Source organism: Xiphophorus hellerii, chromosome 5, assembly GCF_003331165.1.
Source record: "Xiphophorus hellerii strain 12219 chromosome 5, Xiphophorus_hellerii-4.1, whole genome shotgun sequence".
NCBI lineage: Eukaryota > Metazoa > Chordata > Actinopteri > Cyprinodontiformes > Poeciliidae > Xiphophorus > Xiphophorus hellerii.
Window position 1 is genome coordinate 2,248,439 of NC_045676.1, and position 286,498 is coordinate 2,534,936.

The 286,498-nt window shown below is 39.5% G+C and overlaps 13 protein-coding genes and 2 long non-coding RNA genes across 24 annotated transcripts; 8 read left to right on the plus strand and 7 right to left on the minus strand.

Annotated features, from left to right (window-relative positions):
• Positions 1-200: 200 nt before the first annotated feature.
• On the minus strand, positions 201-17,458 carry papss1 (3'-phosphoadenosine 5'-phosphosulfate synthase 1). The gene is made up of 12 exons (XM_032562740.1): positions 17,183-17,458; positions 15,760-15,874; positions 15,432-15,667; positions 15,191-15,329; positions 14,209-14,327; positions 12,991-13,104; positions 12,802-12,913; positions 8,792-8,997; positions 4,361-4,496; positions 4,006-4,274; positions 2,068-2,297; positions 201-951 (listed from the first exon to the last, which is right to left on the minus strand). Exons 1-12 carry the CDS (start codon positions 17,240-17,242, stop codon positions 813-815), a joined length of 1,875 nt encoding a protein of 624 aa, XP_032418631.1. The 5' UTR covers positions 17,243-17,458; the 3' UTR covers positions 201-812.
• A 1,516-nt stretch (positions 17,459-18,974) lies between these two features.
• Positions 18,975-34,447, plus strand: sgms2a (sphingomyelin synthase 2a). The gene is made up of 6 exons (XM_032562743.1): positions 18,975-19,145; positions 28,482-28,963; positions 30,514-30,631; positions 31,635-31,788; positions 32,394-32,560; positions 33,873-34,447. The coding sequence occupies exons 2-6, from the start codon at positions 28,515-28,517 to the stop codon at positions 34,056-34,058; spliced, it is 1,074 nt and encodes a 357-aa protein (XP_032418634.1). The 5' UTR covers positions 18,975-19,145; positions 28,482-28,514; the 3' UTR covers positions 34,059-34,447.
• Positions 34,448-35,194: 747 nt separating this feature from the next.
• On the plus strand, positions 35,195-41,284 carry cyp2u1 (cytochrome P450, family 2, subfamily U, polypeptide 1). Its single transcript, XM_032562742.1, has 5 exons — positions 35,195-35,655; positions 37,107-37,751; positions 39,102-39,263; positions 39,354-39,521; positions 40,415-41,284. The coding sequence occupies exons 1-5, from the start codon at positions 35,229-35,231 to the stop codon at positions 40,624-40,626; spliced, it is 1,614 nt and encodes a 537-aa protein (XP_032418633.1). The 5' UTR covers positions 35,195-35,228; the 3' UTR covers positions 40,627-41,284.
• A 689-nt stretch (positions 41,285-41,973) lies between these two features.
• Positions 41,974-47,453, plus strand: hadh (hydroxyacyl-CoA dehydrogenase). The gene is made up of 8 exons (XM_032564084.1): positions 41,974-42,199; positions 44,533-44,661; positions 44,739-44,896; positions 45,624-45,750; positions 46,556-46,645; positions 46,722-46,794; positions 46,860-46,976; positions 47,216-47,453. The coding sequence occupies exons 1-8, from the start codon at positions 42,083-42,085 to the stop codon at positions 47,335-47,337; spliced, it is 933 nt and encodes a 310-aa protein (XP_032419975.1). The 5' UTR covers positions 41,974-42,082; the 3' UTR covers positions 47,338-47,453.
• Positions 47,454-50,008: 2,555 nt separating this feature from the next.
• Positions 50,009-115,622, minus strand: lef1 (lymphoid enhancer-binding factor 1). 4 transcript variants are annotated; one of them, XM_032562296.1, is made up of 11 exons: positions 114,830-115,621; positions 113,544-113,610; positions 112,335-112,462; positions 81,425-81,557; positions 75,555-75,645; positions 73,593-73,712; positions 72,502-72,664; positions 71,070-71,177; positions 66,716-66,758; positions 66,153-66,194; positions 50,009-51,446 (listed from the first exon to the last, which is right to left on the minus strand). In XM_032562296.1, exons 1-10 carry the CDS (start codon positions 115,028-115,030, stop codon positions 66,160-66,162), a joined length of 1,089 nt encoding a protein of 362 aa, XP_032418187.1. In that variant the 5' UTR covers positions 115,031-115,621; the 3' UTR covers positions 50,009-51,446; positions 66,153-66,159. The 4 variants fall into 4 exon arrangements, with proteins under 4 accessions (XP_032418187.1, XP_032418186.1, XP_032418185.1 ...); XM_032562295.1 differs by having other exon boundaries at positions 66,716-66,764; positions 114,830-115,620; XM_032562294.1 differs by lacking the exon at positions 66,153-66,194 and having other exon boundaries at positions 114,830-115,622.
• On the plus strand, positions 90,407-105,161 carry LOC116719694 (uncharacterized). Its single transcript, XR_004339248.1, has 2 exons — positions 90,407-90,870; positions 103,709-105,161. It is a non-coding gene; the product is annotated as an uncharacterized LOC116719694 (long non-coding RNA).
• Positions 115,623-187,663: 72,041 nt separating the features above from the next.
• Positions 187,664-204,427, plus strand: LOC116719923 (calcium uniporter regulatory subunit MCUb, mitochondrial). Its single transcript, XM_032562755.1, has 8 exons — positions 187,664-188,015; positions 198,956-199,019; positions 199,413-199,580; positions 200,893-200,997; positions 202,085-202,245; positions 203,075-203,278; positions 203,987-204,103; positions 204,187-204,427. Exons 1-8 carry the CDS (start codon positions 187,902-187,904, stop codon positions 204,262-204,264), a joined length of 1,011 nt encoding a protein of 336 aa, XP_032418646.1. The 5' UTR covers positions 187,664-187,901; the 3' UTR covers positions 204,265-204,427.
• A 510-nt stretch (positions 204,428-204,937) lies between these two features.
• Positions 204,938-210,049, plus strand: LOC116719922 (deoxyribonuclease-2-beta-like). 3 transcript variants are annotated; one of them, XM_032562752.1, is made up of 7 exons: positions 204,938-205,326; positions 205,591-205,719; positions 205,902-206,076; positions 207,171-207,252; positions 208,413-208,577; positions 208,655-208,852; positions 209,414-210,049. In XM_032562752.1, exons 1-7 carry the CDS (start codon positions 205,259-205,261, stop codon positions 209,821-209,823), a joined length of 1,227 nt encoding a protein of 408 aa, XP_032418643.1. In that variant the 5' UTR covers positions 204,938-205,258; the 3' UTR covers positions 209,824-210,049. The 3 variants fall into 3 exon arrangements, with proteins under 3 accessions (XP_032418643.1, XP_032418644.1, XP_032418645.1); XM_032562753.1 differs by having other exon boundaries at positions 205,226-205,326; positions 205,560-205,719; XM_032562754.1 differs by having other exon boundaries at positions 205,259-205,326; positions 205,622-205,719.
• Positions 210,050-210,293: 244 nt separating this feature from the next.
• Positions 210,294-216,595, minus strand: LOC116719924 (caspase-6). The gene is made up of 8 exons (XM_032562756.1): positions 216,481-216,595; positions 216,112-216,141; positions 214,444-214,486; positions 213,548-213,700; positions 213,396-213,472; positions 212,419-212,594; positions 212,192-212,342; positions 210,294-211,619 (listed from the first exon to the last, which is right to left on the minus strand). Exons 1-8 carry the CDS (start codon positions 216,497-216,499, stop codon positions 211,384-211,386), a joined length of 885 nt encoding a protein of 294 aa, XP_032418647.1. The 5' UTR covers positions 216,500-216,595; the 3' UTR covers positions 210,294-211,383.
• A 793-nt stretch (positions 216,596-217,388) lies between these two features.
• pla2g12a (phospholipase A2, group XIIA) lies at positions 217,389-221,462 on the minus strand. The gene is made up of 4 exons (XM_032563768.1): positions 220,707-221,462; positions 219,396-219,472; positions 219,150-219,315; positions 217,389-217,863 (listed from the first exon to the last, which is right to left on the minus strand). The coding sequence occupies exons 1-4, from the start codon at positions 220,987-220,989 to the stop codon at positions 217,745-217,747; spliced, it is 645 nt and encodes a 214-aa protein (XP_032419659.1). The 5' UTR covers positions 220,990-221,462; the 3' UTR covers positions 217,389-217,744.
• Positions 221,463-221,984: 522 nt separating this feature from the next.
• On the minus strand, positions 221,985-230,666 carry dnajb14 (DnaJ heat shock protein family (Hsp40) member B14). The gene is made up of 8 exons (XM_032563767.1): positions 230,487-230,666; positions 228,453-228,618; positions 227,373-227,518; positions 226,681-226,869; positions 226,028-226,110; positions 225,840-225,949; positions 222,773-222,945; positions 221,985-222,700 (listed from the first exon to the last, which is right to left on the minus strand). The coding sequence occupies exons 1-8, from the start codon at positions 230,617-230,619 to the stop codon at positions 222,576-222,578; spliced, it is 1,125 nt and encodes a 374-aa protein (XP_032419658.1). The 5' UTR covers positions 230,620-230,666; the 3' UTR covers positions 221,985-222,575.
• A 340-nt stretch (positions 230,667-231,006) lies between these two features.
• LOC116720478 (uncharacterized) lies at positions 231,007-232,823 on the plus strand. The gene is made up of 2 exons (XR_004339391.1): positions 231,007-232,381; positions 232,464-232,823. It is a non-coding gene; the product is annotated as an uncharacterized LOC116720478 (long non-coding RNA).
• Positions 232,824-240,534: 7,711 nt separating this feature from the next.
• LOC116720714 (tetratricopeptide repeat protein 39B-like) lies at positions 240,535-251,560 on the minus strand. The gene is made up of 18 exons (XM_032564109.1): positions 251,431-251,560; positions 250,462-250,487; positions 249,729-249,833; positions 249,074-249,205; positions 248,008-248,084; positions 247,737-247,866; positions 247,422-247,527; positions 246,882-246,947; positions 246,704-246,812; positions 246,562-246,629; positions 245,726-245,785; positions 245,486-245,647; positions 244,895-244,986; positions 243,837-243,957; positions 243,652-243,763; positions 243,226-243,343; positions 242,517-242,633; positions 240,535-242,019 (listed from the first exon to the last, which is right to left on the minus strand). Exons 1-18 carry the CDS (start codon positions 251,458-251,460, stop codon positions 241,905-241,907), a joined length of 1,746 nt encoding a protein of 581 aa, XP_032420000.1. The 5' UTR covers positions 251,461-251,560; the 3' UTR covers positions 240,535-241,904.
• A 2,458-nt stretch (positions 251,561-254,018) lies between these two features.
• snapc3 (small nuclear RNA activating complex, polypeptide 3) lies at positions 254,019-257,655 on the plus strand. 2 transcript variants are annotated; one of them, XM_032561860.1, is made up of 9 exons: positions 254,019-254,282; positions 254,859-254,942; positions 255,024-255,096; positions 255,367-255,471; positions 255,820-256,038; positions 256,122-256,204; positions 256,919-257,077; positions 257,249-257,356; positions 257,432-257,655. In XM_032561860.1, the coding sequence occupies exons 1-9, from the start codon at positions 254,050-254,052 to the stop codon at positions 257,577-257,579; spliced, it is 1,212 nt and encodes a 403-aa protein (XP_032417751.1). In that variant the 5' UTR covers positions 254,019-254,049; the 3' UTR covers positions 257,580-257,655. The 2 variants fall into 2 exon arrangements, with proteins under 2 accessions (XP_032417751.1, XP_032417752.1); XM_032561861.1 differs by having other exon boundaries at positions 254,020-254,282; positions 255,889-256,038.
• Positions 257,656-258,568: 913 nt separating this feature from the next.
• psip1a (PC4 and SFRS1 interacting protein 1a) lies at positions 258,569-271,994 on the minus strand. 4 transcript variants are annotated; one of them, XM_032563940.1, is made up of 17 exons: positions 271,655-271,994; positions 268,817-268,906; positions 268,239-268,315; positions 267,931-268,069; positions 266,577-266,666; positions 266,220-266,324; positions 265,609-265,668; positions 265,476-265,530; positions 263,677-263,767; positions 263,427-263,601; positions 263,272-263,357; positions 262,565-262,614; positions 262,402-262,472; positions 261,393-261,494; positions 261,103-261,304; positions 259,974-260,124; positions 258,569-259,138 (listed from the first exon to the last, which is right to left on the minus strand). In XM_032563940.1, the coding sequence occupies exons 2-17, from the start codon at positions 268,886-268,888 to the stop codon at positions 259,111-259,113; spliced, it is 1,554 nt and encodes a 517-aa protein (XP_032419831.1). In that variant the 5' UTR covers positions 268,889-268,906; positions 271,655-271,994; the 3' UTR covers positions 258,569-259,110. The 4 variants fall into 4 exon arrangements, with proteins under 4 accessions (XP_032419831.1, XP_032419832.1, XP_032419833.1 ...); XM_032563941.1 differs by having other exon boundaries at positions 259,974-260,055; positions 271,655-271,991; XM_032563942.1 differs by lacking the exon at positions 266,220-266,324 and having other exon boundaries at positions 271,655-271,993.
• Positions 271,995-286,498: the final 14,504 nt, after the last annotated feature.

The following is a 286,498-nucleotide window of genomic DNA, read 5'->3' on the forward strand; positions in this document are numbered from 1 at the left end:
AATGGAGAATAGAGAGTTGATATGACAATCCAGCAACCATCAAACCAGATAATGTCTCCTGATCTCCATCCACTGTCGGGTGATTCAGTAACCGCATCACTCTCACGCTGCCACTTACGCCCTCTGGTGTTCGTTAAGAAAAGGCCATAAACTTATGTCATTTCCTCAAAACAAAAACAAACAAAAAGGAGATTAGACAGTTTTTTTTCTCTAAAAATGATTTATTAGTCAGGGAAGATAACAAACGTGATCCTAACTGATATTTAAAAAATTATTTACCACAAGAAAAAGACGAGCTGCTGGAGGTAGAAAAGAAAATGAAAGGATGTAAAAAAAAAAAAACTTAAAGTACGACGACTACCATGCACCACCCGGTTAAAACGAGAATAAATACATTTAAAAGAAAATACTGAGTTAACAGGAGCTTTTCTGTGTAACGATACAAAGAATTAGTGATCCCAACATGACATTATGTGAAAGACCAAGGCACTCGACTTTTACTGCGGCTTCCGGAACAGAACCGCTCCAAACGTGTTCAGGTACTGATCAACAGCACCGAGCTGTCGCCATCTTTAGATCTGCAGATAATCTACTTTATTACACGTTAATCTGAATGTTCAGCTGGAAAAGGAGAAATCCAAAGAGTAAATAAAGCACATGGCTAAAAACACAAATGTAACGGCACTAAAAGCAACTTTCATGACAGGAAGTGAGACGGATAAAAGCCAGCGTGAAGTTTCTTTATAAAACTGAGCGGTCCCGGCGTTTCTCATGTCAGACAGAATAAGATCCGGCGTTTCCTGGTTTTCCGGTTAGGCCTTCTCCAGGGACTGGTAGTACTCCTTAAGAACGGCCCAGGCTTTCAGGACCATGAAGCCGTCGGGGGGGTTCTCCCCTTGGCGCGCCATCCTCCGCATGCGCGTGCCTGAGATGAAATCATAATCCTGATGGCTGCAGGACAGAAAGACACGGAGGCAGAGGGAACGAGTTAGGAGACGTGACTCAGAAAGAGTTTGTCTGTTTTAATAGAAATCGTTTTGTTTTATTACAAACATCAGGGTTTCCTGACTGCGGCGCTTCCCAACGGAAAAATAAGATCCGCCACTCCTTCAGAATGAAGTTTGTTGTTTTATATGCACATTAAAACGATGCTGTGCATGAAAAATTAGCCTGTCACAATAATAACTTGATCGATTGTCTCTGAAGTTATTGAGACAAATGATAATGTTTTGAGATCATTTCCAATATATAATAATCAGAATAAGAATAATAATAACAATGCAAGAACACACTCAAAGATCAAAACGAGAAATTCTGATGATCATTTAAAACTGGAGCTGGGACATTTGAAATCTAAAAATAAACAACAGCAAATTAAATTAATTATGAATTCTCTGTAAACAAAACTGTCCTTCAAAATAAACCAGCCGAGACCAAAACACCAGATAAAGACTTTTACCATCCAGCTTTTGGAAGAACAAGAGAAAAGAAAATTTGACGTTAATTTTGGCTTTTCTCTCATGTGAAGGAAGAAACTAGATGAAAATATGCAAAGCTGGACTACTATAATTCTGATCAGCTGTTGGATTAGGATTAATGTCCCGACTTTGCATCATGGAAAACTCGACTAATCATCTAATCCACCTGAATCTTGCAGCTACGCTCACGCAGCCTTCATCACACCGAGAGGAAAAGAAAATAAACGGCGTGACTGGAGCTAAAAATCGTTTGCGTTGCGCAGATACAGACTTTAATCAGCGGCAGGTCTGTGTGATTCTGAGCAACATCAAAGCCTAAAACATTTTAGCTCTGAGGAAAAGAAAACAACGGGTGTTATTTTTGGCTCAGCGATTCCCAGTGACAAAAGCACCGGGAGAACAGGAGCCTTTCTATAAACACACAACGAATTTACAGAATATAATTTCTGTTTAGACTGCTTGGCCTAATTGGCCTAAACGGGATTAAACGTCCAAATAAGCTTCTAAATTAACCTGAGTGAGCACTTCCTGTTTCCCATTACCGTGACAACCAGACCGAAGAGTCGGGGCTAGCTGGGCGTAAGCTTACTTCTTGGGCTCATAGAAGTCCATGGCTCCTTTGACCTTGTTGTATGCAGCGACCTTGAAGGGAACGATCTCCAGGGAGACGAGGCCCGGCGCCATGGTGAGGACCTTGGCTCCGTGGCTCGGCTCGTACAGGTCCTTCCCCGTGGCCGGGTGGGGCATGCCTGCAGGGTCGCGACCCACGATGTAGAAGTTGGCGCCGGCAACCATACGGGCTCGACAATGCCACTGAACCTGAGGGAACGAGGAACGTCGGTTTAAACTGTTCTCTGAACGGCTTCGGTTTCCAGCTACTGGTAATAAATATCACCACAAAGCGATGTGGTGAAGAACAAAATCTTCATGATTTTGTTAAGTCTCTTTAAATTAAAGAATTTTATGTGAGCAACAAAAATGTAAATAAATGTAAAGAAGCTTGCAAACACCAGGCAGGGAAAGCTGCATGGCATAATGAAAGGTAACTGGATCAAAGTTATAAGTTTTGTATTTTTAATGAGTTTATTTAATAAAAAAACAAAGCAGTCGAATACAAAGACGTTTTTGCTACTCTGAGCAGTACGGGGTATTCTGCCACAGACAATTTGACAATTCTTTTTTCCATAAAAAGCCTCCAGGAGAGCCGAGTGTTTGCTCTCATTTTGGAGTTTCTGGTGTTAAAACGGACCTGCAGCAGGTGTCTGGATAAAACAATAAAATAATTAAAAACTTCAATTTGAAGCTGCTACTTTAATAAATGTTTTTTGTTTCAGATTTTGAATGAAAGTAGAATGTTTCGTTCCAACATGTCAGTCCCACAAAGACGCTGAGCGCCGGCTAGTCACAACAAAATGGAGCTGAAAGATGTTAAAAACGGGAGAAGAGACCCTAATAATCCTAACAGAGAGCAGATTAAAAGTCTGGAAGGATTTTAATCTGGTAGTTTAGAACAACAAGACGTGTGTTGGCTTCATGGAGTGCAGGAAATGTGACACTTTTCTCTCCTATGGCAGCAAAAAGATTGAAACCTCAACACTTATGAATCATGTAGTACCAGATTTAAACTCTAAACTTATACATTTTAGAGTGAACTGAAACAACTGAAACAATTAATCAGAGTAATCGATACCTCAAATAATTGTCAACTAATTTAGTGATTGATTAATCGTTAACTGGAGACTCAAAAAGGTCATTTGCTAGAAATGAAGAAAAAACGCATCACCATCTATTGCTATCCAAGTATTAACTAGTCAAATGAAAATATAATCCCAGATTAGCGCTCTGCTGTGCTGAAAAGGTCTGAGCTTTTCTCATGTTGAAGGATTTTTAGATGCAGATGCTTCGTTTGCTTCAAATGATCAAACTTTCACTAAAGGAATGCTGTTATTTCATTTTAGGGAATAAAATATGTTTTTAAAAAAAAACCAAATTGAATTATTTGTTTAGTTTGCATAAAAAGGCTTAAGTGGTCAAACAAAAAATCTGCAGTAAACAGAGGCAGATGAAGATAAAACAGCCACTTTCAAGCCACCTTGAAGTGTTTTATGAAAGCGGCTCCTGTCTGCTTCAGGGCCATCCCGTAAATATGAAAACCACAGAAGAAATAGTCTCACTTTTAACGGCTAAACGTTAATGTTAGGCTTGCACTTGGCCCTAAAAGAAAAAATAAAACTTTTTATGGCTCCAAACTAATTTAACTGAGTCCCTGATGTCCAGCAGCCCTCAGTCTGTTCCCAATGATCGGCTGCTTCCACATTATAAGAAGTGAATGAATGAAAAGTTTCCAGCCACTGAGCAGAGCGACTCGGCCCAGCTGCTGGTTCCCTTTCCTGTCCGGTCGTCAGTCAGCCGGCATGAGACGGCCTCCTCCGCCGCCTCAACACTCATCATTCAGCGCGGCAGCGAGTTTTTTTATCTGCCACGTTTGCGTTTAAAGAAACCTCAGCTCCGCTTTGATCTGCGTTACCTCAGTCGGTCCCGCGTACATCATGGGAGACGGGAAAATGGCAACGATGGTGGAGTCCGGATCCAGCACGCGCTCCTCCAGCACGGCGGCGTGCTGCTTCATCCGCCACGGCAGTGGCACGTCGTCGTCTTTGGTCCAGCCTCCCAGCGGGTGGAGCAGCAGGACGGGCCGGCGGTATCCGCGCTCCACCAGCCGTTTCTGGGTGTCCTGCATGAGCAGGGCGTGGCCGTTATGGACTGGGTTCCGGAGCTGGAAGGCGAACACCGCGTCTGCACATGGAAGAGGACAGGACTGGTTTGGTGGAAGGAAACCAGAACCAGGAAGTGGAGCTGGCAGCGGAAGACGGGACGGCTACCTGCGTTCATTTCTTTAAACTTCTGTTTGAGCTCGTTGGGAGTCAGCCGGTACTGGTCCAGACCGTCGTTCCAGTAGATCCGGTCCAGAACCTGCAGGTCTCCGCCAACCAGCCAGTCGCCACTTTCCATCACCATCTGGAAACACGACAGATCAATCATCACAATTAGGTCTCAATCAGGGCTGAAACGATCAACTGGATTTATTGTGATCAATTATTGAAATCAACTAATTTACTTATTACAATTAATTGTTACCTGTAGTTAAAAAATGCAATTTGTAGAAAGAACACACAGAGCAGTAACTAAACCAAAACCGTACAAAAAATATAAACATTTTCCATTTCAGATAGAAAAAAACCTTTGCAAAGACGTTCCACGCAGTTTCAGCTTCAACTGGCTCAAAATCCGAAAAAAGACAAACAAACTACCACTGAGCACCTTTTGCTATATAATTATTAATTGTTTAATCCAAACATAATACCACAAAGCAGAAAGTCCTGAGCTTTTCACATGTTTATGTTATGTTAGATGCATCCTTTGCTACAAATGACCAAGCGTTTATTAAATGATCATTTTTAAGGATAAAACATTTATTTTCTTATTTTAAAAAATTTATTTGACTATGTGCATTTTTACTGTAATTCTAATATTGTATAAAAAGGTTTAAGAGGTTAAATAAAAAATGTGTTAATTTTTTAATAACTGCCTTTTTGCAGCATAAATTTGGTCAAAGTTGGTGGATAAGTTTAAAGAAACCTTCTCTTCCCAAAATTAAGCAACAAAAATTAGTGATGCGTTTAGTTTCTCTTTAATAAAATGTTCAAAACAACATTTTCACCACATTTCCCATACACTGGTTCAGGTCGAAGATAAAATCTGCTGTTTACCACAATTAAGTGACAAACGTTCACATGTTTGCTAGAGAGAGAAACTTTCTCCCCAGGATAATCAAACAAAGATCCAAATCGCTCAGGCTGATTTTGTTTCAGGCGATATCTCTGGCGTCCCTCCTGTGGTCCTTAGGAGACCCCAGCTAGAGTTACTGCATGAAACTGATGAATCTGAACATTAAAAAAAACATTTGTGTCACTTATTCCATTAACATGTAATTCATCATTTAAACAGGCTTTGATATTTATATTTAAAAAGCAAAAGAACAGCCTGGCTGCAGTTTCTGCTTTACAGTGGGTTTAAATCAGAAAGCTGTCAGCAGCAGAGGCGTCGCCACGATTTGATCAAAAGGAAAGATCATGTGAGAAATTTACATTTTTCCGCTCCTCACGCTAACTGATCCAATTTGTCCAGAGGTGGCTTGAAAAACTCGACCCATATGTGGGAAAGAGGCTCACATGAACCATGAACGAACGTCACACAGCGCACAGACCGACCCGGCCCGACCAACACACCGCGGCTCCCTGTGGAGGGAGGGGGGGGAGGGGGGATCTGCCTGACGGACAGGTAAACAGGAAAAGGTGGATTAACTGCGTCTGAACGGAGCGGCTCGTTTGCAGCTGACAGCAGACGGAAACAATGCGGCGCAGCCGTCGCAGTAAAGGGCGCCGCTGACAGACGGGCTTCGGTGCAGCCAGAGAGACGTATGGTCATGTAAACACACACACACACACACAGTTTAACGAGGGAGGCCTTAATCAGAGCAGGCTGAACACACACACACGTCAGGTTAGACGTGTGGCGACGGCATTGAGGCTTCAGGTGTCAACAGTGGAGAGTCGTGGTCCCAATTTAGGACACGTGTAGCCGCCGCCGCCGCCGTCCCGCCGCCGCCGCCCCATCAGTCAACACATGAGCCACATTTCACCATGGCGATGGTGGGAATAAGATGAAAGTTAAAAGTTAAGGTGTTGAAATATTTGGGCGTTTTTTCTGGGGCTCTGACTCAAACATCAAAAGCCAACCAGTCAGTTACTGGAAGTAAAGTCACTGCAAACCAGTAAACAATTGCTCACAACTGAAATTAATAAACAAAACAATTTCAAGGGGAATAGTTATTTTTAACATTTTATAGGAACTCGTTAAAATAGGTCCATGGGCTACACAAAACATGTTTATTACATTTTTTGCACAAGATCTTTCTTTCTCAAAACCTTTTGCATAAAATGTCACTTTTAATGATGCTAGAAAGAAAAGAAAAGCTTTTATATTGTTTTTTTTTATCCGTCAGAGGTAGCTGTATAATTTTCAAATCAGTGAAATAAACTAAATCAGCCAGGGGTGTGAATACGTAACTGCATTTTTACAGCGATCTGTCTTCAACTACAGAATCTGCTAAACTCAGACAGAAAGGACCGAATGGGCAGACGGACGGCTGGATGGATGAAATTTAAAAGAAAACAAAAACTTTTCTAATTTTTCCTTCACTTTTAGGGCGATACCTGAAGATAAGAGCTTGGACTGTTTCCACCTGCACCCTGTTCATCTCTAAACAACAACCTGAATCTTCACTGAAAGTCGACGGCTGCTGCTTTAGCGTCACATGTGGCAAAAATCCTTTGGATTCAGTCAAACCGCAATAAATTCAGCAGTCCAAAGCGGTGGAATAAGTTCTGAGTTTCTGTTCACGAAGCAGGTGTCAGAAAAACCAGTGCAAGAAAACAGCTCGATAAAAACAAAAAAAAAAACAGATGAATTTGGAGAGAAGTGGAAACTACATTCCCAAACAATTTTTTGGGGGGGTTTTAGGGTGGAGAACACAACAGATTCCAGATTTAACACCTGCAGAAGACGGGTGGATCAAAACGAAGTTCTTAAGTAATGAGAAAACCTCCATTTCTCCAGATGTTCAGTTTTTCCATCAGTGAAGAGAGCAAAGCGTTCCGACTCTTCAGGAGTTAAAGGGCAGGTTAAGTACGCAGTGTGTCACTGATCCACCCAAAGCTAAAAAAATAAAGTCTCTATTTGTGTGAATCAAGTGATTCTAAACATTAAAATTCTGAAATTAATAATCTGTATTTTTAAAGAAATACCACAAAGTAGAATACAACCACTCATTTCATTAATGAACGAAGTCGATGGAGACCGACAGTGGGCTGATCTAGCATGACGAGCCTTTTTATAGTGTACAAATAAAAAAATTCAAGAAACCGATGAGTTCTTTATAATTTATCAATTTACGGCTCTTATTTCACGGACATCTCGGACAGTGTGTGCACAGGCCTTCATCTGGAGCGATTCCAGTTCCTGCTGGCATGTAAACGTCTGCAGGCCGTCAGCAGCAGAGGCGTCGTGTGACGGGATCAATAAGCATTTGGCTCCTCCACTGAGAGTTTTCGGGATCTCACTCATGATTTGTTTCTGACACGCTAATGAATCCAGGCTGTCCGCAACCGTCAGTACAAACGGCATCAAACATGTTATTTTATTGTTATATTTACTCACTGCATCATAATGTTGGTTTTACTTATCTAGTGTTTTGTTTATACTTCTTTAAAAAAATATTAATTTACTCGTTTGCTTTCTTGCTCTAAGAACCATTTTGCATTTATTAATTACATTGATTTGATCATCATTTGCTTTATATTTCTAGACAGAGTGGTTTAGATTTAGAGTAACGAACATGTCGGTGGTTGAAGTGGAAGCTGACACACAACACTTCATGGTATGAGAAAAGATTTATGGCCTGTTTTCCCATCATGAGGTGAGATTTGGTTGCAGAAGATAAAGATGTTTTGTTTTAGGGTTTTTCCAGAGCTGAAACAATCACCGGCCAACTTGCGTGTTAACATGTGAAGAAGGATAAATAGCGAGAGCATCAGTGGGTTGGTTAGAAGTTCACTGACTTGTAGTTCGTCATCTTCTCCTTAATCAAGTAGAGCCTTGAAACAAACATTTCAGAGTACGCCTCTGATTTGATTCTGCCTTGAATGTTTCCTTAATAGTGATTTTCAGAGGTGGCCAGAGTACCCAAAAGATGAAGTAAGATGAGCAATGCTTCAACAATTTTACTCAAGTAAAAAGTAGCCATCTAAGAAATTATTCAAATAAGAGTAAAAGAGTATTTCATCAATCATTTAATATTTAAAAATGGCATCAGATGGAACAAAATGTAAAGTGAAAATGTGCGCACTTTAAGGACAAAATGACAATAATTCATATAAGTAACATAAAATAACAGAATCAGGCAAAATAAACATTTTTCCCCAATCAGTTTCTTTCAATTAAAAAACTTAAACTTTAAGGAAAACTGCAGGTGTGTCTCCGCGTCTGGTGAGTTTTTGGTTAAAACATGTTTGTTTTTCATTCACTTAGAAAATCCAGAAGTTTATAGCGACACTTCATAATGAAAATACTCAAGTAAATTTAATTAAATGTAACTAGTTACTACCAGCTCTGGTAATTTTCCTGGCAGTCCGTAAACAAGCCGGATCTCGTTCTGCTGACGTACAGAAGCGGCTCTGCGGAGCGACGCTCACCTTGATGTACGGGTGGTCTTTGCAGGTGGTGCCCCACTGCCGGGCGCAGCGCTCCTCCTTCCAGTGCTGGTAAAACTCCGGGTTACGGAGGATGGCGACGCGTCGGCCGTTATAGACCAGCGCCATGGCCGTCACGCCGTCCAGACGCTCCTTATCCGCCGTGGACACCGGCAGCACAATGGGCACCGACAGGTTAATCACACCACCTAGTGGAGGAGAAGGACATTAAAATTAGATACAGGACAGAGTCTAACTAACAAATAAGTTTTAGTTTGCGTAGCAGAGGTGGGAATCTGTTACTATCTCACGATTTGATTCACCACGACATTGCAATCCAGAAGAACAGCCTTTGGAGTTGTTTAATGAAGAATTGTAAAAATGCACATAACCTCTCACCACGTCGTATAAAAACATTCAGTATTCACGTCGCCCGCAGAAACAAAAAAACAGAAACTAGTTGAAGAGAAATATGTAAATATTGTTGCTCTCCGAGAGCATTTCTGCAAAAAACACGGCAACAAACTTCTGACCGATCACGGCGTACCGTGGCTCCGCCCATTTGCATTGTTCCTGAAGTTTTCACCTGAAGTTTTCAATCTCCATTTTGCGAAGCGAACTGGGTCCTCCCGGGTATTCGGTGCCTTAAACGAAGACGGCGCCAGTTAAATTTCTCTCTCATTTTAGTTGTTTCCTCTGTTTTGGTGCTTTCTGCATACATTCCAGCACCGGCTGTGTGGCGACGTCAGAACTCCCACATAATTACAAAGGCAGATTTATTATTTTAATAAATTTGGGACATTTTAAATCAATTCTGAATCATAATAAATGAATAAATGTGAATCGATTTTTTTGGCACACCCCTAATTCACAACATTTTAGTGATCAACAGAGAAGGTTTTCGTGGGTGTTTGTTTCCAGCTGAAACTCCTATCAATCTATTATTTGAATGCATTGAATTTGTGAGCGTAAGAGATTCTGCATAATGTTTGTTTGTGGTGCTGATCTCAGAAACAAATGGATGAAATCATATTCTAAGTTGGATCCTTGAACCAAACAGCTCGAACGGACTGAAAGGACAGAGTGCTTTTCATTTTGTTGAAGTTTTTCTTCCACTAACAGAGTCAGAAGTTCTGCATTCAATCCTTGGTTGGCAAACACCTGTTCACCATTTGCCAGGCAAATATGAGCAGATCCTAAACTTTCTGCATTTTAAGAACCAATGTTCCAGTCGATTTCTCCGCCCTCGAACTCGGAAATCTCAACTTCCGAGTTCAAATTGAAAGCAGCAACATGCCCCAAACTGCCTCTGGGAGTTATTCTTTTATCGAAAAACCTTTTACTTCGAAGGAAAAAACCATCATGTATTATTGAAACTTCTGGAACTCAACCTTCACTAGACGTTTTCTTTCATTTTCAGCCTCATTGAAAATGTAGTAATTTCAACCAAAAGCTAAAGAATCTTATTGTTAAATTAGTTTTGTAAAGTTTTCGGTTTATTTTTTTAAGGTTTGTTGTCAGAGATCCACCTGGTCTTCTGCCTGAAGCAGCGCTAGTGTTTAACACGGAAAATTAGTTTTTTCTATGGAATACAGAATGTTGCCCTAATAAAAGAAATTTTTTTTCTACTAAATATGAAACTTTCAGATTAAAAAAAAATAAAAATGAAAGCATTAAATTTTTCCAACATATTTTAGTAGGATGTCTGAATAAAGTCCACATCAAAACCGTTTTTCTTATTTATACAAGAATAAATGTCAGTCAGACGTACAGTTCATACAGAGTAAAAAACTTCTAAATTTGATTTCACTCGAGGAAATAATTCATCAAAAAAACAACGTTGATAGTTAAATTTAAAAATACATACATATTACATTCAGTCAAACAACAACAGGTATTAATTATTTATTCATTATTCATCAAGTCCACATTTCTGTATTATTTTTCTTGATGTAATATTCTATTTTTGAATGCCATGTTTTCATTACCTGTAAGTGGAAAATCATCATAAATAACAGAAATTAAGGTTTTCAAACATCTGTCTGTTTCACTTTGTCATAAAGTTCCTATAATAAATAGACTTTTCAATAATATTCTAACTTACTAAATGGATGTGTACATGATTATTCTTTGATAAAATTTCCAAAATTCAGGAAATTTAAAAAATACAACTGTGCAAAAAACATAAAATAATATAAATATAAAGTCAACTGATAAATTCAGCATCTGTGAATCAACCAGCATCTAATCCTGTTTGAACCACTAATTCAATGGAGAAAAGTGGAAGTTTTATCAATTTCTGTGCAAAGATTGCACAGAAAGAAAAATATTCTCTAATATTTTCAAATTTTTAACCACTATATTATGAACAGCAAACCCATATTCTTTGTAGAGCCAGACATTAATATATTGTACTTAATCAGGATCAGTAAATTACAAACGGAGCCAGAAATAGACAAATAGATCAGCGTTTCCTCCGTAAGGTCTGGGCAGAGACGGATCAGATGGATGAAAGCAGAAATCACTCCTGCAGGGAATAGAAGGTTTTCCTAACGACCTCATGGTCTTAATCACTGGAATCTCATCTTCTGTGCTGCAACATGAGCTTCGTTTAGTGAAACTTTGTTCCTGTTAGAGTAAAATGGAAAGTGAAGCGCTGGCTTCGGGGCAGGGCTGACTCTAACTCAGATGTTTGGTAAATTAAAGGCCATGTTTTAGATTTTCAACAAGAGTTTCACCATAAATAAAGGAAACAATATAGGTGGTTTAAATGCACCTCCTTACTGATAACCCTCTGTAGGTGTGTCACATTGATTGAGCAACCTCCATCCTGATTGGCTAAACAGTTAAACTCTAGGTTTGATGGAAATAAACCAAACGGTGACGTGAGTCCAATCATTAAGAGAGTTTTCCTACCTGATAGTCCCGTAGACTCTGTTTGATTCAGGACCAAAAGTTGCAACATTTGTTATATTTCCATCTGCTGTGGGTCTGTTCCATTCTGCACCGAGGCAAATAAACCAAGCCCAAACCTGTTCCCCTCCTCGCCTGTGGGGGCGCTGCACCAAGCACCACTGAAGGAAACAACACAAAAATCTCAAAAGAAGAAGCTGAGCGCAACTCCCTTCTTTACGAAATGTAAATAAAAATGGAGAGGTGTCAGAGTTTAGTGGTTAGAATATTTCTCAATTGTCTTTGGTAAAAAAAAAACAAAAAAAAACCAAGCTATTTCTCCTGCTATCACATAAATTTTGGTTGTATTTACCCAGAATGCTCTGCCTTGCAGTCCACTTCCTGGTTTTGGTGCGGTCTCTGGTCCGCTTGCTGTTCACATACGTATTTGAAACGTCACTTCAACCGAACACAGACCGAGGTTGGTATGCGGACCAGATTTTAATTTTTTGGTTTGATTGCTCATTCACACCTCACAAGCGAACCGGACTGTCTGCGCAAACGGACCGGAGTTTGATTAAAGTGAACGAAACAGGACTGGTGTGAGTGCACCATAAAAGCCATGCTGCATGAGAACTTAGAGAATTTATCCATTAGGACATTTTCTTTGGTCAAAGTGATCAACTCCTGGAAAATCCAGATATCAATTTCTGAGGAAATAAAGCATAAATATTGAGGAATAAGCCAATTCTTGCCTCATCAGTTCTTTGAGCAATCAGCTCCATCTAGTGGCCAATATAAGTAAAACAGGCGATGAGAAAATGACATGATGTGAAGCTTTAATTCAGAGATTCCCAAAGTGGGTCCTGCAGGCATCCTGCATGTTTTAGTTCTCTTCCTGGTGGCAGTAGCAACTTTTTCAGCACGTTTGGTTATTTTGTTGGTTTTAGTTAACTGTAAAAACCTTGAAACTGGCGAGTCAATTCTCAAAACAGTCACATGGTGCGGCTTGCTGGCGAGGCTTCAAACGTTCAACACTCGAAACGCGTGTCAGGAAAATCCTCCTGATTCTCCAGACGACACATCGCTGCTGAAACATTTTTTTCTTTCAGCCGTCTTACCGTCCAGCAGACAGTCGAAGTGAAGACACTGCAGGTACTCCCTCTCCCTCATGAAGCCGTTCAGAGGCGTGGCCCAGCCTTCGGCCAACACCTGCACCCACTGCATGTCCAACTGCAGGACAGAGGTCAGAGGTCAACACAACCAGGCCGAGATGAACAGAACGCGGCTGCAGAGTCAGGCCAGCTCACCTTTCCAATCTGGACAGCAGGGAGAGTCTCTGCGTCGGCCTTGGCCAGGTCCAGCTTGTTCTCCTGAACATAGAGCTCCTTCACCTCATAGGAGGCGTCAACAGGAACGATGTCCTGAAAAACAAACGAGCATTCATGAAAAACAAACGAGCATTCATGAAAAACATGTCGTCATGAAGCAATCTGCTCCAGCAGGCTGAGGGGAGGACAGACGTAGCAGAAACCTACACGCTTCAGCCTCAATATTCCTGCAACTATGACTCATTTCTGCCACCTAGTGGCCACTAGATTTTTAATGTTTCAAACCAGGAAAGTTTTTCTGCAACTCTTTGAGTATGATAATGTATTTGATGTTGTAACTAATTAAATATGTGAACTCTTTAGAAATTATGTTATTGGTAAACTTTTTCTCCTTCAACTTGTAAAATAACAAATTATTCATGTTTCAATGAGATATGGTGAACCTTCAGCTGCTTTCCATCGTCTCTGATTCACTGGGGGAAAGGTGCAGAAAAAAAATATAGAAGAGCAGCAACTTTCTGCCAAAAAATCTCAGAAATATGTTGAACAAAACGCATACTTTCATGTTTTGTTTTTTATTATATTTCTGAGATTAATATAATTTTTTTATAAATGAAAAAGTAAAAGGTAGTGGTTGGACTTGATGAAAATTTTAACTGAGTTAATTGCAGGGCCTGTAATTAATCAAAATTTATTTAAAAACCATATATTAACAAAATGAGCAACATTTTCACTTCAAAAACCCATTTTCTGCTAAATTATAGAAGATATTTGTTGTTTTTAATCAGTTATTCAGGTTGTTAGTATTATTCCAGCCATTCAGATTTTCAGAAACTCCTGATTATTCATGGAGTTTCTTTAAAAATGTAGACGCAGACATTAGAGTCTGAGCTGCTGCTACATGTTTAACACTGAGATGCTATTTTAGGCTTGAATAGCTTAGCTGATATGCTAATTCCTTGTAGCACAACAATAGTCTTTTCCAGCGTCCCATCTGATCGGTTTTGGAGCAGAAATTAACCCCTGATGGGCTGAGAGAAGCGGAAACACAAACAAAGATAAAAAGTTCCAGCTCGTGACTTTTATAAGCCAAAAACAAAGAAAAGAAAAAAGATTGTACTAAAAATCAATGTGATTAATGAAAATGAACATGTTAAACTCCTGGCCTAGTAGTAAGCTGGTGTGCATTTGCCTCACCCGCTCCTGCAGCAGGTCGACCAGCTGCTGGATGCACTCGTTGACGCTGCACGAGTCGGTCTTCAGCACCAGCTCCGGAGCCTCCGGCTTCTCGTACTCGGAGTCGATTCCAGTGAAACCTGAGAGCAGAAACATAAAATCCAGTTCAGCTTCAGCTCATCAGTCACCGGAGCAGAAACTCATTCAAATAAACCAATGTGGATGTTTTCCTTCATATGATGCTATCTAAAGCAGACATATCTGTTCTAATTATTTAAGCAGTGAACAGAAAACTGGTTGTTATATGAGGGATTTTTCATAAATTCAAATAGAAATATGAATTAATTCTAAGATTATGACAGGCTGCTGGTAGCATTTCAGGTTTTTCCACCATAGCAGCTCCAGAGAGCCACTTCTCATTTTTAAAAGTCAAAGTTTGGGAGAAGTAGCTTGGTTTGACCGATCTATACACAAGTTGTTTGATTTGAGCGGCTATATTCTGAATCTCTGTAGAGAAGCACAGGCACAAACAGCTGTTAAGCACAGAAAAGATTTAAATTAATTTTTTAACCATAGATTTGGCGCCCCCTCTAATGCAGCACCCATTTTTATCTCTAAACTGCCAAATTACATCATTCAATCCTCCTAGTTTTTCACACAAAATCAACAGATCCACACATTTTATCGCTAAACAATAATTGTGAGTTTCTTTCTGCAAAAATGTTCAAACTCACTGTGGTTAAATGATGCCAACTCCCACCTGTATGTGGCAGTATTTCTTACTTTGACTACATTGCTGCCTCAGTTTTGCCTGGTCTGTGATCAATATAGCAAGTAACAAAAAGTCACATGTTTTCCAGCCAATCCTGGCAGGAAAATATAAACGCAAATATTTCTAATTTAGCACCACATTCTGGCTCAACTGGCCTTTCATGATGTGTCCCAAGATGAAAATGTTTAATGCTGCTGCTCTGCCTAGTTAAAGTAAAGACTTTGGCTCTACCTCTTATCTCCCCCGCTCTGGCCTTCTTGTAAAGTCCCTTCACGTCCCGCTGCTCACACACGTCCAGCGGCGCATCCACAAAAACCTCAAAGAACGGTAACCCTGCCGCCTCGTGGATCTTCCTGGCATTCAGCCGATCCTGCAGGAAAACACAAAACGTTTTGTTACATCATTTATTCCCAGACTTTAACAGTGAGATTTGGGCTGCGAGTCTCCAAACGGCGGCGCTCTGTTCACTCACCCTGCTGTACGGGGAGATGAAGCTGGCGAGGCAGACCAGACCCGCATCTGCAAAGAGCCGCGCCACCTCGGCGATGCGGCGGATGTTCTCCTCGCGGTCCTCGGGGCTGAAGCCCAGGTTCTTGTTCAGCCCCTGGCGGATGTTGTCTCCGTCCAGCGTGTAGCAGGGGATGCCGTGACACACCAGGTACTCCTCCAGAGCCATGCTCACCGTCGTCTTCCCTGCACCAGACAGGCCTGCAGGGAGCAAGACAGCAGGATTATAGAGAAGTTACATCTAAAATCTGCCTTAATGTGAGGATTATTTCTGTCTTTTTTGAACATCCTACCAGTCAGCCAGACGGTGCATCCTCTGAACCCTCCTCGTGTGCCCACAACCTGCCCACGCTTGTTCCGGCTTACATGGTGGGCTTGGTAGGTGACATTAGTTGCACGTTGCATTCCCTTAAATTATCAAGATAATTTGCTCATAAAAGTTATTTAAAAAACTAAAATTAAATAAAAATCTAGCCATACAAACACTAAAATCCCAATGAAGTCGAGTAGCAAAACACACAGAATCGCAACAAAAATCTAAATTTAAGTTTTTTTGCAATGTTTGCAATATTTGTTAGAATAATTATGTATTGTTATCATTCTTACATAAGTAGTTACTAGTTTCTTTTTCATTTAAAGGTTTAGTATTCACACCCCAGAGAGGAGGAATTTGTTAAACCGTGTGAAAGACAAAACTTGCTTTTTCCCTAAACCTTGAAGCTGCAGCTGCTTTTTATCTTGGGATCCTCCTTAAACTGCTTGTGTGTAGAATGTAGTTCTTTGTTCAGAATAGCCCTCCTTCCTTGATGTATTACCCTCCACATTCCATTCACTCCTGCTTTGTAATAAAGATCAGTTCTGATGCAGAGTCAGAACGCGTGGTAAACACCTTGGAGAAGTGGTTTGCTATGTTTTCTCCTTCTGCAGAAGCTTGGTTGAAAACTCATAAACGTTGTCTATGGTTCACGTTTTATTTAGGTTTGAGAAATACCTATCAATATTATAATTAGAGTGCTATGCATGCAAATTCTGCATCCCAATATGTTTCTTCTATTGTGCAGCTCAAAATATTCTCTTTAAAGTACAACTAAAATGAAACAAAATAAGAAACAAGAGGTCTAAAAGTTTTGAACAATGATGCACTTGACAGAAAATTAGCTTAAAATGTGAAACTTTCGTGTTATTTCATTTATTTATTTCAAACGGGTTTTTAAAAAGAAGTAATCAGTAGGACAAGAGAAAGCGTGTGCATACATAACCGAGAAAATCATTAGCTTACAAATACTTTTCTGTGTGAAAAGGAGTACAAATAAGTTAACACTTATTTAATCCTACCCCTTATCTCAATTTAATGAAATATTACTTACCGACTGAATAATTATCATAAATTTGTAATTAAAACCAAGTTATGACATTCATATGCCAGTTCCTTATACTGTGCTAAACTTTTTCGTTTTCATAAAAGTAATTAAATTGGACAGAATCTTATCTGATGTGTAAACAATGAGAGTTAAAATAACAATATATATGAAGACAGAGACACCATCGTCGAAACGCTGAAGTTGATCCATCATTGCAGTGAACTCAGCTAACGGTTAGCCTCGGGGCTATTAGCATCTAGCTATCGATAACAACGCTGAGCCGCTCGGCTCATTTAAACCCGAAGGTAGTAATAAAATATTGCGTTAAATAAACTTGAGGGAAAAAAAGACCCACCCAGTTCTCGATGGTGTTGCTAAGCTTCTGCTTCTTATTGGAGTTCCCATGAGTCTCCATGGCCGATCAGGTGAAGCAGCTGATTTAACCGTCAAGGCGCTAAAACCACAAACCAGCTGCTGCAGCCCGGCTGGCTCTTTGTTTCCTGGCGCAGGTAAATGTTAACGCAGGAGACAGGTATGTCTATTGACTGGGGGAACTCAGGACACAGGAGCTTTCTGACCACGGGGAAGGATCCTCTGGCGGCCACGTCACCTGTGAAAAGTGACGTATTTCCGCTGTCTGTAGCCAGCCAGCTCGGAAAACCGATCTCGGGTCAGTTTGGATTAAATGTAGGGCAGGCTGTCATAGCATATAATAAAAGCACATTTCTGTGCTTCTATACCTTTTAAAGGGATAGTTCGGATTTTTTGTGAGGTTATGTTAAATTGTTACTAGTTATACAGAGAAAAGGCATTTATAACCACTGATGGGAGTAACATTGACTATTTTTTCCATTACTGAATGCTGGTGATGATTTTAACCAGAACAATGTTATGTCAAATTCCAACAGCTACCAGAAAAAACACTACCTTAACTCAGACTGAATTTCTTTCCTGTGGAAGAGCTTATATCAATGAGAATCGGTCTTCACAATGGAAAAAAAATAGCTATTAGCTATAAAGCTATTTCTATACCTTCAAATTTTTTGATTTTATGACAAAGTCACATGAGCTCAATTAACAGTATTAAAGAAACGTTCAGCTGGTCATTTGTGTAATGTCACTATTATTTTGTTTTGCAACTCTACTTTCACATTAAGAGTTGGGCAATGTATAAAAGAAAAAAGTGTAAGCAAAAAAACGATAATCTCACAACTGTTTACATTTGCAACTTAGAAATAACGCTTACAACTTAAAAAAAGGCTACAACATAAAAATAACTTTAGTTTTAGTATTTGATAAGAGAAATGCATAGTTTTAGTTACATGACACTTAAACATACTCCGTTTCATCTTGTCTTCCGTCTTTTGTCAACATCTAAACCAGAAGTTGTCCTTTCAAAATAAAAGCATTAAACGTAGAACCGGAAGTTATCTATATCTAAAACTAAATGAAGGCGATACGTGCCAAAAAGGTATTGAAACAAACAAAGAAACTAATTAAGGTTTATTTACAGTCATTCATTTATTACAACTTGTGTCTGTGAATCTAAATAACAAACAAAGCTTTATGGACATTATTTCATTTAAGTCAGAAACATTTTAGCATTTTTAGGAACAGTGACATTATTTTTTTAGACAAAATGGCGAATGAACTGCAGTACTAATTTTGCAATAAGTATACAGACATTTTGTCATATATTTTTTATAGGAACGAATTAAATGCGTCAATTGAAACAGTATTATATGATGTGTTCACCTGCCATATGCTATTGGCTCAACTGATCTAAAAACTGATGTTTGTTGGGGAAAGGAAAATTCCAGTCAAATTAAAAATAAAATAAATAAATGAACAAAATATAAAATAAATAAATAAAACCTAGATATAACACAGAAATATAAGAAAAAGAACCATTTGGAAAAAAATAAATATAATATATTAAATAAATAAAAAAGAAAGGGAAAATAAATGATAAATACTGAATTTATATAAATGAACATATTGTCATTTTTTTGTGTGTTTTATTGTGAATAAAATGCCCAACTGTTCCCAACAGGCTTCACAGCACAACTGCCCCGTTAAACGAGACAAATACAGAGCGATGGATGCGCTGATTACAGGAGGAAGCTTCTGAATTAAAGGGGACGGAGGGAGGCAGGCAGGGGGACATGCGGGCGGCTTGCGGGGCTGCAGGGAGGAGCGCCGCGCTGGAAGCGAGCAGCAGCGTCGCTTGATGCATCAGAGGAGGCTGTGAGTGAGGAGCAGAGAGCAGCTGATTCAGGAAACTCCAGGAAGAGCTGCGAGGAGGCCCGTCTGAGCAGGTAGGATGCTACAATCTGTTCAATCTGAGAGAAAACAGCAAACAGGACGAAGTTTTTTCTGTTTTAGGTTTTAAAACATGAGGCGGGACGTTTTTATGAAACTGAAACTGAATTTAGATGCACCAGTGCTGCTGACAGACAGGCTACTGTAACATACTGCAGGCTACATGTGAATCAGTCTCTACAGGTTTTAAATGTTTAGTTTTCCAGTAGAAAAAGTTTTATTCTCTACTTTTACGGCTGCAAAGGGAACACCAAATAAAAAAACATGCCAAACATGTGTCCATTGTTGAATAATTTATTTAAAGTTCAAACTGCATGTTGAATCTGGCTGTAATTAAAATCTGTCAGGCCTTTAATAGGACTGTTCCCCTCCAGCCTAAATTAGAGGCCCCAAGTCGAGGCCCGGTGGCCCCACCCAGCCACAACTGGAACCTGGTGTTTAACTCTGTGTGGGGGCCGCAGAGATACACCCCAAAAGTAAACTTCAGAAGTGTCTGAGCATCCCGTGTGATGAACTGGGGGATCAGGAGACACCCAGTTAGAAACCCACAGCATGGCGAGTGGGACTATTAGGTTTATTTTTAGCTTTTATTCTGTGAAATTGATTATGTTTTATTGTTCCTTCAGCAACGACTGTGATGGAAAATTGGATGGGAGGTGAAAACCTTTTCTCTCTGCAGCCTCACTGTGAATAAGATACATAAATAAAACCACAATAATGCACAGCTCTTTATTTTAAACATAACGTCCATTAACAAACACAAATATATATAATCTTTAACATAATGTGAACTGAATGTCTGCATTTCTGACTGAAATACGTTATTTTATAAATTTGTTTCATGTTGGATTTATGTTAAAGTGCACTACAGCATAACTTTGAAAGTAAAAAGAAATAAAAATATCAAATTAATCAGAACTGTAGCCTCCGGGGTCATGACCCCACATTGAAGATGTCTGTGTAAAGCAGATAAATAATTTGGCTATGAAGTTTTGAGATACTTCACAGTTTTTCAAAACTAGATCAAAGCAGATTCAGGTGTTAGAATGGCATAGTTAAAGTCCAGATCTATGAATTTCTACAATCAGTTGAAAAGCAAGTATCATTTTTCTTCCACTTCTCAATTCTGAGCTACTTTCTGTTTGGACAAATTTCGGTTTGCAGAATGTGGAAAAGTTAAATGGTTATAAAAACTCTGAGGAACAGATTTGACACAAATCTTACAATCATTTAGTTTTTCTTTTGGTGATTATTTTCTTTCAAAACTTCTAAAACATGAAATGTTTGTGGTGAATGTTTTATGAGACCAAAGTTATGATGTGATAAGACTGAACCTCTTCTGCACAGAACAACATCAACTCTGTGGTTCTTCTTTCCTCATAAACTGAACACTGAATGATGTTTGTGTGTTTAAATAACTCAGAGTTTTCTTCCATATTTATTTAGTCAAATTTACTGCAATTATTACTCTTCTTTTAAAACTGTTTTCAATAGTTTAAGACAGGGGTGCTCAAAGTGTGGCCTGGGAGCCATTTGTGGTCTTTGACCTGATTTTTTAGGCCCCAAATGCAATTTAAGATGTGAAGACATTTTCTAGTGAAGTCTTAGAAACAACAAAGTATTTATCCTTTGATTACCAACTTTTTTATTATTATTATTTATAGTAAATAACCACAAATATGCAGTAATATTTACTCAATAGCAGACCTGGGAGTCTCCAAATCTGCATTAATTTCTCTAACTTGGCTAAAATATTTGAGGAAAGAATGATTCAAATTGTGTCTTTCTTTGGGAATGTTGTATCATTTTATCAGAAAATAAAAATCAGTCAACCCTCTCAGAAAAAAGTAAACTGTATGTGTCACTAACACACGCCTGCAAAATCTTTATATTTTTTGGCTTTTGAGTGATTTTAAAATAATTATTTTGGGCCATATGTGGCAAAAAGTTTTAATATTAATGCCGCCTGGATTGCTACGGGTCCACATCAAACCTTTTAACATGTGGGTTAAAATCATCAAGTACTCAGGAGTTACAAAAATATATTTTCTTAAAACAAAAACAAAAAAATCCACTAGTCATGCAATATGTTTACCCCTACTAATGCAATATAACAATTAAAATATTAAAGTGGTCAGAGTATTTTACAAACATGATTGGATTTTATTTTTCTTAGCCTGGAAATATTATTTATCTATTTTCACCAACAGAAATTAGATTTTTGTCTCTTTTTTTTTTTGCTAAATACAGCAAGTATTTTCAAAGTTTTACTAATAATTTGGGTGCATGCAGATCTGCTCTGGAGAAAATACCACTGGATGTGCAGTCTGTAGTTCTGTTTACTATCAAATGAAAAAGAACAAAACTCGGTTATTAAGAGTCAGCCATGCTCTCCATCGTTCACCAACCAGGTTTTAACTGGCTGACATTTCCACTATTTGCACACTTCTGTTTTTTCTGATGTTGTCCCAGATGAAACTTTGTCAGTCTTTGTCCTTCCATTAAATGAAGTTGCTAATTTGCAGCTGAATTTCATGGCCATGTCTGTGGAGCAGCTGACTCTCATTTCACCTTTCAAGAAGAACTCGGTCTCATTCGACACATTTGCATGTCCTTTGCAACCACAAATGTGTAAAACTCAATCATTTGCATCAGCAACTAAATGATAAAGTAAAAACATTTTGGGGTAATTGTATTCCAGGAACTATTAATTAATAACACTTTGCTAAAATAATAAAATCAGGATTTTTATAGATTTCATATGGAAACTATCCAGGATGTATAAACTAGTAAGATCTAATTTACTGCACATTTTTCTCAACTTTTCTTGCTAATTTGCAGAAAAGTGAAAGCTTTAGCATTTTATGTTTATTATGCCCAGCTTATGACTGTTATTGTAACTATTATTGTCAAATTAAACTGCTAAATATAAAATAATATTTCTTTTTCCCTGTCAAAGTCAATAAGATGCCATAAAATGTGTAGACTAAAAAAATGGTCTCTATAGTACTCCACACCAAAGCAACGCAACAGCATCTGGTAATAACAGAACCCTGAAGGTTGACGTTTCAGTTTATGTCACAGTTTATGCACTTTATAGCATCAGAGATACTTTACCATTTTATATTTAGTCCTTTTTGTGTGAAATTCAACCAGCAGGGTGCTCTTCAGGTGAAACTGGACTCACATTTAATGACTGGACCCATTTCACAAATCTTGGCATTCTGCCTCAGAGCCTCCTTTTATTGTTATTTTTTTCAAAATACCTTTTAAAAAACAAAAATATGGGACATGACTCGGTTGAGGAGCTAAACTTTCATCTTCCCATTCACAGTTCAGATTCTCACATTGGTGAAACCAGAAGCAAATTAATTAAAACAGCTTATGGATTCTTCAAAATTTTGTTTAGCATTTGGAAAGCCTTTAATTAAGCCCAAAATAATACACATAGATTATATATATAAGTATAAAGAAACATAAATCATCCAAATCTAAAAATTGGGTGAATCTTTTCTATTAATTATTGAGAATTGGATACATTAATCTTTACTAAAACAGAAAATAATAAACCTTACATTGTTTTATTGTGTTTGTAATGTAAACAAATTTCTTGGTTGAATAAAAATAATTTTCAGATCTACCTCTGTCAGAAGGATGAATAAATGTAAACGTAACTTTTTATTCTGTTGGTAGGAACACAAAAAAGTGGGATTTTAATGCTTGTTATAGCCTAAAGTAGTTATGTGGTTTACAGACTCATTAAAGGGCATTTCCATTTCTAAGGTCTTTTGACTTCTTTCAAAAATATGCAAACCAAAACCAATTCATCTGTAAAAAATTATGTTGAACAGACATTTATCAAACAGATTTTGTAGGTTAATACTGTGAAGCATTGAGACATTATTTAAAAAAGAAATTCATTTGATATGTGAAATGTTACTAAATTTCTGAAAACAAAAATGTAGTTTTTGTTTTCCACTAGTCATGCAATAGTGGAAAACTATTGCATTTCATGTAATAGTTTTCATGTTTTTCCATAATCTTGCCTCATCTTATAATCTGAATGGGCAATAAAATAGGAATTAGACAAGAAATGGTCACCTAATATAGATCAGGTGCCTCAGATCTTCGCCCTGCGTTCCCATGTTTGACCGATCAGATGAAATGTTGGAGCACATGGAGGGTGTGGTGAGCAGGATGGTGCTGAAAGAAAGGAAAGAGGAGAAAAAGTTAAATGTGCTTCAGAGTTGGAAATCTTGAGTCATTGTTGCCTTTTCCTGGTTTTCTCCACCACCTCTGCATTTAGCTCTGCAAACCTTTGGTTCTGTCTGATGAACAGAAGCCAGACTCTTCTGCTCTGGTGCTTTGCGTCTGTTTATCTGTGCTGCCATTATTGGTCCCTCTGTGCTGTCTTTCAGTTCAGTGGAGTCTCACTTTCTGTTGTGATGTTAGCTGCATTTGATTTCTGCCTTGTTCATGGTGGAAACAGTTATATTGCTACCATAGGGCCCATTTTTCTGTTATGCAGTTGTTGACACACTTCCTCTAATGTGCTAATACTGAAGCTAATTTTTTGTTTAAAGCTTTAGCATTTTTGTTAGCATTTATATATTTAATTTGTTTCTAAAATGTTTTGCTTCTTTTCTCCTCTTTTTGTTTTTGCTGCATAAAAAATTCATGTTTGCACCATGAATAATTTATATTTTTCTGCTGCAGACAGTGGTGGGCAAACTTCCGCTATTCCTCTGACAGACTACTAGCTAACTCTTTGTTTAGGGCTTTAGCATTTTTGCTAGGGATTTTTCATTTGTTTCTAGTTCTGCCTTGTTTCTCCTCTTCCTGTGTGTTTTTTTACTGAATAAAACATTCATGTTTCCAGCATCTCTTTGGCTCATTTTTCTGCTAAAGACAGTGGTGGGAACTTCTGCTAATCTGCTAATGTGCTAATAGCAGAGCAAATTTTTCATTTAGGGCTTCAGCAATTTTGCTAATGATGAAAATGTTGGCCTCACTTAGTCTCACCTAAATTTATTTTTCCACATAACTTCTAATTTTCTTGGTTACTTTGTGAACTTTTACTTAAATAAAAAAATTTTAAGAATTCTTCAAGTTGTTAGACATTTATATCCATGCTCTTATTTTGAAGTATGTGAAGACTTCACTCAGCATTTTCATTTCCTCTCATGTTCTCTCTTTCTCTCTTTTTTTTAGGAAACTTTATTGACCAAATGGTCACTATACAGCACATCAACAAATGAGATATATAGAAGACAACAACAATTAAATGGGATGCTAATTAAATTGACATATATGAATTGTTTTTTAATATTATTATTATTGTGTTTATTAGCTTTTTGTTACTCATATAAATTGCCTTGTGAGCCTCCTCATGTTCTCCTCATGTTACATGGTGGATATAAACATGGTTGAATTTAGCACTTTAGCATTAGTGGAGCTAACATTCATGATTAGTGAGCTAACATTCATGATTAGTGAGCTAACATGGTTAGTGAGCTAACATGATTAGTGAGCTAACATGGTTAGTGAGCTAACATGATTAGTGAGCTAACATTCATGATTAGTGAGCTAACATTCATGGTTAGTGAGCTAACATGGTTAGTGAGCTAACATGATTAGTGAGCTAACATTCATGGTTAGTGAGCTAACATGATTAGTGAGCTAACATTCATGATTAGTGAGCTAACATTCATGATTAGTGAGCTAACATTCATGGTTAGTGAGCTAACATTCATGATTAGTGCTTTAGGGACATCACAGCTAACCTTTTAGTTCACAAGTTATAAACATCCAAATACATGAATGTGGAAACATCTAGTCAGATGTACGGAGTCAGAACCTTTAAGGTGTAATGATTTTAGTCTAAATAAAATAGTTTCGATCTAAAACTAAAACATGCTTGAAGGCTGAAGATGGAGATTTTGGTTGTGTTTTTTTTCAGCTGTTAGCACTTTGCCATCTAGTTCTTGGGTTTCTCTGGTTTATACAAGGCGGGGTCGCTTCAAGCTTAACTTATTTTTAGCGCTCTCTTTAATGACGAAAGATGAAACAGAGCAAACGTGGAAATTAGTGGGCAGCAAAAGCAACGTGTTATTATGAAGACCCAAAGTAGAGTTAAAAAAAAGAAAGCCCTGGTTTCACCAGAGTAAAACACAGCCCTGAAAGCAACTGGTGGACTTCTCCTGAAATAGCCCGGAAAAGCACAGGCCGCTAAGTCATACATCACTGCATCCAGTTTTCCAACTCCACCCGTCCCTCCAGAGGCTTTGGTGGAAGAGTTTGGTGCCCTGTAAACCACGGAGGACTTCTCACAGGGTGGACATCCTGTTGCAATGTCCATATGCATAAACCATTTCCAAACAGCTGCCATTTACCAAAGTCCTGCACATAAAATAATCAGCATAACCAAAAAATGTATTTATTAAACTAATAAATGAAGCAATCAATACAACTAATAAAAGGAAAACAGCTATGCTCAAACATAGATGGGCAAATGGTGCGATGCTTTAGATTGTACATCTGCAAGAAGTTCTGCGGTTGAAGGAGGTTAGACGGACAAAAGTAGCTGTTCTACTATTTCCTTTATAGGTCAACAGTAAGCCCTAAAGTTAACCCTAAAAGAACAATGAAGGCTGTAAAATTAAACAAATACAATAAAAATACAATAAAAGATCCCAGTGAAAGGGAGGCCTGGCAGATAACAACGTACAAAAGATTACAATCTTCTAGTTGGAATTTTATAAAAATTTGAAGCTTTGCATTTTTTTAACCACTGAAAAAACATTTTCAAATTTAAAATTATTTGTCATTGTCACACAAAAATCTTTTACATATACTCTTTTCACAGGCTAAGTGCTACCCAGACCCTTATTGGATGAACTGCATGAACGAATAGTTTCAAGTTTAAAAGCAAACCAAGACTTTATCTCTGAAGGGCAACAGATTAAAGGAGTAGTTAGTTGTCTTGCTTAACCTTCCAGCCATCATTTTCTTTTGGAAGGACTTTTAGACAATTTGGCCTTGGAGCTGGTAAACAACTCAAAATCTGGGTGCAGTGATGAACTCAGACCTGAACCTTCAGAGTCACATAAAGACAGTTACAAAGTTGGACTTCTATCATCTGAAGGACATTTACAGGATTAAAGGAATAAATGTCTCAGCCAGATCTAAAGAAACTTTCCATGCGTTTATCTTTAGTTGCATTGATTACTGCAGAAATAATCGATGCAGCTACAGCTAGTCCAGAACGCTGCTGCTGGCGTTCTGACTAAAACCAGGAGGATAGAGCGCACCTGTTCTGCAGCCTCAACTACCTCCCTGTTGCTCAGAGAATTGACTTCAAAATACTGCTGTTAGTTTATAAATCACTGAATGGTTTAGCACTAGGAAGGTTGTTGTATCGACCTTCCAGACCTCCCAGGTCTTCTGGTTCTGGTTCTGCTCTGAACAGAACCAGAACCAAACATGGAGAAGCAGCATTCATTTTTTATGCTCCTCAAATCTGGAAGAAACTTCCAGAAAACTGCAAAACAGCAGAAACCCTGAGTTCCTTTAAGTCGGGACTAAAAACCCACCTGGTTATTAGTAAGTGGAACATCTTTAGTTGTAGTCTGTAGTCCAACCTTCCATCACTTTTATTTATTCTTCCTCTGCTCCGTAATGCTTCTTTCTGTTTCTTGTTTCATGTTTTCATCATGTAAGACATTCTGAAATATCCTGTAGCTGAAACTTTAATTACAAATAAACTTGACTTGAAATGTGGCTGGAAAAGCCCTTAATATAAACATCTATTGATTTATTACATGCGGTTTAAAGCGGTTGGATTATTTTGGGCTTACCAAGTCTGACTTTCAGCATCTTTATTTGAGCAGAACAATTAAAGATTAAGATGTTTTATACTTATATTTAAACGCCTCAGTGATTGTCAGATGTATTGTGAATCCGTCTGTTACTTATGCAACAGAGTCTGAATTAGCCTATGTCCTTTTTCCACTGATATATTCTCCACAAAACTGATTACACAGTAACCGATACGTTCAGTGACTCCTTCCATTGGTCTCCTGTAAATATTAGTTTTTCCTTGCATGTAACCAGGGTATTCTGGTAGTCTCCCCAAGGAGGTTTATTATGATGCATTTCAGCGCTGAAAACCATCACAGAGGCTTTTAAAGGCATTAAAGCAGATGTGAAACAATAGAAATCTTCAGCTCCAGAGTGCACTCTCGTGTCATTAGCTTGAAATGTTTTGCTTGCACATGTGCAGCTTCTTGATAGATGCGTTTGCAGACAACAATACGTGTGAGTCAACACACAGCTGCATGTTTGGACGGCAGCTTCACATTTTCCTTGATAAAGTCTCTTAATCCACAGCTTTTAATAGAAACTGTACAGGTTAAGGCCAACTGAGTAAAGTTACCTTCAGCTGTTATATGCTTTTATTTTGGTAACATTCTTGTCAAGGTAGCCATGGTAACGGAATTCAATTCTACCTGAAAAGGTTAACAGAAATATCCAAAAAAGGTTAACAGAAAAACGACAAAAAGCAACTAAATTTCATCTTCACTCCATAAAGAAACAAGGTTAGTAACTAGGATTGAAGTTTATCTGAGTAACTTGAAATGTTTTTGGAAACATTTGTGATTGTTTGTATTAATGATAAGAGTTGTACTGATGTAGTGCTCTGTACAAAAGCAGCATGGGCCAGTTGCAACGGACCCTTACCTGTTTGCAGTTCAGTCCTCACTCATTTTTCACTGTAATGTAACTCCAGATAATTCACAGAAATTTGCCTGTTCGCTGATTTTTTTTTGATAGAGAATGTTTTAAATATTTGAAGGAAAATGCAGCTCAGTTTGGTTTGACTGAAGGGAACTCTGGTGCCTTTTGAATGTAAATGTGAACGCCAACCAGACCGGAGACCGCTCCACAATCAGGGTTTGGTTGGTTTGACACGGTGCAGCGTAAAAGTGAACCACAACAGTTGGAAATGTAACAAATGTTGCAATTTTGGTCCAAAATCAAACCGAGTTCACCAGACTATCAGGTGTGAAAACAGCCTTGAGGATATTCCTCCCATTCCACTTCCATATCCTCAAAACCAGCAGTAAACCTCCAGGGATCTGCTGGGAACATGTGGAACAATCATCTGATGAATGATGGAGTTTAGGTTGAAGAAGGAGAATCTTACATTACAGCATTTTGGGCATTTTGTGGATTTCCTGATAGTAAAGAACTATAATAGTAATGAATGCCTAGTCTACCCCACACTGCCCTGTGTTAACCTCCTCTCTTTCCCCGTGTCTCTGCAACTGAAGGCTCCACTCCCGGGGTGAACAGAGCGCTGATCCATGGCTTCAGCAGAGCTCAGGAATCCTGGAGACTCGTCCACTCCCAATCTAAACCTGGGAACGGAGGATGGTTCTGCTCCCGGCACAATCAAGTCCTGCCCAGTCCACGCCTCCGCCGGAGAGGAGGCGAAGAGGAGTTTTAGAAAAGGCATCGTCCGTCATAAAGACTATGTGAAGATCTCCCTGCCAGAGTCCAAAGTCAACCATCTGCCCACTGAGTGGTGGAAGACGGTGATCGCTTTCTTTTACGCAGCTTTTAACTTGGTTCTGACCACGGTGGTCATCACAGTGGTGCATGAGCGCGTCCCCCCTAAAGAGAGCAGCCCTCCTCTTCCTGATAAGTTCTTTGACTATATCGACAGAGTCAAGTGGGCTTTCACTGTGACGGAAATCAATGGGATGGTTCTGGTGGCTATTTGGTTGATCCAGCTCTTCTTCTTCAAATACAAGTGAGAACCTGATAAGCTACCGATAAAAATAGATACAAAGTTTTAGCAAGAGTTGGGTTGGCTGCAGTGCTATTGTCACTAATAATAAAAATATTAGTGGTGGAATTGAACATTTTAATCAAGTTAATTGCATGTCTGCAATTAATCAATTGCAATTGATCACTTTTTAATTGAAAACCATCAACACAATAAGCAACATCCTCAATTCAAAACCTCTTTAAGCTGCTAAATTATTGAATAAATAGGATATGAGCTCAACAACAAACATATTTATTGTTTTTAATCTGTTATTTAGGTGATTTAACCATCAGATTGGTTCAAAGTGCCATTCTGCCCATTCAGCTTGTATGTAACATCTTTAAACATAAAAACTATTTTTTATGTAACATCTTTAAACATTAAAACAAATTTTTATGTAACATCTTTAAACATTAAAACTAATTTTATGTAACATCTTTAAACATAAAAACTCATTTTTATGTAACATCTTTAAACAATTTCATGTTAAAACCTATTTATTTATTTCTCAGTAATAAAAAGAAAGTATTGGCTTTACAGAGGTCAGACCTTCCGAAACGTTTTTATTCCCCTGATATTTTGCTGATTTTTCTTCGGTGATGAGCTTCAGCTCTCTGACACTGGAAGGTCTCCTCACCATCACCCTCATGTTTGGCTCCTTCCACAAACAGAAACATGATTGTGGAGGGATTAACTACAATGTAAAATTTACATGTTAGTAAATCTTACACTGTAATTTAAAACTACTGTGATGTGAGATAAAATCAAGCAGGTTCTGTGTCGCATCATTACTTTCATTTTTATGTTTCTTATGACTGAAAGTAAAATTAATGTTTAGGACATTGAGCCTTGAATCTGTGGAGGAGAGTAAACATTAGGGTCATGGAGAGGAGCTCTTCCAACCTCATTACCAATGAAAAAATATCAAAATATCAGTGAAAAAATACAAAAAGCTGCTCCGTATATATAAAAAGAGTTTATTGCTGTAATGCTAATTATTTTCCCTGTATTCATTGCAAATGGCACAAAAAAATTTCAATTACATTTTCTTAAAATGGTAAATAAAGACAGATTTTGTTTCCTAAAACTGCTTCAGTTTAATTTCCTAACAGAAACAAACTCTTTTTGTTAAATAAATCTTTTGATAGATTCAACACTGACGAGACAAATGATATGTTTTGATTCCCCCTTATCTGTTGCTACACCCAAAATCCCGACCCAATTCCACTTTTTAAAATTGTGTTGAAGTCTACTATACATGACTATCTTACATAATATTATGCCTGAAAAAACAGTTTGGTCTTTAGAGCTGCAGAGGGAGCTCTTCACACAGTATAAAGGTAATTAAAGCTTGTATAAATAACTGGTCCTACTTTAGTTCTGCCATATTTAATCTATGAATGGCTCCAGCTCTCTGCAACTTCCAGATCTAAGCAATCATTTGCATGAAGTTATTGTTCACAGGATTCTACTAAAGAGACATCAGCTCCATGTTTGCCACTCGATAGTGAGCAGGGTTTTCCTGTCGACAGGTCCATAGCGTGCAGACGGTTCTTGTTCCTCATTGGCACGCTGTACCTGTACCGCTGTGTGACCATGTACGTCACCACGCTGCCTGTTCCTGGCATGCACATGAACTGTGCCCCCAAGGTGAGCAGAAACCATCAGCCTCCTGTAATCAGCAGTGATGAGATTCATCAGTGTCTCTGAGGAAAATGTAATCCTCTGGCAGTTTGTGAGCTGAGCACAGACGGAGCGATCAGTGGCTGATCTGTTTGAGCCGCTGAAGATGTTTGAGAAGTTTTAGCTCTAATCATATTTCCTGTCGTCTTTGGGAGATTTTGGAGGAACTAATAATGGAACGCCACTGTTTGATGTAGTTTGTTCATTTATATCAATCAAACACCAGGATGACTGAATCTTCAAAGAAAACAGTAAAATCTGAAACAGAACGAGTGAAGTGTAGCTGTTCTGCTAGGATCTATTGTCATTTTGTCATTTTTAAAGGGGCCGTTTTATGTAATATATATATATATACTGTATATATATATATATATATATTTGTGCTGCAGTTTGCGACATTTTGCCTCACAGAGCAGCTCTCTCCCAGGACTCCCCCATTCAGCTCCTTCAGACTAGCCTGCAGCAATTAGCAAACACCTGGTGGAAAAGCTGAGTTCATTATAGGAGCCACTTCTCAGTGGTTAAAAACTTTGTTAAAGGGTTAATAGAAGCCATGTGGTGATGACTTCCTGAAGGTGGAGATAAAGAAAGATCAGGAGTATTTAAAGAGACAGCGGCACAATTTCAAGGCCATAAAATAGGAAGCAAAAGTTATTTTAAGTCATATTTGATATATATAGTATATTTATAACAACTCAAGGTAAATAGTTTCTTGGTCGTGCTATAAAATGGCACTATGTGCCAGGAAAACACATAACACTGCCCCTTTAAATAACCTGCAACAATATATTTTCAGTTCATGTTCCTAAATATGAAAGATGATCTGCAACATCCTCAGATGTTTGCATTAGTCAACAAAAACAACATTTATAATGTTCTAATATTTAGGTTTTGTAGAAGTAATTTGATGATTAGCGTTGCTGCTGATCCAGTAGTTATTATTTTGCTTTTTAATGTTCATGTCCATCAGCTTCAGGGAGACACGCAGGCCAAGATCCAACGCGTTCTGCAGCTCATTTCAGGAGCCGGCCTCTCCATAACCAACTCCCACCTGCTGTGTGGAGACTTCCTGTACAGCGGACACACAGTGATGCTCACCCTCACTTACCTATTCATCAAAGAGTGTGAGTACTCAAACGGTTGCTCTCCTAGAATAATTCATGAGATCCTCTGGGTAATAATTGATGATTCATATTGTGTACTTCCATTCTGATCACCCATTGCTCTTAATGTTGTTATGCAACCTTTTAGATTATTGTCTATTTATTTTGATTATCAATTATTCAAAGGCTGACAGACTTAAAGTCAAAGTCATTTCCCCATTGGGTTGGTTAAAGTACGTTTGGCAGATGGAAAAGTTGTATATGTTGTTATTTGTTGAGTACCGCTTCACCACGATGAAAAATTAACAGCAGTAATTTGGAATATTTAGCTTACTCACTAAGTATTTAAATTTAAACTAAATGTTTAGCTGTCTCAAAGCTAAATATTTAGTGTGGAGCTATTAGCTTGCTCACTAAATGCTAAATAGTTAGCTTGGAGCTAAATGTTCAGCTTGTAAACTAAATACTTAGCTTGCTAATGAAATATTTAGTTTGAAACTGTGACATTTATAAAGGAATGAATAACACATTAAAATGAATCCCATCTTATGACAGAGTAAACAACCCAAATCACTGCTGTATATTTCTGACTGTGTAACTTTATAATTACTGTGGTTCTTCTGAAGACTCTCCAAAGTCCTTCTGGTGGTACCACCTCCTGTGCTGGCTGCTGAGCGCTGTGGGCGTGCTCTGCATCCTGGTGGCTCATGAGCACTACACCGTGGATGTGATCGTGGCCTATTTCATCACGTCCCGTCTGTTCTGGTGGTACCACACCATGGCCAACTTACAGGTCAGAAAATGTCAAACAAAAACTTTTTTAATCATTAGAGACCGGAAAAAATAGTGCAGATAATAAATTGTTGTATTCATTCAGTTATTAAGACTAACGCTGCTCTGCCACCACCACTAAAATGCTAAAAAGCTGAACAGCGCCCTCTGGTGGCTATAATACAGAGTGGCTCTAAAACGAAACTATTTAAATGTTTTCAGGTGAAAATCCATTTTCTGTTTTCTGTGGAGGTGTACGACAAGGGCGTAAATCCCATCTATTATTGGGGGGGACCATAAACAGGAAAATTTCTTAAGACCAATTTTGGGGGGGTCGGCAAAGTTACAGTGAAATGTAACGTAAAATATGGTTTAGAAAGTTTTTAAACCACATTCAAGCTGCAGGACCAAAAATGACTAGTAATGCACAGCAAGCGTGTTTTTCTCAGTAAGCAACCTATTGAGAAATAAAACAAAAATTCAAATGTTGCTTCGATACGAGTTTTGTTCAGTCTGACTGATCTAATCTCTGCTACACCTTTACAAAAATTTAAGTTTCTAAATAAAAAAGCTTTAATGAGTAACTGCTCTTAATAAAATTCCTCATAATCATTGATTTATTGAAATGGCTCCCAATACAAGTTATGGGTTATTTTAATTATAACTTAAGTTACTTTATTTTTTAGTTTTGTCATGTCCTGGATGACGGAAAACCAACAGGTAGATAGAAATGAATATCTGGGGAGTATCATAACTTAAGCGTAACATTTAAAGTACCGGGGTTTATATAGAAAAATATTCATATTTTATTTTGTGGTTTTAAAGTCTCTATGTTTAAGGCAGTGAGAAATAAAGTTATAACTTTTAGTTTTTTCTCTCTGTTCTCGGCTCCCACACTGAGCTGGTCCACTTGCTCAGCTCCTCCCTCCCGTTTCAAACTCTTCTAATTAACTAAAAGTTAAAAAGCTAAATATGAATGAGATGTTTGCTACCTTTGACAAAAAAAAGCTTAAGTCTATGAAAACAGCGTAGCAGTTTTGCTAATGAGGCAGCTTATCAAAAATTCATTATTATTTTTTTCCTGAGAGAAAATATAATATCACTATGCCTTTTCGTATTGATATTATTTAAATGCCAACGTTTCTTCAATAATGTTTTTGGGGGGGACATTTCTAGACTAGGTCCATGCCCCCCCAAATCTCCCCTCCGGGATTTACGCCTATGGTGTATGAAGGAGTTATTTTAGAGTATCTACTATAGCATCTGGAGATTTTATTAATAAAGACAGGTTTATTATATGATGTAAATGTTATTTTTGTTATTTTGTCTTGCAGACTCTGAAGTGCTCGCCCAATAACTACCTCACCAACACCTGGTGGAACCCCGTGTTCAACTTCTTTGAGAGGAACGTCCAGACGTCGGTGCCGTGCTCCTACAACTGGCCCATCAGCTGGGCCTCCAGCTGCCTGAAAAACCCCTGCAAGGCGTACTCCATGGTGCAGAGCTCACGGGAAGAGTGACCGGCCCGCCCGGAGCCACGGCTGTGTTGCTCCTCCGGGCACAAACCAAAAGACGACGTAAAAAGATCTCCACTGGAGGAAGAAAGGAACATTTATTGATTTATTTATAACATTAAGAGCTGAAAATGGTGCGTCTTTGTAAACAACACTGTCTGGTCGGTTGCTGTAATTGATGTGTGTGTCCTCCACGCTAAGTATTTTTGAATTATCAGTGTGACGAAGCCACAGGGTGCCTTAGTGTAGATGTACCAAAGCTGCCATGATCTGCCTCTCAGTCGACTTTTATGTGCTTTGATATCATTTGTTTTGTATTAATTTTAGCAGTTTTAGTGTCATAACTATAGCCTCAACATTGTATTAAAAATTAAAGCAAACCAAATCGTGCTGGATTTATGTCGTCAATGGATTTGTGTGTGTGTGTGTGGGGGGGGGGGGGGTGATTACATCAAATTGTAGTGTTATATTTTATTATTGAATTGTGTATCTTTTTTGAAACCCGTCAAGGGACTGCAGATACAAATTATCTTATGTTTGAGCTGTATTGTCTCTTTCTAAATAAAGTTTACTTAAAAAAATAGAGTCACATAAAAAGAAACATATATTATAAAGAATGCAGAGAAAGAAGCAACAAAAACAAGTCCTAAAGTGGTTTAATGTAGCCTGTTGGACTCATCGGGGGCATAAATATCATCAATTTTGGGCTTCACCATGTTTTTTGAAGTGGGTTTTAAATGGTATTTCCTCCAAGAAGACACCAAGAACTAGAAAACATGTTGGCCAAGTTACTGTCACTACAGACAGACGATTTGGTGGTGAGTGAGTGTCCACTGGTCCTTCAGGTTGGGGATGTGAACTGATAAACCTCAGGTAAAAGCACAAACAAAAGCTCTGAAGAGGGTTAGCTTAAAAAGGCTGATAATCAACCAGATAATCAGCCACTGGTTAAATACGAGGTGTTTGTTCAAGAGCAATAAGTGACTTGGTCTTGAAAAATAAAAAACACGATATCGACCACATTTCAGAATTCCACCAATCAGAGCACGCTTAGAGCGGAGTCAGCCAATAGGAACGCAGCAACGGTTCCAGCCTCCGTATAAAACAGGAAGATAAAGTTCTGGCCCGCTGCTGTTGTTGTTGGTGTAATCCCGGAGATGTCAGCTCTCTGACAGCATGGGCTCACTGTCATGGCTGGCAGACCTCAGCAGCTGCGCTCTGTCTCCTCCAAACATGCTGCCATTGCTGCTCTTCTTGGTGGTTTTTTATCTGGTTCATTTCTATCAGAGGCAGCGCGGCATCTACAGGAACATCCCGCCAGGTCCGCGGCCGTGGCCGGTGGTCGGTAACTTCGGCGGCCTTCTCCTGCCTCCCTTCATCAGGCGGAGGTTCGGACAGACCTCCAACCGGAACATCGGCGTCATGGAGGCTTTAACGTCCCAAGCCAGCATCTACGGGAACATCTACAGCCTGTTTGTGGGCAGTCAGCTGATCGTTGTTCTGAACAGCTTTGAGGTGGTGAAGGACGCGCTGTCAAACCATCCAGATGTGTTCTCAGACCGGCCAGATGTTCCGACTATCTCCATACTCACCAAACGGAAAGGTGAGGAAATGATGCAAAAGATTATGTCCAACTTCCTGTCACCAAGACTTTCTTCTCCCTTTTCCATACGGTGAAACCTGGTGGTGGCAGCATCATGCTGTGGGGTGCGTTTCTTTTATTTGATTGGTCAGACTTGATGAGGAAGTATAAATGAAAACTCTTGCCTCTTGATCTCATTACCGTTACCAGGTGGGAAGAGTATCTAAAGGTTTTACTGACGTAAAAGTAAAAAGCAGTCATCAAAAAAATGCCTCAAGTAAGAGTAAAAAAGTATTTGGTAAAAAGTTTACTCAAGTACTGAGAAGCTGATCAAATGGTCTGTCATTTAAAAATTACATCATCAGACGGACCGAAATATAAAGTTAAGTGGGAATTTTGGTATTTTAAGATACGATCGACTACATTGATTATAATTACAATAATTTTATACCTTTTGTCAATTTCTATAAAACATTTGACACTATTAGACACTATTGTAAAACCGTACAGTATTTTACCAGAGCGATTGCTAGAAAGGCAGCAGTAGCTCAGTTAAACTGGCCTCTGGTACTACAGAGAGATTACTGCCGTCCTCTAAGTCTGCTTTTATTCCTTCTTGTCTCTCAGGTCACTGTGCATGTTGTTTCACATGCACTGGCATGTGAAAAAGACTCAATTCCAGGGAATCAAAGCAAAGAGAATTTAACTTATCACAACTGACTGATGACGCAGCAATCTATCTTTTCAATGAATATGAAATAGATAAAGCAGTAGCTTGTATCCAGGAATTTTCATCAGCATCACGATTGAAAATGAATCTTAATAAGTCTGTCCAATTTCCCCTCAAAAACTGTAATCACCCAGAAATATGCCCCATTCCTGTTAAATTCTAAATTATATATTTAGGAATGACAATTGAAAAAGATCAAAAGTCACGTAGCTAGCAACTTTTCCAAGATCGATTCCATCCAGCTGGTGAGCTCCAGGGTCCACAGCTGCCAACGTCTTCCGAATTTGTTGATCTGCCAGGTATCTGCTAACTCCAAACAGCAGAAATCCCGTTATCATGAGTCCAAATAAATACAGATCCTCCACATCTTCCAGGGACAAAGGAAGACGTGTTTCATTTTCAGCTGCTGTGGTTCTGTTTCTCACTCACTGACAACATTTTTATAAACAAATGTATCCCACTGGGATCAATTACATTGAGAGATAAGTTGACAAGATCCATAATTTGTAGATTCAGAAAGAGAGACTCCAAAAATCTGCACCAAGACAGAGGAAAGCAGGGCAAGAGTGAGTAGGGAGGGAGCAGAGGAAAAGGCTTCCACCGAGAGCAAGAGAGGAACCATCTCAAATCTTTTGCATCGTCTTTTGTAATAACTTCTGGGACAATTTACTGTCCAGCAAAATTTGTCTTTGTGACAGGCCTGTCTGTAAATGACTGGAGCCATCTCCTGCTTGTGTTTCAGGAATCGTGTTCGCCCCCTATGGGCCGGTCTGGAGAAAGCAGCGTAAGTTCTGCCACGCCACCCTCAGGAACTTCGGATTTGGTCGGCTGAGTTTGGAGCCGTGCATTCAGCAGGGCGTGGCCGCCGTCAAAACGGAGCTGCTGAGCAGAGAGCACGGCGCCTGCGGCGTCGACCCCTCCAGGCTGATCAGCAACGCCGTGTCGAACGTCATCTGCTCCCTGATCCTGGGTCAGCGCTTCCATCACGACGACCCTGAGTTCCGCGGCATCCTGGACCTGATGTCGCGCGGGTTGGAGATCTGCATAAACAGCCCCGCGGTGCTCATCAACATCTTCCCGCTGCTCTACTACCTGCCCTTTGGGGCGTTCAGGGAGCTGCGGCGGGTGGAGAGAGACATCACGGTGTTCCTGAAGAAGATCATCGGGAGCCACAGCAACACTTTGGATCCCAACAACCCCAGAGACCTGACTGACATGTACCTGATGGAGATGCTGGCCCAGCAAGCCGCAGGAGAGCAGGACAGCAGCTTCACAGAGGACTACCTCTTCTACATCATCGGAGACCTCTTCATCGCCGGAACCGACACCACCACCAATTCAGTTCTTTGGGTTCTGCTCTACCTGGCCCTGTACCCTGATATCCAAGGTAACAGCGCCGCCTGAGACCTGATGGTCCGGTAGGTTCGGTTCGATTGGGGACCAAGTGTTGCCACATTTGTTAGATTTTCAGCCGCTGTGGTTCTGTTTCTCACTCACTGAGTTAAACCAACCAAACCCTTTGAGCAACAGTTCCCCTCCTCGGCTGTGGGAGCGCTGCACCAAGAACCACTGAAGGAAACGACACGAAAACCTCTGAACAAGACACGGAGCTGGTCTTCCTTCTTCATAACATGGAAATAAAAATGGAGTCAGATGTTAGTGGTTGGATGATTTCTGTTTTATTTTTCTAAAGACCACCAGCCATTTCTTCAAACCAACCAGAGTTTCATTAAAACAAACTAAATTCACCCATAAACTCCACCAGCTGTTAGATTCACCCCTTTTCTACCATGGGTTATTATTTAATTTACTGTAATTTAACCTTTATGTAACCAGGTAAGTTGGTTGATAGCAAAAAATGTATTTTCTACAAACGACCTGTTTAGAAAATATTAAAATAACAGACAACAGAATATCACAACATATTACATAAACAACAAACGCTCAAAAATACCTGAAATTCATGAGCACAGGATACTATTTAAATCAGTTATAGCTGCCTATTTCAGTGGTTCAAACACCAAATATATTTAATAAGCATTAATCAAGCAATTAAGCATTCTACCTCAGCAGCTTCCTTATCGCCACTCTTTGGGGTTCAGCCATCAGTGCCAAGGAAAATGCTTCTGGATTGGCTGATTTGCAAATGTCAGTCAATAGCATGTCAAGTAGCATTGTGCTTTAGCATTTTCTTAGAAATATTTCAGATAAAAAGCCGTGCATAGGTGAATTTTCTGCGAATAAACCTCTGAGGCTTCAGAGGAAAGCTGCATTAGATCACAAACCAGTGAACTATTTAGGTTGGTATGACTGGATTTCATTTAAGGCTGTCAGAGTAAAGGGAGTCTAACAGAAATGCATGCCGCACATTTCAGATTTTTATTTACTAAACAATCTGAACACCACGTGTCGTTTTCCTTTTAAGCCTGAACAGAAAACATTTCAGTTTGTGGTGATTAAGTTTGTGAATTGATCACATGTTTTAGGTTTCTAGATGTAAAATCTCTACTTATTAATAATGAAAGAAGGAATTAATAACTGGCGGCGGGTTGCCATGTCTCCTTTACTTCCTGATTTTAGTCAGACTGGCTCAGTAAATATTTAACCACTTCTCACTGATGCAGACTGACATGTCAGCGTTTTCTTTGGTGTCACTTTAACCAGGCCTCGCTTGTGTGTTGAGCCTTAGCTGGTTTCCATGACAACTGACGCTTGCATCCCTCTGTGTGGATCCCAGACCAGGTCCAAGCAGAGATCGACAGAGTGGTGGACCGACGCCGCCCTCCATCTTTGAATGACAGAGAAAGTTTGCCTTTTACCGAAGCCACCATCATGGAGGTGCAGAGACTGACTGCGGTGGTTCCTCTCAGCATTCCTCACATGGCGTCAGAGACAACAGGTGACCGGGGGCAACCACGGGTAACCGGGGGCAACCAGAGGATGGTCTGCGATGGAGCGTGTTTTCTGATGGGTTTTATCTGTTTCCCAGTGTTCCGGGGCTTCACCATTCCCAAAGGAACGGTCATTATGCCCAACCTGTACTCGGTCCACAGAGACCCCAGTATGTGGGACGATCCGGACGCCTTCAACCCGACCCGCTTCCTGGATGGAGAGGGGAAACTGCTGAGGAGAGAGTCCTTCATACCGTTTGGAATCGGTACGTCGCTCCGTCACTCAGGAGAATAAACCAGTTTAGCTTCACAAAGTTTATTTATTCCTCTTATTATTGATGATTATGGCTCAACAATAACGAACCTCTGAAAATCTTAATATGTTATATTTTGACCATGTTGAGTTATGAGGAAGGTTATTGTTTAAGAAGCTGTTCAGAGTCTATTATCCAAGAATCTTCAAAGAGTTGTAGATGGTGATGCTGTGAGCAGGAAGGATCTCCAGTAGCTGTCAGTCTTGCAACAAATCTTAAAGGCCTCTGACTGAAGACTGTTGCTGTGTGAGTGTCATAACAAGTTAACAGCTAAATTTCCGGTCAGCAGAGATGATATTCCACAGTAACATTTCCTAAATGACACCATCAGTTGTTTGCTAGCTCTGCTAATCCACCTCATTTGCTTTGGCCACTCCTCTTTACATCTCCGTCGAGAGATGTTGGAGTCGAGGATATGATCCAGAGACGGTTTCAACTTCTTCCTTCTGTCTCTGGATCCACAAAGCCTTCTTTAAACTTCTCTGGGATTTGGGGTCAAAGTTCAGGAATAATTTGACCTTTTGAGATGCTAATCCGCTCCTACCAGTTGTAAAAACAATACCCTGTTGCCATGGTTACACATCATAATGACCAGAGGGAATAAATGTCCAAACATGCAACAATTCAACCAAAACAATATGAACAAAAATCTAGTAAATTAACATAACAGAGCTGCTCCAACATGCTGCTCCCCTGAGCGGCGCAGTTCTAGAACCAAGCAATAATGGAATTACCTTTTATTCTTTGTGTAATATTCTGGTTCGAATCTTAATGTTTTTATAAGCCATAATCACCAAATTACCATGAATAAACACAAGTAAATCCATTTTGCATGTGGCCGTCAGGTCGCCGGGTGTGCATGGGCGAACAGCTGGCCAAGATGGAGCTGTTCCTGACCGTCAGCGGTCTGCTGCAGGCCTGCACCTTCCGGCTCCCAGACGGGGCGCCCGCTCCGTCCCTGCACGGTCGCTTCGGCCTGACTCTGGCTCCCTGCCCCTTCGCCCTGTGCGTGAGCGCCCGCTGCGAGGACTCATTCAGCCCCAACGCATTCAGCTAGAGCTGCTGCTGCGACCTTCAGCGACCTAAAGATGCTTCTCAGGCCTCCTGGAGAGACTGGGAGAGATTTTAAACCAAAGAGTGTCTCTTTCGCAACATCTTGTCTTTAATTTCAAGAATATTTCTCTGATTAGTCAAAATATATTTGATTCTATAAAACTTGGATTTCATTTTTATGTAATTTAATGTGTTCATTTATAAGAACAGTATTAATTTGTTTAGCACTTCTATTTATTTCCCTTTAAAAGGTCAATTTTTATTTTTGGCTGATTCTATAAGATACCAGATGAAGATTTTATTGTTTTATGGTCAGTTATTATTTTAATATGGAGAAAAAAAAAATTTTTCTGCCTCATAAAATGAAAGCGAGTTGTGAACCTGACTGATTGAATCTTAATAATAGGTTATTGTCATATTATTTTGAGGAAAAATAATGTTTTCTTGGTCATTTTTTTAAACTTTTGGATGTAGACGTCCTTTGACAGGAATTGTAGAAAAACAGATTATTAATATTTTAATCAAAGAAGCTTTATTGGCACAAGTGCAATTTGTATCTGCTGCTGAAATGTATGTGAACATTTATTAAATTTATTTTTTGATGTGAAATGACATGACTGATATACAATAACAGGAATTAAAATGTGAATCTTGTTGGGAAACGGTGCAGGTTTTGATTTGACCTGCAGATGTCACTGTTACGCTTGTTACATTTCTGAACTTTTTTTCTGTTCTGTTTTAGTAAAGATGAGGGGAGGGGAAAAAAACTCATCATGGTTAAATCATTCTGTTTCCGTTGTTTTATAATTCAGTCAATTATGCTGAAAATGTTGGGGCCTTTTTACATCAATTTATGCAGATATATTATGTCTTTAATTTGTCACATTGCAACTAGAATGCAGCATTATCCATATTAACTTGTTAATTGTTTGGATTTCAGGAGAAAAGCCACTAGAAAATCATTTTTGCTGCTTTTTGGGCCTGCAGCCTCTCAGATCACGGTCTGAAATGATTCTAAATATTATGGAGTAAAATATTAATAGTTAAAAAGTAATAAAAGAAAACACTTTCCTGGAAGGATGAGCAGGTAAAACAGCTGATGTTTAAACATTGATCTCTCTCTCTGGTTTCTGTCATGCAGCTAAACTTTAATATTCATAAAAAAAATCAAATAAGATGTTTGCAATAATCTCTTTTCTATGGATTAAAGGTCTAAACTATGGTTTCTCCATTGGATTGAGAGATAAACTTCGGCATCGGACAGAAAAAACCCTGTTTTGATAGTGTTGCAGAGACCGTCCACTAGATGGCGGTAGTTCTTTTTCCAGTCGGTTTGTCCGCTGAATCTGAAAGCTTTTAAGAAGAAGAAGCAGCCTACAGTTGACCCTTCACCCAGTTTGGATTCTGTCCCCAGTTCTGCAGATTTTAGAGCCTGTACGTTTAGGTTATTTTCCTCCAACATGGCTTTTTTCACGCACCACATCAAGAGGAGCTTCTCTTCTTCGGCTGTCAGGAATGTTGTGATCAAAAACGTGACAATCATCGGAGGAGGTCAGATGGGAGCAGGAATTGCACAAGTAAGAGATGCATGCATGGAAGCGTTTCAGGGAGTTTCTTGTTTCTATTTCTCCAACCTGCTGAGAATCTGAGTTTCTGATCATGTTGTCGTTTAAGGACGTTCTGGCATTTGCCTGTTCAAAATGTTATTATAAACAGTTTACAGCCTAATGCACTGAATCTTGGGATCTTCCTGGAATGGTGACAACTGTAGTCGCTGTTAAACTTGGATTTAACAATCAACAACCAAACTGACCTAAATGTTAACTTAGTTTTTTTTTCATCATAAAGTCTGTAGATCAGTGTTTCCCAACCCTGGTTCTCAAGGCACACTGGCGCTGCATGTTTTAAATGTTTCCCCGTTTTAATACCTGATTCAGCTGATTGCAGTTTAGCAAACACCTGTCAATTGAAATCAGCTGGACTGAAGCAAGGAAACGCCTGAAGCGCAGGTGTCAAACTCCAGTCCTGGGGGCCGCCGTCCTGCAACTTCTAGATGAGCCTCTGCTGCAGCACCTGAACAGAATAATTAGGTCATTAAGGTTCTGGAGAACTGATCAACACAAGGAGGAGGTCATTAAGCCATTTCATTCCAGTGTTTTGTACCGGTGGCTCATCTAAAGACTGCAGGACTGCGGCCCTTGAGGACCAGTGTTGAGAAACACTGCTCTGGGTGATTCTTCAGAAGTTCTTCTCTATCTGAATAACCTGGACGACGTGAAGGAGGGAAACATGTTTCTCTAGATTTTATTACATATTGTGTGATATTTTTTTATCTACCCATCTATTTGCTTCACCAATTGATGCTCAACCACAACAGAAGACCTAATAGTAATCAAAATAGAAATAAATTATTGTATTTTATTTGTCATTTGCAAGAAAATCATAAATTTTCAGTTCTGCCATCATGCTGTACTTAGCTAACGGGAAGCTAAGTGTGTTTGTGAGACGGCCACGCACGTGACCACGTAGAATGGGCATCAGCCAATGAAAAGCGGCCCCTGTGGTAAGGTCCATGGTAAAACGGTCAAATAAATGCGGGTTACCATGGTAACCACTGAGGGTTTTCTATTGCCATCTGTTACCTGCGGTATGTATTGGGATCAGCTCTGTGTTTTCTGCTCTATTATTCGATTTTAGACGAATTTAATCATATGCAGTGTTTCATGTGTAAATTTCGCCATGTTTTGAAAGTGTTCTCATTATTAATGTTTGAATTTTAGTTTAATGTTTAATTTTACAACTGCTAACTGCTGTCAACTGCTCATTGGGAGCCACTGCTCTGTAGTTTTTGGGTTATTTATTTTACTTATTTAACATGTAGGGCCACAGGCTGCTGGACCGATTTTAGCCACCAACTTGACTTTTCTCTCGTTCGGTATGTTTTAAGTTTTGATTCAAAGTAATGTTTCAGTTACCAATTGTATGATCCATGTGTAACTTTGTTTCCTGCAGTAAAAATATATACTTGTTATGTTAAAGATTGGCTTAGCTATGTTGATAAATTACGTAGATTTACATCACTATGGAATCACAGTCAGCTCATGGCAAGTTGAATAAAATAAATACAGTGAACCTGAGGGAACTCAATCATTTCCATTTGCACGATTTATTATTTTTCTCTCTTTCTACCAAAAACTGGATGATAAAAGTCTGAGCTAACCCTTTTTGTGAAGACAGTTTTGTTTAGAGACTTCATATTTAATTTTATTTATTGTTTTGTTTGTTTATTTAGGATATTTAAAATGTCCAGTGTAAAATGTTCATTAGAATTTACATTTTATTGATTTTTGAAAATGTCTTATGCTTAAAGACAGTAGCTATGTTTCCATTAACCATATAATTGAGCAATTTGACATTCCAAAAATAACTTTGCTTAATATTTAAAATATCGAACCGGTTTGAGTGTTAAATGTTCAGTAGAATTTAAATTTTATTGATATTTCAGGATATGTTCTAGTTCGTTATATTACTTGATAATGGTCTCAAAACAACAATATTATTGTTTATTGCGATAACTCCTGGGACATTTTATCGTCCAACACATTTTGTCATTTGGACAGGCCTTCCCATCGGTTTGTCTCTCCATCAACGCATCGATGCTGCGTTTCTTCCAGGTTCCATATTTGAACTCTGACCTCTATCTGCTCTAAACTTGTGGTGAACAGTTCAGTCTGTACTTTAACAAACAGACCAAGGAGGACGAGAGTCTGAAAGTGAATCTGGTGTTTTGACCAGATTGCTACGTTCCAGACCAGGATTTTAAAACCTGCTCACATGAAAACCCAACCGGAGCAAATGAATCCTTTCACAGCCTGATGAAGCTGGTGTGTTTTCTGTTTTCTACCTGGAGGTTGCTGCATCCACCGGCCACTCGGTGACACTGGTGGACATGACGGACGACATCCTGAAGAAAGCGATGAAGGGAATCCAGACCAGCCTGAGGAGAGTGGTGAAGAAGACGTTTTCTGGCGACCCGGAGGTGAGGCACTGTAGATCCTCGGAGGAACAGACGGAGGCGATGAGCGTTTCTCAGAGAACATCCTGGTTTCTCCTCAGTCTGGCGACGACTTTATCCAGAAGGTGATGCAGAACGTGTCCACCTCCACAGAGCCTTCAGCTGCCATCGCCACCTCAGACCTGATTCTGGAAGCCATCGTGGAGAATATGAAGATCAAACAGGATCTGTTTGGTTTCCTGGACAAGATGGCGCCCGAGTAAGAGTCACCGCTCGGTTAACATGTTGGAAATGTTTCTCTGGCTTTCAGGGTTTTATTTGCTCTCAATGTTTACCTATCAGTGTTTTAGATTATAGAGTCAGACTTTTTCAAAGTATCTCCATGGAAACAAAAATCTTTTTCACAGAAACCTTCCTGCTCACAATGAGAGTAAAATAGGGCTGAAACGATGAATCCGATTAATTGCTATTATTCAATTATTGAAATAATTGTCACTAATTCAGTAATTGATTGATCGTTAACTGGACCCGTTACACAGACCCAGAACATGGCAATTAGCTGAAAGAACACAGCAGTAATTCAGCCAAAAACTGTACAAAAATATTTTAAAAACTCTCAAGTTTTAGTTTTGTAACTTGAACCAGGTTACACACCTGGTTCAAGTTTTGTAAAACTTTTCAGCACATTTTGCTATTTGTCGGTTAATCCAAGAAATAATCACTAGATCAGCTCCATTGATAAGTCAAACAGGAATGTTTACATGTTTTTTTAAGTGATAAAAAATGCTCATGTGTTCTTCACACATGGTGGGTTTGCATTGCATTTGGAGTATCAGCGCATTAGCATTAGCTTCCACTGAATGCTTTATTGTTAGCAGATTAGTGCTTAAGGATTAACACATTAATGGAAGGCCTTCAAACTGACTTCCATCTAAATGTAAAACTGTGACCCGATGAGTTTTTGGTTGTTGTATTTTCTGTTGCAGACACACCATCTTTGCCAGCAACACGTCCTCGCTGCCCATCAGTGACATCGCCAGCGCCACCAGCAGGCCGGACCGGTGCGCAGGCCTCCACTTCTTCAACCCCGTTCCCCTGATGAAACTGGTAGAGGTGGGTCACACCCAGAGACGAGCCGCCCAGACTGGTTTTAGATCAGAACCGAACCAATGAGCCGGCTGGAACTGGAGCTGCTGTTTCCTGTAAACACAAAGTAATCGGCTCAGTTTACATCTGGGAACAAGAAGAATTGTTAAAGGGGAAAAAACTCAAAGTAATATGTGTTTTAGAGCCACATAGTGCCATTTGATAGCATAATCAAGTTGTTACCTTCAGTTGTTTTACAAAATCTGTATGTATCAATATGAGTTTAAAGAAATGCCACTTTCTTAATTAAGACCTTGAAATTGGGCCTCTGTCTCTTTAAAAACTCCAGCTCTGCCTTCAACATGGCTCCTCTATTAACCCTTTAACAGCCTATTTACCAGCATTGCTCGGAGAAGTAGCTCCTCTAATGAGCTCAGCAGTTCCACCAGGTGTTTGCTAATTGCTGCGGGCTAGTCTGGAGGAGCTGAATGGGGGAGGAGCTGCGGCTTGAAGGCGGGGCTAAGTTCACCCTGGTGTTTTGCACAGCTGAATGGTTGTCATGGATTTCTTAAACATTCATGAAAGAATCAAAGCAACACTGCAGGTTTGTTTTTGATGAGGGTACAGCGCTTTTGAAAATTGACCAACATTGGCCGATACCGATATTGATCCCAATAAATCCTGCATCCTGGCTCTGCGTCCTACCTGAACGTTGGACCAGTTTCCCAGCCTGTTGCCTTGGATCTTTTCCTGGTTCTTGTTTCCTGGACGACATTTTAGACGCTTGCGTCCCTCCAGGCTTGATACTCGGTAAAGTCTCAATCTCCTGCAGGTCGTCGCGACGACGTCGACCAGCCCAGAGACGTCCGAGTCCCTCCTGAACTTCACCAAAGCACTTGGAAAAACGCCGGTGTGCTGCAAGGTGAGGTGGAATAGTTGAGGACGGACCGTCTGACGAGGACGGTTCCAGTTTCTGAATCCCTGCCTTGTTTGTCCAGGACACCCCTGGGTTCATCGTAAACCGGCTGCTGGTTCCCTACATGATGGAGGCTCTGCGGCTGCACGAGAGAGGTGCGTCTCCGTCTGCTTCGCCGGTAAAACGGTTACCATGGTTTCACTTCAGTTTCTTTCTGCAGGCCACGCGTCCAAAGAAGACATCGATACCGGCATGAAGCTGGGCGCCGGGTATCCGATGGGACCGTTTGAGCTCAGCGACTACGTGGGACTGGACACAATAAAGTTCATCATGGACGGTGGGTATTTACTAATACGGCCCTTTTATTGTTGTAGTTTGGTCACCACCCAGCAGAGGGCGGTGCTGGTCATCCTTTTACTTAGCCAGTTGATAGAATTAAAGATGGCGATTGCTTTAAAAGCCACGGTCGACAGTATTTAGGTATGAACATTTCTGTTCATGGATATTAAGGTGTTCACATAAACTGATTAATCGATCATTTGGACCTAAATAAGCCTCTTCCTCCTGAATCTTTAGGCTGGAGCGAGAAGGAACCTGACAACCCGATCTTTGCTCCCAGTCAACTCCTCAACAAGCTGGTCGCTGAGGGGAAACTGGGCAAGAAGTCGTTAGAGGGATTCTACAAGTACAACAAGTGATCGGATCAGAACTGGACCAGCGGAGCCTCCAGGGAGAACGGATCGGAACAGAAAAGTGCCTCTCAGGTCGTTAACATCCAGAGCATCAAACCTGATTAAACATGTTTTAAAAACAACTGCCTGTGATTTATTTAAAGAAAAATAAACCAGGAAAATGATTGATTACCGAAGCAGAACTAATTTATGATCCAGAAAATCGATTCTCTGAGCTGTAATACTTCAACCCTGTGTTTTTCAAAGTGAGGCCGCCAGGGGGCGCTAGAGGAGCCTCAGAGAACTGGAGGGGAAAATGCAGAATTATTTGTTTTTCACAAAATCTAACTTGTTTTTCAGTCATTATTATTAAAATGTTGGGCAAAATAATTTACTGGAATATTTTGCCACACAAATGCAACAGTTATTGAATAAATAATGAAATTGCTGCTTCTTTATGTACTTTATAGCATTACCTGTGGGTTCACAAATTTTACCTTTTAAAATGTACGTATTATTTCACTTTAACAAAACATTTTTCCTGTTATAAGTGAAATGATTTGCCAGTGGGACCAGAACTTTCAAAATATTAAGGAGTTACTGACTTAAAACAAGCTCTTAAATGTTGCTTATAATTTAGTTTAGTCTTATTTCAAGTGTATTAAGATATTTGTATTAGAAACTTGACCAAAACTCCTTGGTGAGTTTTTGTGTTTTTGCACTAAACACTGCATACTCTTTCCAGATGCAGAGTGTGGTTAAAATCAAAGTCCAGATTTTTCTGTTTGCCTGTTAACGGGAACAAACCTCAACAAAACCATCAGCAGGCTGAGATTACGTCTATGAAGTAGTTAGAACGTTTTCCCAGTAGTTCTGCCTGCCGTCCCGGTTCTGTGTACGCTGCGGTTCCTCTGTAGTGGTCGCAGAGAACCAACAGAACCCGACCACTGAAACATCTGCTGGGAGTCTCCATAGCTACACAAACAGTCGGAAGAAAGCAAATTTAGAAAACTGAGTCGGGAATTTTGACGTGGAGTTTTTTCACACCCAGGTTTGTTTCAACTGAGTTTTGGAAGAACAAAATCTTAAATTTCAGCTTCATCCTCAGTGAGAAAACCGAAAACAAAACCCAACATGTTAATGTCTACAAACAGAACCTGAAGGAAAGCCGAACCGAACAGCTTCAAATGTCAAACAGCAAAGTAGAGACCAAATGCCAGGATGTAAAAAAAATGAGCGCAGTAATCTTATCAATTACAGGAAATCTGACGAAAATGGAATAAATTTGAGCCACTGAGACGTTTTTCCTCATATTTACTCGTTTATGTTGAGCTTCTAGTTTGCAGAAAAGCTGCAAAGGATCAAAATGATCACAGGTGCAAAACATAACCAAATCCTCATGCTTTTATTCTGAAAGAGGACACATACTCGCTTCCTCCTGTAGTCCTTTATAATTTAAAAAAGACTTTAATTATTTGCTTATCTGCATCTTTTAGTGTATTTCTAATATTATATTCAAGAAAGGCCTTTAGTGGTTAAATGAAACATCTACACAATGTGACCATTTTTAAATCAGATTAATCATTGCAATAATCAATTGATAAAATAATCGTTAATTGCAACCATATAAAAAACATGCAGAAACCATCAGGTTTTAACCTTTGACCTTTGGATGCAAACCAGCAGCTATAGGCTGATAAAGGTGGGGGGGGAAGAAAAAAAAACTGCATATTTCCCCAGAACTGAGTAAAAGAAGGAAACTAGTGAGAGGAAAGGTTCTGGTTGGTTCTGTGTGACAGTGATTCTCTATTGGTTTGGACCAAAGACAGAAGCTGGAAGACAGAAAACTTTTCCTCCAAAACCAGATCCAGTTGTGGCAAAAATCTTCCACAATGTGGTTGGAGAATTTTCATGATCCGGTGGAACCGGACTGGAACTTTGTGCCAAAACTTTCTCCAGCTGAACAGAAACAAAATGAAGTGATTATCTTTGGACCCGAAGAGGAACGATGTAGAGTTGTAGATCTAGAGTCAGCACACAGCTTCAGTCACTGCAGCTGGAAATCAGAATCTGGGTTTGAACCTTCAGTCACATAAAGACAGTTACAAAGTCGGCCTTCTGTGACCTGCAGAGCATTTCTAGGATTTCCATCAAGATGCAGAGAAACTCATCCATGTGTTTATCTTTAGCTGCATTGATTACTCCAACAGTTCTGCATAAAAAAATCAGAAAGCTGCAGCCAATGCAGGACCACAAATCTGGAACAAACGTCCAGAAAACTGAAAATCAGCCGAAACGCTGAGTTTCTTTAAGTCAAGGTTAAAAATCCAGATGTGTAGAGCCGACTTTGATTGATTTGTAACTGGAACGCTGATTAATTTCTGTATTAATTCAATATGAGAATTACTCTTGGCTTTGATGGTATTTGACTAAACATGTTTATTTGCTGTTCTGAAAATGTTTTAATCTCAAAGCGCTTTGCTAAAATGAGCAATTCAAACAGACGGGACTAGATTACAGCATGCAGGCACATTATTCCACTTTTTATATATATATATTTTTTTAAACAAAACTGGATAAAAAATTGAAATTGTTAATAAGCTAATATTTTTAGTGCATCACCAAATATATGGTTATTTAGATGTTGACCAGAAGATGGAGCCGTTTCATCAAAATTACACCAGATCAGATCCAAACACAACATTCAGATTTTTAATGTCTATCCTTTAATCAACCTTCAAATTTATACACAATCTGTACATTAATGTTGTTTTTGTTGCTTTCGGTCTTCGAGCTTTAAAGCACGTTAAGGTTTCAGGTCTGTTCACCACACGACTCATCAGATGAGACAATGGTGCCTTTTTATTTAAAAAAAAAAAAGAACAAAAAACATGTTGAAACAATTCAAATATGATTTCCTGGGAAGCAAAATGCTCCTCCAAGAAAAACAGTGACCCGAAATATTAAAATAATAATAAAAAAATTAATTTGTCAAGTAATACTAAAAATAGAGCATCAAAATAAAATTAAAAAAAATGTTACAGATATGGAATAAACAACATGGCTAAAAAGACCACACTATTAGCTACCAGAGAGAGAAAAGACAAAAAGGTCCATTGCAATAAAAGAAAGACTGTCAAGTGCTGGAGTAAATATATATATCTGCTTCATTTGTCGTGTTTCCGAGCAATAAAATCCTGATGTAGCCTGCAAAAATATCCAGAAAAATCCAACATATCCTGACAGTTTTTAAAAAGTACACATACCGAGCGTTTATGTTACATCCGAGCCGACCCCGAGGTCACTATTTGTTACAAATAGTTATCAAAAGAAGCCGCAAGTTTCGATTTTCTGCAAGACGCTCCAACAAGAAAAATGGCTTTCTTGTGTCCAAAAGCTTATTTTCATATATACCACTATAAAAAAAACAAAAACAAAACAAAAATCACTAAAATATACACCGAGAAGATGAAACGAGATACAAAAACAAAAGCATTCAAAATAAAATTCAGTCTAAATAAAGCAAAGGGAGAGAGAAAGAGAGAGAGTCAAAATGATCCGGTTTTTTTCTCCACATCAACTTGGTCGTTTGGCGAGACGAGATGAGATTCCTCCGTCTTCCTTAGTGCAGTCTGTCGAAACAACAAAAACAGAAACAAAGAGGCGTTTGGTCGGGTGGAACGGTCCCCAAAACGTTTCCAGTGAGAGGTCGGAGCAAGCGAGGGCCTGATGGACTATACAAAAACGGACAGGTGACAAATAAGTTAGAATAAGTTAGTGCCGGTGGAGGAGGAGGAAGAGGAGCAGAAGGAAGAGGAGGAGTCTGTGCTGCGGGTTTTCAGTGCAGAAGACAGACGGAGGGTTTGGTGCGACGGCGCTCCTGCTAAAAATCCTGATTGTCTCGTTCAGTTCAGTCTCCGGAGCGGAGGCGCCTTCAGGAGGCGAGGGAGGAGCTAAATCTGTCCCGGTGTGGCGGAGGTGAAGGCGGAGGGGCGGAGGAGGCAGAGGAGGAGGGGGTCCCGCTGAGAACCGGAGAGTTTTGGGTCTTCATGGAATCTAACAGGCCTCCATCTCAAGCAGAGGACCCGATGATGCTGCCTTCGCTTTGCACGTGGAAAAGCTGTTCCTCTTTCCTCCTGAGGGAAGAAAACAGAAACGCTGAACATCGGCGACACAAAGTGTCCCAGGAGATAATATGGCCATTTTTAAACCATTTTCAACATATTAATGCAAGAACAGATTCTCAAAGATAAAAAAACAACAACTTTAATTTCTAAAGAACATTTAACACCAGAAGTGGAAAATATTTCCATATCCAAAATAAACACAGAAAACAATAATTAAAATGGATTATAAAGTGTCTGTAACAGACACTGGATTTAAAAATGAAAAATAAAATAAAAATCAAGTCATTCAGCTCAGACAAGGAAAACAGGGAACAGTGGCAGGAAGTGCAGATCAACTTCTTCATATTCGTAAATGTTTGCAGCTTCTTCAATGACATTAAAGAAGTGATTTTATGTGCTTTATGGCACATAGGGCCATTTTATAGCACAATAAAGTAACTATGTTACCTGCAGTTGTTATAAAAATGCTTCATATATAAAATTTTACTTAAAATAAATTTCACTTCGTAATTTAATGCCTTGAAATTGGGCCTCTGTCTCTTTAAGAAACTCCTGCTCTTTTTGAGACTCTGCCTTCAGGAAGTCATCACAACATGGCTCCTCTATTAACCCTTTAAACTAAACCACGTTTCTACCAGCATTGCTCTGAGAAGTGGCTCCTAGAAGGAGCTCAGCTGATGTTCCACCAGGTGTTTGCTAGTTGCTGTTGGCTAGTCTGAAGGAGCTGAATGGAGAAGGGCTGATCTGTGAGGCAGAAGCTCTTAAATTTGGAAACTGCTGCTCTGAGGAGGAGCTTTGTCCTTGAAGGCGGGGCTAGGTCCAGCCAGGCGTTTACCACAGCTGAATGGTTGCCATGGAGATTAAAGGATTTTTTAAACATGCATGACAGAATCAAAGCAACAGTCCAGGTATGTTTGTGATGAGGGACTAAGAAAACATGACGGAAAGCTCAAAAACTTGATTTTACATGATACTTCCCTTTTAAAGTGAGCATCTGTAATGACTAATGGTCATGCTTATTGTAACTAATATGCGATTAGTTGACTTATTGCTTATTGTGAAAGACTTTATCGGCAGTAAAACGTTGCTCACATTCCAGACAGACGCGTCAGGCTGAGCCGCCTCACCGCCATTCCCTCCGCCGTCCTCATTCTCATTCCCATCCACTCCATCCATCAGCAGTTTGTTTTTTTTTTTTTTGGTTCTCAGACATTCAGCTGACTGAACGGAGCGGCGAGCCACGCTCTGAACTCCAGAGGAGGTCAGAGGTCGGCGACAGGAAGTGGGCCGGCCCGGCTTTGATGACCCAGCTGGCAGCACTTCTCTGTTTCAGCCGAGCAGCTTCTGGCTGACATTTCAGCTCCGGCTGCAGGTGGGCGAGCGGCGGGGAAACAGAAAAAAGAAATCGGGCTTTCTTCCCTCAATGCCCGCATTATGCATTTATAACAGCGGAAATAAAAGGTGCAACCTCAAACGTAACTGGTCCTCTGACAGTTCCCAGTCCATTCTTGGCAGCCTGCACTGGTTTTACAGCTAATACTCAGCTATTAGGAGAGCAGTTCTCCCTTCATGTGAGAAAGGTTCTCATATTTTTTAACACCTCTTCTTCCTTGATCCTTCCTGAACTTTTATGGCTAAATTCACGCAGCAGGAATTGATGTTCAGTTCAGATTTTTGGCTAAAATCAGATTTGTTTTTGTGTGTTTTGAACACGACCGCAATCAGATCTCAGAGAACGGTTTACGATCCCTAAAGCAACAAACATGAGCAGAAGAAGAACGTTGATGTCACTCAGCAGCGCTTCGTTTACAGAAGTAGTAATGGACGCCATCGTCTACGGATCAATTAAAAGAAAGATAAAAAGAAAGAACGGCTAATAGCTAAGGCCTGCAGACAGCTTCTGCAGAACTGAGAGGTGGGGTTTGGATGTGATGCTTCACTGGCGCAAGCTTCTTTCATAAATTCAGAATTATAACTTTCAACCGTTATTTACTTTGTCTATCTTATTCTGGTGCAGAATTATGAGGCATGTCTCACGTCAAGGATGAAAAAGTCGGAAGTTCAGACTGCAGACGCTTTGAAAACTATCGGATACATATCCGATTTAGTTCCACATATGAAAGTGGAAGCAAATCGGATTTTATTTTGAGTGAACAGATCGTAATGGGGCCGTTCAAAGTGCTGTGTAAAAGTCAAACATGGGTCGCGTATGGGAAAAAACAAAGTTCTTCCCCCGGCCGTAGATATCCAGGGGAAGAAGCTGGAATCAAATATGCAACTTTCCGATTGCAAGGCAACTACACTTCTCTGTGAGCTCCCTCTAGTGGTCAGGCAAAGAATTAGCACCAATATAACCAAAGACGCAAAGTGAGCGCTGGAAGCTAGCTGCAGCCACATATCATCAGCATAGAAACAAACGTCTTGACAAGACAAAGCTTCTGAAAAGTGGAATAAAGGGAAATACAGTTATGTTCAAATTCAAAAATACTCTATTGATTCCAAAGGGAAATTAAATAATTTCAGAACAAAATAAAAAAGTCTGAAAACTATTGACAAAAATCTGTCCAACTACACATCATCCAAAACAAGAAGGAAAAAACAAGAAGGAACAGTTATTTAGAAAAATAATTTCTCTCTCAGAAAGGAATGAAGTTTTGAAAATGAAAAAATCTCAATGAAAGTCCAGAGCTACTCCAACGTGCTGCCACCCTGAGCAGCGCAATTCTAGAAAACATATCTGGAAAACGTTTTTAAAAAGTTTTAAAATTGGACCAATTCAATAAAAAGCTCCATTGGCAGACTGCTGCATCCGATGTGCACAAAGTAGAGTTAAAGTAGATCCTTCCTCCCAGCTGTTAGACACTATAACCAACAAACTCAGTAAATGTTTACATCCCTGCTGAATTTTTTTACAATTTCATCTAAGAAAAGCAAATCCACGGCCAGTGAGCATGTTGGTCTTTTTGTGCAGAGCAGCTTTGGAAACAAAGCGTTTGCTTCACTCTGCATCAAGATAAACCAGCTACTTAACATGCATGCACACCAGCTCCGTTTAATCTGCTTTAATCAAACTCCAGTCCGTTTGTATTGAAAGTTCGGTTTGTTTGTGAATTCGCAACCTGATCTGCCGTCAGACCTCGGTCTCGGTTCGGTTAAAATCAACTCTGGTGTGCTTCGAACGCATATGTAAACGACAAGCGGACCAAAGACTGCTCCAATAGCAGGAAGTAGACTACAGCGCAGGGCATTCTGGGTAAATACAACCTAAACAAAGTCTATTGCTAGCAGGAGAAATGGTTTGTGGTGTTTTACCAACCACAAACAAAATCCTACAACAGCTCAAATCTAACGCCACTCCATCTCACTGAAATTACACAAGTTAATGTCGGTCAGATATTTTAATGAAATTTTAATTAAATTAAGCTGTCTTCTTCTCAACAAGTCGTTTTCTTCAGTGGTTCTTGCTGCAGCGCCCCCACAGGCGAGGAGGAGAACAGGTTTTTAAAAGGTTTTGTTTCATTTGACACAGTGCAGCTTGAAAGCAAACCGCAGCAGCTGGAAATGTAACAAATCAAATTAGTTTACTGGACTATCAGGTGTAAAAACAGCCTTAGTTTCATGACCCAAATCTGATCCAACACAAAGATCTGAAGCTTTATTCAAACTGGCCCCCCCTTCCTCACTGGGAAGTTGTTTGTCAGCCGGTTCTTTTCCCCCTCTGTGATCTGGGCTAACGTATCAGAGTTTGCTTCAGCTATTGACAAGCTATAAGGGAGAGTTATTTTAGACCACAGCAGCATCAAATAGAATCTGTGATCAAAGTGGAGAGGCAGAGACAGAGGTGAGCAGACGCCTCCTGCGACTCAAACGATGTCTGAACGCTGAGGAGGAGCGGAAAAAAAGCTGCCATATTAGTTTGTTTCTCCCTTGTGGCAAAGGAGAGCAGTCAGCAGAGTCCTGCAACGTGAAGCCCTAAAACACACACGCAAACAGACTGCTTCCCCACAAGCGGATAAAAGGGAGCGGGACAGAGGAGCGCTGACCCCGGAGCTGCGCGCGGAAAGACAGGGAGAGAGATCTCCTGTCGCTTTTATTTACCTCCGCCGCCCTCCGTCTTTTCATCCCAGGATCTGAAGGCAGGCCCGCGCCCGGCCCTGCACCCAGTTTCCTGGGGAGCGTTTTTCCTTCCCCCACGGCAGACATGAAAAGCACCGACCTTCCTGCCTGGGGAAGAGTCCTGAGGCTCCGGGCCACTTCGTTTGAAAAGAGGAATTAAAAAAACAAGTGGCAGTGGTTACAGTGGGGCTGGTTGGCTGTACACTGTAAAACACAGTAAGTGTTGCCCAAAACAAACGTTCCTGGATGATAAATTATCCCAGATGTTATCACGATAAACAATAATATTCTCAAAGATCACTAAACTTTAAACACTGGAACTGGAAGACATTCTAAATATCCCAAATAAATAAACAAAACAACAAATAAAATGAATTATGAAGTTTCTGTAAACAAAGCTGTCCTCCAAAGAAAGAGCGAGTTCAAACCAAAGCACCAGACTTAAAGAGAAAAACAATAACAGCTTGTTTTAACTTGTCATGCAACAAATTCATTTGTTACAAAAGACCTAAAAATTGGATTTTACTTTATAAAATTTATGCAAACCCATAGCCTAAACAAAATGTTAAAACTTAAAAATGTTAGTATGTTGAAGCTGCACATCTTAAGTTTACACAACTCGACTAACTTGATCAATTTAAGTTGTAATGATATAATAGTAAACATAACTACTGTAAAATCCAATTAATTCTCCTTACATGAAAACTTAAATTTCATTAAAATATCTGATCGACATTAACTTGTGTAATTTCAGTGAACTTAACTTATTCAATCTGACTACGTTGGAATTACTTACATTTACTTCATTTTTTAAACTCGAAACTTTATATAAAAAGGAAACCATTTGATCGAAACTGTTCCTGCTTTTTATTTCATTCTGCTCAACAGGAAACGAACAGCAGTGACAGTTTGCTCACCGTTTTCATATGAAAACGAACATGAATCTCAGTTTCATGTATGCAGTCTTAAAGAGCCGCCATTTTTTAATTATTACTGTCATAACTACTGGCCTGCATTGTCAAACTGTTGGCATTAATATATTTCTAGTGTCTGTTTTTATTATTGTTATTAAAACTCATTTTTCTGGCAAATGAAATAATGGTTTAATTAGTTGCTGCAATGCATTATGGGATACCTCCCTGGCCAATCCCAACTGTCTCACAACCTTTAAAACATTTTTACGTCTGAAGACCCTCAACTTCTTTAAATCAAAAGCTTATAAATTAAATCCACTTAATTTAATTTAAGTGGATTCTCCACTTGTAAGTCAAGTTACTATGTTGACTTTAATTTATTTAATTAAAGTCAACATAGTAACTCACTATAAACTGGAAATCAAAACTCATATTCCCTCCTCTTTTTCAGTTAAAAACAACGCAATAATTTACAGTGCAGGCTGGGATTCAGGAGCAACTTGACCCTTCCTCACCTCCCTCCTCTTCCTCCGTCTGCATTAGAGCTGAAAAATGCTCGCTGGAATCCGGCTTTTTTTTTCTTCTTTTTTTTTGCAGGAAATGAAATGCTCCTCTGTTTGGAGGGCGAGCGAAGCCTCGCCCCCTCTTCCCCCGTTGCCTTTACGCGACGGGCGGATGGAGGGATGGAGGGACGGGGGGATGGAGGGACGGGGGGAGGAAGGGAAGGAGTCTCCCCCGGCGTTTGAAGTGTGGGAGGTTAAGATAACTGGCACAGCCTCGTGCCTCAATCGCTGCTTTCACCTCGCCGGCCAAATCAAAGCACCCACAGCTGCCCCCACCCCCTCCTCCACCCAGAGCGATGGGGTTTTTCTGTTTGGAGCCATTAAAAAGAAAAACACAGCCGACAAATTACTCTAAAAATAAGCCAAGTGCGGAGAGGTGCGAAGAGCAGAAGGTGCAGCGGAGAGAGGAAGGGGGAAACGGGGGAGACTTCATGCCTGAGAGGGCTTTCCACAAGTTTCAGCCCGGCTCTCGTTGCTTTACATTTCACTTTCAAGTAATCCTCTAAAAACCACTTGATCATTAGTTCTTCAGGCTTTCTGAAGATCTTTCAAAGGTTTTCTGTGGACTTTGCTGCTGTTTTCGCTCCAAGGTTCCTAAAGTCTGGAAAAGTATGAAAATTGATTCAAGTTTCGTCCAAGTGTGGAAGTGCATCCATCTGTCTGTCCGTCCGCCAACCTTTCTGCCCGTTTATCCAAACTTTGTGCATCCATCGGTTTATTCCCTCCATCCATATGCATCTGTCCGGTCATCCTTCCATTTTAACCGTTTCTAGTTTTAGCAATTTGACATCAAGCTCAAAATATGGCTGCATTTTGAAGCCTAGCCCTGTGAAGAGGAGAAACCTTTTGTTTTAAAACTGACCTGTAGGGGGCAGCAGCGCCCCGAGCTGCATCAGTAGAAGAACAGTAACAGCTAACTTAAGAGTTAGCTGCACTAACCCTAAAGCCCTAATCAATAATATTACTTCCAGTAATGCTAAACCAACAAGGTATTTAGCAGATGCTAATGCTAAAACATTAGCTGCTTAATTAGCAAGCCTAGTAGTTTGTCCATGTAAATGTTGTATTTTCTCTATACATTATTTGTTTGTTGTATACTTCACACTTACTCAATAAGCATCAGTTTTGCTAACAGTAAAGCGCTATACCAACATGGTATTTAGCAGAAGCTAATGCTAAAGCGCTAAATTCAATTGAAATTATATGTCTGCTTGAAAGACTAGAACCCTCAAGCACTAATTTGACAAATTAAAGTCTGCAGAGTAGTAAATGGGTAAACTGGTGGAACTGATCCAAAGCTTAATCTTTTTACAGAATTATTAGGTAACCAGGAGATTTTTCAATAAATTCAAGTGTTTTCACACTGTAGAGTTTGAGTCTAGGAAAACGAACGACCAACATTTTCCTAAACTTCGGCTGGACTTCCTGCTTCATTTCTAATCCACTGATGGTATTAAAAAACAAAACGGCTCTGCTTTCCCAAATGAAGTGCAGAAGAGGGAGAGACGTGAGGAAGGAGAGCTGATCACTGCAGGGTAGAGGAGGGTGAGGTCTGATTGTGGTTAGCAGCGGGGGAACGGGGCTGGTACAGTCACCAAAAACCCCAAACCTCAGGCATGCGTGGGCGAGACTCGCAGCGCAGCGAGGAGGGGCGAGGGGGGTCAGTGGGAGCCATCGCCCACATCTGAGGGAACGTCGCTGGGGGCCCGAGCAGCTGAAGTCTGGCCCCGTGCCCCGGCAGCTCCGTCTGAGAGGAGACGGAGGGGGGCGGCGGCGCGATCAAAGAGCCGGCACAATGGCCGCCTCCTCTGCTGCGGTGGCGCTTCAAAGGGACGCGGCTGCCGCTCACATCCAGCACCGGGACAGAGGAGAGGGCAGGAAAACCTCAGCGGGGAAAATGAGGCAGAAAATGAGTGAAAGAAGAGCCGGGCTCAGGTTCTGCCTCCCCAAAAACAAACAAACCCAAAACATCACAGAAACACAGACAGGCTTCATCCTCTGATAACCATCTCATGGAGGTCAAAACGCCTTTAAAACACGACTTTGTTTATACAACACCTTTCAGCAGAAGGCTACTCAAAGTGCTTAAACAGAGAAGATTAAATGATAAATTAAAACAAGCTCAATAATTTCCATGATTTATCGGTTTTCTCTTCCATCTCGTTAAATATAAAGTCTTCAGTCTGGTGCTTTGGTCTCAACTATAAGGACAACTTTGGGCAACACTTTATCTGAAGGAATGTGTCATTAAAGGAGTCTTTTATTGACACTTTTATTGGAAAGTTGCACTAAATGTTGCATTAAAATTATCATTATTTACTGAATAATCACGACAACATATGAAGATTCCTCCATGTTTATGACAGGTGTTATGTCAGGCTTATGCACACCCCTTCACATGCATTATTACAAAAAGTTGTTTACAGAGATTTCACAATTTATTTTGTCATTTGCTAATTTAAAATGTCTTGTCCAGTTGTAATATTACATATTTATTAGAATTTAAAGTTTATTGATCTTTGAGGATATCTTCTTGCATTATTTATGCCAATACTACTATATTACTTTAAAATGATCTCAAAATAACAATATTATTGTTTATCGCAATAACTTCTGGGACAATTTATCGTCCAGCAAAATTAGTTATTGTGACAGAGGTCAGCGATGCGAATCTTTCAGTGTATTTGATTTTTAGATTTATGATTCAATTCAGAAACAACTTTTCTGTTATGAGGCTGACGAGGAGAAGACAGTAGCTGCGTTTCCATTAATCATATAAATTGCATAATTTGACATTCAGAAAGTAAATTTGCTTAATGTTAACACGCTAACTTGGACAACAAACTCGTTTAGCACCTTTTAGCTGAAATAATCTGCCAGTGGAACTAGGACTTTTCAACAATACAAGGAGTTGCTAACTTAAACAAGCTCCTATATGTTGCTGAAAAGTTACTTGTCAGTTACTTTTATCGTACTTCAAGAGTACAAAGATATTTGCACTAGAAACTAGACCAAATCTACTTGGTAAGATTTTGTGTCTTTGCTTTGTGGTTTTTTCAGGCCTGCTGGCTCTCAGCTCGGGTTGCTAGGTGACAGGCGGAACTCCGGCGGTTGCTAGGTGACAGGCGGAACTCCGGCGGTTGCTAGGTGACAGGTGGAACTCCTGTGGTTGCTAGGTGACGGGCAGTACTTGTTGATTTGTGACTTTACATTCAGAAGGTTTTTGAAACAGCTCATTTTCCAGACACCAAAAAACATCAACTTAATGCTAAAAATCAGCTGGGTGGTTTTTTAAGAGCTTGGACTCATTTTAGAACCCATAAAAGCCCAAATAAAAGTACAAAAACATACAAAATAAAAGTAATGTTTTTAACTATTTGATGTAGTTCTAAGAGTGCTGTGTGGGAAAATCCCAAAGGGATTAATAAAGTCTGTCTATAAGCTTGAGTTTAGAAGACTGCAGGAGTCCTGGAGAGTGTTAGAGGGGAAGCTGGGGAGGAAGAGAGGAAGCGGAGAAGACATGACAAAAAGCAACGCAGCCGGACCCTCATAGAGTTCCTGCAGCTGGCCCAGCCTCAGCACAATGGGCCCGTGACTCAATCAAAACAACTCCTGCGCTCCAGTCTAAACAACCCCACCAGCCGGGTTCCCCCCCTCGGAGCGTCAAAAAGGGGCCGGGACGCAGTGGAGTGAGAGATCCTCTAACTTTAATTACACCAACGGAGTGCTAAGAGGGACGTTTTGCTCAACAGAGCGTGCTTTGTAAGAGGTGGGGGGGAGGAACATTTCCGATTCCATTTCCTACCTCCAGAAACATTAGCCGAGGTGTTGCTCCGTTTAGAGTCCAAATTTCCACCTCCTACATCCAGCTATCCCACATTCCAGCCAGTTTGGAAAGAAAACATCCTCTCGTTTTGCATTTGCTGCAAAAGTGGGTTTTTATCCTTTCCCAATTAGGTGGGGTCACTAATAAGGAAGGGTGTGGAGGCACTGGGCTGTGCCGCCGCAGCCCAGAGGCTCAGCCTCAGATTCAAACGGCAGACACCAAAAATCGCCTAATTGCAGCTGGAGAGTGTGTGTGTGGGCGTGTGTGTGTGTGTGTGTTGGGATGAGGTTCTGAAAGAAAAACGATGAGAGGAAACAAATAACAGGACAAAATTTGGCAACGGGGACCAGAGGATGAGTGGCTGAACTCTGTGATTTTCTGTTATCCTTTTGGCCCATTTCTCTGAACACACGCTCGCCTCAGTCTTCCTCTTTTCTCATCAAAGACGTTTGACAGCTGACTTCTGGCTGCTCACATCAGACGACGACGGACGGGAGGGGCCGCTGAAGCCAGAACAACACTTTCATTATATTTTCCGGAGCAGGAAAATTGTCCGTTAATTGCAGAGGTTTTTCCTTCTTTTTTTAAAAAGACATCCTGGATGTGACTGAAAACAAGTGAAGAATCACAGCTCCGCACCGCAAAAGCAATAAACTTTACCAAGTATTTTTGTCTAGTTTCTTACTCACTTGAAATATGTCAAAAGAACTAGGATAAGATAAGATATAGGAGCTTGATTTAAGCAAATAATTCCTTAATATTAATAAAAAGGTACTAAAAACAACTGAAGCACTTAGAAAAAAGAATCAAACCACCAGAATGAAACGTCATGAATCAGCAGGCACTGCACCGTTACCTAGCAACCCCAGCAGGTTTACTGGTGTATGAGCTGTGCAATGGCTGCTGGAAAAGTCACACTGCAAAAACACAAAATCTGACCAACTATTTTTGGTCTAGTTTCTATTACACATGCAGGAATACACTTGGAATAAAATAAAACAAACTTACAAGTAACCTTTAAGCAAGATATCAGAGCTTACGTTAAAAATTCATTAATATTGATTTAAAAAGTTATTGCAAGATTATTTCACTTATAACATGGGAAAATGTCTTGTTATAAGTGAAATAATCTGCTGATGGAACAAAAGCTTTTTTAAAACCAGTATTAAGGAATTATTTACTTAAAACAAGCTCCTGTATGTTTCTGAATGTTACTTGTAAGTTAGTTTTGTCTTATTTCAAGTGTATTCAGATATCTACACTAGAAACTAGACAACAATACTTGGTAAGGTTTTGTGTTTTTGCAGTGCTTGGTGCTCTAAAAAGCCGGCTTTGTTAGGTGTGTGAGTGTGATAAAGTGAGCAGCAGCTGAAATGAGGGGGAAAGCCTGGAGGGCGTGCAGATAGCTATCGCAGAGGCTGTGATTCAGCGGCTGACTCAGACAAAAGGCTAACAGCGCGGAGGAACGGATTCCAGCGAGAGAAAAACAAGGTGACAGAGAAACCGGGTTATCATGAGAAAATGAAACGTCGAGGCATGAAAAACAGTCTGGAAGAGAAAAAACACAGCAGAGACCAGAAAACATGGCGATGTTCTCAAATATCAAGGAGTTTTTTTCCAGCAGTCACTTTTTCTAGTCCTAAAACGGGATTTATATGGAAGAGGATTAGAAAAAAATACAGATTCTGACTTTAATCAGCGACATAAAAAGAAATTACTTTTTAAAAAATCACTTAAATCTAACATCCTTTCTCCCTCAAGAAAATTAGTTCTCCTTCAGGTACCAAGCAGCATTAAAGTGGAAATTCTGTCACATTTTGGTTAAAAAAAAAGTCAGGATTTTAAGATTCAAGTGAGAATTATAAATATATAAATAAAGTAGGCAACACACTCAATCTATTCTCTGAGCGGGGAACATCTACTCTACATATGGGGGTGCCAACTCCCCACTGACTGCTGCATGCATATAAGCAATAGAAAACTTACTCGGGGCACAAAAACAAAGGTTATTTACTTGTGTTGCCCTCGTTTTAATGCCGCCCTGGGCAATTTCCAATACGTTCCTCATCAGGTTTATAAGGTTGTTAAGACACAAAGGGTTTAGGAGCTGGAGAGTACGAGCAGCAATTTCTACACTTTTAAATGGAGACACTTTGATTGGAAAGAATAAGAATATGCTGTGGATTATTTATGGTTATTAATGGAGGAAAAAATGAGAAATTTGAACATTATCCCAAATTATGAATCAGAGCACAAATCAGTAGCAGTTATCTGAGTTATATTCAAATCAAAAGTGCATCAAGCTGCATGTTGATGCGTTTATTCATTGAAAACAGTTTTTAGTTTTCATTTATGTTATATACAGACAAACCACTTTCCTCCATTTTCTCACATTTTAATATTTTAAAGCTCGCATTGCGCACAATCTCCACTTTCAAGAACAAAAACAATTAAAGTTCAAAGAAAAGTCTTTAAGAAAAACCTCTACAAACTACTGATGAGTAGTGAAGATAACAAATTTGTCTGCAGGATAAATTGTCCCAGACGTTGTTTCGATAAACGATAATATTGTTTTCAAGTAATATAATGATAATGGCTTAATAATCCAAGAACGTATTCTCAAATATCAATAATCTTTCAATTCTACTGAATATTTAATGCTGAAACTCAAAAACATTTTAAAGTCCAAAATAAAAAAAAACAAAACAACAAATGAAAGTCATTATAAAGTTCTTCAAAAAAAGGGGCTAGTTGAGACCACAACTCCAGACTGAAGACTTTTGTCATCCAGTTTTTGATAGAAAGAGAGAAAAACGATAAATTGAGTTTGTTTCAACTTATCATGCGATCAAATGATTTATTGCTTATTGAGACAGGCCTATTGATCAGGCTGCATGGGAGCAAAACAAAGAACTGTGGAAGTGGTTTTAAACACATTTCTCTAAACTCAACTTGCACATTTTTGTCTCAATCTTCTGACTGCAAAAGAGAAAGAAAGAAAATGTCGGGAGCTTAATTGAAGAATCAATTAAAGTAACAACAACATTTCTCCCCGAGAGAGACAGATGGGCCGGATGAAAAGAAACAGACAAACGAGTTCATTTAAAGTTGTTTTTGGCATCTACAGCAGGCGAACCTCAATCCAGCTCTCTGGGATCTGCATAAATTGAGGGCTTGGGGAGTTGTGGCAGTATCCCCGGTATTATGCATATTAGTTTAAGGCTGTCACTGAGAATCAGCCGGGGTGTCCATCCCGCCGCGGCTAGGCGCTGCTAATTATTGGATCAGAGATGAAGTGGCTTTTTTGCGCTTGCGCTGACGGCTCTTTGAAAACCGGCTGTTTATATCAAAAAAGCGAGACAAAAGGAAAAAGAAGACGGCCTAATTTTGGGTTTAGAGAGCGCTGTTGGGTCAAGAATCGATCAAGTGGAAAACCTTTGAGTCGCTGGGCGGACTTGTCACGTCGGCCTGGATTTTTCTGGAAGCGGAATAACGGGATCCTCCCAGTGAGGAAAAATACTGCTGCCTTTGATACAAACTGAAACATCTGAATCTAAAGCTCCACGCAAATCTAGCGTGTTAAAAAAATGGCTGCCTATGTTATGAGAGCGTTTCAAACACCCAGAGACCCCAGAAGCCATGAAATCTTATTAAGCTGAAGCATCTCATTAAGGTTCTGCTTCATCCAACCTGTTCTGCTTTACAAAGGCGACATATGCAGCCCATATGGACAGCAAGCCTCGGCCAGCAGCAAAACAACATAATCCAGCTCCTGTCAGGAAGAGACGCACCGAGTGCAGCTTTCTGACCTGCCAGTCTGGGTTTGACCAAGATCTGGTTCAATTAAAAACTAGACTGTGATCAGAATCAATACTTGGTTGCTAATTTTCCCCTTGATCAGCCATGAAACTGATCACTGAAACTCAGAAATGCAATCTTTTTCTGATCAGTGAACTCACCATATCTAAAAAATACCATGTAGGGCTGAAACAATTAATCGTATTAATCGTGATGAATCGATTATTGAAATAATTCAGTAATAAATTAATTGTTACAGACTCAAAATGGCAATTTGCTGAAAACAACACCGACAGAGCAAGAATTAAACAAAAACTGTACAAAAACATTCACATTTTCTACCCAAGTTTTGAAACTTAAGACAGGTAAAGCTGGTCAGACTCCCTTGTCCAGTACTGGACTGGTTCCAGTCTGACGTAAAGAACCGGGATTTCTTTGTGTCAATAGGAAACTTGTCATCTAAACAGACAGAAGTAAAATGTGGAGTCCCCCAAGGTTCAATCCTGGGATCCCTCCTATATAAGATCTACATGCTCCCACTTGCTCAGGTTATAACAGGAAATCAGATTAGCTACAACAGCTACGCAGATGATCCGTCACGATGTCGCCAGGAGACGATCTGACCTGAACCTTCAGAGCCACATAAAGACAGTTACAAAGTCGGCCTTCTGTCATTTGAAGAACATTTCCAAGATTGAAGGACTAAGATCTAGAGAAACTCATTCATGCGTTTATCTTCAGTCACATTGACAGTGTCTTCACAGTCCCACCTAAAAAGAATCTATCCTGCAGCTGCAGCTGATCCAGAACGCTGCTGCTGGCGCTCTGACTAAAACCAGGAAGATAGAAAACATCACCCAGCTCTGCAGTCCTTCTCTGTGGCCCAGAGAATAACTTTAAAATACTGTTTATAAACCACTGAATGGTTCAGTTTTGATTCTCCACAGAGCAGCTGAAACACTGAGCTCCAATAAATCAAGGCTAAAGACCCACCTGCTTACTAATGCCTTTGAGTCATAATGACTGGAGCACTGATCAATATATTTGATTAGGGTTATTTTTGATGATTCTCATTATGGCATTTGAGAAAATGTAAGTTTCACCAGGATAACCAAACTCCCAAAAGTTCAGGCTACAAACCTTCACAGCTGATCACTTCAACTTGAATTTCTACAGAGATAATTCAGTTATCCAGCATCAATTATGTGCTTTGCAATGTTGCATTCACAGACAACAAAAAAAAATGCTTGAGAGTCAAATCTGGTCCAAACCTGTATGGTTCAGACATTTTTTACACAACAGAACAGAAAACACACACATGCAGGCATTCGACACCATTTGGGTTAGCATAGAGCGCTACACAATGGCCATGGTGAGGTTATGGTGGACCTGTTTAGGATTAGTCTGCGAGCACAAGCTCTCAAGTCAGTGTTTAACAGTCTAAAAAGGAAACTTGACAAAGATTAACCAGACAGGGAGGGCATAGAGGTGGTCTTACCATATTCTCAGATGTACGCCGTTTTCATTCTCTGGCCTGTACCTGCAGAAAATTGCATCTTTTTTAACAGTTTGTTGTTTTTCTTAGCGTAACTGGACGCTAACCGTCCAAGTGGACTTACACAGACCATGAAAATACTGACATTTAACCTAAGGTGTAATTCTCAGTGGATTACAGCTGCAGAGCTAAGAGGAGGGCTTGAAAAGCGAAGATAAACAAGGTCAGCAGAGAGACATACTGTGGTGCAGAAAAATAGTGCAAAGCCTAGAATCTGTAAGTACTCCGAAGAAAAGGACAGACTAATCCCAAAGTAGGTGTAATATGTGGAGGCAGTGGCGGGATAAAGAATGAATGGATTAGGGGATGCGCAGGGTACAAAAAAACAAAAACAAGTCGGGTCAGAACGCTGATGGGTGATGAATTTGGATCACTTTTGGCTCTACTTTCATTTGCATTTAGTCCCGTTTTTAATGGGAAATAATTATGCAGCAAAACACCGTAGCAGATTATTAATCCCAAACTCCTAAATGCAAAAACCACACAGAAGCTGCAGCAGCACTCACCTGTGGCCGTTTCCTGCATCTTCTCCCTCTTCCGCTTCTTCTTCTTCCCCTAAAAATATACAGAGGAACGAATAAAGTGTGGCTCCAGCACTCACGCTCACTAGACCACTCGGATATCCTGCTGCTGACTGCCATGTTCACTCATCCCCTGCTGGGCAGCCGAGCAGCGAAACCCGGCCTCCGCACTCCACCGCAACCCGCCACCCTGAGAGGAACCGAGCAACCGAGTGTCGTCTGCTCTACACACAGAAAAAAACTAAACCTCATCCGCTGTTATCGGTCCAGTTTAGTGCAGAAATCTCAGTACAGTTTAAATAAGACCAAACTAACTTACAGGTAACTTCAGCAAGATATAGGAGCTGGTTTTACGTAAATAATTCTTTACTATTGATACTAAAACGTACTAGTTCCAGTGGCTGATTATGTCCCGTATAACATGTTACATTTTCCCTTGTTTTAAGCGAAATAATCTGCCAGTGGAACTCAAACTTTTTCATCAATATTAAAAATCTGACTTGCTGACAAGCTACTTGTCAGTTAGTTTGGCCTCATTTCGACTCTACTAAGAATGTTTTCCAATGTGGGCGCCTCAGAAAGTTAGTTATAAAAAAATTATTTTTTAACCAAATTTTCAATTGCATATAGTTTTTATCCTAAAATCTGATCTGTTACTTATTATAACATTTTAGTTAAACTAACTTATTGAAAGGTTATTTGTCGTGCTCGTCTTTCTGATAGCAGCGCTTCGATTGCAGTTTCCTGCATGATAGACGATCTTTAAGAAGCTTGAACTGCTGATTCAGATTTTGGCCAATATAAACGTTTTGGTCGCCCAAAATTAAGAAAATCGGGCTGATTTATCTGGTACACCCGTCCTTTCTGAATGGCTGCCAGTCAAATTTTAGCTGCTTTGCTCTTCAAGCTAGTGTAGCAAGCACCCATGGAAACGTTTGTGACAGGAAAGAGGCAGAAGGAACCGTCCAGCAGCCAGAAAACCCCAACAATTCATGACCAGCTAAAACCAGAGGCAGCATTTGTGCTACACAAATGCAATAATTAATAAATTGTGAATAAAAGAGAAAAAAAAATTCTAAAAGTCGACGTTTCTTCACATATTTTGTAGCATTGTGAGAGCATTGTCTCTTGGCTAGTAAGTAGCTCCAAGGTGAAAAGCTACTGCTGTTTGGACGGCCGTGTACTAAGATATTTGCACCAGAAACTAAAAATACTTGGTAAGAGTAGCTGTTTGCAAGTCTTTGTCTATATTCTGCTAATGTCAAAATAACACATTTTTGCAATTACTGTTTCCATTAAATAAGAAATTAAATTAAAATCATGCGTGAATAAGCTTGTTGTAAACAGGTAAATGAGACGTATTTATAATTGAGCAATGGCGCTAGCACTCGTCAGCCAATCAGAGGAGACGCCGGCGTCTTATTCAGTGACAAGCCCCGCCTACTGGGAGTGGCTACGTATGCAGCATTTTTGAGGGTGATGTAGTCAGTGATTTTACAGATGAGCTATGGATTTATCACGCTGGAACGATACATAACTTTTTATGAACTGTGTGATGATATGAGCTGCACCTTGACTGAAAACCCCAAAACAAACCATCATCCTCCTACTACTTCCTGTCGTCTTCTTTGTTGTTTCCGTCAGTACTAACATCTGGCTGTGGATCACATGACTCGTGTGATGCTAAAAACGTGTTTTGATATGCCTGAAAAAACCTTATAGAAAAACTTGTTTTGTTTTTTATGTTTCCATTGAGCAAATTTATTTCAAGTTGCTCCATTTTATGGTTAATGTCAACGCAGCTGGTGTGTGTTTTTGCAGTGCATATTAAACTGTTCTGTCTACATCTGAAGTCGTGAAGCAATTAAAATATTCTCTAAAACTGGAGCAGTGTCCTCTGCAGAAAGCAGCACTCTCCTTCCAGTAAGGACATGCAAGGATTTATAGCTTCAGCTAAATCCCCAAAGGGGGGGAACTAAAGGTATAGATAGCAGAGAGGAGTCGTTCTACTCAAATATGAGAAGCACTTTGGTTTCCAGCTGCAAAGTCTGCTAATCCACTTATTCATGAGCTAATCTGCCTTCTGCCGCTGCGGCAGGCGTCGAGGAGGACAGACCGAGCGAGTGTGGGTGAAAGGAGGGATGAGAGAGGTGCAGCGCGCCTGAACTGTGTGGGGTTTCCAGGCAAGACATGCTTCCAGTCAACAGCTGGTGATTCAGGCAAAGAATGAGTCATGCTCTTATCTCTCTGACGTGACTAACAGCAAGACGATCGACTTCTCCTAGGAAAGCTAGAGCAGCAGCTGATGCTGCGGTTGGGTCGCTCTCAGAGCAGCGGGTCGGCAGCGGAGCGGCGGCGGCACAAAGCAGGGGGTGCTGTCGATGTCCGAGGGGAGGCAGGTAAACACCACAAAGCACTTCGGTGGTGGAGTGAAGGTGAGTGCCGGAGCCACACTTTTAATAAAAGCTGGTGCTCTCTCTCAGAAAAAATATCACACATCACATTCACACACACAAACACACCCACGAAGACAGCTTTGGATACACACTCCTAAAGTGCTAAAGTTTGAAAACACATTTAAACTCAATACTGTTTGACTCCAAGCTGCCAGGTTTTCTTGAATAACTGTTCTCCAGGATTTCTGAAAGTCTTTTTCAAAGGTTTTCTTTGGACTTGGGCTGCTTCTTACTCCAGTGTTCAGCACTTCATTTTTGAAGGAACACTCCTTTTCACTAAACCACTAAACTAATAGATAACTTTTGCTTTAGCATTTGTTGCTAACTTTGAAAACGCTCAGCTTCCTCTGCTTTCCTCAATCCAGCATATATTTCAACATTTTGCATGAAATACACACGTCTGGAATGAACAGCGCATAATGTTCAGGTCATCTGGCTTGACTTATGTCAATCCAGCATCTAATGCAGAGCACATAGATCATATGCTAAAAGAGGAGCTAATTTTTTGTGTTTTTTTCTTCAAGTAGTTAGGCCTTTATAGTCATGCTCTTATTTTGAAGGGGGTGAAGACTACTAACTCAGCAGTTTCATTTCCTGTCTTGGTGTCTTTTTTTTCACCAATAACTTTATTTCAGGAAAAATAATAAAACAGGGAAGTAGAGAACAAGATATAAACACATATATACAATATTTAAGCACATTATTGAAAATGTAAATTATAAACCAAAGTTAAATTGTTGCTTGAGGGTTGGAGTCTTTCATACACAATTTGAATTTAAGTTGTTAGCGCTTTAGCAGTAGCTTCCACTAAATACCGTGTCGATTTAGCGCTTTAGCATGACCAGAACTAATGATTGTTGTTAGAACTTCAGGGTTAGTGCAACTAACTGTTTAGTTAATATAATACACTTCATTTAAAAGGGACAATATGCCGCTCAATTATAAAAGCCACTTGATGCACCATACCAGATTATAGCGCAAGCTAATTTGTTGGTGCCCATCCCTGCTCCTTTTTATGTGCTCCACTTGTCTTGAAATGTTTAAAAAGCAGCATAAGTCCAAAGAAAACTGTTAGCAGACCTTCTCAAACCTTGGAGAACCATTGATCAAGAAGGTTTGGCTGCCTGAAGACAACAAACTCCTCAATACTTCTGAATTGTTGCCGACAGGTGCAGACGCATAGAATACAGGTGTAAACACTCTGCAAAACACTTGAATGATGCAAAACAGAAATACACATGCAACAGAATAACACCTAGTGGTCTGGAGGACCTGTGTTTTTGTGGAGCTATTTGCAGCATTGTCTTTTTGTTTGCAGCATTTTTCCATTGGATTTACTTTTTTGTATTTGTGCGTTTTGGAGGTTGCATCATTCATGAGTTTGCCGTGTTTTGCTACACATTTGTTCCTCTCGGCTGCTGTACTTTTGAATAGGAGGATATTCTAAAAATCTCTGTACGTCCTAAACCTTTCTGATTGCGGCGCATTCAGAAACAAAATGCACAGCTGGGGGGAGCAGAGGTGAACTCTGGGAGGAACAATCCAGCCTCCTCGGCTCGCTCCGACAGCTGCTTCTACATCTGAAGCTCTACGCCGATGCAGCACATCAAAGAACAGCATCACCATTACAAGGCAATTTTCACTCTCAGTGACAATAATAATCGCCGTGATCCTAACATTCATCTCTGCGTGGATGGCACCATAACAGTGTTATGAATTACACATTATGCAGAAACAAAGGCTCTGCAGACGGGCCCCTTTAACACGGAGAAGGCTCCTGTGAATTAATGTGCGCCTTTAAAAGACTAAATCACACAACAGACATAGAAACAACATGAATGCAAGCACGCGCACCGCTGCCGGTCTGTTCTGTTGATACTTACATAGTTGTCTCGAGCGGACCAGCCGGGGTAGAGCTGCATGTGGAGCTGCCGTTCCTTGCGGGCTAACTCATAATACTTAGCTTGCTCTTCCCGAGATAAAGCATGCCACTGTTTCAGTACAAAGATTAGAGGTGGGGACAAATACAGAACAGTTCATTATTATCATACAGTTGAGTCTTCAGAATTTGGTCAAAAGAATCCATTCATCGTCTAAATTTTGCTGCAGATTTGAAAAAAAAAAAGAAGAAAAAAAGAAACAATGATGTATGGTAAGTCTTAAAATTAATTAGTTTGTTTATAACAGTTCTGCTTGTTTTAAACATTTTCACTGCTACTTTCACTGCAGCTATAGACAAGTCTGGTCAAAAAGTCGATTTTTTCTAGAAATTTCCTGATTTGTGAAAATCAGAACTACCTGCCTTGGACCGCTCACTTTAAATTTCCAGAAGAGAATATGTTTGGAAAAAGAAAGTCATTGGCTTCATTCAGAGCATCATCATCAGTGAACCAACCGCATGATGGTTTTCACATGTAGCAAAGTCTTGAGTTACTAATCTGAACATTTTCAAAACTGGTTGATTTAAGATGAATAAAAAAACATCTATTCAGATAAGAATTGAAAATTCCAGGCCACTTGGGTATCCGATTCAAATGTGACCTAACGTCCAGGTCGCATTCATCTGACCTGAATGTCACGGATACTCGACAAATGTCACTATTCTGCATCCTGATATGCGGAAGAGGGAAGAAGAACGACAACCATGACGGACTGTAATGAGGATTAAGTTGTTAATATGCTGCTCCGGTCAGACAACAACCTAAATGTGTAAGCTAAGCTCCACCGTTAGCATCCATGTTTACTTCTGCAAACACTGAGCACTTCGTCTTTTTATGGCTGTTGGCAGAACAATGAGAACGCTGACGTTATTGCGCCCTCTACTATGCATGCGGGACACTTTCAGGTCGTTTGCCCGTTCAGACTGCAGAACAGGTTCCATATATTTGGAAGTGTGAACAGCTACAGCAAAAAAAATCGGATTTGACAAAAAATCGGAATTGGGTCACGTCAGGCTGCAGTGTGAACGCAGACTAATTTACAATCACTTTTTATTCAAACTGCGTCGGCGAGCAATTATCATGTGATTCGAGCTGCCGGATCATTAGGGCTTTCAGCGCAGATCCAGATTTTTCACATTTCCAACTGAGTCATCATCAAGGCAGATTTTATGGTGCACAATCTGACACAGGACTGAATCTGCAGTAATTGGCTCAGGCAATCATCGCAAACTACAAAACCTCGTAGCACACTGCGGTGATGCAGATGGAAGTCTTTGTAATGCTAGGGTCCTAAACTGTGATCTTTAGGCGATTTGAGCTGTAAAGAACAAAAAAACATCAGCTGCAGAGAAAATGAGTGGGACGCGTGACGTACCCTTCGTCCCAGGATCTGATTGATGGCGGCGCTCTCCTTCAGCGTGCATTCGGCGACCACGTTCGCACGCATCTCTTTCATGTAGAGCATGAAGGCGTTTAGCGGCTTCTTGATGTGCGGCCTTTTCGGCTCCTGCTCCTTTCTCTGTTCGTGCTGGGACTTCCTGCAGACGCCGCGGACCGAGGTGAAGAAAATCAAAGAAAATGGTTGGAGAATGAGAGAATGAAAAGGAGCGGAGCGGCACAAGGAGGAAATTGCGGTGCCACGATGGCGACTGGTTTCTCCCGGCCAATGGCGGGGCAGCGTGAGAAGCGCTGCCACGCCATGGGCCCCTGCCTCTTTAATCATGTGCAGTTGCACACTCGCAGCCCTTCATGCGAAGAGATTACTTCATCATTAATGGCAACCAAACTTTGTCCACAGAACATTGGAAAGTACTTAAAACCAAATGCTGAAATCCCCCCAGTGAGCACGCAGAGCTTTGCTCCTACTCTGACAATTCCCATGGTACCAATGGGAATACCGTAAAACACGTGTCAAACTCAAGGCCCAGGGGCCAAATCTGGTCCGCCATAGCAGAAATTCACGTATTTTTCCACACTAATGCATAAGTGTGAGTTTATTGCAAATTTCATGCAAAAATGCCCAAACACGCTGGGTTTAAGTGATGCTAACTCCCCCTGCAGGTGGCAGTATTTCTTCTACTGCCTCAGCCTTACTTGATATCAAGTTGCAGTCTGTGATCGATGCCGCAAGTAACAAAATGGTACTTTTAACGTCATGCAGTAGCGTAAAAATAGCAAAATTCTTTGCAAATATCTATAAATTAGCACCACAAAATCTGTGATTTTGATTGCAAAAAGAAAAAAAAATCAAAATCAATCACAAAATCCTGGTGGAACCGATCAATGTGAAAAGACGTTCAGTATTATTTAATGTACTGTAAATTATCCTGTTTATTAATGGAGTTTATCAATACATTTCAGCACAAAAGGCCCTTTGAGAACATTTATAATGGCCCAAACAAAATAAAAATGAGTTTGACATGGCTGCTGTAGACAAAGAAGCCCAGCAGTCTGAGGTGGACTTACATGTGCATGATGTCACTTTCATGTGGCGGCTCCTGTTTGACCTGCGGGTTGACGATGGCTGGATGAGGGATGCCTGTTGCGTGAGGGCCTGGGGGGCCGGGCACCATGTGGTGAGAGAACCTGCAGGAAGAAATTAAGCCAAACAGACAAATTTTACTTTTAGTTTATTAGACCGTCTGAAATTCTGGCTACAAATTTAAAACATTCTGAATTTTAAGGATTGTTTGGTGTTCTTATAGCACCTTACTATATACTAAAGCTAAATGAGCAGAACAAAAAGTAACTTGTAAACCATTTTGTTTCTGATTCTCTTTATTGTTGAGTTTGAAGCATATTTAGTTTAATTGAGCAGATATTTCAGCATTATGTATAAAACTACAGACAGTTGGATAGAAACACAATGTTCAGTTGCTCAGCTGGCTTTCTTAATCAACACAAGCAAACATATTTTACTTACAAGTCAAGAAAAATGGACAGAAATATTAGCCATTAGAATATTTGCTAATGGCTAATAGCAGAGCTAATTTTTCATTTGAAAACGTTTAATGCCCGTAGTTTCCTCTATTTCTTAGGGATAAATTCTAATTTACTTCTGTATTTTGTAAACTTTCAGTTGAATAATGTTCAACATCTTTGTTGAAGTTTTGGTTATTGACTATTAAGAACTCAAGTTGTTAGACGTTTATATTTATGCTCTTATTTTGAAGTGAAAGTACTTCCACTCGCAGTCTATCCTGCCCCCCAATAACTTTATTTAAAACAAGAAACATACAGGAACAAAATAATGCAGAGAGCAAAATATAGACATAAGTAAATACCTAAGCGCTTCATAGAACTTGTAAATTATGTCAAAATTAAATTGGTGCTCGAGGATTTTAGTCTTTCAATGGCAGATATAATTTGAATATAGGTTAGCGTTTTAGCATTAACTTTTAATAAATAGCAACAAAGTTAGCAGCACTCAACTGAAACCATGAGTAACGTTAGAAAGAATAAAAAAATCTGACACTGCAGAGGAAGATACACTATGTTGCAGCAAATATTGCATCTTTGACACATGGTGGATATCAGCATGTTTGAAATTAGCAATTTAGCATTAGTTTTCACAAAATACCACGTTGTGGCGATTAGCATTAGCAGAACTAACTTTTTAAGTATTTTTTTTGTTGCTTTTGGCTACTTTAACATTGATTTAAAAAACTACTAGTTTCACTAGCAGATAATTTTACTCATAACAAGACATTTTCCCCATGTTATAAGTGAAATAATCTGCCAGTACTTTTTCATCAATAATAAGGAATTATTGACTTAAACTCTGAAAAGCTACTTGTAAGGTAGTTTTGTCTTATTTTAAGAAAATGGTTCTTAAAAGAGTACCAAGATATTTGGACTATAAACAAAACAAAAATACTTTGGAACCACAACACAAAACACAAAATCTTACTGGGTGCCAAGCAGTGGTTGCAGAAATGTGACCATGGTTTAAAAATCCTTTAATTGTTTAAGACAGATGGCAAAATTGTTTTTCGTCTTCAGAAGTGACACTAAATGAAAAATGGAGCCAAAAGCTGGAGGTAATCAGATTTTCGGGGAAGAGAGGATGAATGACTGGTTTAACACATTTGTGTGTTGCTTTCCACATGGCTTCACTCAGCCTGACACGAACTGAAAAAAAGATGAAGAAACAGAGCAAAACAAAAAGGAGGCTGGAAACTGATTTCTCAATCACAGAGCAAGTGTTGAAGAGACGAGCGCTTCAGAAGCTTTGATGGAGGTTAAGGAGATGCAGCAGCATGGGGGGAAGCTGGATGTGCGGTGCGGTCGGAGCCACAGCAGCGCTGCAGAACCAGCCAGACGCAGACCTCCCTGCTGCAGCTGCAGCTGCAGCCCGGCTCTGCTCACCAGAGCCAGCGGCTGCTCTGCGTCAGCATTAATCACCCAGAACCGCCGTGTGTGACTCACCATCCCAGAGGGGGCGTGATCTGTCCCACTCCTCCAGGAGACAGGGAGTAGAAGTTGGGCATGTCTGGTCCAGGATGATGCCTGGGCATCCCTGCAAACAGAAACCATGTTCAGATACAGAGCATACAGCCATAAACAAGACCAGGTCAAGTCTATTCAAGGTGCTTCACACCTTAAAAACATAATATAGTCAGGAAAACAAATAGAAAACCTTACATTTTGTCTAATGCCGTCATCAAAATGATCAAATATGTTGATCAATGTTCCAGTTACTACCAATCAAAGGCAGCTCTAAACTTTTAGCCTTGCTCTAGAGGAACTCAGTGTTTCGGTTGTTTTGCAGTTTTCTGGAAGTTTGTTCCAGATTTGTGGTGAATAGAAGCTGAAAGCTGATTCTCCATGTTTGGTTCTGGTTCTGGGGATGCAGAGCAGAACCAGAAGACCTGAGAGGTCTGGAAGGTTGATACTACAGCTGCAGATCTGTAATGTATTGTGGTGCTAAGCCGTTTAGTGATTTATAAACTTCCAATATTTTAAAGTCTATTCTCTCGGTGTAGGGACTTTAGAACAGGGGTGATGTGCTCCATCTTCCTGGTTTTAGTCAGAACGCCAGCAGCAGTGTTCTGGATCTGATTGATCTTTTAGGCAGGCCTGCGAAGACACTGTGGGAGTAATCAATGTGACTGAAGATAAACACATGGATGAGTTTCTCTAGCTCTTGCTGAGACTTTAGTCCTTTAATCCTGGAAATGCTCTTCAGATGATAGAAGGCCGACTTTGTAACTGTCATTATGTGACTCTGAATGTTCAGGTCAGATTTAAGCCTCATCTCTAGTATCCAGTTGTAATAACTGAAGCTTTGACTCTAGATTATTCCTCTTTGGGTCCAAAGAAAATAACTTCAGTTTTGCTTCTGATCATCTGGAGAAAGTTATGACATCCCCACACATTCAATTATTCCAAGCATCATTTCAGAACATAGATGGGCTCATAGTGACATGGTGACTTCAAAATCTAGAGTTGTGGATCATCTGCATAGATAATCTTATTTAAACTGAGCCAGTGGGAGCATATAGATATTAAATTAGAGAGGTCCTAGGATTAAACCTTGAGGAACCCCACAGGTGATTTCTGACTGTTCCAATGAGAAGTTACCTATTGAAACAAAGAAGTCCCTCTCCTTTAGTCAGACTCAAACCAGTCCAGTATTGGGACTGGAGAGTCTGATCCAGTTCTCAAGGTAAAATAACGAGCCAAATCTTTTCAGTTTGGTCTTGGACAGCCTTGGAGCTCATTTTATTTTAGAAACCCTTCCAATCCAACAACAAAGTTCTTTAAAGTCCTGGACGTTAAGAAACTTTACTCAGGTTTCACCGAGATTCACACTGAATGTAGTTTAAACAGTGAAAAGGTCTTACAGTTGGGGTCTGAAAATGACTTCTGACCTCACATTACTAATCCAGACAGAAAGGATGTGTGCAGAGCCGGATCCCTTTCAGTGTTTCTGATTCCTTAAGCTGGATAGCTGAAGCTTTTTCCCTGCTAAGCTCCTCAATCTGCAGCTCCTACCGAGCTTCAAGGTCAAGACGTTTATTTTAGTGACACAACGTAGTAAAAACAAAATGGCAGGAGGACAAACATCTGCTTTACTTCCTGCTACTTTCAACCCATCCCTCACTTCATTACGTTTTAACCCCCAAGCAGCCAGACTTACCTTAAAGCTTTAATAATTTCTCCAGGTTTTCTGAGAAATCTGGACTTTGGCTGCTTGTCATTTGATGGGTTTTGTATTTTTAATTATTATTGTTGACATTTATATTTTGGATATCTGCTTGAAATCCTGTTTTAGGTCAGACATTTTAATTTTTTTGTTTTATTTAGAAAGATTCCACAACATGCTTTAATACCAAAAGTATTCCAAATTTAGCCCCTGGAAAGTTTTCATATTTTCTCATTTAACAAGATCAAACTTCAAATTATTTCATGTGCAGTATTTTCCCAGACTATACGTAACTGGAGTAAAAATTTGCATTAGTCAAAAAGTGCATCATGTAGAGGAAAAAACTTATATAAGACTCTGTTGCATCTACCTAGAAATTGCTAAATGCGGTATGATATGATACGGTGACACGTTTTGTTCAGTTGCTTTTCAATGAACTTGAGGAACTGTCGACTTTAGCTTGGACGTTTAGCAGTTTCTGACGCATCGATATCCGAGCTCTAAATCAGGTTGATCAGGAACGACTCCACTCCGCCGGTGAAGTGGAACGGAGACGCATGCAGTGTAAATCATGTGTCTCCGGATGAGAGGCGGTTTCATTGCATGAAGCAGCAAAATCAAGAAGTTCTGCCTGCAAAGTCCTTTATACTCATCTCCTTGGCAACAAGGGCATCAACAGACAGGCGAGAGCACAGGGCATTTTGGGTAAATAGAACCAAAACAAACGTGCGAGTTTAGCGCTAGCAAGAGAAATGGCTTGTGGTCTTTTGCTAGAGAGAAAAGAGAAATCCTGCAACTGCTAAAATCTGACGCTACTCCATTTTTGTTTATTTGAAGAAGGAGCGTTCGGGCTCTTCTTCGGAGGTTTTTGCTGCAGAGCCACCACAAGCGAGGAGGGGAACAGAATGCTCAAAGGGCTTGGATCGTTTGTGCAGTGCATAAGAGAATCACAGCAGCTAAAAATGCAATAAATGATGCAATTGTTGGTCCCTAATTGAACAAAGACTACTAGACAATCTGGTGGGAAAACAGTCTAAGAATATTTGTGAATGTGGGCTCAGCTGTGCAGGAGTTTTTACACAATCATGTTTAGTTCAACTGGAGATAAAGTCATATGGACCCAAATCAGTTCCAGATTTGTATTTCTTTTATTTTCTGCTCTTATGAAAGGTCAATTTTGGCCTGACTTGTGTGAACACTTTCATATACCCAACATTTTTGAATAAACTAAATTATTCATAAAACCTGTTGATTTTGTGTAAATTTGAGAGATTGGAAATTCATGCAAAACCTCTGCAGCCCTCAAGAAAAAAAGCTGCATATACTAATTTATGTTTGCTAATCAGGTTATTACTGAATTCAGCTAGTAACTGGATTTTATTCAGGGGTATCAGAGTAAAAGGTGGGGAATAGAAGTCGATTCCAGACATTTTACTTTTACATGCATTTTGCAGTCATGCACTATTTTAGACATCGATAGATCAACGCAAAGAGAAACTGAAAGCTTTTGACTGAGAAGACAACATGGAAGCCTGGCAACTTGGAAGGAAAATAAATTATTATTAAATTATTAATTAAAAATATGGGAAGCCTTTTGCAGAGTGTAATCCAGCGACATGAAAGGGGGGGAAAAAAGGTCAAATGCCTTTCCTCCTCTATCATTCCCAGCCAAGGTCTGCAGAGGCTTCCATCCTCTTCCTCAGAGAAGGCCGAGTGGGAGGCTCCCGTCTGCAGAGCCGTGGCTAATCCGCTACTTCACACTCTTCTGAGCGCTAGCCTCGTCCCTCTCACCTGTAGAAAACCTTTGTTTTCCTCTCATTCCCACTGAAATCCAGCAGACATTCCCACTGGAAGCCGCGGCTCCGTCTAAATCTGGTCCCCGTCTTCATTTCTTTAATTCAACATGCTTCTCCTCTGCCCCCTCCCTCCGCTCGACCTTCCATCCCACGCAGCAGCCCCGCGCATATTAGAGCTCATAATGAGAAAATCCATGATTGTTTTTCATAATTAACGAGCAGATCAAAGTCTGAGCCCTCCAAAGGAGGCAGAGCAGCTATTGGTCGATTCAAGAGGGAGAGAAAGAGCAAGAGGGACAGCTAAAAAAAAAATTAAAAAGAGAGAGATTTGGTTTTAAGCATCCTCAGCTTAACACCACCGATACACATGAATACGCCTGGGGAAATCATTTACAGCTAATTCTGCAGCCAGATTGCCTGGACGTGGATTTCTGTTGGGTTGTGAGAGCGCAGATCAAATGCAGGAGAAAAAAGAAAAACGGCCCTCTGGGGATTTTTTTTCTCTCTTTATTGTCAGGAATTGATGTGAAAAGTAAAAACCTTTTCTCTGAAATCTAGTTTTTTCTTTATTTGTTTCCTGTTTGTTCTTTCATGCTTCGACATCACAGCGCATGTTGGCAGACGCAAGGCGTATGTGGAGCACAGCTTCCTCACATCTCCGCTCCGCAGCGTTATTTATAGCCGGTCCCGTCTTCATCATCTTCATCATCGCAGGAGAAGAAAGCAAAAAGGTGGAGGACGAAACGCCGTTTTTTTCTTCCCTCAGCATCATGGAGAAGCTGCCAAGGCCTCCAGCTGTGCGAGGCCGCGGCGCCTCGTCCAAACTGTCAGAGCTGCAGCTTGATCTTATTCCTGCGAACCGAGCCGAGCCGAACCGAGCCGAGGGAGCGGCCGGTCGACGGGCGGCTTCAAACCAGATCCCACTTCACCGTGACACCTTCGGGTCAGAGCGTCTCTACTCATTCCTGACAGCAGCGACAGTCAGAAGAAGAAGAAAAACACTAAAGCGTTGCATAAGTTAAATAAAAATTGGGTTCAACAATGTGTCGCTGCAGTATTTTTAGCTAGCGCTTTATTTTCTTTCAGAGCTTGAAGTCTTTCATCAAAGGCTGCTCGTTTGTCATCAGACGGCAACTTGGGTTTATTTTAAGGCCTGAACAAACCGAGAACTCTTTTAGCTGTTTTACAAATGTATAATTGCATGACAAGTCGTCTATCGTCTTGTTTTAATCTATAAGAACCATATTGTAAATATGTTTAACACAGTGATGAGTGAATCAGTTGGGCCCAAGCTACTCTCTACTATCATCCTGTTTATCCGCTCTTATATTTTAATCCTACATGCCTCGACCTTTAGGTTGTTTTCACACCTGACCTCTCCAACTGATGACAAAAAATGCATCCTTGTTACATTTTCAGCTGGTTTGGTTCTCTTTCTCATTAAACTGTGTTAAATAAACCAAACTAATTGAAAAACCTGTTCGCCTCAGCACAGGGAAATTATGGAAGGAAATGACGCAAACACCTCTAAAGAAGACACTAAGCGCAACTTCCTTCTTCACAAAATGTTAACAGAAAAGGAGCTATATCATATTTTAGCAATTGGAGGATTTGTCATTTGTCTTTGGTACAAGACCACGATCCATTTGTAGCTAGAATCAGACTAGCGCATTTGTTTTGGTTGTATTTACCCAGAATGCCCTGCGCAGTACTCCGCTTCCTGGTTTTGAGGCGGTCTCCGGTCTGCTTGCATTCACATTTGCATTTGAACCGCATCAGAATTTAGTTCAACCAAACCCATATCGAGGTTTGTAGTAGGCTAGCATGTTTGCTTTGGTTTAGTCCCTGTTCAGTCCACATCAACTGGAACGCATGTGTGATTGAATTGAAATGACTTTTTTCGTAAACGCCTTGAGACAATATTTGTTGTGAACTGCTGCTATGTAAATAAACTGAATTGGATTCATATTATTTGGTGTTTGAGCTTTTTGAATTGTTTTTAAAGGGTGTTTCAAGTATTTCCCAGTTCTTGTGGTCCAGAACCCCTTGAATAGTACAGGTTCGCTACACAGAAGCAAGGAAAAAGTGTGCAGCATCAGGTGGGGGAGGGGCAGCACTGTGATGCTCTATAAGACTTCCTCTGCCGTCTCTGCTCCCTGTTAGAAACACTTTAAACGATGAGAGCAACTTTTAGAGACCTCAGTAAACGTTTCATCGTCCCATGACTACAGTTAAGTCTTAAACTGAACTGCAGCCCGTTTAACGTTCCTCCCGTCACTTTTAAATGTTAAACAAATAAAAAAAAAATGCTGATCATGTTCATCACCGTCCTGTTTCTGTCAGCGTGTCTCTACCTTGTTTGTTGCCTCCATCCTGGGGGTGATGGCCGGAGTGGGAGCCCGGGGCGAAGTGCTCGTCGCTGTACGTGATGAGCGGCGTGAGCGGGTGGACGGCGTGGGACGGCTGCACCACCGGGACTTTGTTGGACTGAGGAGACAAAAATCAGGACGTGAAAACCATTAGACTCATCTGCTTTACGTTGTTTGCAACATGACTCAGTTTGCCGCTGCGTGACGCACGGATAACGCAACGCAGCTGCAGGTTCCGGTCTCTAAAGTTTTGTTCGGGAAGACGAAATAATTTCGTAAATGTCTCGTCTTGAAGCCTGGTAGCTCCAAACTTTGTTTAGCCTAGGTCAGCGGGACTGAAACCCCGACTCCCTGCAGGGAGGCCGGGAAAACAAGTCAAAGGATGCAAACGGGAGGAGCGAAAAGAAACAGCGTGTTCGGCGGAGCGCAGAGGAGAGGGAGAAAAATGAGAGAGTTGCAAGGTAGAGCTGGAGCAGAGGTCTGAGGCTGCAGATCAAAGGCAGTCATTAGCTGGTGAATAAGGGGAGTTCATTACAGAACCAGAGCCGGGGGATGAGGGAGGAGGAGGAGGGCGGGGGTCTGACGAGAGGAAGCAGAAAATATCTGCAGCAGCTTTTAGGAGACGGGTGATCACGCAAACGGCGGCCTGACCGTAAACCTTCATCCCCAGCTGACTCAGAGAGACGACCTCAAAGGGAAACCGGTCCAAAACCGGTCCGACCCACACCAGCCAACCGCTTCATCCGCTTCAGCTGCAGCGCACACATGGAAACACTCTAGCCATGCTAAATCTACTGTTCGCCATCTGAGCCGAGCTGCAGTCCAAACATCCACAGGAAGTACGGCTAAATGCGGGACACGTTGGGGCGCGTCTGGACGGGACGCGGCGGCCACCGCACCGCTTCGGTTTTATCAGCACCGCGCTTCCAGACGGTTCTATCGATCAAGATGAAGAACCGCCACCATTTCCGGTCTTTAAGAACAACATGGATGGACTTTGATGCACTTTCTGATTTTAATAAAAGAAATCATACCAAGGTTAGAGGCAGACTGTGCTTTAAATGGAAACGTTGCTATGCTAAAAATGTGCTATGTGATTGGGAATAACGGGTCGCAGGTCGGATCGATACATGAAGAGATGGAGAGCTCAGCATGAATCAGTCCAACAGGCCCTGCTGTTTATCATCTCAGTGCAGTGGTGGGCAGTTAGTTGTGCTAACCATAAAGCACTAATCATGAACATTAGTTCTGCTAACGCTAAAGAACTACACAGCCTGGCCAAAAAAAAAGTCGCCACCTGGATTTAACTAAGCAAATAGGTACAAGCCTCCTATTGGATAAGTACTGCATAGGCGATTATCTTTCAGCTGGCAACAAGTTATTTAACCCCAGCTGATGCAATGAGTAACTCCTCATTTCTTAAACAACCATGGCAAAAGACACATCCTGTGGTCGTGGAAAAGACGTTAGTCTGTTTAAGAAGGGTCAAATCATTGGCATGCATCAAGCAGAGAAAACATCTAAGGAGATTGCAGAAACTACTAGAATTGGGTTAAGAACTGTCCAACGCATCATTCAAAACTGGAAGGATGGTGGGGAACCATCGTCTTCCAGGAAGAAATGTGGTCGGAAAAAAATCCTGAGTGATCGTGATCGGCGATTACTTAAACGTTTGGTCAAATCAAATGGAAGAAAAACAACAGCAGAACCCAGGAGTATGTTTAACTGTGAATGCAAAAGCATTTCCACACGCACAATGCGAAGGGAACTCAAGGGGTTGGGATTGAACAGCTGTGTAGCCGTAAGAAAACCTCTAATCAGTAAGGCTAACCAGAAAAAAAGGCTTCAGTTTGATAGGGAGCATAAAGATTGGACTCTGGAGGAATGGAAGAGGGTCATGTGGTCTGATGAGTCCAGATTTACCCTGTTCCAGAGTGATGGGCGCATCAGGGTAAGAAGAGAGGCAGGTGAAGTGATGCACCCATCATGCCTAGTGCCTACTGTACAAGCCTGTGGGGGCAGTGCTATGATCTGGGGTTGCTGCAGTTGGTCAGGTCTAGGTTCAGCAACATTGTGTGCCCAAAGAATGAGGTCAGCTGACTACCTGAATATACTGAATGACCAGGTTATTCCATCAATGGATTTTGTCTTCCCAAATGGAACGGGCATATTCCAAGATGACAATGCCAGGATTCATGGGGCTCACATTGTGAAAGAGTGGTTCAGGGAGCATGAGACATCTTTTTCACACATGGATTGGCCACCACAGAGTCCAGACCTTAACCCCATTGAGAATCTTTGGGATGTGCTGGAGAAGGCTTTGCGCAGTGGTCAGACTCTCCCATCATCAATACAAGATCTTGGTGAAAGATTAATGCAACACTGGATGGAAATAAATCTTGTGACACTGCAGAAGCTTATTGAAACAATGCCACAGCGAATGCAGGCTGTAATCAAAGCTAAAGGCGGTCCAACAAAATATTAGAGAGTGTGGCCATTTTTTGGTGGCGACTTTTTTTTTGGCCAGGCAGTGTATATCAACATGGTATTTAATGGAAGCTAATGCTAAAGCATTGATTAATTCATGTTATGCCTGCCCTTGTAAAACTACAACCCTCGAGTAACAATTTAATTTTGACATAATTTACATTTTCTATAGTCCTCTTATATTGAAATTAAAGTTATTGTTGAAAAAAAGAAAGATAACAAAAGAAGAGGAAGTGGAGCTGCTGCAGTCTTCGCCAACTTCAAACTAAGAGCATGACTATAAACATCTAATTATTTGTATAATTCTTTAGTCAGTATTCGAGCGCTAAACGCAAATTTGCTTCACTGTTAGCATGTTAGCTGAATTGTGTCCAGTTCTTTATTTAACAAAGAATTTTTCTCTCTGGAACATCTTTTGAACTGCAAGCAAAAATATGTGCTTCTGTTTATTCAGGAAGCCAGTTAACCAGCTAAACATTGTGTTACCTGCACTAAATGTTTTTAAAATAAGCAAAATTGCTAAACAGAAAATTAGCGCTCTAGCAGAAGTGTGCCCACCACTGTTTCTGTGTATTTTGGTGTTTTTACAATTTACTGACCCTTTAAATAAAGTAATTCTCATAAAGAGACATAACAAACTGCTTTTATTGTTGTCTAATGACTTGTGTGCTAAAGTGACATTCCTGCAGTGCCAAGCAGTGACCGGTTCCCTCAGCATACTCACACACACACACACACACACACACTTCATAAAACCTCTCCAACACGGGATGCCTGGAATGTCTGAGTTTCTGCGATCCTCTCTCAGGCTGGCACCAGCTTCGGGTTAAGGCCTCCCTCCCCTTCCCATCACCCTTTGGGAATGTCCTAACCATGAAACGAAAGCGTCCCCCGACCACACGAGGCATCATTTACCCCGGCTCCCTAATCAGGCCGAGGCTCCAATCCCTTCTGCCAATTTAGCTCCTCGTCTTTCCAGCTCGGCTTTAAGCCTCGCGGCGCTCCATCAAACACGGGACGCAGCGGACTCTCTGATGTGTGGCCTGTTTCAGGGAAAACAAAAACTACCAGCACTGAGCTTCAGCTCAGGTGAAACAGCTTCTTTGACCTCCAGTCACAAAGGGTCAAAGGTGACGGGATAATCCAGAAAGGTGGGAGTGTCTCCAAAGAGGGGCAGGCTTCTTAATGAGGCTGTTAAACCTGAAGGGAGGGACTAACCAGGCCAAAGGGAGCAGGACATGCCCACACTGGAGGCTAAATTACAGCTTTCTCGCCAGTATTATTTTAATCCTCTCCACTCCCATTTGTTCTCCTGTGGGAATGAGATAAGAACCTAAAAGTCTCTCAACTTGTAGAGAAGAAAAAGCTCCTGGAAGTGACCAACTCTGGAGGAGCAGCTCCTCAGCTTCTCCCAGTTCCAGCTGTCAAATCCCATTTTTCATCAAGTTCCCAATAAACAGCTTCCATTCAGGGAGAAAGGAAGGCAAATCCACCATGGAAGAGCTGCAGACCTGTGACCAATACAGAATAAATGGCTTTTTGGCTGAACGACACCAACATTTCCTTATAGAGGAAAGAAGAGCCATCGATAACGGGACAGCTTAGGAATAAATAATCCAAAGACGGGGAGTGTCGGTTCTTTAGAGTTGAGGAACAACATTCTGACATTGATCAAGGAGCACAATATGGCTGGAAAACGTATCACGATACAAAGGTTTCATATCAGTCAATAACAATTTTTATTGATTAGTTTTAATGTTTAAATATCTGAAATAGTCAAACTGGTGACCTTTCCCCTTTTATCCACAGTTTTTACTCCATGTCATTAATTGTTACTTTTAAGCAGTTATGGCAAGTTACTCAGCAGGTTGTTGCTAGGCAACCAAGGAGTGAGTGGGTTAGTTGAAGCTACCGACCTAGCTTAGCTAGCCGTGCGAGTCTTTCCTCTGCCTACATCTCCCAGAATGCTGTGCGGTTCTGGATCGGAGTGAGGTGAATATTTTATTCTTTTGATAACTGTCTTGTCAAATTACTTTTGATATTATTTTGGGAAGATAATAAACTTGAATATTTTATCAGATGTATTATTTATTGACATTGATCATGTGTCCAAAGCGATATAGTGTTATTTATTTATTTGTAGCCCTAGTTTCCATCAACATTGTTTTTATGCGCACCTGGAACCAACACATTGCAAAAGGTTGATGGAAACATCAAAATTTAAAATGAACTTCCTTTACTTCTCAGAAATGCTTTTATATTCGCCTGAGATGGTGTTTAGAGTTAATTTGCTAGAGGTGAGGTGGAAACATTTGTCGAATAAGTTCTGACGTAGCAACTTTTACCTCCCATTACTAATCAGTCGTTTCTGCTGTTAGACTCATTTCTTTCTCTACGTCTCCAGACACTTTATAACATCGCCAACACTAGGTGAAAGACAAGACAATTACAGCTTTCTAAAAACCTCTCTCCATATTTCTGTTCCATGCTAGCTTGCAACTTCTTACTTCCTGCCTATTACAGCTGTGCGTGCCGCCAACACTGACAACATTACACTAGCCTGGTTGATTAAACCCAAACCTTTAATTTGGATTTTCTGTTTTGCTACATTTTAAAAGTTTGATCTGACAGTTGGATGAAAACTCTACAACGGTTGCCTTCTTTTGGAAAGTTTTCAGACATTCCCCACTGGAAGGGGACTTCAGGACAGTTGCAGAATTTCCCTTTTATCTGGGAATCCCATGAATTTCCAAAGAGGAACAGGAGAGTTTTTCTAGACAGCGGGACGCCAAAAGTTTTCTCTATGGACTTGCTGTCTCACCAACTTGGCCTTGAGTGTAGGTAGATAGAGTTCCCTCCTAAGGACTACTGTCGTCTTATTGTGTTATTTTTATTATGCAACCATGGTTACTATCAGTGAAAAGATACAGAAAGATATCAACCTGGAAATGTTTATGTAGCAACACACATCAGCTTCCTGAATGTGCCACAGATTTTTTTTTAAATGAACTAAAATTAGGAACAGAAAGTGGAAAAAAACTAGTTTCAAATGCAAACTAATTAAAGACGCTGAGTTTGTTTGAACTGTGATCCTGTCTCGTTCCCACCGTGACTCCAAAAGCTCCAGTGGAGGGCAGCCACAGGAAGTCTCTGTCCGTTTCACTGGACAAATAATAGGCTTACACTGCAAAAACACAAAATCTACCAAACTATTTTTGTCTAGTGTCTACTGCAAATATCTTAGTATACTTTAAATAAGACAAGACTAACTGAAGAGCAGCTTTTCACAATATGTCAGCTTGTTTTGTCCCATTCCTTAATAATGATGAAAACATACTAGTAATACTGGCAGATTTAACTTTCAGAAAATGTGTTGTTAGTGAAATAATCTGCCAGTGGAACTAGAACTGTTTCAATATGAAGGAATTATTGACTTGAAACAAGCTCCTATATCTTGATGAAAAGTTACTTCGAAGTTAGTTTTGTCATATTTTAAGTGTACTTAGATATTTGCACTAGAAACTAGACCAAAAATACTTGGTAAGATTTAGCATTTTTGCAGTGTAGGACTTCTTCTTTGCTTAGGAAGAGCAGGAGAAGGGAGACGGAGAAGACTGATCATATCCAGGCTTGGCTGGGCCTTCAGATGTGGTTTAAGGTGAAATTTATTGTCTGGAACCGGCGCTGGCAGGAAGCCCTGTGTGGACAGACACTGTGGGCGTTTTTTTGGTCCCTTTAAAGCAGGGGTCTCAAACTCCAGTCCTCGAGGGCCGCAGTCCTGCAACTTTTAGATGTGTCTCTGCTGCACCACACCTGAACAGAATAATTAGGTCATTAAGGCTCTGGAAAACTGATCTACACAAGGAGGAGGTCATTAAGTCATTTCATTCCAGTGTTTTGTACCTGTGGCACATCTAAAAACTGCAGGACTGCGGCCCTTGAGGCCTGGAGTTTGAGACCCCTGCTTTAAAGGCTGATGATCATGAGAAATACGTCACACCAGAACCATCCACCCCTCCTAAATGTTGCCTTTTGAGCCATCCCTCTCCTTCTTCCGCCTCACAGCGCAGCTTTTGTACTCCACTCAATTATAGCACTTCTGCAGAGTGGAGTGGGGGGAAAAAAGGCGAAAGCGGGAATTTTATAATAATCACTTCCCACTTCTGTAATTTATATGCAATGAGGACTCTTGGAGCCGGCGGCTACAATCAAGAGAGTAGAAACGGTGTGAGGTGTTTCACAAACAGCTGGGGAGTCGGCAGCTCGAGTGGCGGCGGTGGGTTCCCATGCTGCTAAATCTGCCCACTAAAAGAAACCCTTCTCACCCGAAACACACTCCCCGAAATCCGACAGGACAAAGATGCACTGCAAAACCAGCATGGGATGTGAATAGATGAGGCAAGCAGCTGAAATGGTTTGCTGTGAGATATAATTCACACTCAGGGTTGCCAGATCTGACTGACAGTTTCCAGTTAAACCAGCCCAACTCCAAAAAAAAACCAGAACAAATCTCAACCTCTAATGAAACCCGTGTTAGGAGCGCCAGGTATCGTCATTTAAATATCCGGAAATTTCTCACATGCACACAACGCTGGAGGACAAAAAGGCGATTCATTCACTTGCCATCAAAAGGCAACAAAATGAAACCTGGAGATGTAGGTATTATTAATTTAGTGCCACAACAAAATGAAAATAACACAGAAAAACCGTATTCATCAGACCCGTTGCCATAGCAACTAACTGACAACAGCTCCACTAAAGTATCAGGATTCAAAACCGAAAAACACGCAAACATTTCCCACACAAAGACCAGAAGATTCAGTCCGTCACAGTTTCATGTTTTCAGGCTTGATGTTTATTTTGTCATTATTAAGAAGTGATAGTCTGAGATTGATTAGATCATTTAAAACATCTGACCTGTCAGAAAGTTCATATGTGGTTTGACTTTTGTTTTTTCCACTGAACCAAAACGTACCAAATTCCACAACACATCTACATGTTAATGTTAAAGTCAAGCTAGCATAGAATTAAAAATTTAAAATAATTCTGCACAAAAAGGCTGAAAACAGGGAAGGAATCACTGCCTAGATCCAAACAACTCCCAGCATCCAAAACATAATTTCTACCCTAATTTAAACTTTATTTACTGGAAATAACTCCTCACTGTCGCACAGATAGACATTCTGTTACTTGAATACTTGTGTTGACTTTTGTGTTGTTATTCCAATGGAAAAAGCAACTCAATAAAGTTGGGGTTTAAGACGACGTATTAGGGCCAATGTAGGTAGAAAAAAAGAGTAAATTTCCACCAAAAGCTCAGAAATTTTGAGATTATTCTTAGAAATTTTCTAAAATTTTAAAATGTTTTGAACGTTCCAAGTTTTTTCTAGAAAATGTTTGACTTTAATCTCAGAACTTTTGAGATTTTTGTAGCAAATTTTCAACTTTTTAAACTCAGAAATGTCCACGTTTTGTCTGGAAAACATCTGAGATCAATTTCAAAATTTCAGAGTGTTGTGGCAGAAATTTACTCCGCCTTTCTTCCTTTACAACGGCCCTAATAAGACACATAGGTTTGTAAAAGTTCAGCATGTTCAAAAGCATCCCAAATGGGCGGAAACCCACCCAACCTGGCAACACGGTTTCCACTTGAGGAGAATCTTTTCAGGATGACATCAGAGCGCCCACTCCCTTCTCCAGACCATTTATTTCCACAGACAATAGACTCAAAGCATCCGTAAATGCTAAATGTTTGCGTATGAAGCAAAGGGTGTGCCGGCTGCTGAATTCCTACAGTCATCCCAGGACCAGGTGTGTTTGTGTCCAACAAAAGAGAGCAAACATCGTCCTGCAGTAGCGTCTCTTTTGGAGACCAACCTGCAGAAGCCTAAATAAATAACCAATTACCATCCGCAGAGCCGCTTGAACTCCGCTGGCTTCGAGTGAGGCTCTAAAAACTGAATATTTCTCCTGCAGGATTGCCCCTTGGCCAGGGGGCTTAATGTAACCAAACCCAATTAATGAGGAAGAAAGCCAGGCTGCCAGCAAGCGAGGCAGCACCAGGAGCCCAGGGTAATGAAGCCAACCATGGGGACAGCAGCAGCAGGAAAAGCCTGCCCTGGAGACGAATATCCATCTGTTATGAGTCCCAATCTTTCCCTCTGCCCCCCTTTCACTCCAATCAAAATCCCCTTCATGCTAATCAGAGCTCAACAGTAGAAAGGAAGCGTTTAAGGCGACAGTCGGTTGATAGAAATGACCAGAGCTTTGTTTGAGTTCAGTTTGGAGAAGCAAAAACTAACATCTTCAATGACAAGTTTCAATTTAAATCTCATAAAAAAGGGGGAAAAACCCCCGAATGTGTTCATGTTGCATGAATCAGAAACCAGGTAGCTAAAAACCCGAATGTGTTCATGTTGCATGAATCAGAAACCAGGTAGCTAAAAACCCGAATGTGTTCATGTTGCATGAATCAGAAACCAGGTAGCTAATGAATTTAACAGTTCCACACTGCAAATGAACAAAACACCAAAAGCTATTAACAGCAAAGCATCTCCTCTCCCCAAAAATCAGTAAGCGCGACTGAAAAGGACCGAGATGGATTAGCCGTCACGCAGAACCTGCGCTCGGAGCGAGCCGCCGTGCTTTTTCAGCTCCGTGTTTCTGACATTCTGCATGTGCGCAGGAGATAATGCGTGTGAAATGTGCATGCCTCAGATGAAAAGACTTTATCCGCCTTTCAAAGTGTTCAACTCTTAATATCTGTGCGTCGCCGCTGCTATTAACAAACCGAGGGGAAACGCAACACAAATTATCCAGCTGCAAATTTCCCAACATGTTATGCAAGACGGGGGCGAAGGAGTTGAGAAACCAGAGGGAAGGAGGGAGGAGGGGACGCTTTCCGAGAGCAACGACTGCAGAAAGTGGCTGGATTTGAAACTGTGGTAAGTAGACATTTGATACAATACTTACAGGTGACCTGCTATGCTTCCTAGAAATTCCTAGAACAGGTTAGGATAAATCTATATACATTTTTGGCACAAAATCATTCATAGGTGATTCTAATATTTCATTAGTTGTGTCTATTTTTGAGCTGTTTCAAGGCCTCTCTCACTTTAAATGCAGATAAGCTGCTTTTGTCCACAACCCCCAAATTTGCAAGCACAAAAAAATGGCTACAAACAGCGCAGCTTTGAAAAGCATTAGTAGAGCCTCCTGCACAACTAATAAGAATGCAGCAAGTGGTTTTTGGACGCTAAGTCAACAACAAAATAATTGTTTTTCCAGCAGCCATTGTAGAGCGCATGCCGGAGCTCGGCTTGGGTTGCTAGGTTACGGGCCGGGGTGCGCTGAAGTTGCTAGGTAACGGGTTGTGCCTGCTTATTTATGACGTCATCTTCAGAAAGTGTTTTGAAATGACACCAAAACACATAAACTTATTGCCAAAAACGGCAGGGTGGGTTTTTAAGCACTCTGTTTTTAGAAACAGTAGAAACCCAAATGACAAAACTCGATTAAAAATTTAAATGAAGCTAATTGCTTTGTTTTTTATTGACAAAATAAAAAACATCTTTAAATTTTAAAACTCAGTTTTGCATAAATAGACATATAAGCTCAACAATAAAGATATTTATTGTTTTTAATATGTACTTCAGGTTACCCAAACAACAGATTAGTGTAAAATCTTATTCTGGCTGCTCATCTTTCTTTATTGAGATGTTTTATACGTAGCTTCGCTGACAGGCTAACTCCTGTTACACAGAGTTCCATCAGATCGTTTTCTGAAGCACAAATTGATCCTCTGTGGGTCAACAGAAGCAGCTTTGTTGTCCATCACTGCTGTTAGTCTTGTGCGTCAAATTTAAGGGTGTACCGGAAACGCACAAATACAAAGGGTCCGGCAGGAACCATTGCATGTTTTTAATCCAATCAAATGTTATTTACGTCACATTGAGATTCACCATGTGGTAAAACAGCATATTCCATTACTTACAGGTTAGAATAATGCCTTAATATATGTGATATTTTTTATACTAACGGCTTGCCACAAAAAAAGCTGCATAACGTGAGATTGTGCCAAAGATAACACATCTCTTCAAAATGTCTATTATTACGTTGTGACATCCGAGTAATTCTGACAGTCTGCATCTTGTGAGATATTTACAGCTTATAGCATTAGCATGTATTAACTATGGACTGGAAACACACAAAAGATCATCAGCGTCTTCACAGTATGTCCTCTCTGTGGAAGTGAACCAACTCTGAATGGAGGTCGGCTGCTCCACCGTCTTGTTTGGGCACTGTGTGTGTGTGCGTGGGAGCGTGTGTGTGTGTGTGTTGGGGGTTGGGAGGCTGCGCTGGCAGAGCCCTGGGCGAACTGCAGGATGTTCACCTTGCGGCGGGGCGCAGGGCTCATTATCCCAGCAGGACCTGGTCACATCAAAGGAGGAAGGAAAGGGCAAACATTCTGCTGAAGTGCCACTGTCAGCAGGCCTGGAAGCACGCGCACACACACACACACCCCACGCTCAAAAACAGACTGCTCACACACACACTTGAGCATCCAGTAAACATCCTTATCCCAGTAAAGAACAGGACTGCTCTCAGTAGCAAAGACAAACTAAGGAAACGGATCTGATTTCATTCCTACTTTCTGTAGAGAATCTGAGAGCATGAAGACAATCAGCACAGATTAATGAACTCTCCATGAGATAAACAAATCCCTACACTGCAAAAACAAAAAGTCTTTATCTTGTTTCTAGTGGATATATCTTAGTACATTTGAAATACGACAAAACTAACTTACAAGTAACTTTTCAAAACGATATAGCAGCTTGTTTTAAGTCAATAATTCCCTAATACTGATGAAAAAGTTCTTGTTCCACTGGCAGATTATTTCATGCATAACATGGGAAAAATGTCTTGTTATAAGTGAAAAACTATGTTGGTGAAACTGGGTCTTTTTTAATCAATATTAATTGTTGTTTAAGAAGAAGGTTGTATATCTTGGGAAAAAGAAACTCTATCCTCCAAGAGTTTCCAAAAACATGCTTTAATGTTCATGCAGTAATATCAAGATTAATAATGCATCAAAATACAAAGAAGGACGAGGAAGTAAAACAGATGACTCACGTCTGCTTTATTCCTCATTTTTATGTTGATTTTAAGATTCTTTTCCTCACTTTTAAAACTTTAAATGATTTGGCTCCAAATTATTTAGCTGTTTTCACTTTTACAGTCCAGCCACTGTTGAATTTGTCTTAATTGAACTCCAGCCCGTTTAGCTAAAAAGTCTGGGTCATTTTTAGGATGTGTGAATGCTAAGCTAACTCTGATGTGGTTTGAATGTATATGTGAACACCAAGCGGACCAGAGACCGTTCCAAAAGCAGGAAATGGACTACAACGCACAGCATTCTGGGTAAACTCAACCAAATCAAACGCGCTAGTGAGAGAAATTTGCCAAAGACAAAAGATAAATCCATTGAAACAATAAGGGATAGATGCAAAACATATTAAGAAATCTAATATATTTGAGTTGATGTATTTTGATGTATTTCCTTCCAAATCAACTAAAAATTTAGAATGAAAATAAAGTTATCTTTGGTTATCTTTGATATTTAAAATATCTTCCAGTTCCAGTGTTGCGTGTTCTTTATAAAATTAAAGTTTATTTGTCTTTGAGGGGTGAACTTGCATTATAATGCTATTATCAATATATTACTTATTAAAAATAGTCTCACAATGAACGTCTTATTGTTTATTGAAATGATTTCTGGGACAGAACTAGCAATCGTGACAGGTCTAGATCCAGTTTTGGTTCCCAGTTGAACCGATTGTACCGGACTTTCAGGGGTAAAAGTATTTTTAAAACGTCTCCAAGTCATGAACAGGTTTGCTCTCCGAAACTTAACCCCAATTCCTGATGATAAAATCAGATCTTTGCATTGATCCAGCCGAGCTGCTGCTCTGCTTTCCTTCGTTCAGCACTTGAGCCAAAGCAAAGCAGAACAAAAAGTGAATCCATTGATCAGCTGTGAGCTTCAGACCCTCAGCGCTGACCAGAAGCAGAAAAGGTTTAGAAAACACTTTTCCATGAATCAATGTGCATCCTCCCCCTGACTTTCACCAACTATTTATAGCGGTCCCGCTGCTGCATTAACCCACTGCATGATTTATCATCGGGAGCCAGCTCTGGTCTGCTGAGTAGCTGCATTCATGCCAGGCGGCACCGTGGTGCCAACAACAACACGCCGCGGCCCTCAGAGATGCACACAAATAAAACCGCAGCACAAGCTAACTCTGTGCGCCTGGAAACCTCCTGCACAATAACACAGAAAGACGGCGAGAGAAAACCAGGAAAGTGCTGATGAGTTGCAGGAGCGTCGCAGATCTGTCGAACAAGAGCGGATTTGCCTGCTACACCTAGATAGTGTCCCCCCCTCTGCTTTCGCCCAGGTATTCTGGGCATGAATGGCTGTCAGTTTGGATTTGGGAGCTCAGTGTTGAGGGGGAAAATAGAGTCTGGTGGGGGTCTTTGTGCGTCTTCATTGGCAGAGACGAGCGCGGGAGACAGTGCCCTTCTCATTGAGCCCCGGCTCGCTCAAAACGCTGCGATTTCACATCCAGAGGGGGAAAAAGGAAAAAAAAGAAAAAGGGGGACGGATGAAGCTTCTGGCTGCTGGGGACGCTGGCGTGTCTGCGGGGAAGGTTTCCGATGGCACCGGGAAAACCGAGGATGGGGAGGTGATCTGAACGAGAGCAGCTTCTGCCTGAGCTGAGGAGAATAGTGACCCAGTTTTCCTTCTGCGTTTCACTCAGACGGATTCACACCCACCCACATGCACAGCCAGAATAGCAGGAACAAAAATAACGATGGATTACTTGCAGCTGATGACGTCATGGAGAAAAAGAGAAAGAAAAAATCTGCCGTTTTGGAGAAAAAGTTCAGAAATAAAATGATAAATGTGGAGTTTGTTTTAATGAGATGAGAAAGACGCAGCGCTGCCTCAGGTGAGGGAACACCTGGGTGTTTGCTTCAGTCTGAACTTAACTTATCTAATCTTAACTTTTTATCAATATAATTTTTATTTTGCAAGCATTTCATGATTTTCCTTGAGCCTGATGTTACCTTAACAACACGTTTCAGTTCTCCTTTCAAGTACATTTGGGTTAATGCAGAAAATTAAAGGTTTTACAGTGGTCTAGTCAAAGTCCAGAATGAAACCTGATAGTGTCACTGTAAGTAGGCTTATCTGGCTTAAAAACTCTCTAATGCCTTCAGATTAAATCAATTCTGTTCTTCTCCAGAGACAAACGACTAATTGCCAGTTATTAGTTATAATTGGAACAAGAATGGTTATCAAAAGCTTGGGGTGTACTAACTTTTTCCATAAAAGTCCAAGTTGAAACCTGTTTTTTGTTTTACTCATTTACTCAACAAAGAAGCACAAAAAATGGAAGAAAATTTGTACTTATTTTGTTTTCCGTTGGATTTTAAAAGCTTCCTCCCTCCAGGAATCTCGGTTTTTCTCGGCAGGTTTTTCTCAAATCGTCGTCGACGTGTTTGGTGCGTCTCTACTTCCTGTCCCAGCCCGACACAGCAGTGCTGGTTTAATGATTCTGGTTCAGGTCGTAATGAGCCGTATTCTCCGTCCCAATGTTCGGGACGGATCAACACTGCACTCACTCACATAAAGGACCAAACAACAGTAGCAGCAGCCCACTGTCTGGATGCGATTCCACGTTTCAGGGGATTAACTGGTAAAGACTACCAACAACTGCCTTTCATTGGGGAATTAGCCGTTAATCAAACCCCACGTCTGAGGATTTCTCTCCATCCAGAACTGCACGCCCCTGCTAGGAGGTCTGAATGGGGAAACGCAGAGCCATTCAGATCCGATCCGCGCCAAACAAACGGCTTTTCTCCAACCTCACAGAGGCAGGAACCCTTAAAGGGCCTCTCCAAGGAACCGAGCGGCCGCAAGAAAGGCCCCGCCCCCTTCAATTAGCTTTGTGGCGGAGGGGTTTAGCGGGCTTTAACTCAAACAAAACAATGACCATGTTCAACATGGCCGATACGGCCTAACAAATGGAAATTTCTGCAACACAAAAGGGGCGCGCGAGACTCGGGGCGTATGGTTACCGCGGCGATAGGCGTCCACCTGATTCAGCAGGCCTGAATGGGCTTTCATCACAATCAGCTCTCCACCGGATTACAGCAAAACGAGCCGCTTGACAGAGATATTCATGGGTCTGCTGAGATGCTGAGATGCTTCAGCTGGAGCAGCAACAGAAAGTAAAGACCTGTTAGAGCAGAAAACACTGAAAAGATAATAAATCAGGCCTCATTCATACGGGACAACAACAATGACGAAACATGCACGAAGATGTTTCAAAGGTTTTAGGGCTTAGTTGCTTCATTTCTGTCCCAAAGGATGCCAACAGGTTATTTATGCACGTTAAATCCCGAGAAATATTTACATTTAAATTATTTAATTACATTTTTTCAACTGAGTATCAGGACCATTATGAGGATAAAGTTATAATATTAAGAGAAAAATGTTGTACGATAAATAAGTCAGACTATTAAGAGAATATAATCAAAATAATATAAGAAAAAGTCACAATAAGAAAATAAAGTCACACATCCAAAGGTCAACATGAGAAAAAAGTCGTGATAATATGAGAAAAAAACGTACAAAAACAAAGTAATAATACAAGCAAAAAAGGTAATTATTACGAAAATAAAGTCAAACAACAAAGTCATAATATGAGAATAAAGTCATAAAAATGCTATAAGACGTGCGACAAAAAGTAATATGTGGATAAAATCGTAATAATTCAAGAATAAACTCGTATTACAATAATAAAGTAATAATACAAAAAAGAGTCACTATGAAAGGAGTTGTACGACAAAAAGCCATGATGAGAAAAAAATCGTTATAATAAAAAAAGTCACGATGATGCAAAACAAACTCAGAATATCAACAAGCAAATTGGTAAAGCTGCGAGAAAAAAATCATACGACAAAGTCAAAATAATACAAGAATATACTTTATATTATATTATATTATATTATATTATATATGTTACGATTTAAAATTGTAACATTAATAGAATGAAGTGGTAATTTTATTAAAAATAATTAAAGACTAAAATGAGGAATGCTGAGCATCTTCTGAAGTTATACTTTATAATAGTTACAGATAATATTTATATGTTTATATTTCAACATCATCATCAAATTAATGTGACGGTTTTAGATGATCACATCAGATCTTTATAACAACCAAAGATTTGTTCTTATTAAAACAATTTTTTTCTAGTAGTTTTAAAATTTTCTTCAGGCAATATTGTGTCTAATTAAAAATAAAAATCTCTTATTCTGTCACCACTACATATTTTATTTATTTATAATGAAGATTTTTTTATTTGTCTGATTCCTGTTGAGTTCATTCCTTCTGAAGATGTTTGAGTGTTTTGATGGATGATCAAACCAAAAGCCATCAAAGTTTCACTGAAGTTGGGGATGAAATGGACCAATGAAGCCCGACTCTCTGCATGTTTGTTTGGGTTACAGCTGGCGAGTAAAAACGGCCTAAATAAAGTTACATCTCCAAAGTACTCCTCTAAACCGGGACGTTGAATTGAGATGACCATAAGAGGGAGCGACCTCCTGCTGGTGGATTATTTCTGAGTCTCATAACCTCGTTTCCAAACAGTTACCCAGCAGTAAATGACTGCAGATTGCATTAACTGATGCCAAAGCACGAAGACTCCCGAGGGCGTAAACGGAGACTCAAACTGTTTTCCTTCCTGCAAAATTCTGGTGCAAAGAGACCAAAACGGCTCGTTTACAAAAAGTTTCCAACTATATCTGCAGAAAAAAAGAAACTCTATCCTCCAAGAGTTTCAAAAACATGCTTTAATGCTGATGCATTAATATTAAGATTAATAATGCATCAAAATACAAAGAGGGACGAGGAAGTAAAGCGGATCAATTCAACCCACTTTACTGGGTTATTCCTCATTTTATGTTGATTTTAAAATACTTTTACTCACTTTTAAAACTTTATATGATTTGGCACCGAATTAATTACCTGTTCTTATTTTTACAGATCAGCCACTTTTGAATTTGTCTTAATTGAACTCCAGTCCATTTGCCTAGAAAGTCCGGGTCGTTTTTTGGACGTGTGAATGCTAATCGAACTTTGGTCCACCTACAAACCTCGGTCTCTGTTCGGTTGAAATTAATTCTGGTTCGGTTTGGATGCGGATGTGAAAACCAAGCAGACCAAAGACCGCTCCAAAAGCAGAAAGCGGACTACAGAGCAGGGCATTCTGGGTAAATACAACCAAAACAAATGCACTAGCCTAATGCTAACAATGGAAATGGCTCTTCAGCCAAAGACAGAAGAGAAATCCTACAACTGCAAAATCTGATGCCACTCCATTCCTGTTTACATTTCCTAAAGAAGGAAGCCGTTGTGTTGTTTCCTTCAGTGGTTCTTGGTGCAGCGCCCCCGCAGGTGAGGAGAGGAACCGGTTCCCCTCCTCAAATGAACGCCTTGGTTCAGTGGAGAGTGAAAGCAGCTGTAAAAGCAAAAAAAGTTGCAACTGTTGGTCCCGACATTGAAAAGAATCCAGATCAGTTATTGGTGACGTGTCTGATCCATAATGGCGGATCTATTAAGTCAAATTCTATGCTTTGTGCTCTGAGTGATGTCATGCTTTATTATTTATATTAAATTAGATTTATATTTTATAAAATTATAATCCAGTACATTTTCTTTAAAAAAAGTTTTCCTGTATCAGAACGGTATCGACTGATACGAAACCTCAGAAATCGGTTTTGGAAATGTAAAATCTGTGCTTCTCTAATTGTTGTATATGTCCCAAGTTTTGACCTTTAAAAGAATATTTATTGTAACCTCGTGAAAAAACCTAACAAACGATGATTATAAAGTTATTTATTTGCAGAGTTCCTGGTAGAAAGGATTGGGGGAACGATTATTGTTCCTGTAAATGGCGGCGAGAGACGGGCGCTTGCGTCTCGTCCACCTTTTATGTCGGAGGACGGCGGTTCGGTGGCGGTGGACTGATTAGAGGTTCTGATGGCCGTTTGATGGCAGGCGGCTCAAAGTGTGGGACCGCTCTGATGTCTCTCCGCTGGAGGACATGAAAAGCATCACCTGGCCTCACGACCGTCGGCGGCTTTAAGGGGCTCCCCATCGGGTTCCATTCAGGCCACATAATCCATTCAGCGTGACCTTTGACACTCCCAGAGTCAGCCCCACTTCCACTCCCGACCCGGTTTGCTGAAGCCGCAGCAGACACGGAGATCCAAGATGCATCTAATTTATTTAACATGTCTGTCCCGAGAGGGTAAATGTGAGCTCTCCATCAACGAGTTTGCTGTCCGCTGATCAAAAGCAGTGTGAAGTATGAGGAGATAAACAAAAATTATTCTTGCTGGATTTCTTTGTGGGTTTCATCATCCTGCATCAAGTGACTGCGAGGGGGGAAGAAAACAAAGCCTTGTTTTCATCCCCGTGACATCAGAGTGTGCAGACGGAGAGCGAGGGAAGAATCAAGAGTTTGGAAAACTGTCTCTCAATTTGCTGCTCCAAAAAAACAAAACAAAAAAAGAAAAGAGGGAGGGTTCTGCTTTCCAGCTGCCTGGCAGACAAACCTCATATGAATTGTTGCTAAAACCCAAATCTCCAGGCAGGATTAGTCAAACTGCTACCATCTTCTAGGTTTGTCTGAACTTGGAGTGAGTATAATTGGTATGAATCTCAGCTGCACAGACTCGACCAACGCCGCCGTGTCTCCTCTGTGACTCGGGGGGCCGTCAAGTTTTTCCCAGCCGTAGTAAATCGGGCGCCTGGGGCCGGAGCCGAGCTCGCGTTTCAGAGCCGGGGCCCGGGAGGCCGTTGAGGGACGGAGATACGGCGGCGGTGGCAGCGGGGGAAGATACTGCGGAGAGGGGCGTGGTCAATGAGGCAGCTGGGTGAGTAGGTGGGTCTGCAGACCAGGTGGATGTTTCTAAAGGAAGGGAGGCAACCGTTTCTTTTTTTAAAGATTGGAATAGCTAAGGCTGTCCAGTAAACTCAGGAACAAAGTTTCAACATTTGTTGCATTTTCAGCTGCTGCGATTAATTTTCTCACTGAACTGAGTCAAACGAAAAACCTGTTCCCCTCCTCGCCTGTGGGGGCGCTGCACCAAGAATCTCTGAAGGAAACAACACAGAAGAAGACAAGGGAGCGGAAGATTCCACTTAAAGTGGAATCCAGTGAGCGACAGACTACCATTGGTTTCAACTGTCAATCTGTCAATATAATGTGCTACATCTTAAATGTATGCCTGGCATATAAAACAAAAATGGATACAGTGCTTTACTACCAATTGTTAACACTATGTCATCTAGATAACAAGGTCAGGAAAACAATCGCGAAGGAGAGGGAATTATAAAAGCTACGCTAGCTTGATTTTGACAATCATAACATGTACATGTGCTGCAGAATCCGGTTTGTTTCGGTTCAGTTAAAAAAAGGCGACCCACACACCAACTCTCTGACAGATCATCTGCAGAGCAGGAGTTTAGATTAGCTAATCAACCTTCGCAGTGCTCAGACTATCACATATTAATAATCACAAAATAAACATCAAGCCTGAAAGCATCGCCCAGGGCGCCAAACAGGCTAGAGGCGACTCTGCGTGGCCCTATCACTGCTAGTGCCCGTGCCTGGCCCCCCTTAGAAAACCCTAGACCCGCCCCTGCTGCGAGGTGCCATTACACACACGCTCCAACACAAAGGCGCCCGGCTCGTTAGCACTCTAACTAGCGGGCTCCATGGCAATCAGCGCTCTCCTCTCTCAAACATGGCGACATCTGCAAGTGTAATCACTGCATTGTGCTCTGATTTTCTGCTCTGCTGGGCAGCGGCGCGGCGGCCCGCTCTCCACCCGCTCTCCACCGCGGCCTCGGCCGGCCCGCTGCGGATCACACTCTCCCCGGTCGCTCAGGTAACAGGAGTCACTAATCCGGCCGGGGTTGAATTACAGATAATTGCCTCGGCACCGTGATTGATTTCAGCCCTGGAAAGAAGACGATGACGCCGCCTCCCCCTCCTCTTCCTGCCTCTCTGCAGCGCGGCGAGCGGCAGCCAAGACTCTCCATCTAGTAGGAGGCAGGAGGCTTTGAAGAGATCAAAGCCAAGGCCGGGAGCAGTTGCGCGCCCAGGGAATACGGGAGAGAGGCTTTCTGCTCCTCAGCCCTATTTTCTAGCGTCATGTTGGATTGCAGCTGTATTGCATTTCGCCAGTTTTCTTAATGCTCTTGGTTTTGACTTTGACATCAGTGAACCCCCTTTTCTCTCCTCCTCTCCCCCTAACCATCGGTTTCTTCAAAAACAAGAAGAGAGAAGGAGGTAAATGGATCCAAAAACAGATTCTCCTCTCTCTCTTTTTTATATTTTCACAACTCCATAATTGGACAGTTCAAAGGAGAGGAGGGGAGAAATGTAGCATTTGTTTTCAATTCCACCGCCGATATGAAAGGAGCGACAAACTTTTATGGCCTTCCCAAAAATTAAAGGCAGGCGCTTTTTTCCTTAGCAGTCAAAGAACGGCGTGTTTTTTTACGGCCGAGACCACACAAAACGAACTGATAGCTAAAGCCTCTCCCCTTTGTCCTCCCGATGGAGTGAACACACACACCAACACACACACATGCCGACAGAAAAAAAAACGCGGTTTGATGTTCGGCACAAGAACACAGAAGGAGGCATGAAGAAAAAGCCGTAGCCATGTATTCATTTAATGGCTCCGCTAATAAAGCCTGGTGGCAAGAAGGCACCCTTTGTACTGCAACTATGCCGGCCCTGTACCACCTCCTACACTGGGGACCATTAATATTTCAGCGCTGTCAGAGACGCATTGCATGTGAGCGTCTTTAGCGCTCACACCCACAGCAGAGGGAAATAATGAGCTTCTGAAAAAATATGAAGCAGCAAAAAAAGAAAGAAAAGGAAGGCCGGAGCGAGCGCGGATTCATCCAACAGAGCGGCTATTGATCATGGCTCGGTCTCTGAGCGGGACAAAGTGAGGGCTGTTTGAGCTCCTCTGAAGTCTGGACACAGCTGGCAGCATTTGGAGCCATGTTCCTACCCCTGTGAGCCCATTGTTCCCGCTCCGCTGCAGATCGCTACTTGGAACTGTCTCTTTATAGAGCTGCGAGCTGTCAGGATGAGGTCAGAAAACGCTATTCATGATTTTACTCACTTTACAGCTGCAGCAGAGAGCGGCCGCCTTCAGCCCCTGCTGGAGCACCAGGAGGTCGTGTAACTTTATTATCAGATGAAATAACAACAAATCTAAGGCTGTTTTCACACCTAACAGTCCGGCGCACTCGGTTTGATTAGGGACCAAATGTATAACATTTGTTACATTTTCAGCTGCTGTGGTTCTCCTTCACACTCCAACCTGTTCCCCTCCTCACCTGTGGGGGCGCTGCATCAGAATTCAGTTCAGCCGAACCCAGACTGAGGTTTGTAGGCGAACCAGAATTAGATTTTTTTGATCCGCATCAGAGTTTGGTTTCACAAGTTGCTCAAATGCTTTGGCTGGTTTGACTCAGTGCAGTGTGCAAGCGAATTGCAGCAGCTGAAAATGTAACTTTGCAACTTTGGTCCTCAATCAAACCGAGTCAATCGATCTATCAAATGGAAAAACATCCTTAATATATTGGAAGAGTGACACTTCCCTTCCCTACTGCAAGCCGTCAGTCAGCTAGAGAGACTCACTGAAACTCACTGAAGTTTCAACAGCATTGAAAAATTGGCCTATGAGACATTCTTGTTGAAATTCCCAACTGGGATTACAACAAAACCTTTGAAGTCTGAATTCTGCTGGGAAGCAGGAGCTTCAGTTTTCAACATGGCCTCCACCATTAATAAATGTAAAGTTGTAGACTTTAGGCATCTAATAGTACATTGAACTCATTAAATGCATGTTATAGAGCTGTACAGCCTCCGTCTCTCTGTGTTGAAGTGATATAAAGCAGTTCCTCAAATTTGTCACAACACTGCAAAATCAGAAGATCCCCACATTTTTCAAAACAATGCATAACTGTGATGTTATTGCAAATCTTCTGTAAAAATGTTTAAAAACCTCCATTAACACAAGGTGGGAGTGAACATGGATGAAATTATTATTTTACTATTAGCTTTATGAAAATTACTATGCCGTTATAGCGCTTTAGCATTCTGCTAAATACCATATTGGCGCTGTTCTTTAGCATTAGTGGAAATAATGTTTATGGTTAGCCTGTTAGCAGAACTAATGTTTATAGTTAGCGCTTTTAGGGTTAGCTCAAGTAAATGTTTAGTTAGCAGTTGCTGTACAGCTGATATAAATGACTGGAAGCTCAAAAATGTTAAAGATAGCCCTGCTAATTAACCAAAACCAGCCAATGGCATGAAAGATGACTCCATGTCGGCTGCACAGGACAGCGATGTTTAATGCGATGTGCAAAAGGTCTCGTATTTAAGGATAGATGGATAGAAGTGCTACTATTAAGTATAAGTATTACCAGTTTATTAGTGAATATTTTTTTCAATTAAAAAACATGAATTCAAGGTTCTCATACCATCAGCCTCCTACAATCCCATACGCACAAAATAAGATTACAGAAGTTACAAGAGAAATTTGACTAAAAACCCAAACAAACACAAAAAAACAGTCTTCCAGTCTCCAACTCTTATCCTCGTTTTACAGGAAGTCCCCACCCCCTCTAATCAACCAGAACTGGGCATGAGGGACAACCTTGGCGAGGCCGTCCGCTGACCCCTGGAGACCCGCAGCAGGCTGCTGGTGAGGAGTGAAGCCCAGTGAGCAGCTGCTCAGGCCAGAACCACCAGAACCCGGGCGGCGCTCCGGCCAGCTCAACGCCCAAAGGAAGAGCCGTCGTTTACCAGCCGTCTGCTTTCTGAGTGCCAACACGCGTCCAAAATAAGCATCAGTCCGGTTGCGTCACATGCGAGCCTGCATGCGGCGCTCACGGGTTGTTGCCTTTCTCAAACATGTAGAAAGTCACAGTTTCAGGGCTTTCAGCGCCGGAGCTAAAGTATTGCTAACAGATGTCTTCCTTCTGCTGTCTTTAGCTTTTAATACTGAAGCAACTTAAACGTGATGAGTTTAACTGCTCAGATTTCTGTAAGTATTAAATGTTGAACTTTTGAAGCAATAAAACCAGAAGACGTTTTTAAAAACGCGTGAAGGAAGCCTTCATCCGTGATCGTCGTCTCCTCTTACAGTCTGCTGAGCTCCATTTACCAGGATGAAAAGGCAGATAAGCAGATTACAACCACATGGCGTCGCTTGCACCGCGCATACAGAGCAAACGTGCCGACCGATCGCCAGACGTCGCAGGAAACTTCAGCGTTAATGGGGCTGTTTATAAAACGCCACAGCAGCAGCGGGCCATCGCTGTGCAAACACATAATTCACCGTGTGAGATCTGCACCGCAGATGACACTGATGTCTGAGCAGATTTAGAAGAAAACTGAGCAATTACGCTGGCATCTTTTAGACTGTCAAACTAAAGGCCCGGGGGCCAAATCTGGCACGCCACAGCTTTTTATGTGGCCCTCTGGACTCCAGTGGGTCATATAAATAGAACCTTCAAGATAACAGTTGTGTGTTTTCATGTTATTTTATCAATCAAATCAAAGGAGTTTTTATCTGTATACTGCAAAATTACATCAATCAGTCCTTGTAGTTTTTCACACAAATGCATAATTGTCAGTTCATTGCTAATTTTCTGCAAAAAGGATCAAAAACATTAAGTGTTGCATGTAAATTTGTGTGTAATTTAATCTCACTGTAAATGCAGCTTTTATTTTCCGAAGGCCTCACAGGGTTTATAGTCAGTCCCTCCAGTTTTTAGTCAGTTGGCAAAATTCACACAAAATCAACAGATTTTATGCAAAACTGTGAGTTAAATGATTAAAAACATTGGGTTTTTGGGTGTTTTCACGCCTCATACTCCAGTTGACTTTGTTCAATTCAGACCAAAATGGCAACAAATCAAAATAATTGAAAACACTGTTCCACTCCCCGCCTGTGGGGTCGCTGCACCAAAAACCACTGACACAGAAGCCTCTGAAGAAGACACTAACACTTCCTTCTTCCTGAAATGTAAACGAAAATAAAGCGTGGTCAGATTTTAGCAGCTATTGGATTTCTTTTTTGTCTTTGGCAGAAGATCACGAGTGATTTCTCCCGCTAGCACTAGCTTAGCATGTTTGTTTTGGCTTCATTTACCTAGAATGCCCTGACCTATAGCACACTTCCTGTTTTCAAACCGCACCAGAGTTCACTTTTTTAGTCTGAGTCAGACTTTAATTGTGCATTCACACTTTCCCAAGCAAACCGGACTTTCCAGGCAGGAGTTTAATTAAAGCAAACTTGTTAGCACTCTAAGTGATGCCAACTCCCACCTGCAGGTGGCAGCATTTCTTACTTCTACTACCCTGCTGCCTCAGCCACCATATTTGATAAGCGTCTGTGATGGATGGGGTGAGTTACAAAAGTCACATCTATGTCAGACAAAAGTGCAAATATTTCTAAATTAGCATCACAAAATCAGTGGTTTTGATTGCAACATAAACTTAAAAAATAATCAAAAACAATCATGAAATCCTGGAGGGACTAATCAGTAAAAAAATGTTCAGTGTTATTTGATTTATGGGGTACTTAATGAATGCAGACACAGCTAATATTTTAACAATTTAATAGGTTTTATCAACACATTCTGGCCCTTCATGGTCTTAATGTGGCCCAACATGAAAATGAGTTTGGACCGTTTCTAATTCCCGTATTATTTTACAGAGTTTTGAGGATGAGACGCTCGCAGGAAGTGCAGCCGATTAAAGGCAAGCCCAGCCGTGGGAAAGCGGCGTCGGGTGGGCAGTGATGGACAGGGAGGCTGCTGGGAGATGCAGTGTTCTCTCTAACAGATCCTCCATGCAGCACCGAGGGCATGAGCTCAGGACACACATGGCACTGAGGGACACCGGTGCGGCCCCACCAAATCCCGTTAGGTAAGCCCGGGTTAGCGATTCCACGCTGCGAGACACTGGCTAGCAGATCCGTCACGTTCCCTCTACATCAAAGGAAGCCCAGCGCTGCAGCCCCTCCTCATCCTCCTCATCCTCACCATGAGGATCTGCAACCAGGGATCCAAAAAAATAAAAACTGAAATGGAGACGTAGTTCTGAGTCCTCATCATGAGAAAATAAAATCATCTTCAGACATCCTGAGCTGCATCTCTACCAACATTTCAGAACTAAGCAGCTGTTTTTACTGTTTCTGTCTCGTCAAATGTGAGTTTTCAGAAACAAATCTGGATTTCCAGATCTCAGTTCTTTGGGAAATATATTCAAACTTACACTGGAGCATGAAAAGTGAACTGCAAAAATACAAAATGTTATCAAGTATTTCTGGCCTAGTTTCTAGTGAAAATATCTTAGTACACTTAAAATAAGACAAAACAAACTTACAGATAGCTTGTTTTGAGTCAGTTATTCCTTAATATTGCTGAAACAGTTCTGGTCCCATTGGCAGATTATTTAATTTCTAACAAGATATTTTCCCCACATTTTAAGTGAAATAATCAGCCAATGGAATAGGTACTTTTCATCAGTTTAAGGAATTATTCCCTTAAAAAAAGCTCCTGTATTTGCTGAAATGTTACTTGTAAGTGAACTCGACTTCTTCCACACATTAAACTGGAAAAACAAAACCCTCCAAACGTGACATCAAAAAATTCAGCAGAACACAAAAGTTTCAACCTTATCTGAAACCGCTGAGAAAAACACAACGTTGCTACACGCCACAGAAGAAATTTAACAGGGTTTCTGCAGGTTACACCAACTCAAATTTAAGACTACATTTAAGACCTGTATCTCCACAGAAATGTACATATATCGTCCAACCATCTTAGACGCAAAAAAAGCCAGCTAGCTATAGCAAGGTTATGTTAGCAGCTCGTCACCAGTAGCCTCACGCGTAAATGGACTGAACTTAAATAGCGATTTTCCAAACTATCCAAACTGTCTCAAGTCACAAAACGCATCGAAAATTCCTCTCTGCGACTCAAACTTTCGCCGGACTGAAAAGTCCAGCAAGAAATAAAAAAAACATTGAATATGCAAGACAACATTTAAGACCTGTGATTAACACATTTAAGACCAACTTACTTTTTAAAGACGTTTTAAGGCCTTAATTATTGATACATGAATTAAAGATTTCTTAAGAATGCATGGACATCCTGTTAAAAATGCTTATCTAAGACGGAAGAGTTTTTTTCTGGTGTTTTTTGTGCTGAAACATCAAAGAATCCCCGGAGTCAGGTTGAAAAATTCAACCTCAGCTTCACATCTGCATTTACACAACAGCTACTGAAATATCGCAGCATTACCCCAGAAGACATTATTTAATCTCTTCATCAGTGCAAACGCTCAGTCTGCACTGATGAAGATTCACTCGATACACCATGCAGTGTTCATGAAGTTGAAACAAACCTCGTCCGAATGCTAAGCAGTTTTTTTACAGCTTTGATCTTAATACACATAAACTATTCAGAACTTCACAAAATGCTGCAGAACCAAAAACACAAACTTTCAACTCACCAGCAAGACAAAGACAAGCAGAAGAGCAGCTACACTATCTAGGTTTCATTAAACCTAAACAGTATAAGGCAACAGTGCTACCAACTGCGCCACTGTGCAAAATTAAGATTCAGTAAAATCAAAATAGTGAAGCAGTTAAAAGCTATAGAACATGCTAACTCTAGCGTGCTAAATAAAGCATTAAATTCATTCTTTTGTGAGTTTCCACAAACAGAATTAATGTTTAACAAACCAAAAGATGTCTTAAACAATCTTTAGGGAATCTAAAATAATTTAGATTTGACCAGAGAACTATGAATGCCACAGTTTGTTTCTTTCTACATGTTGTTCTTTCTTTATGCTAATTTAGCTAAATAAAAATCATGCTAGCTGAAGCGTTAGAGCTGCTTTGAGACATAGGTTTAGTTTAAATAGGAAGATCTGTGTGAATTTATTGTTGCGAGATCTACTTTCATCCCTACATCAGTTGCCACTTCCATCTAAGGAATTAAATCGGATACATATCCGATAGCTTTCAAAGCGTTTGCAGTCTGGACGGTCATTTTGCATCATTGATGCATCAGAAGAACCAAGACACAGTAAAACAGTAAAATTATGAAATCAATTTGTGTCAGTGGTTCCTGCCACATATCCAAACAAACGTCTCTACAGACGTTGCAGCCAATGTGCTTTCATTTTATTAGTTAACGTCATCATGTTGTAACCTGACAAACCTGTCGCCTCCACTTTACAGCGGCGGCCATTATTACTGGCGTAAACAGAGCGCTGCTGTGTGACATCAATCTTCTTCTTCTGCATGTGCAACTCACATTTAATTCGTAGTGGAAACAACCATTAAAAAACCAAAACAAAAGAAAATCAAATTCGAAGGTGTGTGAACTTAGCCTGAAATGTGTTTTTTTTTTTACAAGCGCCACCAGGTGTTCAAACTGTGTCATGACAAGTCTCAGCAACATTTATCCAAAATCTTTTATTTTTGGGAATCTCTTTCTGTCTGCGTAACTGTCCACATGTTTTGGCGTAAAGTCTGAGCTTCTGTAGCGGCGTCTGCTCATTAAGCTGGGAGTCCCCAAAATCTGCTGACAATCAGCAAACGCTACCCTCTGTTCGCAGACTGGACTCCGGCATGTGCAGGAATGTCATGGTCAATGGAAATCAATCTAAACTGCTGGGACGGGGGGCGAGGATGGAAGAGAATGAAAGGGAGAATGTGGCTTTGATCTGGGTGAAAACTGATCCCAGGCCTGCAGATACTGAGGCTGCGGTGGCCGGCAGCAGAGCAGGCGAGCTGACATCAGTGAGAAACTCGGGATTCTTCCACTTGTTATTGGATTGGCGAAAGAAACGCGTAGAAAATGACTTCTGTTTTATTGGAGACAGGGGGAGGGAGGCTAACCACAGGAAAAGAAAAGGTTTTAGAAGTTTGGGCAGGAGGTTTGCCTCCGAACTGCCTGGTTTTACACATCTGCACTGAGGGGTAATTTCCTCTAACACACTCAGCTGGTCTCCATACTGAGGTTTATGAGCTTCTCGGTGCCACGGATTAACACAAACCAGCAGAAATCTCAACATCAGAACAGAATTTCCAGAAGCGAACAGGAAAGCGCTCAAATTAATCCAATTTTCTCCAAACTGCCACACTTTCTTTTTACTCCCGCAACTATTTCAAAGGGTGAACGACGCAATTTTAACATCATCCCATGATAGAGTTGCGTGTGAAAGAAGATCCTTTACACTCAGCATGTGGCCTCTACCCCCCGACAATCACATCTGCTTCCCAAAGAACATAGACTCTCACAACAACGCCGAGGCAACTTTCCGGCGCTCCAACCAACTCCCAGGAAATACACAACAAGAAGCGGCCTTGTTGTTCTTCCTAACCAGGTGGGAGCACTTCCTGCGTCGGCGCCCTGCTGGACGCACTGATGGCAACTGGACGGAGAGCAGAAGCTTTCCTGCAAAAATGCAAAACCTGACCAAGTATTTATGTCTGGTTTCTAATATCTCAGTACACTTGAGATGAAATGAAACTGACTTACAAGTGATTTTGCAGTGAGATAACAGAGACAATATTTCCTTAATACTGATGAAAAAGTTTTAGTTCCACTGTCAGATAAATTCACTTACAACATTTTTCACGTGTTGTAACTGAAATAATCTGCCAGTGGAATTAGTACTTTTTAAAATCAATACTAAATAAATTATTGACTTAAACCAAGCTCCTATTTCTTGGTGAAATGTTCCTTTTAAGTTTGTTTAGTCTTGTATTTCCTTGCTTCAGTCCAGCTGATTTCAATTAATGACTGATTAACAGGCGTTTGTTGAATTGGATTCAGTTCTTGAGGACCAGGGTTGGGAAACACTGAACTAGACCAACAGTACCTGGTAAGATTTTGTGTTTTTGCAGTGCAAGACTAACAGGACCAAACTCACTATTCCCTTTTTCCTTTTTACACTGCAAAAACACAAAATCTTACCAAGTAGTTTTGATCTAGTTTCTAGTGCAAATGTCTTAGTTCACTTGAAATAAGACAAAAATAACTTTAAAGTAACTTTTCAGTAAGAAACATGAGCTCATTTTAGGCCTTTAATGTTGATTTTAAAAAGCTCTAGTTCCACTAATTACAAAGATTATTACTGAAAAGTTACTTCTAAGTTAGTTTCCAAGTGTACTAAGATATTTGCACTATAACCTAAACAAAATTACTTTTAAAGATTTTGTGTTTTTGAAGTAAGAAGAAAGGAGCAGCTAGCCTGAATTAGTCAAAGTTTATCTATGTGGCGCTTTTAACAAAGAAAGTTTGAAACTGCACTGAAGTTCTGGACAAGGAATCATAAAAAATACTAAATCAGAGCAGAAGAAAATGATGAAAAGAGAATAAAACTAAAACATCCCAACAGAAAAGTTACAGCATCAGACCTCAACTGAATGCCAACGAATCAAAATAAGTTTTAAGAATGAAAGAAAAGAGCAACAGCAGAGAAAAAGCCAATCTCTTTTTCTCTTAAATCAAGTCTGAGGGACATTTAATGGCAGCTGATAAACATTTAGTTTAATAACCACTGATAAACAGATTTCTGAACGGAGCTGAAACTCTCGGGTTTATCCGGGTCGAGCAGAAAAAGTTCCCGCACATTCAGACGTTTGGTTTCCCAAACTGAAGATAAGCGATCTGGAAGAGCTCCTGGTTCCTGAGATCAGCGAACTCTTTAGATACGAATCACGCTTCTTATTTTGAGTGGAAAAAACTCCAAACCAGATAGGAAAAAAAAAATCAAAGGCGCTTTGTAGATAAGAACAGATTTAAATGTGGTTCATCTGACAGGTTGCAGCCCAGCTTGGTGTTCCTCAGGGCCGGTCTGTGTCTGCGTCCTGCGCTAGCAGGCTAACTGACAACAACATGGAGGTCAAATAAAGGAAAAATACAGAAAATAAATGCATCGTCTAATTAAAGTAAACCAATGGTATAAAATAGACACTGTAGATTTTTTAGATTATTTTTCTTTATCTATAGGAAGACAAAGTCTCATCAATCAGACACGATTAACTCACACTGTTGGTAAATTTTAAAATGTATTCCTCATTTACAGATCAATACACGATTTAACTTCTGTAATCAATCATTTCTGATATTTTTTTAACAAAATAAAAAACTAAATATGAAGCGCCGTCGAGCTTCTTCTCCGTTTTTACCCCAAACTTCCTGATTTCACTCCTTCATTTCCTGATTAAATGATTGTTTCCCGATTTAAAATCAAAGATTAGAATCTCAGAAGCTCTAAAAGTAAAAGTAAGCTCTAAAAGTTTTTATTTACTAATGAGGGAAAAATTATTACAGACAAATTTCTAATGATTTGTCTTTGATAGAAAGTAGAACCACATTTATCCAGAGACTTCTACTGAAAAACCGAAATCAGGTTTTACTTAATTTATTAAATTTGGTTAAAAATAGCAAGTTTTTTGAAAGAAAGTGACATAAATCCTGTTTTATTCAATCAAGCCCAAAAAAGTAAATTACTGGGTGATTTTTTTGTTAATATAACAAACATATAAGATATTTTTTAAGTTTGAATGAATTACATTGCTTTTCTACAAAAAACAAAAACATTGGACTACTTCATTTACTTGATTTTATTTTTATTTTCTTGGTACTTTTGACTCCACAATTTTGTCCCAAAATCGTTTGGACGCCTCTGATTCAGGTGAAAGTTTAGATTCCAGTTTTTAAAATGTGTGAAACTAAAATGTCTGAGCTGCTAAACCTTGACGATATTTAAAACAGCAGCTGCAGAATTACATCAAAAACAAAAAATAATCATTGATGGATGACAAACCAAACGTGGCTCTCATTAATGGCACCGATTGCCGATGTGATCTACCGATTCCGATTTTAGCTGATACCAGTCTGTTTTTGTCTGAAAAATTGCTAAATATAGCAACAAAGTTGCTAAGTTTGCATCTTTTTCTGTTTTTCAGGCCTTTACGGAAAAAGATAAAATTGGTTTGTCATGTTAAAGATCGACTAATTTACGGAAATCTGAGCCGATTTATTGGAGCAGGGCTGGTTTTCAAGCATTTAGATGGAAAACCTGCTACATTTCAGTGAAAACACATCCGTTCAGACGAGTTTCAGTCATGAAACAGTCTGCTTGGTTTTTTCTGCAGGTTCAGGTTCAGTTTCGTGGCCCAGAACCGGGCCGGTACTCACCGTTCTGGCCATGGGTGGCGACAGCGAGCCGTTGTTCATGTAGGAGTCGCTGTTCATGTTGCCCATCATGATGTAGCCCGGGTAGGCTGGGTACGGGTGGCCTTTACTGTACATGTCCTGGTGTTTTCCTGGTCCAAACACACACAGCAGAACCAGAGGCAGCATTACTTTCTGTTTCAGCAAACAAAGCCGCTCTGAAGTTCACCTGGTGATCGTATCGCTTTCTGTGGCTTTAACCCCTCGGCCCCGCGCCGCCGCGGCCTTTTGTTCCTCCTTTCTGCCCCTCGTCAAAGAGAGGAGGGCGCCATTATGTGGAGCAACAATGGAATCCCTCTGAGCCAATTAGCACCAATTAGGAGAACATACAGGCTGTGTCAAAGCAGGAGACGCCCCAACTGCGCCTCTGACCCGAGAGGGGGGGTCAGGGAGGCGTGGGGGGACGGAGGCCGACGGCAACATGGCTGACGTGAAGAAGGAGGCCAGTGTTTGGTTTTGAAGGAGGAGGAACAAAAAGGAGGCACGCTCCGACTATGACCTGCAGGCACGGGGTCAGACTGCCGTGAGTCCCAAAGGAGGGGGGGGGCAATGAGTCCCTGGGGGGGTAATGAGTTCCTGGGGGGGGGGGCAACGTGTTGCCTGTGACATCACAAATCCCTGCAGTTGACGCACCACTCCCCAGGTGAAAACGCTTCACCTCCTTTTCCTGTTTTGTTTTGTTTTTTTCTTAGCTTTTCCTGCAGGCGCCCTCGTCGCCATGGTTACAGAGTCACGGCAACGTGTCCGGACTAGCAGAAGAAAAAAAACACTAAACCTTACCAAGGCTTTGTGCCAAGATATCTACAAAATTAAAAAATATTTTCAAGTGCAAATATCTTCTAACACTTGAAATAAAAGGAAAAGTAACTTAGAAGAAACTTTTCAGGTTGTTTTACTTCCTTAATGTTGATGAATTATGAAATAATCTGCACTTTTTCACCAACATTAAGGAATTATTGACCTAAACAAACTGAAAAGTTACTTTTAAGTTAATTTAAGGTGTACAAAAACATTTCAGTCAGAAACTAGACTAAAGTTACTTGGTAAGATTTTGTGTTTTTGCAGTGCAGGACTAAAACAAGCATTTCTGCTGGAGTCGCCTCTGATTTGGTTAGTAAAACTGAACGTTTGTCTTTTTCCAGGAGAAAGCAGCTGCAGCTGTGCGTCTCTTACCGTCGTCAGGGTGCTCTCTGTGTTTTTCATGGTATGAATCTGGACCTATTTGGGACTGTCTAGCTGCCTGGAAGAGAAAACAGAAAGAAATCAGTTAAATTCTCACACACACACGCCAACACACACACACACACACGTTACCCTGGCTGCGTAGGGGAGATGGAGCAGTCCTCATCAAAGCTTCAGAGGAAACACTTAATTAAGCTTCGTGTCCTTAAGCAGCTTACAAATTAACTTATTTCCGATACTACTGGTCCGCTCTCTCACAGTTCAAACCCTGAAAACGTTCGATAAAATTTAAAAATATTAATGCATCTGATGCTCTTCCAAACCAATCATCTGATTTTTTTAAAACATTCAAATAAGGAATAATAATCTTAATAATGGTTTCTCTGAGGAGAGGGAATGACTTCAGGGTGATTCAGGTTCAACCTCATTAACATTCAGCCTCCGTCTCACGTTTCTGCAGGACGTTTAGTGACCAGCTTCATGCCAAAAACATACAAATGAAAGAAAATCCTCCAAATTCAGCTGCAAAGACTCAGAAAAGCTGCCTGACATTTCATTTTAAAAGTTAACATGTAACATAAGAGACACTTTAAATCAAATGTAACAAATTTATACAAGTATTTCTTCTCCTGATCACATTTTGGATTATTTTGACCGGATCAATGCAGGAAATCATAAAATCCGACTGGAATTATCAGGAATATGATAAATATCATGCAGGATGAAGAAGTGTTTGACTCACAAGGCCCCAAAATATCCCATCCTACATAAACGCAGATTATAATCTGTGTTTGTGTTCAGATTTGCTTCAGTCTGGATTAAGCTCAGAAGTGTTTAAGGTTTCTGCAGGAGTATCAGCAGATTTTTAAATCCAGATTTTAGGAGCATCTTTAAAGTTCCTGCAGGTCCAATTTAAACGGTTCAATCAGGAGAGACTCAGCTGATACAAAATCTGTAGAAGTGGAAACTGGAACCCGGATTAAGTCCAAATGAAGCAGTTTGAGGGGTTTTAAACCCAGATTAGGAGTGAATGGGGTAGTTTGAGGATTTTTTTCCCAATCCAGATTGTGGGTAAATGAAGCAGGTTTAGGGTTTTTTAACCCAGATTATGGGTGAACTGGGCAGTTCGATGGTTTTAAACCCATATTGGAGGTAAATTACGCAGTTTGGGGGTGGGAGGGGTTAAACCCAGATTGGGAGTAAATTAAGCAGTTTGGGGGATTTTAACCCAGACTATGGGTGACCGGGGCAGTTTGGGGGCAGCAGAGCGGACTCACGTCGTGGCTGTTGCTGTTGGGGCTGATCTCGGACTCGTTGACCAGGGAGGACTTGATGTCCGCCAGGTCCCCTTCCTCCTCCGAGTGGCTGAGCTCTGCGAAGATCTGCTCCTTGTGCGGGTCGCCCTCGTCCTTGAACGGGATCATCTCATCCGTGGCGCAGAGCTCCGGGTCTCCGCCGCCGCCCGACAGCTGAGGCATGGTGCGGGGTTTGCGTGCTTGCTCCGCGGCTGCGGGGTTTCAGGTTAACTCCCACCAAGATCCGAGCGCAACCGAGCGGGCAGGAAGGAACCGCAGCGCAGCCGGTGGGTTTTCAGAGAAGCAACAGGAGGAGCGGAGCCGCAGGTTTTTGCGGGTTTTTTCCTCAAAACTATTTTAAAAAAAAGCTGAAATCTCAGAGCCAGATTAGACAGATCAGAATCCGGAGCTGTGATAAAGAAGTCATGAGGAGAAATAATCAGTTTTTGTCTAAATTCATCCTGAAACGAGTCAACAAATACTAATAAAAAAAAAAGTGTTTTTATAAAAGTAAAAATACGTCCCTGCGTGATCCGGTGGAGATAAATGAAAACACGGTGATGGGAGGCAGCTTTAACGGGAATGAGCTGCCCGCAAATAAATCCTCAAAGCTGCTCAGATGGGGACAGATAAAAGCAAAAAATAAAAAATAAAAAGTCCTGAAACAATCAAATAAAAAAAGCAGAAAGACAAGAGAGGAAGAGCCGCCGTGGACCGACTTCCCGCCGCTCCCGCAGAGCTTCAGTGTAATGATAGCAGTGTGTGTGTGTGTTGATAATGTAGCTGCGCTCCCTCTTCCTCCTCCTCCTCCTCCTCCTCCTCCTTTTCTCTCCCCCTTCAGTCACTGGGAGGAAGGAGAGATGAAAGGGAAGCCGAGGCTCTGATTGACAGAGAGAGAGAGAGAGAGATTTAACTCCCAGCAAATGGAGGGACAAGGAGGAGAAGCAGAGCCACTTCCCTTCAAACTGACGGGAAAAGTCCCCAAAACAACCAGATTGTTCCTTTAAAACAGTTTCAGCACGGAGCAAAAATTACATTTATCCGTTTATATTTAGGTCAACCTAAATGCGACTGTTTTTGAAAAATAAGTGCAATTTATTTTTAAGCAACATAAAATAAAAAAATATCATAAAAAACTAAATACTGCAGAATAAAAAAAATGTAAACAAATAAATGCATAAATAATAATACAAACGATATTATGTTTAATACAATAAAATTATCAACAATGTCTAAATACTGTAGAGTAAATAATAAAGGAAAAAATAACTAAATATATTACTTTTTCACATAAATAATTTTAAAACTCTATATACTGCAGAGTAAAGAGATGTAAAAAAATAAGTACATAAATAATATTTTTATTATAATAAAAAAAATAAAACCTCTCTAGAGAAATTTTTTTTTACAAAATGCATTAATATTAAAAATTAGTATGTACCAAAAATAATCTGTTTTTGTGCATTACAGAATATAATTCTTTAATCTGTGTGAAACTTTGTGTTTTTGTTCAAAATAAGCAACAGAGTGAATTAAAACACACATAAAGGCAGATTTATTTACATGAACACATGCATTATTTTTTTTTTAAAGATTACATAATTTACCTCAAAGCTTAATATTGCTAAAAAAATAATTACAAATAAAAATAAGTTTTTCTTAAACAACTTTTTCAATAAAAGCAACTAAAAGCACAGGGGGGGAAAAACGGGCTTGTTTTCCGACTGAGCGCTGAGAGATTGCGTGAGAATCCAAGTTGGGATCTGGAGGCAGATCTTTATAAAGCGCGGAGGTGGAGTTAGCGGGGCGGAGCCGCGGCTGCCTTTGATCTGGCGGCGGCTGCCTCTTTCATCCCCAACTCCCCCCTCACCTCCCTCACCTCCCCCCCCTCTCCCTTTGTATGACTAAATTTGGGCCGAGTGTGGATCCGAGCCAACGTTTCCACGTGTGCGTTCATCCCAGCTGAGAGACAGAGAGAGAGAGAGAGAGGGAGAGAGAGAGAGAGAGAAAGGGGAGAGAGAGAGAGAGAGAGAGAGAGAAGGGGGTTCTCTTCCGGGTAAGGAGACGGCGAGGAGAGAGAGAGGAGAAAAAAAGGGAAAAAAGATCAAAGGCTTTTTGGGTTTTGGATTCAAAGCGCGAGACTGGCTGCATTCCAGAGTATAGCGGAAAGCGCGTGCTCCTCCACGCGCGTACAGATTCAGCCCTAAAAAAAAAAAACAGAGAGAGAGAGAGAGAGAGAGAGAGCTAATTAGCCAGATTTCACACAGAACAACCGAACCTTTCATTGGAAAGACCCTCAACGTTAAACAGTTCTTATTTCCAGCCAAAAGCTGCGATGAAAAGGTTAAAAACAAAAAAACAAAAAAAAAAAACGCTTGGATGTTTTCCTTCCCACCCTGCTGTAGGAAAAAAGTCTCGGTTCTACCTCATTACACTATTTAATTTAATTATCCGGGACTTTTTTTTCACCAAACAGCAGCAACCTCATTTCTTTTGATTCGGTATTAAATCATAAAGCTGGGAGGAAGTGACGGGAAATCAACAGGGAAGAGATTTCAGGCCTGCCAGGATGGGAGCGAGCGACGGGCCTGCTGGGCCCGCCGCCGCCGCCGCCGCCGCTGCGATCCAAAACTAGCAGATTACCGCTTCAATTATTCACCTCTTCTCTCTATTCACCGGGAAATCAATACAAAACAAACCTCTAATTTCAATCTGCGTGTTTCTGCAGATTATCACATTAAACATTTGAACTTAATCAGAAATATAGGAGCATAATCACCGCAAGGTGGTTATTTTTTTAAAGAGGGGACATCAAATTTGCAAAGTTAAGTCTCTGTTATATAAATAGTAATACAGGCCTATTTTAAACGTTTGTTTCTGTTTAGGTGATTTTAACTTTCAGCCCAAAAAAATCCAAATAATTATCACATTTAATCAACAAAACATGATTTTTATTTTACCTACATGGTTATTCTGGCAATTATCAACAAAAATGACACAAAAAAGAAACAGAATATTCACAGTTCAGTATCCAAGCATCCAAATGGAAAGTTTAGTGGAAGAAAAATATCCTCAGGCTACTAAATAATGTCATGCAGACTTTTCAGAGATTTTAATTTAACTGTGAGCTGTAATCATTATATGAACTGAAATAAATGGATATGTATCGCTCTGTGTGTGATAAATATAAATATTATGAGTTTAATTTATTACAATAAATGAAATTTTTCAAGACATTTTAATTTACTGAGATGATGAATTTGTGGCAGTCGCAAAGTTTGGTCCCACCTCAGGCCGGGGATGAAAAAACACACACACACAAAAAACCAAACAAACATGAGGTTTAAAATTTACCCTAATTTTAATTCAGTTTATTTATGTAGAGCAAGGGTCTCCAAAGTGTGGTGCGGGGGCCATTTGCGGCCTTTAGGAAGATTATGTGCGGCCACTCCAACTGAATGAAGCAAGTCTGGCCTTCAAATTTTATGTCGCTGATTCAGATAAAACATTTTCTGAACCTTTTCAGAGTCAAAATCAGTTTCTTATCTATGGCAGATTTCAGTTTTATTTAATTTTTTTAGTCAATAGAACCTGAAGCGGACTTTAGCTAACCTCAGTCTGGCCCTTTAATGGTTTGCATTGAGAACAAACTACAGATCCCTTTTATAACTAAAATATGTTTCGTTTATTTTAATAAAACCTTGCATGTTTAGACTATAAGAATAAAAAATACAAACAATATACTTATTTTTGAATTTTTTTTATTGGAAAATATATTTTGTGTGGCCCACATCCTTTTCAACTTGTTAACTTTGTTGGTTGTGATAAAAATGTTTGGACATCACTGGTGGAGTTTTGAATTTAAAAAAATATAATCCTGATTTAACTGAAATAATTTGATCATAGTGAAATATCACTCCCAGCTTCAACTCAATTCTGTCCTGTTTATGTTACAGTAGGTGATGGGAGTCAAATAACATTTTGAGTTAATTGATCTGTAATTGATTAATTGCATTTTAATTGAAAACCATATCAACAGAATAAACAATACAGATTCAACTTTCCAGTCAGGTTTATGTAACGTCTTTGAACAAATCCTTCTGTAAGAACGTGACAGTAGCGTTAGCGCTGCTGCTACATGCTTAGCATTGAGATGCTAATTTAGGCTTGAATAGCTTCACTGATAGGCTAACTGTTTTTAGCACACCTTGAACTCCCCAACTGTCTTTTCCAGCATCCATTCAGATCGTTTTCAGAAGCAGACATTAACCCAAAGTGGGCTGACAGAAGCGGCTGTCGCTTGTGCGTCAGATCTACGTGTGTACCAGAAACAAGCAAATACAAAGGTTCCTGCTTTAAATTTAATATGCAAAAAAAAGTGATTTCTTGCATTAAAATGTTTGTAAATAATTAATTGAAATTAACACGTTCCAGCCTGAGCTAACCAGAGATAGCTACGGTTAACCTAAGCCCTCAGAATGAGGGAGGAGAGTTTTATGTTTGTTCCTGAACTGAACTACAAATTGAGTGGAAAAAGCAGCCAAAAAAAATGCTTTAATAACTGTTGGTAAGACTTTATTTGACGGCGTGTGCATAAAATTGACATGACATCATAAATATTCATGGAGTCTTCATGAATATTTATGAGTGTTGTCATGAAGTGCAAAGTTGATACTTTTAATGGACCTTTAATGCATAATTTTGCAATAAAACTGTCATTATTTACTGAATGACACTTATTGACAACAGTCATTAACATTTATGAAGACTCCTTCGTGTTCATGTCAGGTATTATATTTATGAACAATTTAAAAAAGCAGAGCGGGATCTCGTTGTACCATCCGAGTCCAAGCGGCTAAACGCTCAGAGAAGCTCCACCGATGTGAAACTTTTTACCATTTCCTAAACGACTCTGTTGAGATAATAAATCTTTGCAATAAAGACAAGGTGTTGTGCAATAATTTAGGTTCAGGGACTTGATGACTAGGCTGCAAATGACAGACTCTCTGATGAAGCAGCGCCAGAACTTTCCCTCAACATCAAACCCGCCTCCTCCGTGCATCGCCGCTCCAGTTGCTAAAATCACCAGGATGGAGTTAGTTATCAACAAAAAAAAAAGAAACTGGATATTCACAGTGCTGTATCCAAGCATCCAAATGGAAAGTTTAGTGGAAGGAAAAAGTGTTCAGCCAAATAAGTTGTTTTTTGATACAGACTTTTCAGAGAAATTTGAATTTTGAATTTTATTAACTGTGAGCTGTAATCATTAAATGAACAAAAATAAAAGCTTGATGTATATTGATCTATATAAATATAATAATTTTAAATTATTGCAATAAATTAACTTTTTGATTATATTCTCATTTATTGAGATGCATTTGTAATCTGTTGAAGGTAACCAGTCGCAAAAAAAAAAGAGTAAAATTTACCCTAATTTCAATTGAGTTCAGTTTATCTATGTGGAGCAGGGGAGTCCAAAGTGTGGCGCAGGGGCCAGTTGCGGCCCATAGAGAGATTATGTGAGGTCCTTCCATTCACAACACTAGAGCAAATGTGGCCTTCAAGTTTAGATTGTTGATTCAGATAAAACATTTCCTGTTCCTTTTCACAGACAGTATCAGCATCTTATTTACTGCAGATTTCTGTATTATTTTCAGTTTTGCAGTAAACAGAACCAGAACAAACTTATGTCATTGTTTTTATTCTTATCTTCTCAATAACAAACTTGACATGTAAGGTTTTACTGAATGAACACAAATAAAAATCCCCCAGATGGAAGCAGCACAAACGAGTGAAACGCTTAGAAAAAAAAAAATACACATTTGCATTTTTTTTTCTCCTAATGAGTTCATAAGAGTGACCCCTCTGGATCGCACATGAAACGCAGGACTTCCTGCTGAGCCGTGACCTGGATTCAGTTGTCTCTCACTTTACATTTTGCATGTTGTTTAAAGGAAGAGTTGTATCTGCACACAGAGCATAATTTATCACCGGCAGATTCAGAAAGCTTTCAGACTGCTGGTTGATCTAAAGCAGGAAATAAACACAGAATCAGCTGCAGACTTGATGAACATTATAATTTCCTGATGTTTTCCCTCCTCTCCTAACTTTGGATTTGAAAAAAAAAAGAACTGTGTCAAACAAAATGCTCTTTGTTAAACAACACTCAGTCAAGGTCCTCCTTAGATCTATTATTGTCTCATCTTTTATCTGTTCTATTTTAATTGCAATGCATTATACTTCAAAGAGATATTAGCCTAATTATCTCCTGTTTGCTCACTGTGCAGCGGAGCTCCACGAATGTTTGCTTATGGGATAGCAGCCAGTTTAGTGGGACGGTTTATCAATACCAGTCAATAAAACTCACTTTCCAGATGATCTCACTGGTAAAATGGTTTCTTCACCGTCTGCTCCACCTGCTACTCATTCATAAAAAGTAAAAAAAACAAACCTTGATGTAGAAATTACAGCCTTTTGCCAAAACGACAGGAAACAAACATTAAATTATGATGAAAAGGCTGCAATTAAACGCAGCGGTAGACACGTTTATCACAGGTGCAAATCTAAACTAGGGGAGGTCCACGGTGAGCGATTATTGGTGCCGCTCTTTGATTGGTGGAAGATGAGTCACCTTCTTAAAGGGGAGGTAAATGTCTGGAGGGGGGGGAAGATGGAGGAAAATATTTGCAGACCTGTGATCTGTTGATTTATGGCCCTGTCTCAGACTAACTGTCGTTAAAAAGAAATTATCTCCTAGATGGGAAAAAAGGAAAATTTGTCCACTTAAGTGTTGTGTTGTTAAGTGTCTTAGATTGAATCCAGTTAAGAACCTTGAGATGACATCTGTTGTGTATTAGAGCTTAATAAGTAATAGTAGAAAGAAAAAAAATAAAATATTGCATAAAATGCATTATTTCCTGCCCACCACAGTCCATCACACACCTAAATGCAATTTAGACAAATAAATAAACCTGACAGTCATGTTTTGGACTGTGGGAGGAAGCCAGAGTACCCAGAGAAAACCTACATATGCACACGGAGAACATACAAACTCCATGCAGAAAGACACCAGGCTGGGATTTGAACCCAGGAGCTTCTTGCTGCAAGGCAACAGTGCTACCGCTGGTGCTTTTTGATATTAAGCATAAAGATAAAATTGATATGTGTTGTATTTTTTTTTGTTGCAAATAAATTAGGGCCAGGACACGTTAATTTCAATGAATTTTTTACATAAACCTTTACGCATTTAATTACTTTTTTATTTTTGACTTTTATATAATAAAAGTCCAAAGAGGAACATTTGTATTTGCATGTTTCTGGTACACCCGTAAATCTGATGCACACGCTATATCGGCTAACAACAGCGATGTGCAACAAAACCATTTCTCTCAGTCCACTGGGAGTTAATTTCAACATCAAAAAAACAATCTGATTGGACGCTGGAAAAGACTGTGGTTGTGTTCAAGTTGTGCTAATAGGAGTTAGCCTATCAACGTAGCTATTCAAACCTAAAATAGCATCTGAATGCTATTTTAGGGACAGCAGGACAGAAGCTAACGCCATATTTGTGAAGAAGCTTCATGAATGATCAGGGCTTCCTGAAACAACAATAACACTTTGCACCAATCTGATGGCTAAACAACCTAAACAACAGATTAAAAACAATAAACACATTTGCTGTTGACCTCTTGCATCTATTTATTAAGTAATTTAGCTGTAAAAAGTGGTTTTGAGTTGGCATAGTTGCTCATTGTTTAGAATGTGATCAAATGTGGAAATGTTAAAGGGTTATGAATACTATTTTAAGGCACTTTGTCGTCTAGGGAAAAATACATATTTGTAAAAGTGGCCTACTATGTTTCCTTTAACAGGTTAGAATGGGTCCATGAGCTGCAAAACAAGTTCGGGTTTTTTTGCACAAAATAATTTTTATATAAATACATTTTTGTCTATTCTCCCCAACTCAATATTTACACTCGCACATGAAAATGGCTGCAAACAGATGCGCAAATATACAACCGTACATCTTTGAAAAACAGAAGTGGAACCTCCTGTACAACTAACCAGAATGTAGCAAGTGATTTCTAGATGGTAAGTCAACAACAAAACCCTTGTCTCTTCTAGCAGCCATTGTACAGCGCATACAGCGGTAAAACCAGCCGACCAAACGTGCTGGAGCTCAGCTTGGGTTGCTAGGTAACGGGCGGTATTCTACCGGGGTTGCTAAGTAACGCTCAGAGTCAGCTGATTTGTGACGTTACATTCTGAAGGTTTTTGAAACAACCCATTTTCCAGACACCAATAAACATGAAGTTATTGCCAAAAAACTGACTGGATGGATTTTTTAAGCACTTGATTTGTTTTTAGAAGCAATTCGGACTCAAATGGAACAAGAAGGGCGTGTAAAATGTGAATTTTGGATCATACAATCCCTTTAACAAAAAAGCTGTTGAACCACAGTTGTTCTCTGGCAGTGAACAAGTTGCTCTGGAGGATGGAGTTCCATGTATGCTACACCAGAAATGTTGTGAAGTTATGTCTAAAGGATGACTGAAATGACTCCTGCTGCTGATGGAAAAGACGTGAGCGCGGTTAGAGATCCGCTTTCCCTTCGCCGCACTCCCTGCCAGACAACGTGCCGAGGCAAACTCTCTCTGACGCTCCACCGTCTCAACACTTATACGCAACCCAGGGAGGCTCCAAGGTGCAGCCAAAATCAGAGCGCTGCAGGGCTTTCTGATATGAAAACAGGCAGCTTGTTTGTGATTTGTGGGATCCTGCAGTCATCAATCCAACGGACTAACGAGCAGATTAACACTTGGCTGACCCAGAAGCCTGAAGGGGAAATCTCTGCAAGGATGTTTAAACTTCCACCAGCTGGAACAATGTTGAGGTTCTTCACACTTTATTTGTTGTAAACCACAATATGCCTGATAAAAAAGTATATCTTCTCAGAAAACAGCAAAACAACACAACTTTTTGCATTATTAAACCGTATCTGTTGAATTGGCAAACAAATTTTGGATTGTAAATCACGTTTTATTTTTTCTTTACAGATCAGTTGCTGATATGAATCTACAAATAAACCCAAAATATTTGACCCACAAGAAAGAGGGAAAGTTTTATGTATGCAGGTTTTTTTCATGGGATTTCACACATAATAACATGAGACTGGAAATAAAATATATAACTGCATTTTCATTACAAATGTACAAAAAACTATGTTCATATTCCACTCATGCTGAAAAAAACTATTTTGCAAGTACAGTTAAATGAAATGAAATCAAAGTCACATGAAAATAACTTTGTTCACATGATAAGTCATTACAAAACATCTTCCTACCACTTCCTGTCGTCTTTCGTATTTTCCACCAGTAGTAACATCCAGTTATTGATCACATGATCCCTGTGATGCAAAAAAAAAAATATTATCATCATTAACAGCATATACAACAAATATGGCATCAATATCTGTTGTATTCAAACCTGAAAAAGCCGACACAGGCTACAGATTTGATGTGAAGAAAATGTTTTCATTTCAGTTTTGTGAAAAACACTAAACTTGATACGGACAAAAAAACAGAGAATGTGGCTTTAGCATCTAAAGAGTGAAAGTTTGCAGGGATTTCATCCAGTTAATAAAGGATATGGTTTCAGCTGATAAAACTAAAACTCAGGAGGCGAAAAAAACCTTTTTTGTATGTCTTGGGGTTTCCACATGTCCAGCAGCCGTCCCGGTTCTCTTTCTGAACGCAGCCGCTCCTTTCATCCCGCTGCATTCTTGGAGAAAGCACCGAGTGGAGCGTCACGGCCTGCTGTGGAGGGGTCAGAGGTCAGAGCTGACCTGCTAAGAGGTCATCTCGCTCACCCCTCTCCCCCGTCTGGACCCAGGCTCCATCTCTGGGTCGACCAGAGCTGTTGGAGGTCAAACCGGCAGAACCTCTGGCCCCGATATCGGCTCGGTGTCTCATCACATCAGCGCTCTGGACTGAACAGTAAACACAGCCAGCCTGATCCGCTCACTCAAAGTTTGGCTAAAGGGGGGTAGTAACTAGTTACATTTACTAAATTTTACATTTTTACTTATCTACATTTACTTATTTAATTATTACTTATAGGAATTATTGTCATTTTGATCCTCAAAATACAATAAATATTCACTTAACCTTATATTTTGGTCTGTCTGATGATGTAATTTTTAAATATTAAATGATTCATAATTTGACCAGCAACTCAGGACTACAGTACTTTTTTTTTTTTTTTACAAAATACTTTTTTACCCCTACTTGAGTCACTATTTACTTTAGTAAAAATATGTAGAAGCACTTCTTCTCTTACTTTTGTCATGAAATGCAGAGTGAGGTGGTGAGGCAGACACTGAGGACCCAGAATGGAATGAATAAAGGTGAATTTAATTGTGAATCCAGAAATGCAAAAGTCCAAAATCCAGGCAGCACAGATGAGCCGAAGGCGAAGGTTCGATTCTGGTAGCAACTGGTCAAAACATGAGACATGAGCAAAACAGATAGACAGCTTGACAAGACTGATGCAACAACAAGCCAAAGGAGACGAGGACCTGACAAAAAACATGGAACACAGGTGACATTAAATACACAGATAGTAATCAGGGAACAAGACACACCTGGGAACAATCAAGGGGTCGACAGGACAACACAAAGACTCAATAGACAGAAACCTAAAATAAACACAACAGAAAAACTCAAATCACTACAACTTGAGTATATTTTTTTGGTACTGGTCCCGCCTCTGTGTTTGGGTGCAGGATGCGAGAAGGAATAGCATGAATGCAATATGACTACAAAAATGTTATGTACTCAGAACAAAAGGAGATTTAAAGCTATAGCTATATATAGCTTATATATATATATATATATATATATATATATATATATATATATATATAATAAATCAGAACTGACATGATGCCACCAGTCAATTCATCATTCCAGGGCGTTTATCAGCAACTGACCAATAAGCGGTGGCAATTTGTCCCGAAGTACAGGCCCCTTATCTGGAGGAGCTGAACTTCCGTCCTCATAGCAGGGTGGTCGACGTCCACACTCCAATCCGACAGGTGGCGCTAAATTAAGGGGTTCATCATCGATAACGAGCTGCGGTCAGAGAGATTTTGAGGAAAATAATAGAAAGTCATCGTCCTGCATCGTCAATGGGGAATATTTAATCCCAGCGGCCATTTTCCAGAGCGTTTAGAGGGCGGAATATAGTTTATTAAGTTTCCAAAACCCAGATAGAGTCTGGAATAATGGAGCAAGGCCCGCAGCCGACCTCATGTCCTGCTGAATGAAACTGTGATTAACGGAAACCACATGTTCATCTGAACGACGGAAACTGGTAGTAAACATCCCATTTTGTGTCATAATGACACTTATTGATAGTCAAATCGAGGATCAATAAGTGAAAGTAGTGATGCTTGATTTTATGCGTGTAAACTCCAACGGTAGCTCTCTGGTAGCATGAAAACATGCGCTTCAGTAACTGCGGTATTTACATTTAAGCACCTTTTTATGCTAATGTTTATTTTTAAGCATTTCCTGAAGGCAGATTTTCACAAGCTATTATTATTTAAATCATTACTCACCCACTTTGTATTATACAGCCACACTAAGACCACTCACATCCAATGAGACGTTGTGCTCCTCGTTCTTCCTCTGGTTCCTATAGATTTGGACTTTAACGTTGATTTTTCCGTTGTTTCCCGCAGATAACATCACAGACTTGATGTAGGACTCCTTGGAGGATTTTCTCACCTGTCGTCTTAGGCAGAAATATCTCTGCAACGCATTCAGTTCTTCTTCTTTTCTATTATGGCGGATCGCAAACAAACTTCAGGTGCATACCGCCACCTACTGGACATGACTGTGAAGCAACACTACTTTGCATTCATTAAGTACAATAAACGCATTGAGGTCCACTTCCTCTGCCTTCAGGCTGTTTGTTTGTCCGAGGTATGGCTTACCTCCACATGAGCGCATCGTGTTGCTTTTGATAGTCACTCAAATCAATTTTCAATGAGGTCATGATGAAACGATGGAAGCACATTTCTGCCATGAAAGAAAAAATAAAAGTCCAATAGGAATTCATAATTTAGATTTTTAATGTCATGAGATACAAAGTCATAATTATGAGATACAAAAATCATAATCATGAGATAAAGTAATGATTATGAGATTCATTCAAAATTTTGAGATGTAAAGTCATAATCTTGAGATGTATTCATAATTATAAGATTCAAAGTCATAATTTTGAGATATAAAATCATAAGTATGAGATTCAGAGTCATGATTATGTGATATTGAAGTAACCCTTCTTCGACAAACAATGTGACTTTTTCATCTCAAAACTATAACTTTGAAAGTTGCAATTATAACTTTATTCTCGCAATTATAACTTAAGCCATAATTATGACATCCTGTTGGGCTTTTATTTTTTCTTTCATGTTAGAAATAATATTCCATAGAAAACAGAAACCCTTTCAAAACAAGATAAATTTCATGAGATCTTAAATCTTCTGAGCAAACCGGATGCCTGAAGTTTCAGAAATGCAAAATACACAAAAAAAACCATTCAGATTGATTTTCTGGGCTGTTTAGCTGAAATGAAGACGTAAGGCCCTTTAAGGGTTAATAAGTTAGCATTTCTTTTATTATTTTGGCAGATGAAACAAAGGACATTTACACTTAAAATTTGTTTTTTTCTTAGAACAGACTTGGAAGCAGTAAGTAGAATTTATATAATTTAAGAAATTAGATAAATTAGTATTTGTGTCACATGATATTTATACCCCAAGAAAAAAAACAAGTTATGGTCAGTCATTTGATTAAATGTTGCATTTTTCTCTACTTTTATATTTGATGTCAGGATTATGTTGCTAAAAAATAGCAGATTAATTAATTTTACAGATCCTTTTAAAGCAGCAGTGCACTAAAACAGAACCGAGCTCCAATTTAAAAAATAAAGACTTCATTTATTACATGCAATCAAATTAAGTTTGTTAAACTTAATTCATTTCTGTTTACATATAAGCTTAATTTGATTACTTGTAAGAGATTAGCTAAATGTTTTTAAATTGGATCACCTGTTTTCTATTTTTAAGTGTGGGTTTAATTTAAAGTTCGGCTCTAATGGCCCGGAGCGGATAATATCAGGATATTAGCTGGATAACTTCTGCATTCTGATTGACGGAAAAGTCCAGGAGCCGTTCCCAGAGAGGGCCGCATTTCTAAACACTCACTGCCAAACTGACAAGTTTAGTTTAGCGCCTTGGCTCTGGTTCCTGCTTTATAAGAAGCATTAAGCGTGCGCTGTTTTTTGTTGTTTCAAAGCAGGTAGCAGCTCAACATGCAGACTTTTTTTTTGTTCTTCATTTCACTCTGGAGTTTCCCTCAACATCTCCCAACATGAAGGCGTTATTGCAGAAATGAGTCAGCTCTTCTTGGCAGGCCTGAAGCGAGGCAGAAACAAGAAGAGCCATGATTTTATGTGGACCAGAGTGTAACTCTTTTAATTACCGCCCATAAAAGCAGCGATTACTCCTTTAACGTTTATTCTATTCAAAAGCTACGTTTAGAAAATCTCCATAGAGCTGATTGTAAAAGTTTCTGTGGCTCTGAGGGTGTTTGCGTGGACGGAGGGTTTTTGTTTCGCGTTTCAGGCTCGATGCGGCTGTGAATGAACGGCTTATTGTTCCAGATCAAAGCCAGACGCGTTTCTGAGGAGCTGCTCTTCATTTCTGGGTCCACGCTTAACTCAAGATGTCACGACTCTTTAAAGCTGCAACATATGGCTGGAAAAGTATTCACACCTCTTGAGCTCTTGCTACAACCTCAAGCATCAAAATAAACGTATTTATAAATGATATGGAGCACATGAGTACCGCTGCAGGTGCCCGGATGTATGTAGGGTTTTATAGACCGGTGCCCCAGTAACCTATATAGTAGGCTGCCTCAGTCATTGTTGACTCATGGTTGCTAAAAACTTTACAAAACTGACTAAGTTTAGTGACATAATGGGTGTAAAATATTAAATAAAAGGTTGTGCTACATGACTGGCTTTATTTTCACTCTTACATTTAACTTTATGACACACAAAATTACAAGTGGATCGTCCATATTGTCTCCAAGTGTATTCTGGGTAAAGCTTGTCACCAGCCGTCCACCAACGTCATCATCAGTCACTTGGCAACAGATGGCAAACTAGCTAAGTTAACATGAGTGGAGCTCATGGAGCGGCAAAGTGGAAAGGATGGAAAACAGAGAGCAAGGAAAAGCCAAAAACTGGACGCATATTTTGTTCCTTGTCTTGGAGATGAACCGAACTTTTTTGTTGGCAGGATTCAGACCCGCCAAAACTGTCAGCCCAGCGAAGGAGCCGGACTGGTTACAGGTAGCAACTCTGACATTATTCACAAAGTTTGAGTTAACTGTAGACTGATTGTAAACTGGATCAGCCGAGCCGCCGAGCTTACATCCCCTTTTCTCTCTGTCGGTGGTACAGCGGTGATGTCAGGGACAGACGGCTGAGTTCTGGTCGCTTTCAGCAGTTCGGGTTGAGCGTTTATGAGCCAAGACAGCAGTATGGCGTTTATAGTTAAGGTTTCCATTGGAGCCGCCTTGAAGAGCATCTTCCAGATCGTCCAGTTTGTGTTAACGATCCGCGCCGAGTTACAAAGACCCAGATGTGAACGAGGTGCTGCGACACGCTGCGCATGCGCCGCGCGCCTCTGCGTGTCCGCTTCAGCGCGCGCTGCTACGTGCTCGGTTCAGCACGTCAACAGCTAACCTAGCTGCAGCAGTTGCTAGCTGCTCCAGGCTCTGAGTTGAAACTGATAAAGTGTTAAAACGATCCGAACCCATCCGCGGTTCTGAACTGATTTGAATTTGTGTTGTTTCATCATTAGTGACCAGTAGCCTGATGTTTCTGTTGTTCTACTTCATGTCAGATGGATTTCAGAATGACATAGTCGCTCTCTGTAGAGGTGAAACCTGTCTATGTTGTACAGTTAAATTATCATGGGCTTTATTATTTGGTTATAAAGGGCCCAGCTAGTGAGTATCACCCTTTAGACTCTAGAAATGTGCTTAAATATGATTTCATCAGTCAAATCGCAGCAGTTTTGTCTGTATTCTACCAAATTACACCAAGGTGAACAGAGATTCAATGTTGTTTAATTTCATCAGGTTCTTACTGAATGCAAACATTTGATATTTATTCATATTTTAACAGTTTGTTAATGTGTGTTTTATCAATACTTTCTGTCATTCTTAATCTAGATATTCCCAAAAGGAAAATGAGTTTGACATCCCAGATGATTATGTAAAAAAAAAAAAAATTCTGAAAAGTGTGGTGTGCTTTTGTATTTGCATATTCCACAAAGTGAAATCATATTTTTTTTCTTTTAATTTATATGATTTTAGCTCACAGAGAATGAAAACTCACAATTCAGTGTCTCAGAAAATTAGAATTTTGTTTTTCCTCAAAAAAAAATACATTGAAACCAATTGAAATGAAATCTTAAAAGTGTGGCATGCTTTTTTATTTGCATATATTTCACAGAGTGACATATCTCTGACCTTTATTTATTTTAACTTTGATTGTTATGGCTTACAGAGAATGAAAACACAATTAGAATGTGAAAAGAGTTCTAGTTTATTCACAGAAAGTTGAGTAGAAGGAAAAAGTGCTGTAAGAAAATGTGCAGCAGCCTACCGCCCTGAAAGGAGGCTCAGGCTGATCTCCTCCATGACACAAATTTTGCTTCAATTCCAGAAATTAAACAAAAAATATTGAACGTTTTTATGATATTCTACTTTTTTAAAATCCTAGACAAACAGCCAGAGCTGCAATGAATCAAAACGCACTCATGTGGCAGTATGGCCTATTCAAAGTCCAGACCGAAACCCACTCATAGAAAGAAAACCAGTGGTGCTTGAGCTTTTTTTTTTTTTTTTTTACAGAGAGCTCTGGAAAAATATCTCGGCCTCTAGATTTACAATGCTGGTAGAGAAAATAACCGAAAACATTTGCAGTTGTAACCGCAGCAACCATCTTCTTTTCCTTCCAGTCAGGAAAATCTGAGACTCAGTTTTTATAACTTAACTGCACAGTTTTGACAAATTGAAAATTTGATCAACATAAAGGTTTTCTATTCCCAGCTCTCCTCAGGTTTCAGCCCTCCTCTCTAAAAGTTTTTTTTTGACACAAATGATGCAAACTTCACAGAAATGCTGGTAGATTTATTAGCCCAAAAGAATTTTCAGGTTTTTTACCCCTTACTGATGTTACTGAAATCACTTTTTTCAGACTCGCAGCTGTAAAAATAGGCAGATATGTTTGAAATTAGCAACATTTGTCTTCACAGAAATAGACGAAGAAATCAGTTTGCATTGAAAAAAACCCATCAGGCTCCAGAATGGGTTTACTGGTTGCCACCAGTGCAGAGCTTTCACAACACTGGCAGCAAGTGGGAGTGAGGAAAAAACACAAATCTTCACCAAAGTTTGATATATTTGATAGTGAAAGTTCCTGAAACTCATTAAATATTTTGGTTTTCTTCTGCATACCTTAAACAGAGATAAATCAAAAAGTGACTGGTGCGTCTCTGGACCGGATTCTGAACCACCGAAAAAGACCATTTTCTCCTTCTGCTGATCTTCATCTGGTTCCGCCTGTTCTGAAAGACCTTTGACCTCTCCCACAATGGGAGCCTTACTCGCTTTATCCTTCATGTCTCAGATGCAAAGAAACGAAAGAGAGAGAGAATGAAAGATCTGAAAGTCCAGAAATGAACCTCTGGAGTCGACAAAATGTTCACACATCTCCGTAGGCAGAAAACCTCCCACTTCAAATAAAAATCCGTAATGTTTCCTCCCTTTGTAGATTTCTTCTGGTCCAGGTTCAGACTTAAAAGGCATTCCCAGCCTCTACGTTGCGCCCTTGAGCCCCGGTTTTATATTTTCCCTCGCTTTTATCCAAAAGCGCCATAAGTCAGACTCTTCTCATGTGATGAGAATTCCCCGGGTCAATCATAAATGTTGCACTAAATGTTATAATTTAATCAGTTGTGGCAACATTTCCCTTCGTTTGTTCCTGACTAGATTATAGCTGCATGAAAACTAAAACTACATAGTCTTGAAGTTGAAAAAAAAAGAAGCTAGAATACGTTTAATTTTTCTAAAAATAAGTCTGTCCCACAGCTAAATCGGATTTTTATCAGACAGTTTTCAAAGCGTCTGCAGTCATGTCGCATTTTATCCGACTTTTACATCGTTACTGAGACATGCGTCATAATTCTGCAGAAGTCAGACGAGGTAAATCTGGACATAAACAATGGCTGAAAACTGTCAAAAAATAAATTGGCCAAAAACTCACCTCACTTTAGTGTCAAAACCTTTTCTCTAAAAACTGGAGGTTTTTTTTCCTAATTTGATATTTTCCATTAAGTACATTTATTTTTGGGTTTAAAATTTGCGCAATTTTATGGTCAATGAAAGCGCAGTTTACTTCTTGCTATGTAAAAAAGCTGCGTTTCCATGACAAATGTGCGCAAAACTTTGCTGATATTCCACTAGTGTCAAAAAACACCATTTTGCAATTGCAGTATTTCCATTAAATAAGAAACTCATTTAAATTCACACGTGAATAAGTTCATGCCATTAGTCATTAAAAACATCCTGCGCCTTCATCCTCCAACTACTTCCTGTCCTCTTCTTCTTTGTGGTTTCCTCAGTAGCAGCATCCAGTTGTTGATCATATGACTCATGATGTGAAAAAAGTTTTTCCATTGCAGTTTTGCAAAAATAAACCAATTTCAATGAGGAAAAAACCACCTCATCCTACAGCCTTTTTTAAAGTGAAAAACAAGGGTTTTTTCATGGACATGTTTCTATTAAGCAAATTTATTTTTTTAATTCCAATTTGTGCAATTTTATGGTCAATGGAAACGCAGCTCACGTTTTGTTATGTAAACCGAAGCTTAAGAGACCTTTGCTGCACAAAACCCGACCACTTCAGCCTGAGAGGCAGCCATAAAGAGAGAAAACAGGGAATTTTCAGGAAAAGACGCCCTGCAGGAACAAAGCCCTCAGCAGTAGCTGCCCCTCCAGTTTCAAGCAGATGACACTGTTTGGCATACATTACACATGCATATTGTCTTCTCTAATCTGGCTGTTTGTGAGTCTTATTGTGGTGGTGGTGGAGACGCGGCGAGGCGGGGACTCCTTTGTGCCGCAGCTAATGATGTCCCTTTGTGACCGGGCCGGGTGCGCGGGTTGAGGACACCGGTACAGACTCCGAAGAGTCGCTGTGTGGGTTTTAGTGTGACTGGCAGCCGCAGTAATCCGGCCTTTGTGTCTTCGGCAGGGCCCCACTGCGCTCCCCTGACAGGGACCGACGTTCCCGACTCCACCGGCGGCCCAGATGGGGCTGAGCGACACCGGGGAGGAGAGAGAGGGAAGGGGAGGGCCGGCGTCACGGTACGGAGAGAAACAAGGAGAGATAATAACAGAAACAGAAATAAATAGAGTTAAAGAGGAATTAAAGATGCAGGAAGCGCATGGAGGAATCAGAATCTGCGGCTCGTTTGCCCAGATTTTGTTTTATTTGTTCCGTGTAGGTCACCCTGAAGCAGCCGGAGTAATCCGCTGATTGGTGGAAGATTTCTGCTCAGCGCACTTAACATCCAGGGTCACACACAATTACACAGATACACATGTTCCTTTATCTCTTTCCGTCAAACCAAAGCGTTATTTTATAACAATGTCCTGACATCTGACAACTTTTTTCTCGTCTTCCTCTTAAAGCTGCAATTTGTAACTTTTATAAATGTTAGTTTTTTTACATATTGTTTATTAAAACAGTCACTATGTCGTGACAATTTAATGAGACAGATAAACTGTGAAAAGAAATGCACCGCTCCAACCAGTCAGAGGCAGGAGGAGGGTCTTAACGCTGTCAATCATCCTCATGTACTGGTCAGTGGACTAATGATGGAGAAGCAACTAACCGTTAAACAAAAACAGCTCATCTGCTGTCATCGCACTCATGACTAGCTGCAGCACAGCAGAGAGTAAAAGGTGGCGGGAAGAATCTGGGCTCTGGTTGGTTGTTTCTAGTTAGTACTGGGAGAACTGGGGAAAGCAGAGGACATTGATTATTTTTCAAAACATGGTGAAAAAAAATGTATTTCAACAAATAATTTTTTTTGTTTGCATTCTGCAGCTTTAATTTGGTATTTTCTACTGAAGCAGCCTGGGGTTGCACTGTAAAACAAAACATTCTGTTTAATAAAAGATTTCAAGTCAATGTAACTAAATTCTCATCATCTTCTTGTTTTTACTCATCTTTAACCAGTGCTGTGAACTTTTGGATTAAAAATAAAAATACCTAGTAAGTTAAACTATTTAAGTTGAGTCTATGGAAAACAAAAAATATTTGATGCCAAAATCCCACAATGCATTGTGCCACCAGCAGCAGCAACTAATAAAACCACTTTTTTAATTGTCACACATTTAGTTTTAAGGCGAAACGGTAAACTCTAAAGTTTCATCTATGCAGCCAGAATGAGCAAATAACAGGAGAGGGAAAATCTGTTGAGAGATTTTATACGGTTGAAGTTCTGAACCTTTTCAAAACATTTTTATTTCCTCAATTAGAACACTGGAAGTTGTAAAGGGTGTACTTTCTTTTTACCCCGAGCCAGTAATTGATTCAATTTGAAACATTTCTTTAGACACAAACAACAAACCAGCTCAAATCCAGAGTCCTGCACCATATTATCTACCGCTAGCACGTCTGAAACGACACGTCTTTGATTTTAGCGTGAATGAGCTCTTCGCTTGAAACATCAAACAACTCCTAAAGTAACAGGGATTTGGGAGTGACTGAGTCCATTGATCTTCCGCTTTCTTCTTAATTTATATTTAACCAACGGCTTGGCACCAAATACAGACTGTGTTTATGGCCTTCTAAGATCCATCATTAATTTCTTACTACTAAACCCCAGACAAACAATGTCATAAATATCATTAATCACAGATGAAACTGCGAGATTTCATTGTACGGTGAGCGGTGGCGCGGCGTTTACACCAGAAGCTGATGAGCCTCATCGGCTTCCTGCAGGAAGAAGAAGAAGAAGAAGAAGAAATGACTCTGAATGCTGATTCAGATCAGCTCAATCAGGAACTTCTTTAAATCTGTTTGATAGAAAACAGCTCTGCTATAGGGAGCCAGGTTAAAGTAAATAATCTGATTCCAGAGAGAAGAGAAATCAGTTACTATACACTAGGTCCTAATCTAAACAAATGTAAATAGAAAATATGAACAAATGAAGGTAAATATGGGGGACAGAATTTTTATTTTTCATTTTTATTGCAAAATCAAAACCAGTATTTTTTTTTTGTTTATATTTGATTTCATAGTTTGATCAAATCTCATGATATTCTCCTGAAGAGATCTGAATCTGTTGCATCATTGTTTATTTACACGCCATATTTAAAACAAACCCCTCCAATTGTATTATTTTTAAAAATATTTTAGATTAGAAGGGTCAAAGGTGATCCCAATGGGCTCTGTCTTATGAACACTTATTTATTGTCCATCTTCTGTGGCCTTTTGGTCACATTTCTTTGGAAATAAGTCATTCAGTTGAAGCCAAATATTTAAATACACTGATAAAAAGATGCTACATATTGTTCTGGTTCTGCTCTACATCCAGAACCAGAACCAAACATGGAGAAGCAGCATTCAGTTCTATGCACCACAAATCTGGGACAAACTTCCAGAAAACTGCAAAACAGCCGAAACACTGAGTTCCTTTAAATCTAGACTAAAAAATTTATCCAAACATTATTCTCAAGTAAGAGTGAAAAAGTATTTGGTAAAAAAAAAAATCTACTCAAGTACTGAGTAACTGATCAAATAAGCAATCATTTAATATTTAAAAATTACATCATCCCACTGACCAAAATATAAATTTCATTGGAAATTTTGGAATTTTAAGTACCAAAATGATGCGCCATATACAGTATATATAATTCATTTAAGTAACACAAAATAAAATCAGGTAAAATAAATTTTTTCCAAATCAGTTTCTTTCAATAAAAAAACTTATGAAATTTTAACAAAATCTGCAGGTTTGTCTGCAATTATTGTGAAATTTTGGCTAAAACATGTTTGTTTTTCATTCAGTAGGCAGAGAATTCAGAAATTTACTCAAATAAGTATAGAAATACTTCATAATTTTGAATTTAATTCATAGCACTTTGCATTGCCTCGTTGCTGAAAATGTGCTATATAAATAAAACTATCTTACCTTACTCAAGCAAAATTAAAAAGTAAACCATAGTAATTTAAGTAATTTAAAAAAAAGTTATTTAAGTAAATGTAACTGAGTAAATGTAACTAGTTACAACCCAACACTGATTAGTTTACACCGGACTGACAGATGAAGGGCGGTGAGTGAAGCGGATCTAAAGTTCTCCCAGTTTAGGAAGCGGATCAGAAACAGGAGTCACATCCATCCGTCCATCTGTGTCTAATTGGCGCATCAAATTGGAAAGTGGGAGCCTTTGCACCCCCACATTCTCCGCATTTCTTATACAGCTCGTGGTGTTTGTGGCCTGCAGTTTGATGTCCGTCAGAAAGTTGCTTCCCCTCTTCCTTGATCTGCAACATGAGAGAAGATCTGCTGGAAACCGACTGCAAAACTACAAACGGACACCATGAGTGGATCTGCACAGCGCATAACTGCAAAGGCTGCAACAAAACTTTCCAGGGAGTTTATGCTAGTTTCACATAAGTCATATTTGAGCTTGGTCCCAAGTGCTGCTTCATGAAGATGATGAAATGGCCTTTTAAAGTATTCTCAGAGGACCCAACACTTCAAGGGCTGCTCAGAAGCCGCACCGCTGCCTTATATCACCCCGGGAGACAGCGAGGAAAAGAGCAGCAACGAGAAATAGAAAGAGAACGGCAGAGACAGCGAGCAAAGAGGGAGAACTCTCAAAAACCGAAATGCAAAAGAGTCACAGGGGCTGAAAAAAGCCCAAATGAAAGCGAGATCTCCAAAAAAGAAACTTTTACTGCAAGCTGATCCTCAGATCAGATGAGATAAGAGCACAGTAAGTTCACTCTCAGCTTGCAGCTGAGTTCAGGCATTTCTTTCTCCAACTTACTGAATGTAGGACTAAAAGAAGGACCAGAGGAAGAAGGCAGCAGGAGCAGCATGAGCGTGCCCACTAGCTTTTAGTCAGGAAGCCTAATGAGCTCCTGTGGGATGGGGGCTGGCTGTCAATCAGCCTCATTCTTCTCCAACGCTGCACCACCATATCGTCCTGTACTCACAGAACCAAGGGGCATGAAATAATTAGAGGTGGCCAGCCAGTGTGACTTGGCTGTCTGGCAGAGGAAGGATGTCACAGCGAGTCTCAGTCGTGTGTGGGGATGATTAAATTTGTCGGATCGGGGGAGGTTGGAAGATACTGTACCTGCCTGCGCCGCCACGCAAAAATGGGACAATGAGGTAATAGTGTTTCAGCTGATTGCGTAATGTCGCCAGGATGCCTCACTTATTGTGAGGCTGATGAAAGTATCAAAATGGTGAGCAATGGATTCAGCATGATGAAAGGGAGCCCTGCAGATAGGGCAGCTGGAAGTCTTTTTTACAGGCAGAGGGAGGGTGAAATGAGAATGTATCACACCGGTTGGAAAAACACATGAATGCAGGAATATTATACGCTCAGAATTGTTCTAACAATGTTTATCAGTCATTATCTGAACTAATGCAAGTGAAAAATGAGCTCAGTGTCACTAACGCCCTGGAAACAACACAAAAAACAGATTTAGAGTTCAATCACACCAGCCCTATTTAATCCACTGAAATTCAACTCCAGTCCTTTTGCCTAGAAAGCCCGGTTTGTTTGGGGAGGTGTGAATGCTAATCGAACTCTGGCCACCTACAAAACCGGGTCTTGGTTCGGTTGAGGTGAACTCCAGTGCGGTTCGAATACATATGTGAACGCAAAGCGGACCGAGACCGCTCCGCAAGCAGGAAGTGGACTACAACACGGGGCATTTTGGGTAAATAAAACAAAACAAAAACAAAAAAACATGTTAGCGGGGAAAAGGCTCTTTTACCAAAACAAGAGAAATCCTACAACCAGTAAAATCTGATGCCACTCCATTTTTATCTCCATTTCATGAGGAGGCGAACACAGGCAAGGAGGGGACACATTTCTCACTGTGTCGAGTGAGACAAAGCTCAGAGCAGTGAGAAAGAGAACAGCAGCAGCTGAAAATAGAACAATATTGCAACAAAAAATTTTGTTTTTATTGTGTCCTGCAACACAAAACCCAGAGATTTTATTTTAATGTTGCTTTAAATCCCAATAACAAACTTCTTATTTCAAAGTTGAGGTGCTTGAACGATTTTCCCAGAAATACTTTATAGAAGACTTGTTATGCAAAATGTACATTTTGTACATATTTGTACTTCCATTTGGGTTTCTACTGATTCTAAAATCAGTTAAAAAAACAACAACACCCAGATGTTTTTTGTCAATAAATTAATATTTTTGGCTATCTGGAAAATGAGTCGTTTCAAAAACCTTCAGAATGTAACGTCACAAATCAGCCGTCACTGAGCGTTACCTAGCAACCCAAGTAGAAGTCCACCCGTTGCCTAGCAACCCCAGCTGAGCTTCCGCATGTTTGGCTGGCTGGTTTTCCTGCTGTATGCGCTGTACAATGGCTGCTGGAAAAGACAAGTGTTTTGTTGCTGACTTACTATCCAGAAACCACTTGCTGCATTCTTGTTGGTTGTGCAGGAGACTCCACTTCTGCTTTTCAAAGATGTATGGTTGTGTAATTGTGCTTCTGTTTGCAGCCATTTTCACGTGAAAGTGTAAGCGTTGACTTGGGGGTCGTGGCCAGCAGCAGCTCATTTGGATTTAAAGTGACAAGACGCCCTAAACAACGATAGAATCTCATTAATTTCTAAGAATGACTTTGCAAAAAAAATGTAGTAAACATGTTTTGTTCAAGGAGGCACATTAAACAAATTTTCCAACACATCAGTGTGAAACACAAACCTAGCAAACAGAGAGTTCAGACATTCATCTCCAAATGAAACACAGCAATGGATTGTGTTTGTCTGGGTGTAACAAGCTGGCAGAGGAGGGCTGGTGGTGTTTGTGCCAGAGGTGAGGCGACGGTTGCAGGCTCCAGGGGCGGAGGGTTGACCTTTTGGGCCGGGCGGGAGGTTTGGACCGGGATCTGACGCAGCAGTGTGAGGCCGCTGGGGAGCAGCTCTATCTGTGGGCGCAGAGCCAGCTGTGATCTGCTGCGTTTCCCCATCAGACGGACAGAGAACTGCCTGATCCCAGGAGGAGAGACGAAAATTTCTACCCGGCAGAAACAGGATAGAGCAAAGTGGTAATTGTTGAGGAAAATAACGGGGGAATAAACAAACATGATGAAATTATTTTGTTCCCTTACAGTTGTCCTGCGGTGGTTCATGCTTTCTGGGTCTGGTTTGGTTACGTTTGGTTCGTGTTTTCTCTTAAAACCTGTTCTGGGTTCAGCTCCGAGGTCAGCCTGCTGCGTGGAGCTTCCCGAATGCAGGTTTGTTGTTACTTAGCCTCTCCATCATGCTGGGAAATCCACAAATCCCCACCAGACTGCTCCTGGATCGGTTGAAGTGGCTCCAGACAGATGTTTGGGTCTGTAATGTTTCTTGGGTGAGAATCAACCCAAAAATTAAACGTAAGGAGGTACAATATTAGGAAAAAAATTTGTATTTCAATCATAGTATTTTGTATTTCAGCAAAAATCTGCTGTTTTTTATATAGTAATCAGTCTGCTGAACAGATCATGCTTTCTTACAGTTTCTTCTGTGATGATATGACATGATGTTAGATCAAAAAGAGCTAACTTCATGCTCTTTTTTTCTTTACATTATTACTTTTGTTTTGGAATTTTTTTCAGTTATCTGCCTCTAAACTAGCAGTTGGATACAAATTTAAGAAATGTGGGAGAGTTCCCATAATCCAGTTAGACTGAACTTTAAAGAAACATTGTTAGGGTTTTAAATTTCAGCACATTTCAAAGAAAACATCACATTTCTGACATAATTTAGATCAATATATTTGATTATTTAGACAAAACCATAAATAGTCAAACATTCTGGCCAGAAATAACGTTCTTGTTCTTGGAGGCTTTGGTAAAAGAACAAATTTCTCTGTTATGTTGGCCTTAACTCAGCTGAAAAGGCTTCTTCTGGCCAATACTCAACAAGAACAGAGACGTTTGCGGTGGCAGAACCAGAACCATCTTTGTGGCCAGAACATTTAATACTTCACAAGAAATTAAACCCACAATTCTTGGGAAGTCATCATAGGTCCCTCCTGTTGCAGCATAACAGACGTCAGACTCAATGCTAGAAAAGATTTCTGCCCAGATGTCAAGAAAAGCTGCATAAACAGCCAAAACTGGGCAGCCGGACCCGGATGATGTCATTTTGTTCCTGCAGTTCTGAGAGAGAAAAAGTTTCTGTTCTGAGTTTTGACCTTTAGGCTCCAAATAAAAATAAAAAATTGTAAAATGAACTGGTTATAAATTATTTCCTCTTTAATGACTCACATGATGAGAGGAACAAATAATTCCTACTAGTCTGAACCGGAAGTGATCGCCGCCTTCTTTAAGGCAAGCGCATGCGCAACGCGTAGCGGACGACATGAAAAATAAAATTCTAATTCTAAAATACTTTATTGATCCCAAATATGTGCGAGAGAAAGATACGAACAAAATGGCTGTTGTCGGGACCGACCCGTATGTGACAAAGCAGGAAAGTGTCAGTGGATGTTAATAAGCTGCTTCCGGTCTACTTCTACCAACACGAAGAGTGGAAAACATGGAGGAGCTTCACGGCCTGACGCGTAGACTCAACGGTTCAACGGATTTATAAAGGATGGACGAACTGTTCGTGTGAATAACAAGGCAAAGTAAGTCCGTGTAGTAGCATATATAGCCTAGTTAGCAGATAAAAACTATATTAGCTAAGTTAATTTTGTACTATAATAAATATCATATTTATCTTAGTACTACTAAAAAACTGAGATCGCTAATGTACTTACATTATTTATAAGTTGGGAACGAGGCGAGAGCTGGATCTAAGTTTCGTGGTTTGTTTACTGTTGTCATAGCAAAGCCATAGGACATGTCTGCCATCTTGGCTGTCAGTTACAAAGTTCACGGAAGTGTGACGTCACAGGAGAACTATTAGAGCAGCTTCCGCTTCAGGTTGGCGCTGTCATCGAAACAGCACAGGTAGGTGAAAAGCGAAGGTAGAAGCACAAGATTATCATACCTTCACTTGTTAAACATGCACCATCATCAAAAACAAGGTTTTTCTGAATATGTCATTGAATTCCAGCTAATTCAGTATTAGACAAACTCGTAAAAGAAAACAATCAAATTTTGTTTAGCAAATTATTTTTATACACTTTTTTTCTGCCTGTTCAGTAACTGTATCTGTAACTGCAGATTTCTCTCAGATAGAGTAATGAAAACCAGAGTTGGGTAATGAATAGTTACATTTACTTGAGTAACTGTTTTGGAAGAAAAAAAAAAACTTTTAGGAGAATTTTTACTGCACTGTACTTTTTACTTTTACTTTAGTAATTTTATTACGAAGAAGCTTGAGTAAAATTTCTGGATTTTCTACCCACTGAATGAAAAACAAACATGTTTTAACCAAAAATTCACCAGACAAAGACACACACCTGCAGGTTTTATTAAAGTTTCATACATTTTTTATTGAAAGTACCTGATTTGGAAAAATTTGTTATTTTTTGTTATATGAATTATTATCATTTTGGTCCTTAAAACTCCCAAATTTCCACTTAACTTTATACTTTGGTCCATCTGATTATCTAATTTTTAAATATTAAATGGTAATTTCATCAGTTAGTCAGTACTAGGGTAGATTTTTTACCAAATACTTTTTTACTTTTAATTGAGTAATTTTTAGGATGGCTGCTTTTTATTTTTACTTGAGTCAAATATGTTTAAACTCTTATTTGAGTTTAGTTTTTGGGTCCTCTGTTGAAAACTATACCAGGAGCACTTAAATAAACTCAAAGTGACTCCATTTAACTTTATCTCTTCCCCTCAAACATCATCTCCCTTCTACTTTTTTGCTTTTTCTCCACTTTTCTCTCCCTTTTTTTCCAATTTCCCCCATCGGCTGTGTTGCTTCTTCCTCTTCTCCTGTCATTTTTCCCATTTTTCCATTTCTCTCCCCTTTCTCCTCGGCCTCTGCTGTCCCCGGGGGGTACGAGGCAGGCTGGGAGATTCTGCGTTCGCGCCGCTGTCATGGCCTGAGCTCCCGTCTGAGGAGCCTTTGATGGTGCTGGGGATTATTCATCCTGTTCGCCGGGCCGTGTAGCGCTGTCACACAACAGCCGCAGCATCACATGCATGTACAGACGTGCACATAAAGGCACACTCTTGATTAATATAACGCCGCCAAAATTTCATACATTGCCTCACTTTGATGTTGCCTCTGCGGTTGTTATTAGGAAAATTTGAAGTTAAGATGCAGAGATGATTCTTGGCTCATTCAGCAGAGCAATCATCATTTAATTGATGCTACCCATGTATGATGCAGGCACATGGATTTGTATTTTTTTTGTCTCCAACATGATCAGCTTGGAGCGAACTGCTGTCATAAACCGGTGGTAAAATAAAAAAATAACCCCTGTTAAATATTCAGTTTAATCTCTTTTCTGCTGGGATAATTTATACGGTAAAAATATGTTTTAAAGCAAAATTCGACAACTCTAAATGTGTTTTACTGCACGCTTTTTCTTAACTTGACATTTCAACAGATCCTCGGTTTGTAAAAAATAATCTGCAGAAAACAAAATGAGCCTAAAACTGATTTTACAGGTACAGCACCGTGCAAAAGTTTTAAACCATCCTCCATGTTTCATCTGAAGATCCAGAATTATTTTATTTATTCAAATTTATCCAGTTTTTCTTTGGAAATCTATTTCAATGCAGTATCTGTTCAGTATTTATATCTTTCCTCAGTTTCTGCAAAAACACAAAATGTTACCTCGTATTTTTGATCTACCTTTTAGTGCATATTTACTTGAAATAAGATAAAACTAATTTGCGAGTAACTTAGAGGCAAAATGAATGAGCTTGTTCTAAGTCACTAATTCTTACCTCTTAGAACTATTGATTTACAATAAGCTCCTTTATCTTTCTGAAAAGTTACTTGTAAGTTATTTTTCTTCTTATTGCAAGTGTTTTCAGATAGTTGCACTAGAAAACTAGACAAAAACAGTTTGAACCATTTTGTGTTTTTTCACCCATCCATCCATTTTCTAACACCTTGTCCCTCGTGGGGTCGGGAGGAGCTGGTCCCTCTCCAGCTAATGTTCCCTCTGGGGTCACTCTGGACAGGTCGCCAGTCTGTCGCAGGGCTTGGCTTTTTTTCAGTGTAGGTATAAATCACACCTCACAACCAACACGTTTAAGCAAAGCTCCAACCATTCACTGTGCAGTACAGTGAATGGGTCAGGAACTGATTCTTCGGACTGATCTTTTACTCACAGTTTCAGTTTTATAGTTGTTGTTGAGTTTCGCTAACTCTTCTTCTGATTTTGCCTAATTGACCATTTCAGTCCGAAAGCACGGATCAGTAGATTTTAAACTGTTCAGTTCAGAACTAAAGGCAAATAAAAAGATAAAAATAAACAACTTGAGGAATTATTAACTGTCAATAACTCAAACTTCAACACAGATGTCAAACTTTATTCACCTCAAATCTTACAAAACAAAACGGCTTAGAATTTATACAGAAAAGTTAATTTTGGGAAGTTAACTAATTGGCATTATCCCTGTAATTAATCAGATTAAGAACTGTTATTGTTTGACATCCCTAGTTAGGATATTTCACTATAACTTGTCTACATGTGAATACACCAGTAGAGTGGCAAAAAATATTGAACTTTTTCAGCATATATTAACTTTCTGAGTTGTATTTTTAAATAAAGGAAAATGAAAGCTTTTAGTAGATGTAAGCAACATTAATATGTAATGTTGCTTACATCTTAAGCAACATTACACACCCGGTAGCACTTTACCGGGTGTGCTATGGTGGCGCAGAGGTTAAGCACAACCCACATATAGAGGCCTTAGTCCTCGACGTGGCGTCTCAGGTTCAATTCCTGGCTTGGTGACCTTTGCTGCATGTCTTCCCCCTTCTCTCATTACCCTCTTTCCTGTCAAATAAAGGCCACTAGAGCCAATAAAACTTTTAAAATATATATATATAACTTAGCACTTTAGAATTTATGTGAAAAAGTAAAAAAAAACTAAGTGTGCTAAATGTTTTCAAAATTGGTAAAGCACAAAACAACAAGTTAGCGCATTAGCGTCAGCAAGCAAATTTTGAGAGCTACATTAGAGTCCTAGCTCATGAATCAGTTTTAACTTTTGGTTTTTGTTGGTTTTGTCAGATTTTCTGTCTCCATGCTAACTTATCTGCCTAGTTTGAACGTCTGTGTGCTGGTTTAGCAACGTGGCTCCTGGCTCCTCGTTCTCACCTCACCTCACTCAAACTCCAATCTGAAGACCTGTTTTGGATGTTTTTCCCATCTTCCTAGGTCCCTAGAGGAATTTGGGTGCTTCTCCTTAATGATCCTGAACGGTGCAGCAGTGGCAGTATGTGGGCTGCTGGTGTAGGCGATGGGAGATGGAAGAGCAGAGCTCCACAGCACCTCATTAGGCCCATAACTCCCGAGCTGGAGGCACATTAAAGAGCAGCCATGCCTTTCAACATGTGCCTGCGAGTCTCCCTTCCCTGCTCTCCCCGCTGCAGGAGCACCTCCTCGTCCTTAAGATGCATCCATACATGCTCTGAATGCAAGCAGGGAGACGGAGCGGACTGGTGTGATTTAAGGACGCAGCACACTTTTATTCTAAATGCTGCAATAAATGCAGTGAGCATATCAGAGATCTGTAATCACATGGCAAAAACACAAATTCTTAAGTATTTTTGTCTAGTTTTTGTTCAAATACCTTAGTACACTTGAAATAAGACAAAACTGACTCACAAATAACTTCTATAAGAAATAGGAGTTTGTTTTAAACCAGTAATTCCTTAATATTGATGAAATAGTTCTAGCTCCACTGGCAGATTATTTCACCTACAACATGGAGAAAATGTCTTGTTATAAGTGAAATAACCTGCCAGAACTTTTTCATCAATATTGAGGAATTATTGACTTAAAGGGGACCTATTATGCAAAATTCATTTTTGCACATTTTTGTTCTATCATTCCGGTTTCTATTGCTTCTAAAGTTCAAGCACTATGTTAAATATTCAGCTGTTTTATGGCAATAATTTAATGTTTTTTTGTGTATGAAAAACAACCCATTTCAAAAACCTCCTGAATATGATGTCACAATCAGCGGGCACCGCCCGTTACCTAGCAACCCAACCCACTTCATTATTAGACATTGAGCATGTTTGGTTAGCTGGGTTTACCTCTGTATGTGCGCCACAACGGCTGCTGGTGAAGTCAAGAGTTTGGTTGGTAATATTTGAGCATCTATTTACAGCCATTTTCAGGTGTAAATGTTGAGTTGGGGGGCGTGGCCAGCAGCAGCTTATTTGCATAAAAGGGACAGAACCCTAAAATAGCTCATTCTGAAAGGAGCTCAAAATAGGCAGAACTGAGCAGGTCAAATCTCATTATCTGAGAAGGATTTTGTGTAAAAAATGTAATGAGGGGCGTGCCGTGGTGGCGTAGTGGTTAGCGCGATCCATATTTGGAGGCCTTGAGTCCTCGACACAGCCGTCGCGGGTTCGACTCCCGGACCCGACGACATTTGCCTCATGTCTTCCCCCCTCTCCTTCCCCGTTTCCTGTCAGCCTACTGTCATATAAGGGGCACTAGAGCCCACAAAAAGACCCCCTGGAGGGGTTAAAAAAGAAAAAAAAAATTTAATGAACATAGAATTTTTCATAGAATATAGATGTATTCTGACCTTTTCAAGGAAGCATAGCGGGTCACCTTTAAAACAAGGTCAGTGTGCTGAAAAGTTACTAGTAAGTTATTGTTTTACTTCAAGGTATTTGTGCTAGAATCTAGACCGAATCTACTTGTTAAGATTTTGGTGTTTTTGCAGTGCAGATGAAAAGATTCAACGCTACCAGAACTGGATTCTGCTCAGACTCTCTCGTTTTCGAGTGCCGGCAAAGCAGGGATCAGGGTAATCCAGAAAAGCCCTCCACCTCTTCATGTCCTCCACTGAAGTGGAGCTGGCTCCTCTTCTCTGTGTGAAGTTTGGCTTTGGAGGCTTCGGCGGGCCAGCCTCTTTGTGATCGCTGTCATATTGATGAAGAACACCGGTCCAGGACCTGCCCAGACTTCAGCCGGCAGCCCAACGTTTCGGGGGAAGTTTCTCCCTCTGCGGGCGTGCAGGAGGAGCAAAAAGGACTATTTGTTGATGATCGTCTTCAAACTGCAGTGGGAATTTTTGGTGTTTACGATCGAGTCGGTTTTGGCTGTAAACAAGCCACCAGGAGAGAGCGGGAGCTGTTTGGATGGTTTGATAAAACGCATATCTTTTTTCAAGTGTTGAAATCAATATCCCACCATAATCATAAACATGAGGGCATTAGAGAGTGATGCTCGTAAGGACATACAGCGTGTCATTAATGCAGTTTATTTCAATTAGCTCCTCGCTGGGCGGGCCCGAAGGCCCACTGGGATATTTTGTTGAAAAAGGGAGCCGCGAGAGGAGGATTGCTGCTAATGCGATGATGTGATGAGGCCGTTTGGTGCCATAACAAGCAACAAACTGCAAAGTTTTAATTAAAGCCATAACAAGCCTGCGATCTCGCGCTCACTAACTGGAAGAGCGAGAGAGCCGAAGGTTTCCTAATGGACTGAAAAACGCTTTTAGATGAAAGAATTAAAATCCAACTTTTTTTTACTTCCTCAGACTGTCAAAACAGAACTAATCCTTAAGTTTTAAAAGCTCCTTGCAAGCAAATTTAAGAACAGAACAGTGATTGCCAGCTAGCAGAACGTTATTATGAAATAAAATACAACACAAAGGAGAGCCTTTAGGTTTTACCTCCGGAGTGGCTCCCTGTCACAGGTGACACAAGCCATTATTTTTCTGTTTTCACTGTATTTCATTTAAATTTCCATTCTGCGTCTGAGAAATGAATATTTGATCTTCCCCCCCTGAACCTGTCACTGATGGGCCTTTGAAGCTGCGAGACACTGCATTGTGTTTGTGACACTGCGGGATATACAGCAGAAAAAGATCAAACTTCTCTGCAGAGCAGGAGGAACAGCGAAAGGTAAACAGGCCGGCCGGCTGGTTTACCTGTTTAGAGTCCCTTTTGTTTCCACGGGTCGGACCACAAATGTTTGGGGGCCACAGTCCTGCGCAGTGTTTGCTTTTCTGGAAACGACCGTCGGCTTTAATGTTTTTTTGTGTGTGTTTATTTTGAGGGAACTGCTTCAGTTTGCAGAAAAACTTTCTCTTTGAGACTTTACCTTTACTGTTCGCATGTATCCTTTCTGAGTTTTTTTTGTTTTTTTGTTTCGCACCAGTCATAGACAAGCTAATTCAGGTGTTTTGCAGGAAATAAAGAAACAGTGTTAAAGCAAATTACAGTAAATACATTTCTAAGAGTTCTGGAAAATAGAAAAAAAAAAGCTTATTTAATACAACAGAACAGCTAAAACGTATCAGACCGTCTAAATTCACTTTATTTATACATGACAACATTCTGCTGCTCTGCTAAAAGTTTGGAGCAACTTCTGAATAAAATCAAAGAGGAACTAAAAATTAACACAAAATAAAATATGTGAAATATGTAGCTTAGCAACAGCCAAATAAAAAACAAGGTTAGTCTGGAAAATGGTAGACAAAGCCAGATTTCTAATAACTGATCTTGGAGTCATTATGTAAAGAATATCCAACGTAAAACTTCCAAAATAATTGCACTCATTTTAGTGGTGGGACTCGATTAAGATGTTTGATCAAGTTAATTGCAGGGGCTGTAATTTATTAAGTGCAATTTAAATCCAAAACTACTTATCAACAAAATAAACAACAGTCTCAATTCAAAATCCCTTTTTGCTGCTAAATTATTGAATAAATCGATATATGGGCTCAATGACAGATAGATTTACTGTTTTTAAAATGTTCTTCAGGTTCTTCAACCATCAGATTGGAGCAAAGTGTTTTTCTATCCATTCATCTTTCCAGAGTTTCAGGAACTCTTGATCTTTCATGGAGATTCCTTAGAAACATGGACTGTAGATGCTGACATTAGCATTAGCTGCTACATGTTTAGCATTGAGATGCTATTTTAGGCTTGGATACGTTTGCGGCTTAGCTAACTATTTTTAGCTCAACTTGTATATAATGATAATGACTCTAAAGCACTAATCATAAACATTAGTTCTACTAATATTAAAGTGCTACATCAAAATGGTAGTTAGCAGAAGCTAACCATAGAGCGCTAACTTCAATTCACATTCTATCTCTCCTTCAAAGGCTACAACCCTCGAGCACAAATGTACATTATAATTGACATGTTTTATAATACACTGTGGACATTGTGTTCATGTTAGTTTCTTGTTCTCTACTGTCCGTATTTTGTTTTGTTACTGTAAATTTCTTGTTTTAAATAAAGTTACTAGCAGGAAAGGAAACGGAATTGCTGCGTAAACAGTCTTCACTTTCTTCAAAATAAGAGCATGAACATAAATGTTTAACTGCTTAAATAATTCTTAACAGTTGATGACCAAAACGTAAAACTTTAAATTCACCTGAAAGATTACAAAATAGTCAAGAAAATTAGCGCTTTAGAATTTATCTGGAAAAATTAATTTAGGGGAAGCTAAGTGCGCTAAATCTTTTTGAAGGTGAGCAGAAAAGCTAACCTTCAATGCAAAACAAAAATTAGCTCCACTATTAGAGGATTAGCATCAGCTTTCCTACCACTATTAGGATCTAATCTAGTCCATTTACAAACATTTTTTAGGATTAAGGGTTATACTTTGGTCTGATGTGAAAATTATTTTAGGTTAAAGTTGGTGAGGAGAATATTCTGGTAATGGTTAAGTTAGATATTAATAGTTATTAGAGTAGAAATACATACTTTTTTGTGGTGTTTTGTGTATTTTAGCATTTTCTCATCTTGTAACTATAATTTTTCCAACAAATATTACGTTGTGACGACCCACTGGTCCTTTCGGGCCCAAAGGCCACAGAAGTTCTGTTTTTGGGCTAATACCAGGATTAGGCTATAGAAATTAATTTAAAAGATGAATGGAAGTCAATGCAAAGTTTGTGTGTGTGTGTGTGTGTGTGGGGGTGTGTCGGCGGGGGTGTGTGTGTGTGTGTGTGTGTGTGTGGAATCCCCCTTCCTGACATCAAATGGGAGAAAAGACGTGCAGACTTTTGCAGCTTTCTAATTAACACCAAACCTGAATTTCTGATTAGATGAAAGCTGATGGAAGCAGCCAGAGGTTGAGAGAAAGTGTATAAAAAAAGTAAAATTAGTAGTCAAGCATAAAAAGTAAAAGAGAAAAATAAACTCTGAGCTGTTTCACAAAAATCCTGATTCTCTGCTCCCAATTATGAAAAATAGAGGGAAAACATGGCCTAATAAAAAGTGGAAATTGAGCACCCTAGTTAGTCATAATTGACTAATTTTGTTTGTAAGGTCATGATAGCACTTAAAGCCTCTCTGGATCTCTTCCCGCAGAAATGCAGCATGCAACACAGGCAGCTCTTTTGTGTGCCAGCGAGTGCTGATGTGCTTTCTGTTTCCATGCCAACTCACTTTCATCTTTCATCTTTCTTACCAGCTCATCCTACGCTTCAGATGAATTAGGTTTGTTACAAATTCTTTTGAAGTGCACACACACATCCCCCACCCCGCCGCCGCCGCCGTACCACCCCACTTCAGCGAAACAAAACAAAAACACTGAGGAGCTACAAATGTAAGCCAGTAATCTCGCTCGTTTCGGCTCCTTGGCTAACCAATGGCGCCGCGGACGGGATATTTCCACTTCATTTCAATTTGGAAGACGTCCCTCGCTCCTTCTACCTCTTGGCTTCCATTTTCTGCTGTTGTGTGCAGCGCCGCGTCGCACAGTTCATTTCCATTATGAAGACGGTCGCTGAGAGGGTTGCATTGTGGGTTAGTAATGATCTTCAATTACACTGATGCCAGTCCCTGAGGGGGGAACGGGAAGGTGGGGGTCTCTTAAGGATCAAAGGGTTAGACCTGAAGAAGACTTCTGTGTCCTTGCAGATGCATTTTCTCAAAATGATCCCATGAATTCTGCCTCCGGACACAGAAAGGTAATTTTCAGTCCCCGAGCCGCTCGGGTCTGTAATGGAGGAGATGGAGAATCTGCTGCAGCCTGCAGCCGAGGCCTTGGAGATGTTTACGATAACCTTATCATGTTTTACAACACTCTGTTTGACCTCAGACTCCGAAAAAACACACTCAGTCCTATATTTCTGAACATTGGGGTTAATAATGGTTAGTGCAATGATAGCAGGTAGGAAGCTCTACTAAAGTACTTCTGTCTGCAGTTTAGTGTTTTAAAAGCCAAATTGTTGGAGTAGCAGTCATTTTTTATATTAACCCTTTTATTTAGAAAGAACATGTTATATTACAGTAGCATAGTGATTATATTACACTGGTTTTCCGTTCATATTTTAAAAAACAAAACCAGATTTGCAGCCATTTAACAGCCAACATGGCTTCCTCCCAGCTCAGATTGAACAATACAGGATTTTACTCAACATGAAACTCACCACTGAGTATTGGGAACACGCTGAGGAAGTTTTTTTGAAAAATCACAAAAATAAATGTATGGTATTATAAAATTGTACTAGAATTAAGTCAAAATATTACAAAAATAAAGTTGAAATACTGGAAAATAATCAAACTAATATGAATTTATTAGAATTAAGTTGTGGTATTGGGAGAATAAAGTCATAATGTTATGACTTTATTTTTGAAATACTGATTTTATTCTTGTATTATCACGATTTTATTCTCGTAAGAGTTTATTTTTGTAAAGTGACTTTATCCTTGTAATCTTAATGCTGCCCATCATGACCGTGTGTGTGCCGCTTCCCCCTTTCCTTCCTTTACTCTCTGCTGCGCCATGGCTTCTCCCTTGAATGCTAAACTGGTTAGCATAGCCACCAATGATGGCACATAAACAGCTTTCCTGTAAGTTGTTTCTCTGCCATTAACATGTTTAGCAGCGTATTCACAAGGTTGATTGACAGCGCTAAGCCCCTCCTCCTGACTCTGATTGGTTGTTTTTGGTCTGAGCGGAGCATTTCTTCAGACAGCAATAGTAGCTCAGCGAACAGCTGGAGGAAATCGATCTTTTCACGGATTATCTCTCTGTTTTTACCATCATGACATGGTGACAGTTGTAACAAATATGTAAAAATATATATGTTTTATAAAAGCTACATACTGCGGCTTTAAGAGATCTAATTCCAAAGATGACTTAATGAACAACAAGATAGTAAATCATCATCACTGCACTTAATGCAGCCATGATTAGTGGACCAGTGAGGAAAATATCAAATATCCAGAAGTGCTTCCGATGCCAGAGCCGTTGCACTCAATAGACTCAGATCTTACTGGGATTTTCTACATTTTAGCCTCAAATTAGCTTTAAATCCATGACAACATGTTGACATTAGGTTGATGCAAGTCTCATTGAAGCCGCTGTAAAAACGCATGCAAACAGACACAAAGCATATTCATGTAAAATACCAAGATGCGCACAAAACCACAACCAGGATCGGCTCATTTAACGCTTGATTATGTCTGGCAGTTTGTGAGGAAAAATTAGAGACACTGAAATTCCTTGGTCAGCCTTTCAAAACGGCGATGCGTCGGTAATTTACTTGATTGGAATACAATCTGGAGGTTCAATTAAATCCAGGCTGGTTCAGAATAAATTACAGGCAGACTGATTTATTTAGGTTAAGCTGCCATTGGTGCCTTGCAGAAAAGTGGGGAAGCTTTAACAGAATGATATTTCATAACTGAAGTGAAAAATATTCCAGGCCCTTGAAAAGGCGTTTAAGGGGCATGAAAGGAGCCAAGGGTGATACTATAACCCTACAACATTTGGTTAATTGAAGATTGGTCACGGGCTGTAATATTTGACTGTAATCTGAAAGGCCTGTGAAAGCTGGAGCGTGCAGAGAGAGAGAGAGAGAGAGAGATCAGCAGAAGCTGAGAGGAGCAGCCGCTGATAAGATTAAATCCATTCACATCCCATAATGAAAAACGAGCAGCCGTGCTTCCTTTTTATCGGCCTCATTTCTTGCCGCCGTCTCTTCTCCGGGTTGTTGTCGTGCGCCGCGTAACAACGCCTGATCTCATCCTTCAAACATGCATGTTGCAGAAACATCTCAGCCCTGGCCTGATTCCCGCCATGTTCCAAACTGACTCATTACCAACTTCAAAGACACAGATAGGAGTTTTAATTAAGAGAAATGCTGCGGCTCCGTGGAGATAAGTAACACCCCTGCGCCCCCGCCATGCTCCCCGCACATCCCCACCGCTCAGACGGCATCATTAGGACGTTACGCCGGCTGCCGGTAATCCTCCCACCGCAGCTCCTTTGTGCGGAGTGACACTGGGCACGTTTCAGTAAATACACGCAAACACAAACATGGGATTACCTGGCATCAGCAGCGAAACGGTTCCCCGCTGCGGAACCAGGAGGGAAAGGACGTTTCATTGTCTCTGTTACGTAACAGTTTAAAGGTCTGCGAGTTTTTCTTTAACGAAAAGCTTTGATCGTTAAAACTCGACTCACAGACGATCGATGCTCGAGTTAGGGAGTAATTTACTCACTTATATATAGACTATATATCTTTTCTTTTTTTTTTTTGAGAAAAAATGTACTTGTCGGAGTGGCGGCTGTTTGTCAAACCAAACATCCTATAAAAAATACTCCAGAGGTGAGTAGAGTACCCAAAAATTATACTGTAGTAAGACTATAATTTTTTTTTTTTTTACTTTTTACTCCAGTAAAAGTAAAAAGTAGCCTTCCAAGAAATGACTGAAGTAAGAGTAATAACGCATTTGGTAAAAAGTTTAGTCAAGTACTGAGTAACTGATCAAATTATCAATCATTTAATATTTAAAAATCACATCATCGGATGGACCAAAATATAAAGTTATGTAGAAATTTTGGTGGTTTAAGGACCAAAATTACAATAATTTATACAAGTAAACAAAAACAACAAAATCAGGCAAAAGACATTTTTTATAAAGTAGTATCTTTCAATAAAAAACAATTAAATTTTAACAAAATTTCAGATGTGTGTCATGAGTCTGGTGAAGTTTTGATTAAACATGTTTGTATTCATTTGGTGGAAAAAAATCCAGAGATTTTATTCAAATAAAAGTGGTGATACTTCATAATAAAATTACTCAAGTAAAAGTAAAAAGTGCAGCGCAGTGACCCGGACATAAGATGCTACTTTGATGCTTCATATTTCAGCCCATAGTTTCTTCAGGCCATAAAGCATGAGCTCCTTAAGTGACAGACTGCTGCATCCAAGGTGAACAGAGGAGCGTTACTGTAGATCCTTCCTCCCAGCAGCTGGAACCAGACTCCGGAACCAGACTCTGTAGAGCTGAATGGTTTTGCAGAACAGTGTGGATTAAGAGAAAAGCTGATACACCAGGTATTCCCGGTGATTAGGGACCACAGCTGCCTGTGAACAGCTAAAATCCTAAAACACTTTATAACCTTCTAAAAACACTTAAAACTGCTTATTTTAATAGTTCAAACAGCAAATATGGAAACAGTGGAAACCGTCTTAGCTCTACCTCAGAAGCTAGCAGCTACAGTCTTTTTCGCTGATCTTAGGGGTTCAACCAATCAGAGTTCTGGATTGGCTGCTTTGCTAACGCTAGCTAGCTTGAGCTTTCCATCATGTAATTTTATTCCCACATCAAAAACAGACCTGGACTGTTGCTTTCATGCATGTTAGAGAAATCCTTCGATCCCCATGGCAACCATTCAGCTGTGCAAAACGCTTGGGTGGACCTAGCCTCGCCTTTGAGGCACAACTCCTCCCCCAATCAGCTCCTTCAGACTAGCCAGCAGCAATTAGCAAACACCTGGTGGAACTGAGTTCATTATAGGAGCTACTGCTCAAAGCAACACTGACAAAAACGTTATAAGGGTTGATAAAGGAGCCATGTTGTGGTGACTTTCTGAAGCCAGAGTTTCACAAAGAGCAGGAGCTTCTTAAAGAGACAGGAGCCCAATTTCAAGGCATTAAATTACAAAACCAAATATCTTTTAAATCATATTTGATATACGTAACAGCTGATAACAAAGTTACTTGATAAAAATTGCACTATATGCCTGGAAAACACATAATACTTTCAATTTGGTTCATTAAAAGAATTTACAAATAGGCTAATTTTCTAAAACATTATTTGGAGTTACAGAAAATCCTGGAATATTTCTAGTTCCACTGCATTTTCAATCAGTTCTTCTGCTGATTTGTGTGTAATGTCACAAATCAGCAGGCATATCCCGTTACCTAGCAACCCCAGCAGAGTCCCACCATTTCAAGTGACTGTAAAACTGAGGTAGTTTTCTGAAAATGTAATTTAATCAAGGTTATAAAACAAAAACATGAAATGACAAAAAAAATTCAAAAGTAAGAATTTACGATTTTAAACCAAGCAGACGAGTTAAAGGAAGTTTTACTTCATTTAATTAGAAGAAAGTCAAACCAGATCTTGGTTGCACCAGCTCTCCCACTCTGCAGGTGTATCCACTCCAGTTTGAGACAACTGGGTGAGCCGGCAGCCGCAGGCTCGCTCTGTGGCAGCAGCAGAGAGAGATCTGCCCCCCGGAGGGAAGGCCTCATGTCGGAGAGATTAATTACAGGCTACGGAGCTGCAGCGCGCTGGGAGCGCACATGGCTCCCGGGCCTAAATAGATTCATCTGCGTTCACACAAACACACACCAGTGCTGCCTCACTTTTCCTCACAAGCGGGATCCATCAGCAAGTCGAGTCCCAGGTGAAAATCAGGAGGAGCTTCTCTTTTTGTCTGCAGGTAGCGCGGCCTGGCGCGCGGCCCGCCGCCTCTCCGCTTTCATGTGGCGGGGGGAATTATCCCGCGTTTTGTGCGTGTTGGTGTTCGGTTTGCTCAGAGTGTGACGCCTCCACAAGTACGAGCTTTCCTGGCCGGGAGCCAGCCAGCCAGCCACCTGTGAGGTTGTTTTCCCGGAGGCTTCTGAGCAAGGCAGCACTGCGGCTGGGGCTGCATCCGACAATTAGGAGCGCAGGAACACAGCTCTCTACTTAGTGGTGACGGGTTGGGAAGTGGTTTGCCATATGTGCGTAAATCAGCGCGCTTCACGCATGGCTGTTTGTGTGTGTGTGTGTGTGTGTGTGTGTGTGTGTGTGTGGGTGGGTGTGTGTTTGTGTGTGTGTGTGTGTGCGTGTGTTTGTCCACACGTTTGATTTTATTTGTACAAGGAGAAAAATGGAAGGTACAAACCCGCAGCGCACCGCTCTGCTTATTTTGGGGAAACATAACAACTGGTATTTGCCACTCTTCAAAGAAAAGCTGCATAATGCTCGGTTTTGCCGTCTTCTGTGGAGATCCCCACCGTGAATCCAACTTAAACGCTTTTCCATCCCACAAACCCCTGATGGAGCGAACCTTCAACAGAGATCATCTGCAGCTTTGGTCGCCTCATCAGGCGTGTGTGTTCATGTTTGTGTGCGTGCGTGTGTGTGTGTGTGTGTGTGTCAGTAAGGTGTGATCATCAACTTTAATTTGGACTGAAACAAGTCAGGCCTTGCGTCTGTGAGTGTGCAAATATTTCAAAAGACCCCTTAAAATTGTTTATACTTTGCTTCCTGCACTGTAAAAACATTAAATCTTACCAAGTATTTTTGGTTTAGTTTCTAGTGAAAATAATAGTTTTGTCTTACTTCAAATCTACTAACTTAAAAGTTACGTTTAGGAAGATATAGGAGCTTGTTTTAAGTGAATAATTATTTAAAGAGGACGTATTATGCAAAATTCACATTTTGCATGGTTTTGTACTTCCATTTGGGTTTCTACAGAAACAGACCAAGCACTTAAAAAACTCACCCACCCTCTGAAAAAGACAAGCGTTTTGTTGTTGACTCACCATCCAGAAACCACTGGCTGAGTTTTGGTTGGTACTTCTGCTTTTCAAAGACACAGGGTGGATAATTATTCATTTTTTTATTTTTTATATGTCAGATAATTGTGAGTCTGTTTGCATCTATTTTCACATGAGACTGTAAATCTTGAGTTGAGGGCGTGGCGAGCAGCAGCGTAGTTGGATTTAAAGAGACAAGACGCCCTAAAACAGCTCAAAATCGGCAAAACTGACCAGATTAAAATCTCATTATAATAGAAAATGTAGTGAACATGTTTTATGCGGCACGTAGACCTAATATATAATAATGGGTCACTTTAATTGATGAAAATGTTCTAGTTCCATTGGCAGATTATTTCACTTATAACCAGATATTATTCCCATGTTATAAGTAAAATAATCTATAAGTGGAACTAATACTTTTCTTATTAAAATGAGGAATTGTTTATTTAAAACAAGCTCCTAAATGTTTGAAAAGTTATTTGTAAGTTTGTTTTCTCATTTCAAGCATGCTAAGATATTTGCTCCAGAAACCACATAAACATAGTTGGCAAAATGTTATGTCTCTGCAGTGCAGGACCAAAACCTTTGTGTAATCTTTATAGATAACTTTTATTATTTCGGGAAGGCGTTTTGGCTGCTTTCTAAATAACTTCCTGGGTCTTCTTGGAGCAACCTGAACATGACATCCTATTGGCAAACACAGGAGCAGAGTTATCAGTAAAATCAGCACCTGCTTGGATTCGGTTCTGCGTGTGTGCAGCTTTTCCTGCGTGCTGCAACAGAACGGGCCTGCAGGAGATGTAGCAGGTGGCCTCGCTCTCTGCTGAGGACAGCTGGGACCGTTTGTTGACTCTGGATTACTGGAGGAGGATTCCAGCAGAATACCTCCACACTGGCCTGCTGAATATTTCTGTGGGTAAACATTTACCAGAATAGTGTCAGCGAAACTCCTGGATTACTAGAAACAAGATGAAATGCAGCTGAACATGTTCTTTGTTGGAAGTCTTTGGGATTGCTGTTTACTCTTAAAAGGCAGAAGGAGAGTTTTATTTTTTGCAAAAAATCAAATAAAGGCCTTTGCAGCTATATTTGCCATGCAACTGTTTCCACAATAGATTTCAGGATGCTCACTGCATAAACACAAACTCTTACCGAGTATGATTGATCTAGTTTCTAAAAATTCCATAATATTGATGAAAACGTTCTGGTTCCACTGGCAGATTATTTCATTTATGACAAGGGGAAAATCTCTTGTTAGATGTCTCCGGTCCGCTTGGCGTTCACATATGCATTCGCACCAGAGTTCACTTCAGCTGAACCGAGACCGCAGCAGGAAGTGGATAACAAAGCAGGGCATTCTGGGTAAATACAGCCAAAACAAATGCTAGCTTATCTAGTGCTAGCAGGAGAAATGGTTTGTGGTCTTTTACTAAAAACAAAGGAGAAATCTTCCAACCGCTAAAATCTGACCCCACTCCATTTTTGTTTCCGTTTGGTGAAGAAGGAAGTTGCGCTCAGTTTCTTCTTCAGAGGTGTGCGTCGTTTCCTTCAATGGTGCTTGGTGCAGCGCCCCCACAGGTGAGGAGAGGAACAGGTTTGGTTTGTTTGACAAAGTGCAGTGAGAAAGAGAACCAAAGCAGCTGAAAATGAAACAAATGTTGTAATTTTGGTCCCAAATCAAAACGAGTCTACCTGAAAACAGTCCTTTTGTCACCTTCTCTCAGTCCTGCTCAGTACTCACCTGTTCTGTATTCCCCTAATTGCACTCACCTGTTTCCATGTCACTTATCTCACCTTCTCTGTATTTAAGCTTGCTGGTTTTTGTTGTTATTTTATTATTAAATTATTCTCACCACCTGTGCTTGGGTTCACCAGAACCTCACAAACATGGCAGCTGAAAACGTTTTTATGTAAGTATGTTTTTATTTAAGATCTTTACTTGGATATATTTGTTTGTTATGATCTTCTTAAGTTTTCCGTCTTATAAATCATGTTTTGATTTTTGTGCTACTTTTGTTGAGGCACTTTATGACGTTTTTATATGAGAAGGCTGTGATTCATACATTTATTTAGAAAAAACAAAACAAGATTATAGTGGTACTTACATCTTTTTAAGTGCTAATGCAACACTCTATTACCAACCAAAAACAACACTTATTTGGTGCAAATGTGTCTGAAAAGGGGTTTAAAGAAGTTGAATTTAATTAATCATACCCCTTTTCTGTCCTGTAGAGCATTTCCTTTCTCACTTCTAAATCAAAAAGAGTTTCTAAGCCAGATGTAAACGTTGCACACACATATTTGTATATGTAGAGTTTCAGACTCAGTTAACAGGTTAAATGTTAAAGTTCAAGGCCACACAACAGACAACTCTGATATTTATGAGTCAACATGTTGAAAGTCAGAATTTTCTTCTGAATTTTCTCAAAGAAATACAGCAAACATTGCAAATTTCTACCATTTCATGTTCAAGCAAAAAAAAAAAAAACTCCACCGTATCCATGATAGTTTATAATAGTTTGATTTATAGGGGGAAAATCAATTTTTAGATTTTGTAATATCACATATAAAGCTGGATAGTTCATCACGCCGGTGCCTAAAGTCAATATGTCTTCCAAAATAGAAATCCATTCTCCGACCTGTCCCTCCACCCTCGCTTCACTTTGATGTCTGGGTGTCTGGGTCTTACATCAGACATCGGGGTCAAAGCCTGAAAAGCCAAGTCAATTTCCAGACAGACATCAGAGGCAGAGGCTCCTCCGTCACAGGTAGAGCCGGAGCAGCGGCGCTGCAACCTCCTCATCCGTCAGCCCTGAATGGAACCGACAGCTCGGCTAAAACCGTTTCATTGTTTGGGCTCGTTGCAAACATCGATTCACGAGTCGGAGTGCAGGCGAGCCGAGCGCCGAGTCCTCCAGGTGCTGCGATGAGAGTCCGCACGTCTGCACATCAAAGACCAGAGAGAGAGGCCGGAGAACCAGAGAGCTTCTCCCCTTTTTAACCATGATTATAATATGTTTATGACTTTTCCATACAGACAAAAACACACAATGCTGAAAGAAAACACAAGACAAAATAAATTTACAATATTTATATTCTTATTATTCAAAAAACACAAAGTGTAGACAATAAAAGTTTAGGTAGAGGCACAAGCTTACAGTATCAGATGTAAAGACGAACTGAGTAAAGTTACCTCTGTTTACTATAACCACAGTTAAGGTTCTGTGCTTTTATTTTGGTAGCTCACTTGTTATGCTTAACAAGTTCTACCAGAGAAGGTTAACCACAGTTCTCATGTGACATCACACTTCTGAGACCTTTGTAACTGACAGCCATCTTGGCAAGAAGTTGCTATAAAGTTTCTATGCAACAATAAAAAGGCACAAGTTCAGAACCAGCTCTCATCTAGTTCCTGTCTAACTTATAAACTATTACAATTTTTGAGTACTTTACCCACCTCTATGTAATAATAGGATAAATATCATTTACTGTAGTACTTAAGAGATAAGATAAGATAAATCTTTATTGTCATTGTCACAAGGACAACGAAATTTAAAAGGTGCCATCAGTCAGTGCATATGCTTAAAAACAAAAAAATAACAATTCACACACAATGTAAGAATTAACAAATAACTGGTAAAAAAAAATAAATAGCCAAACTAGCAACATTAGCTTAGCTGACGTAGCTTTTATCTCCTAGCTAAGACGGACGTAGGGTTAGGGTTATGAAATGGAATAACTGAGTGCAGCTTCAGGCTCCTTTCTGTTGAAATGATTATCATCTTTTCTGCTGTAACATTAGTGGTTTCATCTGCTTTTATTCCAACATATGTGCTGCTGGTGATGCGGTCATCAATGTTGCAGGTTATGGTCTTTGCAAATGGTTTTCTGAGCATTGTATAGCATGTAAAGTGATTTCTTGTTTAGAAAATATTTTATTTCATTCAATAGTTTTAATGTTCCTGCATCTCCACGGCAACAGGAAGTCAAACCCAGCTGGTTCCGACTGGTTCCTGTGTGAGTCGAAGTCCTGTTTACATGCTTTGGGTTGGTTGTGGTTTGAGTTTAAAGCTAAGTTCCCACTTTTCTGTTTTAATCTTTTTTTTTTCTTTGAACTCCACTGAAGTCAAATGTAATAAACTTCTCAGTACACAGGTCTCCAACATCAAATGAATGCAGGAGTTGGTAATAAAGCTTCTTTTCATGTCTGCTACAGCTGAATCCTGCGATCTCAGGCCCACTCTGGATTAATTGCTTTGGATGCAAAAGAATTTTTAATTTCTTCACTGAACCTTGTTTAAAGAATTAAAGAAGAGAGAATGCACATTTTTGTTTTTTTATGTGAGAAAACTTTCAGGGACAACAATTACTGACATTTTCAGCATCAAACTGAAACGTTTTATATAAAGATGGTGATAATTTTCATTCATTGAAACATTAGATGAGATTGTGAACGTTTGCTTCTTGTGGGATTTCTTTGAGGGCGATATACTGTGTTGTATGTTGGATATCAACGTGGTTCAAATTAGCGCTTTAGCATTAGCTGTTGGTATTTTACAACTACGTTACTTAGGGACTGGAGAGAGTTTTGAACACAAACTCCAAAATTTCCAACTTTGGAAATTGTTTTCCAAAGTTGTTTTTCCATAATTAGCCATTGTTTCTACTTGTTCAAATCAAGCTAATTTGTCTGTGAACGTTTGGTTCTTGTGGGATTTTTTTTTTAAATCCACTATAAAATTGAATTCTATGACTCTCAAAGTAACAACATCACATTAATAATTTTCATTTTGCCAGTTTGGATCCAGCAGTCAGAATGGAGACTGAAGGCCACTTCAAACTCATTTAAGTCCATCTTTTTACAAAGAAGAAGTTTCTTGTAAAAAGATGGTTTGGTTTGGACTCATAGACGGTGTTAATTACAAAAGTAGTAAATATGTTATATGTCAAACAAGGTTATTGAAATTGGGGGATTTTTTGTTAAATTTGTGTTTTGTTCTCTGACTAGTCAGGCGTTTAAGTTATGTGAGAGAGAAGTTTTTTTTGTTACTATATAGAATACCATCACAAGACATTATTATTATTAGTATTAATAATAATAATACAACATCATAAAATAGATTTTAATTTTTTGTATTGTTCTCATCTCCTAAATTTGTTGCTGGAAAAGTTTGAAAACTTACCTTGAAAATGCTTGAAAAGTTCTTAGATTTTACTGTGGGAAAAATATTAGAAAATGCAGTTAGAACCAAAAAAATTAAAATGTTTGCATATGATTTACACAGAGTTCATTCATTAATTTTTAAAAAGTTTGTTTTATTTAATTAATCAAACATAAACAAAAGCCTGCAAATCTCACTGAACTGAAAAATAAAAAACAATTTTATTCCAGTTTTTTTTTTTACATAAAACATAAGCAATAGATGGAGGCGATTTCACACAGCAGTGTGTGAAGATCACATCAAACACAAACATGGATGAAAGATAAAGCACCTCTGCTGTATGTGCTGTTACTTGCAGCAGAGTTCATTAGTGTGAGTGGAAATAAAGGCCCTGCGTTTGGGGATTTCCCCCCTTCCAGCGCGTTGCCTCAACACGAACGCCGCCGCCGCTGCACAAACGCATGGCTGAGGGCGGATTCTCATCAGATCCCAGATCCTGTCGTCTTTCCACACACAGGTGGAAGTTCCTTCTCCTTAGCTCGCTGCGTACGTACAGTGATGGAAATATGGCTTTGATACGTATAAAAACTGATTTATGGCTCCACTTTTATCACGGCTCAGTCAGAGCAGCTGCCCCGAGCGCTCCGTCCTGTGAAGAGGTATTTTTGGGGAGGAAACCACCTGCTTTGATTTACGGCTCCTAAAAGCTGAAAGTTGTGGTCTGGACTCAAGCGAGTAAAAGCCCAGGCATCTCTCTTCAGTTTGGTGTGAGCTCTGAGCAGACCATATCCCACTGTCCCATATGAAATAAGTTTATTAAAAAGTTACAGTCTCAGTGTCACAGTACTAAATTTGCTTTACTTATTGGGGCAGTATTATGTAAAATTGACTTTTTTCAAGGGCTGCAGAGTTAGTAGAACTGTTGCCTTGCAGCAAGAAGGTCCTGGGTTTGATGCAGAACCCAGCACCTTCTTTCCATGAGAAAGACCGGGGTCTTTCTGCACTGAGTTTGCACGGTGGGTTCTCTCTGGGTACTCCGGCTTCCTCCCACAGTCCAAAAACATGAATGTCAGGTTAATTGGTCTAAATTCTCTCTACGTGTGTGTGTGCGTGGTTGTTTGTCCTGTCTCTGTGTTGCCCTGCGATGGACTGGCGACCTGTTCACGGTGACCCCGCCTCTTGCCTGAAATGTCATGATAGGGACCAGACCCCTTGTTATAGAAATGCTGTATATATCAAATATAACTTAAAAGAAGTTTACTTTCAAGTAAACGTCCTGATTTACTGCCTTGAAATCAAAATCAAAATGAAATCAAATTTTATTTGTATAGCACATTTCAGCAGCAAGGCATTTCAAAGTGCTTTACATCATATCAAACACAAAAATACAACATAGAATCAACAATCAAAACACAACATTAAGTCAGGTTCCATCAATAAATTTGTAATTGATTACGTTTCAAATACAATCTTAAACAGGTGGGTTAAGAGTCGAGTTTGCATCCATAGAAAGTTTACCTGTTACGCTCCTGAAAATGGGCCTCTGTCTCTTTAAGAAGCTCCTGCTCTTTCTGAAACTCCGCCTTCAGGAAGTCATCACTACTTGGCTCCTCTATTAACCTGTTAATGTTTTTACCAACGTTTTGCTCTGAGAAGAAGCTCCTATAATGAGCTCAGCAGTTGCACCAGGTGTTTGCTAATTGCTGCTGGCTAGTCTGGAGGAGCTGAGTGGGGGAGGAGCTGCGCCTCGAAGGCGGGGTTAGGTCTACTCAGGTGTTCATGGAGATTAAAGGATTTCTCAAACATGCATGAAAGAATCAAAGCAACACTCCAGGTATGATTTTCATGAGGGAATATCATTATAATATAATGTAAAGCTAAAAAAAGGTCAATTTTACATGACACTGTCCCTTTAAGATGATTCTGTTACTCATCAAAACGTTTATGTTGATGCTTTTTGTTTTTAAATATTGTGAACTTTGCAGTGTTTTGTGTATTTATTGGTTCGACCGTTTGGGACGTCCTCCAGAGACGCTCGCTAGCGCTAACCAGCGCTGTGAGATCTGCATTGGAAATGTGTTTTGTCTCCCAGGGCGACGGGCCCTCCTTCATTGTTTCACGGCTATCTTGACACCCACTCACCAGAATGGAGGCACGCCGCACTGAACCCTGGGATCTGCGATGCTGCCACCGATAGGCGCAGCATCGGCGCTGATTCCATTAAGCACCAAATTAAAGCAGGCACATCAAAGGGGCCTGCGAGGAGGCAGCATGGAGATGTGACGGGGGAGACGGGAGCAAAAATGAGTGAGGGGAGGAAAAGAAAAAAGAAAAAGCTTCTTTATGCAATCCCCGAACGTGACAGAGCCTAATCCAAATCAATATCTGTGAGTGGTGCAGTGTTGCTACAATGCTAGTTTGGAACACATTAGCAGAAGATGAAAGCATCAAAGTGGTTAGCTTGATGAAAATGTGTCTTTTATGTCATGAGACAAAATTAGGGAATTCTGTAAGAGTTGTCATGCGTTCTTGCCCCGTTGTTGTTGCGCAGGAGCTGGTGGCGGCGTCTTTTCAGGCCAGATGTGTGATTTTTATCCCCGTCTCTAAAGCCTCTTCGTTGTCAGAGCAGCGATAATTGAACCGCTCTCACCATCAGGCATGTAGGAAAAGCTCATGTGACCTTTTCATTCAAATAATTCAAGTACAATAAAGTGGGAAACAGATGCAGTTAAGCCCAAAATTATTCACACCTCTGGCAGATTGAGACTTTTGTTTCATAGAAAATCTGTGCACAGACGTAAAGATTATGGTGATGAATTAGAGCTCAGTTGTATAGAAACAGAGGAAACATTTAAAAAACAAATATAAAGAGCTGCAGTGAGTAAATATTATTCCATTAAGTATTGAGAAGGGTGTAAATAATTTTCAACATGCACTTCTTAATGTGTAAAGAAACCTGACTCTTAATTTACTTGACTATCAGAAACAAATTTCTTGGTTAAAAGTTTTTATTACTATTATTATTTTCAACTAATTTAAAAAAAATAAATAAATAACCTTCCAGATCTACGAGCTTTTTTGGACTTTAATGGATTCTACCAGCTTTTTGTTTTCACCACAAAACAAATATAAATGGTCATAATCAAATGAAGTGAAAACATATCCAAAATTTCATGAGTTAGAACAAAGACAACTTTGCCAAATCACATTGTGGAGCCAGATATTCCAGTTCTTACCATCAGTTGGGAGAATAATTCCTCTAATTTGCTAACAGTGTAGCTAATTTTTCAATTAGCGGCTTTGCTAACTTTGTTTAGCACACTTAACTTTCCCTAAATGCATTTATCACATAAATTCCAAAGCACTAATTTACTTGGCTGTTTTATAACCTTTCAGTCAAATAAAGTTCAACATCTGTGTGAATTTCTTGCTTAGCGCTTTCACACTTTTTGCCAACTTTGAGGACATTTAGCACACATAGCTTCCACCCAATTAACATTTCTTGATAAATTCTGAAGCTCAAACTAACTTTGCTGTTTGGCAGTTGAATAAAGTTCAACATCTATGTTGAAGTTGTGGTTATTGAATTATTCACATACTTAGACATTTATAATCCTTTATTTTGGAAGTGGATGAAGATAGCTCAGATCAGTTTTCTCTCTCCAGTTTGAAAACTTTCCTTCAAAATGCTTGAAAAGTGCTTGAATTTTATTGTGAGAAAATATCAGAATATGCAGTTAGAACCAAAACACATTCTTAAATATATGACTTCCACAAAAAAAGAGTTAATTTATTGATTAGAAAATTCTATTTCTATTAAAACAATCCTTACTAATTTATTCATAACTGCCAAATATGTGTTTAAATAGTTGTGGGACTCTTATAATGTTGATTAAATGTCACTGCAAAAACACAAAATCTTACCAAGTATGTTTAAGTTTTTAGTGCAAATATCTTAGTACACTTGAAATAAGACAAAACTAACTTACAAATAACTTTTTATTTGTTTTGAGCTAATAATTCCTTAATATTGATGGAAAAATTACTAGTTTCACTGGCAGATTATTTTAATTATAATGAGACATTTTTCCTGTGTTGTAAGTGAAATAATCTGCCAGTGGAAGTATTAATGTATTCATCAATATTAAGGAGTTAATGACTTAAAATAAGCTTCTTTGTCTTGCAGAAAGTTACTTGCAGGTCAGTTTAGTCTTATTTGAAGTGTACTAAGACATTTGCAGTGGATTTTCTGTTTTTGCAGTGCAGTTTCAGTCTGAGCTGGATGTTTAGTTTTCCATCAGTATCTGTGAGGCTTCATCTGTGTCATGTGGAGGGTAACACGAGGGGGACCGCCGGGATCCCGTTGTCTCTCCTGATAATCTGTATTTATTTTTCTGTGAAGGGTGGAAAATTTGCTGCTAATCCCTCAGGTTTCTGTAAGTGTTTTATCAACCAGAGATTCTTCACCAGATGACACCGGAGACAAGGCGGAGGGAAAGTCTCTACGTGATGCCGGACGCATAATCCCGGCCAGGTTTGTCCAGCGGATTTTCCTGCTCAGTCAACACCGGAGAACCTCGCCGCTCGCCGTAAGCGTCCCTCTCTTTGTTTGTTTCCAGAAGCAGAGAAAGGTGAAGAGGGGTGACACGCAGCGGTGGTGAGGGTGGTGTTTGTGGCCCTACAGCAGTCTGCCTGATTACATCGCCACACAAGCGTGTCTTCAAAGCCTTCCCCTCCCCACCGCCCAGTTTGACCAGATAAGGGCCCCCTCTCGCTGTGGTTCAGCTGGGGGACAGGAAGACACACGACGGGGTCAACAGTTGTGCCATCTGTGCCTCATGTTCAGCAAATACAGCACATCTCTGTCAACAGACCGTCTTACTGTACAAACACTTCCTCTGGTGATCATGCCGCCGGTTTGTTTTATCACTCCTGTAAGTTTTACCGGGTCGCTGTTCGTTTTGCTTTTGTCTCAACAACAAAGCCGTTTATTAAAACTCTGAAGCCGGCTATCATTTCTTTACATTTTCCTTCCAGACTTTCTTGTAATCTGTAAAGAGGCAGTATTATGTGTTTTCCAAGTACTTGGAGCCATTTTATAGCACAATCAAGTTACATATAAATATGACTTTGTAATTTAAATCCTTGAAATTGGGCCTCTGTCTCTTTAAGAAGCTCCTGCTCTTTCTAAAACTCCGCCTTCAGGAAGTCATCACAACATGGCTCCTTTATTAACCCTTTAAAAACGTTTTCACCATCGTTGCACTGAGAAGGAGCTCCTATAATGAGCTTAGCATCCCACCAGGTGTTTGCTAATTGCTGTTGGCTAGTCTGATGGAGCTGAGTGGGGAGGAGCTGCACCTTGGAGGCGGGGCTAGGTCCACCCAGGCATTTAACGCATGGTTGCCATGGAGATTAAAGGCTTTCTCCAACGTGTATGAAAGAATCAAGGCAACACTCCAGGTTTGTTTTTCATGAAGGAAACGTGATGTAAAGATAAAAAACGTTGATTTTACATGAATCTGCCCCCTTAACGTTCTCCAGATTTTTTATAGTGACACCGACAAGATGGCGGAACTACGTATAAGTCGTCAGTACAAGTTTATATTATTCACACAGTTTATTTTTTAGAAGTTAAGTGATATTAAATGCAAACATGTTTCAGAATACTTTTAAAGCTGCAGTATGTAACTCGTTTAATGTATCATGCGAATCACACTTACTTCACATTTCATTCTTATTTGGTTCTAAATGGCAAAACAAGCAGCGCGGCGCATTCAAAACGTTAAACTACAGCAGCAGCTGATTATTGAATAAATGGAGAATATTTTATGATTTGAACGTAAAACAGCAGGAGTTCTTTCTTCAATATTTAATATGTTGTTTACTCTTCAAGAGCCAATCATGAGATAATAACTACCATCTTGGTCTATGTCAGGGGTGTCCAAAGTGTGGCTCGGGGGCCATTTGTGGCCATCAGAACAATCCTGAAGGCCGTTGATCACAGTCCAGACATTTGATGGAGATTTAAAAACAATGTTGGGGTGAAGTTTTCACTGATAGTGCAACACAAAGTATTTTTCCAGGTTTTTACTTTGAATTTAATTTCTTTTAATAGTAAAAGGAAACCAAATAAACAACCTGGGCATTTTAGGTCATTAAGCTTAGACATATTCTGTTCTTGTTACTGAAAAGACAAAAAAATCCAGAAGATAAAAAATTTACTGTATGATGTTTTTTTTTATCTATAATTTACATATCTCTCATTTACAGAAATCCTACTGCTTTGCTCATTACATTAAAATATTGTGTGCTTAGTTTATTTTTTATTTTAAAAAATAGTTTTTGCTATTAAAATTTTGTGGCCCTCGGAGTTGTTTCAGTTTGCCATAAAGTTTGTTCTCCCCAGTTTGTTCTCTGCGTTTCAGTAGTTTCTAACGGTAACCTTCCACTTCCTGCCTCCAAACGACTCCGCCGTGACCTCGCCTGCAAGGTGGTTTCCACGTTTGGGAAGGTGAGACCTACAGGAGTCTGCCGAGGCCCCCCACAGTCTGAGATTTCTCTAAAAATTTCAATTACATCTGCGGTTTCCAGGGTTTGATGAGTGAGCGGCTGACAAGCCGGGACAACAAAGGAGGTGGATGCAGTCACCGCGCTGCTGGGTAATAAAATCCGGGAATATCAAAGTCAGCTTAAAGAAATCTGCGGCGCACAGAGTGAGCTGTTCCCCAAGCATGTGTCTGCGTAGCGAGGGGAAGCTGCCATGTGGGGACTTGAACGGCAGCCAGTGAAAACAGAATCGGCTTTGCATGGAGGAGAAAAGTTACACAACAGAGCCTGTAATACCTGGTCAAACAAACTTGTGATTGAAGGAGGATTTCAGACAATTGAGTCGTTCAAGATTGAAAAGGATCACAAGACTGCGACCGAATAGACTCTTTTTTTCATCTGGGAGAGGCTCAGCTCGCTTCGCCCATTATTAATGATGTCGTGAGTGTGAAACTTTGATTTGTGTGCGGACTAATGGGAAACAAATTGTCTGAGCATGTTTTTGGTTTGAGACAGAGGGATTCCTTAATCCTGAACCAAAAGGAAGAAACAGACCTCAGAGGTTTGGTGAAGAGGGAGAGTGACAAGAACCGGGCCGGAACCTCCACACCCCAAAATGATTAAGTCTGGTGCTTTGATTCGCTTTTTGTGGCAGAGATTCAACATAACAGAAACATCGCGTAGAGACTTCATATCGACGCGTTACGTTCACCGTGACGATCTTATGGAAGAAGATTGGGGCCAAAAAATACAAATCTGAGAAAAAAGTCAGAATCTTGAGCCAGAATTCTAAGTTTAAAGTCAAAATTATATATATATATATATATATATATATATATATATATATATATATATATATATATATATATATATATATATATGTGTGTGTGTGTGTGTGTGTATATACTGTATATGTATATATAAATATATATATAAGTATATATACTGTATATAACCTTTTTTAAAGGTTAAAAAGCCTTTTAAAAAGTCTAAATTCTGAGAAAAGGTTTGAATTTTGAGTTTAAAGTCTGAATTTTGTTTTCCTGTTCCTCTTCCGTAGAATCTCCATTATGTCCCTCAGATGCTCTGTTGAATTGGTGTCCAGTGACTGTGGATCCGGCTGAAGTATTGTGATCTGTAGCCATCAGAAGATGAATTCCCTGTGGTCAGAAACAAGCCCAAGTAAACTTTGCTATTTAAATACCAACTAACAGAAACCAAAGAATAATAAAAACTGTGCAGGCATGCCTAATAAAGTTGTATGTGAGTGTATATTGTCCTTTGAGCAGCCAGGCTCTCTTTTATTCTTATAACAAAGATCATTAAGTAGTTTATACGCCACAAATCTGGAACAAACTTCCAGAAAACTGCAAAAATGCTGAAACACTGAATTCCTTTAAATCAAGGCTAAAACCCCACCTGATTATAGCTGCCTTTGATGAATAACAACTGAAACTTTGATTAATATTTGATGATAGTTACTCTTGGTGAGTTTGATGATGGCATTTGACAAAATATAATGCTCCTTTCTTGTTTCATAATTGGTTATTGTGTTGTGTAAGGCAGTAATGATTCATGGAACGATTCGACAACATTAACTTGTAAAATTCCTCCTTAAATTGTGTTTTACTGTTTATCGCGCTGTGTTCCGGTCAGACGATTATTTGTGTTGAGCATTTCGCAACGCTCTCACTTCCGACAATGAGCTGCTGGCGAATGCTACGTGTTATAAGCATCGATGGAGGTGGAGACAGAAAGCAGCAACGCCAAGAAAGAAGCTAAAAGGGTCAAAGTGTGGGATTAATTTAAAGTTTAAACTAAGCAGAGAAGATAACAGCTCAGTGCGGTTACTTCGAAACAGAACTGGCGTTTCACAAAGCAGATCCTTGATCTCATCAGCACGAAACGCCGCTACTAGCATCGAGCTAATTCTGCTAACAGGTGAGGTAACAGTGCAAAACACTGTTCACATTTATCTGAGATTGTTGTCAGGCTGAGTGATATGGCTGAAAAGCGTAGCACGCAATTCATATCTGTCGATATCGATAATTATTTATTAGTTTTTTGTTTTAAATATCTTAAATACTGGTGACACATAGCATAGGTTGTTGCTTGGTAACCGCAGTTGGAGGGAACTTAAAACTGCTCGGCTTGTTGCTAGGTAATCAAAAAGGAGAACGGTAGTTGATGGCGGCACCGTCTTAGGCTGCGTTCACACTGCAGACTGAAATGAGCCAATTCCGATGTTTTGTCAAATCGGATTTTTTTTGCCGGGCCGTTCACTCTGCGACCTGTATGTGTTCTGCTGTCTGAACGGCCAAAGGACCTGGAAGTGTCCCGCATGCGCAGTAGAGGGCGCAATAACGTCAGCGCTGTCATTGTTCTGCCAACCGCCATAAAAAGAAGAAGTGCTCAGTGTTTGCGGAAGTAAACATGGAGGCTAACAGTGGAGCATAGCTTACATATCTGAAGTTGTTGTCCGACCGGAGCAGCTTATTAACAACTTAATCCTCATTATAATCCGTCGTGGTTGTTGTTACGCGTCACGCTTGCGTGTATCAGGACACAGAATAGTGAGGTTTGTCCAGCATCAGTGACGTTCAGTCCGGATGAATGTGACCTGAACTTTAGGTCGCATCCGAAAAGAATCCGACTTGTTCTGCTCAGGCTGTCATGAAAGATCAGATACAGGTCGCATGTAAAAAAAACCTGAATTGGGTCACTTCAGCCTGCAGTGTGAACGCAGCCTTAGAGTAGCCAGCCAGTAGCGGCTGAAGACTTTACCTGCCTACATCCCCCAGAATGCCGCGCGGGCCTTGATCGGAGTTTAGTAAAATTATTTAATATTCAAGAAGAGTAATAGCTTTTAAAAAAGATTAAAAATAGCTATTCTTCAAACGTAATGTTTTGCATTTTAAGAAATAAAATGTTTTCTTATTTAAAAAAGAACTAAATTGTTTCTTACTAACATTTTCTATTTAATATATTTCTTTTCCGAGGTTAGCTGATTGTTATTCGATTACTTGATTAATTGTCAGAATAATTGATAGATTACTTTATCATTACTAAAATAATTGTTCACAACCGCCCTATTGTTGCGTTTTAATCAAGTGAAGCCTCGTCTCTGAAATATGCTCTGCAGATAAACTTTGCAGTTTAACAGTCGCATGTATTTTTTGTTGAAATTTAATCCTGATGAGGCACAGCAGACGAGTTCTGAGGCGCACGCCACAGCAACCGGGTCTGGAAGGGTAACATAATATCACAAAATATTCCTTAAGACGATGAAGTCACACCGAACGAGAGGAAGCATCTGGCTGCAAGCGACCACATGCAGAAAGCAGGACAATAAGGCTGTTTAACTGATGGAGGGAGGAAGAGGATGATGAAGAGTCACTTGCAGTGCGACTTTATTGAAGACAGAACAGCAGAAATACATTTTAGTTTTTATTTTTCCTTCTCAGTTAAACATTAGGATGAATGTACAGTAAAGCTGCTTCAGATACAGGTCTGTGTGTGTGTGTGTGTGTGTGGGCGTGTGTGTGTGTGTACAGTGAAAGGGTGGAGCTCTGAACAGAGGGCCCCTCTCGCCCAGACTTGAAAAGGCATTCTTTCATCATTGCTGATCTCCCAAACATAAACATGAGAGCATCCACACAATCTCTCTCTCTCTCTCTCCCTCTCAGGGCCGAACGAGGCGGGGGGGCGTGACCCTCCCAGTACCGGAGGCGAGGGACCGTACGGGCGCGCGGGGGGCCGTGCGTGCTGTTTGTGTTACTGAGAGTCACGGCGGCCGCATCAATCAACAAATCAGGTTTATAACAGTTGTTTTGGAGATTTCCAGAGTTTTCTTGGGTGTGTGTGAGAAAGCGTCTGCGAACTGTTTTTTGATTTAAGGCCTGTGTGTGTGTGTGTGTGTGTGGATGTTGTTTTTTTTTCCTGTGCAGGAAGGGTTTCATCCTCAATGTTTTTCCACATATGTAAGCATGGGAGGTGTAATTGCTTGTGATTTCAACAAAAAATTAAGTTACAAATTGCTCATAGATACGAGACAAAAGGAGAAGCACTATCCTCCAGAGAATCCGTGGATCTGCTGGGAATGAACATGGGACGAGTGACAAGTTGCCATTTTGTATTTAAAGAGGCAGAATTATGCTTAATTATGCCACATAGCGGCGCTTTGGGTCCTCTGGACTTGATAAAGCGCTAGACAAGTACAAAGCCTTACCATTTATATATTGTAATCAAGCATCTATTTTACATTCAGTTGTTATAAAAATGCAATTTGACTTCGATATTTAACACCTTGAAAGTGGGCCTCTGTCTCTTTAAGAAGCTCCTGCTCTTTCTGAAACTCCGCCTTCAACATGGCTCCTCTATTAACCTTTAACGATGTTTTTACCAGCGTTTCACTGAGAAGTAGCTCCTATAATGAGCTCAGCAGTTCCACCAGGTGTTTGCTAATTAATGCTGGCTAGTCTGAGGAGCTGAGTGGGGGAGGAGCTGCATCTTGGAGGCGGGGCTAGGTCCATCCGGGTGTTTTGCACAGCTGAATGGTTGCCATGGAGATTAGGGGATTTCTCAAACATTCATGAAAGAATCAAAGCAACACTCCAAGTTTGTTTTCGATGAGGGAAAAACATTATAGCATGACTGAAAGCTTAAAAAGTATTTTTTATATATAAAACTGCCCCTCTAAAAATAATAATAAAAAAAGTGAACCGTTCTATTTTTCATGCTAAGATCTTTTTATATTTTCTATTCCTAAAGAAGCATCTTTAACACCCAGAGATAAACTGATGTTTCTGTAGTTTAAGAGCAGCAGGACTTTGGAAACACGTGTTGTAAAAACTAAAAAGACTTTTTATTTAAAAATAAACAGTTTTTGCAGAGGGGTAGTAACTGAAACGGGTCTAAGTCAAAAAAATGAAAAAAGCAACTGGAAACTTGGAAGTACCAGTGATAATACTGAGGAGGTGATGAACACCACAGCTCACTTCTCATCAGAGTTTATTTATTTATTTCAAACATTTTCACATTCACAGCTCCAATATCATGATGTATATTTAGAAAACTGTTTTAAAAGGAGGCAGACAGAATTATTTGATCCTGCCTTCTTTCTTTTATGTGTCTTACTTTAATGTTATTCTTTATTTCAGACAAGAAAAGAAAAAATAAAATATATTTATGAATCTTTCTTTACATCTGTGGTTTGGGTAAGGAGTGAGTTCTTAATAATTCTAGATTTTAATGTTGATGCTGGATTAATGAAATTAATCTGGAAACAGTTGAGACATAACAGAAACGTTTGGAAAATAATTCATTTGGTGTAAAACTAACAGCATTTCAGAAAAACAAACAGCAGTCCAACATGTCACAGGTAGTTTAACCATCTGCGGTACTTTTCTGCTTTAGGGAACCAATAATTCTGCTCTCTGGTAGAAAATACAGAAACAATAATGTCTGGTAATCAGTTCATGACTTCAAACTCAACTTGGGTTAAACAGCAGGACAGCGATCAAAAGTCAACACCAAGTCCCCCTCTCAGTAGCTCTAAGAATCAATGAACGGTTTGGGTGGCCTAGTCAAAGTCTGGATAAGTCTAGGAGTGCGTTAGAGTCCTTTGATCTGATTGGATGGCACAGTGAGGTTAGCTAGCACAGCCACTTATACAGTTTAGGGTGATTTTTCTTTAATAGTGAAAATCAACATCAGTGGTGAAATAAAACACTAACAGTCAGAGATCAACACTTACTGTTTACTTCTCCTCTGAACAGAAGAAGTGCCCTTCTGAAATAGTTATTATTTTTTATCTCCCTGAGGTTCAACAGCAAGACAGTTAAAAATAAATAGATTCATAAAGACAAAGGATATGTATGATTTCAGGACGTTTTAGTTTTATAAACTCCAGTTAGTTTTTCCATATAAATTTAAGTTAACAAAAAAATGTTTTCTCAGTTTCAGTGTCATTAGTTTTAAACATAATAGCCTTGATCTTGATGTGACTAATAACTTTAGAGAGCTTTCGGTGCAAAGCCATGAATTGTAAATGGACAGAATATTGGCATGTGAGCTGGAAGCAGAGAACAGCGTGTGCTGCTCTGCGCAACATGGACGCTCATTTCCCAGGCCTTCACTGCTGGCATGAAATGAGCCCGACCCACATCAAGCATGCCTACGAGTGGGCACACACACACCCACACACACACCAACACACCCACACACACACACATACGCTAAAGCTGGTTTTTGCGCAGCATTTAAGAGATAAGGCCAGCGAGTTAATGTAGACGAAGCGCCATAATCCAGTTTTCGTCCCTCTCTGGCTCTCTTCCCCCTCTCCGCTCGTCTCCAGCAGCTTCTCCGCGCTTCAGCTGCATATCTGTGACAGATTAGGGCAGATCACGGAGGATTACCGCCACCAGACACAGGCCCCCGACACGCTGACCAGAGACGCCCCCGCAGGGAGACGGAGAGCGCAGGGGGTCCAGGACCGGTTTTAATATTTAGCTGCTTCATTTATTGATCACGGGGCCAGAAGGGGGTAACTGACTGCATTCTCCGGGGTTAAGAAATATTCATAAGAAGGATTTTATTTGGTTTATATAAAATGTAAACACTCCAAGCATCCTGTATTGCTGGAAGGATGCATAACGCCTCGGTACCTGATAATCATGAGGGATTCGCATGCAGAATGAAAATAGGTCCGACTGTTTTTATTATTATTTGCATCTGATTCCTAAAAAAAAAAAAAAAAAAAAAGGAATCTGTAGTGCTTGGTACCAGATAATAATCCCCCAAAACTCTCCAGCACCTAAAGCTAAATATCTGACAGACAAATCATTACCTTGTTTGCTTTATTCCAGACTCAACAACTTGATTTTCCTCTGCAGCGCGCCTCAGCGGCACCCAGTGGCCGCTGTGGGGTACTGCACGCTGCAGCGGAAACAGGCAGCGGAGTTTTTATCACACGGATTTGATGTGAGTTTGAGATAAAATGAAACTGATATCCCAGCACTTTTAAATGTGATGCTTATGGGGGGTTTTAAGGGCAACATTTCGAATATGAAATGCATTTTAAATGAGAGAAAACTTTCCAGACAACTTTCCCAGAGTTAACTGTTACAGTCCAGAGAGAATATTTCACCCATTTTCATTAAAAGGGAGTCTGAGTAAATTAGTATCAGCCTTTATCCCTCCTCATCCAGTGACACCATGTTTATGATCAATAATATATGACTGGAATAAAATGCATACATGATGGAGATACACTAACCCCACTTCTGTTTGAATGTGATCACAATTACATTCATGTTCTTTGTAAAGAGAGTTTTTTTCCTGTTTTATCTTCAGAATATCTCTCCATATGTGACTGAACTGAAGCAATCGGATCAAAGAGAATATTTCAGTGTTGTTCCACCATGAACGGGTAATTTACTTTATAGTCAGGTTTAGATTAGAAGCTCCTCTCCACACAGGCAGAGTTGAAAACAATATAGGTTTCATGTTTTTTTATGATTTTAACTCTTGGATGCAAAACTGACTTAAGTAAGAAGAAAAAGCAGTTATTGCATCATATATTATTTTGTACTGCATCACATCAACAATTAAATATTATAATGTATCATAGTTAAAGGGGCAGTATCATGTAAAATTGACTTTTTGTTAGCTTTACATCATGTTTTAATGTTATGTTATTCCTTCATCAAAAACAAACATGGAGTGTTGTCTTCATCCTTTCATGCATGTTGGAGAAAACCATTAATCTCCATGGTAACCATTAAGCTGGAGCTGGGTGCTGGGTGGACCTACAGCTCCTCCTTTGAGGCGCAGCTCCTCCTCAGAGCTTTAGAGCAGCTCTGCCCTGTGACTCAGCTCCTTCAGACTAGCCAGCGACAATTAGCAAACACCTGGTGGAACTGCTGAGCTCATACCGCTGGTAAAAACATGTTAAATGGTTAATAGAGGAGCCGAACCTTCACATAAAGACAGTTACAAAGTCAGCCTTCTATCACCTGAAGAACATTTCCAGGATTACAGGACTAATGTCTCAGCAAGATCCAGAGAAACTCATCCATGTATTTATTGTTAGTCGCACTGATTACTACAGCAGTGTCTTCACAGTCTGCCTAATAAATCCATCAGATCCAGAACGCTGCTGCAGGCATTCTGACTAAAACCAGGAAGATGGAGCACATCACACCAGTTTTAAAATCCCTACACTACCTCCCTGTAGCTCCGAGAACAGACTTTAAAATACTGATGTTAGGGTGTGCCGTGGTGGCGTAGTGATTAGCGCGACCCGTATTTGGAGGCCTTGAGTCCTCAACGCAGCCGTCGCAGGTTCGACTCCCCGACCCGACGACATTTGCCGCATGTCTTCCCCCCTCTCCTTCCCCGTTTCCGGTCAGCCCACTATCATATAAGGGACTCTAGAGCCCACAAAAGACCCCCTGGAGGGGTAAGAAAAAAAAAATAAAAAATACTGATGTTAGTTTATAAATCACTGAACGGCTTAAAGATCTGCTGTTGTTGTGTCAACCTTCCAGGCCTCTCAGGTTTTCTGGTTCTGGTTCTGGTTCTGCTCTGCATCCCCAGAACCAAACATGGAGAAGCAGCATTCATCTTCTATGCACCACAAATCCGGAACAAACTTCCAGAAATCTGCAAAACAGCTGAAACACTGAGTTCCTTTAAATCAGGGCTAAAACCCTCCTGTTTAGATTTGTATTTGATTATTACTAAGTGGAATTGATCAACAGATCCGATGATCATTTGCTTGATGATTTTGATGATGGCGTTTGACAAAATGTAACGTCTGTTGCTTGTTTCATAACTGGTCACTGTGATGTTTCATTATGTAAAGCACTTCGAACTGCCTTGTTGCTGAAATGTGCTAAACAAATAATCCTGACTGACTTGTCAGCTTTAAATATTTTATTTAGAATCTTTTCTGTCAGATTTACTAGCTTTCTGAAAACCGACGGCCTGGATTAGGTTTTAGTTAAAGAGACAGTATTATGTATTTTCCAGGCACATTGTGCCATTTTATAGCACAATCAAGTAACTATGGTAACTGCAGTTGTTATAAAAAAGGCCATACATATTAAATATGACTTAAAAGAAATTTGGCTTTGTAATTGAACACCTTGAAATTAGGTCTCTGTCTCTTTAAGAAACTCCTCCTCTTTCTGAAGCTCCACATTTTATAATAATTTTATAAAATGATTTAAAGATGAAAAAAGTACATTTTGCACATTACTGCCCCTTTAAGGTTATGGGTAAGAATATGTTAGTTTGGGTTAAAAGCAGGTAATAAAATGAATGGAAATCAATACAAAATCCTAATATGGGTAGAAATATCAACGTGTGTGTGTGTGTTGGTGTGTGTGTGTGTGTGTGTTGGTGTGTGGGTGTGTGTGTGTGTGTGGGTGTGTGTGTGTGTGTGGGGGTGTGTGTGGGTGTGTGTGGCCTGGGCAGCCTGAGGCTCCACCTGGACGTAGAACAAGTAGGAAACCATCAGGGGACACGGACGCCGCTCAGCCCACTACAAAGGGCTGGCGAGGTGAGGCGCACGGACGCCATAACACAGCCAAAGTCCCATTGTTCTGCCCCCGTTTCATCTCTCCTCCTTCTCTCCAAATATTTGGAGGAACGCTCTGAATAACATGCTGGTACTGAGAATATTGTGCTGTGTATATTGTTGAAAGGAACTCAGCCAGTCTGAGTTTTTCGCTCTTCAAAGACTCTTGCTTTGTTTTGTTTGGGTTTTGTTTGCTCCCGCATTTGAATTGTGCTCCGTGATTTCGTGGATATCTCATTGTTCCAGGATTTGAGATTGTTGGACGGAGAAGCGCCCACTGGCTCATTTATTTTCGTTGCGTCACGTGACTCATTGTAACTGGAACGCAGTGGGAGAAGCAGACTGCTAAAAGGTGCAAAAACACAGAAAACCAACAAGTAGCTCCTGTTTCCCACTGCTGCAGCTGCTGTTTGTGAGAGAAGTTTGATTCTCCCTCATCATTAGACGCCCGTATGGGTTCCAGCGGCTCATTTCCATACCGAACCAATGGGAAGTTGCTGATTAAAAATACAAGACCGCAGCTTTTGCTTCAGAGTTCAAAAACACAAAGCTGAAAGTGAGGAACTGAAGCATTAATCATGTGATCAGTGGGGGATGAGCGTGAATCTCAACGATGCGGGGTTACAGCGTCGCCGTTTGATGGCCCTTTCTGGGGACCCCGGAGCTGATTGGGCCCTCAGGGCGCCCTGCAGCGCTGCCCCGTCGCAGGGGCCTGACTGACAGCGCTAATGAAGTCTGCCATCGCCGGGCAAGGGACCACTCAGGAGAAGGCGCCGAACTTCAATCGTCCGCAGAGTTTGTATCTCTCAGCGGCGAGGGGGTGAAGAGAGGGGCCCCCTGGGGAGCCGGCGGCCCCCAGCCTGCCTTTGAATGTTCCTCCGATTACCGCGTGTCTGCGTTTGTTTTGGGTGGCACAGTAAGGCTACGTTTACTCTGCAGCCTTTCTGCCAACTGAAACCGATCATGATAGTCTGAGCAACAAAGATCTTTTTTTTTTTTTACAAATGTGACCCAAACACTGCAGGCTTTAAGGATACATTTTTTCCTTTTTGTTTTTTTTGCGTGGCTGTTTACATTTCCAAATATATGCAACAAACAATATACACTCACCAACGAGAAACCATAAACAAAAGAATCAGAATTGAGCTTTAAGGCCTGCAGTGTGAACGTAGCTTACAATTGTAATTTCATCTAAATGCTTTGCTTAGATCACAATGAGCAGCGAATCAAAACCTGAATAACAAATTAATTTACTTACCAAAACTGAACATACAGATCTGTTTATCTAGTAAAAATACTCACAGGATCATTTTTATACTCTTACAATTAGGCTACACCAAATTAAACAGAGTAACTGTACACAACCCTATTTTTAGATTGATTGATCGATTGATTGATTCCACTGATTGATTCCAAATAAAGTCAACTTTATTTATATAGCACCTTTTACAAGTCAGAAACCACAAAGTGCTTTACAAAATACAAAACTCAGAAACAGAGATGAACAGCATGCTTGTGACATAAAACAAAATGAATTAAAAGCTGATCTGGATAAATGTGTCTTCGGTTGGTTTCATTCAGTTTTAGGGAATCCAGGAAAACCCAAGCGCTTAATTAAACACTCAGCCGTTTTTTGGCAATAATTCAATGTTTTTTGGTGTCTGGAAAATGAGTCGTTTCAAAAACTTTATGATTGTTATGTCACAAATCAGCAGGCACTGTGCTGTTACCTAGCAACCCGAGTTGAGTTCCGTCTGTTACCTAGCAACCCAAGTTGAGCTCCAGCACTTTTGGTCGGCTGGTTTTACCGTGTTATGCACTGTACAATGGCTGCTGGAAAATACAAGTGTTCTACAGTCCTTCCACTGGCTCCCTGAGCTCAGAGAATAAACTTTAAAATACTGATGTTAGTTTATAAATCACTGAACTGCTTAGCACCAACATTTATTAAGGATCTGCTGCTGTTGTATCAACCTTCCAGACCTCTCAGGTCTTCTGGTTCTGGTTCTCTTCTGCATCCCAAGACCCAAACATGGAGAAGCAGCATTCAGCTTCTATGCACCACAAATCTGTAACAAATGTCCAGAAAACTGCAGAGCAGCAGAAACACTGAGTTCCTTTAAACAAGGTTAAAATCCACCTGCTTAGTTGCTTTTGAACCAAAAGAACTGGAACGCTGATCAACCTTTTGATGATCAAAATGTAATGTTTGTTCGGCTGTGTGGTGTTTTGTTTATAAGTTTGTATTTTTGTGTTTTTATTACGTAAAGCATTTTGAACCGCCTTGCTGTTGAAAAGTGCCATACAAATAAACTTGATTGATTGATGGATTAAACGAGGCCTGAAACCTGCCGGATGTGGCGGTTTTATTATCGAAGTGAAGGAGGCTCAGAGTCCTGAGAGGATCTTTCCGGAAGCTGTCCTCTGAACGCTCTCTTTGACGTCACAGTTACAGCTGTTTTCTGAACAAAGCCCCTCTGATTGTTCCCAACAAACCCAAAGAAAGAAACCAACTCAGGTAACTTCAGCTTCGTCTTTGTAGTTTGCAGGAAAAAGTTGCAGCTCTCCGGCTTCTCTTCTTCCCCACGCAAACAAATCCCGTCTCTGCACGACGGAGGGCTGGTGAAGAGCAGCGCGGCCTCGGCGGACCCTTCCCCACTTTGTTCTATTATTCACCATCTCTGGCTTCAGAGCTCCCCGGGATCTCCACGGGGTTACGCGCTCCGTCCTGACGGAAACACTCCTGCGCCACTGAGAGCCTGTTTACTCTCTGGCCCGGCGCGTACCAGCAGACGCTGTGCTTTCAAACGCAAATCAAGAACAGAAACCATTTGTAAATCTCATGTTCGCATGGCGCCTTTTGAATCATCTCCAAAAAGTAAAAAAATGCCAGCTCGTTTTTAATTATGACATTTGGACAAATGTCAACCAGCTTACTGTATTGTTGTCTATTTTCAACCATCTCTCTTCTCACAATGCTCATTTGTTCCCACATAAACAGTTATTTGAAAGATAAAAGCAAACATGTTTACTTTTTATTTGTCTACTTACTTCTCCGTTAGGTCCCCAAAGGCTTTTATGAGCTCTTTGGTAATAAGCAGCAGAGAAGGATTTTGCTTGTGCTTTGATGTACTCTTAGATTAAGTGAAGTCTGGAGCGATGTCTACAAAAATACACGACGCTCTTCCTCTCCGCTGGCCCTTCCTCTGCGCTCCCAAACCACCATGAAAAGACACTCTGGATGTTTTGTAGTTGCAGGAGACTCGTACGGACTCCGACGAGAACCTCAGATGAAGCGTTCCCCAAAGAAACACAAGCTGGGGAGACTTTTTATGTGTGTTTTTAGCCTTTCATAAACTTATGTTTCTCCCAGCACCCCTCCTCTCCTTGGAAAATGTCTGTTTTCAGAGTTGCTTTGATATTTTTGGATGTTGCTCGGCTTAGAAGAGACTCAGCAACAAGTCAAAACTCAAAGGAAAGAAGTTTGAGTCACAAAAGTCATAAAAGACAGAAAACTTTCTCATTTAGGAATATTAAAATCAAATGTGCTGTGATAACGAGAGGCAACAAATGAAAATCAGATGTTTTAAAAGGGATTTATGACCAAACCCTTTTAAAATTCTGCTGGTTTTACAAATCAGGACTCAGTTCAGTTTGGGTTTTAGGTGGCATGAATAATTCAGCATGAATTCAGATTAACTGCAGCTTTGAAAGAATCTGAACTGCTGCTGATTTGAGGAGTGATATGATGCTGACCTCTGCTGGCCACATCAGGATTATTAAACTGCAACATCATGAACTATTACAGAGAATAGAATAGAATAGAATAGAAGTACTTTATTCATCCCAGCAGGGAAATTACTTAAATAGACTAGAAACTGAAGGCTGACACAAATTATCTGGCTGCATTTCTGTAAACATCTAGAAACTAAGACAGCGGTGTCTGAAGTCTGCATGTTTTAGGCTGTCAGCTGTGTATTTGGGACCGAAACTGCAACGTTTGTCCCATTTTCAGCTGCTGAATCACTGAGTCGCTGCGCCAAGAACCACTGAAAGCAAAAAGACCTCCAGAGAAGACACTAATGCAACTTCCCTCTTCACAAATTGCAAAGAAAAATTGAGTTCTGTCAAATTTTAGTGGTTGTTGGATTCCTCTTTTGTCTTTGAATAAAGACCACGAGCCATTTCTCCTGCTAGCGCTAGGCTAGCTCGTTTGTTTTGGTTACATTTACCCAGAATGCCCTGTGCTGTAGTCCACTTGGTGTTCACATTTGCATTAAAACAGCAGAGCTCACTTCAACCGAACCCAGACTGAGGTTTGTAGGTGGGCCAGAGTTTCATTGCCCCTTCACACCTAAACAAATGAACCAGACGTTCTAGACCACAGGTGTCAAACTCCAGTCCTGGAGGGCCGGTGCCCTGCAACTTTTAGATGAGCCTCTGCTGCACCACCTGAATAGAATAATTAGGTCATTAAGGCTCTGGAGAACTGATCTACACAAGGAGGAGGTAATTAAGCCATTTCATTACAGAGTTTTGCACCTGTGGCACATCTAAAAACTGCAGGACAGCGGCCCTCGAGGACTGGAGTTTGACACCCCTGTTCTAGACAAATGAACTATGACTGGAGTTTGATTGAGTTCAATCTGCAGTCGTCTTAAATCAAACTCCAGTCCGGTTGCCTAGGAAGTCCAGTTTGTTTGGGGAGGTGTGAACGCCTGCTCGAACTCTGGTCCACTTACAAACCAAGGTTCGGTTTAAGTTCGAATGCATATGTGAACACAAAGCAGAACGGCGATCGCTGCAGGAAGTAGAATGTGGCGCAGGGCATTCTGGGTAAATACAACCAAAACAAACGAGCTAGCCTAGCGCTAGCGGGAGAAATGGCGCTTGGTCTTTTGCCAAAAACAAAAGAGAAATCCTCCAAGACCTAAAATCTGACACCACTACATTTTTCTTCACATTTTGTTAAGAAATGTTTCTAAGAATTTTGACTTTTTTCTCAAAATTCTTTTTTTCTCAGAATTCTTACTTCAATCTCAAAATTCTGACTAATTTTCCCAGATTAACGTCAAAATTGTTTGTTTTTTCCAGTGGCCCTAATCCTCTTCCATACAACAACAATAGAGTGTGACATTCTGGTCAAAGACTGACAAATCCCAAACACACACACACACACACGCACACACACACACACACACACACACACCTATACAGACACACATCCACCACCACTGCCTCCCCGTCCGGCTCAATTAACACAGCGCAGTTCCAGGGGTGTGAATTATTTATCTCTGAATGATTAATAAATAATAACAAAGGGGCCCAGGAGACGCAGTCTGGTCAATTAGGGGCGAAGTGAGAAGTGAAGGCGGACGGCGGGGGGTTGGAAGCGGCGATGTGCTGCTGATCTGATTTGTGTCTCATCCGGCCGTCGCACCGGGTCATCCTCAGCTCCGCGGCCTGAGGCCCGGACACACCGCCTCCATCAGCACCACCGCTGAAACAGCAGACAGCAGGTTTAACCTGAAAGTGTGCATTTCCTGCGAAAATGCCAACGTGAATGCTGAATGCTTTTGGTTAAAATGGAGAAGCGATTGAAGCTAACTGCTGAAGACTTGGAGAAAGGTAAGAAATAGTCCACGCATTGTGAAAAACACATGTAAAACCCAAAATTAGCTAAAAAGCTAAAACTAGCTAAAATACTAATGGTAGCATCTAGGCTACCACTAGCATGTTGAATTACAGTAATATATTCCATGCAATGTAAAACAGACCCATATAAAAGCCAAAATTTGCTAAAAAAGCTAAAATTAGTTAAAAAGTAATGGTAGCAACTAGACTAGCACTTGCATGTTGACCTACAGTGATTTACTCCACGCTGAGACAAAAACCCATGTAAAGGTTAATACCTGTAAAATAACAGTTTGTATTGTAATTCTCAACTCTGCCACAGGAGGGAGCTGATCCTGTTGTGCTGGTGTTGGAACAGCAGACTGTTCCAACACCAGCTGCTACCATATGCTAGAAATATTAACTCCCATTGTTCCCTTAAAATGCAGAATAGTGGCACTTTTTGTATGGAGAGCCATTTCAGTCAAAATTAAATAAATAAATATTTAGGGAAAATGGTTCTCCATCTTTTGCTCGCACCTGCGGAACAATGCCTGCAAACAAATGTTGATATCTCAGGAACCATAAAAGGTATGGATTTTATTCAACCACAGGTTTTAATCAGAAGGAATAAGGGAATGGTCCTGTCTTTTTTTTTTCAAAATATAATATTAAAGGCACAAAATTGTGTTAAACATGGTGGTAAATTTGTGGTGGTACATCACTGACATTCATAAAGAATCATTCATGTTTATGACAGATGTTATATCATGTTTATGACAGATGTTATATCATGTTTATGACAGATGTTATATCATGTTTATGACAGTGTCATGTCAGTCTTATGCACACCCTGTCAAATAAAGTGTTACCAAAAACGGTAAGACCTTTTGCAATGATAGTCATAGTTCTATAAGGGAAACATTCGTAGCTACGTTTTGATGCAAAAATTATTTCTGTACAGTTAAATATATATGAACGGCATCATTTTGTATTTCAAGAAGAATGAAAAGTTAAAAAAATGTCAGACTGTAACAACTGACAACAGTTAGAGGATTCCTCCATAGGATTACATTGTAAAGCCGAAAACCATCAAAAATCTGCATAAAGCTGGGGCGCGCCGTGGTGGCGTAGTGGTTAGCGCGACCCATATGAGTCCTCATATGGGTCCTCGACACGACCGTCGCGGGTTCGACTCCCGGACCCGACGATATTTGCCGCATGTCTTCCCCCCTCTCCTTCCCAGTTGTCATATAAGGGACACTAGAGCCACAAAAAGACCCCCTGGAGGGGTAAAAAAAAAGAAAAAAAAGTAACCATCCAAGAAATTACTAAAAAACAGTATTTACTATAAAAAGTCTACTCAAGTAGTAACTGATCAAATGATCAATCATTTAATATAAAAAAAAATTCATAAGCACCTGGACCAAAATATAGTTAAGTGGAAATTTATGTATTTAAGGACCAAAATGACAATAATTCATATAATTAACAAAACATATCAAAATTAGACAAAATATTTTTTTCCAAACCAGCTTCTTTCGATAAAAAACTTATGAAATTTTAATAGAAACTTCAGGTGTGTTTGGTGAATCTTTGGTTAAAACGTGTTTGTTTTTCATTCAGTGGGTTGAAAATCCAGAAATTTTACTCAGGAAAGAGTAACAACACGGGGAGAAGTTTTCATCATTTCGAGAAATTAAATTGATTTAAAAAATACAATTTGAACGCACTACTAGTTGTTCACCACTAGATGGGGCTAGTCAGCTTTTATTGATCGTTTCTTTCATTCTGAGAAAATACTTTTTCTAAAAACCTCAGCAATGTTTAGATGTGACCAACCTGAAACACATTATTACTTTATATAAATGATTAAAACCCTCCTGTGATTTAGTGAACATAATGTTTTAACTTTTTCTATTTATTTGGCTTTTTTTGTTGTTTAAATGTTTTTCTAATCTGGGTAAAAATTTCTCAGCTCTTTTGACTACATCGGCTAAAATGTGTCTTGTCTTTTTCTTAAATGAGTTTGCTTGCATTCTGCAGCGAAATAAAAACCACACAGATGTCAGAAAAATCCAGCAACAATGGGAAACGAGCTGCTGCATCCATGTGCATCAACTGAAATTGCTGCGCTTTTTAATGGCTAGCATCAGTTTTAATTGATATACTTGACCTGGAATCTGTCTGTATATGTGGTTTGATCTTGGCTGTTTTGTAAAGTCCTTTGACATGACATGTAGGGTGCGATCTAATCTCCAAAACACAAAAACACGCACACAAAAAACAAATGAAACAGAAAAACAGTGGAAAATGGAAGCAAAAACCTTCAATCAACAAAGCAAATGCTAAATAAAATCCCACAACCTCAGGAAATATAAGAAAAATGGAACATGTTGCAAAAACTGTATAAAACTCTGGTCCACAAAACCGAAGCCCTCCAGGCCACTAGGGGGAGTCTGGAGTAGCTAATATTAAATATGGTGCTGTTTTATAATGTTGTAATAGACTGCCTGTTTGAAAAAGACATAAAATATGACACTGCTTTTCTTTCTTCCTCCATTTTTCTTCTGGACTTTAATGATGTGCGGATCATTACTGAAATATTGATACTTCCAGATCGTTGCCTTTGTGGCTCTTCCATTTTGCCAAAAGTTTGCAGACTTTTATTCATCTTGTTATTTTTGCTATTTTCCATTTTCTTCTATCTTCTGCGATTGCAGTATTTTTTATTTGCAGCCTTTTTCTGCAGAAATTGGTTTTTATTGTGTTTGTTTGCAGAGCACTTTGACATTTTCTGCATGTTTCCACCTGTACATGTGTTGTTAATTAGCCCAACTTAAATGGAAACCATAAAAGATTTTTTTTTTAAATTAAAAAACTGTAACATGTCGATTAATCTCAACTGATCTGCTTGATTATTATGCCTCTTGTGATGTCGTCAACCGAAACACTGAGAACAGGATTAGGTTATTTTAGGTCATTTTTGGGTAAAAACTCTGCATCATAGTGAAAAATCCACATTTCCTTAACCAGTTATGTTTTTATTATTGGTGTAATTTGTGTGAAAATCTTGGTTTCATCTTACAGTCTTTCCTTTAGATATTTGTGCTTCAGTTTGATGCCGATGCAAGCAGACTTGTTTTATACTAAAGTGCTACTTTCCTAATTAGCTAAAGCACATCTGCCAAGTCATTGCTGAAAATACTTCCTATAAATCACCTCAATCAGCAGGACTTTAATCTTTCTCCTTCAGCAAGAAAACTAGAAGATAAATCACCTGGAAAGGAGCAAGAAAACGGAGGAAGAAAATGATTTATTAACAGTAAATTTTCTCTTCCTGCCACCTGACGACTTCAATGCATCCACTGAATTTTCCCACCATTGATTCTCGGGGAAAAGTTGAACAAATGTAATTTTAAACCAGCCATGTTGGTCAGTCTGAGGAGAAGGAATCGTTTTGCTACAGGCGGAGTATTGATCACATCCAGCTGCAGCTCTGGGGACTGCTGCTAAAAACGAACAGCAAATAATTAAATCCACAATGTAACAGAAAGTAAAACCTGGATGATCAAATTAATCCAGAGTATTTCTGACTCTTTGTGCAGAAGAATGTGCCTATTAAATTGATTCAGGCTTGTTGCACAATGCAGATCTGATTAACCAGGCTTCATTTCTCATTAAATGATTAAATATTGATGGATGGATTAGATTAGATTTCTCCAGATTTACATTTTGTTCAGAGTTGGGAGTTATTCCTGATTGTTCATTTAAAAGTGGGTTTACACTGGTGTGTTTTAAACAAACAATACAGCAAGTTCATCCTAAATACTTCAGAATATCTTCCAGAAATTAATCTGTTTACCTCATACAACCCAAACAAAATATGAAACTGTTTCAATCCAGTTACAGTTGGTGGCTTTACATCATGTTATAATGTTTTCCCTCATCACAAACATTCCTGCTTTGATTCTTTCATGCATGTTTCAGAAATCCTTAATCTCCATGGCAACCATTCAAGCTGTTCAAAACGCCTGGGTGGACCTAGCCCCGCCTTTGAGAAGGGCTAGGTCCATCAGCTCCTTCAGACTAGCCAGCAGCAATTAGCAAACACCTGGTGGAGCTGAGCTCATGATAGGAGCTTCTTCTCAGAGCAACGCTGGTAAAAAGGTTATGAAAGTTTAATAGAGGAGCCGTGTTGCGATGACTTCCTGAAGGCGGAGTTTCAGAAAGAGCAGGAGTTTTTAAAGAGACAGTGACCCAATTTCAAAGCGTTAAATAGGAAGTCAAATTTCTATATATAATCCATATATATAGTATTTTTATAACTCAAGGTAACATAGTTACTTGACTATGTGCCTGGAAAATACATAAAACTTCACCTTTAATATTTTTCAGTACACAAAAAATGACTGAACAATCCCAAAATATACATGTGATCACATTAATGTTTTTTATTGATATTAATTTATCAGGCTCAATGGGGGGCCTTTACGCTTTCTGCCCTGGGTCGCGTTATTTTCTTATCCTCCACTGCTGCTGCTTCGTCAAACAATGCTGAGTTTTCAACCCACGGGACGGGACGTGACGTGAATGCAGCGGGAGCTCGGATCGCCCCGGGCTGGGCTGGGCCTGGTTACTCCACCCGGACACACTCCGAACCCCGCAGAAAGGAAGCGGAGTTCGGCTGCGGAGCCGCGGATGTTGACGGGAGGAAATGCTGCGGAGCTCCGACCTCACCAGGGATCCACACCAGCAGCTGGCGGCTTAAAGTGAACCGGTGGCGGGCTTGTTGTTGACCATCCGTCGGAATGTTCCGGAGCTGAGGCGGCTGATGAAGATGGCTTCGGTTCGGATGGCCGCTGAAGTTGGGACGGGACTTTGGAGAAGTCTTCAGCGTTTTCGGGGCGGTTTCGCAGCTTTGCGTCCGGTTTCAGTTCTTCACGAGGTAAAAACAAAACATGGATGTTCGTTTCCAGCGCAGGTTTCATGTGTTCTGAAGTAACGTGAAGCGGGTTTGTTGTTCGGATGTTTCCTGGTTTCCTGCTCTAAACTCGGATGTTATGAGATAAACTATTCATACTCCTTTAATGTTTTTATTTTATTTTAGATTTTGTCCCGTTACAACAAACATCGATGTGTTTTAATTACCTTGGATGCAATCAACACAAACGGGATAAGTCAGAAGTAGTAGGGAAAACACAGGGTTTAAAAACAAACAAAGACGATCTGAAAAGTGTGGTGTGCACCTTTTCCAACCCCAAAAGCATTCTTAGAAAATAGTAGCCGCTTACAAATTACAAACATGTGCAAAACTTTGTTAATGTTTCACAAATGTCAAAGAAACACAATTTTGCGTTTGTGGTGTTTCATTAAATAAGAAACAAATAAAATCACAAGTGAATAAGTTTGTTCAACGGATAAGAACTAGTTCATGGGATGACTTCCTGTCTTCTTCTTCTTCGTAGTTTCTGTCAGTAGTAACATCCGGTTGTTGATCATGAGACTCTTGTGATGCAAAAGAAAACAAACCAAAAGAAGCTGCAGTGTGGCAGACCTTTCACTACCTGTTTTCTCGTAAGATTTTCCGATATTTTGCTCAAAGTATTTTTGCTACATTAAACAGTTAAAGAAAAGCATCCACACAGCATGATGCTGCCTCCACCATGTTCCACTATCAGAATGGTGTGTTCAGGGTGACGTGGAGAATCGATTTACCTAAACTCAGCCAACTATATATAAGCTAAAAAGTTCACTTTTGGTGAACTTTTACTTACACAAAGAAGGTCTTTGTTAGATATTGACTCCTGAAGACAAAAAGTTTATGCCTTTTTCACTTTACTTGTTTTTATCCATCCATTTTCTTACACCCTTGTCCCTAGTGGCGTCGGGAGGTGCTGGTTACTTGTTTTTAATTTGACAATATTATATATATTTTTTGTTCCACTTCACATTTACGCTCTACTTTGTGTTTTGGTATATTTAATCAAATCTCAATAAGAGACGTTGAAGTTTGTGGTTGTAACGTGACAAAGTATGGAAAATGCAAACTTAGCCCTGTTGCGTTAAACAATTAATCACTCAATAAATTAAAACAAGCTCAATAATTTCCATTTGCATGATTTATTGTTTCTCTCTTTCTTCCACCAGCTGGATGATAAAGCCTTCAGTGCTTTGATCTCAGCTGGCTTCTTATTTTGAAGGACCATTTTGTTTACAGAGACTTTATAATTCATTTTATTTGTTGTTTCTGTTGTTTTGTTTATTTATTTTGGATATTTAAAATGTCTTCCAGTTCCAGTGTTAAATGTTCATTAGAGTTTAAAGTTTATCGATCTTTGAGAAAGTGTTTTTGCATTATTATGCCATGAAAATGGACTCAAATTAACAACATTATATTTTATCGCAGTTACCTCTGGGACAATTTATCATCCAGCTAAATTTGTCATAACATTTCTCTCTCTGTACTTCAGGTTTAGGTGTCACTGAATCTTTATTTTTATCATATTTTCTGTCTGTGTCGCATCATTAAGTAAACGGTATCATTCATCACGTCCATCTCCAGCTCTCAATGAAGTGTAGCGAATGACTTTCTGCACCGAACCCTTCAGAGCCGGAGAGTAATGCTGCTGCAGATATTACCATCTCAGCACCAAACCGTATGTAGATTATTTCACCGCTGTTCAGTTTTAATATGTTTTTCTGGGAACTGCAGCAGTCAGCTGAGCTGCAGGATCCTGAAAGCTGCACCACTGAGATAAATGCAATATAGTTTGTCTATTGAGGGATATTTATATCAGGTCTGCAGGACTGACAGTCATTATGACTCACCGCCTTGTGCAACAATGACTAAGATGAGCTCTGCGCTCAGATTGGTTCTTACACAAAACTAGAAATGCTCTGAACCTGGGAGGCTGGATATGAATTTATCTGCTGAAGCCTGCAGATCTTCCTGATTGCAAATGGACTGAATTATTATTCTAATGAGAAGGGAAGCTACATTAAACAGCAGGTTGCTGGAAAAAACTTTTACTAGACCAGGAGTCGTGCTGAGCGATCAGATTTCAGAGTCCACAGAACACAAGACCAAGTTTTACGACATGATTAAAGGCGAGCTGCGCAGATCTGACATCAGCCGACCTGGGAGCTGATCACTGAGAGATAGAGGAAAGGTCAGAGGTCACTGGAGGGATGGAGACTTTATGAATCCCTGCTTCAAGCTAGAAGAGACTATTATTTATTATTTCAAAGCAGAGATGCAACGATTTCTCCTGAAGTTTGGTCGATTCAGATTATTTTTTCTGGAGACGATGAAGCGAAAAGAAGAGACAAAATGTGAAGGCATAACGTAATTCTGCCAATAAATGCACCAAAGTTCACATTCTGAAACATTTGTCAGATCTTATTAAACTACAAAGAAGTATGAAAAACTAGATTTTTCAGTATTTGATGTGCCAAATTTTAATATCGTCCCAGTTCTGATCTCTGACTGCTAGATTGGTGCATTTCTAGTTTAAAGGTGTGCAAACTTGTAACCAGGTCCTGCTCCCTTTGTAATTTGCATAGTTTTCCACAAACAGACTAGTTTGTTTTGTTGTTAAATGTATAAATGTCACCTTAAAGATTTATCGCAGTTAAAAAATTTTCTTCATGCTTTAAAAACTTAATTTTTAAAGCACAAGTAATTTTACACCTTTGCCCTTTCATGTTTCTGAACTCCTGATTGCACATCATAAAAAATCAACTGGCATAAAAAATCTTCACATGTTTTAGCACAATGACGTTAAATTTGTGACTTTTGAGCATTCTTATTATTTGTCTCCGTATTTCAACAAATTTATGCATAATATTAAGAAAACATAAAAAGCATTTCAGCGTTTCCATTACAATTGTGTGCAAAACATTGTTGATATTCCGCTAATCTTTCTAATGTTTCACAGTTGCACCGTTTCCATTAAGTAAAAATGCAAATAAATTCACACATGAATAAGTTTGTTTATGCCAAAAGTAATTTAAAAAAATGCTGTGATGTTTTCCTTCTACCACTTCCTGTCGTCTTCTTCTTTGTGGTTTTCGCCAGTAGTAACATCCTGTTCTTGATCATGTGACTCGTATGATGTGAAAAAGTGTTTCCATTGTAGTTTTATGAAATATACTAATTTTGATGCAAATTGTCATGTTTGCATTAAGCAAATTTATTTTCATAATTCCTGTTTGCGCAATTTTATGGTGAATCGAAGCACAAATTTCTGCATCCATGGTGCAAAATGTAGCGTTGTAGCAGGTCCTTCCCCCAGCACCTGTTAGATAACCTTCACTACTCCCAACAAACTCAATAATTATTTACATCCCTGCTGATATTTTTATTCTTTTCACTTCCAGTGTGTTGTTTTTTATGCACATGTTCACACGCACATCTTGTATATTTTTCCTTTTAAATTGCCTTACTTGCACATTTCTTTTAATCTGAATTGTAACAGTTGTAAATTTCCTCTTACTATATCATCTCTTGTTCTTATTTTTCAGTTTTTATGTTTTTTCTTTTTGCTGGAAAGCCCAAATTTCCCCTGCTTAAGGACATTTCTGTTCTATTTAAGAGCAGAAAATGGAAGAGATGGAACGGAGGGAGAAATTTGTGAGGAGGCTTTTACTGGCTGCTGACAAAAAATGTCACAGTTGGCGATTTTAAAAAATAAATTTTTTTGCCAGTTGACCTTCAGCCATAGGAGACGCTCTGTGTCAGCGGATTTCTGTTCGTTCACCAGAGAAATGTTCAGCTCTGAATCGTTGAGGCTGCTGGTGAGGAGAAAGAAGTTATTTGGTAATTTGTTGAAATGATGAAGTTAACTTTTGACTTCCATCTCTGCAGCCAGACTTTGTTCTCCAGGCTTTCTGAAGTCCTGATGCTGTTTAACCGATGGATTATAGATTGGTGAATATAAAGTTTTAAAGTTTGACTCTAGCTGTTGATGTTTGTGGCACACCCAGAGTTTCCTGTTTGAGTGGCTGTTTGATAATAACTGCCAGTTAAAGCCTGCTTGGATGAAGTCAGAACCAGGATTATGATGGGATGTTTCACTGACACTGACTGCTTTCATAATTTCACAAATTTAATTTTCAGCCGTTGTTTAGATTTGGATTTACGGCGTCTGGCTTCTTGTGGTGCAGAATTATGATGCGTGCCTGACATAAAAGTCAGATAAAATGCGACATAATCATTCGGACTGCAGACGCTTTGAAAATGATCAGATATGATTTAGTTCCACATGTAGAAGAGACACAAACCTCAACATGTGTGGGGTGAGAAGATCGGATTTGGATTCCTGTGAACACAGCTTTATGAAGTTTACACACCTCATACTCTGGTAGCTCGGCTTGATTTTGGACCAAAGTTGCAGCATTTGTTACATTTTCAGCTGCTATGATTCTCTTTCACAATTTGAGAGTCCTGTTCCCCTCCTCGCCTGTGGGGGTGCTGCACCAAGAACCACTGAAGGAAATAACATAAAAACCTCTGAAGAAGACACTGAGTGCAACTTCCTTCTTTACAAAATGTAAACAAAAATGAAGTGGCATCAAGTTTTAGCGATTGTGAGATTTCTTTCTTGTTTTGGTAAAATATTTCTCCGGCTAGCGCTAGGCTAGCGCCTTTGTTTTTGTTGTATTTACCCAGAATGCCCTGAGCTACAATCCACTACCTGCTTTTGGCGCAGTCTCCAGTCTGTCTGATGTTCACATATGCATTCAAACCAAACCAGAGTTCACTTCAACTGAACTGAAATATACTGTAGGTCCGTAGGCGAACCAGAGTTCAATTAGCATTCACACCTCCACAAACAAACCGGATTTTCTAGTCAAACAGACTGGAGTTGGATCGAAGTGGACTGGAGTTGGATTGAAGCGGACTGGAGTTGGATCGAAGACTGAACAGGGCTGGTGTGATCGATGCAGCTTTAGTTCTTGGTTCTCCTGTCTTGTGACTGTATCGCTCTCCATCCTGCAGCCACATTCTGCACGCTGCATCCTGCTCTGATCATTTTTATAACTGAATTGGGTCATTAAATTGGAAAGAGAAGAAGAAAAAATGACCAAGAGCAAATAACTTTCATTATGGGGCTATAATGGCTGTTCTCAATCACATCACTGACAGGAGCTAAGTTGGTTTCTCCTCATGACAGATTTATGCTTCGCTCCAGTCTTCAGTCTGTCTCTGCTTGTGTGAGTTAGCAGGCTGTTATTAGGCTCCAGTCGAGCCGCTCTGCCCTCGCTGTGACGGTACGAAGCCTGTGGCTCCAAGTGGGAGCAGATTCCTTCAGGACGTCTCCAAGCAGCCGACCACAACTCAGCTGTGACACTGCAAAAAAAGTATTTATGTTCTAGTTTCTAATGCAAATATCTTGGTTCACTTGAAATACAAGAAGACTAACTTAATGTAATTGATTAGTTTTTTGTTTTAAATATCTGAAATACAGCTAAACTGGTGTTGTGACCTTTCCTGTTCTATTTACAGTTTCCTCTCCACACCATTGTTTTTTATTTGTAAGCAGTTATGAGGCACAGCGGTGAAACGTTAAACTGCTGCTGCGCCATAATAATCTCAAAACAACAATATTATTGTTTATCGCAATAATTTCTGGGACAATTTATCGTCGAGCTAAATTTGTTTTCCTGACAGTAGGTCTCTGCCTACAACCCCCAGAATGCTGTGCAGTTCTGGATCAGAGTTCAGTGAAATTATTCAATATTCTATCAGACGTATTGTCTGCATATATTGTTATTGATTTTGTTGAATCAATCAGGAATTATTGACTTAAAACAAGCCCTTATTTCTTTCTGAAATAGGAGCAAGTTAGTTTTGTCTTATTTTAAGTGTACTAAGATATTTTCACTAGAAACTATCAAAGATTCTTGGTGAGATTTTGTGTTTTTGCAGTGCACTGTGGTAGGAAGTCGTGTCCTGCCTGTGGAGGGAGATTATCTCTGTGGTCCCCCTCTCTCCCTTTTTCCTGGTGGTGTTGCATACAGATGACTGGCTGTTGGGGTAAACATGCCATCAGCGGAGTGCTGCGTTAAGCAGCAGCTGGGAGAAATCATTTTATAATGAGGGGCAGATGTTGCTCCGCCATGTTTGTGGAAGTCAGTCACCTCGCGTTCGGCTGTTTGCATGTTTCTGATGACTGGGCTCTGCAGTCAGGAAGCCGGAGTGTGTTTGAATTTGGAGTGTCATGCAGTGCAGGGGTGTGTGTCTCTGTTGTGTGTGGAAAGAAACACAGAAAGTGGCTCCGCCCACCGAGCGCCTCACAGGTGGAGGAATGTAAAGCAGCAGCTGAACAATTAATATTTAAAAATAAAGAGCATCTCACCAAACAGGCTTAATATGACGTATCTGTAACAGTTTTTAGTTAAGATGAACAATATAGAGGCATCATTTTTAACACATTGGAAAATTTGGACTGACATCAATATCTGATATGAATATTGTAGGACTGCAACTACTCAATTATGCTATCATTTAATCAGTTAATCGGATAAAAGATAGCAAGGTAGATAGATAGGTAAATAAATAAGCAATTAGCTAGTTAGTTATCTGACTAGTTATGTATCTAACTAGATAGGTAGCTATTTAACTAGCTTGCTATCTACCAAGCTAGCAAGATAACTAGCACATCTAATTAGTCAAATAACTAACTAGCTTTCTAGCTAGTTAAAAAGCTTGTTAGAAAGCTATGTAGCTTATCTAGCTTCATAGATAAGCTACATGCTTATCTAGATAGACAAGCAAATATATAGTTAGATATCACACTAGTTATCTAGATAGCTAGCTAAGTAAATAGATAACTGTCTAGCTAGTTATCTAACAATGTGGATATATATATTTTTCCATTTACTTTAAGTGCAGCAGAGCCATCTTGTTTCCAAACTTAATGACAAATGTTTCAGATAATTTGGGATTCCTCCATAGAACAAGACATTTTCTTCTTTCATAAATCAGCCCACACACAGACCAATCTTTAGCTGTTCACACTTTTGCCTCAGCAGATTTATTAACCTGAAGAAATGGATTTCCCCAGCTTGTGTTTTCATTTCCATATCTGACCCTAGCTGGCCTCCGTAGTTATTGGCCCAGCAAATGGGACCAAACAAATCACCAGGGCTGGAACACCAGTAAGCGTTAGCATTCAGAAATCCAATTCCTCTTAAAGGAGCGATACTACTAACATTTTTAAACGTCCTGCTCCATAAGGTCTTCTGTTGTTGCTACATTTCGGTGGCAACCCAGAAGAACCTGTGATTAGAGCGCAGCGCGTCGGTAATGGTAGAAAACCAGAAGCATAGTCGTGGAAGTGTGCTGCTATTCATCACCCGGCTCTCAGGATTATCCGTCACAACAGCCACCGTCTGTAGATTTACAATGGGCACACAGCATATGCACAGAGCCTGGAGGCAGAATTGACTGAATTGACTCTGAATTGTGATAAATCACAAACACAAAGTGCTTCACATTAAAGAAGTCAAAGAGCCTCACAGACCTTTGATGATTAGTTTCAGATCTGGGGTTTTCTTGTTAACAGGAAACCAGGAATCTCAGACAGAAGTGTTTCCTAGTGTTTCTACAACCTGTGATTGCATGAAATCTGCACACTGGGGTGGGAGGATAAGGGTTTGTTATTCTGGGAGACAAATTATAATGTCTCATCCAGTGGTTCTTAACCTTTTTTCAGGTACCGAACCCATCAGTTTCATATGCGTATTCACCGAACCCTTCTTTAGTGATAAATAAAATAAATTTTTTTCCTAATTCAAGACATAGGTATATGTTTTTTTGCTGGTGCATAAAATGAGCCGTGCATGAACGTCACCTTTGCTCAAAGAACAAAACCATGAACTCACAGCAGGTTACAGTGTTACTTTATTCTGGCCCCAAAAAAATATTTTGGCCCCATAAAAGAATTTCAGCCCCCAAAATATTTTTTTACTATTTTACTAATTAAAAATAAATTTGGATTTTTTCAAAGAATTAAAATTTTTTTAATAACTTAATTTTTTTATTTTATTTTAAATTTAATTAGTTTTTTGTCGTTTTGAATCCACAAAATACTTTTTTGGGGCCAGAATAAAGTATTGCACCAATTACATACCAGCAAATCAATGTGACTTCTGCTGCTGTCTTTGGGAGACCAGTTCAGAGAGGCGTGGCTTCACCTTGGCAAGTGCATCTTCAGAGCAAAGTTTGTTCATTTTCTTCTTTTTTTGCTCGACATATTTAGTATGGATTAAAATATTAAGAAAGAAACCACGCGACGTACAACTACGACAGCCGCTGATACTGCGCGCACTAAATTCCCTGCAGCACTGATTGGCTGAGCAATGTAACATGATCCTCTGTAGCCAGTGATGGCCAAGCGGGGCGCGTCATCACGACTTTACACAGGTGTGTCTTTACCTCCGCGGCAGAGGCTCCGCCGAACCCCTGAGACCGACTCATCGAACCCCTGGGGTTCGATCAAACCCAGGTTAAGAACCACTGGTCTAATATCTCTTGTCTGCATTAATGGACAGCAGGGTCATTTATTATTACAGCGCTCTCTTTCTCTGTCCTTTCTCACTGCACTGACTCAAACAATCCAAAGCCTTTCAGCAACCTGTTCCCCTCCTCGTCTGTGGGGGCGCTGCACCAAGAGCCACTGCAAGAAACGACACAAAAACCAATGAATAAGAAACGGAGCACAACTTCCTTCTTCACCAAATGTAAACAAAGATGGAGTAGCATCAGATTTGACCAGTTGTAGGATTTAACTTTTATCTGGTAAAAGATTATGAGCCATTTCTCTCGCTAGTACTAAGCTAGCATGTTTGCTTTGGTTGTATTTACCCAGAATGCCTTGCGCTATACTCTACTTCCTGCTTTTACAGCGGTCTCTGGTCTGCTCGGTGTTCACATATGCATTCAAATCACACCAGAGTTCATTTCAACCGAACCCAGACCGAAGTTTGTAGGCGGACCAGTTTGCTTCTTTGGTCCGCATTTAGGAAATAGACATATGAAATTAACAACAACCATATTTATCATTTTTAATCTGTTATTCAAGTTATTCAGCCATCAGATTGGAGCAAAGTGCTTTTATTGTTTCAGGTAACCCTAATCATTCATGGAGCTTCTTTAGAAATGTGGACTGTGGATGCTAGCATTAGCACTGTGGGCACCTGTGCTATTGTGATTTCAGGCTAGAGTAGCTTTGCTAACAGGCTAACTCCTTTTAGCATAACTTGAACACAAAAGTCTTTTCCAGCGTCACGGATCGCTTTTTGAAGCAGAAATTAACGTCCTGTGGGCCAAGAGCAGCAGCTTCGTCATCCAAAGCTGTTAGCACACCTGTGCATCATATTTACAGTCGCACTAGAAACGCAGAAATCGAAAGGTTCCTGTTCAAGATCTTTGTGTGTAAAAAAAGAAAAAGATAGATTAATTGTGTTTCAAATTTACATAATTAATTAATCAAAATTTTAAAAACATAAATTTTATCTCCTGACTGCTGTTTTCTGGTTCCAGCAACAGATGTTCTTAAACCAAAGCTTCTCTCTCTCACACACACACACACACACGCACACACACACACACACACACACACACTCGTCCGTCTCCTCACCAGCGGAGTGGAAAGGGCAGCGTACCCTGCCTCTGCTCAGTCCCTTTGCTTCACAGACGGCTCCATTGGTCGACTTTAACGATGTATCGATTGAGCAGAGAGAGAGCCAGGCTATCAGGTGAAGAACAAGATCCAGAGGAAATATATTAGTGTTGAATTCATGTAGATTTTAAAATAATTTAAGGCGTAATATCATGATTATTATCAAAAAATGATGGCAGTTTAACAGTGTTTAAGTATTGTGGTAGTTTGCTGACATAAATTCATGCGTTTTGGGTAGATCCAGATGTTTGAGTCGGGTCAAACGGAGAGCAGAAGTGGATGGATCTGAACTGACAGGGCAACGCTGAGTGAATACCAAGCGCAGGATGAAGAGGCTACAATCTCTGTCTGCCTGCTCCTTATCGATGCTCTGATCATTATCAGCGGCGTAGGAAGCTCCTGAGGGTCCGCTCTCACTGAGCCACAGTCTGGCATCCATCAGAACCCACAGAGGACCTGAAATTAATTAACAGGAAGGCGATGAGTCAGTCAGACAGACTGCACCAACACCTGGTCCGATTCCTGCGGCAGGAGTACCAGAATCCGGAGCTGAATATCAGAGTTTCCAGGAGGGAAAAGCTGAGGGAAAACTGGCAGAAGCAGCTTGTTGGCGCTGACCTTCTGTTTACTCTTCATCGGTTTAGCAAAGGACGACTGTTTGGTTACACCAAGAACAAACTCCTGCCTTCATTCAAGGGGCAGCGTCATTAATCTACTTTAATGAGCTTTACATCATGCTACAGAAAACACTCCTGGAGAGTTGTCTTGTTCTCCTTTAATCTCCATGGCAACCATTCAGCCGAGCAAAACGCCCGGGTGGACTTGGCCCCGCCTTCGACTCGCAGCTCCTCCCCACTCAGCTCCTTCAGACTAGCCAGCAGCGATTAGCCAACACCTGGTGGAACTGCACATCTCAGAGCAACGCTGGTAAAAATGTGTTAAAGGGTTAATAGAGGAGCCATGTTGGGATGACTTCCTGAAGGCGGAGTTTGAGAAAGAGCAGGAGCTTTAAAGAGACAGAGACCCAATTTAATTGTGTTAAATTAGGAAGTAAAGTTTCTTTTAAGACATATTTGATACATACATTTTTATAACAACTGAAGGTAACATAGTTACTTGATTGTGCTATAAAATTAAACCATGTGCCTGGAAAACATCCAATACTGTCCCTTTAACATTCCCATTTCTTTCTGTTTAGGTTCATCCCAGACATCCGTCACTGAGAAACTGTCCGGCTTTCTTCTCCAGTACTCCCTCTAGTGGTAAATATCTATCACTGCATTCACATGATTATTATTACAGTGGCTTGCTAGCTGCCGTGATGCAACCACAAACTGCAGAGTGTTTTATTGGGATCTGCATGAAGCAGCTAAAGACATCGTTATACCGACAGGCTTTAACTAGGCTGCTACTTTTCATCTCAGTTTTTATATTCATGGATGAAGAGCAGAGAGAGAAGAAGGAAGTTCAAACATCTCTTCCATCCATCATGATGGGCAAGGATCATGCAGTTTCACACCACTTTGTCTTAATATTTAACATAAATTAACAGAAAAATACCCTGAGACTGTTTGCTGCAGTTTGTGGATTTCTATTTTTTCCTTTTCTAGTTCCTGATGTGAATTTAAGCATCATTTCCTCTCTCTCTGCTGCAGACGTGTCTCTGAAGCACAAACATGGCCGCCTGGTTCTGGAGGTGCCGTTGCCGTCCAGGAAGGAGAAGTGTCTGTTCTTCCTGCGGCCCATGCTGATGACAGTGGGAGACCTGATCGGCGATCTGCAGAGAGAGGACTCCGGAGCCGCGGCCTCCCTTCTCTCTGCAGGTGAGACGAGGTCCGAGGCCCGCCCGGCGTCGGCCCGGACCGTCACACCAGGTTCAGAGCAGCAGCAGCACAGACCAGTTGGACAGGAAGAGTTTTGGATTTAAGGAGAAATTCCTCGGATGTCAGAAGAACAGGAAGTTTAACGTTCTGGATGTTTCAGCGCTTCACCCTACAAAAAACACAAAATCTTACCGAGTATTTTTAGTCTAGTTTTTGGCAGGGCAATAAATCAATAACATTTATTGACGTATTATCCATCACAATAAATAATTTCACTGAACTGTGATCCAGAATCGCACAGCATTCTGGGAGATGTAGGCAGAGGAAAAGCTGTAGCCGCTCAACCTCTCACTGCTAGCTAAGCTACGTTGGTGGAATCAACTAACTCACTCACTCTTTGGTTACCTAGCAACTCACTCACTCTTCAGTTGCCTAGCAACAACCTGCTGGGTAACTGGAACACCAGCAGTTTAACGTTTCATTAATGTTAAACTGCTTAAAAATACAAACCAATGTTGATAAAACTGTGGATAAAACAGGAAATATCAACATCAATTTGGCTGTATTTCAGAAATTATAAACAAAAACTAATCAATAATTATTGATATTGATTGATATGAAGTGCTTATGTCCTGATATGTTCTTCAGCCATAATGTCCAAACCCTGGTGCAAATATCTTAGTTCACTTGAAAGACAAACCTAATTTAACTCTTAAGCAACATATTGACTAGTTCAATGTCAATAAATCCTTTGATATTTATTAAAACTATAAGTTTATTTCATTTATAGCAAGATATTTTCCCATGCTACTAACGAATCTACCAGTGGAATAAAACCTTTTTATTAATATTAAGGAATTATTAAGTTAAAACAAGCGTTTCAGTGCTTCACTTGGACAAAACTAACTTACTAGTAACTTTCAGCTCAATGTAGAAGTTTGTTAGTAATTATTTTAGTTTTGATTAAAGTTATTAGATCCACTGGCAGATAAATTCACTTAAAGCAGTCGACCAGTGGAACTAGTACTTTTTGATCATTATTAAGGAATTATTTATTTAAAACTTCATTTTTCTGAAAAGTTACTTTTAAGTAAGTTATCCAAATTGCACAAAAACTAGAAACTAGACTAAAAATACTGGTAAGATTTTGTGTTTTTTCAGTGTTTAATCTGCTGTTACTGATTGAAGTAACAATATTTTGCCGCTCAGCAGTCAGTTAACAAAGTTAATCTTTTTTTCTTGCGTTTAATTTAATTTCAGCGGCTCGGTTTTTGTGTTTTAAACGTTTAAATCTGAGTCGTTGCTCTTCCAGACGGGCAACGCGTTGCCAACACGACGCTGTTGGACGCCCTGCTGGAGACGGACTTCCAGCTCGTCATCAACAATCACGTTTACAACGTCAGCGCACCTGAGAAAGGTAACAACACTTCCTCTATGGCAGGCAGACTTAACATATAATCTGCTTAATCTGACAAAAAGATCATTTTGACTCGACACAACTACATTTTGACCACCGTGAATGGTAAATTAAGATATCCGCACCTACATTCTAATAATTGAAGATATTTTACATTTTATGGTTCAAGATTCCTTTCAAGAAATCTCAAAAAAGTCACTGGATTCATCATTTAGAGTAATAATTACAATTACATAATTACAATTTAAGATATCTTGAGCGCAATTATGTCTCATCGACATTACATTTTTATACATCTGAATTAAAACTGAGCTGTCCAAATATTTGCCTGCAAAATTTTGGGTTTCCTGCAGAAAATGACACAATGTAGAAAAAGCGCAAAAAATTTGAAGATTGCTTCAGAAATCTGCAAATAATTTCCTATTTATTCCCTTCCGACAAACACAATGCACTTCAAAACAAATTCAAGAACAAAAAAGTGTACAAAGCTGAAAATGGAGTATTGTAAAAATATTTTAAAATTTTCTTTTAATTTTTAATTTTTTTATTTGAAAGTTACATAAATCTGTGACATTTTGACAAGACAGAATACTAATTCAGGATTTTATTAATGTCTTTCTGATTAGTCATAATGTTAATACAAGAACTCTTAAATAGAAAAACTCTCTAATTAAGGATATCTCTAATAATTGTGGAGATATCTGGAATTAACGTCCAGATAAGTTCAAAACTAGATATTTAGTTTTGCCCAGTAATTATTTGCTTTCAAGGCAAACTAAGTCTCCTAAGTAAAAAATATATTTAATTAGAATTATGACAACAGTTGGAACAAAAAATTAGATATCTAAAATTTACTTTAGGACTAGTCATAATTTAATTGTTGATATTTTAAATATTTGTTTCAGACAAAGTGAATTTAAACCTTTATGCAACTTAATGGTAAATAGACATAATTTATCCAAGTCAGATTAGAGATTTATTTATAGTCATGAGCCAATATCAGATATCTGGTCAAACTGATTTTATGTTAAAACAGCCTGCCATACGTGTGTGACTCCATGTTGTAAATCGTTCCTTGTGGTTGCAGTGATCACCTCCAGTGAGCATGCCAGAGACATGGAGGACTTGAAGCACGTGGTGCATCTCCTGCACGCAGCGCTGCACCTGCCTGAACACCACCTGCTGCAGGAGCGCCATCTGCTGGAGAGGATGGACAACATCAAGCAGGAGCTGTCGCCTCTGGAGCAGGTGACACCTGAGCGCTGGGTGGGCTGGTCAGACGGGGCTCCAGGTGTCTACGGAAAGCATCAGCCTCACTCTGAAAACAGTCACTAAAACTCTGCTGGGCATAAAAAGAAGAAATACACTTTCTTCTCTTCTGATATCTGAGTTTTAGTATCGGCAGACATTGATCCGATGCAGAGAAACATCGCTAACTTGACTTAAAATGTTTCTTTTTTTAAAACGCAGACATAAATATACGGAATTACAAATGTATTTAATAACTCTGCACAAATACAGCACACTTAATACACAAATAGCTTCACAAACTTGGTCAAACGTATAAAAACAACTTTAATTTGTTCCGTCAGTCAGCATAATTATAACTGCCTATTTAAAATAAATAATAAAGAAACTGAAACTGACAATAACAACAGGTTGACCAACATGTAAAAATAAACCTTCTTAATGATTGATTAGTTTGTAAATATCTGAAATTTTGCCAGACTGGTGTTGAAACCTTTCCTGTTTTATCCAGTTTTCTCTCCGCGGCAGAAAAACCTTAAACTGCTGCTGCGCCCAGCAGGTTGTTGCTAGGTAACCAAAGTCTGAGAAAATAGGTAATCTCATAACTAGTAACATTTTAATTATGGATCGGGAGCATTATCACGATACCCGATTTAGAATTTTTTTCAATATTGGAACTGATGCAGATATTATCGGATCGGTTCATTTCTCATAAAAACAGATTAAAATATTCCTAATGTAATTTCCATAACAGCACAGGCCGGGTTTGTGAGCAGCCTGGAGATAATTCATTTTAATTTTCCGTGTCTTGTTGCGTTGTTTCTTCCAGACGAAGACCGAACTGAGCCGGACGGCGGAGTTTCGCACCTCCAGGACTCTCTGGACCGGCATGGCGCTGCTGTCTGTGCAGGGCGGCGCCCTGGGCTGGCTCACCTGGTGGGTGTATTCATGGGACGTCATGGAGCCCGTCACGTACTTCATCACCTACGCCACCAGCATGGGCGCCTTCGCCTACTACATCCTCACCAAGCAGGCAAGACTCACAGATTTGACACTTCAGGAGTTTAATGTTTGTGTCTGGAAATAAAATGGATTTCTTTCAAGCTTAGCTTGTGAAGCTCAGCAGGAAAACTAATAATAATTTCTGTTATGTTGCCCAACAATTAGTTTTAATCAGAGGTGGGTAAACCTCTGCTAATTTTTCATTTAGCGCTTTAGTTGCTAACTTGCTAATGTTTAGCGTACTTTGCTTCCCCCTAAATTAATTTGTCCAGATATGTTATAAACTGCTGATTTATTTGGTTGTTTATACAGCTAGCTAGAAGTAGCTAGCTGTACATAGTCATGGTTTTATTTTGAAGGGGGGATTCTGTACCCAGAATGCATCACTGTAGATCGTAGTCCTGCAATAAACAGTTGAGTAAAAGCTGCACATGTTGTCTAATCATGAATTTCCTCCTGTTGAGATCAAATTCTTGTTCTCTTGTCTTTGCTATTTTGAAGAGTTCCTAAGAAGGACAAATTCAGTTTTTCCAAACATTGTGTGTAATTTTATGCTACAACAATAAAATATGTATGTAGAATTGCTATATAAACTTACTAAAAACTGATTTTTCTTAGTGGTTTTATTGAATTATCGGTCGTAATTTTTGTGATTTAGTAAAAGACTCATTTCTGTGGAAGATTTCTCCAGAATTGAGCCGGTCTGAACTGAATCATCTGTTTTTTATCTCTCCGTCAGGATTACGTGTATCCAGACGCTAAGGACAGACAGTTTTTACGTTACTTTTATAAAGGCGCCAAGAAGAAGCAGTTCAACGTGGAAAAATACAACAAACTGAAGGATGAACTCGAACAGGTGACTCAGTTATTATACTTAAGACTAACTATTTCTGAATTTAAGAGCCACAGTCACAGTTAAATGTTGTGATATGCTTTCAGGTGGAAGAGGACTTGAGACGTCTGAAATATCCCAACCAGCTTCAGCTTCCGCTGGAACAGATCCAGGCGAAGCCGTGAGAGACGCCAGGCTGGAAGGACTGTCAGAGACAAATGTTTGTTTTGATGATGATGCCATATTTTTACCTTAAAATCTATAAATCTGCATTCTTAATGTTGATGCCATATTGTACCCCCAACAAATTCACAAACATTGATAATTAAAGTTTGCATTTCAAACATTTTCAGGTTGTGTATTTTTATGTCCTTGTTAGCAGCATTTTTAATAAATGCTCAACATTCCTCTTTTTTTATCAATTATTTTTCATTGTAGAGTTTTCATAAAATTAATTCTTCATTCTTCTAATATTCCAACTTTATTTTGGTAATATTAACTTTATTCTCTGATTATTACAACTTTATTCTCATTTTATTGAGACATTATGCTGGTGATATAATTTTATTATTATTATTATGACTTCATTCTGGTGATATGACTTTTTTTCTGGCAATATAACTTTATTCTTGAGATGATTTTCTTTTTCTTAGCCTGGCTCTTTATCAGTCCTGGAGAGGGAGAAGATTTTGAACCTTGGTTGCTTAAAGTAGATTTAGGGTCATGGATGACCTTTGACATTGTGGATCCCAGGACTGACGACTGCAGAGTCGCCGAGTCGGTAGAACGGGAAGCGTTGTGTCTCGGTCGGCGCCGCTGGTTTACCAACTTCTGTGGTTCGTTCCAGAGATTCTGCCGGCACGGATCTGTCCAAGCGGTCTTAAGCTGAAACGCACCGTCAGGTTGATAGAAACATTTTATACAAGACATAAACAAAAGGTTCAGACATTTCAGGAACAAAACTTCAAGTCATAAGACTTCCATTACACAAAAATCAGTTTTACATCAGTTTCTGACCCGGTTTTACTAAAACGCAGCAGAACTTTGGCTCAGTACGGAAAGACAAAGTTCGTCCTGATTAGAAAGATTAAATAAAAAATCCTGTTTTCAGTCTTTTTGTGTACGTGGCTGAGAGCCCAGAAACAAACTGGGTCAGGGACGCAGGGGGGAATAAAAGCAATGAGAGCTGAACTCGGGACCAGAGAGAAGACCGACGGAGCGCTGAAACCTCTGGGTCCTTTGTTACTGTAAGTCACTTCTAAAAATATTTTTAAAATTCAGCTACTGTGAAAATAACAATTGTTCAGTCTGTGAAATATATATTGAGGAAATGACATTAATCCAGGCATGTTTGAACTGTTTTAATCCGGACCTTACAGAATGACTGACGGAGGAAAATAACTCAAAGCAGAAAATACGTGAAAACGTTAAAAAGTTGCCTTTGAATAGTTGCAGTGCTGGAGCTTCCTGTGTGTTTCAGTGGGAGATGTGGAGCTTCTTGTGTGTTTCAGTGGGAGATGTGGAGTTTCTTGTGTGTTTCAGTGGGAGATGTGGAGTTTCTTGCTGGTTTTTGGGCTCCTCTGCTGGGGATCCCACGGATCAGTGACCTGCAAAGACAACAGCGATGCTGAAGTGGACTGGTGAGAAAATACCGAACATCAAATTGCAATAATTTGTTACAAGCTGGACTGGAAACCGGCTAACAGCTCAGAATGAATCGCCATGGTAACAACATGATCATGAATTGACAATAAAACCAAATCTAAGTTGGATAAAGTCAACTTCATTGTTTATAAAATTGTTTTTTTTTATTCTTCATCAGGTATATTTTATACAAGATGCCCTACAACATTCCAACTCCCAGTGGATCCACCACTGGTACCGAGTATTTCTACATGGACTCGAATGGAAGGAACCAGGAGTTGAACAACATCAACAGCGCGAACAGCGTTCTGGGAAATACGCTGAGGCCTCTTTTCAGATCCATTAGAAGCATGGTGCCGTCTGCTCTTCCATTTCCTACAATCCATTTACATACATGTTCCAGGGCTGAAACGATTAATCGTGATTAATTGATTGTTGAAATAATCTTCAATTAATGTAGTAATCGATTAATCGTTAGCTGGAGACTCAAGAAAAGGGTCACTTACTGTCAAAACAAGACATTCAGAGCAGAAATTAAGACAAAACTGTACAAAGAATTTTCATGTTTTGCATTTAAGATTTAAAAATCTTCTTTGTACGTTTGTTTTACTCAGAACTCCGTACTGTGATACTGTGGTATTGTACATAAACAAATATTTTTTTTCTTATATAAAAAAGAAATTTACTTGTTTTTAATCGTTTAATCTATTTTCAATATTGTATAAAATAACCTTAAGCAGTTAAATTAAAAATCTTCACAATTTTCCATTTTTTTTATTTGATTAATCTTCAGAATAATCGTTACTTGCTAGCTGCAGCCCTAACATGCTCTACAGTTCATAGTAATATTCTGTAGATCAGTGGATCAACGCCTCATAATTTTACTGCGGCCCGTTGGGCCTTTATCTGTCGAACCGCCAGATAAAGCTTTGCATGCTGCTGTGCCCGCTAAAGTTCACATGCCACCATTTTTTGGCCCAATTTCCCTTTTCAGAACGTTCTGAATTCTAAGACAGACATTTGATGATCGTAAGCGATCATCCCGCGGCGCGTGGTGTGCCAAGACTGACTGAGTTAGATTTTATATTGTTTTTAAACATGTTCTACTCAGAACTCAAGCTACGTAGCTTTAGCTTCACCTGGTTAGCATATGTGAAAGAATGTAATTTTATTGCATTATAGGCAATAAAATGTCTTTTTCTTATTCAAAAAAGGAATTAAACTGTTTATTTTAATCTATTAATGCATTTCTAATATTAAATAAAAGATCTGCAGCATTTTTATTTGATTAATCATCAGAATAGTCATGACGGAGCGGCCATGTCTCCCAACCAGCCTGGACTCCTGCCCTCTGAGTTCATGTTCGGTGCCTCAGTTAGTTATTAACAGTGTCTGAGCAGAAATGCTGCAGTCTGTAAACTCTGAACGATGAAAGTTGTGTTTGCAGGACGAGACCTTCGGGTTCATCAGCTACAGTGATCAGCCACCAGGATGTGGCGCCGATCCAAAGAGGTTTGGCCACAGCAAAGGTAGAGGAAGCATTTAATCGCTTTAATATTGATGGGCTATTGCCAATGTCTTTCCACACCTTTCAGCTCTGGAGAAGCTAACTGCTAATACAGAACTGCTAATTTTGATGAAGAGCAGTTAGTTAGTTAATGCATCTGTTCAGGATGGCGGCTTCCTTTCCAAGTTTATTAGTATGTCACATTTCAGCAGCAACGCAGTTCAAAGTGCTTTACAGCATTTATCGTATTGTTTATCATGTATTGTGGTAAATTTCTTTTGACTAAGAATTTTGATTTATTGTTGCCACAATAAATTCCAGTTGATATTTAATCAGAATCAGCCTTTATTGCCAGTGAACAGTGATGTTCGTTTCAGTACAGCCCGTTCAAAGAACAACAAAAACACAAACAATATAAAACATGAGCAGAGGGCGCCTGAGGCTGCAGCCATCATGGGAGGCGCTGCGCTTTCGTTGGATGACAATAACAACCTCAGGTTATCTATATTGTCAGGATTGTTATTTTTACTATTTTTTCTCCACTATTTGCTCAATGAAAGGATCAATAAATATCAATAATTTGGAAGTTTGTTCCAGATTGCAGGAGCATAAAAACTGAATGATGCTTCTCCATCTTTGCATCTGGTTCTGGGGATGCAGAGCAGACAGAACCAGAACCAGAACCAGAAAAGTCTATTTTCTCAGTGGAAGGACTTTAAAACTGGGTGATGTTTTCTATCTTCCTGGTTTTAGTCAGAACGCCAGCAGCAGCGTTCTGGATCAGCTGCAGCTGGAGGATTGATTTTCTTAGGCTGTGAAGACGCTCCTGCAGATAAATGCCTGGATGAGTTTTTCTAGATCTTGCTGAGACATTAGTCCTTTAATCCTGTAAATGTCCTTCAGGTGATAAAAGGCCGACTTTGTAACTGTCTTTATGTGGCTTTGAAGGTTCGAGTCAGAGTTCATCACTACTCCCAGATTTCAGGTCATTCATACCAACTCCAAGGCCGAGTCTTCAGTCCTTCAAGAAATTAAATCCATTTTTGCTTCATCTGTTTTTCTGAAACTGTTTATTTTCATATTTAAGTATTCCTGACCTTTGACCCATGTGATGTCAAACGTCACAGAATGGGTTTCATTTCCCATTTTCTGTGATAATAAAAGTCTTGTTTTTTCCTGCAGGACTCGTGATGGTGGACAGAACCAGTACAGGAGTCTGGATCTTGCACAGCACCCCTCGGTTCCCCTTCAGAAGGGAGCAGAACAACTTCTGGCCAAAAAGCGGGGATAGAAACGCTCAAACATTTATCTGTGTGACGTTCAACTACAACCAGTTCACTACGATAGGTTTGAGTTCAGACAACATACTGTAGGATTTACTACTGATGAATTATTTCTAGTTACACGTTGTTTAATGTTTGCAGGAACACATCTGCAGTACATCAATGCGTTTCCATTTGAACATTATATCCCAGACAATTTTCACGAGGAACTAAAAAATGTTGTGAAATGGACAGAAGGCTCTCCGTACAGACCTGATAAGGTTGAGGTCTCAATGTTGACATCCAAAGGGAACCAAGGCTTTCAAATCTTTGCTAAACAAGCCAATGAAGATGAAGAGGGTAAGAGTCGTCCTCTCCTGATTGTTCTTTAATATTCTCCGTTTAAAACTCCAACAGAACCAGAACCTGTCGCTAAACCAGGAGAGGATGTTCGGTCTGTTTATTGACTAAATAATCTGAGAACTTTTATCAAATAGGTTATGAGAAGATGTCCGGAATGCATCACAGATTTTCATTGGTTTATTTATTCTATTCGTATAGATTTAAAGTAAGTCAGTGTTTCAGCTGTTTTGCAGTCTTGTGGAAGTTTGTTCCAGATTTGAGAACAAACATGTCCATATGTGGGATATGTGTCCATATGTGGGATATGTGTCCATATCCCACATATGGACATGTGGGATATGTATGCTGTGTATATGTATGTGTTGCATACACATACACAGCAAAGTATGTGTATGCAACACATACTTTGCTACAGAAGTGTTTCAACGCATAGGATCAAGGCTGCAGATCTCTGTATGGTTGTTTTTGTCTGATTTCTGTTCACATCTACACAACAAACTCACCAAAGAGGGAAACCGACTTAAATGGACCCCAACAAGCTGCCTCTTCTTCTTCCAGTTGGAGATCTCTACCTAAGCATTGCCAAGAACATCAAGAGCGACGTCTACGCCCAGACATGGGGCTGCCAGCGCGACCGGTCCGACTCGTACTGTCCCAGTGGCGTTTCTTCTTCGTCAGTCATCAACGTCGAAGACCTAATAGTGGGTAACCAGAAGACGTGGAAGCCTAAAGTGGACCATTCCAAGTGGTGCGTAGCTAAGGATCAGAACAAACACTGGACCTGCATCGCTGACATGAACAGGGCCGTATCTCAGTTCGAGCGGTTCGGCGGGGCGCTCTGCATCCACCTCGAGTCGGTCCAACGTCACTTTCTGGGATTTGCTATCCATCCTCAGTCCTGTCGGAAACGTCCCCGCCCAGTTTGTGATCCAAACTCTGATGGAGACAATCTTCAAGTTATCGGTTAGATCGGCAGAGTCCACATCGATCGCATCAGATCAATGCTTTGTAGACTTAAGCCTTTCGATCAGAAAAGTGGAGATAATTCCAGAATAAATGACTGTTAAAATAAAATGCATGTTTCTTCCTGGTTGTTTGAAAAATTACATTTCAATGAAGAAATCAGAAAACCTGATTTTTAAGAAGCTGTCGCTCTGATGTAAACTTCTGAGTAATAAATCACTCAAAGCTCCATGTTTATCTCTGCCTTTATTCCTGTCCTGATTTTCTTGATCTTTAACTCCAGAGGTCAAGAAAAGTTAGAAACACTTTTTGTATCAATGTTAATTTTTGCAAAAATAAGAAACAAATTTTTCCATAAAACTGGATTTAGCACCTTTTCCTACATTACAAATTCAGAATAAATTACAAAACATTTTTATAGTGATAAAAATGTTTTTATTTTTTCACAGCTCATAAACAAAGAAATACATGATAAGACAGTTCAAAGTGATTTAATTCCCTTGTACAGCTTTAAGAAACAGAAACATTTTCAGGTTTTCATATTAGCGTTTGTTGACAGTTTGAGTGCAAATCTGCATTGAAAGATGAACCAAGAACTGGAAAAGACAACAGCACAACATGGATTCCCTTTATTGTCTTTAAGCAGTGAGCTTTAAAGATGACCTATTATGCTTCCTTGAACACGTTAGGGTAGACTTATGGCCTATACAAAACATGTTTTGCACAAAATCATTCTTAGATAAGGACATTGTATTTTAATTTGGGCTGTTTTAGGGGGTCATTACTTTAAATCCAAACAAGCTGCTGTTGGCCACGCCCCCCAACTCAACGTTTACACTCACATGAGAAAATGGCTGCAAACGGATGCAAAATTACATAACTGCACACCTTTGAAAAGCAGAAGTAGAGCCTGATGCACATCCAACAAGAATGCACCAAGTGGTTTCTGGATGGTAAGTCAACAACAAAACGCTTGCCTTTTTCAGCAGCCATTGTACAGCGCATACAGCGGTAAAACCAGCTGATCAAATGTACTGGAGCTCGGCTCAGGTTGCTAGGTAATGGGCGGAATTCTGCTGGGGTTGCTAGGTGACGGGCAGTGCCTGCTAATTTGAGACGTTACATTCACAAAAAACATCAATTTATTGCCAAAACTGACTGAGTGTTTTTAGGCTTTGGCTGTTTTTAGAAGCAGTAGAAACCCAAATGGTCGTATAAAAATGTGCAAAAAGTGAATTTTGCATGATGGGTCCAGTAGGATCAATGGTGCCTCTGAGGAAATACCTGAGACTAGAAAACCCCTGAATCATTTCTGAATGTTATGCTGCTACTCACCAAACAAGATCAATTACAAAAAAATTTAAAGACTAAGATTAAAAACTTCCTGATAGGTTCAACTTTATCAGATACAGTGATTTATGAGCAGAAGGCTTCTCTGTGCAAATTATCTGCCAGGAATGTTTTCAACATATAAAAAGAAACAAAACAACTAGATCTTTTTCTCATCTTTGTGGAGTGGATCAGCCGTACCAGCTGAGATTTAAACCAACCAATCGAACCGTTGATCACTTCTTCGGCCGGAAGTAGAGCTTCTTGGTGAGCATCGAAGCGAAGCACGGTACCTGTTTTTTGCCAATTGCGCTGCGGTCATTGCAGTTCCCGACTCGGCGCATCGAGACCATTCTGTTGACCAGCGTGAGCAGCTGCGTGAACTCCAGCGAGCTGCCGTACATCTGGAGTAACTCACACAGATCCTGGATGTACCACGAGCCGTTGATGGTCTCCCTGTGGGAGTAGTAACCTGAAAACCAAAGCGGGAGGCGAGTAAAGGAATCGTCTTTCTGCCCTCCAGCGCTGTGCGCAGGAGCAAAATTTCCTAATGTAAACAATAACATTCAACTGTAAGAAAGCAACAGTGCTACTTTTGACCTGACCACGCCCCTCAGTGCCTTTTGGCTCCGCCCACTTTGTTGGATTTTTCTACATTTGTTTAGGGGGCGGGGCTTATGCTTTCACAGGGGGGTTAGTTACACTTTGACTTATCATTGTCCATTTTAGGCAACATTTCTTTTAGTTTATTTTACATTACTTGGCTTCTTTTAAGGTCCACTGGCTCATTACTTAATAAGGATTTAACTGAAGTGCCAAAAAAATATTTTTATTTTAAATATTTATCTGCATTTGCCTTTTTAAAGACAAAGTGTTGTCAATAATTTCTTCCAACAAAACACAACTACCTTGTCATATTTAAAACTCTTTTGTCAACTTTGAACATTTCTGAACAACATGGCGGGCTGCAGTTGGACTGAGCTTGCGCCGCCATCACCGGCGCCGGAAATGGAAAGTTTTCTGAAGATAACGCGGACGGCTCACCTTCAGCAACAGAGTAACACATGATGAAATCGGCGCCGGCAGGGAGGGTGTGGATGGCGCAGGCGTCCACCACCGTCTCATTTGTCTTCACGTCGTTGTCCACGGCGTCGCAGGGCGTCACGGGAACGTCATGCTGTTCCCCACGGCAAGCCTTCACACATGGAAACATTCATGTTCAGACCTCCTGCTGTTTCCTAAACCCAAAGGTTTCACTGCCATGTTTCTACCTGCACAACAAAGATCTTGGGTTTTCCGACGAGGCTCTGGCACTTGTCTCCTTTGAACATGGCGGTGATGTCCTGGATGCTGATCTTGCCGTCGTATGCGTAGACGTGATCGTTCTCGCCGTGGCTAAGGAAGGCGAGCAGGAAGCAGTCGGCGTCTGAGTGATCGTCTTCGGCAGCTGGAGGAACAAAATGAAGGTTTGATCAGCACCTAAAGATCATTTCACATCAAGAGAATACTCCTTCCTTTGTCCAGCAATTAGGGTGCATTCACACCAGCCCAGTTTAGTCCACTTTAATCAAACTCCGGTCCATTTGTCTAGAAAGGCAGACCAAACAATTAGAAATAGTCGTTTGATCTGCCTACAAACCCCTGGCTCACATATAGTTCTGTATGTGAGCACCAAGTGGACCGGACTCGGTCCAAAAGCAGGAAGTGGACTACAGCGCAGGGCATGTGGTTATTGCTGCAGCGCCCCAACAGGCGAGGAGGGGAACAGGTTTTTTATTTAGTTTGGATCGTTTCACTTGGTGAAATCAAACTGTACCAGCTGAAAATGTAACAAATGTTGCAACTTTGGTGTCCAATCGAATCAGGTCTTACGGACCATCAGGGGTGAAAACATCCTTAAAGCTGCAGTAACTTTTATAAAAGAATTCGTTAAAAGCGTCACCATGTCATGAAAGTTCATCAGAACAGGTCGCTCTCCTCTGCCTTCTCTCTGACCTGAAGAAACGCCGGACCACTTCCGACCAAAACCAACCAATCACAGCCTCCTGGTTCTGATTGGTTGTTTCCAGTTAGAACTGGGAGAACTGGAGAAGGCAGAGGAGTTTGATTTTTTTCACAGATTATGTGTCTCATCAACAAAAACATAAAAAATAAACATTTTTAATAAAAGCTACTGCAGCTTTAAATACTTTTATATTTAAAACAAGGAAATAAACTATATATTCTGATAGACAGAAGGCTCCAGTACCTTCATGGATTTTTTCCAGGACGTCCACCAGTTTGTAGTCGTCATAACTCCTGACATCAAAGTTCAGCTCCAGCAGTCTGGAGAGACAGAATGAGCTCAGATAAAGCTGCTGCGCCTGAGCGGCCGGTTCTTCCTGCTTCAGGAAAACAAACCTCCTCTCTAAGTTGTGGCGGTCGGCGTTCGTCCCGTTTCTGGTGTTCAGGCCCAGGCGCCAGAAGAAACGCTCCTGGTTGAAGATGAGAGCGACGCCTCGCCGCTTTCTGGTCATCCCGTATTCCTCCGCAGGATCCAAAACGACGGGGCTGCTGCACAAAGAAACATCAGCACATGAACGATTAATCAGACTGAAAATGATGACTATTGAAATAATCGTCAACTAATATAGTAATCAATTAATCATTAACTGGATATGCCGACTAAAAATAAGGCCATTTTCTAAAATAATAACACACTCAGGGCAGTAATTAAGCCAAAACAATATGTAGCTTTTGCATTATTAAAAAAAGTCAAGAAATAAAAGTCAAGATCACGAGAATAAAGTTGTACAGAAATAAAGTCATATGATGAAGTGGCAACATCATCACATTCTCATAATACTACAAATTTATTCTCATAATTAAATATTCTTATCACTATTTTATTTATTATTTTCTCTAATACTCCATGGAACTACACAGAACTCCTCTAGAGGCAGTTTTAGCTTTACCCGCTTTAAATTATGTAAAAAAAATAAAAATAAAAACCTCTTAAACGCCTTCAGCTCCTTAATCATTAATTGCTTCATCAGAATAACAGATCAGCCTTTCACTGTATTCATGCTGAGGTCAGCAGAAAGGCCTGAGCTTTCCACATCTTGAATTCTTTGTTTGTATTTTTATGCATTTCTAGTGTTGTATAAAATAATCTGAAGTGGTTAAATAAAAAATCAGCCAATTTCTTTAAAACTTACTGTCAGAATAATCAATAGAATAAATTGATCACTAAAATAATCGTTAATTGAATGTTGTTAATCTGCAGGTGGTAGAAACACAGAATAAAAAGTTATTACCTTCTGAAGAAACCATCCGTCTCCGTTAAACTCTCTGTAGACGCTGCAGAACGAAAAGACATTTCTAAATCAATAACACTCAAAATGCAAAAGAAAAAAGAAAAGAAAGAAAAGTCGACTCGACTCCAGTCACACCCTGCTGACTGGCCTCCCAGTCTGTGCTGGGAAAACGCTGCAGATCCACAGCGAGTCTTTAATCTGTCGCTGGGATTATTCAGCTCATTATACATGAAAGAAACTAAATAATGAAATGATGCAGGAGTCATTTTGGCCAAAACTACCCAAAATGTCTAGATTATTCTTCTTTCCTCCAGTCGTTCCCGTTTCTACGAGGTCGGCTGCTTGGCTCAATCACAAACATCCGACTTTATAATCTCAGAGGTAAGAAAACAGACAACATCCAACTTTTAAACAGGACAAATTGTTCTAGAATTTGTGAGTTTTTGGTGAAAATTTGCTTTTCTTTTTATCTACAGTGGCCCAAATACTGCCAACAACTTTATTATTATTATTATTATTATTATTAACTGCAAACAGTCCTGACTTTATTGGTTTAGGAAGAATTTTTTTTTAATCTTATCATTTATTATTGCGATCGATTCTATTCATACCCTTTATTATTTTAGTTTCTATTTTACTGTTCTTGTTTTTCTCTTTCAGTAATTTGAAAGGCAGCTTCAAATATATGTATTATTATTATTATTATTATTATTGTTATAAAGTTTCCAGTGAATCTTCTAATCAAAGTTTAAGCGTCTTCAGTCAGAGGCTTCTTCAGATCTGCTGTAATACAGACTGCTACAGGAGATCTTTCCTGCCTACAGCCATCAGGATCTACAACTCTGAAGAAACTTGGATGATATTAGTTACAACATTTATTTTCCCTTTGGATAAATAAAGTATTTTTGAATTCAATCAATCAATTATTAAAAAAAACAAAACAAATATATTTATTGATGAACGTTTTTGCACTATGATGTGGTTTTTCAGCCTTATAAAAATTTATTCATTTGTTATTTAATCAACACACTGCAAATGTGAAACTGTGTTTTTGCGACATCAACACAAAATCGACAAAGATTTGCACACATCTGTAGTGGAAAGCAGCATGATGTCAAACAGAAAGCAGCTGTGTTTTCACACTCATGCATGTTTTTGCACGTCTCCTGCTGCAGGCTGGTGACTTCATCAGCATTTATTACAGCTAAACATTCAGGTGCTTGGTTTTTCCTATGTTGCAATAAACAGAGGTACTTAAACCACAGAGTACGCAGAATCAGGATTTACTGGACTAGCATTTCATTTTCAGTGAGTTAAAGATGAAAGTGATCTGCATGGCTGCACAGATTTAGCTCAACGTGAGAAAAAGTAAAAACAGAAAACTGCTTTAATAAATAGGTGCAGTTTTCTGCAGTATGTGTTGTTGGTATGTTAAAATATCCATTTAGTTTGGTCATAAATGATTTCGGCACCATAAAAACTCTTCTGAAAGTCTGATAAAATACTTCATAATCTGTGAAATGCACTAATATGTAATCATTTTTATAATAATAAAAAGTTTTTATTATAGTAATAAAAAATCAGCCAAGTTTAATAAAAGTGAATTGATGTGATGTTTTAGTTTTGCTTTTATTTTTAAAGAAGATCATTCATGTAGTGGTTACTCACCCACACTGTCAGTGGCTGTGGACGCGCTTCCTGGAGAGGAAGGAGAAACAAACCTCAGAAAAATGATTTACATTCCTAAACCTGTTTAACAAGCTGCAATACGACACCCACTGAGAAGGAAAAAAAAGCATTAAAAAATAAAATAATAATAATAATAATGCTGAAAAAAATAGCTATTTCTATGACTCTGGAGTTTTATAACATGCTGAGATGAACTGAAACGTGAAACACAGTAAACATCTGGGAACAGATTAGAAGCGAAAATGTATCGCAGTTCAGTTCAGTTGTTCTTGTGACTTTAACTGTTGAGTTTTTTTTAGATAGTTTCAGATTTAAAACATAAACATGTAATAAAGTTGTTCTTTTTACCTGCAATGTCACCTGACATGTTGACTCTTCGTCTTGGCTCGGAGTGGAAAATTGAAAGCTGCTTCCTTAAAACAACCAGCAAAACTAGCTGACACTTAGTCCCGCCCCCGCGATGTGATTGGCTGGAAATTGAAACCGGAGAGAACGATTGGTTGTCTTGAATTAAAAAGGAACAAGTTTACGGAAACGACTGGCGAAATCGAACAAGGCGTTTTACGGATGTTATGAATCTATCAGCTCGCAGGAGCTTGAAGATTGTAATCAGTTCATTTTACACGTCACTCCATATGTCCACTCAGTTAAAGCAGGGGTGTCCAAAGCGTGGTTCAGGGGCCAAATTGTGGCAATTTAACTGATTTTGTGAGACCAAGAATGCAATATATTTGGCCAGCAATACAGCAAGTTTTTTTTTTAATTTGGAAACTTAATATATAAAATATTTGGTGGAATGCAAAAGTTTTTATATTTTAATAGCCATGCCCTTTTCATTTTATTTACCCAACGGTGGGACAGGGTCATTGATTTTTTTGTTTTCCACGGAAGCACAAAACAAAAAAGAATGAAACACAAAAACAGGACAATATTTAATTATTTAATATGTTAAATGAGCCTTTGGCTGATTTCTATATGTTTTTCCTGATTAATCTTTGATTTTCTGTTCATTTGCTATTGTTTTGTTCAAAATAAAGGGGAAAAAAAATCTGAAAAAAGTATTTCTTTTGCCTTAAATGTCTTATTCTGTCCCCCACCTATCATTAGTGGGGGACAGAATAAGAATAAACTTATTTAGTATCATAATTAGTGTTTCTAATTAATTTGAGCATTGACCCTAGGATAAGTTCACAGGGATTACAAGAACGTTGAGATTAGCATCATGTGAGAATAATCCAGAATAAAAAGCGACACCGTTTGTTATAAGATGTTGCAGAACATTGTTGTGTGCTTTATTGCTGACCTTTGAACTCTGTAAAACCCTTTTTACTGTTTGTTAAAATGTTGTGTCCAGTCAAAACATGAATGAAACCAGTTTCCATTTTGTCACAGAAACCTGTGGATTTACAACAATACATATATAAATAGTGGATCGCAAAGGGACAAATATTAGCTACCACCTACAAGAAAAATTGTTTATGTTACATTCACTTTGCATTGCAGTGTTTCATTTTAGCCAAAGAGGCTACATCCCTGAGAAAAATCTACATGTTTTCAGAAAAGTTTATTTATCCGGCGTCCGGATTTCAGAGTCTGTTTGTCTGCAGCGCCGTCAGAGCTCCTTCTTCACCTCGTACTGGCACACGCAGGCCTCCCGCTGGCTGTCCAGGTACGGCTTGCAGCCCAGGTGCATGACGGCGTCAAAGAGGAGCTTGACTGCAGACTCGCACGCTGCGAAGGGTTGAAGAGCAGAAAAACAAGCAGGAAGATCAGCAAAACATTCAGGATAAGTGTATTAAATATATAAATACTTCCTTGAATAGTTTGAAATATTTTTTAACAACAAAAGAACATCTGGCTGCTCAGGAGTAAAACCTTAAATAATGAGGGTTAGATTTGAATTTCAGCTCATAAGAGCCTGATGACATTTAAAATAAAGCTTTGGCTCCATCTAGTGGACACAATGTGTCAAAACTTTAACCTGCAGCTTTCAGTTTTACCTCCTATGGCAACAAGAAATAAATAAGTTTGAAAATTTATTATAAAGTTTCTACAAATGTTATTATAGCTGCACGATGGAATAAAATACAATAAATAAATAAATAGTTTTGTTTGAGTCACTCCTGCTATTAAGTTAAAGTGACTTGATTTATGTTAAAACATTCACAGCAAAAATCTAAAAAAAAAAATCCAGTTTTCTTTTGACATGATCACAAAAACACTGGATTATCTGAAGTTTTCAAGAAAAAAAATTTATTAGAATAAAAAAAAGATGTGATTTAAAAAAAACATGCCCCTTAATTGTGTGATATTAACTAAACTTTTTACCACAAAATGATTAAAAATTATATTATATATAATTATATATTATAAAATGGTCATTGTAAATAAGAAAAAAATAACATGACAGAGATGTAAATCTCCACCAGAAAACTGGAAAAGTCATAAATTTGCAAGAAAAAAATGTTCACATTTAAAGCTGCAGTATGTAACTTTTATTTTAAAAATTAATCTTTTTTTATTTTAACATATTTGTTGAAACTATCACCATGTCATAAAACAAGTAATGAAACAAATAATCTGTGCCTTCTCTCAGTGCTAACCAGAAACAACAAATCAGAGCCAGGAGGCGGGTCTTAGCGCTGACAATCACCCACAGCAGATCCTGTTATGAATGCTAAGGCTAGTTAGCAAGGACAGCTCATAAATAATTTTCCTGTAACTAAGTTGTTTCTTCACCATTAGGACATTTTGCAGTAAGTACATGAGGGTGATTGACAGCAATAAGACCCGCCTCCTGGCTCTGCTTCACTTGGAGTGAGCGGTGCATGTCTTCAAGGAGCAGGTGGAAGAAATCAATGTTTTCACAGATTATCTGTATCATCACCTGTCACAAGATGGTAACTGTTTTAACACATATGTAAAAACAAAAGCAAACACATTTTTATAAATGTTACAAACGGGAGCTTTAGGTTTTCTGATGGCGGCAGAAGGCGGCCTCCAGGCCGACCTCTTACCCTGGACCGTCTGGGCCAATCCCAGAGTCCTTTGCACGTTCCTGCAGATGGTCTCCAGGCAGTCCTGGAACTGATCGTCGCAGTCGTGCTTCAGGCGGCCGCAGGAGTCGTAGCAGCGGTCGTGCTGGTTGCAGCATTTGGTCATGGACGGGATTCCCAGGTCGAACTGGAAACGACAGGACGGTCACTGGGTTTGCTGGACTCACAGGAAAACAAAGCGTATTTACCAAAACTGAAGCAGATTACATGAAATCCAAAAAGCGGGGAGCCGCATCCGTTGGGTGGAGGGTGCCTGTAGCCGGGACGAGGCATCGGCTTGAATCCTGACAGACAGAAGGAGGAAAGCTGCTGCGCTGAGATGAGACACTGGAATAAATTCACTTGTCAATATTTCTCTTACTTACTGATAGAATTTCTTCAAATCCTAATCACTGTCTTTACGATGCCATGGTAAAGAATAATGTGGATTTTTTTTGTTCCCTTGTCCTGACTGACACCTTTGATCTACAAAATTCTTTTACTGTTTTCTGTCTTTAACCCCGAGGTGTCCACATCTTTTTGGTAATTTGAAAATATTCAAGAGATGGGCATAATCTTCCCCCAATTAAAACTGCTAAATAATTTTATTATAAATTTTTTTATCCACATTTTCAAAAATAAATCAGACATTGCAATATTTTAAAGGGAAAGTAAAGTAAAACTTATTTTAGATCCAAAAAATACTGCATTGTAAAATGGTCATTATGGAGAAAAAAAGGAATACATTTCTGACAAAAAAAATCTGAAATTTTGAGATTAAGCTCAGAAATTTTCTAGAAAGAAATATCTGAGTTTCAGAAGTTGAAGATTTCCATTTTTTCTCAGATTAATCTCAACATTTCTGAGGTTTTTTTCTCTAAATTTTTACTTTTGAAGCTTAGAAATGTCCTTGTTTTATCTAGAACATTTCTGGGATTAATCTAAAAAATTAAAGTTTTTTTCTCGCCAATTTTTGTTTTTTGCAGCTCAGAAATTTCCACGTTTCTTCTACAAAATGTCTTAGATTAATATAAAAGATTCTGAGTTTCCTGGCAGAAATTTACTCTTTTTTTTTTACAATGGCTTTAAATCATAATTATAGAAAAAAAAACATCTCAGATGTTTACATTAATAAAAATAATGTCCAGATTCACACAAAATGATTCCAAGAGCCGCAAAGACTGAAAGGTGTTGGACTCATTTTGTTTTCTAGCAACGCACAAAGCGTTGAGTTGGGTTTTCAAACATCCGAGGGAAGCAGAAACTTGGCGAACAGGAAAATACTGGGAGAGTTTGGGAGATTAGATTTTCTATCATACTATATCGGGGGAAACAAAAGTATTGCTTTCTGCAAACAGTCTCAAGTTGTTTTTTGGTTTGCAGAAATTGTTGCTTTGGACCAAACCAAACTTTGTTGATGTCACCCGACATCCAGGTTTCAGCTCCCTCATTATTTTATGTGTTTTGAACTCTTTTAAACAAAACAGTGGTAACTGGCATTAAACCAAAGAAAAATGGCGGTGAAGTCCTCAGACTCACCATCGCTGCATGAGTACCGACAGAGTCCGTCATCCCCGCCGAACAGGTCCAGCGCTACGTTCAGGTACGTGTCGATCTTGTGAATCCCGTTCCGGATGGTTCTCAGAGTCATCCTCCAGTCCGGGGTCTCCGGTTCTTCCTCACAGGCAGAAACATCTGAGAAAAGCCCGCAGCAGAGCAGACCGAGCAGCAGAACCGGGACGGACAGCAGCGCACCTGGACCCATCATGCCAGCTGAAGTTCTGCCAGACCTCCCGCTGTCATGACATGTCATGTCTGACATGTTTTAGCTAAAAACATACCAGCGATCAGACAATTATCAGTTGTAACATTACTTCCGGGTTTCCAATGTCACGTGATCCTGGACAAACAATGTCGTCACTTTTGGGAATCGTCACAGAGGATCCGTCTTGAATCAGAGTAACGTTTTTAACAGTAAAGGTGTCTAAAAGCGGTTGTTACTAGTTATTAATGAACTACATTACCCACAGTTCACAGCGGCGCAAAAATCCTGACGTTTAACCATCAAAGTATAGAAGATGATTATTAGGGGTTTAGAGTTTATATCGCAGAAATCCGAGGAAAACAAGTCGGAATTCTGAGAATAAAGACACAAATTAAAAAGAAAAAATATGAATTTAGTCAGAATTAAAATTATTAAAAAGTCAAAATTCTGAGATTAAAGCCAGAAGTCTAAAGACACTGAGTTCTGAAATTAGTCAGAACTAAAGGCAAGTTTGAGAAAAAAAAGAAAGAAAAAAAGTCTGAATTCTGAGAAAAAATAGGTTAGAAATCATTATAAAAAGTCAAAATTTTCAGATTAACGCTAGAAATCTGAGAGAAAAAAATAATTCTGAGAAAAGGAGAAATTAAGACTTCCCATCCATCCCAGAACTCTAATCCAAATAACTTAATGCTAAAGATGAGGAAAAGAAGCGTTAGCTTTAAAATGCAGATTTATGACTTTAATATATTTAATCAAAACATTTCCTCTCAGCTTCCTCCACCTGCAAAATTTAAAATATTCCAGGTAAAATTTTGTGTAAAAAGTGTGCTACAGCACCCCCTGCTGGATGGATGTCACATTGAACATTCACACTCGGTTTTAGCTTTTGAGAAATTTGACTTTAGTCCCAATGATAAACATAGCTTTATAAAAAATGCTTCTTAGTATCCTTATTAACCTCGAGGAATCCAATCATTTGCAGAAAAAAACTATCCCTGCTTATCAAACTCCAGGAAAATCCACACAGATATAGAAGCAGAGAACACTGTAAATCCAGACTACAGTACCAGTTTGACTTTATTTAAATGATCAGGCCAGCACTGCAGAGAAAATTAGTTTCTTCTAGAGTTACTTAAATATGTGCCAAAACTTTTAAACATTCAAAAATGAAAGTGTACAACCATTAATGGATGAAGATGTTGATGTGCGCTGATTTCCACTTTCAACCTGAATTCAATTTTGCAGAAGAAAATCCAAATAATAAATTTTCTCCACAAAAAAACAAAACAAAAAAAAACATCCAGACTCTGTTGCTCCTTCATGACATGGATGTCAGTGAAGAACATCTCAGAAACGATGCCGAAATCTCACCGTTAAATCTACAGCCAGGCGTCCGGGTCCTTCTGGCTCAATAAAAATAAGTCTGGTCTAAGTATTGGTCGGTGTGCAGACCAGTTCGTTACGATGCAACAAGGCGATTCCTGGGATCAGGCTGGAATGAGGAGGAGGAAGAGCCGTTCGCAAACAATAAGACGCTTTTTAACCTTAAATAATTTAATAATCTTTTGCTCCTATCGTAAAGCCTCTCTGTTTAAAAAAAACAAACTTATACATCTATTCATATATTCACATTTTCTACAATCTCATCCGCCTCGGAACAGGTTGTTTAGTCTGTCCAGCTCCTTGCAGTTCTCCATCGTCATAAGCTCCGCCTTCTTCCGCATGCGGTCGTCTCTGTAGACCTTCGCCGCGTAAAGCAGGTCCGTTTCTGCAGGAGAAAAACAGTGTTAAGACGGCGAGAACGAAGGAGACATTAAAGGACAAAGCGTCGGTTACTGACTCGTCTGTCTCTCCTTCCAGCAGGTGTTCCTGACGTTCGTCACGTAGTCTTCTTCTACGTTTTTCTCTATTTGCTGCAGAGCCGAGCCTTTAAACTCCGATTTGAAATCCCGAGTGACGTAATAATCGACACGCAAGTTGTCTGTCTGCCTCTTCACGGTCTGACCCGTCGACCTGGAACAAGACGGAGGACAACACAAAAATATTTAGTTTAACTTATTGAATGACATGAATTAAAACCCTAAGATATGTTTAGATGTATGTACAAACCCTTTTTATTTAAAGCAGACAATAGAGACGCAAATCTGTCAAGAGTCCAGCGAGTCGATTCTGACTTTTAGGGTCACGATTGAATTCAGAAACCAATTTTTCTATTGAAACGGTTTGCAAATTTTGTTTAAAATATGTGACAATAGGAAAAGATGACGTCAAATCTAACATTTACTTAAAACAATTTTAAAGGTTTCACATTGTATCAAATTCCATCCATTTCTATTTATACACCTTTTTCCAAATTATTATGCAAATTGGATTTAAGTGTCATAAAGATTCCATTTTTTGTTGTGCTATTAAATTTATAGATGGTATTGTGTGTCAGGGCTCTTTGAATCACTATAATTAATTTTAGAGATCTGGTTGATTAGTTTGTCTGCTGAGCTCAATTAAAGGAAATCTACTTAAGAAGGATGTTCCACATTATTAAGCAGGCCACAGGTTCCAAGCAATATGGGAAAGAGAAAGAATCTCTGCTGATGGAAATCATCAGATAGTGTAGTGACGTATGAAAACATGAGATATTTAACGAAAAGTGAAGCGTTATGGTTCTGTGAAGAGATTTGTGACTGATTCAGAATAAAGATGGTTTGTACAGATAAAGGTAGAATGAGGAAGGTTTCTGTTAGACACATTCATGGGATTAAGAGAGCAGCTGTTAAAATGTCCTTACAAAGCAGCAAACAGTTATTTGAAGCTGCTGGTTCCTCTGGAACCTCAAGGTGGAGGATCCTCCAGAGGCTTGTGGCGCATGAACCTACTATTGGGCCCCTAACCAGAGCTCACAAGCAGAACCGGTCACAGTGGGCCCAGCCGGACATGAAGATTAATTTTCAAACAGACTTGTTCACTGATGACTGATGTGCGACCCTGGATGGTCCAGATGGACGCAGTAGTGGATTGGTCACAGCCCAACACGGCTGTGACGTCAGCAAGGAGGAGGTGGCGTAATGCTGTGGGCTGAAATCATGGGGAGAGAATCATTGGTCGGCCCCTTCAGAGTCCCTGAAGGTCTGAAAATGACCTCAGCAAAGTATATGGACTTTCTGACTGATCACTTTCTGTCATGGTTCAAAAAGAAGAGCCGAACCTTCAGTAGCAAAATCATCTTCATGCATGACAATCCACCATTTCATGCCGCAAGGAATACCACTGTGTCATTGACCTTACCAAGCTCCGCCCACAACCGACCCACGTGACCGCAAGTCTCACAAGCAAAGCCTCGCGGCGCGTTGTTTCTATGTAAACATGACTCGATTAGTGCATCATTTCTACCGGATTTTCCCAATATATCAGCTACTAAATGGACAGAGGAACTAACAAGTTCATGTCATCATCTGGGAGGAGGTTACTGGTTTCTCAGTCACAAGCTGGTTGCAAACCTGAGGCCAGCAGGTGTCAGTCAGTTATGGTAGATCTGAACTTTGACCTCAAAGACTGTGTAGCAGACAGGCTTCAAGGTGTAGAAGTTGTATAAAGTTCTGCCTTTATGCTGTACTTAGCTAACGGGAAGCTAAGTGTGTTTGTGAGACGGCCACGCACGTGACCACGTAGAATGGGCATCAGCCAATGAAAAGCGGCCCCTCTGGTAAGGTCCATTGGCTGCTATGGGCATAAAAGGGGAGAAACTCATGGTGTGGTCACCATCCTCCTCTGACCTCTGACCTCAACCCTATTGAGAACCTTTGGAGTTTCCTCAAGCAGAAGATCTGAATCCAGTTCATATCAACCAGCAGCTCTGGGAAGGTTTTCTGACATCCAGCAAAGAAATTCAAGCAGAAACTTTCCACAAACTCACAAGTTCAATGGATCAAGAATTGTGCTGTGATATCAAAGAAGGTCCAAAGTTAACATGTAACTGGGCCTGTTTAGATGTTTTTGACTGAAATAGCTTTTGATTTTAGTACATGTGACCACTTAATGCTGCACATTCAAAGAATGACCGTTTGCAGTTCTTTATAATCCATAAAATGTTTAGAAAATCTGCTGTGCATAATAATTTGGAACAGTGAATTTTGAGTTTTTTATTTTTGAAAAAAATACTGTTCAGTAAAATTTAATTTAATTTTGATTTGAAAATTATACTGACCATCATTTGCATTGACCATTTAAGAAAATCTGAGAAAATATCACTTGCATAATAATTTGGAACACGGTGTATATAAAAAAAATAGATATAAGCATAAAATTCTGTAAATTAAATTATCAGTATTATGCCAACTCATCTGTGTGCTTTTTCTAAAAAAAACCAATAATAATAACAATGATACTACTAATAATAATATAATTTCTATATGTATATTTCTATATATAAATATGTTATTTATAAGATATAATTTCTCAAAATTCTATTTTACTGGAACGTACAAAATAAATAATTTCATAAATACATATACAAAATATTTTAAATGAAAAATATACAAAATGATTATTTCAACTCAACTTTGTCGAATTGAAATAAACAACAACAATATTATTGTTTATTGCAAAAAGTCTGGAACAGTTTATTGTCCAGCAAAATTTGTTTTCATGACGGGAGCATTTGTGTTTCACTTCTTATCACTTTTATCATTATCTCCATAGTGGCACAAAATATTGTAATGAAACTAAGTCCATATGACCCGCTCCCCGCCTCTGTACTAGTTTAGTTCCTGTTTATTACAGCCATGCGTAGCATCTGATGAAATTACACTTTTTAGCCTAATTGGTTCGCTCCCAATAGACAGAAACATTCCATGTTCTTTTCTGTGACATTTTAAAAGTTGGATTAGAAACCCAGCTGTGTGCAGACGTACGGTCTGGAGTAGAGGCTGTACGGCGGAGGGGAAACCATCATCTGGCTCAGAATCGAGACTAAAATCAGAACCACGATGGGCATCAGCTGGATGAACATCGAGAAGCCGCCCTGCAGAGAAACAGAGATGACATCTGTAAGATGGAGGCGATTCCGAGACAGAAACCAATCTGAAATGAATCGGCGTACGTCTCCTCGCTCCTCGGTCCGCTCCTGGCGGTCGTTGTGATGGCTGTAACTCGTCCTGCTGTTGGTGAACGTGTGAGAGCTGGCTGCAGACAGAACATCACAGCTGGGGTCAGAAACCTGCCGCCATGTTGTCCAGACAACAGCGGCTCTCATAAAATATCTAACAACCATCCTGACAAAAATCATGAGGGAAACAAAAGATTTGTTTCTACATTGGTAATTATCAGGGATGCATCGATATGGAAATCTGGGCTGATGCAATATCTGGACTGGGAGCTCATCAGACTGTGCAGCAAGAGATATTTGTGGTATTTATCTGTATTAGTATGAATAATTAATTAAAAACAAACACTGGTTGCTTAAATTTGAAACTCAGTTTCAAAGTCTTGTTTGAACAAAAGCATCATTGATTAAAATAATCAACACACTAAGATTGAAAAGACCGTTTCATTCCTTAAATGCCCAGTGGATCTAATTAGCATCAAACCTAAATTAAAATTAATGGTGGGTGCAATGTTCAAATTAATGTTCAATTAAAAAAATGCTTTTTGGAAAACTTACTATAAATTCAGGCATTAAGAGGTTAATGTTGGTGAATTGTGTTTCTGTAGCAACAATGAGACTAACGGTGCGTTCATGGACTGTTGTCTTACAGGAGGGGAAGCCGCCGCCGAAGAACATGTTGAAGAGGTCTTCAGGCGTGACGTCGGCCTCGAAGCCCCGGTGGAAGTCGAAGCCGCCGCCATGGGATTGGCTCGGGCTGCTGGGCTCCTCCCCGCCCGTAACGTCGTACTGCCGCCGCTTCGCCGGATTGCTCAGAACCGCATACGCATTTCCAATCTCTGAAGGGAAGAAAGCAACAAATACCCAGCAGGTTAGAGGTAATGACACTACCTGGTCACCAAGAAGAAAAAATAACAGATTCATTCTTCTATCAGTTGTGAAATGAAGGTCAGGTGTTCAGTTCATCCTTCCACTTAACTTTCCACTTGGCTAAATCTCAACAATTGTCCCTATAATAACATTTTCATGTTAAAAATAATATTTTTATTGGCCTGATGTAACATTCTAGTTTTCTCAGAATCAGAATTTGGGGTTTTTATTGCCTCCAAGTCCTAATGACAAAAACGTAACAGAAATAAACACATAAAATGTGTTTATAAATCTATTTTTAATTTCACTTTACAATTTTATTATTAATCCATTTATCAGTAAAATGTTGAATTAAAAATGCATAATTTTGCTCTAATTTTCCGACTAAACATTATAATAATGTGTATTAAAGTAGACAAAAGCTGATCTGCATGTAGAAAACAAACAGTTTCTTCAGTGCGCAGTGAGTTACTTTTAAAGGCCTCCGTTGCTCCCGGTGCGTGGTTTTTGTCTGGGTGAAACTTGAGAGCGAGTTTCCTGTACGCCTTCTTCAGGTCGTCGTCTCCGGCTTCTTTGTTCACACCCAGAACTTCGTAATAATCCTTACAACTCTTTATTCTGCAGGACAGAAACATGGAGAGAAAGACCCAAACGTCAGGTTTAAACCTCTGATCATCTGTAGAACTCAGATGTTTCTCTGCCTTGATCGGTTATTTTCTGAAAACAGGTTCATGTGCTACAGCAGAGAACCGCTGGTGGTCCTCACAAACACAGAAAAAAAACAGAAAAACAACAAACTACACCAACACTATCTGTACTCTTGCTTTACTACGACTTTATTCAGATAATGACTTTATTTTTGTATTATTTTTACTTTGCCATATGACTTTATTCTCAAGTTATTATGACTTCATTGTAATGGCTGGTTTCATATTATTTTGGCTTCATTTTCATATTATTTTTACTTTATTTTCGTAATATTTTGATTTTGTTGTATTTTTTGCACTCTATTTTTGTATTATTTTAACTTTATTTTCATATTAAGTTTTCGTCTAAATAATCTCGACTCATCTTGTTGATGTTGAAGACTCAGGAGAAAGTTGAGTTCAGGATCGGCCGTTCTGTGTTTCCACCAGAGGTCTGTGGATAATCTGATTTATTTTTAGATGCTTTTTCCCAGATAAAGAGTTTTGAGTTTTATAAAATCAGGATCCAGGTAACTGATGGTTCCTGAAACTGAATCAGGAGATGCTTCAGGAGCTTAAGCGCCGTTTTGTTTTTTCTTCTTAAAACAGATTTATTAAATCTTCCAGCAGAACTTTACAGAATAAACTTCAGATTATATAATGAAACATGTATAAACCATCTATCACTGTTTTTTTAATGTTCGTTTCAGTCGCCTGGTTTCCACCGTTAGCGTCTCTCAGCGCCGCCTCACGGGAAGAGCCAAAGATAAACTGGTTCCCATGGCAACGGCTACACACACACACAACACACAGGCGGGGTCAAGGTTCATATTGAAAGTGTTTCTGCGCTGATCCTCCACTCTCACCTGCGGACTCCCTCCACCTGCTCGTCTGTGAAGATTTTGGAGTCGCCTCCCGCCGGTTCCTGACTCTGTCCTCCCGCCTGCGACGTTTCCGAGCAATCTTTGGGCCGCCGGCGAAACGCGCCGTTACCCGCCGAGCTCCCATTCCTCGTTAACGCTTCCAACAGAGCTGGAGAAAACCAGAAACAGGAGAAATACGGGTGAAATAAAATGGAACGAAGCATTCAGCGAGGCGCAGAGCTTCAAAATTATGAAATATTGATACAGATTTAATGGAAAAGTTAAAACTGGAAATCACTTTTTCACACAGGAACATGTTGAGTTTTTTCTCCTTTAATAACAAACTTTCACTTAAACAGATATGCAAAAATAAGATAAAACAGGAGAACAGGAAGGGTGTAAATACTTTTTATCCCACTGATAAAAAGTATTTTTTATCAGTGGGATAAAAAATACTTTTTTTTATCCCACTGATAAAAAGTGGGATAAAAAGTTGTAGAAACAGCAAAATGTTTTTCTCAAGCTTTCAATCATTAATCAGATCAGTTTCTGTTTTACTGGAATGTTTTATTAAAATAAAGAGGAACTGGTAAATAAAATAAAATGAAACAAATCGTTAAGTTTGGGGCAAAGCAACAAAATGAATGGATGGATGCATTTTACAGTTTATTTTTCTTTAATTCCTCCTGGAAATGGAAACATTCAAACTTTCTTTTTGTTCTTCTCTCATCTAAACCTATAAAATCTTCCAGTCTGTCTATACAGCCTAAACCACAGCATAGCAACATGTTACAGTAACAGATTATTAGTGTAACATGCTGTCATGCAGACATTTGACCCACCTGGACGTGTTAGCCTGTGCTAGCCTAAGTTAGTCTGTGTTAGCCTGCCTGTTTTCCTGCCATGTGTCCAGGATTACCAAAGCTCAGTGGGCCAATCATTCGATTAAAGGATTTGCCTCCTTCCTGGCTAAAGCTAACCACTAGTCCACTACCAAACCTGCTGGTTCTGAACTATGACCCCAATGTATCCGAAAGTGAAATTAGATCTAAACCCAACTTAATAAATCAACAGACATTAGCCTCTGACCTGATGGATTGATTGGTAAATAAAAAATAAGAATAAGGTTATTGCTGTGAAACTAAGCAGAGCTGAAGAGGATTAGAGCCACAGGAAAAACAAAACCTTTTTCTCTGAATTCTGAGAATATAAATCTGAATTAATAAAGAAAAAAGAAAAATTATTAGGGGGGGGGGTCACAATTTAGGCGAGAAAAAACAGATTTAACAGGAAAGAAAAATCAGGATTAATAGAAAAAAGTCAAAACTAATAAGAAAAAAAGGCAGTTTCTCTAAAGTTAAAATTGAAAAAAATCTGAATTAAGTGGAAAAAAGTAAATTTAGGCAAATTCAAATCGATTTAAAAAAAACATTTTATTGATCCCAAAGGGAAATTAAATATGCAGAGACAAAGTAAAAATTAATAGAAAAGAAAAGTCGAAATTAATCAGGAAAAAGTCAGGGTTATTAGCAAAAAATATTCATAATTAATGGGGGTCAAAAGTCAGAAATTATGGGGGAAAAGTTCCCAATAAAGAATAAAGATAGGTAAAAATATTTCACCCCCAACAAGAACAAAAGTCAATTTTGAGATTTATATCTGAGATTAAGGTCAGAATCTCCGTTTTCTATGACCCAAATCCTCTTCCGCATGACATAAATTAAATTCACTAATAAGTGAATTAAACCTAGAGTTTAAAACGCCTGTTTCCCTTTAAATTGAGCACAAGCTATGCTAGGTTAGGCCAAAAGCTCAGCTGGCTAACTGGGATCTTTGTTACTAAATTTACCAGAATCACAAAAGTTACTTTCTATCAGTAAAGGAGCCCAAACGGATGTTTGTGATCATTTTAATCCATCCAGAGTTTTCTCACCCTGAATGGCGGTAGAGAACATTAGCTACATGCTAACAGCAGGTTGATTCATACAGACAGGAGCTAAGCTAGCCTCCTCCCCGGCTAACCTAGCCTAGCCTCACCTCTAGCTCTGTCGGTCGGGTACAGTTTCTCCGCTTTGTTGAGGAACTTGAAGGCTTTATCTTTGTCTCCTGCTTCCAGGGCTTTTGTGGCGATGTTGATACATTTCTCGGCTTCGTCTCTGTTCCCTTCCATCTTCTTTTTCCTCTTCCTCCTCCCCCAGCAGTCAGCTGATTAGCTCAAACCACGTGATCACTGACAGGTAAACCGAGGCGGTGTTCTGACTATCTGTGCTACCTCGTCAGATTTTCCTACCGTAGCACGGATAGATGGCTGTCCATCTGTCGGTGCTACCCGTCTAAAACTTCTACCGTAATTATTGGATAACATTATTTGAGGGACGAGACCGAAGCTTAGGAGTTAAGCTTAGCATGTGATCGGAATAATTTAAATACACGACAAAACCACAAAAATATCACTTCCTTCATCAGAATATCCTATCCGTTTAAAATGAAAAGATATCGCAGTTTTTATACACTAATCCTTTTAGAAAATATTTTAAACACAGAGGTGTTTGTAAGAATAAAACAGTATCAGACAGGGAAAACAAGTTTTTATTGAAATTAAATAAAATACAGGCATCTACAAAGACAGATAACCGCAAACTTTTTAGCGCATTAACACGTTGTGTCTGTTATCAAATGCAGCGCAGCCACCGAACTGCGCAGGTCACTGTGCGCCTGAAATGATATACGGTAATACTACACCCCTATTACACAGCTTCAATATCTCACATAATGCTAAACAGAGCCAACATGCTCCATCTAGCACAGTAAGTAATGAATCTGTGTTTTCTTTGAGGACGAGACAAGATACGAGAACAATGAGCATCTCCATTAATTACACTGAATTATCTTTGACCTGCTTCAAAATAAATATTTACAACCTGACACAAATAAATTATTCCACTTTAGCTCACTTCTAGCACACAAACAGTTAGAGCAGCACTATTCTGTAAGTGCTGCTAGCTTACTCAAACTAACAAATATTTGATTCATTTCAAACAGGTCTTTAAAAACAAGCAATGTGTAGGACAGAAAAAAATCATGTGTATAAAACCAAGAACAAAACAATTAGCTTACCAGAAGGAAGAACATTTATTTAATCCTATACCTTATCTCAATTTAATGACTTATTCACAATGCCTTAATTATCAAAAATTTGTAATTAAAGCCATGTTATAATATTCATGTTCCTGTTCAATATACCGTGCTAAAGAGCTAACAAATAAATTAGACAAGCAAATCTAAGGATACATAATAATAGTAATAATGACATTTAAATAAGAATTGGACATACAGTAACAGAGTAATTACAAAGTCCTTGCCAAAGTACAACTATAATGTTTTAGTTTATCGCCAATGTTTAACGCAAAGGGAAACTTTTCTGGAGATGAAGTTTGACATCTGATAAACATTGGCAATAATGTTAAACATCAAGGATAACGTTGAGCATTATTCTTGATTTAACAAAAAAATCTGGGACAATGTTAATTATCCTGGATATTAAATGCTGAACATCGGCGATAAAGTTAAACATCCTGGGTGGCATTAAGCAGCAACCATAACACTGACTGTTAAACATCAGATAATGATGACCACAGTGTAATGGCTAAACACAGAGGTCAAATAAAAAATTAGGGACAACGCTAAACATCCTGGACAATCGTAAACATTGGGGAGAAAACTGTCCCCAATTTTTAATGTCTCTTTTTCTGTCATCTCACAAGAATCTTCATGTCAAATCTCCACATTCAAAGAAACTAAAAGGATTTTCTGGTTTTATTCATTTTTATTTTAACAGATTGTGAGAACATCCCTGTAAAGAAATCAAAATGGTCACATAATTCCCAGGAATGGAAGGGAACCAGGTTGGATGGATGGATGAAGGGAACCAGGTTGGATGGATGTAGTTTGTCTGGGTCCGAAAGCAGCTTCTCATCAGGACGGTCTAGTTAAATCCTCATCGTCTTCTCTCAGATCTGCCCAGCAGGAGAAGCTCGCTGCGTCTCCTCTGTTCCATCGGCTCAGTGTGACGTAGCGACTCAGACTGAACAGATGAGGCCGTTTTCAGGCTGCTTGAGCTCAAATCTCCCCCAGCAACGGCGCCTCAGATGAGCGAGTCGTAGCGACACACCGGCGACCCGATCGGCTCGTTACCGACTGTACTGGAGTCCAATTCCATCAAGCTGCTGATGAACTCTCCCACTGCTCAGACACAAATAAAAAGGAGAAACAGGAACTCAGATGAATTATTTTCATCAACATTTATTATGTTGTGATGGAAAATAAAAATCCAACTGAGAAGAAAGAAGCTGCTGAGTGGAGGCCTGAAGGGAAGAAGAGCTACATTTATTTTGGACATTTAAAATGTCTTCCGGTTCTAGTATTAAATGTTGATTAGAATTTAAAGTTCATTGATCTTTGAGAATGTGTTTTTGCATCATTATGCTATGGCCACTATATTAGTTCACAATGGTTTGAAAACAATATTATCGTTTATGGACAATTTATTGTCCCAGAAATTTATGTTGACGACTGTCACCATAACTTTTGCTGGATGTTAAATTGTCCCAGAAGTTATTGCCATACACGGTAAAGAGACCGTTTTCAGCTAATACAATGGCTCTAGCATAATAATGAAAGAACAGTTTCTCAAAGATCAAACTTTAAAAACCCAACTGGGAAGAAAGAAGCTGCTGACTGGAGGACCGGAGGGAAGAATCCCTTTAAATTCTAATGAACATTTAACACTGGAACTGGAAAACATCTAAAATATCATAAATAAAAGGAATTATGAAGCCTCTGGTCTCAACTAAACCCGTTTGTTTAAAGAATAATTTTGTTTACAAAGCACCAGACTATTCATCCTGTTTTTGGTAGAAACAGGAACAAATCATGCAAATGGAAATTGAGGATGGCAAGGCGACAACAGAATGGGTGCAGGTTCCAGGTCAAACAACTCAGAATGAAACCACTTTTCAAAAACTCACTTTTAAATATTACTTAAGCAGCAAAATACCTGCAGCATTCCTTAAGGAAGATTGCTAAGAAAGTTTCAAGTCAAAACAGAGAACAATCAGGAAGCATCACCTGGGAAAGCTTCCAAGGTTTCCTCCACAAACCTGCTAATCCCGGAGGAAGAGCTGCTGGGGTTGTCCATCAGCGGTCTGCTGCGTGTTTAGGTTAAAAAATGTCAAGTTACAGAAAGTCAGAGGTGCAGGATCAGGAATCAAAACTCAGATATAACAGCGTGAGAAGCAAATGGACAACCGATGGGTTCACAACTCCTCAGTCAGTTCAATGCCTCAACTATAAACCTTTAGCTTAATCTGTCTTTACTTTAACTGGTGTAGAAAAATATCCATTTAAAATAACAACCCATAGCCTGGTTGGGGGCAAATAAAGCCTGGTGGCCCGCCAGGCTGATAAAACACTGGGAGAAACTCTGACTTCTGTCCATCGCTCTGGCTGTAAGCAGGAACCCTGTCTATATCGCCATCTCTAAACAGGAAAACTCTGCGTTTATATTTCTAAGCGATCTTTGGGCTGCTCTTGGTCCGATCCCTCACCTAGGACCCATTTGCCCCGGCAGACCCGACAGTTCCTAGGATCACTGGGACACTCAAACCCCTCCACCACGATAAGGTGGCAGCCAACGGAGGGGAAAAAACAAAGCCAGAAACAGTTCCATTCTCTGACCTGAACTGATCTGGAGAGAGGCCAGAAGGTGGCGCTCTGGTGATTCCAACTAAACAAGAAGTTTAGTTAGAAACTTTCTTAGTTATTTTTCTCTCCACTTGGTCTGGCGTTAATTAGCTGTAGTTGCTTCCTGGAAAAGGGCATTGACTGACATGATGCTGCCATCACCGAAACCTTCACCCTCTCTGTTTCACTTCCATGAACATGGAAAGTTCTCCTGATCAGTTGACCTGCTGTTGTGTTTCTGCTCCGTCTTCTTTCACCTCCAGTTGGTCATGGCAGATTGCTGTTAGTACTGGGCCCGGTTCTGGTTCTGCTGGAGGTTTCTTCCTGGTAGAGGGGAGTTCTTCCTCTCCACTGTCACTACATGCATGTTCTGTATGAGGGACTGCTGTAGAGTCAACAGCTCAACACAAACGATTTGCTGTTGCCCCCTGCTGGTCAGGCGGAGTGAATGCTGTAAGTAATGACTCCATACAATCTGCTGGGTTTCGCTTGGTACAAACTTTTTAAACTACTTTATATGAATGACTTTAATGAATAGATAACTTGGATCAATAGTAATCTGACTAAATTGAATGACTTTTCGTAAAATGCCTCGACAACATTGTTGTGAATTAACGTTATAATTATAAGCTTTGAACCTTTCAGTATCTACTTTTGGGGTTTTGAACCTTTTAGTATCTACTTTTGGGGTTTTGAATGTTTTGGTATCTACTTTTGAGGTTTAGAACTTTTTGTATTGGTTGTTGGGGTTTTAGTTTAGTTTTTATATTGTTTGTTGGTTGGGCTCATTTGTTAGTTTGAAAGTTATATTTTATATATTGCCAATTCACAACAAATGTTGTCTCAATGCACTTTGAAATAATTTTAGTTAAATCACATGTACTAAAAATTGCTAGTACAATAAGCTCAGTTGACTAGTAAAATAATATAAAAAGTTTGTACCAAACGACACCCTGCGTTTGTATGGAGTCATTACTTACAGCATTCACTCCATCTGACCAGCAGGAGGCGACAGCAAATCACTTGTGTTGAGTTGTTAACTTTACAGCAGTCCCTCATACAGAGCATGCATGTAGCAACAGTGGAGAGGAAGAACTCCCCCCTACCAGGAAGAAACCTCCAGCAGAACCAGAACCGGGCCCAGTACCAGCAGCAATCTGCCATGACCAACTGGAGGTGAGAGAAGACGGAGCAGAAACACAACAACAGGTCAACTGATCAGGAGAACTTTCCATGTTCACGGAAATGAAAGGGAGAGGGAGAACGGTTAGGTGATGGCAGCATCATGTCAGCCAATGCCCTCCTCCAGGAAGAAGCCACAACCAATCAGAACCCCAGACCAAGTGTAGAATCTATGGAAAGAAAAATAACAGAGAAAACAAAACAGTTTAAATAATGTAGTAGAAACAGAAAATGACAAAAAGCAGCAGAAATACCGACACATCACAATAAACCAGTATAAGCCTTTTCAATGCCGTAACCATGGTAACGCCAAAATGATGCAAAAACACATTCTCAAAAATCAATTAACATTCAATTTTAACATTTAACACTGACATTGGAAGACATTTTAAATATCTAAAATAAATAAACAACACAAAATTATGAAGTCTCTAAACAAAATTGTCCATAAAAAATAAAATAAAAACAATGGCTAAATGAGGTCAAAGTACCAGATTGAAGAATTATCCAGTTTTTGGTAGAAAAAAAAGAGCTAAGCTTAAGTTGTTTTCTTCTATCAGACGATGGGGGGCGATGAAGGACGAAATCCGAGATGAAAAACCAGACGACCCAGGAGGATTCCTGCAGGACAACAGGACAGAAAGACAACAAGAGAGGTGCAGGTTCAAGGCCAAACCCTGCAACAACTCTGAAATCATCATTTTTCAAAAACACAAGTCCTCTTAAATAACAGCAAAATACCTGCAGCATTTCTTGAAGAAGACTTCCGAGCCCGATGGCAGGGTCACTGAGGTCATCCATGAGTGGTGGGGGTGATGAAGGCCTTTTCAGTCAGTCATTGTCAGGAGCAGTCAGGGAGTGAGTGGGTCATTTGAGGAGTTGTCTTGTCGGTTTATGTCTTCGATGTTATTTTTATTACTACCTTCCAAGTAATCTTTACAATGGATTCCATACACATATTTGACTTGAGAATACAAGTTTGGTTGGTTAGTTTTTACACCTTTAACCGTCGGTTGGGTTCGTTTTTGCACAAACACGACCGAAGGGTAACCAACCCCTTTACCTGTCGGTAGGGTTCGTTTTCGCACAAACCCGACCGAAGGGCAACTAACCCCTTTACCCGTCGGTAGGGTTCGTTTTCGCACAAACCCGACCGAAGGGCAACTAACCCCTTTACCCGTCGGTAGGGTTCGTTTTCGCACAAACCCGACCGAAGGGCAACTAACCTCTTTACCCGTCGGTTGGGTTCGTTTTCGCACAAACCCGACCGAAGGGTAACCAACCCCTTTACCCGTCGGTAGGGTTCGTTTTCGCACAAACCCGACCGAAGGGTAACCAACCCCTTTACCCGTCGGTAGGGTTCGTTTTCGCACAAACCCGACCGAAGGGTAACCAACCCCTTTACCCGTCGGTAGGGTTCGTTTTCGCACAAACCCGACCGAAGGGTAACCAACCCCTTTACCCGTCGATAGGGTTCGTTTTCGCACAAACCCGACCGAAGGGTAACCAACCCCTTTACCCGTCGGTAGGGTTCGTTTTCGCACAAACTCGACCGAAGGGCAACGCTAACCTCTTACCCATCGATAGGGTTCATTTTCACACAAACCTGACCGAAGGGCAACCGAAGCCCTTTACCCTTCGGTCGGGCTCGCTTTCACACCTTTACCCTTTTGTAACCAAGATCAGAACTAGCTTTCAAATAACCTACCGTGTTTTTCTTGCGTGGAGCATTGTGCATGGAATGGATCGATCCAGTCGTTGTACTCGTCTGCTACCAAATTCCTTGAACTCATCCGATGACTTCATGGCCTTAAGGAGTGGCTACTGGAAGTAGCAAACCACATTTCCTGGCATTGGATTCACACTCCTACCTTGTGAATCCAAGGTAGGATTCACAAGATGGCCTCCAGTCTGAGGCCATCTGGTGTCTTCAAAGTCGTCATTCCATCTCAACAAAAACTGCTGATCGGCTTCTATGGCTTCCCAGTCCATATACCATAGCTTCCCAGTCCATATACCATAGCTTCCCAGCTTCCCAGTTCATATACCATGTGGTGTTGACAAGGCCTTAAATTCTCAACCATGAGCTCAAAACTATCATCCACCGCCATATACACTGAGGATGCATGTGGTGACAGTGGAGAGAAAAATATCCTTTTAACAGGAAGATGTACAAAAAACAAAACTGCAGTTATCAAACATTGATTAAAAGTTATGCAAGCTGAATCAGAGAATCATTCTCAAGATGTATGCTGACAGTTGACAGGAAAAACTTCCCTTTAACAGGAAGACTCACCCCCCCCCCAAAAAGTGAACAATATTCCAAGTAAGTAAGCTTAAGCAATGCCTTCTACTGAGGATCCAAGTGGCAACAAGCCTTTCCAAAAAGACTTTCCTTTAACAGGCAGACTTTCCAAAAGAAGTTCACACTGCACCAATTTAAATTTGTTAAGGTAAGTAAGCTTAGGCAATGCCTCATAATGAACATGCATGTAGTGACAGTAGAAAGGAAATCTTCCCTTTAACAGAAAGACTTTCCCCCCCAAAAAATAAATAAATAAAAACCGGTTATCAAACATTGGTTAAAAGTTATGAAAGCTTAAGCAATGCCTCATGTTGAGGATACATCTGGTCACAGTGGAGAGGAAAAACTTCCCTTTAACAGGAAGATTTAAAAAAAAAAAAGAAAAGGTTAACACTAGACCAATTAATACATTTTTTTTTTTTAATTAAGCTAAAGCAATGACTCGTACTGAGGATTCCATCTGGTTACAGTGGACAGACTTCCCTTTAACTGGAAGATTTCCAAAAATAAAAAAATAAATTAATTTTTGTAATAATTAAATTAATATTTTTATTTTATTTATTAAAAGTAAAGTAAGCTCAAGCAAGGCCTCCTACTGAGGATGCAAGTGGTGACTGTGGAGACGAAAAGCTTCCCTTTACCAGGAAGACTTTAAAAAATGAGGCTAACACTGCACCAATTATTTAAATTGGTCAACAGTTAAGTAAACTAAATCAATGCCTCATATTTAGGATGCATGTAGTGACAGTGGAGAGGACAAACTTCCCTTTAACAGGAAGAACCCTCCAGCAGAACCAGAAGTTGGCTCTGTATGAAAGGCCATCTGTCACGACCCCCAGGGGATTTGAAAGGACAGAATAAAGAAAGAGACAGAAAAAGAAAAAGAGCTGCTCCTGGAGTGTTTCTATCGGAGAAAATAGTTAATTGTAGTAGAAGCTCCTTTGTTGGCTTTATCTACGAGAAAAAAAATAAGTTATTTGCAATAAAAAGTCCACCGGTTGCTTAGTCTAGGAGAGAAAATGGGTTAAAACAAACTTAAACACTGAAGGACAGGTCCCAGTCGATCCTCTCCAGAAGGAAAACATGGAGTTCAGCTGCAAACCTGAGAATAAGAGATGGTGGATTACAGTGTGAACATTACCTCTGTGACCTCCGACCTGCAGCTCCTCCGTCGTCCAGAAGAAATGAAGTCGCATGACGAAATTGCGCAACGAAATTACACGAGGCCACGCATTGTTTTGGCGCAAAAATTAATCAATTTTCACGTTTAAATTGACGTAAATGAAATTTGTTTGAGTTATTGAACTTATTAAAGTATGGACCCTAAATTTCAAACTAAATATGAAGCAGGTACAAAAAAATAAAAACATTTATGTATGTTGAAAATAAAAACCTCGTCTTCACCCAAAAATATATTTGATATTCATTGGAAAGATAAATATCCTAATGCAGCTATACTAATGTCAGCTTAGCCACATTATATTAGTACTAATAAGTAGGTATGTTATCAAGGTTTATTATAGAGATATTTACAAGGCTTAAGCTGAATCACTTCCTACAGCCTCTTAACTGTATTTGCCAAGTCCTTGGCAGCCATCTTTCTTTCTCATCACAACTGACTTTAAGCCAGGAACTTCAGATTCTAGTTACACCTAAACCTGAACAGGTCACAAGACCACAGTAACTGCTTCAAACACTAAAAACCCAAAGACAGAAGGATTTACAGCAGCAGATCTTTCTCAGCTCATTGACTCTCAGCAGAGAATCAAACCAAACCAGCACATCGAGAGGCCTAGCCTTGGCCTTCAACAGCGTTAGCATCAGCAGCGTAGCTTAGCAAAACCCGCAACAGCTCCTACCCTGAGATGTCTTCTGGACCCGCCATTGGAACAGTTCTTTGACTTAACCAACCTTTGATGGGTTGGGCAGATCCGCCAGGCACCTTGTAGCGATTCCTCAGCTTGACGGAAGCGATCCTCAGCTTGATTGAAGGGAATCCTCAGCTTGATTGTAGTAAATCCATAATCGATCAACTGCTAGCTCCAGATGCCATTATATCTCCTCAGATGTTTCAGGGACGCCAGCAACCAAACAAGCCGCCGCTGAGAGGCCGTGGTCGGGTCTCTGCTTGTGTGCTGCTCTGTTTAGACACAGAAAATGCTTCACTAACGTCTTCGGTGGAAAAAGTCAAACAACTTAGAATAAGGTTTCCGAAAAATAACTTACCGAACCAACGCAGCAATTTCAAACATGGCGCTCCGGCGGCCTACTTGCATCACTACGACCTGCTAGTCGGTCAAGTACAAGACGCCAAACTAGGCCTGATGATCACTGACACGATGTCAACCGGACCCACAAAAGTTTCAGGCATCAGGCTGGGCGTCCGCTGGCATATCAGAAAATATCATTTTTAATCCAGGTCCCAAAGTTTATGAATATCAGACCGATAGCTTCGTGACTCCGTGCATCCAGGTGCTAGCCGCGCCTTTAAAAAAAAAAAACGCTCACGTGCAAGCTGGGTCATGTTTATATCCAGCATGGCGCATGCGCGTCACGCTCATTAATACAAATGGCGCCATTCGCCAGTGTTGCCAAATTGACTGGGCGAGCGCAGCGCCCTGAGGTACTCCGCTTAGACAGAAAAATGTCTGGTTGCTCAAAAAGTGCTTTATCCAAACACTGTTGTTTAAATTTTGTCTAATATTCAAATTTTCTTAGAGACTTAACTATTTGTTTTTATAATCTGTAAGCCAAAAATAAAATGTTTCATTTTCGTACACTAAAAAAAATGAATATCAAGTGATCAAAGTTAGAATTGCACAACATATAAAGAAAAAGTACACAACAAAGCTTAGATCATTTAAAACCAATGTTTAATAATAATAATAATCTGACTTTCATCAGACCCACAAAGTGCTTTACATTAAACACAAGCAGTCTACTGGGGGTGAAAAGCAAGATCAGGCCACATCTTGGGACAAACACATGATCAATATCAATAGGACATCTGATAGAATAATCAATATTCAATATGCAGAATATTCACTAAACCCTGAGCCAGAACCGCACAGCATTCTGGGAGATGTAGGCAGAGGAAAAGCTTCAGCCCCTCAACCTCTCACAGCTAGCTAAGCTCAGGTTGGTGGCATCAACTAACTCGCTCACTCTTTGGTTACCTAGCAACGACCTGCTGAGTAACTCGCCCAGCAGCAGTTTAAGTTTTTGCCACCGTGCCTCATGACTGCTCAAAAATAAAAAACACAACAGTGTGGAGTGAAAATCGGAACAGGAAAGGTCACACTATCAGTTTGGCAGCTTTTCAGATGATTAAAACAAAAAAAACTAATCAATAAGTATTGATATTGACTGATATGAAACACGTATATCGTCGTAAGTTCACTGCTCTGAATGTGGTACTCTTTCAGCAAATTACAATAATCAATATTACAATAATCGAATCATGGCAATTATTCTGATTAATCGTTTCAGCCCTAAATTGATTAGCAAGCTCAATAATAATTCATCTGAAAGAAAAGACTTCAACATGCAGGAAGAGCTGCACAGTTTTTCCAGTTTGTCATTTTTAAAACACTTCACTGCCTTACACAATCACAAATAAATGCATTCGTCAAAAGCATTGATAACTTACTCTTAACTCACAAAATTAAATTTAAATAGTAAGAATGTAAACTGTCACATGTTAGTATAATACATCAACATTGCTGCCTGTTTCAATATACACCAAATATACCTTCATTTGCATGAATACACACTGGAAACTATTTTAGCGCTACCGCAGAAGCTAGTATCCTTATCTATGCTCTTTGGGATTCAGCCAATCAGCATCAAGGAAAATTAGTGGCGCTCCTGGATTGGCTGCTTTGCAAACAGCACCTGATAGTGTATCAGCTAGCATCGCTCACAGCTTCCCAAGATTTTTTTTTTTCAGGAATAATTTAGATATGCTCTTCAAAAAAATGTGTAAACAGCTGAATTTTCCTCAGAGTCCCAGAAAAATGTGTGAATAGGGGAATTCGCCAATACTGACCACAAATATACAAGGGTCCACTGGATTAAATAACATTTTTACAATTAAAAATGTATAAATTACACATAAGTGAAACTCTAAGACTTGCTGCAACAACAACAAAAGAAAGTGAAAACATTCAGAGTTGACAAAGATGCTTTTTAAATAATGTTAGGTCCAATCTCCCATTTTTGGTTTTTCAAGCCGGCGTACGAGAAGGAGGAAGTTTGGCCTGAAAGGAGCCCATGGTGTTGAGAGCTGCATGGATGCGGAAGTGCAGCCTGGACTCCATGCTGTAGTCTCTGTAGTTCATCCTGCAAATAAAATCACCTGTTAGCCGTTTGTTGCATCTATGGGAGTTTTTTAGAAAAAATAAGAAAATTTCTGAGTTTAAAAAGGCAAAAAGTTTCTAGGAAAAACTCAGAAATTTTTAGATTAATATTAGAAATTTGCTAGAAAAAGCATGAAATTTCTTAGATTCAAAAATTCCCCAGTCTGAAATGTCAAAAAGGAATTTTCAGAGTAAAAAGTTGAACATTTTCTAGAAAAAAACAGAAATTTCTGAGTTTTGAAAGTCAAATAATTTGACATTTCTGTTTTTTCCACTGATTTGTCTAAAAATTTCAGAGTGTTTTTTCTATCTACATCGGCCGTCACAGGAATATAATTACAGATGGTCAGACGAAACTGATTTTATGTTAAATTGGCCTGCCATATACATTGTTCAGATTGAGTGTATTAGCCTCTGTGAAAGGTTTTGACATGAAGCGTTGGGTCAGTTTATCTGAAAGAAACATTTGAAAACACGTACTTTGCATTTTCAATGACTGTGATGGCCGAATTAAAGTCCCCGTTCAGCTTGTGCAGTAAACCCAGTTCATACATGGTAAATGGCACCAGGTAGGTGTCATGCTTGATGTCCTTTTCACTGCAGCAAAGATAAAGAAACAACAACAGGAATAGTTATTGGCAGCAGAAGAAGAATTTGTTCAAATCAGTTCCATGAATGATCAGGAGTTTCTGAAAAACTGGAAAGCTGAATGGATAGAATAGCATTTGGTTCCAATCTGATGGTTTGAAAACAATAAATATCTGTGGTTTAGCATGTATGTCTATTCAATAATTTAGCAGCAAAAAGTGTTTTTGAATTGAAAATGTTGCTTTTCTGTTTATATATAATGCTGGAATTAAAATTTTTAATCAAGTTCTGCCACTAATAAAGTCCACTTTTGAGGAACACAAAAAGTTTTTGGTGAAAGAAACAAACAAATAAGAGACGACTGGGTGTCATTCACCAGATAAATCTGTGTATCTGAAATTGAGGCCTTAAAATGTTTCAAATTCATCGGAAAATTTGAAGTTAACTTATAGGAGGTCGTAAATTTTTCATGGCAGGACTATTTAATCTTGTATTAAATAGTTTACAAACTGAACTTGTAGTTTAGTTTTACTCTGACGCAAACGTTTGAGTCGCCTGCAGCCTTGAGGAGCCGGTGATGTTGCTGTTGCCATGAACTCACCTGGAAATGACAAAGTTGAAGCAGATCTCCGCCTGAACCAGCCGCCCCAGCTGCGTCAAACACAAACCCTTCAGCATCTGGACCACACACACGTCGTCCGTGTGGAACTCTGACGGATCTGCACATCACACAGGCTTTAGTTTGCATTTTCACCCCAACCTTTGTGGATTTTTTTGGGTTGTCAGAATTCTAATTATTTTCCCCAGAATTCTGATTTTTCTCTCAGAATTTTGTCTTTTTCTCAAAATTCTTACATTTTCTACAACTAAACAACAAAATCAGGCAACTTTAATTGCTTGATTTTATTTTAATCTTTATATTATTATTCTTTTGAGGTGGAAGAACTTTTGACTTGTCGAGACGAAGTTTGGATAGTCCTGCCTAAATATTTATGGGTTTTTGTTTCTTTTTTTTCTGTCGTCTCACCTGGATCGTTCCTGAGCTGCTCTTCTGCCGCCTCCAGAGTCAGTAAGATGCCTTCGGTTAGCTCCGGTCGCTTGCCGACTACCGTGAAGCCGTTCCATACGTACATCATTTCCTGTGAGGAAGGATGTTGCGATAAACAAAACAGACTTGCAGTTTTTACTGGACGGCGCTGGACGGGTTCTCACCAAAGCGGGAACCACGAGTCTCAGAGGCTTCGGCGACTCGTATCTCTGGGCCTTCTTGGCAGCAAACTTCTCGGTCGGAATCGATTTTCCCGCAATTCTTAATCTGAGTCCGTCCACCTGCCTGCAAACCGACGCTCATTTAGCCAAACAAAAAAACACAAAATCTTACTATTTTTATGTTATTTCTAGTGGAAATATCTTATTAGGGGAAACAGCAAAATGCTACAAAATTTGAAAAGAAACATCATTTAGAAGGTCTTTTTATTTACTGTTCAATAATTGTTACATTAATTTAGCGTAAATGTGGCACCATCCCGTCTGAGTTTACAGCTCTGAGTTCTGTGGTGGAAAATATTATTATCAGTTAATATATTATGACTTTATTACCAGATGACAGAATTTTGCAACACAATCCAACTTTTTAATTATAAGGAAATAATTAATATTAAATGAATCACATCTAATCTTCTTTTGTTCTCACAGTTCTTATGGTTTAGTGCAGCTGGTTGATGAATTTTACGGGCAGCCTATAAGAAAATGAGCAACAGAAATAGAATTTAAGTAAATTATTTAAACTTATTTTTTTATATTTGAAAAAGCTTGAAAAACAGAAAACAACAATTGTGATGAAAAATCTCAGAAAAAAAAAAATTAATTGAAGGTTTTTTTAATTTTGGAGGATTTTTTCCTCATCTTCTCTCCAACTTTCACTTTGAAAAACTCTCAGTCTTATTTCAGGTGAAATAAACTTACAGGTAACTTTCATAAATGAGCTTTAAGTCATTAATTTTTGAATATTGAAACTACTAGTTGCACTGGCAGATTTTTTAAAACTTATAACATTTTTCCCTTGTTGTAAAAGAAATAATCTGAAATGGAAACAGTATTTTTTTCACTAGTTTTTTTAAGCTCCAACATCTTGCTGAAAAGCTACTTTTGAGTTATGTTTGTCTGATTTTAGGTGAACTAAGATATTTGCACCAGAAACGATAAAAACACACATTTTGTGTTTTTGCAGTGCAACTAAATGCTAAGACGTCATTCATTTCTTTACTCACCTGAATAGCGCCACGACATTTTCTCCCGTCTTGGCGACTTCCTCCTCTGGCAGCATGCTTAAGATGGCGGCTTTCTGAAACACATACGTGGCCTACGAGAAAACAGCAACTTTAAAATGAGCAAAGTAAAGAAAATGTGAATCAAAATGACGAGATTAATGGTCATGTCTGCATGAATTTTCCATTTGGTGGATTTGATTTTTCAGACTAGATTCGTTTAAACAATTCAGATTCTGAGAAAACAAATCACAATTCTGACTTTTCTCAGAATTTTGAGATTAAAGTCAGAATTCTGAGAAAAATCTGAATTCTGAAAATTTTGGAATTCTAATTGGAAAAAAAGTCTGAATTTTGGGGGAAAAGAAATCTCAATTCTGAGTTAAAAGTCGGAATTCTGAGAAAAAAAATTGGAATTCTGAGGGAAAAGTCAGATTTTTTTTTGTGACCCTAATCATTTTCTGTAGAAAGACATTTTTTCCTCTTTTTTTTTTTTGCTTTGTGCATTGATTCAGTCCAAACTCCAGTCCAGTTGGTGGCAGTCATCCACGCTTAAAGTTTTCTGCCAACCGCTGCAGACGAGAGCACAGGTACCTGTGACCACTTGTTCTCCTTGCAGAGGCGGTCGGCGTAGCGATACGCCTCGGTCCAGTTCTGCTCGAAGGAGTACGCCCACATCAGCTCCCAGTAGCAGAGGTGGTGGATCTGACGCCATTCCTCCTGAGTCGCTATGCAGGCCAGAAATTTCTCCTGAGCCTTCAGAGACGAGAAAACTCTCTGAAAACTGGCCTTCATTTACTGGCCTTCATTTACAGTCAGACAATAAACACTCACTGATGTGAAGTTTCCTTTCAGCACAGCGATCCTGGCCGTGTAGAAGAGCATCAGTGCTCCCTGCAGGAAAAACACCTCAGACTCAATCCAGAGAAAAATACTTTACAGTAAGAGGAATAAGGAAAGTTTCCTTTTCTCGCAATGGGTGCCAAAAAAAATATAGATTCACAAAATTATGATTCCACAAAGGATTTCACTGTAAATAGGAAAAAAGCAGAAGATTTCTGCCAAAAAACTTACATTTTCCAGAAAAACTTGGGGATTTTTGAGGTCATAAAGTTTCAAAAGTCAAAAATTTTTGACCTTTGAAACTGAATTTTCTTGCAAATTTTAGGCTTTTGGAGCTGTGAAAATTTAATAGTGTTTTCTAATATAAATTCTGCAATTAATCACAAAGTGTCTGAGATTTTCTTCTTGCAAATTTTCAACTTTTGGAGTCTGTAGTTCCTTAATATTGATGAAAAAGTACCAGTTTCACTGACAGAGTATTCCACTTATAACATGGGAAGATTATCTTGTTATAAGTTAAATGATCTGCCAGTAAATATTGTACTTTTTAAAGTCAATATTAAGGAATAATATATTATTATTATTATCAATATTATTGACTTAAAACAAGCTCCGATGTCTTGCTCAAAAGTTACTTCAAAGTTAGTTCTGTCTTATTTGATGTGTACTAAGATATTTGCAGCAGAAACTAAACCAAATTACTTGGCAAGATTTTATGTTTTTGCAGATTTTGTTTTTGCAGTTATGGGGTGGACTTTTCTATAATAAATGAGCAGAAATGGAAACTTTCATTTATATTTTTGTCCATTTGGTTGAGCGTTTCTTACGTTGGGGAACTTGTCGGCGTACGGTTTGAGCAGAGCTTCAGCCTCAGGGAGGTTTCCTTCACCAGTACCTGAAGGAGCGTTAAAGTCACTTCCAGGCTCCACTAATCTGACGTTCTGCTTCACATAAGGAAAGTTTCCTCACCCAGAATGACGCTCAGGTAGAGGTGGAACATGAGCAGAGTCAAGGTGCTGAGGATGGAGCGCAGGCTGTTACTGGCTGCCCCCTCTCTGAGCTGAGACAAACCAAACTCCTGCAAAGTGGATTATAGAAACTTATTAAAAACCCTTTTAAAGCGAGCAGACAGAGTGGCGTCTCCTACCCTGTCTCCAGAAAATCCCAGAAACTCCATGAGTCTGAGGACTCTGGATGGAAGCATGGACAGGATCTGATCAAAGCAAGTAAAACATGGTGGTCACTCTGGATTCACTGAGACAAATGCAGCTTCACAACATCTAGTCTCTGTTTGGAGAATCAGTTAAAACTTCCCAAAGCGTCTCACTCTTAAATAAATCTTTTAAACGTTTTTATGCTTCAATTTGGGTCTCAGCTGCTTCTAAAAACAGTTTATTTTAAAAATCCAGCAGCTTTTTTTTAAAATAAAATAATATTTTTTGACATCTGCACACTGAGCCGTTTCAAGAACCTTCCGAATGTAACTGCCCCTCACCTAGTAACCCCAGCCTGTTGCCTAGCAACCCCAGCAGAGTTCCGCCCGTCACCTAGCAACCCAAGCTCCAGCTAAGTCTGTCGCAATAACTTAAAATGACCTCAATCATTTACATTTACATGATATGCCCAGATAAATAAAGAGTAGCTTAAAGTACTGAATTAAATTGTTTGACTTTTTTTTGCTTCTTACCAGATTAAATGATCCGATGCCCATGTTGACGCCACCTCGAAAATGAATATGTGTGCTCCTCTCCTTTTCTCCATCTTCTGTTACATTTTCCATAGCCTGGCAGTTCCTAGTTTAAAAACATTATGTCTTAATATCAACACAACGTAACTAAGATGATAAAGATTTCAAGCTGCATCGATAAATAGATCCTAATGTTGCCGACTTAGCGACTTTGTTGCTATAGTTAACAACTTTTCAAACAAAACAAAATTGGTATCATTCAGTCTTTTTGATACAAAAGCAATCAGTTCACCGCTAATTTTGTGTTTATTTTACTTGTAAATGAAATAACTGTTCCTCATTCCCATCCCTCCTTTGATGAAGCCGATGACGCTTTCATCCAGGAACGTCAGCGCTGCCTTCTGCATCAGGACCTCGGCGTAGCACAGCTCAGCGTGCATCTCCTCTGGGAAAAACAGGCACAAAACAAAATGTTGACCATATTTACAGATAAACTGGTGCATGTTCTGCTAGATACCAGCAGAGATAACACAACATTTAGCTGAAATATGAATCATTTTCTTTCAGAAATCAATGCAAGACTCACCTTCTGTCAAATTCTCTACCGGCTGCCCATGCCAAAAGCTGGCTAAGCTCTCCAATATTCCAGTTTTCCTCCGAAATCTAAGTTGGGAAACAAGACTGGGTTGTAAAACATCACAAATACTATGGAAATGTTCAAAACTGCAACTCAAACAGTTCATCTAATGGCATAAACGTGTCATTCAAATTAAAATATAAGATATTTAAATTTGATCCCTTTTTAAAACTACTTCTGTAGTTATTAAGCTGCTTCATTAGTTGGTCAGTCAATTAATGAACTTATTTTGTTGTAAAATAAGTGAAAGTGGATTTAATGTTGTGTGGACAGAGAGGCACACTACATTAAAAGTTTTGAGTGATTAAAATCATAATAACATTCAGTTGCATTTAATTTTCTTTCAGTTTATGTAATATTAATAGAGAGAATCCATAATCACCCATCAAGCCTATAAATACATGTAACTTTTTCTCCAAAGTGACAAAAACACTGAGTATGAAGTCAGTAAAAAAATGAAATTAAATGATTTACAATATGAAGTCTGAATGTTTTGTTTTGTAAAGTCTGTGACTTTGAGTATTTTGACTTGTTGGTTGTGATTGGTTCTTTTTCATTCAGTTAATGTGCTGATTGGATAAAATGGATCCCTCTGCTGTCGTTCATTTGCTTTAAGTTGTGAACTCAGTTGCTTTGCGTATGAAAGACACATGAAATTTCATGCATTTTTGGCCTGAATGGTCTTCCATACACGAGGAGCAGCGATGTTAAACAGAAATATAACAAAATAGTGTGAGATATTAACATTCAACACCACAAATTACTGTTTGTTCACATAAATCTATGCGCTCACATCAGTTTTACTGCACAGTCAGATTAGTGACACAAAAACATAATTACAAAAATATAATTTATGAGCAAAACCACATGAAAAGTGAGGATGTGAGGCTCACAGATTTTCAACAAATGCATGAAAAATGACATAAACACATGGATGAGACACGAAGGGGGAAATTTGTTCATTTCTGTTATCAATCCATAAATAAAATATACTGATGTGTTTTTCAAGCTTTACCTCTGGCAGGTGTGCAGAGCTTCCTTCAGTGACGCCATGGCAACATCCATGTCCTTGGGGTCAAAGGTCATAGCAGCCTGCATCAGTAAGATGCTGCTGTAGCCCATAGCATGATACATACTGTGGCTCTTTCTGGAAAACACAAACGCTTCAGTAAAACAGGATCAAACGGGATTTTTAAAGAAAAATAAAACTGTCAAATGTGTAAAAAATAAAAGTAAGTTTACATTTTTTCATCTTTTTTTTTTTTTTGCTTTTTGTCACGAAGGAAATCAATTAGTACTTTTAATTGATTTAGTTTTTTACTCTGTATTAAACAAATCAGGGATTATGGATTTAAAACTTTTACTGCATTAAATAGCATTTAAAGAGCCTGGCGAGTCTCACTAATAAGGAAATTACATTTTTCTAAAAATTCTGACTTATTTCCTCAAAATTATGTTTTTTTTCTCACAATTTTGACTTTAGTCTCAGAATCCTGAGACTAAAGTTGGATTTTTTCTCAGTGTATTTAATCCTCTTTTCCTAAAAGTTGCTGCTGAGATGTAGTTTCCTGAACAGCTCAAAACTTTTCCAACCTGAAAACAGGATTTCTGATTCTGAGAACCGTTTTATTTAAAGACCCGGCAGGTTTTAGCGAACGTCAGAGACTTACCGCGGCTCCAGTGAACTCAAAGCGTCTGCAAACCGGTTGTTCAGAAACAGATGCAGGGCGACGTTACATTCCTCCAGCGCCGTCTCCAAGTCCAGCTCAACGGGCCTGAAAAACAGAATCCCACAGAGAAAATCAAACATTTACATTTAGATATTCTTCACATCTTCCATCCTCATCTTTCCCTCTGAATTCTGATGTTTATTTACTCCGAATTATTAATTTTTCTCTTTCATACCTGAATTCTGATAGAAAAAGTTTTTTTCTATTATGGTTTAAATTTTCACTTATTTCCTCAGAATTCTGAATTATTTTTCTCTGATCTTTTTTGTTTTACTGTGAGCCAGTTGACTTTATTAATCTAATGTTCATGTTATGATGTTGTGTCTTTGTCAGAGGGAAATTAGTTTCGGTAAACACACTGAAGGTTCTTTTTCACAGATTCTCCTTCAGGAGAGCAAAGGTCCAGATCATCTCATGTTCTTATCCTTATGATTCTTTCCCCTTAATTTTGTTCCTCTGAAGCCGTTATTTACTTTTACTCCAAATCTAAGCTCTGTCAAAGGTTTGCATTTATCAAATCACTGAAAAAGCAGCAAAACGCCCAAATAAAAACTCAAAAAGCTTCAGAAAGCATAAAATGGGTTATAGAGAACACTTTAGAGAATATATATAAAGAATTTAGTTTGTTGCAAAATTTCAGCAGAAGCATTTACATTAATTAAACTCTACTTACTCTTCATTTGTGTGATCCACATCCATCTAAAAGCCCAGAAAAACACAAAATTAGGAGATTTAGTCAAAACACATCAAAATGTGGCATTTAAATGGTGCAAAGTCTTTTTTCTATCATGGTTTGCATAGAAAGAAAACTCATTTTGAGATTAATCTCAGAAATTTACTGAAAAACAAGGAAATTTCTGAGCTCCAAACGTAAAATATGTATAAGAGAAAAGCTCATGACTTTTCTAGAAAAAAATATACATTTCTGAGTTTGAAAATTCAAACATTTTTGAGAAAAAACTGAGAAATGTTTAGATTAACCTGAAAAATTTTGTAGAAAATACATAAAAATTTATGAACTCCAAAAATTAAAACATTTCTAGTAAAAACTTTGAAATTTCTATAAAAAACCCCTGACATTTCTGAGTTTAAAATTCAAAACTTTGCAAAAAAAAACTCTGATGGTTTTTCAATCAATCTGATGTTTACTAGAAAAAACTTGGAAATCTCTGAGTTTAACAAGTTGAAAAGTTTTCATTTTTACTAACTAAAAATGTCCAAGTTTTTCTAGAAATTTACTATAGATTAGATTACTGAGATTACTAAAAAAAAATCTGAGTTTTTTGGTAGAAATTTACTCCTTTTTCTTTTTATGTCTACAATGGCCCTAAAACACTGTTGTACTTTCATGCAGGTAATGAAACACAAATTAAATTTTTCACCCCTTGGATGTTTCCGACGCCGGCCGGCGGTGTTAAAGATTTCCATGTGAATAATCCAAATTATTAATATCTCCAGTATATGAAACAGTGTAAACTACTTCTAGTTGCATTCTTCATCAAAAATGCCAAAAATAGCATTAAAGAAACAACATTTTCTGTAAATACAAATAGAAATCATACTCTATCTTTTTAAAAGAATTTGGCAAAAGTAATGAAAATGCAAACATTAATATTGATTTTGTTCAAAAATAAAAACTCACCTCCAGGATTGCACCATTGTTCATCTCCATTTGAGCTGAGGAACGAATGAAAAGAGAAACCAGGAGACGGACGTCTTCCCCGGTCAAAACTCTGGAGAGAAAACAAACCGTCTGAGTCGAGCTTTTTATCGGGATCTGAGATGCCAGGCGTGGCTCCCAGCCAACAAGCTCAGCCCACTGAGCTGCTGCTCAGGATTACTCTGACGAAAAGGAAAAATTAATGCAGATTTAAAAGGTCTGAGACATAAAATGTGAATGAAACACTGTTAATACAGGATGTTAATGGTGAAGGGTTTGCTCTCTAGCTTAAGGGAAAAAAACCTTTTAAAGAATACCAACTATTGAGAAGTGAGTAACAAATATTCAGTGACTTTTAAAAGGGGAAACCATGCGTGAAATTACTCAAAATGAATGATTGTGATGAAAAGTCGACTGACTTCAATGGACATAACCTGGAGGACCGTCCTCACCGCAAAAACACAAAATATTTCCAAGTATTTCTGTCTAGTTTCCAGTTCAAACATGTTAGTTCACTTGAAAAACTACTTACAAGTAACTTCAGCAAGAAACAAGAGCTAGCTTTAAATCAATAATTCCTTCCAGTTCCATTGGCAGATTATTTCACTAACAAGATTATTTCACGCAGTCAGTTAAATAATCTGTGACTTTTTCATCAATATTACTGAATAGTTTACTTAAAACAAGCCTCTATTTCTTTTTGAAAAGTTACTTTTAGGTTAGTTTTGTCTCATTTCAAGTGGACTAAGATATTTGGAATAAAACTAGACCAAAATTACTTGGTAAGATTTTGTTTTTTGCAGTGTGAAGCACTAAAACATGCACGATCTGATGCAGAACACTGCAAAAACACAACATCTTACCAAGTATTTTTCTTTTACTTTCCAGTTCAAATATCTTAATACACTTGAAAAAAGACAAAACTAACTTACAAAGAAATATGAGTTTGTTTTAAGTCAATTATTCCTTAATATTGATTATATTATTTGGTTAGAAGTGAAATAATCTGTCAATGGAACTGGTGTCTTTTAATCAATTGACTTAAAACAAGTTAATATTTGATGAAAAGCAAACTAAGCTGCTGTAAACCTTCAACTAACATTAGCTTATGTGTTTTTTAACATAAGAGAAATGATCATGTCAGCACAAAGCTTCATTTATTATAGATAGAAACTAGAGATCCAAACCAAAATCTGGGTGTAGTGATGAACTCTGACCTGAACCTTCAGAGTCACATAAAGACAGTTGCAAAGTCGGCCTTCTATCACCTGAAGAACATTTACAGGATTAAAGGAGTAATGTCTCAGAAACTCATCCATGTATTTAACTTTAGTCACATTGATTGGCTCCCTGTAGTTCAGAGACTTTAAAATACTGTCAGTTTGTAAAACACTGAACAGCTTAGCACCAAAACATATTAAAGATTTGCTGTTTGACTTGACAAATTAAAAGAAATAGAGGAAAAAACCCTCATCCTGGAAAAACTTTGAGTCCTTAAGGAACCTGAATATTACGCATGTAACCGTAACAGAAAGTTTGTGCTGCTTAGAGTTTGCCATAAAATCTGACTGTCTGCTGGCATGTGATGCATCAGCCTAAACAATTATTTCCAGTGGTTTGGTCATTCATTCTGCCACGGTGCCCTTTGCACTTTCTCTGACGTAACCTGCTGGAGTTTTCCGACCAAAAAAAACGCAGGAAGATAAGTTCATGACTGGTTTTAAATGTCTTCTTCCGTCCCGCTGCGTCATCACAAGGTGTTGATGCTCAATCAACACCTGCTGGACGGTTGTTCAATTTAAAAGACCAGAATTAGACCATTCAGCGAAAAGAGAGTCAGATATTGGTTGGATGCATAGAATAAATTTGATTTTGGTCGCATTTGCCTCTTTGTTATGCTAATTTAGGCTAATTAGAATTAGCATAATGGGCCTTTGATATTCACAATAATTAGGGACTGCAACTGCGGACAAATAACCAATCAGTGTCAAGCAAATGAATGATGATCCTGGATTGGCTGCTTTCTAAACAACAGCTAACAAATGGCCTGTCAGCTAGCGTCGCTAGTGGGTATTTCAGCTTCCAAAGCTGCATTTTCTTTTTAATGTTTTAGATATGCTTTACAAACAAAACAAATCTGTGATCGGGCTAATTTCCTAGGATAATTTGGAGCTACATTCTCCAGAAAAATCCACAGATGGATTATAAATACTGAACCAAGAGTGACAGTATTCATAAATATGGAGAACTTCAATGACAATGAAGCTCTCCATATTGTGTATATTCAAATTGAACCATGTTTGCTAATAAAGGCTGCATCATATGTCCACCTTGGTTGACGAGATACAGTTGGAAGTGCAAATAATGTAATCTAAATATTGCTGTGCTAAACTTAGGCAGCCATATTGGATCTTGAGTTCCGGGTTGTTGAAGAATCTAGCGAACAAAGTGCAATTAGGCGTTTAGGAAGGTGATGCTCTGAAAACCTGTTTAAAAAAAAAAAAGAACACACAGAGAAACCATAGGACTACATTACCCACAAGCCTTTGCGCGGGTTTGCTTTGAAAGCCAGGGGACGCATTTGTTTTCGTCGCTGAAAACATGGCGGCGTCCGAGCAACCGGCAGAACCGAGCAGCAGCATCCCAGATTATGAATTTATGAATTTAAGCTCCACACCTTTTCACATCGGCTCCTTCCGGGACGAGTGGCTGAAAAGACTGAAGCCGGAAAACTTTTCCTTCCAGCCGGGAGACCAGGACTCGTTTGAAGCTCGCTTCGCTGCGGCGATGGGGGTCGGAGAGGAAACCATGACCGAACTCAGATCCGTCTGCAGGTCGGTGGCACCAACGTGTCCGAACCCCGAACGGTTCCCACCCAAGGTTCTGATATCAAAGGTCCAATCCCAGCCCTTTGGGTGGCTTTAATTTAGCTTCACCCAGGGCTTTTGATTATTTCACTTCGCTTAGATTAGCTTACAAGCCAATTAAAACCCCAAATTCACTCTTTCAATAATTAAAACATTACATAACAGCGTACATAAATACGTGTTTTTCATACAGAAATGTTGAGTTGTGGCTCACTGGCTGACGGGGAAGACAAAACGTTATTGCTAAACAAGTGCTGTGTTCAAACCTCAGTGGAAAGTTCGGTGGAAGGAAAAAGGAACATTGAAAAGGTCTGGCAACAGCTGGGTTCACAAATAAAAAATTAAACTTAAGTTACCTAGCCACAAGCTAATCGCCTCCATTCCACTCATTGATGCAGTAATTCAAACTAAAGGTGTTAATATTTTTATTAGTTTTGTTATTTGCTCTAATAATAATAAAAATGATCAGAAATAAAAAAGTGAGGTATTTCAGTCTATAGGTAACAAATTCAAAGGTTTTAAATTCCTGTTTTCCGGTTTCAGTGTCGACTCGCTTCTTTGCCGTTCTGGAGATCAGGAGCCCGACCCGGAAGTCGTCCCTCTGAACGCGACACTGCAGACTCTGAAGTAAGACCAGTTCCCATTTATTCAATCCCAGTTACTGTCTGGATTCCCCAGCAGGATGACTCTGGTTGTTTTTGCTGACAGACACAGAAAAAAGCAGAACAACAAACCTCAGAAACGTACCAACAACAGACATGACCTCTACGTGGATGAACTGGTGGGTGAACTGAAGGATTCGTGTTCATCGCTAACACAGAGCTTAACAATCCTTAAATAAATTAAATAACTTAACTTCTCACTGTCTGGTGTTGAATCGGACCAAAATCCTCTTGTTTTAGGTCGGTTAAAATAATGTAAATTACTTTGATTTGCTACAAGTCAAAATTGAGAGAGAATATGTCAGAGATTAATTTATTAATATATTCCAAATCAGAATTTTACCAACAGAATGAAAGTTCATCGTTTGTTTCCTCTGAATGATTTCCAGGACCGCCTGACTGCTGGAAGGCTACCAGAAACCGAGGCTAACCGGCTCCCTGAAGGCGAACTCATTCTAACTATCAATATCTACTTCCCAAGTACTGTGGAGAAAGTGAGCATTTATCTCTACCTTGTCACATTTATCCCTGAATGGTTCGTCTGTGTGGCTGACATTTCCCTTCTACGGCGGCCCAGAAGGGTCAACAAACCACATTAGAAGTAATGGTAAAATAAAAATTATGCTGAAGCAGAAGTGACACTAAAATGTTACTTTTATTACAAATTCTGTTTTGTAATAAAACTAAATTTATCCTAAAATTTATGCTAGTACAGAAGCTATGCTAGCATGATTATCATGAATTCTGTTGTGGTTTAAAACAGAAGTCATGGTGAAATGGATTAATGATGCTACGGAGGTTATGCTAGCAATTTCATCCTAATTTTTCCGCATCCGTTTTAGCATAACTTGCACTGTGGCTTTTGCATTGTGTTTACCTTGTGGGCCACCATCCTCCCAAACTTCCCCCAGTTTAACCACCTCAGAGCCCACACCACGCTGCTGATGACCGGCTCCCACACGCTGGCCGACCTCCGGGACGCCGTCTGCTGCGTCAGCGACCTGCAGGTGTGCGGCGAGTTCAGCAGCACGCCAGACATGGCGCCAGATTTCATGAGCAAAGTGAGCAGCTAAACACTTACTGCCACTGGACGGTCCAGTCGATTGGCCACCTAACCGTCGTGTTTTAATGCTTCTTGCTTCAGGATCTTTTCAAATCGGCCTACTTTTTCTTCGAAGGAGTTTTCTACAATGACATGCGCTATCCAGAGTGCCAGGACATCAGCAGGTCCGTTTCCGGCTTTTCTATGAGAACGTATTTCAATAAGTCCGAATAGATTCCCATTCTGGCTGGGTAAAGTAAGTTTATGCTCTAGTTTTATGTTCGACAGTGATGTGAGGAGGAATTAAATTCCTGTAAACAGAATCAGCAAAAATCCTTAAAGCAGAATAGTTGAAACCTAGTTTGGTTTATGAAACTTTCACAAATCACAAACTATGTTTTAAATACTCTTCTTTTAGTGCAAAATAATCTACTCCATGTTTAAAGTATTGAAGTTTTCAAACTAGAATAAATTAAAGTCACTCAAGGTAGTGAAAAATGAGTTGGAAAATTAGCCTTGTTTTAATTTATTATGCGATTAATTGATTTATTGCTTATTGTAACAGGCATGATGAGGAACCCGTTAATAATTTGTAAACCAATTGATGAGGATGAATTGGTTTCATGTTGGTGTAACTTGCATCAAAGCATAGATCCACTCCTCTGGGTCATGAATGGCTTTTTCATTCTGAATTTAATGATTTATCTGTTCTGTCTGGACAGGGAAAGTTAAAAAATGAGACTTTAATTCATTTTTAATAAAATAATCACATTTATTGTGGTATTTTCTAATGTTCCCGGATGTAACAAGACTCATTTACTTTTTGCTGCTTTTTCATTGTTTAATTTGAGTTTTTTTCATCATTTTTACGTTGATTCTTGTCTTTTACTGGGAACCAGTACGACCATCGACTGGGCAAAATCCCACAACTACCCGCAGTTCAGCACGGCCAAAATGGAGGACACGCGGTTTTTGGACCTGAAGGTGAAGGTGGGGTTTCCGTACCTCTACTGTCACCAAGGCGACTGCGAACACCTCGTCATCATCACTGACGTCAGGTCAGCGGCTTGTTGTAAAATTACTTATTTCTTTTAAGTAATTTTATTTGTGCAAAAGGAAGTAAGGATTTCTAAAATCTGATTCAGTTTGCGTAAGCAGAGCGGCCATGTGAAAAGCGGCCGCTGGCGTCACAAATGTGAAATTAATTTTCTTTTTTCTTCCCGCTGCAGACTGGCGCACCGCAGCGACTGCCTGGACACGGACCTTTACCCGCTGCTCACCCATAAGAACCGCTTGGTGACCCAAAAATGTTCCGTCTGCCACGTCTTCATCGGCAGGTCCGTAAACATCAGCGATCACATCCTGAGGATCGTCTTTGACCTCTGACCTCTGCTGTGTTCGGGTTTTTGTAGATGGTACACCACCAGGGACCAGTTTGCGCCCAGCGACCCGTGTCTGTTCTGCGATAAATGTTTCCGGATGCTGCATTACGACAAGGAAGGGAACAAGCTGGGAGACTTCCTGGCGTATCCGTACGTGGACCGAGGCGCCTTCAACTGATTTACGCTTCATAATGAAGACAAACATGGATTTATTTTCCTTCTTTTGAATAAAGACTTTACTTTTTACTGCTGTATTTTGACTATTACTGGCTGTTGGTGTGTCTCCAGTTAGAAATCATTAAACTTCAGTGAGTTAATTTAATGCCTTGCAAAAAGAAGGTCTTGGGTTCAAATCCCAGTCTGGGGTTTTCCTGCAAGTGACTTTTAATTCTAACAGAAAGTTTGTGTTTTTATCTTAGAAGAGATGAAAAGTTCATGTTTGACTGGCTTTGCTTTTTCATTTCCATCCTAAAAGTCTCAAAACGAGACATTAACATGTACGGAACATGTATTGAGATGTATGGAAAAACCTTACAGCAGAAAGTACGGTGGCCACCGCAAGACTCATTATGCCACATGAACTGATCATTACATTATTGCAATGCAACGCAAAACTTAATGCGAGGTAACAAAACAAAATCCTGTCTGGCCTCCGCTCTTCACACTGCACTCTGTCAAACGAACCAAACTAGTTGAGCAACCTGTTCCCCTCCTAGCCTGTGGGGGGCGCTTCACCAAGAACCACTGACACTATTCCGAAAAATATATTTCAAATTTGAAAAGTTCCGACTATTAAAAGTCAGAAATTTTCTTAACTTCTGATGTTAACCTAAAAAAAATTAACTTTTTTATAGCAAATGTTTGACAAGAAATTTCCTTGTTTCTAGAAAATTTGAGATTTTAACAATTTGAAACTTTTCAGTTTTTTGGCAGATCTTCTTTTTCTTCTATCAACAATATAAAGAAAACTGCAGCAGCTGAAAATGTAACGTAATTCAAACTGTTTACCTAAAAAGAGAAAACAACCTTAAATATCGGCGTTTAGCAGTAAAAATCCAACTGTAATCTTCATTCATCCCATCATCCACCGTGAAATTCCACATTTTTACAACTTTTACATCAAAAAGATAAAAATGTAAATCATGAAGAATGCTAAAAACAAACATGGCGGTTGTGCTGTAGCTACCACTTTATTACTGGATGATGACACAAGCACAAAAATACTCTTATATACATCTAGGTTTTTAAAAGACATGATGGAAAATAAAGCACTTTGTTGGCTAAAAGGAAACTTTGGCAAAGTCCACAGTTTTCTGTTTGTGCGTCTGTTAAACATGCGTTACAGAGCATTAAAAACATGATCAGTTTACAGAATCTGTACTTCAAGTCCTGGAAGGTTCACAACTGAAATGATCGACCAAAATAAAAACAAAAACACTTCACGATGAAGACGAGGAGGAGGAGGAGGAATGACCCCGCTTCTCATACACCGTCAGTAACATTCACAACTACACCGACGGGAATAAAATACATCCAACAGCAGGCGGCACAAGGTGTCAAGTACAAAAATAAAACTATGCAGCAACTTGGTGAACTGAAACCTTGGGAGCAGCAGGAACACAACACTTCAGAAGAACTGGAAACCGTTGTCCACCAGGGGGCGTCGTTCCAGTACAGCAGCGAATCTCTTCTTCGGGTCGGCGGGCGGTTCAGGCCGTCTCCTGAAGTTTCGGAGGACTGCGGTCAGAAACGGAGAGAAAACATAAAACTGACCAAAAACAAGCAGAAGGTGGAGAAATGTGAGCAAGGCTGAAACGATTAATCGAATCAATCGTGATTAATCGATTAATGAAACTGTCAAATAATTTAGCAAGCGATTAAATGTTAATTGAATAGTTTTTTTTAGCTAGCAGTGAAAAGTTTAGCTCTGCCTACATCTCCCAGAGTTTACATGCTTAATTTAATATAACAAACAAAATAAGAGACAGTTGTGAATTATAACACTGCAAAAACACAAAATCTGAAGTATTTTTGGTCTATTTTCAAGTGCAAATATCTTAGCACACCTGAAATAAGAAATAAAACTCACTTAGCAAGACATGGGGACTTGCTTAAGTAAATAATTCATTAATATTGATGAAAATTACTAGTTCCACTGGCAGTTTATTTCACTTATAACATGGAAAAATGTCTTTCCATAAGTGAATTTATCTGCTTGTTTTTCTAATTCCAAGTGTACCAAGACATTTGCACTAGAAAATAGACCAAAATTATTTTGTAAAATGTTGTTTTTGCTGTGAATAAATGTCGTGCTGAATTTTAATATCTTAATTGATATTTTTTTGGTTTTCATTAAAAAAAACTAAAATCTTTCATTAAAGAGTCTAAATTTAATCAAATATGTTCTGTATTTTTTATTCTGATGTAATGGTGAGTTTGAGCCTCATAATCTGAATCTGAAGATAAAATAATACCAACAAGACTTTCGGATCAGCTGTGGATCATCTGGTTGCCATTAGCAACGCTGCGTTAGCGTCATTTTCCAGCGCAGCAGCAAACCTGGAGGATGTACCTGTGGTTTTCTCCCGCCGAGGCGTCCTCCATCTTGTCCGTCTTCTTCTCCTCAGGGCTGGCGTCGCCGTTGGCCACCTTGTCTGCAGAGCAGGAAGATTTGATCAGCGATGGCGTCACAGCGCCGTCAGCATGTGACTGCCGGCGCGGCTCTGCAGAGGTTAGTCAAGTTAAAAAGATTCTCCATGGATTCGATTCGTTTCCCCCAGAGATACAATCTGCTCCAGTAACGGAGGGATCCGGGTGTTTATCAGGATGGCGGCGGCCGCATCGTATGATAACAGCTGATGACGATGAAGGTCGACCACAGAGATCCCATGACTGGTTCCTGATTGACCGCTCGCTCTGCCGCTCGTAATGGATTTAATGAAGGAGAGGAACGTTTGTGATGCAACCTTGCAACGCAAAATTACAGTCGGTACTTTTTTAGATAATTTATTTCTGGTTGTTGTTCCGGTTTCACCGTGACGTCGTTCTGAGTTTCAAACTTTTTACCCTGGAGCCAAAACTGATTTTATTTTCAGTTGCTTTAATTTTGCCTGCTCAACAAACAAACTTTTTATGAAATTCGTACCTCTATTAAAACTATTCATTCAATTAATCATCATAAAACAATTAATCGCCAACTAGTCAATTAATCGTTAACTTCAGTATGCAAAATAACCAAGTCAAAAGTAGGGCTGAAACAATTAATAGTGGTTAATTGATTGTTGTAATAATCGTCAAGTAATTTTGTAATTGATTAATTGTTAACCTGAATATACAAATTTTGAAAAGATAATTGGATGAAAAAAACTTTAATTTCATATTTTCAATAAAAATTCGCATAGGCCAAAATCATTGGCCTGAAATGATTAATCGTGATCAACTGTCATCATCATTAACTGGAGTATACAGATTTTTTTAAAGGCCAATTGCAGAAAGAACTAAAAAACTACTGTGTTTATAGGGAGTTTCACTGAAATTCATGAAACCAATTTTTGCCGCCGTTTCCGGCCATGTTTGTTTTGCCGTTTCCGGACATTTTTGTGACCATGTTTGCCGCCGTTTCCGGCCATGTTTCCGGACATTTTTGCGGCCGTTTCCCACCATGTTTGCCGCCGTTTCCGGCCATGTTTGTTTTGCCGTACCTGTGCCACAGTCCTTGACGTGCTCTGCTCTCTTCAGCGCTCCTCTCTTGGCCTCTTCATGCTGCCGCTGCTCGGCGAGCGACTTGTTCAACACCTGGCTCAGCACGCAGTCGCCCTCGCCCACCAGGAACATCGTCTTGAACTTGTTGTACAGCATGGTGGCTTTGTCCATGATGTCCTGGCTGGCCTTGAACTTCCGGATCTGGAATGCAGATTAACCCGCAGTTCACGACCGCCGCCACCAGGGGGAGTCGTCAGCTACTGGGAACCGCTGTGTATTGCTGGTTTACCTTCTTGAGCGTGGCGATGAGTTCGCTGTGCTTCTGCAGGTGCTGAGTCGTCACCTGAAGAGAACCGATCTCGTCCAACGCGTCCAAACATTTCTTCACATCCTGGAGGACAAAAACAGATAAATACAAGTTTTAATGTTTCAACTCATTAAAAAACACTTTAGGGTTTTTATAAGGAGTTTAACACCTTCCAAAATCTACGTACAGAAGAAAATAATGAGATCTATGTGAATAATCCTTCACTCAAGACGGTAAAACGCTGGAAATCCCACCATGTGACCTGCTGTGTTTCTACATCTAAGTGAATAATTAATTTAATTTTAATTAGCTCTTACAGTTTTTATTATTAATGTGTTGTAGATTCCTTGTTTTGTTTTGTATTTATTGTTTATACCGATAACATTTTTTGGATTTATTGACAATTTGTGTCGTTGAGTCATTTTAACCTCGTCTCTATAACTTGTGTGTTTTTAGTATTTTCTAGTGAAAACAGATTAAAATTTGCCTTTTGAAATGTCAATTATTGTGAATTATCCATAGCAAATAAATAAAAAAATTAATTCAAATTTTTTTTTAAAATGAGAAAAAAAAATACAAAAAATACTTGGACTGAAACATTTTTGCTCAGTAAAGTTTTAAATCGCTCGATCTGATTTCCTTCGACACGTCGATCACCATAACGCGACATCAAGTAACGACGAAGCAAAACGTAAAACAAGAAATACTGCCCCCTGCAGGTGGGAGTTGGCATCACTTAAACCCAATGGTTTTGACCATTTTTGTAGAAAATTTACAATAAACTCATAATTATGGATTAGCATGAAAAAATGCAGGAATTTGTTTAATTTCTACAATTAAGAATCACAAAACACTGGAGGGGCTGACTAGATTCAACCTCATCATTTTTCTGTTTGCAAGGAGGAAAAAAAATTATAAATAAAATGTCTTTCGCCTTAAAATCTGTGTAATTAGTATAAATTAACGTTAAAATATGAACGGCAGAACTAACCGGGTTGTCGATTTTCAGGGAAATCTTGATCTCACTGTGGAGTTTTTGTAATTTCAGGTCAGTTGACATTTCTGGTAAATAAAACAGGAAAAAAAAAAACAAATCTTTAAAGAAAAAAACAGTTGCAGCTAAAACCACATATTTATTTATTTTTTTAAATCACCTTTCTTCTTGGGTCCCACCTCAGGTTTCTTCACATCTTCTTTGTCGGCCCTGAAAAACAAAAACACGACGTCAGAATCTCACCGATGGTTCGGGATTCAAAGTGGGCCTGTCGCAATAAATCAATAAATCACATAATAAATCCAAACAAGCTCCATCATCTCTGATAGAAAGAGTTTTGGCAGAAAAACACCAAACTCTTGAGTCTGGTGCTTGGGTCCCTTTTTGATTGATAATTTCGTTGACAGAGACTTAATACTTCATTTTGTTTGTTGTGTCTTTTGTTTTGTTTGTTTATTTTGAATATTGAAGATGTCTTCCACCTCCAGTGTTAAATGTTCTGTAGAATTTAAAGTTTGTTGATCTTTGAGAATGTGTTTCATTATTTCATTACTGTTATATTGCTTGAAAATGGTCTCAAAACAACATTATTGTTTATCGCAGTAACTTCTAGGACTATTTATCATGCAGCTAAATTTGATATAGTAACAAATCAAGCGCCTACAACCAAAAACCGCCTCAAAGTTCCTGAAATGACTGAAATATGTCAACACCGAAACAAAACTTCAAATATTCATCAAATAAAGGCCTGAGAGTTTATTTCTGGTCAGACCTCGTTAGCATGTAGCTAAGTTTGTTGTTGTTGCCGTCTCCCATGGCAACACAGAATAAAACCATAAATGCCTCATCATGGAGGGATGAACTCACTCTCTCGGTTCGTCGGCTTTCCAGCGCCGCCCGTCTTTATCCGCCTCCGCGTTCTGCAGCTTCTTCCTCCCTTTGCTTTTCTGAGACTAACAGGAATAGAAACGTTAAATACGATCTTCTCGTCCTACAGGCTGCCGCCGAGCGAAGACGCTTGCCTCGTCGTCGTCCGAGCCAGACGAGCCGTTGTCCTTCTTCTTCTTGGCCTCTGACTCCTTTAGCTCCACCTCCTTCCCCTTGCTGCCCTCCCTCTTCTTCCTCTTCTCTTCTTCTCCATTCAGCTGCTTGTCCTCCGCTGCCCTCTTTCGCTTCTTCTCAGACTCGTTCGTCTCCCTAAAATAAAAATGAAACAAAAACAAGCTGTAAAAAAGAAGAACCCAATGAAAGCTGTGTTTTCTGAAGGTTTACATTTCGCTCCCAGAGCCGTGTTGGTCCTGCTGCAGCAGGAGCAGCTTCTCGGTTTTCGGCTTCCTGCCTCGCCGTTTCGGAGCGTCTCCACCTGATCGCAGATAAACAATTCAGCTTGTGCAAATTATGAATCATATTCCACTATTTCTACCTCAAATTAAAACCTACATCCCTAAAAATACTCAAGAATAACAAGATAGATTCATTTTTTGTAACAAGACTACAGTTTTGACAAGTGAAGAAAGTGTTTTTACAAATTTTACAGTCGGGCTGAAATGATTAATCAAATTATTCGAGATTATTTGATAATTGTCAACTAATTTAGTAATCGACTAATCGCTAACTGGAGTATACTGACTAAAAAAAGTAGATTTGCTGAACAAATAACACACTCAGAGCAGCAATTGAACCAAAACCGTATAAAAATATATTTACATTTAAGATGAAAAAAAGACCTTTCATTTGTAAATATATTCTACCTAGAACGCTTCAATTGGCAAAAAAAATTAAAAATCTGTAAAGCAACCTTTTCTACCCAATTATTAATCCAAAACATAAACAGATTAGTATAAACCATTTTTAATACTGTATTTTTAAAAAATTAATAAATCAGCAGAATGTGCCAACTTTTCATTGGAATAATCACCAGAATAATCGATTAATCACCAGAATAATCGATTAATCCTGAGAATAATCGATTAATCACCAGAATAATCGATTAATCACCAGAATAATCGATTAATCCTGATAATAATCGATTAATCACCAGAATAATCGATTAATCACCAGAATAATCGATTAATCCTGAGAATAATCGATTAATCACCAGAATAATCGATTAATCACCAGAATAATCGATTAATCCTGAGAATAATCGATTAATCACCAGAATAATCAATTAATTACCAGAATAATCAATTAATCGCCAGAATTGTTACTTTACAGCTCTAGTTTTGTGGTACAAATTTATTTGCTTTTAGATTATTGGGCACAATAACAAGATGCTTGTTACATTTATTGCTAATTTACTACTAATTTTCTGGGCATTTTAGCCTAAAATGATCAGTAACAGGAATATCATCAGTTGAGCTTAAATATTATTTTTTGATTCTTGTCAGCAACTAATTGCTACAAAAACAGGAGCAAATCTTGTGGAAATCACAGCTTTGCACTAAAATGGCCTCAGGTTAGGGATGATACAAGTTATCGATTAATCAGTTAATCTGAAGTTGATCGATTTTATTTCACAGAGCGACGAACAAATTAACTGACAAGTAGCCATTTTCTTAAAAACCTGAATTTTGTCTTATGTCCATAATGTAAAGTGCAAAATTTTTCATAATATTCTGAATTTAAAAAATGGTTCAGGATGTCGCCCTCTTCTGGATGGAGGCCAAACTGCAACACTAACAAAAGATCTAGGCAGACATCATTAGTTATCAATTGGAACAATTTTAATCTAATAATCCATCAATCAACAATTAGTCATAAATTGACAAATTCTTTGCATCCCAACCTCAAATGGAAGGAAAAGAAATCAGCAGATAAAGTTAACTTTTAAAGTTTTCTCCATCTGGGGCCATTTTGGTGCAAACTAATGATGATTGAGGAGGTTAAAGCAGATCCTGCATCCTGTCTCCACCAGGGCAGAGCTTCCTGGAGAAAGCTCTCAAAAAGCTGAGGCTAACAAACTTGGATCAACTTCAAGGTTCAGAAGCTACGACGAGAATCTAAGAGATCTTTAACCGTGTAAAAAAACAAAAAAAAAAAAAAAAAACACTTTTCAGCAGAAATCCCACCTGATGGACTAACGGGGCTTCCAGGATCTTCGTTTTTTTCGTTCTCCTGCTCACCCTGAAACAAAAACACACAATTAAATGATTTAATTGCTCCTAAAACTGAATTTAAATCACCTTCAGCGTCACTACCAACCTTCTTCTTCCTTCCTCTTTTGGGTTTTGAGGGATCAGTCGATTCTTTCTGAGCAGAAACCTGAAAAATCAACCAGAAAGTCTGATTTTATTCCAGCTGACCTCAAAATCAAGCCGACTTTACTTCCTTAGAAAGTTGCTGAAGTAAAGAGAAAAAGCAGAAAGTGAAACAAACCGATTTAGAGCAACAGCACCCTCTAGTGTGCAGCTGAGGTTTTACACCGGATTCAATGCAAAAGGGAATTTCTTTCATACTTACCTTCTTTTGCGGATTTATTTGTTAAATTAGGATGAAAAAGCATTGAAATCAGAACTTAACCACTTGGATGAGAAAGAAAGTGGATGAAATCAGTGGAATCATGCAGCAGATGGACAGAAAAGCAAGAAATGAACCCAAAACTTTCAAATAATCTCATTTTTATTCATCAAGCACAAACTCAACATGACTGAAAACACAAACAGCTCTCCGTTAGATTTTCATTAGCGACCCGAACGCCGACCCGGCTCCGGAAAAACCGCCGATGTAGCATGCTGTTTTTAAATTTTCCACCCAAACAAGGGATGACATGACCTGCGCCGCTGCATGGCAACCCGACATGCAAGAGTACGTACATCCTGGATCTGAGGACCCTGCTCAGACATCAGAGACCCTTCCTCCTCCTCTTTCTCCTCCTCCTCCTCATCATCATTCTCCTGCTCAGCCTCTTTTCCTGGAACCTGAATGCACCATAGACACAGCATAGGACGCAGCGAGGCGCGGTCAGCGAGCTTCCTGCTCTTTTTGCTACCAAGCATCAACTCTACGAGAGGGAAAACCGTTTCCTGCGGTTATGATGCAGACAAACGTCACAGGAAGCTTTGAGAGACAAAAAACATGAAAGAATCTGGCAACAGAAGAGATTCACTGCAGCGGAGCAACATGGGAATGGAGGTTATGAACAGGAAATAAAAAAAAAACCTAAAACTTACTTTGGGTTTGACTCCTTTATCGGCTGCGTCTTCTTCTCCTTCCGGACCGCTTTCCAAATCCTTTTCCAGGAAGGAAGGAGGAGGAACCGGCTTCAAATTTAAAAAAAAAACAAAAACAGGATTTGATTCATTAAAACTTGTTTATAGAGCAGCAGAAAATCTCTTCACATCATCACATTGTTCCCTTAAATTCAGCTTTACTTATCTGTTAAAGCAGTGAAACTATCATCCTGACCAGCTGGTTTAAATCATGCAGCTGTAAGCAAAGTGTGCAAGGAACCATTGGGAACAGTTTGTTGGCTAATTCAGAATATATGCAGGTTTCTACAAATCAAATTTAATACTTAAGACCTTTTCAATGCCACCTTGGATTAAATTTAAAAGTAAAAAACTATAAAGGTAGTGGATGGTTGAGGGATTGTAGCATGTGTCACACATTAAAGTTTAGTTTATTGCACAGAAAAACTTACCCATGGTAAACAACAACAACAACAAAAAAACAACTAGCTAGCTAGCAAGGCTATTAGCAGCTAGTTAGCGGTAGCCTCAACCGAGTCGAATCTTCGACTTTACAGAAAAACGATGACACAGAATATTTAAAATTCAATGCTACTAGATTAATTCCAAAGAAAAATTAAATAAATTATATTAAATATACAAGATTAAATAGTCCTGCCACAACAAAATTTAAGAACCAGGATTGACATATTTAAAGCTAACTTGCAATTTCTTGAAAATAAATGTAAGACTTTTTAAGGATGTAGTCGTGAACCGTTCACACTGAAGTCTGATCCGTTTAAAAAGGATTTGAACGCCAATGGCAAATGAAGTAAAATAAAAATTAAAAGAAGAAACAGAATTATACGCCGCCGTGTTAGGGACATTGTAGATTTGAAAATAAGGGGGGAAAACTACATTTCCACCAAATAATTTAGTAGTTTTTTCTAGAAAATTTCAGAAATTAATTCAATTTTTTTCCTCCATCAAATATTTGACTTCAATTTCAGAAATTTTTTTCTTTTTTTATTCTGAAATTAATCTCAAAATTTTAGTTTTTCCAGCAAATTCTCAAGCTTTTTGAAACTCAGAAATGTTCTTGTTTTTTCTAAACAGAGCTGTTGTAACACTGACTGCTACTGGAGATCCTGCACTTTCCACAGCGACTCTTTGAAGATATTTGGATGATATGAATTACATTTAACTTCCCTTTGGGATAAATTAAGTACTTTTTAATTAGGTTGAAGTTTAGTTCTAATCAGTAAGAGGAGAATCTAATCTGGATTTATTTCAGTGGAAAATAATGTTTTAAACTTGAAATTCTGCTTTTTACACCCAGTTTTTAACGGAGTCGTACCTTGGGCGCAGTCAGCTCAACTTTTGGGTTGTTTTCGATCTCCCACAATCCTTCATTGAAGCCTTTCCTTTTGTTTGGTTTCGCATATTTTTCTTTGTGTTGTTGGTACGGAAAAATGTCCTTCGGCCCAAGAAACGCTCTGCAGGAGGGAAAATACTTTCAGTCATGAATGTAAACACAACACTGGTGCCAACCATTAAAAATGCAGAATGGGGAAGGAAACCGGACCCTCATTAAACATTTATCTATTAAAAACCTTCAGAGGAACAAAATGGCGCCTTGATAAACATCTGCAGTTTGTTGCTCACGTTTCATGAGTGCCGAAGAAGAAAATCGGATATTTGATGTTGGACGGTTTCACAGCACCGTCTGGCACTTCATCGATCTGAAAACAGAAACAAATTTACTCAGGATTTCAACTTTCTTGTAATTTTATTTATATTTTTTCTTCATGTGGCTCTAATACTCTATCATAGCAAACAACATCTATTTTTTTATTTTTACCTGCTCAAAATTAAACTAAGCAGATAATATTTTAATAAAACAAACAATCTGTTGATTTCAAACATAAAAAGCTTCTGCAGGTTTGCCAGATTAAAAACAAACAAAAAAACAGTAAAAAAAAAAATCCTACTTGTTTCAGGTTGATCAACTTTTTCTAAATTTTTCTTTCTTTGCAGAAACAAGAAAAGTTTAATAAAATGTTGTTTAAAAGTCTACATTTTAGTAAAAGTGATTGGATGTTGAGATTTTTACCTTGATGAATAATTTGTGTTGCACTTTACATTTTTACATTTTAAGATTTTAAATTGCACCCCAGTATTGTTTTTAAAAATCAGTCAGATTTAGGACATTTTTGACCAGTGATGCACTTCGTGCTGCTTACCCTCGCAGGCCAGTGAGGATAACCCTTCATTTTGGCAAAAATCAGGTCGCCTGGCTTCCAGTCTCCGGCCATCTTGGATTTGAAACCAAACTGAAATAAAATAAATTTTAAAATAAAACAACGTTTAGAGAGCGACACGTCATCCAGAAACACTGAAACTAAATAAAAGCCACATTAGGACCGTACAGCACACCAAAAAGCTCCTGGAAGTCTTAATGATGTTACACAAAAACAACTTTGAGGTTTAAAGGTTTTTTATCACGATATATTGTGACAAAAGCATTATAACAAAAGACCTTTTTTTAACGTATTTTTGTCAGGTAACTGTGTGACTCCAACAGCATTGATTGCACCATAAACACAAATATTGTTCTTTAAAAACATTCCAATTTGTAATAATTTTAATTTATTTGAACACGCATTAACATTTCAGCAAATATAAAAGTTTACAGTAAATGTGGCAGAATTAGCCAAAAGGCTATTTTTCATCTCATTAAAAGAATGCTGTTATGGTATTCTAGGCAATAAAATGTATTTTTATAATTTAAAAATTAACTGAATTCCTTATTTATTTGCCTCTTAGGCCTGTCGCAATAAACGATAAATCGATTAATCGTACGATAAATTAAAACTATCAACGTCATTTTAATTATCGGCATTATCGTCTCTTCCGGCCTTTTTCTCTTTCTGTTAATGAGACTGAATGAAAAAAGGCTCAACTCCGGTGCTCTCCACTGATCCTCCTTCCTCATTTCCTTAGTGTAAAGCCCAGCGCAAACTACACGATCTTAGAGCTGTCAGCCGATTGTCGGCCCATTTTCAAAACCTGACAGATCACACATTAGCCGACAGAAATCCTTGGTTTAACGGTTCGATCGTGTGGTGTCCAACAATGGGCACAAAATAATGGCTACAAGTCCAGTGAACTAATTTTAAAACCAGGTATTAATCAATGCTTTACTACAATCTACCTGCAATGCATGTTGCTAGTGTCAGCGTAAAGTCCTGACTGAATGAAAATCATTATAACCTATTTACGTCACGTTAACGAAGAACAGCTGAAAAGTTACCGGGTTTATCAACTGCGGTAGCAATTTCGCTCCAACTCCTCCCCTTGTCATTTCTATATTCTTTGCATGTTGAATAAACATTAATGTTGTTTCCACATATCATCTCCAATGTCTGCTGGACTTCGGCTTGCGCCGTTTCAGCTGTTTGGGATTCCCCTCCGTAACGGAGGAGAATCCGCGCTTTCTGATTGGCTGCCTGTCACATTCAACAGGCTGCGTTAAAGCGCCCAGTCGGGAAAAACCCCTGATTTAGATCGGAGGACGATCTACCGTAACACACCACACAACCTTAGAAAGATCAACGTTTTAAGATTATTGTAAGGGGAAAAATAGGAGCAAAACATCATGTAGTGTGAATTATTGCATCAGGTAGTCGATGTGCCCATCTTCTCTATTTAAATCTAATTATTACTGAAGGGCAACATAATATACAGACTTCATAATCTGCACTCTTTTGGTTGAATGGAGTATTTATTTCCACTTTTACTTTATGTTGTTTAGTTTTTTTTTTTCAAGTGCGTTTTTTGTTAATGCAGACCATTTTATTTTTGTTTTTGGTTGTTTTGTTTATTTTGTTTATCAGTTCCAGTGTTAAATGTTCTTTTGAAAATAAAGTGTATCTATCTTTGGCAGGAAATCACATGCATTATTACGTCATTTCCATTACATCAGTGTAAAAAGGTCTTCAAACAATATTATCGTTTATCGAAATAATTTTTGAGACAATTAATTGCTCAGCAAAATTTGCTATCGTGACAGGCCTACTCTTAATATATTTTGTCAATTTTTTTTATGAGATTAATTGATAACTAAAGTAATCATTAGTTGAAGCCCTTGTTGATTTGATCAAAAAATCAAATTTTCTGTCTTTGAAGACTTAATTCCTGAAAAATCTGAGTTTTTCATTTGCAAATAAAGTGACGTAAAAAAAAAAGAAGTCAGACTTGGTATTTAAAAAATTTGAGATTCTATTTTCAAACCATAATCACCCAGCTGTAGGTTTGACTAATAGTTATGTGCCTAGGCTGAGGACCTCTGCAGCTCCTCCAGAGTTACCACAGGTTACCATGGCTCTTTATTTTATTAATATTCTTCTTGCCCGGCCTGTATGCTTATATGAGCGGCCATGTTTTAGTCATTTTGCAAACTGAGCAAACACAAAAACTAAGCTCATAGCATAAGGTAACACAACAATCAAATTATGATGAGTATTCATTGTAGTTTACTTTGCAATACTTATTCAATTTAAATGTCAAACAATTTTAAATATTTGTATTTATCTATGCTGAAACTGCTAAATAAAATTTTATAGTATTCTAATTCTGAATAAAATGTTAAAATAGTAGATCTACATTTTAAAGAGTCATGCATTTATGGAGGTCCCTAAGAAACTGCTAAGTTTGCATGTGCCTTAGGCCAGCTCTGCTGCGATTGCTGCACACAGATGGACTCTCTTCAAGTGGTCATCTTTGAAAGAAAACATGCTGCACTCAATTTTATTCAAGTAAATCAGAGTAAAAGGGGTTTGTTTATAAAAACAACAATTGAGAATCATGCATCGGTTTCATATTTTGTGTGTGTAACGCCACAAAATGTAAAAAAAAAAAAAAAAAAAAAGTCCAGTACTTTCTACACAGCATCTATAGCCGATGTGAATAAAACCAAGTCAACCTGCAGGATGCGGATCAGGACGTAAACGCCTCATTAATTCTCTGTAGCTAGCTTAAAGTTAGCAAACAAAGCTATGTAAAGATTTAGTTTGATTTACCTCCGTTCTGTGTTGGCTTCTTATGAGAGGAAAATGTGCTGGTTGTAGTAAATTGGAGCTTGTAGAAGATATTATTTCATCAATACAACAAAACGCTCCTTTTCCGTAAAGCCGACGCACGTTTTCCGCTCCCGCGCAGGACGTCGTCGGACCGAACCACTGCGGAAACACGGGGGGCGGCGGGCAGCGGTTAATTTAAAAGCACTAGGCTACCGCTTCTTTAACTACTAAACTACGTTAGTACTAAGAACTATTACAAATACTACAAATATTACATATATTTATTATGTTCCCGTCGAAGCCACACTTGCTGTGAAACAGAAATTATCCGTGTTGGACTACCTGGCCCGAATTTGAAGATCGTGTAATAAAGCAAGATGCTTTGCTAGAGTGAGGCCTCAATAGTGTCGATGTAAGAACAAAAATAATCGAAATTTTGATATTGTGGGTAAATAATAAAAAAAATTGAAACGAAAAGGCGATCAAGTAAAATCACAGGGCTTAAGATCGACGTTTAGTTTCAAATACAATTTAAATAGCTGTCGTAAAAATCTTACTTCATTTAGTATCTGTTAAAAAAAAAGAATCAGAGTGGGACCTCTGCAGCTGTTCAGCCGCTCTTTGATCCTCTTTTGTAGCGATGCTGATCATTTTAAAGAGAAAGGCGCTTCATTCCGAGAGCATTTACATTTCTATACCCAAGTATAACATGAATAGTCAGTAATGAATTTAAAGAATAATTAATAAACGATTAAATATAAAGATGGGGTAAAATAAATCACTCACAAAAGCTAATATTGATAGAAATAAAAATAATTATTATTATACTATAGTATACTATACTATAATAACAACAACAACAACAACAATAATAATAATAATAATAATAATAATAATAATAATAATAATAAAAAATACTTAATTGATTGCTTTATGGCTAAACATAATTGAAAACCAACAGAAGCAAAAAGAAAAGCTAAAAGAGGTTAAAGCTTATCTAAACCTGTTAAGACCATTTTGCAAATTGCGAAAATACTGTCTGGCACAACAGCCAAACAGAGTGAGAAATATAAATATTAATCTTTTATTTCAAATTTATGTTCCTTTGGCTAAATGTTTGGGATCTTTTACGGTTTTTTGTGGAATTTGGATCCCGAAACTGTGGTTAATATTTAGTGACATCTGGTGGTCAAAATCTAGCATAACAACTGAAATTTATAAATGTACCTGACGTATTTTTCTCCATATTGTGCTTTAAATTACTAAAACTGACATCAGATCAGCATGTTTTTTTATTCGTGTCAAAAAATAACTAAAAGCAGAATAAATAATCATTTTAGAGTGAAATTACTGCATAAAAAATGTCCTATTCTCAACTTTGAGGCTACTGCAACCCTGCAGATCACAGAGATAAATAAAAGTGACCTTGATATTAGATGTGTAAGTGTAATAAAGACAATGGCCGCTGATAGCTGAAGGACAGGCCCGTTATCCCAGAGCAGGAGAAGAAAGGCCGGGCTGGGCCAAAGGAGGCTGGAGCTCCGCTTGGTATCCAGGAATAACCACCGGGAGGTGAGAGACCTCCGCTTTGGACGGCAGCCAGCGTGGAGGGCTTCCTGCTTCGACACACGACCACGGCGGAGGCCGGCGATGGAGAGATGACAGCGAGGCGTACCCTTCACCCCGCCAGGCGAGGTCAGGCCGCCTCCCCGGGCCGCGGGAGTCCCGCTGTCCCCCATCACTCATTTTAGGCTGCCGCTCCTTTTCAGAGTCCCGGCTCACGCTGGGAGGCTTTGTGGTGTTTAAAATCACCTGGCTGCCACGGTGATGACCTCTGACCCCAGTGACAAGACAGCTGGGGTTCATGAAGGCCCTCATTTGCTTTAAACCCAAACAGCAGCATAAAGGTGAGCCTGTTAAAGTGATCTGCTCATAAATTACCTCTGATGGTCCAGAAGGAGCAGAGAAACGTTGTTTGACTTCAGCAGCAGTTATCTGGGTTACCCACCGCACAAATTCACATTTTAACCCACCACACGTACTAGGGACGTTAGGAAAACAAAGGAGGAGTAAATTACTACCAAAAAAAACACAGGAATTTCTGAGTTTTTTCTAGTAAACTTTCAACTGTAAGAGTTCAGGGATTTCCAAGTTTTTCCAACAAATGAGCTTATCTCAAAATTCCTGAGTTTGTTTTCAAGCAAATGTTTGACTTTTCAAATTCAGAAATTTCCTTGCTCTTTCTAGAAAATTTCTGAGATCCATCTCAAAATTTCACTGTTTTTTCCAGTTAATTTTAAATATTTTCTTGTTTTTTTCTGCACAATTTCTGATTTTTTGGCAGAAATTTATTCCTCCTTGTTTTCTCCAATCTGTTGTGGCCTTAACACTCAGTCATAGATTTCTGCTTTGCTCTGGTGAAATGACTGATTTCAGTTTGGGGCGTTAGCTTAAGGTCACCTTCTCTGGTCCTGAATGAGGGATGCTGTCCTTCAGATGGTGTGTTTCCAGTATGTGTGTGTTTTCTGTGTCTCAGTGTGTGTGTGTGTGTGTGTGCGTGGGGGTGTGCGTGTGTGTCGTCCACATGGATTGGCATCCTTCCCCTTTCTGCTGGCATCCCTTCAGCATGTTCAGGGGAACGGACGCCGCCGCAGGATGATGAAGTATCACCAGTCAGGTCAGCGCCTTCATTAACGCGTCATAAATAAAAAATTTAAAAAAACTTCCACTTGGCTCCACAGAACTGGAGCAATCATCTCGTCGTGGACGGTCACCAACAAGCTGCAGATTGGGAAGGAGAAGTCAGCATGTGTGTGTGTGTGTGCGTGTGTGGGGGTGTGTGTGTGTGTTTGTATGTGTGTTATGGAGTCAGGCCAGCAGGTGAGGATGTGAAGCCAGGGTGTGACAGATGCTTCTGTCAGCGGTCCAACAGTCGCCGCTTTGTGGGAGCCGTGCAGATGCCTCCTCCTCCTCCTCCTCCTCCTCCTCCTCCTGATGTGATGAAGAGGATAGCAAGACTGGGCGCTCCTCTCAGCTTCAAGGCACTACATGACCCCGGGGTCTGAGGAGGGGCGGAGTAACTATTACATTTACTAAGTTACATTACATTTACTTGAGTAACTTTTTGGAAAAATGAACCTGCAGGTTTTCTTAAAGGTGATCTATTGTGCTTCCCTGAACAAGTTAAAACAGGTAGAAAAATAAAGAATAAAACTATGAGAATAAATTCAAAATGATACAAGAATGAGAATAAAGTCAAAATCTCGTGAATTTAGATGGAATGTTTTTACTTTATTCTTTTACTTTTTTTTTGTTTACTTAGTGTGGCCCCAATACTCTGTCGTAATTTTGAGTTCCTTTCAGAGTGAATTGTTTTAGGGCCTCTATCACGTGAAATCTAAATGAGCTGCTGCTGTCCATGTCACATTATATGTCAAATTGTCCATTATACAACTGTGCATCTTTGAAAAGTAGAAGTGGAGCCTCCTGCACAACCAACCAGAATGCAGCGAGTAGTTTCTGGATCGTAAGTCGACAACTAAACACCTGTCTTTTCCAGCAGCCATTGTACAGCGCATACTCTGCCTCCTGCAGAGGCAGTGGTTTGCAGCAGCCAAGTTTGCAGCAGCAAAACCAGCTGACCAAAAGCGCTGGAGCTCAGCTTGGGTTGCTAGGTGACGGGAAGAGAAGGGGAGGGGGGAGGGGGGGCTCCTGGGGTTGCTAGGTAATGGGCAGTGCCTGCTGATTTGTAAGGTTACATTCAGAAGGATTTTGAAGCTGCTCATTTTCCAAACACCAAACAATATAAAGTTTTCACCAAATAAACACCTGGGTGTTTTTTATTAATGTGAATTTTGTTATTTTTAAACTGTTATTTAAATTAATTATTTTAATTTAGAGCTTTACCAACATTCCCACTTGGCTTTATATTTTGGACTGGGTGTTTATGTAATTTTTAAATAGTAAATGTTTGATGTTTTTATCAGTTTCTCTGTACTTGAATAGCATTTTTATCAGAGCAGCGCAGAGTACCCAAATTTCTTTTACTCAAGTAAGAGTAGCGCTACGTCATCATATTTTACTCAAGTAAAAGTAAAAGATAGGCGAAATTAGTCAAGAGTAAAAAAGTATTTGGTAGAAAGTACTGAATAACTGATCAAATTGTCATTTAATATTTAAAAATTGCATAATCAGATGGACCAAAATGTAAAGTTAAGTGAAAATTTTGATATTTTAAGAATAAAAATGACAATAATTCATATAAGTAGCAAAAAACAACAAAATCATGCAAAAGAAAATGTTTCCAAATCAGTTTCTTTCAATAAAATTTTTTATTTGTTTTTCATTCAGTGGGTAGAGAATACAGAAATTTTACTCAAGTAAAAGTGAAGCTTACAGCACAGTAAAAATACTCCCACTAGCAAATGAAAAAGTTACTCAAGTAAATGTAGCTAGTTACTACCCAGCTCTGATTTTCAACAATACTGTTTTACTCCAACTTGAATAACTTATTGCTACTCTGACCTGAGTGGTGAACTGGTGCTGCTCTTACCTGAGTACCCTGTGATGGGGGGGGTTATAAATGCGGGGGTCATTGCGTGAGGACAGGGGAAGGGCTCTCTCGCTGGGCTGCGGGGCCCAGCTGAGACGTGGGGTCCGCCGCGGTCCTGCCTGTGAGGAAAGCAGATGTTTTCGCTCGGGGAAGTGCCAAGTTTGCAGAGCAACCTTCAGCAGCTTGGAGGTCAGGCCTTTAATAAGGGGCTGAGCGCGGGACGCTTCGGAGGCAAACGCTTCAGCTTTGATTCAACAACATATTAATTATGATGGCAGACCGTGGGGCAGAGGGTTGTAGCGGAACATCGCGCCCCGCCGCTCTGGAGCCGCCGCCGGCCTGACGTTCGCCAACACTGGCTGGCAGGATCGCTGCTGTCCCAGCAGCCCGCTCCGCCAAGCGGACCCGGCTCCTGCAGAGGCAGCGGTTTGGACCGGATCCACCCGAACCGATCAGCACGCCGGCTCTGAGGCCAAAGCTAGAGAAAACACTGCAGTTTTTATTTTCTTAAGCAATTCCTCAACCTTTTGATCTTTAAATTTAATAGATAACGGTAGCTAAAATATATGACAATACTGCAGAGGCACCTGCAAACTCAATAAAAGTAGATTTAAGAAAAACTACAATAAAAAGCAAATACCTACAACTAGCTGTACATGAAGAAGGATTTATTTATATATTTAAAAAAAACAACAACACTTTTTTCTGTGTTGTTTTCACCATTGGGCATATGCAGCATGTTAGCTAGTAAATGTCATAATTCTGAGAAAAAGTTTGAATTCTGAGAATAAGTCAGAAATCTGACTCCATCTGCAACACCTAGTTGAGGTACAGTACTTTACTGTTAGCTTCCACTTAATACAGAGTTCGTATAGCGCTTTAACATTAGCTCCCACCAAATGCAGTGTTGGCATAGCGCTTTAGTGTTAGCTTCAATTAAATACAGTGTAATACAGTGGACCAGTTGCTAATTTTCCTTGTTAGTTGCAAAGATCTAAGGTGTTTCTAATTTCAACTTTACCAGCAGCACCAACTTCTTCAAAGCATTTCGGTTTTTCCTTCCTAGCAGCGTCATGAACGACAGTTTAAAGGCTTGCGTGAAATAGGACAATTAGTTTCATCATGGAGCCACACCGATAAAGGAAAAAGTGATCATAAGACCATGACTTCCCAGCCTGATGAGTTAAGAAGGGAGTTTCACCTCGTCTCAACCTTTGCATTGATTTTTGAGCGAGTGGGAGATCTGGGGATTACTTCGGAGAGCAGCGATGAAGACCTAGCTTATTTGGTCTTTTTTGTATTTGGCAAATGGGCTTGACAAAGATGGAGGAGACAAAATCTAGGGCTTACAGCTGCGGCACCCAATCGGGGGAACTTGAAAGTAGCGGCGGCATGGGAAGCTGGGATAGACGGTGCCTCATTTAGGAGCGGTGCGTTTTGGACCAGGCGGCATAGGGAGATGCTTAAAGCAAACCACAGAGGCCCCAACAATCGCCGGGAATTGAGACGTTTTAAACCTTTAACAGGGGACTGTGATCAAAGCGGCGGAAGATCCTCGCTCGAGTGTGAAGGAGGAACCGGAGGGAACAGAGGGGATTGGGAGGGGATCACGGCAGGTTGAAAACGTAAAATCAGCACATTAGCTTTATAAGGGCATCAGAATATAGATGATCTGGGGATCATTGGACCCATGGGGAACCAAAGAGAATCTGATATGTACCGAGCCGAAGCGCAGGAAAAATGAGGCCACTGCTGACAGGAAAGCCTCCTTTATCAAAGATGCAGTTAGAGAAGATTTTTTTTCTATATTCCCATGGAAAATATCTTCATACACAATTTGGAGTTGAAAACTTTATATCTTATCGCCACCTTCCAGCTAACGGAGTTACATTACACACCAGTGACTTTCATCATATCCAACTTTTCTGCCTAAAAGTTTGATTGTTTTATCAGTTCAGAGAATGAAAAGCAAAAGAATAACATCTGTACTGACATTTAATCTAATAAAAATCAGATTCTTTCACCTTTCGCTTGCTGCACCTCCCGCCGCTGGCTGGAGAAGCTCTTTGAATTATAAATCAAAGAGCATTTAAATAAAACCATTTGCTAATTACACACACGCTCACTAGTTTCTCTCCTCGGCGTATTGCTTGCTGGTGAAGTTTATAAGATGAGGAGTAACTCTTAATAAGTTTAAAATAATGGTAAAGTTAACTTATATCACTAAACCAGTTAAAGAAATTAAACCTGCCCATTATATCAGTTTATTACAATCATATTTCAAGTGTTTATTTCTTTTAACTTATATAGATAGATATAATAATAGATTCTAAATAACATGTCAGTGGTGACTCAAGATGCTGTTCAGAAAGTCTTCAATGGTTTTTGCCTCACAATCCTCTAACAGCTACATATGCAACTTTTCTACAACACATTTTTCCTTCAACTGAACTTTCCAATCAATATAATTGGACACATCACTCTGTGAGGGAGGTTTCTGAGCAAAGACAACCTGTCATTTCTTATGGAAATAAAATAAAATGTGATAAAATAAAATTGCTATACAAATAAAGCATTGTTATTATTTTGGTCTATTTGTTGTGTCTCTTGGCCAGAAATCCCTGGTTTTGAATCTCAGTGGGTTTTTTGTCTTGGTAAAATAAAGGTTATTTATTAAAAATGTCATTACCTGTGAGCCATAATCAAAGTGAACACAAATAAATGCTGAAATATAATATTTCTTGTGTAATTTAATATTTGACGTTTTGAAGTTAAATAAGTGAACTCTTCAGATATATTCTTATTAACTGGGATGTTTTATTTTCTTGTGATTAAAATCTGTATTTGCTGAAATTAACAGACTCCCAGCTACCAAAGCTGCTCTTTCTTTCCTCCAGTGGAGATATTTTTATCTCCTCTCCTGTATTTGTGACTTGCTCGTCCTCTTTCTGTCCTCTGAGTGTCATGCTTTACGCCCCCACCGCCTCCGCAAGGCGAACCAATTCATCACCGGCCAAAGAAGGCCCTTCACTTTGTCTGTTTCCCGGCTCTCGCTCCGCAGGTCGGTCTCCTAATGAAAGGCGGTGTCGCGTCCCGGCCAGTCCACTGAGACCAAAAGGGGCCAAGAAGTCCAGGTCCAAGTCCAACGTGGAGCGGTAATTATCCCCCGAACACTCACACACGCTCTGGTTGTTAGAAAGGGCTGCTCAAGCCGGGCGCCATGTGACCCGGTGGACTCGGCGCGCCTTGGCCTTGGTCGCGGGCGCCGGCGGAAGGACCGGTGCCAGGCCCGGCAGAGGAGAGGGGGGAGTCGGTTGACAGGAAGAGGAATGGACTGTCAGGCAGAGATAAATAACGAGAGGGAAGCGGGCAGCAGGCGACCCGCGGCAGGGCTGCCTCGTTGGGACAGTGACCCACTGACCTCTGGGCTGGCTCTCGCGGGGGCCACCCACTGGTCACCTACTTTCCCTCTGTCATGTCGCAGTTCAGGCTGGGATGGAGAAATTACATGATGGATAATCAAGAGGCCGGCGTTTAAAAATGATAAACTGTGGATTTCGTCTGACCAGAGCAAAGACTTTTCCTCCTTATTATTAAAGGTGACCTGCTCTGCTTCCTTTAACAGGTTAAGATGGATCCATGGGATATAAAAACATGTTTGTTACATTTACTCCTTAAAATCATTCTTACATAATGATTCAGTCTAATCTGAGTTCCTGTCAGAATGAGCTGTTTTAGGGCCTCTGTCACTTTAAATCCAAATAAGCTGCTGCTGGCCACCCCCCAGTTACACGTGCATGTGAAGATGGCTGCAAACAGATCTGCAATTATACAACTGTACATCTTTGAAAAGCATTAGTAGAGCCTCCCGCACAACCATCAAGAATGCAGCAAGTGGTTACTGGATGGTAAATCAGCAACAAAATATCTGAAATATCTATTAGGGTTGAAGTCGAATTCAACCCCAGTAGCAACTTAGGGGCAGCTATTGCTGGTGAGGGGCAACTTACCTGCTCCTAAGTTGCCCCTTAGGAGCAGGTAAGAAAGTTTTGCTGACTGGTGAGGGGCAGTGCCTGCTGATTTGTGACATTACATTTGGAAGGTTTTTGAAACGGTTCATGTTCCAGACACCAAAAAACATTAACTTGTTGCCAAAAAACGGCTGGATAGTTTTATTTCAGGCACTTGGGTTGTTTTTAGAAGTAGTAGAAACCCAAATGGAAGTACAAGAGCAGGTCCCCTTTAAGAAAAGATGACACACAAACGACTTGGATTAATTTCTTTTACTTACATGGATACCTGGGTTAAAAAAAAATAATTTCCTTCTTTTCTTTAATTTCTTCTTTTCCCCCTTTAATCCTTTTTTTCTCTCTCCTTTTCTTGCGTGGGCGAAACCGGACTTCTGTAAACAGTTCTTAAGCGACACGCATGCGCAGAAGAAGAACGTTGACGTCACACAGCAGCGCCCTGATTAGGAAAAATGGCCGCCGCCGCCATCTATGGATCGATTTGAAAGTTTATTCAGCAATGGGAGCCGGTAGTATCGTTACTAAAACGTAATAAGACGGAGGAAGCTAAGAAAAAGAAAACAAACCCAATAGCGACGCCGTTTTGCGGAGCATTGACTGCAACGTCTGGAGAGAAGTCGGTTTGGTTGTGTGGTCGGATCCAGGAATGGCGGGATTCGGATGCAATGCGCTTCACTGACACATACGTATTTTATAATTTCATAATTATAATGTTCAGTCTTTGTTTGCGGTCGGATTTACCTCGTCTGGCTTCTTCTGGTGGAGGAAAGGACAGCTGGTACCGACTTTGGAGGGCCGCATCCCGCAGCTGGACGCCGTCAGGTAGGGCACTCACCTTGTTTCCAATGTTGAGTTTTTTATGCGCATTTTGAAGCATAGCATTAGAACAGGTAGATGGAAACGGCGAAATTAGAAATCACTGCTGTAAAACAAAATAATTCTATATTATCAACTTAATTTTATTTGTGGCAAAATATCATATAAATAAATCTAAATGTTCAAATCAGAAACCTTGCTTCTCAACCTTTAAAGAGGAAAAAAACTATAAAATTATATCACCCTGGTATTCTAAAAGTAGAAAAATCATAAAGACATTTATATGTGTACTCACTTTAACATTTTTGTGACGTGATTTATATACATTCCTATTTGAGTTTGCTGTATAACTTCTTGGCATTTTTGTTTTGTTCTTTACTGACAATCACTTTATTATCAATAAAGATAAAAAAAACCCCTCCCAGTTATAGCTTCCTGAAAACCTCTCAGTTTTTCTGAGATGTGTTATCCAAGTTAGGTAGCCACCTCTACTTCCTGTTTATTACAGCTACGCACAACATCAAAAAATGTGACAAAATGATGTTTTACCAGCCTGGTTGACTGACTCAAATCCGGACCTGTCACGATAACAAATTTTTCTGAATGATAAATTGTCTCAGAAGTTATTGCGATAAATATAAGTATTATTTTTTGAGACCATTTGAAAGTAATATGATGGCAATAGCATAATAATGCAAAAGCATATTCTCAAAGGTCAATAAACTTTAAATCCTAATGAACATTTAAAACTAGAACTGGAAGATATTTTAAATATCCAAACAAAACAACAGAAACAGAAACTGTTCTTAAAAAAACCAGACTGAGGACGTTTGTCATCCAGTTTTTGGTAGAAAGAAAAGAGAAAAAATGATGAATTAGGCAAATGGAAATGATTAAGTTTGTTTTGATTTATTGAGTGAATAATTTATTTATTGCAACATTTTAAAAATTCTCTTATAAAATGCACACCACTGACCTCCAGTACAGGTTCGTTCAACACTGAACATACCAACTGATTTACATTCTTATATGTAATTTTTCTGTCATAAAAACACAATTTTCAAATCATCCAATCAGGCAAATGTTACATTTTTTATTTCAGTGTTGACCTCTGAGGTCAAAACAAGCATCTCCTCCTCCAATCCTCAACTTACACAGACAGCACAGCTGAGTTCCCATAAATTAAAGCACAAAGTTCTCCTGAAAACAGCCCTCTGGCAGTTTTTATAACCCTCTCCCCTGTTTTCATCATGAACCAGTGTCTGTAATGTAATTTAGTTGAGTGAGCTGCCTGGGATGCCCATCATTCCCTCCATCTCTTCCTGCTGGTATCGATCTTCCTCTTGGACCAATTAGACATCTGCCTCCGCAGGGTTCTGCTGCACCCATATCTGCACCACTGGACCAAACCAGCGTTTGTTCAGGGACAACAGGACTTTTCCCTCCTCCGTTGGAGAGAAAGTAGACTCTGGATTTCCTCTGGAAACTGCAATAAATAACTGAGTAATTCAAATTTCACAAACTGCTGATGAACCCTAAGTGTATTCTTTTGTGGATGTTATTTACATTTGTTTTTCAGAAAAACAAAATCTATAAATTTCATATGTACATTTTTATTTTCCTTATTCTTCTCAAGCGTTTTAACTCGTATATCTAAATATTTTTGTGTTATTGTGACTAGTTGATTTACAGCTTTAAATCTGGACAAAACCAAAGCAAATATATATAAAAAAGAATATTATTTGTATTATCTGAAAGAAAGAAAAACAAACAAAATACTGATTTTTATTATCCAGTGTAGGGGCATCCAAACTTTTTGTCATTAGGGCCAGAATTGCTAAGTTGACTTGAAGGTCACACTTTTTAAAAATAAGGCTATAAATATTTGTTTCTTAACATCTGTTATCAATATATTGATCAATATACTAAATGGACAACATTTTAATACAGCAAAGTCATTTAAAGTTTGCAGAAAAGGAATCTAAATTATTGTTGATCCAAAATACAAGCAGGGCTTTGCAGAGTTTCTGTGTTAAATAACTGGTTAACATTTTTTGGGTATATTTTTTTTCTCAGTTTTTGTTTTTTTACATTTGTCAAAAACGTTTGTGCAGAGCCTGCTGGTTTTAGCAAAGCATAAGCAATAAAAACAGAAACATTTTGATGAACAAAAATACTTTGTCTTGTACCTAAAAATATGTTTAATAAGATCTTATTTGTCTGTGAAAATCTCTAATTGATCGATCAATTCTTTAACTGTGGACAGAAAGGCCAAACAAAATCCTCCAGAGGGCCACAAAGGGCCCCTGGGCCACACTTTGAACATTCCTCATTTAGCGCAACAGCTTCATCATGTAAGAAAACCTTTTTCACACTTGAATGTTTCAAAATATTTGAAGGGGCGGTGTTATTTGTTTCAGATCACAAGCAAGTAACTATGTTGCCTTCAGGAGTTAAGAAATGCTGTGAATAACAAAAATGGCTTAAAAGAAATTTGATTTTGCATCAGAGCTGCATCCAATGCCTTGAAATTGGCCTCTGTCTCTTTAAGAAACTGCTACCCTTTATATCAGCCCCCTTCGGCACTATGGCAAGAGAAAAGTACCAAATTACAATAACTAAATAACATGTGAAACTATTATTTAAATCTGTCAATTTTTAGAACTAAAAGTATAAAAATAATTTATTAAATATGAATTAATCATGTGTTTCGATTATTATGGCCATTGTAGAAAAAAAGCACATTTAATCCTAAAAAATTCTGAAATTTGTGGAAAAGTTTCTGAAAATGTTCACATTTGCCAGAAACAGATAAAGATTAATATATAAAAAAATCTTGAAAATATTTTGATATTTCTGAGTTTGAAAAGACAAAAATTTGTTAGAAGAAATTTTTAGATTAATCTCAGAATTTTTTAGAAAAAAATCAGTGTCTAGAAAAAAATCAAAAACTTTGAAATTGTTCTCAGTAATTTTCTAGGACAATTGTAGAAGTTTCCCAAAGTCAAAAATGATCAACTCTTGAAACTGAGAAATTTCCAAGATTTTTCTAAAAAAATCCTGAGATTAATCTATAAAATTTGGAGTTTTCTGGTGGAAATTTACTGCAGATTTTTCTATCTACAAAGGTCCTCATATGGTGTCGTACTTATATATGTGTGCAGTAATTCTCATTCTCATCCATGCACCCCCCCTTAAGACAGTTTGGCCCCCCGTGGCGCCCCTGACTTTAAAAGTCTAGCTCCACCACTGCGTCTAAAGTTCTGCGCAAACAATTCCTGGTTTATTTGTTTATCGAACTACGACGCGTGTAAACGTTGCTATGTGCATTCTTCCAGTCACAGCAGCACACCCCATAATAGTCGAGAGTTTCGGCCTGAAGAGAGGCGACAGTGGGGCAAGCCTGCGTCGTCATGGCGATAGCCCGAGCAGAAAGTCGATACGCGTCGAGGCGAGGAGTCGCGGGGAGGGGGAGCGGAGCGAGGGTTGAAGGAGGAGCAGATCAATTTTGCTGTTTGATCTTTCTCAGGCTCTGAATAAATGTATATTTTAAGATGTCTTTTTTTTCCTCCCTCTCTCTGAGCAAACATTGACATTTTTCATGTTGATTCTTGACTTTTGTGGATAGAGACTTGATTTTATCCAACATCTTGGACTTGTTATTCCAGCTGTGTGCGTTTTTTTTTTTTTTTTTTGCGAACCGGACCGAGGTGGCTGGGCACCGGGTCTCCCCTCAGATACAGCGACTCTCAAAAGGGAGAGTCATGCTTTTCTAACTAAATGTATACAAATTTAGATCAAATAAGTAAAATTCAAGTGAAAAACAATGTATAGCGAAAAAGCTGAAGTTGTTTAAATGTGCAAAACCAGCTGAAGCAACTTTTTAATTCAATTTCAGCTTTTAATCTTGAGGTCACACCTGATTAACACACTAATATGTAAATAAACTAATAAATAAATGAGAGAAGTGGGGATATTGTAAAAACTGGACATTTCTCCAAAATTTATAAAAAGATGAGACTGAACTGCTGCATTTCTGCTGTTCATTCAATGTATGACATAATCAATTTGATTCATTTAGATGTGTATATATCTGAGTGTATATGTGTTTCCATACATATGTATCATTGTAAATACAGACAATGATGTCTTTGTATGTACTCATAATAATACTCATAATACTCATAATATTAGTAGAATGAATAATTGTTAATACATACAGTGATACATATTTATATTGTATGTATTTCTTACATTGTTTAATACCACATTAAACTGCATTATGGGGAAAAATTGTAACATAATCAAATTTGTAATAAAACAAGAATACGTTAATATTCTTGCCATAAAGTCATAATGTTGTAACAAAAGTCATACTACAAAATAAAGTCGTAACAATATCAGAATAAAGTCGTAATATAAGAAAAAGTCACAATAGTTCTTTTACCAGGAAAACGTCGTAGTAATGACAGAAAAAAAGTCATTACATGCCAAAAATACCAAAATATTATAGTACTCCTAGAATAAAGTCATAGTTATAAAAGAAAAAAATTGTAGTAATACGAAAATACTCATAATATTAGTAGAATGAAGTATTTAGTGAATGTCTTGTGAAGTTATGTTTTATTGTTTTTACAAATAAGGAAATAATCTTTTAACTCATCAGTTTCAATTTATTTAGCAGAAGTTTGAAACGATTGGGGAAACAACGGTTTCAGTTTTGAAAACGAACTACCCGAACTGAGGATCTCAATGCTTTTATCTCATTATAACGTCTTTTTTTTCTGGTAATGTGTGTTTATTTTGCTAATGTTATGACTTTATTCTCCTAATAATAATAAAAAGTCAAACTCTTAGCCAGGTCCCAACACTCTGTTGTAATTAATCCAGTCTTTGTGAAAGTCAACTAGCAGCAACACAATCCGGTCTTTACTGGAATCCAGTGAACCAAACGAGAGACTAACTTTTTCTTTAGTCAGACTTCTCTGATGCAAGAGTGGCAAAAGCCTCCTATGTTCATACGATGCCAAGCAAACAGCAAACAGAGATGCGTTTTTGTTCGGCAGCAAAGTTTCTGTCAGGCAAACTGTAAAGATGTCAGTAAGGCAACAACAAACTTACTGCCCGTCTCTGGTGTGAACGGTCTGCAACAAGACGCTCTCAGTTGTGTGTGTTTTTTTATTTTTATTTTTTACATGAACTTAGAGTTTTATTTCTGCTTTCTTCTAATGAAAACATTCAGATATTTAAGTACACAGAAAGTGGTTCTAACGTTTGACCCATTTACGGTTCTCTACCGCTCCCTGTTCAACATGGCTGCCCGTTCTGCGGTCCCAGCGGTCGTCCTCGCCCTGGATCTGGTTTAAATAACAAGCTCTGCTGCAATAATTATGATTTAATCTCGTTTAACGTCGCTGAATTAAAGAGTTTCCAAGATGGGCAGATTGG

What these genes read in the sequence shown, in the direction of transcription:
- snapc3 (XM_032561860.1), top strand. Translation starts at nt 254,050, where the DNA reads ATGGCGGCGTCCGAGCAACCGGCAGAACCGAGCAGCAGCATCCCAGAT. An exon ending in GAACTCAGATCCGTCTGCAG is followed by an intron (nt 254,283 to 254,858) that starts GTCGGTGGCACC and finishes TTCCGGTTTCAG; the next exon opens with TGTCGACTCGCTTCTTTGCC. An exon ending in GTCATCATCACTGACGTCAG is followed by an intron (nt 257,078 to 257,248) that starts GTCAGCGGCTTG and finishes TTCCCGCTGCAG; the next exon opens with ACTGGCGCACCGCAGCGACT.
- hadh (XM_032564084.1), top strand. Translation starts at nt 42,083, where the DNA reads ATGGCTTTTTTCACGCACCACATCAAGAGGAGCTTCTCTTCTTCGGCT. An exon ending in CTGGACAAGATGGCGCCCGA is followed by an intron (nt 44,897 to 45,623) that starts GTAAGAGTCACC and finishes TTTCTGTTGCAG; the next exon opens with ACACACCATCTTTGCCAGCA. An exon ending in TCTGCGGCTGCACGAGAGAG is followed by an intron (nt 46,795 to 46,859) that starts GTGCGTCTCCGT and finishes TTCTTTCTGCAG; the next exon opens with GCCACGCGTCCAAAGAAGAC.
- LOC116719922 (XM_032562752.1), top strand. Translation starts at nt 205,259, where the DNA reads ATGAGAGCTGAACTCGGGACCAGAGAGAAGACCGACGGAGCGCTGAAA. An exon ending in AGCGATGCTGAAGTGGACTG is followed by an intron (nt 205,720 to 205,901) that starts GTGAGAAAATAC and finishes ATTCTTCATCAG; the next exon opens with GTATATTTTATACAAGATGC. An exon ending in AGCCAATGAAGATGAAGAGG is followed by an intron (nt 208,853 to 209,413) that starts GTAAGAGTCGTC and finishes TTCTTCTTCCAG; the next exon opens with TTGGAGATCTCTACCTAAGC.
- cyp2u1 (XM_032562742.1), top strand. Translation starts at nt 35,229, where the DNA reads ATGGGCTCACTGTCATGGCTGGCAGACCTCAGCAGCTGCGCTCTGTCT. An exon ending in CATACTCACCAAACGGAAAG is followed by an intron (nt 35,656 to 37,106) that starts GTGAGGAAATGA and finishes CTTGTGTTTCAG; the next exon opens with GAATCGTGTTCGCCCCCTAT. An exon ending in CCTGTACCCTGATATCCAAG is followed by an intron (nt 37,752 to 39,101) that starts GTAACAGCGCCG and finishes TGTGGATCCCAG; the next exon opens with ACCAGGTCCAAGCAGAGATC.
- sgms2a (XM_032562743.1), top strand. Translation starts at nt 28,515, where the DNA reads ATGGCTTCAGCAGAGCTCAGGAATCCTGGAGACTCGTCCACTCCCAAT. An exon ending in CTCTTCTTCTTCAAATACAA is followed by an intron (nt 28,964 to 30,513) that starts GTGAGAACCTGA and finishes TCCTGTCGACAG; the next exon opens with GTCCATAGCGTGCAGACGGT. An exon ending in TTACCTATTCATCAAAGAGT is followed by an intron (nt 31,789 to 32,393) that starts GTGAGTACTCAA and finishes GTTCTTCTGAAG; the next exon opens with ACTCTCCAAAGTCCTTCTGG.
- pla2g12a (XM_032563768.1), bottom strand. Translation starts at nt 220,989, where the DNA reads ATGTCAGACATGACATGTCATGACAGCGGGAGGTCTGGCAGAACTTCA. An exon ending in TCGGTACTCATGCAGCGATG is followed by an intron (nt 219,473 to 220,706) that starts GTGAGTCTGAGG and finishes TCTGTCTGTCAG; the next exon opens with GATTCAAGCCGATGCCTCGT. An exon ending in CCCCGCTTTTTGGATTTCAT is followed by an intron (nt 219,316 to 219,395) that starts GTAATCTGCTTC and finishes TGTCGTTTCCAG; the next exon opens with TTCGACCTGGGAATCCCGTC.
- LOC116719923 (XM_032562755.1), top strand. Translation starts at nt 187,902, where the DNA reads ATGAAGATGGCTTCGGTTCGGATGGCCGCTGAAGTTGGGACGGGACTT. An exon ending in CGTCAGCGCACCTGAGAAAG is followed by an intron (nt 200,998 to 202,084) that starts GTAACAACACTT and finishes TTGTGGTTGCAG; the next exon opens with TGATCACCTCCAGTGAGCAT. An exon ending in ACTACATCCTCACCAAGCAG is followed by an intron (nt 203,279 to 203,986) that starts GCAAGACTCACA and finishes TCTCTCCGTCAG; the next exon opens with GATTACGTGTATCCAGACGC.
- dnajb14 (XM_032563767.1), bottom strand. Translation starts at nt 230,619, where the DNA reads ATGGAAGGGAACAGAGACGAAGCCGAGAAATGTATCAACATCGCCACA. An exon ending in CAGGTGGAGGGAGTCCGCAG is followed by an intron (nt 227,519 to 228,452) that starts GTGAGAGTGGAG and finishes TCTGTCCTGCAG; the next exon opens with AATAAAGAGTTGTAAGGATT. An exon ending in CTGGAAGGAGAGACAGACGA is followed by an intron (nt 222,701 to 222,772) that starts GTCAGTAACCGA and finishes TTTCTCCTGCAG; the next exon opens with AAACGGACCTGCTTTACGCG.
- papss1 (XM_032562740.1), bottom strand. Translation starts at nt 17,242, where the DNA reads ATGGAGACTCATGGGAACTCCAATAAGAAGCAGAAGCTTAGCAACACC. An exon ending in GCAACACCATCGAGAACTGG is followed by an intron (nt 15,875 to 17,182) that starts GTGGGTCTTTTT and finishes TGATAATTTAAG; the next exon opens with GGAATGCAACGTGCAACTAA. An exon ending in CTGCTGTCCAGATTGGAAAG is followed by an intron (nt 12,914 to 12,990) that starts GTGAGCTGGCCT and finishes TCTGTCCTGCAG; the next exon opens with TTGGACATGCAGTGGGTGCA.
- psip1a (XM_032563940.1), bottom strand. Translation starts at nt 268,888, where the DNA reads ATGGCCGGAGACTGGAAGCCAGGCGACCTGATTTTTGCCAAAATGAAG. An exon ending in ATAAAGGAGTCAAACCCAAA is followed by an intron (nt 266,325 to 266,576) that starts GTAAGTTTTAGG and finishes TGGTGCATTCAG; the next exon opens with GTTCCAGGAAAAGAGGCTGA. An exon ending in AGGGTCCTCAGATCCAGGAT is followed by an intron (nt 265,669 to 266,219) that starts GTACGTACTCTT and finishes TTGATTTTTCAG; the next exon opens with GTTTCTGCTCAGAAAGAATC.
- LOC116719924 (XM_032562756.1), bottom strand. An exon ending in CGCCACAACTTAGAGAGGAG is followed by an intron (nt 213,473 to 213,547) that starts GTTTGTTTTCCT and finishes CTGTCTCTCCAG; the next exon opens with ACTGCTGGAGCTGAACTTTG. An exon ending in GTGTTACTCTGTTGCTGAAG is followed by an intron (nt 211,620 to 212,191) that starts GTGAGCCGTCCG and finishes TTTGGTTTTCAG; the next exon opens with GTTACTACTCCCACAGGGAG.
- lef1 (XM_032562293.1), bottom strand. Translation starts at nt 115,030, where the DNA reads ATGCCTCAGCTGTCGGGCGGCGGCGGAGACCCGGAGCTCTGCGCCACG. An exon ending in CGCCACCCATGGCCAGAACG is followed by an intron (nt 81,558 to 112,334) that starts GTGAGTACCGGC and finishes TTGTCTCCTCAG; the next exon opens with TCCAACAAAGTCCCGGTGGT. An exon ending in ATCACGCCCCCTCTGGGATG is followed by an intron (nt 73,713 to 75,554) that starts GTGAGTCACACA and finishes TTCTTCCTGCAG; the next exon opens with GTTCTCTCACCACATGGTGC.
- LOC116720714 (XM_032564109.1), bottom strand. Translation starts at nt 251,460, where the DNA reads ATGGAGATGAACAATGGTGCAATCCTGGAG. An exon ending in GCATCGGATCATTTAATCTG is followed by an intron (nt 246,948 to 247,421) that starts GTAAGAAGCAAA and finishes TGCTTTGATCAG; the next exon opens with ATCCTGTCCATGCTTCCATC. An exon ending in GCAGCTCAGGAACGATCCAG is followed by an intron (nt 243,344 to 243,651) that starts GTGAGACGACAG and finishes TGTGATGTGCAG; the next exon opens with ATCCGTCAGAGTTCCACACG.